Below are 281,951 nucleotides of genomic sequence, written 5' to 3' on the forward strand. Positions count from 1 at the left end.
CCCAACAACAGGTATGAGCCTAGGAAAGTTTTTGTTTATCTTTCTTGTGCCAGTACTGATGTTTTGAACTCGGCCTCACACTTTTGCTGAGCTTTTCCTCTCCCGGCTGGCACTCCACCACTTTAGTCATGCCCCCAGTCCCACTTTGGGCAGGTTAATTGGAGATAAGAATTTCATAGATTTTTCTTGCAGAGGTGGCTTCAATCTGGATCCTCAGATCTCAGCCTCCTGAGTAGCTAGGAAAGCAGGCATGGTGGAGGGGTGCCCAAATAAGGGAACATTTATAGTCACAAAACAAAAGCTGCCTCTGTGCACAGATACTGAAGTGCGTGGCCTTCTGGCTAGAATGAGGCAGCCTAGAGGAGGGTGGAAAGACATAGCTTAAGTGGACAGCTTATCTGAAGCCATCTTAGGGCAATTATTTTAACTTTGCATCTGAACTAACAGCTGCTAATAGATAATCTTCCATGAATAGCTAAACTCAGCAGCCTCTAGGCTTCACCAACCCTCAGGCGAAACATTGTTGTAAGATTACACAAGTCTGGAGGAGAGGTTTCCTTTTTTCCTGCAGCTAGCTGGATTACCTCAGGTACCTGTGAAAGTAATTGGTAAATGCCTTGGTTTAGCACTTTCTTTTGTTTTCCAAGACTAGCCTAAAAATATACTGAAGTATTTAAGAACTGAAGCTTCAGGGTGGACACTGGTGGCTCACACCTGAAATCCTAGCTACTCAAGGGGTTGAGATCTGAGGATGGCAGTTCAAGGAAAGTCTGTGAGACTCTTATGTCCAATTAACAGGCAAAAAGCTGGAACGAGGAGGTGTGGCTCAAGTGGTAAAGCTCCTACCTAACAAGCAAGAAGTCCTGAGTTCTAAACCTCAGAAATGCCAGGAAAAAAAGTTGCAAAATATTCAGCTGGGTCTGACTACCCTGGCTCAGGTCTGAAAAGCTTAGGGACAGCGCCCAGGCCCAGAGTTCACACCCCACAACTGACCAAAGTTGGGGGGGGGGAGACAACATTCATTAAAATCCTATTAACCCAATACATGGCATTTTTCTTCAACTCATATTTTTGGGGGGTCCTCCAGCAGGGGCTTATATGTTAGGCAAGCACTGCACTGCAGTCACACCCCTAGCCCAGTTCATACTGGTTTCCTATGCAGGAAGGATGCTAGCAGAAGGCACAGCATGCAGCGGAAGGGCTTCGCAGCGCACAGCTGCATTATTCATCATGGTGAATAAATTATGACTTGGATTGGGTTTCTCTTCCATAGGAGTTTGAGGACTACACATACTGTAAAAGGTCATTTATTCGGATTCTAAATATTCAAAATTTCCAAACCATTTTCTATTTTAGTAATTTACAATGGATTTTAAAACGTGTCATGGCAATAATAAACTTTGGGTGAGGTGCAGATCACTGTTTTACAGTGAAAGATGTCAACGTGGCCTTCCTCAAGTAATTTGGACCAGTGTGGACATTTGGAGACTTGGGCTTAAGGGTTGGACTGCAGTCCTAGTCTTACAATCCCACCTTCATGTGAAGAACACACAGTGTTGTCTGTGGGAAAGAACAGCCACATAATCTGCCAGCTGCAGCAACTCAGGCCTGTAATCCCGGCTACTCAGGAGGCTGAGATGTGGAGAATGATTTGAAGCCAGCTCAGGCAGAAATGTCATCTTCTCCAATTAACCAGCTAGAAGCCAGAATTGCAGGTAATGCTCAAGCGGTAAGACAGCTAGCTTTTACCAGAAAAAGTGAAGCAAGGGCAGAGGCCCTGAGTTCAAACCCCAGTACAGGCACCCAGATAATTCTTTTGCAGTATGTGTAATAGTGCCAGAGAACTGGGAGTTTTAAACCAGGCAATGTTTCCCAGTAGCTCGATGAAGTATCTAGTTGTTTGGCTCCATCCTACCCTGGGCAATTCGTTCCTTTGTCGAGGGTGCCCTCGCGGTGTGTGCTCCCTGCTACGGAGTTCAGTGCCTGTCTCCATGATCTGTTGCAACCTGTGTCCAGGGTTTCGTTAAGAGGGATTGGGAAGGAGGAAGCAATCCCCACCAGCTTTGCTGTGGGCCCTCAGAACACCAAGGTCACAGCCACCATGGACACAGGCCTTGGGGCAGATGGACAGGGCTATTAGCTGTGGGTGCCACACATGGACACTCGTGCCAAGGATGGCAGTGCGATGCCTGAAGGCCCGAGCTTGTACCAGGACTTGGGACTCCAAGTAAAGGATGGCTGCTCAGGCTCAGACTGGAAAATCCGAGGCACTGGAAGGGCTGGGCCTGCCCCCGGAAGCTGCTGCCCGGTGCCCAGCCAAGGGGCGGAGGTGGATCAGGGGAAGTATGTGGGCCAGGGGCGGGCTGGAAGGCGGGCACCGTCCCTGAGTACTTACACACAATGGCTGGTGGAGGCACTATTCTGGGAATGTTATTTAATTAAAGACTCCAAATTGTTAGTGGGTGCCAAGAGAAAGTTATTCTTACGACAACTTAATGAATGGCTCTGGCCGGAGTGAGGAAAGTTGAGTCACCCTGGCATTAGTCAAGGACGCCCCGGCTGTGCCCGGTGGCAGAGGACGACGGGATCTTTAAGTCTGATTCACGCAAACCCACCACGGAGACCCCAGAGACTGCGGGGCCGCGGCCCATTGCCCGAGGGCAGATCTGGGGTTCCCGACTCACGCAGTCCGGCTGCGCCCGGAAAGTTTCATGCCCTGAGACACACAACGACCGGGGTCGTCCCGCAGCGGGCGACGGCGGGGACTCGGGCCGCGCGGCCCCGCTCTCGTCCCCGCCCGGGGCCTCGAGTGCTCCGGGGCGGCGCCCCACCGCAGCCGGGCGACGGCGTGACTCCCCGGCGCGGAGCGGGCGCTGCCCGGAGAGCACCGCTGAGCTGTCCCCGCGGCTAGGTCCCGCTCGGGGGAGTGGCCCCTGGGCTGGGCGCCCTTTGTGTCCCGGGCGGCGGGACGCGGCGCGGGGCGCCCGCTCGGCCGTGGCCCGGCGGGCTGCCCGCAATGTGGAGCGCGGGCGGCGGTGGCGCGCCGGGGCCCGCGCCGGCCGACATTTCCGTCCCTTCCCCCGCCCCCTCCCCCACCCCGGCGGCCGCGCAGGCCCGGGGTGCAGCCATGTTCTCGCTCCCACCACCCGCGACACCATTGACAGTCCTCGCCGGAGAGGGCCGGGCGCCGCGGCTCTCGCTCCGTCCTCGGGCTCCTGGGCTCGCCGCGCTGGGCTCGGTGGGAATTGTAGTTCTCCGCACCCCATTCTCCCGTTAGTGCGGGCCCAATCAGGAACTACAACTCCCAGTGGGCGGTGCTGCGTGTGCGCACGCGCAGCGCGCCTTCGAGGAACAAAAAAAAAAAAAAAAAAGGGGAGGAGGAGGAGGAGGGTGAGAGAGAAGCTCCGGGAGCAGAGAAAAGGGGCCGCCGGCGCCCCCCCCCGCTCCTCCGCGCGCGCTCTCTGGCCCCGGCCGCCGCGCTCGCCCCGGCCTCTCCGCTGGTCCCCGAGAACGGATTGAGGAGCGGAGCGAGGCCCTGCCGGGGCAGCCATGAGGCGGTGACAGGAGCGCGGCCGAGACGCTCGGGCCCGTCGCCCCCCACCTCCGCCTGCCGCCCGCCAGCCCCTGCCGAGCCCGCCCGCCCAAGCCCCATTAGCGTCTCGTCGGCGCTCCGCTGCCCGGAGGCGGCTGCACTCGGGTGAGTCCCGGGCGTCCCCGGCTCGGCTTCAGGGGCCGCAGCGTGCTGGGCCTTCGACGGGCGACTCTGCTTCGCCAGGGCCTGGGGAACCCGGGAGCTGCGGGAGCGGAGGCCGCGCGGCCTGGGGACGGGCGGCCGGCCCCGTGCTGGCGCCAGCACCCCCACCCCGCCGAGGGTCCCCGCCGAGGGTCCCTGGCGGTCCCGGCGGCCCGCGCGCCGCGGCCTGGGGGGGTGGGGCGGTCGCGGGGGACGGCAGTTGCGCGCGTGGGGGAGGGGCGCGCGCGCCGGCCGGCGTGGGGGGGGGCGGGCTCGTGCGGGCCGGCGTGCGCGTGGGCGAGCCCTCCACTCGCCGCTGATTGGCTGGCCAGCCGGGCGAGGGCGCGCGCGGTGCCAGGCCCGAGCGGTGGGGTCGCGCTCGCCTGGTGTATCTGGGGCTCCGGCGCCCGGGCAGCAGACGCAGGGGATTGGCTGGCGGGCGTGGGGTGGGCGTGGCAGCGGCTGCCTGGTAACTGCGGTGGGGCGGGGGTAGGGGCCGGCCGGCCGGTCGGGGGCGGGAGCCTGGCAGCCTGGCAGCCTGGCGGCGGGCGAGTCTGCGGCGCCCGTCTTGCCAGGGCCCTGCCCGCGGTCGGGCTCCGCCCCGCTTCCAGGTGGAGCCGCCGAGGCTTTGTCCTGCCTCGGTTCCGCGGAGCCTGCTCTCTTTTTGGGGTGTGTGTGTGTGGGGGGGGGGGTTCCGAGGAAATAAGCACAATGGCCGGAAGGAAGACCTCAGCCTTGAGGCCATGCAAATAAGCCGTCTGTCTGGCCTGCTCGCACGCCGGGGCGCCGAGGTTGCAAGCCAAGAAAGTAAAAGGTGTCCATCTTCTCGTTGGCTCTCTTTCTCTGCTAACTTTCACCCTATAATGGAGTGCGTGCTGCCGCGCTCCCCGTCCCCACGTTCCTTCCGCGCACTCCTGGGCGGCTGAGGATGAGCGGACTGTCGGGGCGCTGCCGGGGCCATGGCCGCTCCAAACTCGAGGTGCGCCTCCGCAGCACACAATAGCTACCGAGAGCCAGTCGGGGCTCGGGGCCCAGCGGCCTGCGGCGCTCCGGGAGGCGAGAGAAAGTCGATTTGCAAGTGCAGCTGTGCAGGTGTAGTGCCCGCGGGAGCCGATCCTGGCCCCAGGCGAGGAGGCTGGGGTTTGCTGCCGGAGTATTTCTTGTGAGCGTGCAGTCTGTTGCCTGGGGCTCTCCCCTTGTCGCCTTTGCCTTCTCGAGGTCTTGCCTCATACCCTTTAGGCTAGAGTGAGTTTTTTTCTTGCCTCATACCCGTTAGGCCAGAGTGAGTTATTTCTTGGCTTCAGGCTGTTGGAAACCTCTTGTTCCTCTGCTATCACCTGTGGGAAACCTCCTGCCGGCTCCGCTGTCTCTGTCCCTGTCTACTCCTTTGTCCCTGCTGGGGAGGGGAGTGAGTTCTTTCTGAGTCCACGTGGCTGGCTTAAGTGTTGATCTCTCAGAGGGACAGTGCTGGAGGGGGCTCCTGAGCCTTTGTCTCCCCCACCCCCTCCAGTCTTCCACCTTCAAAGCGCTTTGCATGTGGTGGTCATCACCGCAGCAAAAGTCCAGTGTTTACAAATATTTACCCGTGTTTTTCTTACTTGGTGCTTGTAACAAGCCAGAAGTTTCAGAAAAGTTGCTAAAGAAGCTGGATAATCTAGTCTTGCTCACCTGCAGGTGACTGAACAATTGCGGAAACCCTATGCCAGTGGATCTTAGACAAGGGTGCTTAGCTGCAGCCCAGCAGGGATTTTAATCCTTAATAGTTCTCAGGTTTGCAGAGTTGAGGGCCGGAGAAGGGGCTCCACAGGTCTGTTCTTCATTACTTGATAACTAGATCCCCAACCAAAAAGTGCAGCCACAGCCTGGCACTGGTGGCTCACCCCTATAATCCTAGTTACTCAGGAGGCTGAGATCTGAGGAGTCCATTCCAAAGCCAGCCTGGGCTGGGAAATCTGAGATTCCTATCTCCAGTTAACCACTGAAAACTGGAAGTGGAGCTATTGGCTCAAAGTGGTAGAGTCCTATCCTTGAGTGACAAAGCTCAGGGACAGCACCCAGGTCCTGAGTTCAAGCCCTACAACCAGCCAAAGATGCAGCTGCTTAGTGTGAGCTGTCTGGAGAGCTGTTTGAGAGCTCAAGAGTTAGTCATGACCACCAAATGAATCCCCCGTTTATAACTCGCCCTAAGTTGGTTCACACCCATTGTGAATTTGTTCATGGTTCAGACTTTTATCTTCTTAACCCCAGGGCCTTCTACTCAAAAACATATTCTGACCCTATAGGATGCCAAGTAGCCAAGGAACTCTGTTAGAGGCAGGCTTACACAAGAGGATGATGGACTTCCAGCCAGCCTGGGCTGTGGGGCCAGACTCTGGCTCAGCAGAAGAATAAAAATGCTTCAAAGGAACTTTGTAAGGTCCTTTGTACTTATGTATATGTGCAGGTGCACATGCATCTATGTATATACACAAACCTAGCACTCACATGATAGTCATACTGTCTACCACTGAGTTGTAACCTAGCACTGTGAAGGACTGCTTTTTGGTACTGGAGTTTAAATTTAAGAGTCTCATTGGTTCTCTACCAGTTAAGCCACACCACCAGCCCAGCTTTTTCTGGCATTTTTGGAGATGCATGGCTCCACCAATTCAGCTAAATCACCAGCCTGTTTTTTGGTGATGTATTTAGAATCATGACTTTTCTGCCCAGACTCTGTATGTCAGCCTTCTAACTAGAATTAGGTGTGAGCTGGCTGCTAAAGTGTTGATGTGGTGAGAGTCCACCCCATTTATATGCTGAGGGACTTGTTAAGTGCACACAGCCATCCATAGGTGTGTTCATTGTCCAGTTATCTTCATTGAAAAGATAGGTATGGCCACCTGTACTTATTATGGCCTGCTTCTGTTTTTTTTTTTTGCCAATCCTGGGGCTTGAACTCAGGGCCCGAGCACTGTCCCTGGCTTCTTTTTGCTCAAGGCTAGCACTCTTAACTCTTGAGCCACAGCGCCATTTCTGGCTTTTTCTATATATGTGGTGCTGAGGAATTGAACCCAGAGCTTCATGTATACAAGGCAAGCTAGGCCATATTCCCCCGTCCCCTGCTTCTGTTTTTTGTTCTAAATTCTTATTTAAAAACTTTTCCTTATTTATCTCTATACAGTGCCGAGTCCAAGGTCTCCCTGGCCAGTGCTAGGCAAGTGCTGTAGCCCTAAGCCCTGCTCCAGCCCATCATCTTGTGAGGATAGATCGGATTGATAAGTTAAAGTGCTTAGGTTGTGGCAGACAAGGCATTCTCTAAAACTGGGCACCGGTGACTCATGCCTGTAATCCTAGCTACTGGAGGCTGACATCTGAGAATTGTGGTTTGAAGCCAGCCCAGGCAGGAAAGACTATAAGACTTTTAATCTCCAATTAACTACCAAAAAAAGCGAGAAGTGGGGCTGAGAACATGCTGTAGTGTGGTAGAGTGCTTGCCTATCGTGCATGAAGCCCTGGGTTTGACCCTCAGTACCACACGAAAAGCAAAAAGCGGAAGTGGTGTTGTGGCTTAAATGGTAGAATGCTAGCCTTGTGATTATGGGAGCTTAGGGACAATGCAGACACCTTGAGTTAGAAAAAACTCCAGGAGAGCCGGGTACTGGTGGCTCATTCCTGGAATCCTAGCTACTCTGGAGGCTGAGATCTGATGATCCTGGTTCAAAGCCAGCTTGGGCAGGAAAGGCCACGAGACTCTTCTCTCCAATTAACCATCAGAAAACTGGAAGTGGCGCTGTGGCTCGAAGTGGTAGAATGCTACCCTTGAGCTGAAGAGCTCAGGGACAGTGCCCAGGCCCATTGTTCAATCCCCAAGGCTGACCAAAAAACAACAAACCTTCAGGGGATGGACACACACACACACACACACACACACACACAGTCTCACGATTTCTCCTACACACACACAGAGTGTCTCATGGACTTCCCCTCCACACACACAGTGTCTCACGACCTTTCCTGTATACATGCACATGCACAGTGTCTCACAGACTTCCCCTGCCAGGGCTGGCTTCCACCTCCTATTTTCAGATCTTAGTCTTCTGAGTATCTAGGATTACAGGCCCGAGACACTGGTGCCCCTCCCCCCTTTTTGTGGTACTGAGCATTGAACACTAGACCTTGTCTTTGAAGTGCTCTGCCAAGTGAAAGGATTTGGTGACGGACTACCTGTGTGTGCTGTGCCCTCCCTGAACAGGACTTCATTCCTGCCTCCTGCTCCCTTTTCTTCCTTCTTTGGATTGTGGGTTTTTTATTTATTTATTTTTTTGGTGTCTAGGACTTGAATTCAGGGCCTGGGTGCTGCCCCTGAGCTCTTTTGCTCAAGGCTGGCTTGCTACCACTTCAGTTACAGCTCCACTTCTGGCTTTCTTGGTGGTCAGTTCCTGCCCAGGCTGGCTTTGAACCCCAGTCCTTGGATCTCACCCTCTGAGTAGGTAGGATGACGGATGTGAGCCACCCACAGTCAGCTTCAGCTTTGTATTTGTTCTTATAGCACTGGATGTGGAGCCTAGTGCTGCTGGGCAGGTGCTGCACCTATGAGCCAAGACCCCCAGCTCTGTCACATCTGTGCGTGTGTGGCTGCCCGTGCTTGCTGTTGGCAGGCTGCATGTGGTGCATGCTTCAGCACGCCCTTCTTAAGGCTGAGCAATGCTAGCTGCTATCCATTCCTCTTTTGGTGGACACTTCCATTTTTCCACATTTTGGCAAGTATGATTAATGCCGCCATGAGCATTTATATACAAGTATTGTTGGGCCTCTATTTTCAAGCCTTCCTTGTATATACCTAGCTTTGAGGCAGGAGGGTTGGCTTGGTCTGAGCAAGTCCCTTGTAGCTGAAGAAGGCATATAAGATCAAGTGGAACCTCCTGTTTGTTTAGCTGGCTGTCCCTCCCGCCTTGCTGGGGTAAACCCTGGTGTTGCTGGGCAGACTGGGGGATATGGAGGGTAGTGTGGGGGGGCAGCAAGGGGCTTAGCCAGAAGCTTCAGGCTGTGGGAGGAGCACGGTGCTTTTCTAGGGCTCTGGTTTTAGAAGTTTCTTTTGTAGAAGGCAGAAGTGACAGATTTTGATGATTCCAAGGACTAATTTTAAACCAGTCTCATAATAGAAAATAGTTATTTTTAAAGTGGTAAGCTTGCTGGAGGTGTGCTCCATGAGAGAAGGTAAGCCCTGAGTTCAAACCTCATTACTGCTGGGTAGGGCCTTGGGGGAGACCATGTGAAGGCTGGAGGGGAAAGGTGGGCTGGACTCCCACTGTTGGTGTTCCCTGTATGATTAGCAGTTTTCCCCAGAACAGACACTGCCATGGTGTTTCTCATTGTCAACCTACCTGAGCAGGGAGCTGGGTGCCTGTGGCTCATGCCTATAACCTTAGCTACTCAAGAGGCTGAGATCTGAGGATCGTGGTTTGAAGCCAGCTCAGGCAGGAAAGTCTGTGAGAGTTATTCAATTAACCATCTAAAAGCCAGAAATGGAGCTGTGGTTCAAGTGGTAGAGCACCAGCCTTGCTAGAAAAACTCAAGAGACAGATTTCAGGCCCTGAGTTCAAGCCCCAGGACTAGAATGTATGCGTTCTCTCTTCTCTTTCTTTCTCTCTCTCTCTGTCATATGTGCACACACAGAGATTAGCACCATAGCTACAGGACAACAAATCAGGTAAATGCCTGGGGTGAAATGACACTTCTGCACTCTGGCCAGTGATGTACTGTGTCAGCTCTCAGTGTGAAGAAACTACAGAGTGAGAAAGTGCAGCCTGCGTGGGAGCTAGCTCAGCTCACGCCTCACTGCATGCAGGGCTCTGTTCTTCCAGTGGGGTGGGGTGGGGGTACGGCAGCCTGCCTGTAGCGTGAGATCCTGTTGCAAAAGAAAGGGGGAAAAATGACAGTTTAGAGACTTTGTGAACGTTTTTTCTTAAATACAAGTGTGCATTGCACCTTCCTGAGTACACTGAGCTACATCTCCAATCCCTAGGAATTATTTTGAAATACAGACTTAAAAGGCAATTACAACAGAACCTGTCACAGTCAGTCCTTCACCTAGAGACTGCCACTGAGGCTTTGTCCACCACGGGGTGTGGAGGTCCTCCCAGTCTTCCAGCCGCCTGCTGCTGGCCTGTGGAGACAATTTGGGCAGCCATTCCACAGGATGCTTTTCAACTTGAGTTGTTCATTTCTCCCTCATGATCCAGTGGACTGGACGTGGCTGGGGTTAACTACTGATCACGTGGCAAGGTGCAGCATGTGATGCCTTTCCTCGGCTTTCCTCTGTAGGCCAGAGGAACCTGAGTTTTCCTCTGAACAGCCGTCAGCGCCTGGACTTAAATCCTGTTTATACTTGTTACCTTAAGGCCCTGAAAACTCAGGGTTTTTCTGAAACTGAAATATTGTCAGTAATGAAATTCTTGAAGTGGTGTGAAGAGAGCATCTGAGCAGTGGAGAGATTTGATTCTGTTATTGAGCACCACAAAAGCAAGCCAGAAAGCTGGGGGCTTGAACTGACCAAGATTACACTGTGTGTGTTGTATAGTGTGTGTTGTGTATTGTGTGTGTGTTGTGTAGTGTGTGTGTGTGTGTGTATGCTGGAATTCAAATCAGGACCTCCAACTGAGCTCCCATATTTCAGCTGTTCTTATGTTGAAAATAGGTATGTTTCTTTTCTTTGTTTTTGTTTTTTTTTTTTTTTGGCCAGTAGCTCCCATCTATATTGTTAGTTAGCCAGCATGAACAGACAAATCTGAGACTTTTTTTTTTTTTTTTTTTTTGCCAGTCCTGGGTCTTGGACTCAGGGCCTGAGCACTGTCCCTGGCTTCTTTTTGCTGAAGGCTAGCACTCTCCACTTGAGCCACAGTGCCACTTCTGGTCATTTTCTATATATATGGTGCTGGGGAATCGAACCCAGGGCTTCATGTATACAAGGCAAGCATTCTTGCCACTAGGCCATATTCCCAGTCCAGATCTGAGACTCTTAACCTACAGTTAACCAGCAAAAAGCCAGAAATAGAAGCATGGCTCGAGTGGTGGAGCATGAGTTGTGAATGAAAAAAGCTCAGCCAAAGCTCTGGGTTCAAGCCTCAGTTCTAACACAAATGGAACAAAAGGAGTAATTTAAGTGATATTTGAGGTTATTTTATTCTCACTTGAAGATATTTTTGTTAGTGCATAGATTCAAGAATAGATGATTTTTACTCTTTCAGTTTTGTTGGTGTTAGTGACTGACTGGTTAATTAAAATCTAAACTTTGAATTTCATACTTTTATGGCATACACAAAAAAGTAACCAGTCTGGATGTCAGCAAATGAAGAGGACTAGAGGAAGCTCGGCCTGAGGACATGAGGACATGCGTACATGCCAGAGGGTGCCCCTCACAGCCCCTTAGCACCTTTCAGAGCAGAGACCAGAAACCTAATCTGCATCCCTCCGCCCCTGCCCACCTCCCTCCCTCGCTGCCTCCCTCCCCCAAGTAGTTAGAAATGGAGATGGGGTGCCTGCCTGACACCGGCCACTGGCCCCAGCCTCCTGTGGCAGTGGCGGCTGTGGCCTCTGTGTTAGTGGATATGACATCAGGGGCTAGTTGGTATTCTGGTGCCAGGCATTGAATTAGGGAATCTACTCATTTGGGCATTTTGGTTTTGTGATATTGGGGTTTGAACTGACTTTTTTTTTTGCAGTCTCATTTATCTTACTGTACAAAAGTAACTCTTATTTGTTTATTACAGGTAAAATGAACCTTAGCAATCTGCAGAGACTTGTGCAGGAGAAAGTAAAGCAATGACAGTTTTGGGAGTTTAAAAATAACATTTTTTTTTTTTTGCTGGTCCTGGGGCTTGAACCTCAGGGTCTGGGCACTGTCTCTTAGCTGTTATTAAAGGCCAGCACGCTACCACTTGAGCCACAGCGTCACTGCCAGCTTCTTTCTGAGTAGTTTATTAGAGAAAGCAGTCTCATGGACTTTCCTGCCCAGGATGGCTTTGAACCGTAATCCTCAGGATTTAGCCTCCTTAAGTAGCTAGGAATACAGGCGCCCAGCTTGAGAACAGTTTACATTCATTGCTTCTTGGTTGATAGTTGGTCTTCGGTGCTTTGAAAGTATTTGAAGGGCTGGGCACTGGTGGTTCACACCTGTAATCCTAGCTACTCAGGAGGCTGAGATCTGAGGATTGTGGTTCAAAGCCAGCCCTGGCAGAAAAGTCCATGAGACTCTTGTCTCCTATTAGCCACCAGAAAACCAGAAGTGGCGCTGTGGCTTAAAGTGGTAGCGCTAGCTCTCTAGCTTTGAGCAGAAGAGCTCAGATAAAGTGCCCAGGCACTAAATTCAAGCCCCACAACTGATAATAAAGCATTTGAAGGACGCAAGTTGTGTCAGCCAGCTGCCTGTCGGCGGTGTCTGTGACTTGAGTGATTGGCTGGTATCCCACCATACTGGAGCCCGGCTGAGGTGGTGTGTGGTGCCCTTTGTGTCCGTCCACGCAATCTTTGCAGACGGGATGAACTTGGTGCTCAGAGACTGCCCAGCAGCACAATTCTGCTTGTGCACTGCTTCTCATGCGTGCAGCAGATTTGGGATTAGTGACAGGGTCTAGTTCCTTGTTGCAGAAAGAAGTGTGGGAACCTTAGGAGGGCAGCTAGTTTTCCCGGATCCGGCTTGCTCACCTGGAAAATTACAAGGCAAAGAGCTGGAGCTAAAAGGACTGTGCTGTGTGTTACACATTTTTTTTAAAAAAGCAAAAATGCTTGTTGAATACTGTTAGGGCAGGGGGCATGGCTTGTGGCAGAGCTCCTGCATGGATGCACCAGCCTGACCTGACGCTTTGCTTCCCCACATGAGGCAGTGTCGGGAGCAGTGCAGACCCAGGGGGACTTCGCTCGCAGTGACTGCTTGATGTCCTCCAGAGCCAGCACCTTCTGACTCACTGGAAAGTATAAAGGGGTTGTAGTGCCCTTCAGTACTGATGGTAAAGATCAATAATTAAAGCCATATAGGCAGATGAAAATCTGAGCTGGAATTAATTATTGGCTTGTTTTGAGATGGAGCAGATCAGAGGAGCAGGGACACACAGATAAACCTAATCCCTGAAATGGATCTCTACCAGACACACAAGAAGATTTCAAAGAATGGTAGGAGTCTGTTTTCAAAGATAAAAGGCACTGCATCTATTAAACAATAGCGTCTAGAATAAAAGATGAAAATTGAGACTGCGATGGGTCAATTAAGTCCGTCTTTGAAACTCACAAAGGAATAGTAAAATCAGAGCAGGAAATAGAAAGATGATGACAGAAAGTTGCTTCTGGAATGAGGGTGAATAGGGACACAGTGATGTTGCCTTCGTCCGCCGCAGTGCCACCCTCTGCAGTGCACACTCACCCAGCTTCACTGCCATCTGAAGTGCTGCATGGAAAATTCCAGAAAAGTGTGTGTGTGTGTGTGTGTGTGTGTGTGTGTGTGTGTGTGTGTGTATTTTGGCCAGTCCCGGGGTTTGGGACTCAGGGCCTGAGCACTGTCCCTGAGTTTCTTTTTGCTCAAGGCTAGCACTCTACCTCTTGAGCCACAGCGTCTCTTCCAGCCTTTTCTGTGTATGTGGTACTAAGGAATTGAACCCAGGGCTTCATGCATTTTAGATAAGCACTCTACCACTGAACCACCTTCCCAGCCCTCAGAAACAGTTTTGTGATTGTGTTTTGCATTAATGGCAGCCCTGAGTAGCTGCTGTTGCAGGCGGGACCCGGCTCCACAGCCCCTCTCCGTGTCAGCACACACGAGAACCCCTTATCAGATAGACTTTTGGGATGAAGCCTTGTGTTCAGGTTACCTGCGTTTACTTCCCTAATGCCCCAGAGCTCAAGAGTCATGATGTTGGCAATTTGGAGATGTCAAAGAGAAGCCAGAAAGGTGAAAGTTCTCTATTTGCCGAGGGTGCTAAAATATATGGTAAGAATGAGTCTTCTATTGGGGAGGTCATGAAAAAGAAGAAATAAATTTGTTCTAGGTTTGCTGTCGACTCTCAGAACACCAAGGTCACAGCCACAAGGGCACAAGGCCTGGTGCAGATGAAGAGGGCTTTTAGCTTGGGTGGCACACACAGACAGGAAACGTGCCATGATGGCATGCCAGAAAGCCCAAGCTTGTGCCAGTACTAGGGAACCTGAGGAAAGGATGGCTGCCCAGGTTCAGGAACGGATTTGCATTGGAAAAATCCCTGAGGCACTGGAGGGCTCAGGCCTGCTCCCTGGAAGCTGCTGCCCAGTGCCCAGCCAGAGGCAAGGCTGGGCTGTGAAGAAAGCAGACAGAGGGTGTGCACTGTCCATGAGTTCTTACAGGTGCACATACACAGATGCTACGTCCATGTCACTTTTATAAAGTACGTTGTGATAACTGCAACTTCATTATTTATTGTAAACTTCCTGTGTCTAGTTCAAAAGTGAGTATATGCGGGCTGGGGATATGGCCTAGTGGCAAGAGTGCTTGCCTCATATACATGAAACCCAGGGTTCGGTTCCCTAGCACCACATATATAGAAACGGCCAGAAGTGGCACTGTGGCTCAAGTGGCAGAGTGCTAGCCTTGAGCAAAAGAAGCCAGGGACAGTGCTCAGGCCCTGAGTCCAAGGCCCAGGACTGGCAAAAAAAAAAAACAACAAAAAAGAAAAAAGAAAAAAAAAAACACGTGAGTATCAAGGTGCTGGCGGCTCACACCTATAACCTTAGCTCCTCAGGAGACAGATCTGAGGACTGTGGTTGGAATCCAGCCCTGGCAAGAAAGTCTGCCAAAAAATAAAAAAAAGTTGAGCTGTGGCTCAAGTGAGCCACAAAAGCTAAAGGAGCAAAAAGCTAAAGGACAGCTTCCAGGCTGAGTTCAAGCCCCCAGAGCAGGTACACACACATACCAAGTGAGTTTGTATTGGAACAAAATGTGTAGGACACACTGTCCCCTCTTGAGCAGAGCTACTGCTGGTATGAGCCTGCAGCCCCCATGGGCAGCTGTCTGCTCTTGTCCAGGTTGTGTGCTAGGTTGTTCATGTGTGTCTTGCCCCCCACTCTCCCTGCCATGGGATTGGGGTAGGCTCCCAGCACAAATGCAGGAAGGCTCTTGTGAAGGAGGAGCTTGAAGATGCCTCTGGTGGCCACGCCAAGTCTGCTTGAGGGAAGGAAAGCCATCAATCAGTGCAGACCAGAGCCTGGCCTTGCCCAAGGGGGAAGGAAAGGCTTTTGTTTTATGTTAGGGAAGATCCCACTATCCACAGTGTGGTGCAACCTGGATATTAAAGGAAGCAATCAAAATTCCTTTTTTTTATTACTTGCATTGGCTGGAGTTGGGAATTTATAATCTCTTCGTGTGAGGTATTTCCTCTATTGCATCCTGTAGAGAAGGGAGAACCAATGGAAAAGCTGGAGGTGTGGGTTGGTTACTCACCAGGAAGGCTCTAAAATTCTAAAGCTTTTGTGAAAACTCCAAGAAAGGGCTACCCCAGTGAGGAATGTTGAAGGCAGGGCTGCCATGAAAAGAGAAGCAGAGGTATGTGCATTTAGCCTTTAGAAAGCCCCAGGCCCCCCAGCACAAAAGCACCCCAACCATGTCATGTGGGCTGGCTCATGTGGACAGTTTGGGCAGCTTTGTCAAGCCCTGGGCCTTCCCCCAGCACTGGTCCTAGAGGAGATGGCCCGCCCCACAGTCAGCCAGGAGCTGCCAGGGACTCATCTGGGCCATTCCAGGACGAGGGGGTCCCGACGCCTGCAGAAGCAGCCCCTATCCAGATTTTAAATCCCAGCAAAGGAATTGGAAGTGGCAGCACGGGAAAGGACAACAAAGTATTAGACAAGGGCATGGCCCAGGGAATCCAGTAAGGACTGTCGGAGGCCCCAGAAGGTGATTCCAGTTTCCTCTCCACCTCTGGTGGTGTAGCTTGTGAACCTGTAGGGAGCGGACCATGGTGTGACAGCAACAAGTGCTCTACATTACTGCTCTAGACACTTGGGTGATCCATGCACAGAGGTCAGGGGTCAAGGTGGTCTCCCAGCATGTGAAGGGAGCAGAGCTGAGTTTCTGTGGAAGGGGACCAGGTCCAGGAATGAGGGAGTGTGTAATGATCAGAAATCCACCCTAGAGACAGGGAAAGTAATCTGGGAAGCAGGGGCCTTCATGCATGGCAGAGAGGCCACAGGGGCTCCCCAGCCCCACAGCATGCACATGGCACTGTGAAGCCAGGTGGTGACGCGGCAGCCTGGCTGTACTGACAGAGAACCCCTCAAATTTGTTCCCAGAAGGAATAACTGAGGGCTCACCGAGGCAGAGCACCACCTGAGATGCGTGAACCCTAAGGCCATGTCATGAAGTGTGACACGAAGAGGATGCTGCATTAAAACTCACAGTTTAAGAGCAAATCATGTTGAGTGAACTAAAACAAGAACAGAGAGACAAACAGCGCATGGTCTCCCTGATATGCGGGTGTTAGATTTAAACCGCAATGAAATATAACAAAGTAAACGAACAGGACTCAAGGTACCAATATACAGTGAGACCAAAAGAGATAGTCTTGGAAGAAAAGCACCAAATAGTAAGACCCAAGCACCTCTTCACATGTACATACAATAATATACAGACTGAAAAGAACCCCATAGATAGGGAAACAAAGGACCTCTTCTGAAATTGTCAATTCTTTTTTTTTTTTGCCAGTCCTGGGCCTTGGACTCAGGGCCTGAGCACTCTCCCTGGCTTTTTTTTTTTTTTTTTCCCTGACCTGAGAATTGTTATGTATTTCCATTAGTTTTTACAGTACAATAATTCTCCCTGTCCCTGGCTTCTTTTTGCTCAAGGCTAGCACTCTGCTACTTGAGCCACAGCGCCACTTCTGGCCGTTTTCTATATATGTGGTGCTGGGGAATCAAACCCAGAGCTTCATGTATACGAGGCAAGCACTCTTGCTACTAGGTCATGTTCCCAGCCCTCTTCTGAAACTGTCTTATTTTTATATGACTCTATATTCTTTACCTCACATATGGGGTATACATGTGCACATCTGAGGGAAGCTGGGAGGAGGGCACAGAATGAGTGGAAAGTGGGTGAAGAAATATAGCAGAGGGACCCATCAGCTGCACTGGACATTGATGAAAATGAACTGAGCAACTCAAGGGCAGTGATGGGAGGAAGGGAATGAGAGAGAAAGGAAACAGATGATACTAGAGGAAAGAAAAGAAATGTAGTTATCACTTGATATCTGGAGGAAATGGTTTTGTTAAAGTTCATAGAGTTCATATTCATAAGCTTTGTAGATTAGAATGATGATTTTCATCATTGTGAAGGTAAAATGTGTTGTAAAATGTATGTAGTTACTTAATCTCAATTTTAAAAAAACCTTCACAGTTTAAACATGCATAAAAACAGCAATGGCCAGGTCCCAGTGGCTCACACCTGTCATCCTGGCCACTCAGGAGAAAGATCTGAGGATTGTGGCTCAACCCTACCAAGAAAGTCCATGATACTCATCTCCAGCTCACCACCAAAGAGCCAGAAGTTGCACAGTGGCTCAAATGGGAGAGTGCTAACCTTGAATGGAAAAGCTTAGGGTCAGCACCTAGGTCCCGAATTCAGACAGGCAGACAGACAGACAGACACACACATACATAACAATTCCCCCCTCCCCCGAAACTGGAGAAAGTATTGCATTTGGTGTTCTGGAGGTTCATCTCAGGGCCTTGAGGTTGCTAGGCAGGCTCTGTAATGCTTAAGCCACGCTTCCCCTCCCCTCCACACGTGTTGTTTGAGTGAGTAAAGCAGTTGCACTGTTTGGTGGAAACAAAGCCTTACTCAGGATTCCGTCCCTGCTCTCCAGTGGGCCTGACACTGCCCGGCTTGCTCTAGGTGAGCAGTGCTGCCCTCTCACAGCAACTGTCCGTGTTGTTTCCTTTGGTGAACCGACTGCAAAGGCCAGGGTTACCTGTTAGGGTTACCTGTTGGGAGGGTTGTTGGGTACCAGATAGACGATGCAGGTGTTCTCTGAGCCCACCATGGCCTGCGCATCTGTGCTCTGCTCAGGGCCTGTAGGGACTGCTCCTTGCACTGCTCGCTTTCCTTTGCCTTGCTCAACTCATTCTTTTTTTTTTTTTTTTTTTTTTTGGCCAGTCCTGGGCCTTGGACTCAGGGCCTGAGCACTGTCCCTGACTTCTTTTTGCTCAAGGCTAGCACTCTGCCACTTGAGCCACAGTGCCACTTCTGGCCATTTTCTGTATATGTGGTGCTGCGGAATTGAACCCAGGGCTTCATGTATACAAGGCAAGCACTCTTGCCACTAGGCCATATCCCCAGCCCTCAACTCATTCTTCACTTCAGCTGCCACCACACTGGCCTGAGGGAGGGTCTCCCAATGTTTCAGTAAATTCACTTGACACAAGCTTAACCTCTGTACCAGTCTGACTATGACAACTTCGTGCTGATGAGAATATTCACCATGTAAGTACAGGTACATGAGGCTGGTGCTGCTGGGGGACTGAACTTTAATGAAGTCATTTTCCCAGGATTCCTGGCTCCCGTACTGGATTGCATAGGGTTCTGGAGGGCTGGTGCCTGAGGAGTACACCCATAGTGGTCTGTCCCCAAGAGGGCTTGTCTCCTACGTCTGTCTTTCGTGGGAATAAGGCTTGCCCACTCATGAAACTGAGACGTGCCTTGTGCCCCGTTGCATTTCTTGGACTGTTTTGTTGCTTTACTTTTTCCTCAAGGCTTCTTTGTTTTGAGTGGTGTGTTAACAGGAGGGACTGGTCAGGTCCTAGTGATTCTGATCCTCTCCAGCAATGCCATCTGCTTCTCCTGGAGCACAGCTTTCTTGTTTGAGACTGAAGGATGCACCAAAGCTCATGGGTGCCTGGATCTCCACGGTGCTGGGGCACGCCTTTCCCATAGCTCTACCAGTGGGAGGACCGAAGCAGCAGGCCCCTCCAGGGTGTCTTCTGTCAGAATGCCTCTGTGGGACACCCCTTGTGGGAATGGGGTGTGAGGGAGGGGGCAGTTAGCAGGTGAGTGAGGTAATGATAAGGGAGACCCTAGGCTGGGGAAGTGGGTGGGGTCACCTGTTCCCTAGTCAGGAGGTTCATGGCATCGAGGTGAAAAGCAGCATTTGGCGGAAAAATGGTTCTAGCTTCCTCCTGTGCCTGGCTACATGACCTTGGAAACTACAGCATTTGTAAAATGAGAACGAACTTCTTGTTTTTCTTGCTGGGAAATTAGAGCTAAATTGAGATTGTGGGGTAATGCTGTAGCTGGTGCAGTTGTTCATGTCTGTAATCTCAGTACTTGGGAGGCTGAGATGGGAGCATTTTGATTCCTGATGCAAATGAATGAGACCTCATCTCAGCACAAGAAGCTGCACATCAGATGCACATCTCGCAGCAACAATGGGAAGCATAAGTAGGAGGATCAGTGTCCAGACCTACCTGGATTAAAAAGCCAGACCCTGTCTCAGCAAAAAAAGCTGGAGGTGTTGTTACTGTTTTGATTTTGGTACCCTGGGTATTGTATGTACGTTTATCTGAATTAGGGAAAGGAAGGGGGAACATCAAAATGATGAGACAAAGGATAAAGGGCAAACCAATGCAATAGTGATACAAGACAATATGTTGGGAATTAACTGTACAACTGGGGGGCATTGAGGGGAAGGAAGGAGGGAGAAAAATGAGGGAGGGGGTAACAAATAGGACAAGAAATGGACTCACTACCTTACGTATGTAACTAACCCCCTCTGCACATCACTTCGACAAATTTTTTTTTTTAAGGCTGGGGGTGTGGCTCCTAGAATGCCTGCCTAGCAAATGTGAAGCCAGGATGGGGGTTTATGCCATAAGCTTTCAGAAACAATGACAGCATATACTAGCAGTCCTTTATTGCTCATTTTGATTAAACTACATTTCAGTTTTACTTTACTTGGGATGGTTTTATCAAGGGGAGGAGAGTATAACCCAGGGCCTGGAAGTGGCTGGAGGAAGCAGCCAGCTTGTGGCCCGGCCTGTTAGAGGTCCAGCCGTGGGCCTGTTTGTGCATTTTCTGGCTGTATATGTCCACAGGTATGGGGGTGAAGCGTCAGCTGGCTTTTCTCACAAAGCTTTACCTGTGCACAGTTGGGTACTTGGGTGTGCATGTCCAGCGTGCGTGCAGCTAGCTCACGTGATGGATGGCAAGCTGGACAGTGGCCTTGGGCAGTGGGGAGAGGTGTGCAGTGACTTGGCCAGTGGTTTTCTTGTGGCCGGGACTGTGGGTGCTCCAGTGAAGGGGTGTTCTAGTGCACAGAGAGAGCTTAAGTACAGTTCCCACCGGCCTCCGGGGCTCAGCTTTCCATGCACACTTCCATTATATGCTCAGTGGATTCTTTTCATCTCGTGCTAATAAATAGGCTCTATTGCACTTAATTGGAATGGATAATTTATGTGTGCTGTATGTGCACATGCATGTACTTGCACACACAGTCCTGAGGCTTGAACTCAGGGCCTGGACACTTTTTTTTTTGCCAGTCCTGGGCCTTGGACTCAGGGCCTGAGCACTGTCCCTGGCTTCTTTTTGCTCAAGGCTAGCACTCTGCCACTTGAGCCACAGCGCCACTTCTGGCCATTTTCTATATATGTGGTGCTGGGGAATCGAACCCAGGGCTTCATATATACGAGGCGAACACTTTACCACTAGGCCATATTCCCAGCCCCTGGACACTCTTGTACAAGGTTAGCACTCTACCATTTGAGCCACACCTCCACTTCCAGCTTTTTGCTGGTTAGTTGGAGATAATAGTCCATAGAATTTCTTGCCTGGGCTGGCTTCCAGCCACAGTCCTCAGACCTTAGCCTCCTGAGTAGCTAGGATTATAGGCCCGAGCCACCCAGGACCGGGCAGAACTTTCTCTTTAAGGCCAAATAATATTTCATGTGTACATTTCATAATTTGTTTTATTTACCATGGACAGGTGTTTATATTGTTTGTACTTTATTATTTGTTTATTTATTTTGGTGGTACTAGAGTTTCAACCTGGGACCTCATGCTTGTTAGGTTGGTGCTCCACTGCTGAGCCAGGCTGCCTGGCCTGTTTTCCTCTGGGTGTTGTTGGATGGGATCTTGCTTCCTGCTCAGGTGTACACCTGGGTTGCAACCTGCTTATTTTAGGTTTCCTGTTGTTACTGGGATGCCATGCATAGGTACTACAACCGGCTTCCTTTTGTGGGGCTAAGGTCTCATAACATTTCTGCCCAGGCTAGCCTGGAGCCTTGATCCTCCCAATCTCAGTATCCCAGGTCGTTTGGGATGACAGGTATGTGCCACAGTGCCTATCTGGGTTGAGAAGGGGTTCTGGACTTTTCTGCCCAGGCTGACCTTGACCTATCACAGTCTCCTAGGTAGGGTGGATTGCAGATGTCAGCCAGCTGTGCCCAAATGTTTCCACCTTTTGATTTTGTGAATGAAGCTGTACAACTATTAGTTTGGACCCTTGCTTTGAGTGTTTGGGGACATGTGTTTAGAAGTGGAATTGCTGAATTGCATGATATTTTTACATGTTTAATTGTTAGGAAACATTCAACTCTTTTCCAATAACTGAACCATCTCACATTCCAGCAGTGGTGTACGAGGGCCCCAGTTTCTCTGGGGCCTTGCTGACAGCTAAACCTTTGGTTCTGTGGGTTTTGTTTTTATTTTTTTTTATTTAGTGTTGGAAAGTCCACTGAAGCTCTTGGTGGACTAAAAAAAACAATCACATTCTGGTATCAGAGTCTCAGCTGCCCCTGGCTGCCCCCGCCCTCCTCCCTGTTCCCTGGGAAGCAGCTCTTCCCAGGCTCCGGCCTCACCTGCCTTCTCCTGTTCATGCCAGCAGAAGCAAGCTGGTGTCCTTCCTGGTGGAGCTGTGGTTGATGACACCTAGAGGGGAGCCCTTACTCACCCTTACTCACTGGCTGGGCGCCCTAGGTTTACTCGGGTTGGGATGCTAAGCTCATTCAAAGAAAACAATAGCAGATAGAAAGTTGGGGGTACTTAACACTGTACTCACTGCAAGGAAGCTAAGTTCCACTGTTATGGGGTCAGAGGGCCCCTGGGGCTGTGCCACTCAAGTCCTCCTTGCCTCTCTCGCTCAGGGACCATGGCGCAGGTGGCGATGTCGTCGCTGCCTGTTGAAGATGAGGAGTCTTCGGAGAGCCGGATGGTGGTGACCTTCCTCATGTCTGCACTAGAGTCCATGGTAAGGAGGCTTCTGCCTGGGCCTCTGCGGGCCAGGTGGGGTTGGGGAGAGATGCAGTTAGGCCTGTGGACAAAGTTGATTGGTTTTTGTAAAACAGTAATGAGTTTATGCATGTGTGCATGCTCTGGATTGGACACAGGGCCTTGTACGTGCTATGCAAGTGCTCTGGCTTCTTTGAGTAATTTCATTTTGAGACCAGTCTGGTTGAGTTGCCCAGCCGTCTGCACTTGGCATACTCCTGCCTCAGCCCCCCCAAGTAGCTTGTTTTGGTTTTTAGTAGTGATGAGGACAGCTTTTTACTGCAACAATTGCTGCAAATCATATCTTATTACCATGTTTCAGAATGTGCTTAGCTTATCTAAATATTTTCTTTTTGCATCAAATTTTTCTCAGGCAATCCCTTTCCGCAAGTGTTAACGTTGCATTAATGTATAATAACTGGAAATGACTCAGAACAAAGTCACATATTCAAGTGGGCTATAAGCTTTGTATACTGTTGTCTACCTTCCCATCAGTTGTCCTTATTCTGCCATAGTTTCATTACAACAGGGCTTGTGTGTATGTGTATGTATGTGCACATGTGTGCATGTGTGTACGTGTGTATACTCTGGGGCTTGAACTTAGGGCCTGGGCTCTGTCCCTCAGCTTGTTGTCTTAAGTTTGGTATTCTACCACTTGAGCCACAGCTCCCCTCCAGAGTTTTGGTGGTTAGTTGGAGATAAGATAGTTGGACTGGATTTGAACCACGATCTTAAGGTCTTAGCCTCCTGTTTAGTGAAGATTATAGGCATGAGCCATCAATACCCAGCAGCTTCCGTTAGCTTTTTTTTTTTTTTGGCCAGTCCTGGGCCTTGGACTTAGGGCCTGAGCCATCCCTGACTTCTTCCTGCTCAAGGCTAGCACTTTGCCACCTGAGCCACAGTGCCCCTTCTGGCCGTTTTCCATATATGTGGTGCTGGGGAATTGAACCGAGAGCTTTATGTGTAGGAGGCAAGCACTCTTGCCACTAGGCCATATTCCCAGCCCAGTTTTTAAGAATATTGAATTTCATCAAGAGCCAGTGGCTCATGTCTGTAATCCTAATTATTCAGGAGGTTGAGATATGAGGATTATGGTTTGAAGCCAGGCTAGTATGGGCAGGAAAATCTATGAGATTCTTTTTTTTTGGCCAGTCCTGGGCCTTGGACTCAGGGCCTGAGCACTGTCCCTGGCTTCCTTTTGCTCAAGGCTAGCATTCTGCCACTTGAGCCACAGCGCCACTTCTGGCCATTTTCTGTATATGTGGTGCTGGGGAATTGAACCCAGGGCCTCATGTATACGAGGCAAGCTCTCTTGCCACTAGGCCATATCCCCAGCCCCTCTATGAGATTCTTATTACCCATTAACCACTCAAAAAGCTGGAAGTGAACCTATGGCTCATGTGGTAGAGTGCTAGCCAGGAGCAAAAAAGCTCAGAATGTGTCTAGGCCCAGGATTCAAACCCTAGGACTAAATTTCTTCGGAATGTACCTTGTCCCTTCATGGGAGGTTCCTGTTTCTATGGAGGTACTAGCATGGCAGGACTCATGGTTCACATACCTCTCAGCCTCTGTTGGGAAGTCCCAGCCTTCCATGGGTGGGGGACGCTGTGGGCGCTTGACCCTGCCCATGCTGCCTACCACCCAGCTTAGCATGGAGTTGTCATCCAGCGTGGGCCGCAAGTGCTGCTTGCTTCCTAGACCTTCCCACAGAGTACTAGGGCTTCCTGCTGCCATGTTTACCAGTTCATTTCTGCTGCTTAAAACCACGCACAGAGGGAAGATGAGCACGTGCCAGTGGGGCCATGCCATGTGCTAGCTGGTGGGGCACTGGGTAGCTGAAGGTGGTATGTTTGTACTCTCCACACATGATGGGTTTGCTGTCCGCTTGCAGTGTAAGGAGCTGGCCAAGTCCAAGGCGGAAGTGGCCTGCATGGCCGTGTACGAGACGGACGTGTTCGTGGTGGGGACCGAGAGGGGACGTGCCTTTGTCAACGCCAGGAAGGACTTCCAGAAGGACTTTGTAAAATACTGTAAGCAACGTGTTTTTTTCTTTCGTATTTTGTAAATCTACACCAAAGAATTTATAGGTAAGAAATGCCATCTCTTCTTCCTAAAACATAATGAGATTGACATAAAAGACTTTGCCACGTGTTTATGGAACAGAGCTAGTGGTGGTGTGCAGGGTGAGGTATGCAAGCAGGGGTGCTGGGGATGGACCCCTCATGCTAGACAAGGGCTATACTAAGCCTCAGCTTGACCTCCACCCTTGGCTCTTGTTTCCTCCCCCTTGCCCCTTCCACTGCTGAGCACATGTTCTAGCACTGAGCCACAGCCCTGACCTTAAAGAGCCTCATTTAGCTATTGCAGTGGAGGTGATGGCTGGTTCACTAGCTGTATTTTTTTTTACCTATAAAATATATATTCTCCTAATCCTGGGGCTTGAACTTAGGGCCTGGGCACTCACTCTGAGCTTTTTTGCTTTAGGCTAGCACTCTGCCCTGTGAGCCATAGTTCCACTTCTGGCTTCTTGGTGGTTGATTAGAGATGAGATCTCATGAATGTGCTGACTGGCTTCAAACTTGTAATCCTTAGATCTCAGCCTCCTGAGGAGCTAGGATTATAGGTGTGAGCCCGTCACCCAGCCCCTTTGTGTTTCTCACCTGTGAACAGTATATTCCAGTCAGTCCACATCACTCTCCCTCCTTTGTGTCTTATAATGAAACATAGATGCTACCAAACAAAACTTGCTGAAAGGCAGATGCTAAGGTTCTGAGTATGAGCCTTTTCTTGGTCAATTCTTCCCAGGTGTTGAAGAAGAGGAGAAGGCAGCTGAGATGCACAAGATGAAGGTGGCCGGCCAGGGCAGCCGGATGAGTGTGGATGCTGTGGAAATTGAAACTCTCAGAAAAACAGTTGAGGACTATTTCTGCTTTTGCTATGGTAAAAGATCATTGTGTGCTGTTTTTCACATGTCGCTCTGTCCTCTGTCCATATTGCAGTCCTGTGACGCACCTGCATCCACGGTGCTGACTGCCCATGTGGGCCAGAGGGGACAGCCTGCCTCTCCCTTTAGAGGCCTACATAGTCATTAGGTAGATCCCATGTTGAATTACGAGAAAAGCCAGGAGCTGTTGGGAGGCTGGAGGGAAAGTTGAATTGTGGGATCAGGCCTTTTGGTTCCTCTGAGTGCATTTATACAGGAACTTCTGTTAAAAAATGTCCTGGTGCTTTGGTGGTAGTAGCATCTGTCAGGCTGAATTGTACAGATGCAGAATGTGTTAAATGTTTAATCAGAGTACACTATTGTTTTGATTTGGTTAAAGACAAGATCTTACCCAGGCTGGACCGGAGTATCCTTTGGCCTCAGTCTCCTGAGTGTGTTGGGATTACAGGTGCACTCTACTACACCTGGTTAAGGGTGTACCGTGGTAAAGAAAGAATACTGGAGGTGTAGGTCAGTTGTGTGCAAGGCTGTGGGTTGATTTTCAGTGTTGAAAAAAAGTTATGGGCAGAATGATGCCTTTCTGCTTTTCAGCTAGCATTCATCACTTGAGCCAAATTCCCACCATTTTTGACATAGCATCTCACAGTTTGCTCAAGCTATTTTGAGCTTAGGTTCTTCTGCCCTTTCTTCTTCCCTTACCTTCTGTGCTATGTCTTGTTAGAAATTAGCCATTTTTACTTTCTTGTGTGTGTGTGTGTGTGTGTGTGTGTGTGTGTGTGTGTGTGTGTGTTTTCCAGGGCTGGGGCTCTTCGCCTGAACTTTTCCTCAAGGCTAGAGCTCTGCCATTTGAACCACAGCTCAGGTTCTGGCTTTTTGGTGGTTAATTGGAGGTAGCCTCACAACTTTCCTGCTTGGGTTGTTTTTGAACCACGATCTTCAGATCTCAGCCTCCTGAGTAGTTATGATTACAGGCATGAGCCACCTGGCTGGGTTTGTTTGTTTCCTCAAGTTTTAACATTGATTTATTGTAGTATGAGCAAGTTAAGATAGGGAGAAATGGAAAAAGAGCAACATTTCTTGCTCCACAAGAAACTGGAATAAAAGGCTCCCTTTTCCTGTGGGTTTGATGTGGGTTTGATGGGTGTGCTGTTTGGCTAGATCGGCTCTGCGGCTCTGCAGCTCTAGCTCACGTGTCATTGGCCTGGCCTGGCTTGAGCGCAGTGTTGCATGAGGTGTGGGGTGGGCAGTGTGTGCCATCTGTGGTGCAGCGCTGAGACGCTGAGTGTGGCGGGCTTTGTCTCCTCCATCAGGAAAAGCTTTAGGCAAGTCCACCGTGGTCCCTGTCCCCTACGAGAAGATGCTGCGGGACCAGTCTGCTGTGGTGGTGCAGGGGCTCCCCGAGGGAGTGGCCTTCCAGCACCCTGAGAACTACGATCTTGCCACCCTCAAATGGATTTTGGAGAACAAAGCAGGGATCTCATTCATCATTAAGAGGTGAGGTGTGCTCAGTTCTTCCCATAGAGACCAGTGCAGCCTCGTTAACATATTTTAATAAGGTGTCATTAACACTTATGCTTTAAAGTAGTTCTGTGTTCTCATACATGTTGTTTTGTTTGTTTTCTTTACAATGCAGGCCTTTCCTAGAGCCGAAGAAACACTTAGGTGAGTGTGTACATGTGTGTTTAGTTTCCAGAGAGTCCCATCCCTCCACACCGCAGGACACCAAGTGCCCTCTGGTTTCTTGAGGCACTGGACTCTGGGTTGGTCATGGGGTTTGAACTTGACCTGGGCGCTGTCCCTAAGTTTCTTCTGTTCATGGGTGGCACTCTACAGTGCCACTACTGGCTTTTTCTGAGTAGTCAATGGAGGTAAGAGTCTCATGGACTTCACTTACTGGGCTGGCTTCAAACCATAATCCTTAGATCTCAGCCTCCTGAGTAAGTAGGATTAGAGGTGTGAGCTACTGATGCCCGGCTCAACCAAGACCTTTTAGTTGGTGAAGAGGTCACAGAGGTGAAAAGGAGGCCATTTCTGACACTTTCTGACAGGCCTGTTGTAAAGCCTCATGCATGCCTGCATATGTTGGCTTGCACTGCTGTGGAATTTGCTCACTGGTGATGGAGACAGCCTGGCACAGCCTGGATGTGGAGGGCACCACAGCTGTGTATAAAGCTGTGACACTGGTGCATTCTCAGAGTGACCGGGGCAGCCCTAGGAACAGCTCAGAGTGACACGGACACACCTCCCAGAGTGACCGGGACAGCCCTAGGAATAGCCCAGAGTGACCAGGACAGCCCTAGGAACAGCCCAGAGAAAAGGGCTCTGGGCCCTCAATGGAGGTCTTGCTTCTGAGGTCTGAAGGCTACTGGGCGTAGGCTCATGATGTGGTCCTGAGTGGGGCTTTCCTTCAGGTTGCTCCCTGGCTGTTCCATTGGGAGAGTAAGAGTGACAGGGGTGACAGGTGGATCCAGGGTTAGTGGAGACTCCTATGTGGACGGTGCAGGTGTTTGCGTTCAGAGCCACATCTCCAGCCCTGTCATTGGAAACCTCTTAACTGTAAGAATGAGAGGGAAAAATGCATAGGTGCACACACAGACTTTCTGTTAAATTTCTTAAAAAAAATTTCAACATGTTGAAAAATTTTTACCTGCTTTATTGAAAATGTAGTTATTAACACATCTTAAAATTAACCCATGTAATTGTACAATTCTATGAGTCCTGGGAAATGTTAAGAATCTACAGGAGCTGGGAGCTGGTGGCTCACGCCTGTAATCCTAGCACTCAGGAGGCTGAGGTCTTAAGATCTCAGTGCAAAACCAGCCTGGCCAGGAAAGTCTGTGAGACTCTTTATCTCCAATTAACCACCAGAAAACTGGAAGTAACACTGTGGCTTAAAGTGGTAGAGCATTAGCCTTACGCTAAAGAGCTCAGGAACAATGCCTAGGCCCAGGGTTCAAGCCCTACCCCCCAAAAATCTACAGGCCTGGGAATGTGGCTCAGTGGTAGAGTGCATGAAGCCCTGTGTTCCATTCCTCAGCACCACATAAACAGAGAAAGCCAGAAGTGACACTGTGGTTCAACTGGTGGTAGAGTGCTAGTCTTGAGCGAAAAGAAGCTCAGAGATAGGGCTTAGGCCCAGGTCTGGCAAAAAAACCCAAACAACCTCCCCCCCCCCCAAAAAAAAAATACACAAAGCAGGTCTGAGGATGCAGCTCAGTGTGGTAGTGCTGCACATACGCCATGTGGCCCAAGCTGGGCCCAGACTGGAGCCTCCCTTGGGAGTTCTGTACACTGTGCAGTTCTGTACACTGGGCTCTGTTTCTTGTTCAGTGACTGGCAAGTGCTTTCTCTAATTCCATGCCTTATCTTCATGACTTCCTTTAAGTTTTACGGAAGCAGATTTTATTCTTTGACTTTTTGTGCTTTGATGTGCCATCCCATAAACCACTACCTGGGACCCGAGGGGGAGAACACTTGTGTGGCTTGCCTGTGGCCCTGGTTTGATTCTTGGGACCTAGAACCCCTCCCCCCCCACTTCCAGCATTGTTTAACCCATGCTCTTGAAGATTTCTTCCATACATCATATAGCTCTAGCTCTTCTGTTTGGAGCTACTCTTCTTCTGCCTTCCTTGCTGGGGTTGGGATCCAGTCTCATGCATAATATATTAGGCCATCATTCTCTTGCTGAGCCTGCCCCAGGCTGCAGTCTGCAGCGAGTCTGACTTAAGGCTGACATGTTGTTCCAGGTGAGGCCATGCATTTATCTTTTGTGGCTGTCCACTTGTTCCAGCTGTTGAGTACATGAAAAGTACACCCTTCCTAAGTTGCCTTGGCAACTTAGAGGAGAATCAGCTGACTATTTCTGGGCTTTTCCACGGCAGATCATGCTGTGTGAAAGTCAGGACAGCTCCCCCTCTGCCTGGCCCTCTGCCTGCTGCTCTCTCTCTGAAGGCTCTTCCTTCTCTCCTCTGCTCTGGCTGGGGTCAGCATTCAGTGAACGTGCCGATGATAGGCCCAGTGCACTGAGCCTGGGTTCCATCGCCACTTCTGTCTCAAAGCCAAGGTTGACACAGATGCTTCTGTGAGAATGCAGATGGATGGCTAGAGCTCACCTTGTACTCCTAGCTGTGTGTGTTAGGGGCAGCATGGGGAACATGGACTCAGATCATGAATGACCTCATGTGTCCATTTAATGCCCTTGTTAAGAATTTCATTTTGGGGGCTGGGGATATAGCCTAGTGGCAAGAGTGCCTGCCTCGGATACACGAGGCCCTAGGTTCGATTCCCCAGCACCACATATACAGAAAACGGCCAGAAGCGGCGCTGTGGCTCAAGTGGCAGAGTGCTAGCCTTGAGCGGGAAGAAGCCAGGGACAGTGCTCAGGCCCTGAGTTCAAGGCCCAGGACTGGCCAAAAAAAAAAAAAAAAGAATTTCATTTTGGGGCTGGGGATATGGCCTAGTGGCAAGAGTGCCTGCCTCATATACATGGGGCCCTGGGTTCGATTCCCCAGCACCACATATACAGAAAATGGCCAGAAGTGGCGCTGTGGCTCAAGTGGCAGAGTGCTAGCCTTGAGCAAAAAGAAGCCAGGGACAGTGTTCAGGCCCAGAGTCCAAACCCCAGGACTGGCAAAAAAAAAAAAAAAAAAAAAAAAGAATTTCATTTTGTAGAAGTCATCAGTTCTCCTGTTTGGCAGGGAACCAGGCCTCCAGTGTGTTGGGGTGTTTGAGCACTGAGCTGCACCCCTGGCCCTTTTTTATTTTATTATGTTACTTATTTTTCTTCACCTAGATGCAGTTTATTTTTTAAATTAAATTTTATTGACAAGGTGATGTACAGAGGGGGTACAGTTACATAACAAGGTAGTGAGTACATTTCTTGTCATATTTGTTACACTCTCCCTCATTTTTCTTTCTTTTCCCTAGTTTAGGTAAGCATATATACAATAGCCAGTGTACCAAAATCATATACTATAACCACGTGGGGTACGCCAAAGGAAATTCTCCTAGTACATAAGGACAACAATAAAAATCCTCCTGTTTCCTTCTTTTGGAGTTCTTTTTGCTTATCCTCATCTTACATAATCATATGTACATAGCTATTGAGCTATTGACCTAGACACAGTTTAGATTGGTGTCATTTGCCATTGGCATTTGTGTTTGAGACATGGGAGGGATCTGGCTTGTTCTGTTGTGGGGAGTGCCCACTGCGGTTGGGCCTGCTCCAAGGTGGGGCTATAGGCCTGGACTTCATCACTGAACCTGCCTTGGGGAGGTATCAGGAGGTGTGCCCTGAAGTCCCAGGGTGCACCCGCAGGTGGTATATGCAGGCCAGGCACCAAGCTTCTTCATCACCCTGCCTTCCCCAGGCTGCCACTGTGGGCTTCTGCTGACCATCTACATTCATTTACTTTTTCCAGTTTTTTCTGTAAATCACTCCTGTTGTGTAGACTTCTGTCTGTCTTGTTCTTGTGAAATTCATCCATGTTTTATGGAACAATAATTTATTCTTTTTTTTTTTTTTTACTACTGAATGATACTGTAGAGTAGTCCATATTTATGTTATATGTATATTCTGTTTTGTTTTTGAAGACAAGAGTCTTATTCGTTATGTAGCGCAGGCAGTTCTTGAACTCACAATTATACACACATCTAGTCATGGAAGTTGGGGTTGTCTTAAATATTACATTAAGGACTGATCATCTGTTGGGTTGCAGGATTTAATTTTTTTTCAGAGCCAGTGGATAGAACTCAGGTTTTTGTACATGCCCCATGGGTTTACTTATTTGTTTAGTTAGCTACTTTTGGTACTTGAGTCTTGATACTCTTCTTCTTTTCTTTTTTTTGGTGTTAGTACTGGGACTTGAACTTGGGGTCAGAACACTGTCCCTGAGCTTCTTTTTACTCAAGGCTGGTGCTCTTCTACTTGAGCCAGTGTTCCACTTCCAGCTTTTTTGGGTAGTTTATTATTGATAAGTGTCTCACAGACTTTTCTGTCCAGGCTGGCTATGAACCACGATCCTCAGATCGCAGCCTCCTGACTGGCTAGGATGACAGGTCTGAGCCACTGGTACCTGTCAGTTTTATACTCTTGCGTAGCTTTTTGGCTCAACTGACATTGTGCCCCTTGAGCCATGCCCTCCAGTCCAGCTTATTGCTGGTTAATTTGAGATGAGGTGTATCATGTAGCTCAAGCCTGCCTAGAATTCATTATTCTCCTGCTCTGCACCTGACATAAAATGCATCATTTTAAAGTATACAGTTCAGTGGGTTTTTGCTTGTTACTATTTAGAGCATTTAGTAGCTTTGTGTAGATTCTTTAGGTAGTTGTACAGAGGAGTTGCCATTCAACAAAGGAGTTTATGAATATAGTGAATTGCTGCCACCCCTTTCTTCATTCTCCCCTTCAGCTCAGTGGTTTCGGTATATTTCCAGGTTGTGCAACCATTGCCAACCATCCTCCCCCAACAAGATGCCCCATTATCCAGAGGTCAGATTTGACTCTGCACGGTGGCTGGCCCGTTGGCCCCCTGGTCTGGTGCCTCACTGCTTGCTGCTCTGCAGTTAGTCCTGATGTGTTAGTCAGCTTTGAAGGGTTGAAGACTTGTTCTTCTTTTTTGCATGCAGGTGGTCGTGTGATGGTACCTGACGCCGAAAGGTCAATTCTATCTCCAGGTGGCAGGTAAGTAGGTTGTGGGCTGTGTTCACAGAGGTAGAGTGGTAGACACGTCTTAACCGAACTCACTTTATTTTATTTGGGATGGGATCTTATTAGCCCTGGCTGATCTCAAACTCTTTTTGCTGGCCTCAGCCTCCTCAGTGCTGGGATTGCAGGTGTGCGCCCTGACACCTGCCCCTTTTGGCCTACTAGTTGTGATGCAGTATTGTCTAGGTTTACCCTCAAGCTCTGTGAGTGATCTCACCATGGTGGAGCCTGACCAGCTTCCTTCTTCTTCCAGCTGCGGCCCCATCAAGGTGAAAATGGAGCCCACAGAAGACTCTGGTATGTGTTTCGTTCTGAGACTGGGTGTAGCACTCAGGAGTGAGTACTCCCTGTCTGTAAGGTTGCAGTCCACACTGTTGGCCAGCTATGTGGTGGTGTTTGCTGAGGTTCTTTTTGCTGTTTGCAGCGGCGCAGTGCACTTCTAGATGATAGAACTACTGTGTGTGCATCTGCAGACACACTTCCACCCTTTCTCTCTACACTCCAGTTTGCTCCTTTGGAAGAAAGCTGTTTTGGGCATTTACAAATCCCCTTTAGGTGTAAATGAAGTTTAAGCATTAGCTCCTAGAGACTGTTGCTCTTTTTTTGGTAGCACAAAATTCACCTGTTCCAGTGAGACTTAATAGATTGAGGTTGGTTTGTGGTACTGAGATTTGAACTCGGGGCCTCAGGCTTGCTAGGCAGGTTCTCTGCTGCTTGGTACCTTTTCAGCGGAGACTCAGCCTGTGTGCAGTGAATAGTGCATTGCGGTCCTGCAGGCCTCAGGGAGGAATATGGTACCCCTGCTGGCCCAAGCTCCACTGGCCACCACCTGGAAGTGTGGTGAGGAGATGCCACCCTCACCCAGCTCTGCCTGGTTTTGTTTTTATTGCTTTGTTTGTTGTAGTCATGAGGTTTGGAATCATGAAGTCATGAGGGCCTGAGTGCTATCCCTGAGGTTTTTTTTGCGCAAGGCTAGCACTCTACCACTTGGAGCCACAGCTCCACTTATGGTTTTCTGGTGGTCACTGGAGATGGAGTCTCTTGGACGTTCCTGCCCAGGCTGGTTTTGAGTCATGATCATCAGATTTCAGCCTCCTGAATAGCTAGGATTACAGGCGTGAGCCTCCGGTGCCCAGCTGCTCTGCCTGTCTTGACTGGAGAGATTAGTCATTACCATCTCTGTCTGGTGTCAGGCTCATTGCTCTGTATCCAGTGTCTTGTTGGGGTGATGACATGTTACTCCACCACACTCACCTTTGCCTAATGTTTTTATTGATGGTGCAGAGGTTTGAAGTTGAGCCGTCTCTCGGGCCAGTGCTAGAGTCTATGGGGCAGGGAAGGCCTGGGCCGTAGCTCTGGTAGCCTGGGACACTCCACAGGGGGCTGCGGGAGGGCGCTGATGAGCATGCATGGTATAGACGCCAGGAGAAGGTACCGGTGATTGGCCTTGGTCTGGCTGCCCAGAGCCTCACAGAAGCCATCAGGGCTGCAGGGTGGAGGGGCAGCCCTGTTGTGCTTCCATCTCCTCCCCGTGAGGGTTCTTCTACCTGTCCCTCCTGGACTGTGCCTTCCTCCAGGGACACCGGACTTCTGGTCCTCTGACTGCTTCAACCTCCCTGATGCTGGGACTGCTGGTGTGCACCACCACACCCAGCTCTGAAAATCCATTTTCTCAAGAGGGTTTGTGTAACTAGGTTAAAGTAGTTAATTAGGCATATAACTAGGTCAAAATGTGATAAGTGTGCACATGTATGGACCCCCCTGCAGTGTAGGGGGAAGGAAGGCCCCACTCCTGGCTCCTGGCCTCTCCTTGATTGCTCCCTCCGCCTGGCTCTGATGCCAGGCGTCATAGGAGTGGATGTCCACTTGGAGCTGTGAGGAGCTGTGACGATGGCAGGCATAGCCATGCAGAAGGCGTGCTGGGCCCCTATTGGCAAGAAGAGGTTTACTATAGGAGCGTTGTCCTGGGTTCTAACTGCAGTGCTTTGGGTCGTTTATGCAATGTGCTAAAGTGTGCTTGGGATGTGTTCATGTGTGCATGGGGGGGGGGGCTGTGTATGTGCCATGCTGTGTGCTGGTGCTGCTTCTCCCCTCGTGCTTGGCCGGCGTCCGCCTTGTGCACTGGGCTAAGGGCAGGTTTCCCCCTCTGCCAGGCATCTCCCTGGAGATGGCCGCTGTGACGGTGAAGGAGGAGTCTGAAGACCCTGACTACTACCAGTACAACCTGCAAGGTAAGCGGCCACCCTCCCGCCACCAATGCACCAGGCTGGGGAAGCGCCAGCAAGCACAATGAGTGGCCCACGTCAGACTCAAGTTCTGCCTTTCCTCGTCCTATGTCAGGTCATGTGAGCCCTAATGACAAAGGTGAAGGCAGCCCTTCTCTGCCTGGGCCCACGGGCTGGCTGTGCATTGTGGTGTGGCTGTGCTCCCCAGGTGTGGAGTGGCCACGTCTGCTTCCTTGTACATAACGACTGTCCTGACCCCTGTCCTGTGGAAGTCTATCCTGCATACCATCATCATCATTGAGCGTCCATTGTGTCCCTGTGGTGTCCCTGCCTGCTGTCATTTCCTCTTCCATTTCCTAGACATAGTGGCATGGAGCGGGCATGTGGAGCAGGTAGCCGCTTTGGAGGTGGGGGCCATGCCAAAGTGGAGCCTTGCTGTAGTCGGGGCATACAGTGCTGTCTGTCTGTCTGCCAGTGGCCATTTGTTCTGAATAGTTCCAAGCTGTCAGGAGTGACTAGACGTTTGTGTAAGATTTGTGTGGCCCACCTAGTTCCTTCTTGTCTGTTGAGACACCTGGCTATGGCCTTGTGGGGAGCTGCAGGCACTGAGCATGTCAGGCTGCATGCAAGAGTCCTGGTGGTGCCACCTGTGTCTTTAAAAAGTGCTCAAATAAACTGACTGGTTTGTGAGTGTGTAGATGTTTTACACAGACATTGTTAGGTTGTGTCTTAGTAGGTTTCATGTGTAGTAGGCGGTTTGACTAGTATACTTACCCATGTGACATTAGGAAGTGCATGGCAAGAATGGAGGACTCTCTGAGGGTTTCTGCAGTTGAAAAGGTTGAAGTCTCAGCCAGGTGTGGTGGCACATGCCTGTGACTCCAGCTTCTTTTGAGGTGGAGATCTGGAGGAGCATGGTTGGAGGCCAGATGGCCTCAAACAGGAACCCCTCTCTCTGAAGTAGTTGTGTGACTTTGGTGTACCTGTGGTGTATAAGTTTCTAAAATGCTTTGCAAAAAGCGAAATACAGGATTTAAGGTATGACCCAAATGGTGGAGCCCCTGTCTAGCAAGTATGAGGCCAAGTTCAAACCCCAGTACCACCAGAAAAAAGTGAGCTTGTTTAAAGCTGCCTACTTTCTGGTAACCTGCCCAAATGTTACTGTTTCGTGTACACACTCTGCCTTCCTGAAGTACTGTGTGGGAGGGTGGATGCTGCTGCACTGTCTTCAGACTGTACCACGAGCATCTGGCAGACGGAGGCACTGTGACTCATGGCCAGGTACTTGGAGGTTGAGACCAGAAGGAGTATAGTTCAAGGCCAGCTGGGCCAAGACCGAGACCACTAAGATGGCCATGGAGATGCATGCTTGTCCTAGCCATGTGGGAAGAATTAGGAGGGTCACGGTCCAGGAAACCCCTGCAAAAAGTAAGATCTCACTAAAAAAAAAAAAAAAAAAAAGCCCAAAGCTCCAGAAGGCTTGGGGCATGGTTCAAGTGAGATTGTGCTCTCCTGGCATGCTGGAGCTATCCAGTCTGAACCCTGTACCGCCCCACCCATGCCTTCCACAAAGAAGTAGCTGTGGAGCTGCGCTGCTCCGCAGCCACGTGCCTGCTGGCGCATGGTATTGGTGAGGCTTGGTGATGCTACTGTGCACTGGCGGGCCTGCGCAGGAGAGCAGTGTGAAGTGTGCCGGGTTTGGTGGAACCCAGTTTGTTCAGTTTGTTCCCAGCTGAAATAGCCATGGTGTGTTGTGTTGCTTCTGTTTTCATGTGGTGAGTGGTAGATAGGAGCAGGTTTGGTGCGGTGCAGTGCCTAGCTCCATCCCTCTCCCTGCTCCACCTCACTGTCCCGTCCTTGCCACCTCATCCTGAGTGGTCCCAGGCCATCGTTCATCCGCGCACAGGAGCGTGTGGTGGAGCTCTGGGCATCCTTCTTGAAGCCTTTGTCTTTGTATCCCAAAGCAGGCCCATCCGAGACGGCCGAGGTGGACGAGAAGCTCCCCCTTGCCAAGCCTCTGCCAGGTAGACGTCGCCCGCCCCTGCGGCCGCCTCTGTTTCCATGTGTGTAACGCGCTCACTTTTCCAAATGGAAAAGGAAGAAACGGACTGGCCTTTTTTCAATAATATAAGTGGACTTCATGGGCAGTCAGGCATGTGGTGCGCTCTGTGGGGAATGAGGGCACTCACTGTGAGCTCAGAGCCACACACCCATCATCTTCTTCAGCATATTTGTATGGTTTTTCCAAACGCGGTGGTCTTAGGCTTTTACTTGTAAACTTGTTTCTGTGCGAGTACATAGAGGTTATTTTCTTTAGCTTTTCCTTTGTGCTGTGCGTATAACTGGATTTCTGATTTCAGCAGAACAGAGAGGCTATAGAGGCGCTTGTTTCCTTGAACCCACACCCACACCCCATTTTCCTCCTGCCCTTGGCTTCCCGTCCACATTCTTTTTAAGAAATTGCAGTCCCAAATGAGAAAAAAAGATGCAAGGCAAGGGCAAAGGAACATGCTGTGCAGGGGGCTGAGCAGGTCCTCGCCCAGCGCAGGCACCTGGAGGCGAGGCTGACAAGAAGCTGGGCCTGCATGAGAGCCCGGGACTCCCGCCAACCTGGACTCCCGCCACCCATGCTTTTCTAAAAGCCGGGACATGCCCACTGAGGCCGGGCTTCTAAGCCACCATCTGCAGCTATGCCAGCTTCATCCCGTCCTCATCCTCATCCTGCTTGCTGGTGGGAGATGTGCTTTATCAGGAGGTAGAGAGGGAGGCAGGTGTGTATGGGGGCGGGGTACAGACGGATTTACGGCCTTCTTGTGAGTGTGGGGCTTCTCTGGCCATTGTGCCGCCATCTTCCTCTTCAGCTGAAGGGGTCATTTGTCCTGTTTGTGTTTGGAGTCAGCCTTCTGCTCCACTAGGCCCAGCCTGCGCCCTGTGACCCCTGCCCCGTGTTACGAGCAGGCACAGTGTATTGTCCACACTTAAGTGCGCTTGGTGCTGGGGTGAAGGAGAGGTCGGCGCAGCACAGGAGGCGGTGCCCTGGCCTGTGCCCGTGCCTGCGCCTGCGTACCTGCACATGTGCCCGCACCCCCAGTGCCGGCCACAGAGCTTGCTCTGTATCCCTGCAGCTTGACAAGTATTGAGCTTCAGGTAGACCTGTTGGTATTTTTCGATTCGCATTGATCACTGAAGGTGAAAGGATCGTGCTGTGTCTGTTGTATCCTAAGTCGCACCGCTGCCCAGCTTCCCTCCTGCCGTGGATGGGAGCTACTGGTTGAGCGTGTGCTGTTTGTTTTCTTTCCAGGCAGCCACCATTCCTCCGAGGGCACCGAAGGAGCGGAGGTGGAAGCGCCTGCAGAAGGTTAGGATTCGAGGGGTGCTGGGCAGGGCACAGGCGGCGCGGCCAGGGCAGGGGTGGTGCACAGGTAGTGTGGGGCAAGACCTATCCAGGAAGGAGTGGTGGCTAGGCCTTGAGTGAAGGAGAGTTTTCCAGCTGTGAGGCTACACTGGTGGGAGCGGATGCACCTGTAGGTGCGTGGACTTGGGGCTCAGCATCCTGCAGCATGGTGCCCCACTTCTGATCAGTTTCAGTAATCACACAGCACGTGGACCTTTCTCCAAGGATGATGCTGGGAAGGCCAGCCAGCCTTGTTTCAGAGATTCGCCGTACTGAGCCTCCCTCAGCCTTTCTGCTAAGTCTGTTCTGGAGGTTTCTGTTCTTGTGTTTGCCGTTTCAGTTCAGGGATTCACCCTTTCCCTTCTTCAGATTGCCCTGGAGTTGGGGCTTCCTGTGTGGGAACCCCATCTGGCCGGCCCCCCTTGCTGGGCGGGGAAGCGGCTGTGGCTCCGCTGGAGAGCTTGTCTGTGAGGAGTGCTCCTGGCCTGCAGCCATGTCTGCTCTTTGTTCCCTTACTAACAAATGAACACAATCTTTGCAAATAATCTCCTAGCCTCTGCACAGCTCAGCTTCGCACACTAACCCCTCAGCGCAGTGTTGTGTGTGGTCACACCCTGTAGACAGGTCACACTTACCCCAGCCCCCTGCTCCTCGAGATAAACCACTGTGGCTCCCTGAGCAGGAAGCCGTTCCCTCGTGTCCCCCTCCTCAGTGTGGCTTCCCGGAGCCCGTCCTTGTGGACGACATTGTCAGCTAGTCTTTAGCTGCTCTGCCTTTTCGGTTTTCCCTGTTTACAATGAGGGGCTCAAATATTTTTTAAATGCATACGAAGTGAATTCAAATCTCAGTTGCATTTTATTGCAGGATGCTTTTGGAGTACCAAGTCAGTAAATTGTTGGAACATATGGAAATGCTTAATAATGAATGTCATCTTAGAATTTTATTTTTTTCAAGATTCTACTCAACATGTCCCTTCAGAAACAAGTGAGGACCCTGAAGTTGAGGTGACTATTGAAGGTTAGTTATCTGGAAGCCTGGACTGCAGAGGTGAATTCACGTTACATCGCTGCATCTGCATCTCACCACCCATAAGGCCCTGGGGAGGCCACCGTCCCTGGTAGGGCACCCACGTGGCTGGTGGCCCTGCCCTCTGTCAGTGGGGACTGAAAAGCAGCCCGTGAGCAGTCTCAGTAGACACCTCTGGTGTGTGGGGACAGGGAGATGAGAGCGGAGCCAGAGCCCCTTACTGCCAGCAGTGCAGCGTGAGGAGGCAGGGCGCACAAGAGAGTCAGCCACAGAGCAGTTGCTGGGCCAGCGGCTATGCCACCCCTAGTCTGTCACCTTTCCTTAGCCAGTTACTTGGAAAGCAAGCTGCCCCTAAAGTACTACTTGGAGTTGAATATATCATTCATTCATTTTGCAGACCGACAAGTCACACGTTTAATCTCAAATCCGTCTTTAGCTGGAGTAGCTTGGGGCCGGTCACTGCTTGGGGGTCGAGCAGCGGAGGCTGCCCACCCTTGCCTGCTGTGCGATTTGGCCATTACTCCAGGCGCAGCCTCCTGGCTCACTCTAGTGAGGTGAGAGACCGAGATGCCCTCCCAGTTCCGGGCCCCAGCGCCTGTGCACCTGGAGTTTTATACAAATACTAATTGCATTAGGACACAGAAGCCTTCACACCCCTTAGCCCCCTCCCAGTCACTACACGTGGGTAGTTGGCCATTTCCTAACGGCTGTGCAACGTTTCTTGGTGTGGGGGCTTGGTGTGCGATCTGTCCCTGCTCCCTGTGGCCTGCCCTCACCCCCTCCATAACATTTGTTGCCTAGGTGTCTGTCCTCATCGCTTCCAGAGTAGATGGTGATTCATACTCCACCTTTTATACTTTGTGTGTTAGTCTCCATTCCTTTTATCATTAACTTGATTTTCTTTTCCTAAGGGTTGTGATGAGTTGTTTTTGATCTGCTATTTGCTATCTAATTGAACTTTTGTCACTTTAAGACCTGTGAGAAGAGAGCATTGTAAGAGTGCAAGCAAAATGTAACTTGCAGGGTTTGTCCTTTCTGGGTGGAGAGGAGAGATGGGTGACTAAGTGGGGTGTGATGGTGCATGCCTATCATCCTGGTGCCTGGGGCTGAGGCCGGAGGTCTCAAGTTAGAGGCCAGCCTGGGCTGCAGAGCAAGCTCTCGTTTCCAGGTAAACAAAAGTGGTAGAAAGGAACAGAAAACTTGAGAAGACTTGGCCAGTAAACCTGAAGCCTTGAGTCTAATCCCCAGTATTGCCAAAGAGAAAAAAGGTGGGAAAAGGATGGCGACAAGGCGTTGCTGTAGCCCAGGCTGCCCGGGGCCTGCTGGGCCCAGTGTTGCTTGCTGTTGAGGCGTTTGAAGAGATGCCAATGACTGAGAAAGAAGCGGTCTCGAGTCCCCAGGAGAAGCACAGGGCTGCGGGTGGGTGAGGCCGCCGGGCCTGCTTGTGACCCTGCCACGGTGGCTTCTTCCCGAAAGGTTGCTGTACATTCGCCACTCTTAGAGAAGGGAATTTTGGGGTGTCAGAGAAACACAGGTGTGCAAAGACCGGTGAGATTGCCCCAGGAGTGAGGTCCCTGAGGAGGCCTGGACGGTGCCCTGATATCCGAGGAGGGGTCTTCCTCCTGCCAGGGTTTATGGAGGAGATGCAGGCAGACCTGGGCCTCAAGCCCCTCCTGGCTCCCTGTGCTGTGCCCTTGTACACGCTCAACACAAGCACCCTGGCCTCAGTATTCCAGTCACATGTGTCATCTTGTGTGTTTGCCCAGAACCCTCCATTGCTGCCAGAGGGCCAGGTGTAGCTTTGAGAGATGCTTTGTGGTTGCTCAGTTGTGTGCCAGGTGCCAGGGCAGTTCCATGCTGGAGCGCCATGGGCATGCACACTGGCGTGGGGCGCACCTCCTGGCCTGCTCTCATAGGACTTTTATTTTCTTATTAATTTTGTATCTTCCTTGGTAGTCTTGACGCTCTTTGTCATCATTGACAGGTGCAGATAAGTGTTTCTGCATATATCTTCATTGTGTGTGTCACTGGAGCACATAGTTCTCCTGCCTCAGCCTGAGGTCTCAGTGCTGAGGTTGTAAGTGTTCTTCTATGCCTGGCTTCCAGCAGTCACTTCGTACACCCAGTCCTGTAGGCACTGTGGTGCGTGCATGGTCACCTGACGGTTTGGAGAACATTGTGTTGTGGTGACTGACAGTGATGGGTGTCTCTGTCTGGCGGTGACATGCTTAGGACCTGTGCATGTGCCAGCTGCTGAGTCTGATTAAAGCCTGCAGCTTTAGATGTGCAGTCACCAGCCCACAGGCGTGGACACTGAAGAAACCAGAGACGTGCCCGCCAAAGTGCTGGGGAGGAGGCGGCCACCCTGAGCCAGTGATGCTGTTCCCTTGGGACCCAGGGAAGGGTGCTGCTTCTCCCACTGCATGTGGTGTGGCAACAAGCAGCACCTGGTGGTTCTGGGATGTTTATAGAGATGAGGCCCTTGGCCTGGCTGCTTGCCGTTGTTTAGACAGTGCCTTCTGTGCAATGGCAGTGTTAGTATGGCCTGTGCGCCTGAGCAGGCCGGTGTCCCAAAGCCTGGCTGTCTTCTTCCTTTGCGGCTCTGATGGCTGTGAATTTTACAGGAGCCGCCAGTGGCACTGGATCATCCCTTGAAGCTGTGTCAGTGCTCCAAGCACAGTGCCTGGTTCTAGTTCCTCTCCCCCTATGTAAAGCCTTCAGTAGCTCTCAGGTCGCGTTACAGCTGGAGGTGCAGCGCAGTGGTGGCCACCTGAGACCCTGTCACACTGACTGGGCTTGTGCACACTAGGGAACAGGCTGGGCTCGGAAGCTGTGTGCCGTGTGCACGGACGGTTCTGTCGAGGAGGAACATGGGCTGTCCGGCTTTTTGATTGGGGGGGGGGTGGGCTTTATCTCCAACTAACCACCAAAATGTAAGAAATAGAGCTGTGTCTTAAGTGGTAGAGCATCAGCCTTCAGCATAGGCCCTGAGTTCAAGTCCCAGTGCCAGCACCAAATAAATAAATGGAAGTTCGAAGCTTGTTTTTGGGTGGCGTTTGTGATTGGGTTTGGAGCATTTACATGAAGGCCAAGCACTGGGGTGTGTGACTGGAAGGGCACGGAGCCATTAGGAAGTCACCCCAATCCTCCGAGAGGACACTGGCCTTCCTCGAAGGCAGCAGGCTTTCCTGTTCTGCAAAACCATTTTCCCCCCAAGGAGTAAGTAGAGAAAAGAATTGAAGTCTAGGTAAGTCCACAGCTGTTCTGATGTCTGAATTCCATGATCCATACAACTTGAAACACCAGATCATTAACAAATGGTCCAATTTTTTAATAGGCTATGTGATGTTTTATCATAGATAATCAAACCATCTTTGCATTTGTTGGCGGGATTTCATTATTTGCCACCAAAAGAAAGCGCTGTCAGCCATGTGGTATTGGTATGTGCTGCTTCATTTGCAGGGGCATGGAGCCCCGGGCCCATTTTGCTGGAGGTTTGAGCTTTGTCCCTGCTTTGTGTTTGTTTCTTAGAGTGGGTCCAGTCCTTCCTGTCTCTTTCCAGGGAGCTGGCATGCACTACCTAGCCTGGATTTCAACCATTTTTTAGTATTTTCTAATTTTGTTGTTTTATAGACTGTACCTTTTTCTGTTCCTGGTTGACTAGGTTGCTTTCGTAAGATACATTTGTATGCTGCGTCTTTGTGTTCTCGATTAAGCGTGACTGTGTAGACACTGAAGAGTGGTCGCTTTGCATGTCCTCGGTGACTGCAGTTTGAGGGCATGATTGGGGGAGGCACCTCAGGCCTAGGGGAAGAGGGCACAGCCATGTCTCTCGTCTTCCTGACCTGCTGCATGGCGTTAGCAGGGATGCATTGAGAGTGTGGCAGAGAGGAGTGCTGGCCCAGCCTCAGGGATGCATACATTTGCTATACATGATATAGCCCTTTGTTTTGTTTTGTTTTGTTTTTTTGGTCGGTTGTGGGTTTGAACTCTGGGCCTGGACACTGTCCCTGAGCTCTTCAGCTCAAGGCTAGTACTCTACCGCTTCGAGCCACAGTGCCACTTCTGGTTTTCTGGTGGCTCACAGTGCCACTTCCAGTTTTCTGGTGGTTCACTGGAGATAAGAGTCTAATAGACTTTCTTGCCTAGGCTGGCTTTGAACCATGATCCTTATATCTCAGCCTCCTGAGTAACTAGGATGACAGACGTGAGCCATAGGTGCCCAGCTCCCTGTTCTTTTCATCCTATAGATTTTGTAGTGTTCAGTGTATTTGGAAAACTGGGTGTGGTGGTATGTACCTGTGATCCTGGCACACAGGAGGAGGAGACCAGGGGATTGCGAGTTCCAGGTCACCCTGGGCAAAAGAATCTGTCCCAGAAAACACCCCCTGCAAAGCTGGTGACCTGGCTCAGTGTGAACATAGCTGAGCATGCGCATCACACCGCCTGAGTTCCACCCCAGCTCTGTGGTTTTGTGGTGCCCTTGTAAGTGGCTGCCTCCAGTAAAACGTGGTCTGGATAAATGAGAATAAAATTGTGAGCAGTTATTTGGAGAGGAACGAGATGTACGGCAGCTCAGGTGAGGGGTGTGCGTGGGCCCACATGCTGTGACAGTGGCGGGTGGTACAGAAAGGCGCCCAAAGTCTTCTGTGCGGAGAGTGGAGCTGGCAGTGGCTGTCACTCCTGGTCCCTTCAGTAATGACATTTTGCTCTCTCAAGATGACGACTATTCCCCACCCACCAAGAGACCAAAGAGCAGCGAGCCACCACCGCCGCCCGTGGCTGAGCCCATCAATGCTGGCAAACGGAAAGTGCGCGAGTTCAACTTTGGTAAGTCCTCCCGCTCGGCTGCTCGCCGCCCGCCACCCATGCAAGCTGTCTTCCTGTGTGAACAGCACGGGCGCACGCTGAGCACGCCTTTCTCCTCGCCTCCCTCATTATCTGCATATACGAACGGTTGCCATCTTGCTTTTCGTCTTTGCTCTAGTCACTGCTGGCTGTGGGCTAGAAGTGCAATTTACTTTCCTACAGAATGGTGCAATGCTGTTCCTCCAGCCAGAGCTAGGCAGGCACATGGGCAGGGCTGCCTGCTAGGTTCTTAGCTCAGTTCAAACTGTCCCTCCTCTTGGTCAAGGAGTGAGGCTCCCATTCTAATTAGACCTGGTTGCCAAGGTTGGATAGGGAGCTCTTTAATTTTTCCATCACAGCTGGCTGGGAGTGGGCTGGGTGGCTGCAGATACAGTTGGAGGAGGCTGAGGGAGTCCATGGAGACCTCCCACTTAGGAGGGGTCTCATTCCTTTCCATCCCATCCATCCATAAAGACTTCTCTTTGTAACAAGCAGCATATGTGGGACTTGCAGTTTTATTCTTTTAACTCCTTGGATAGAAAGCTCTATCTCCCTGGCTAGCTGGTCATGAGCAGCACACCTGACAATTTATTTCTCACAGGGCTGCCGGTCACAGATAGCACAGATAATAGTCAGAAAGCAAATAACTGCAGGAAGTACTCAAAGATGAGACAGAGGTGCTGAGCCCAGGGCTTTATGCCTGCTGCCCCTTCCCCCTTCAGCCCTGCTTCCTGGCCCCAGTCCCCGTGCCATGCACAGGACGTGCACATGATGCCCGGCCCGAGTTCATTTCCACCCTGAAACAGGCTGACCTTGGCAGCCTCCCTCCCTCTCTCTGTGCCACAACTTTGTGATGCTTAATTCCTAGGGGGGTGGTGTGTGTGTGTGTGTGTGTGTGTGTGTGTGTGTGTGTGTGTGTGTGTGTGTGTCTGAGGTTTCAGAAATGAACTAGAAAGCTGTGTTCTGTGTGAGTGTGCCAGCCCCTGCATGCCCATTGGACATGGGCACGCCAGCAGGAGAGCAGCGAGGGCTGTGGATTGCAGGTTCCCTAAAGGTCATTCTGTCATTTGTTACTAAGAATTAACTTTTCTGTCAATTTTCAGAGAAATGGAATGCCCGAATTACTGACCTGCGTAAACAAGTTGAAGAGTTATTTGAGAGAAAATATGGTACGTGTAAATAAGCGGAGAGATTGTACCATGAGCATTTAAACTGTGGGATCACTGTTCATCACAGAGGGCCATGCAGGGTCAGCACTGATCCGCCAGGGGATCGTGCTATGCCTCCACATCACTCCAAGCACTGGAAACTTGGTGTTTCTACAGTACCCCAGTCTGAGGAAGAGTTCTGTGTAATGCCATGGAACCTCTTGTCTCCTGTGCCCAAGAGCATGCCAGGTCCTGGCCCAGAGGCCCGGCCCACCCTGTTGTCAGCTGATGTAGTGAAGGTGCCCACAGTTCCTGGCTGGTGGCTCATGTATCCCAAAGTGAGCTTTATACAAATACCAGCAAAAAAAGGAAGCTTCATGCACGGCCGCCTGTTGGTGGCCTCTAGGTGTGTGCAGAGTGAGCAGGCTCTGTAGCTGACACAGCCTTTCCTTGTCCAGCTTTGGACACAGTTGCTGTGGTGGGTGTGCATTCCCCATGGCCACTGACATGCAGGATGTGGGAACCTGGTCCTGCTTCATTAAGGCCTGGCTGGACCAGTGCTGGCTCCCTGGCTCTGGCTCCTAGGGTGCCTGTCCTGGTTTATTTCAAGTTACCATGGCTACAGGAATAAAGATATAAGTCACAGCAAAGTGGTGCATGTTGGGTTATCATTCTACCCCTGGCTTGCCTTTTAATGATGATCTCTTTCTTTTTCTTTTTATCCTTCAAGCTCAAGCTATAAAAGCCAAAGGTCCTGTGACGATTCCGTACCCTCTTTTCCAGTCCCACGTTGAAGACCTTTATGTAGAAGGCCTTCCCGAGGGGATTCCTTTCAGAAGGCCGTCCACCTACGGGATCCCCCGCCTTGAGAGGATCCTGCTGGCAAAGGAGCGGATTCGTTTCGTGATTAAGAAGTGAGCTTCCCCAAGCCTGCCTGTTCACCTTCCTTCCTTCCCTCCCTTGTCTCCCTTCTTCCTGTGTGCCAGGCTGAGGGCTTAAACTAAGGGCCTGGGCATTGTTGTTGTCCTTGAGCTTTTGTTCCCAAGGCCTAGTGCTCTACCACTTTGAGGCACAGCTCCATTTTTGGTGGTTAATTGGAGATAAGAGTCTCGTGGACTTTACTTCTAGGGCTGGCTTTGAACTGAGATCCCCAGATCTCAACTTCCTAAATAACTAGGATTTTAGGTGTGAGCCACTGGTGCTGGGTTATTTATTTTATTTATTTATTTATTTATTTATTTATTTATTTTTGGCCAGTCCTGGGCCTTGAACTCAGGGCCTGAGCACTGTCCCTGGCTTCTTCCCGCTCAAGGCTAGCACTCTGCCACTTGAGCCACAGCGCTGCTTCTGGCCGTTTTCTGTATATGTGGTGCTGGGGAATCGAACCTAGGGCCTCGTGTATCCGAGGCAGGCACTCTTGCCACTAGGCTATATCCCCAGCCCTTTATTTTATTTTAAATAAATTAATACACATTTTCATCTTGCATTTTTGTATTTTGTGGAGGGTTGTTGAGTTACAACATGAGCACATGGGCAGACCTATCATTTCCCTTGCTGCCATGTGCTGAAGGCAGTGTTACTGGCATGTTGGTAGGTGTAAGTTTATTTATCTATCTATCTATCTATCTATCTATCTATCTATCTATCTATTATTTATTTATTTTGGCCAGTCCTGGGCTTCCTTTTGCTCAAGGCTAGCACTCTCACTTGAGCCACAGCGCCACCTCTGGCCATTTTCTGTATATGTGGTGCTGGGGAATTGAACCCAGGGCCTCATGTATACGAGGCAAGCTCTCCAGCCCAAGTTTTTATTTATTTAGCCAGTCCTGGAGCTTGAACTCAGAGCCTTGGCTTCTTTTGCTCAAGGCTAGCTCTCTTCCACTTGAGCCACAGTGCTACTTCTGGCCTTTTCTGCGTATGTGGTACTGAGGAATCGAGGCCAGGGCTTCTTGCATGCTGAGCACTCTACCACTAAGCCACATTCCCAGCCAGGTATAAATTTTTGAAAGTGCATTTGCATGTGTGGGTTGTAAAAGTGAAGACAAAAGCACAGTGTGAGGATTGGGCTGCCACATCCTTGTGTGGAGTGGGGGGTGTTCTGTGCGAGTCAGTGATTCCCGTGGGGCTCCTTCATGAGTGAGGGCCACTCCACCGCTTAAGAAGAGGTGGAGTCCCCAGGATGTTCTTGCCCTGTGGCTGCAGCTGGCAATGCTTCAGGCCTCAGTTCCTCAGTAGCTGTCACTATAGGCCTGAGCCGCTGCACTGGCACAAAAGGACTCTTACTCAACATGGCCCTGGCCAGGAGGAGAGGAAGGGGAAGGTGGGAACTGCCAGCGGGGGCTTCACTGCCCTCCCAGTGCACATTTGACCCCCAGTTCCAGACCAGGGAGCAAAGTGTAGCCGCCCGCATGCCCACAGCACACAAGTCCAGGACACAGCCATGAGAAGCCTCCCCAGGCAGAACCCCAAAGGCGTCTTGAGGTCAGTTTGTAGCCTACGCCTTTAACGGGACTGAGTGGCCAAAGTCACCCCAGTGTGGTGGCCACCACTGTACACAGGGACCCTGTGGGGAGAAGCTGTGGCTTCTGAGAGACTTGTGTCCCTATCCCCCACACCCCTCCCGTGGCAGTGTGACGCCCTCCGGAGCTTGCTTTCTCATTTGTGAAACAGTGCTGCAGTTGTTAGCTCTTGTGGCTGGTGGCTTTGGAGGTTGAGCCCTGAGGATCTTGGTTTGAAGCCAGTCCAGACAGAAAAGTCTGTGAGACCCTTATCTTCAATGAACCACTAGAAAGTCAGAAGTGGAACTGTGGCTCAAGTGGTAGAGTACCAACATGGTGCAAAAAGAGTAAAAGGACTGTGCCCAGGCCCCGAGTTCAAGCCCCAGGACTGGCACACACACAACAAAATCTGTAGTGTATTAAGAACAGGCATTTAGAGAAACGGCACATTACCCTGCAGGTTTGTGTCTGATGTGCTGGTGGATGCAAGGAAGAGGTTAGTTTGGGGTGTCTGGGGGACTACAGGCCTTGGGCAGCGCGGCTGTGAGTAGGGGAGCCGCTGTCCTGCTTGGGGAGCTGGTGTGGCCTCTGCCATGCACTCATTGCCCTCCTCTGCTTTCAGACACGAGCTGCTCAACTCAACCCGGGAAGATCTGCAGCTGGACAAGCCTGCGTCAGGAGGTACGTGTCGGTGTGTGTGCACAGGGGCCTTCTGGAGCTGTCTGTGCGGGAGGATCTCCCCCTACCGGCTGCCCTGGCCATGGCCTATGCGCTCTCAGCATTACTCAGTCTGGTGCAGAACCTCAGCTTCTTCCTATCAACCCTTCCGGATGTGGAAAGTGCTGTTCTTTTGGGGTAGAAAACCTCTTAACTGACAGAATGCATCCACTAGTTCATTATCTGCCTCCAGCTCTAGTAGACAGTACATCCAGGACTTGACAGATTTTATTTATTTATTTAATTAGTTTATTTTTTTTTAGTCATGGGGCTGAAGTTGGGGCGTGGGCACTTTGGTCCCTGAGCTTTTTCACTCAAGGCTAGCATTCTACCACTTGGAGCCCTAGAGCCACTTTCAGTTTTCTGGTGTTTAATTAGACATAAGAGTCAAGGACTTTCCTGCTCAGGCTGGCTTTGAACCTCAATCCTCAGATCTTAGGTAGGATTACAGGCATGAGCCACCAGCACCCAGCCAAGACTTTTATTTTTGTGTTGGCCCTAGGTCCAGAACTCAGGACCTGAGTACTGTCCTTTAGCTTTTTCACTCAGGTTGGCGCACTACCCTTGAGCAACAGCTCCAATTCTGGTTTTTGCCGGTTACTTGGAGATAAAAGTCTCAGGAACTTTCCTGTCTTGGTTAGCTTCAAACTTCGTTCCTCAGATCTCAGCCTCTTGTGTTGGAGATAGCATTATGCTTTTTAGACCATGAAGCCTGGAGTAGCATAATGTGCTCATTCCATGCATTTGAAGGAAATACAGACATGTTTTGCTGTGGCATATTGGGGTGAGGCCATAACATGAAAGGTATACCCTTCAAATTTGGGGTGGAAGAAGTACCCCAAACCTATCCCCTGACTTTTCATTGCAGAACTGTTCTGCAGGCTGCCCTTGAGTAGACAGAGTTTATTTCCTGGCCTTACTTACTGTCGAGCCCAGTGTTGGTTGTCTGTAGAAAGTGCCTTGAGCTGTGAGGTGGACGCTCGCAGTGCGCGTGCACCTGGCGGTGCCGCTGGCGCCGCTGAGCAGAGCCTGTTGTCCCGCAGTCAAGGAGGAGTGGTACGCCAGGATCACCAAGCTGCGCAAGATGGTGGACCAGCTGTTCTGCAAGAAATTCGGTGAGCTCATCATAACTAACAGACCACAGGTGGTTCACATTCACTTGTTTTCTTTTCCTTTTCTTCTTTTTCTTGTAATTATAAAATGTGTTTTTGTTTCTTGGGTTTTTTTGTTTGTCTTATTTTGTTTCTTTTTTTAAAAATTTATTTGTTTATTAATTGAACACAAATTTTTTGACAAGGTATTGTGCAAAAAGGGTACAGTTACATAGTAGGGCAGTGTGTACATTTCTTGTGATATCTTATGTCCTGTTTTTCTATCTCTTCTCTAGGTCAGGTAGACATATATACTTTGTTTCTTGTGCCAGTCCTGGGATCTGAACTTAGGGCTTCTGTGCTGTCCCTGGGGCTTTTTTCTCTAAGCTAGAACTGTACAACTGACAACCACAGCTCCATTTCTGGCTTTTTAATGATTAATTGGAGATAAGAATCTCATAGATTTTCTTGCCTGGGTTGGCTTTGACCCATGATTCTGAGATCTCAGCCTCCTGAGTAGTTAGGAAGGACTACAGGGCCTAAGCTTCACAGTGAGGTGTGAAGGCAACCCAGGCTGACCAGACTCCTTTATGGAAAATGCCAGATCTCCTAGTGAACATGGTTGGGAGTGAGACGCAGCACACTCTGGAATCATTCCCCACTTCATTTCTATAACTGCTTTTCTTCCTCCTATAATGCTTGCTGCCTTTGCTACTCATGGAAAGCTTACTGGAATTAGGGTTATTTTTGTACTAAGCAGAATCTCTAGGCTTGTGATTTACTCCAAATATGAGGCCAGCCCTGGCCTTGTGCTGTCTCTCCTCCGGGCATGCCCCTTCTGAGAGCCAGGGTTCATGACGCACTGTTGCTGCCTTTGCCCTCACTCATGGCTGCTGAGGGGGAGGAGGAAGGTGACACACCTTCACTGTGGAAGGAAAATGGAACCATGAAGCAGGGAAATCCCTTGGCCCCATCACCGAGGCATTGGCGTGTGAGTGCACATTTGAGGTCACGCCTGCGCCTGTGTTCGTGCGGGTCCTGGGCAGCCTGGCCTGTGTCGCATTGAGTTTGGTGCATACAATGCTCATGTGTTGGCTCTGGTGCAACACTGGGACGGAACCACGTGTGATGCTGTCTTCTTTCTCAAACATGAACTCTGTGGACAACAGTTTCCTTTAGAAGTTGGGGCGTGATGGGGCCCCAGGATTACAGGGAGGGTAGCAGCAGAGTGCCACTGTGACATCCAGCCTGAGCTAGAGCAGGCAGTGTTTGCCCCTTGGTGGCCTGGTGGCCCCTGCGTGCTGTGCGACTCTCCTTTCATCCACAGCGGCCGTGTGTGTGTGTGGGTGTGTGTATGTGTGTGTGTGTTTTGACCCCTCCCCCCTTCATTATTCCCCCAGCGGAGGCCTTGGGCAGTGGCGAGGCCAAGGCAGTGCCCTACCAAAAATTTGAGGCCCATCCAAACGACCTGTATGTGGAGGGCCTCCCTGAAAACATCCCCTTCCGGAGTCCCTCCTGGTATGGGATCCCCCGGCTGGAGAAGATCATTCAAGTTGGCAACCGGATCAAGTTTGTGATTAAAAGGTAAGCCTTCTTTCCTGTGACATCCATGTCTCCTTGTTGTGGCCTTTGCTGTGGTCAGTGGTGTACCCTGTCATTGCCGATGCAGGCTTTTGGACTGGACGGGAACGCTGTGCAGGGGCCTGCCCTGCCCCACCAGGGCTGTCAGGTGGCATGGCATTTCTAGAGGCCACCCTTCCTCGTGTGTGCGGTGTGCTTTGTTTTCCTAGTGTGCCTGCGGGACCTGTGGCAGGCCACGTAGACTCACTCCTGTCACACGGATTTGCATTCCACCTAGGCTGCTGCTTTTTTCTTTTTCCCTTAGCTTTTTCACTCAAGGCTGGTGCTCTACCACTTGAATGCCACAGCTTGATTGCTGGCTGTTTCAGTAACTAATTGGAATTAAAAGCCTCACAGACTTTCCTGCCCAGATGGGCTTTGAACTTTGATCCTAGATAGCTAGGTTTACAGGTAGGAGCCATGGTGCTCAGCCTAGGCAGATTCTTGAAGCTTTTGCAGGGAGCCGGGGGATATAGGACCAGAACCCCATCTCAGCTCAGAGGCTCTTCAGAGAGAGGAAGGGGCCTGTGGGCTTAGAGGAAAAAGTGACAGGTTTCCATATGTCAGCATCAGTGTCATGTGATTCCCATGAAATCCTACCCGAAGTCCCCACACAGTCCACAGTCAGGGCCCATCACTGATCCACTCATATCTTCACAGGCCAGAACTTCTGACTCACAGCACAACTGAAGTCACTCAGCCAAGGACAAATACTCCAGGTACGGTGAAGGTACAGGCGGGCACTTTCCTCGGGGTGTGTGAGTAGCTTGTTTTGTCTATGTTTATATCCATGGAATCCCCCATCCCCACCCCTTAGTCCCGTGTGAGGCTCAGGACGGTCCTCCACAGGCGTGAGATCATGTGCACTTGGCAGACAGCTTCCCTTCACTTAACACACATGCACTGTGCAAGTCATCAAGTCTGCTGTGCTACATCCTCTGTCCTCTGCCCTCTGCTCTGTGGCCGGCCTGGTATTTCTACCCACAGTGGTGTGCAGATCCCTGTGGTGTGGGGCTCCTGGGTGCCTCCCATCTGCCATTGCAGCTTGTTGTTCACCCCGATGGGGAATGAGGAGCTGTGTGCGGGGCTTGGCTTGAGGCTGATCTCCCATCAGTCCCAGTACGCAGCAGCACCCATTCCTCCGCTTTTGCTCTCTAGTCAAAGAAGACTGGAATGTGAGAATTACCAAGCTTCGGAAGCAAGTGGAAGAGATCTTCAACTTGAAATTTGGTGCGTGAAAGCCAGCACTGTGTCTTCATTTCCAGACAAATAGAGGTCACGTCCTGAGTGTTGCAGCTCCACAGACCTTCTGTACAGACCGGGCTTTGGTCTATGTCTTTAGACTCAATCTTCCCGCTCTGTGTCCTAGTGGGGAGGAACGCAGGGGACGCGTCTCAGGTCAGCACTGGGACGTAGCTGGTGCTGCCAAGCATATTGGTTTGAACTTGGATTTGCTAGCCACAGTTTCCTGGAGTGCTTGCTGGCCTGAGGGTTATGGAGTGTGAGTGGGCTGAGTCTGCCCTGGGCACAGAAGTGAGGGATGCAGGGTTCTGGGAGGCCTTCTTCTCTTTCTTAATTAGTTGGTTTGCTCCCTTACTGATTTTGATTTGTTGAGGCAGGGTCTCGCCACTATGTAGCCCATGCTGGCCTCAGACTCATTCTCTTTTCAGTTTCCTTGCTAGGAATACAGACATGGCCCCACTCTGGCTTGTGCCCTTTACTTAAGTCACTGGTGTTGGTTGGCCTTTTTGGGTCCATGGTCAGGAGTCTTCAGTCCTCTGCTGCTGGCCACTGACCCAGCAAGCTCTGGTGGAGCTGCACTGGCTCCCCGGGGACAGCCAGCCCTGGTTCATCTGGCCAAGCAGAGTGTCACTGACCGCAGAGCCCTCACTCCGTGGTGGAGGTATCTCAGCCCCCGGCACAATCCTTAGGTGCCAGTTCTGCCAGCACACGGGCAGAGCACCAGTGCTGCATCCAGATGCCAGGTCGTGGGCAGCTTGCGTGTAAACTGCCACTGTTTCCTGGCAGCCCAGGCCCTTGGACTCACGGAGGCTGTGAAGGTGCCGTACCCCGTGTTTGAGTCCAATCCTGAGTTCCTATATGTGGAGGGCCTGCCAGAAGGGATCCCCTTCCGAAGCCCCACCTGGTTCGGGATCCCGCGCCTGGAGAGGATTGTCCGAGGGAGCAACAAAATCAAGTTTGTGGTGAAGAAGTAAGTGCTCTGCCCTGCAGAGTGCATGTCATGGCAGAGTGGGCGAGGCCTGTGTTCCCCCACGCCAGGCCGCCCCGACTACTGCCTCCCCCTCTGAGCCGCAGTGTGCCAGGAAAGGTGTGCATGCCACCTGGGGCGGGAATGCCGTGTGCCCTTAGAAGGGAAGGGATGGAACTGGCTCCATGTGCACTAGAAGGCAAGTTCTGGTGGTCTGCAGGGCCGGGCGGGCCCACCCTTTTACTGAGTGCTCTTGGGCTCCTTTCCTCCCAGGCCAGAGCTAGTTGTGTCCTACCTGCCTCCGGGAATGGCCACTAAGATAAACACTAAAGGTAAGTGCTGAAGCCCCTCCAGGTGCCAGCCCACCCCTGCTCAGCCTTCCTTTCCTCATCCCAGCCTCCACCTGTACGGCCTATGTGTGAGCCTCCTGTGTCCTCGCCTCTCAGTCATTTCATGGTGCGCAGCTCCCTTCTGTGTGTTCCTTCACATTCCATGGAGGATTTCCTGTGTGCAATCCTCCGTTCTGTTTCCACAGCTTTGACGCTCATGTGGAGGATTCCACTACCAGTTTAATTCTGCAGGTTTCTGTGAAAAGAGCCAAACTGTATGCATTTTACTCTGTGCTTTTGTACAGCATCCCCTTGTGAGTTGTGCGGTGAACGCGAGTAACGGTGTGCTTACCTTGTAGCATTGCAGTCCCCGAAAAGACCGCGCAGTCCTGGGAGTAATGCGAAGGTTCCTGAGATTGAGGTGACGGTGGAAGGTAGGCCTGTACTGCGCCGCCAGCTTCCAGGGTATAATGCTGGCCATACCGTCTCCACTTCTGGTAGAAAATGGAAAGTACGCGGGGCTTCATCTCAGTTGATGCTGGGCACAGCGATGCCCACCCGCCATCCTAGGAGTACTGAGGTCCAGGCTGGCCTGGGCTTAAATCCCAGAGCCTATACCAAAGACAAGTGAAAGAAAAGGCCTGGTGGCCTGGGTGGGAAAGCACAGCCTTTGGGCCCCAGGACCAGGTGATCTTTGTCCCCACTCTGGAGCCTCACTGAGAGACAGGCTTTACCCTATAGAGTAAGCAACAGCACAGATCACAGCCCAGTGCCAGTGTCTCACACCTGTAATCCTAGTTACTCAGGAGGATGAGCGCTAAAGATCTCAGTTCAAAGCCAGACCAGGTAGAAAATCAAATCTATGACTCTTATCTCCAAGTAACCACCAAAAAAAGCCAGAAATGGGGTATGGTTCAAGTGGTAGGGCACTAGCCTTAGGTAAACAATCCCAGGGACAGCACCTAGTCCCTAAGTTCAAGCCCCCAGGACTAGTACACACTTGCCAATGGCTCAGGTCTGTGGTCCACTCCGTGATGGAGCTGTGTAAGATGCCCAAGAAGCTTGTATACCTTCATGGCCAGGATCTGGGGCCAGAGCTGCTGTAGCATGGAGGGGATTGGCCTGTGCGAGTTTGGGAGGAAGCTCGTGTGGGAGGATGGCCTGGCAGTGAACTGTGAGCACAGGGAGTTCAGAATGCTAGCTGCAGCTGGGGGCATATGTGCAGAAATCCCTGCTATGAGTGACAGGTTCCACGAGAGCAGAGAGGGGCCTCGATCATCATGGAAGGCCCAGCCTCCCTTACAGCCCCCAGACACCAAGGAAGGCGGAGGCTTGGTTGACACTGGTCTGCAAGACTGGCTCTGTGCGGGAGTCCTGCAAGGAACTGATTGGTGGATACTTAGTGCTGATGTGGCCATTTCTACTGCAGTGTCAGGAATTTCACAAATAGGGCAGCTCAGAAATAGATGAATCCTACCTGACCTAGAGAAGGGAAAGAAAAACAGGGTGTAAGATATCACAAGAAATGTACACACTGCCCTACTATGTAACTGTACCCTTTTTGCACAACACCTTGTCAAAAAAATTGTGTTTAATTTATAAGTAAATTACAAAAAAAAAAAAAAAAAGAAAAAGAAATAGATGAATCCAGCCCTGTGCGGCTCATGCCTATAACCCCGGCTACTCAGGAGGCTGAGGTCTGGGGACCGTGGTTCAAAGCCAGCCCAGGCAGCAAAGTTCAGTGAAGCAGCAACTTGCTGCCAGTGGAAGTGGGTTTAGAGTTTTCATGAACATATACAAGTGAGAGCACAGGGCCCTAAGTATCAGCCTCAGTACCAACACCAGAGAAACTTGAACCAAAGATTCCATGAAATCCCTGGTGTACCTAGTGTAAGCTAAATCAGAACCTGCTCGGTGGCTCACCTCTGGGAATCTTTTCCTGCTGTATTTTTTTTTTTTTTTTGGCCAGTCCTGGGCCTTGGACTCAGGGCCTGAGCACTGTCCCTGGCTTCCTTTTGCTCAAGGCTATCACTCTGCCACTTGAGCCACAGCGCCCCTTCTGGCCGTTTTCTGTATATATGGTGCTGGGGAATTGAACCCAGGGCCTCATGTATCCGAGGCAAGCTCTCTTGCCACTAGGCCATATCCCCAGCCCCCCCTGCTGTATTTTTAAAGTGCTGGTTTCTTTGTCTGCCCTGGATGCTCTGGTGCAGGGGTGAGTTGAGGGATGTGGGAGGGCCTCTGCGTGGTGTGCATGCGCATTGTCCCTCAGCCCTGCCCCGCTGTGGAGTTGTAAATTGGCTTGGCCCATCCGTCCTGGGCCCCTGCAGCGCCCATAGAAGCCTCACCGTGTCCTCCAGTCTTCTGTCTGACTCTGAATCATAGACATGGAAGGCTTTTTTTTTTTGTTTGTTTTTTTGCTAGTCCTGGGTCTTGAACTCAGGGCCTGAGCACTGTCCCTGGCTTCTTTTGCTCAATGCTAGCACTCTACCACTTGAGCCACAGCGCCACTTTCTGCATTTTCTGTGTATGTGGTGCTGAGGAATTGAACCCAGGGCCTCATGCATGCTAGGTTAGCACTCTACCACTAAGCCACATTCCCAGCCCTGAGCAAGGATTTTCTAAGATGTGGCTAGTGCAGGTTCTGAGCCAGAGCCAGGGTTCCAGGTACACCTCTGTTGCTCTCCAACCTTAAGCTTCTGGTCCTCCTGCCCTGCCTGCCTGTGCTGGGACCCCAGCCCAGCATGTGCCGGGCAGTGAGACTGTGGAGAAGGCAAGAGGTGGAATGTGCGCTCTGTGTCAACTCAGCACTGACCACTGGTGTGGCTACCTCGTGGCCACCACAAGCCTAGCGGGCCCTTGTCAGACCTCAGATGATCCGCCAGTGCACTGCTAGCTGCCGGCAGCGGGCATTTCTGCAGGCCTCACATGGAGCAATGGCACTTTTGCTCTACTGACATGGGCCATGTTCCAGGAACTCGGAGGATCACTGCTGTGTTCTTCCAGTTTCCTAGCTTGCTGGTTTGTGTTTTTACTGATGGGTTCCTGCTGCCTTGCCCAGGCTGGCCTTGGCGCTCTCCTGCCTTTGGGGTTTCTTTTACCTCAGTCTCCGGAGTGGGGTGCCCTGTACCCTACTGTGCTTGCTCCTAGAAGGGCAGCCCAGCGGCTTTGGGTTAAGTGGGATGTGCCCATGTCCCTGGAGGGCGGCTGTGAGCCCCCTCCATCACTTGGGGACCACTGAGAAAGGGGCGGGGGTGCCGGGTGACCGTCGGTCAGGCCAGGTAAGGTACTGGTGCTGGGAGAGGGAAGCCAAGTGTGTGGGTGGAGGTCTATGGGGCTCCCAGGATGCTGTGTCTGTGGGTTTGGTGCCGGCCACACTTGGCCCACACTTGGTCTGTGGGTCTGGGAAGGCACACACAGCAGAACTGAACCTGTGGTGATGGTGACCACTCTTTGCTTTTCCTCAGGCCCCAATAACAACAGTCCTCAGACCTCCGCCGTGCGGACCCCGACCCAGACCAATGGCGCCAACGTTCCCTTCAAGCCCCGTGGCAGAGAATTCTCCTTTGGTAACAGCTTTTTTTGTTGTTGTTGGTTAGTCCTGGGGATTGAACTCAGGGCCTGAGCACAGTCCCTGGCTTCTTTTTGCTCAAGGCTAGCACTCTACCGCTTGAGCCACAGTGCCACTTCTGGCCTTTTCTGTGTATATGGTGCTGAGGAATCGAATCCAGGGCTTCATGCATGCTAGGCAAGCACTCTTCCACTAAGCCATATTCCCCTCCTGGTAACTGCTTTTGCATTCCCTCCTTTCCATCTCCCACTGCAAGGTCAGTGTTGTCAGTACATACCAGCTAGACGGTCCCATGGTCCAGCTGGCCTGTGGCCTCAGTCCCAACAACCCTGCCACTCCCTTCCTGTGTGGGGCTCCTCCAGGGGCCATGCATCCACCTGCTGGGCACGGTGGACGGGGAAGGGGCAGGGTCCTTCTGTGTGGCATGTGCCTTTAACTAGTATCCAACACCTGGGATCGCGGTCAGGCAGAGTCTAGTATGGGGTAGATGCATGCAAGCATTCCCGCTATTCCGTGTGCCCCTCACCTCCCTTCTCTCCCCATGCAGAGGCCTGGAACGCCAAAATTACTGACCTGAAGCAGAAAGTTGAAAATCTTTTCAATGAAAAATGCGGTATGTTTATTTTTTTAAAACATTACTGAGATACAAAGGCGTTTTTGGCAAATGAAGGCAACAGAGCAACATAGTTCACTTTTTTTTTTTTTTTTTGGCCAGTCCTGGGCCTTGGACTCAGGGCCTGAGCACTGTCCTGGCTTCTTCCCGCTCAAGGCTAGCACTCTGCCACTTGAGCCACAGCGCCGCTTCTGGCTGTTTTCTGTATATGTGGTGCTGGGGAATCGAACCTAGGGCCTCGTGTATCCGAGGCAGGCACTCTTGCCACTAGGCTATATCCCCAGCCCCATAGTTCACTTTTAAGCTGGGCTCTGTGGCACACGCCTGTAATCCTTGCTACTGAGGAGGCTGAGATCTGAGGATCTAAGTTCAAAGCCAGCCTAGGCAGGAAAGTCTATGAAACTCTCTTCTCCAAGGAACCACCAGAAAACAGAAGTGGAGCTATGGCTCAAAGTGATAGACTGCTAGCCTTGAGCAAAAGAGCTCAGGGACAGTGCCCAGGCCCCGAGTTCAAGCCCCACAGCTGACAAAAAAAGTTTATGTTTAAATGTGGAAGATTTTTCATGTGTCAAATTATGAAAGAATGTTTTCTCAAACTAAAGTGAGTCTGTTTTATGGTGCAGGAATTAAGGTGACCACAGAATTGAGGGTCACTTTCATATGGGGTGCTGAGCACTGTCTCTTCGCTCTGCAGGTGAGGCGCTTGGTCTGAAGCAGGCAGTGAAGGTCCCATTCGCGCTCTTCGAGTCTTTCCCAGAGGACTTCTACGTGGAGGGCCTGCCCGAGGGGGTGCCCTTCCGCAGGCCATCCACCTTCGGCATTCCCCGGCTGGAGAAGATCCTGCGCAACAAGGCCAAGATCAAGTTCATCATCAAGAAGTGAGGGGTGGGCGATGGGCTGGTCACATGAAACTGGCAGCCTCTAGCACATAGAGTTACTATGCTTGTATTGCAAAACCTTCATCAGTCATGGTTCAGCTAATGGGTCAAATTGTTTGATTTTTGTGCTGGTACTGGAGCTTGAACTCTGGCCTCATGCTCTTGATGCGTGCTGGCTCTACCACTTGAACCACAATTCTACTTCCAGCTTTTTGCCGGTTACTTGGAGAAGAGTCTCTCAGTTGTGTTTTTGCAGCTGGCTTCAAACTGAGAAAGTCTCAGTTCTCAGTCTCCTAGTCAGGATTACAGGCATGAACCACCAGTGTCTGGCAAGTGGTTTGGGTTTTTTTTGTTTTGTTTTTGTTAGACCTACGGCTTGAGTGTTTTTGTTTTGTTTGCTTGTTTTATTTTGTTTTTTTGTTTTTACCAGTCCTGGGGCTTGAACTCCAGGCCTGAGCACTGTCCCTGCCTTCTTCTTGCTCAAGGCTAGCACTCTATCACTTGAGCCACAGCGCCACTTCTGGCTTTCTCTGTTTATGTGGTGCTGAGGAATTGAACCCAGGGCTTCATGCGAGGCAAACACTCTACCAATAAGCCATATTCCTAGCCCCGTGGTTTGGTTTTATGAAGGCTTTTGACCTTCTCCTGTACTTGCCCAAGCACCTGGATTTGGTGGATTAATTAGGCTACTGGCTGATATCCATGGGGGTACTCCCATGCTGCTAAAAATTCACGTTCATGAAGTGCAGTCCTGGTTACTAAGTTCGTGTAAAGCATCCTTTTCAGTCCTTCAGCACACAAAACTAGCACCTTTACTACTTGAGGCCAGGCATGTGGCATGAGGCAGGGAAGCATGGGTAGGTGGGGCTGGGTGGCATTGGCCGTGGTCCTGGGTGTCTTCAGGTGTCTAGTGCCAGGTTAGTCCTCCACCCATAACTGAATGCTTGCAGTTAGGGTGGGGCCTCTTCTGCCTCAGGGCTTGAACTCGGTCCTTGTACTGGCATGAGTCTCCACAACAGGGCTGCCAGGGTCATTGAAAGTATTTACCCATTGAACCCACTGAGGAATTGAACTGCTGGCCAGCATGTGGTTCCCTCCCCTTGCAGGCCTGAGATGTTTGAGACAGCCATCAAGGAGAGCACGTCATCCAAGAGCCCACCCCGTGAGTGTCCTGGCCAACCCTGTCTATAGGTGTCCCCACCCACCCCGTCTGTGGGTGTCCCAGCCCACTCTGTCCATAGTTATCCCCATCTATGAGTGTCCCCATCCCTCTGGGTCCCACCCCACCCCATCTGTGGGTGTCCCACCTCTCGGCTGCCTTGCAGCCTACCCTGGCTACGTGGCTGGATGTGTATGCTGTTCTCTGAGCATCGGGAAAAACACAATAGTCTATGGGGAGGCCTAACATCTTCCTGGAATGAAAGCAAGCGTTCAGGACCACAGCCCTGAAAGAATGGGGCACGCTGTATCGCCCCAAGCGGCAGGCGCCACACCACACTGGGGCCTTCTGCAGGCAGTGCCCCACCCGTGCGCGTTGGGTCGCTCTGATGTGGTTTCTGTTTTCAGGGAAAATTAACTCCTCGCCCAGTGTGAACACTACTGCCTCCGGCGTGGAGGACCTGAACATCATCCAAGTGACCATTCCAGGTAGGCTGTTGCGGGGCCGGTCCCAGCTTTCCCCGAGCACCAGGCCCAGATGGGAGGCCGGCTCCCAGCCTGTGTCAGCTAGCCCCAGGGCTCTTGTACCTGCTTGTCACCTGGGGAAGGGTTTCCCAGGACGTGCGCTGTAGCATTCCCACTTGGCACCTGCTGCAGCAGCAAAGCCTGCTCCCCCAGGGCAGTGGGCGGCATGTAGGCTAACCGCTCCCGCCCGCCCCAGATGACGACAGCGAGCGGCTGTCCAAGGTGGAGAAGGCCCGGCAGCTGCGCGAGCAGGTCAATGACCTCTTCAGCCGCAAGTTTGGTGAGTCTCTGTGGCCCTTCCTTCAAGGAGCGGAGGTTGGGTTGGGACTAAGTGGATGTGCTGTAGCAGGTGGCAGTTGTGGTTGGTGTGCCGTTTGCAGTGGTGGTGGCAGCAATGGTGGTGGTTGGTGTGCTGTGGGCAGTGGCGGTGGGCAGTGGTCACGGTGCCGTGTCTCCTTTGTTCGGTGCCTCCCACAGGTGAAGCCATTGGCATGGGTTTCCCGGTGAAGGTGCCCTACAGGAAGATCACCATCAACCCTGGCTGTGTAGTGGTAGATGGCATGCCTCCCGGCGTGTCCTTCAAAGCTCCTAGCTACCTGGAGATCAGCTCCATGAGACGGATCTTAGACTCTGCCGAGTTCATCAAGTTCACAGTCATCAGGTGCGTTGTGTGAGGATGGGAGGTGCCATCCTGGCCGGTGGAGGGCTTGCGGTGCCCTGGCCAGTGCTCTGCATGGACACAGTCCATTTATTTTATTTTGTTTGCCCTTGGGCTTGAAGTCAAGGCCTGGACACTGTCCGTGAGCTCTTTTGCTCAAGGCTAGTGGTCTATCATTTAGAGCCACAGGTCGCGCGCGCGCACGTGTGTGCATGCGTGCGTGTGTGCGTGTGTTATGGTTAACTGGAGATGATAATCTCATTGACTTTCCTGCCTGGGCTGGTTTCAAACAAAGATCCCTAGATCTCAGCCTCCTGTGTTGCTAGCGTGACAGTCATGAGCCACCGTTTTCCAGGTTCCACTTGTTTTTTCCTCTCAGTGCTGGAGCTCTACCACTCAGGCCACAGCTCCACTTCCCCTCCTCAGTCTTTGGCGTGGCTGGGCCAGGCACACACCCAACCCAGCTTCCCAGCCCTGCCTACGCTACTGACAGCAGGGGCGGCAAATCATGGCCTCCGGACCAAATTTCAGGGTTTGCACATGCCCATTTGCATGTGCTCCCCTCAGAGGCCAGGCCCCAGGCCACCACAGGGCCTGAACCCCCACACGGGTCCTGTGTGCTCGGCCTGTGAGTGGCATGCTGAGTAGTAAGACCACGCAGCCTCCCCATCTCCTCCCAGCGCAGGGGCCTCAACTGCCGTGTCCCCACTGCAAACCCTGGCCTGGCACGTGGATGCCTTGGAGCTCCCTTCTGAAGGCCATCTTCCTGTTGGCTCTGTTGCCAGCCCCTTTCCCTGGGGCCCTCAGGCTCCTGCCCCCCAGCATCGTGCCATGTGTGGCTGGGTAGCCACTCTGTTCTGGCCGCGTTGTCTCTTGTGTCCACACCACAGTGTGGTTGGCAGACTCAGTGACGTGTCCAGTGGGCAGAACCCATCTTGCGGCGTGGGAGCACGTTTCTTCCACGCAGTGTGGGGCACGCCCGGGGCGTGGGGCATGGCGGGAGCATGAAGGTGGTACTCACATTGCATTTGTTTTCTCTTTAGGCCGTTCCCAGGACTGGTGATTAATAACCGTGAGTACTGCCCCTGCCAGGTCGGCAGCTCCTCGTGGGGTTTAGTGAGCTACCTCTGTCGTCACACTTAGGTCCCATTGTCCCCAGACAAGTGTGGCGGGGGCCACTGTGGGTGATGAGACACCATGGCATGGTCGGACGGGGGCTCGTCCTCACCTGCAGTCCCCATGCTGAGAGCCTAGGGCTATGGTTCCTGGGGTCCTTGCACAATTGTCAGTTAGCATATCCTGTGCTCACAGCTCTGCGTGTATGTGCGCAGCCTTGCCTTGCGCACACTGCTGCTGGCAGCACAGCCTGGCTGGGTCCCTTGTCCCGGGCGAATGTGCCCACATGCCTGTGCCATGGCACGCTGCCAGCTCACCCTGCTTTCCTTTCAGAGCTGGTGGATCAGAACGAGGCTGAGGGCCCTGCGACACAAGGTGAGAAAGCAGAGGTTACTGGGAGCCATATGCATCTGTGCATACAGGGCCTGGGCCACCTTGCTCCTGGGGTGACTTGTACCAACTCCAGCTGTGCGCCAGTGAGGGCCGCACAGGCTCACATGTCGCTGCACAGCTGGTGTTCTGACTCGCTGGTGAAGTGCCACAAAGGTCACGTGCCTGAGGACCAGGGGCGCTGGGGCCGCAGAAGGGAGGAGCTGGCTGCCCCCTTGCGGGCTGGGTGAGGGGAGTGGGCACCTTCCACCAGCTCCATTTGAGCAGGGCCTGCACACATAGCTCCATTTACTGACATGCGGCACCTCAGAAATGGAAGACTGCCAGGTGCTGGTGACTCGTGCTTGGAATCCTGTCTACTCAGGAGGCTGAGCTCTAAGGGTGAAGGTTCAAAGACTGCTCAGGCAGGAAAGTCCATGAGACTCTTATCTCCAACTAGCCACCAAAAAGGTGGAAAGAACACTGTGGCTCAAAGTGAGGGAGTGTTAGCCTTTAACAGAAGAGCTCAGGGCGAGCGCCCGGGCCCTGAGTTCAAGCCCTCGGACAAGGGAGAAGGAGGAGAGCATGTGTGGAGGTGCTGTTGAGTAATCTGGGCTGTGCTCCATATCCTCCAGAGTCAGCCGAGCAGAGCCAGTTGGAAGCTCCTGTGGCAGAAGGTAAGGTGGTGCATGACAAGCTGTGCCTGCCACTCAGGACAGGGCCCCTCGCTGGGTGTGGGCAATGTGCTCTGTGCTGTTGGCCGCCGCGCCCTGATTCCCGGTGTGGTTAATGGGGTCCCTCAAGGTGGGTCAGCTTCAAGCCCTGGGTGCCATGTTTGTTTTGTGAGGTAGTGGGGGTAGGGGTGTGGCCCCGTGCTGCGACACCCAGGCCACATTCGGAGCAGGGCTATGCCGTCGAGTGGCTCGTCCACGGCATGGCGTGGTCCTGCCCACCTGCTGCTCAGCGCCGTTCACGGGTGCCCTTTTGTTTGCCCTGGCAGACATGAAAGAGGCAGACGGAAGCTCCCAGATCAAGCAGGAGCCCGACCCCACGTGGTAGACGGCTCCTTCCAGGCCCGGTGAGCCACGGCGTGTCCCGTGCATTTCTGCACAGATCGTCCTTGGCCACTGCGGGTTTCGGGTGGGACGTGACACAGTGCTGACGGCTCTCCCCTGTGTCCTTGCAGCCGCGGCGTGGGAGCGGAGCGGCCGTGCCACGAGCTGTGTACAGTACTTGTATAACAGAATTCCTTCTATACAAACCTTCTTTTCTACTTTTAGATAGAAATGTCTACTTTTTCAGCCGTCTGTGGATCGCAGCACGGTGGCCAGCGGGGTGGTGGGGTGCTGTGCAGGTGCCGCGGGGTGCAGGCCTCCGCCCAGGCCCGGCGGCTCTTTAGTTTTTCTAAACCTTTCCAAGTGGACAGTCCACGTCCAAGTGTCGACTGACCTCTCCCGAGCCTGGCCCCATGGTCCATGTTTTTGTCATAGTTGAGAGTGGCGGGCGGCAGCGCCTTGGCCTCTCTGGGTTGGCTGTCCCGCCCCACCGCGCTGTGGCCGGGACGGCGCAGGGGTGCCGTGGAGCGCGTGTGCCCGCACAGCACGCGTGGCGTGGAGCTTGGCACCCGAATGCCCCTCCGCCTGTTGGTAGATTGCGTGGCTCACAGACGGCCGCTGCGCGAGGGGCATAGTTTCCTTAGCTTTATCACGAAGATACCCACGGAGATTATATCACATGGTAGCAGAAATAGGCATTTTCTGTGTTGCTTATATTTTACCTCAGATTGTAGATATAGGGTAACAAATAAAGTCCATCCATGCCTTTCACGCACGGCTCTTTTCTGATGTGTCTTCCTGGGTGTGTGGGGTACCTGGGCCTGGGTTGTGGGAGCACCCTGGGGTGGTGAGCGTGGTGCCCTGTCTTGAGAAAGCTGAGGGTAGGGGCATACCTGAAATGCCTGGCACAACCACACACAGAGCGAAGGTGGTTGTGGCAGTTTGGGGGTTTATTTGTCCGTCTCAGGCTTGCCCTGGGATGACAAGACAAGCTGGGGGTGGGGTGGGGACAGGAAGGGCCCCCACCTGTTCTGCTCCACATGGCTCGCAGTGTGGCGGCCCCATAGCCAGGCAGGCAGACCTGCTTGCCTGTTGGGGGTGGGAGCAGCTGGAGGATCCCCATTTGGAAGGTGTTGAGGTGTCAGGACCCTGCACTCCAGCTTTGCACACTGGAGGCCCGGCCTCGCGGTGCCCCCTAGGGTGTGGGCCATGCTGGGATGTGCGGTGCCCATGGGCCTGGCCCCACATCTGCAGTGTGGGGGTCCAGGGTGCTGCTCCCGAGGGTGCGCCGCATGCTGTGCTGAACTACCACCACCATCCCAGAAACCTAGAGATGCGCAGGAGCCAGAGCAGCCTCCTTCCCACAGGATCCCCAAACCCTGGACTGAGAAAGCGGGGTGTTTGTTTACTCTGGCCCCTGGGGGGCAGGGATGGGCATCAAGTGGGTGGCTGCTGGAAGTCTGCTGCCCAGAATGCGCCACACAGCCTGGAAGCGAGGTGCTGGCTGCCTGGATGCTGTGGGGAGGGGGCTCAGACCCTGGGGCACTGCCTCACCCTCACCAGCTTCCTCCCTCTGTGTGTGTACGCATGCCTGTGAAGGCTATACTCGCCCGCATCACGGGCTGGGTGTTCGTCCAGGATGATGCAGGCTGCAGCCCCCACTGGCCTCCGCTGGGGGACCGACCTGCCAGGACCCTGTCCCCACCACGTGCAGGCCCCACATGTGAACCCCGCCAGCCAGGAGACCCCCCCACCCTCAAGGAAGATAGGGTCCACTGCCGCTAGAGCCCCTGCTGTGAAGTCTGACTGAGGCAGGTGTGATGAGCAGCAGAAGCGCTGACCCCTCCTGGCCTGGCGGCTGCCCTGCCCCCACCCTGCCTGGCCCACAGCGGAGGGCGGGCCCCGCATGTCCACACCCACTGCAACCTGCTAAAGGAAGGGTCGCTGTGGGGCCTGGGCAGCACAGGGAGGAGGAGGCCGGCCTCCAAGCCAGGTGGCCCTGAGCTCTGCGACCCCACTGTCCCCAGGGCCTGGCAGGGTCACGTCACAAGTGACAGACCTAGGCACAACCAGGATGTATGACAGCCCGGCCCCAGAGTGCAGCACCCTGGCCACGTCAGGCCCCTGCTCATGCTGCTCCTGGCCACCGTGGGGATTTCCTGGCTAAGGAAATGACCGGCCTAGCCTGGGAAGTTAAGGCCTGGGGTGGAGGTGGTCTCTGGGGGCCCTGCCTCCCAGCTTGAGTGACAGCTTCTCCCTTTCCATGTCAGCCTCCACCCCAGCTGGGAGGCCAATGGATATAGAGCTGTGGTCCCGTCCTGCTCTGCCGGCCAGCAGCCACCGTGCCCCTTGTGCCTGTGTTCCCGCAGGTAACAAACACTTGCCAAGGCCTGGCCCAGCACGCTTCCCCTTCACACACCCCAGAGCTGCAGAACTGGGGGGGCTGGGACACAGCTGGCAGTTGTCTGTATGAGATAGGATTTTATACGATCTAATTAACTCTCCTGTGCACATTTTTACGTTTCACAGTAAAAGTTTTTCAATCTGTGCCAGATGCCAGTGGCTCACTCTTGTCCTCTCAGCCACTTGGGAGGCTGAGAGCTGAGGATCATGGTTTGAAGCCAGCCCCGGGCAGAAGACTCAGGAGACTCATCTCACTGGGCCTGGCCAGGCGGGGTGTGTTCAAGGCCTGGCTGCATTGTGCAAGGGGGAGAAGAAGGGAAGGAAGTGGGGCAGCCTGGGGGAGGAGGCGGCTGTGGTGTGGCAAGTCCCTGAGAGGCCCTATGTTCCTTCTGCAACCTGCCCAGGTGCTGAGAGCTGCTTCCCCGAGGAGTGGTATGGCGGCCGCCAGACAGCCCCGAAGCTGCCCTTAACTTCTTGCTTTTTCCTGTACAGCACGTGTCTGCACAAAGGCCAGCACCAAACCTACGCTCACTTTCGCCAAACAACCCCATTTAGCAGAGCATGGTGGCTTACGCCTGTAATCTCAGCTGCTCAGGAAGTTGAGATCTGAGGATCTTGGTTTGAAGCCAGCTGTGGCAGGAAAGTCCACAAGACTCTTAGCTCCAGTTAACCACTAAAAAGCTGGACATGTAACTATGGCCCGGTGGTAGTGCGCTAGCCTTGTGTAAGAAAATCTCAGGGATAACATCCAGGCCCTGAGTTCAAGCACCAGGAGGACTGGCACCCAAACCACCAAATGAGCAAAACAAAAACAACCCACAGAACCATTGTGGGGACAGTGCAGAAAAGCTTGGTCGCTTTCTACCAGACAGCCACAGCTTTGAGTGCGGGGTGCCGGTGGCTCTCCGCCCTCTCCACACTGTCCCCTGGGCATCCGGGTAGCACCAATGGCTGCGGTCACTGCCTGAGTCTCAGCCAGGTCCCTGTGGGCCCCTCAGGAACTGGGAGAGGCTGCCAGACACTGTGCGTCCTCCCTGCCCCCACTCTGCGCCCCAAAGCCGCTGCTCGAAACAAGGGGAAGGACTTCCTCTTTCCAGCACATATAAGGCCCGGCCCTGGTTGCCGGAGTGCTAGGCCACCGCTGCGGCCATGGGGGACACTGCCATTAGGCACATCGCCCTTCTGGGCTTCGAGAAACGTTTCGTCCCTAGCCAGCACTACGTGAGTATGGCCAGCTCCCCACCCCTCCCCACCCGCCGTGGCCGGGCACAGCCTGGGGCGCCCTTTTGGGCCCTGAGCCTTAGGGGCTCAGTCTATTGTTTGGAGTTCACAGAGGCCATCCTGGGGGAACCCAAGTCCTGTCCAGCCCCCCAATCCTCATCTGTCCCCACCCTGAGCTTAGGGCCTGCTTCTCCAGGGAGCCCGCTCTGACCAGCCCAGGCCCCCCCAGGGTCAGCTTGGACCCCACTGAGAGGAGAGTTGCATCCGGGACACAAGAACTTCATGCTCTGAATCCCTCTCCTTTTAATTCTGAAATAAGCACAGAATGAGGGCAAGTGCCAACAGTGTGAATATTTTTGTCCTTTCTCCCTTCCTCTTCCCTCCCTCCATGTGTCCTATCTGTCATGGAAGGTTTTGGAACTAGTGAAGAGTAGGTTGCTCTCCATACTGCATTGCTTTACATCTGTGTTCATGTGTGTGCGTGTGTGTGTGTGTGTGTGTGTGTGTTGGGCTTGAACTCGGCCTGGGCACTATCCCCAAGCTGCTTGTTGCTCAAGGCTAGCGCTCTACCACTTGAGCCACAGCTACTTTCAGCTTTTTGGTAGTTTAATGTAGATAAGGGACTTCGCTACGCGGGCTGGCTTTGAACTGTGATCCTTAGCCTCCTGAGTAGCTAGGATGACAGATGTGAGCCTCCATGCTCTTGTTCTTTTTTGTTTTGTTTTCCTTTTTGTGCCAGTACTGGAGTTGGAACTCAGGGCCTTGAGCTCTCACTTGGCTTCTGCTCAGGACTGGTGCCCTACCACTTGAGCCAAAGCTTCATTCCAGCTTTTTGACGATTCACTGGAGATCAGAGTCTCAGATTTGGCTGTCCAGGCTGGCTTCAAACCCCAATCCTCCAGATCTTCCCCCCCGGGTAGCTAGGATTACAGATGCGAACTGCCAGGGCCAGTCGCATGCCTGGATTTCCCCAATGCAAGCCCATTCTTACATAACCACCGTGCGTGGGTTACGCCAGGAAGTGAACACACACACAAACACTAGTCATGCGGGACGGTGTTCACCTCCTCAGCAACTCCATGCCTTGTGGTGGAGTTCATTGAGGTCAAGTGTCCACAGTCCTTAGCTTTCTCCAATATAGACTTACTTTTTTTTTTCTTTCTTCTTCCTTCCTTCCTTCCTTTCTTTCCTTCCTTCCTTCCTTCCTTCCTTCCTTCCTTCCTTCTTCCTTTCTTTCTTTCTTTCTTTCTTTCTTTCTTTCTTTCTTTCTTTCTTTCTCTTTTTCTTTCTTTTTTTCTTTTTTGCCAGTCTTGGGCTTGAACTCAGGGCCTGAGCACTGTCCCTGAGCCTCTCTGTGCTCAAGGCTAGCACTCTACCACTTGAGCCACAGCACCACTTCCAGCCTTTTCTGTGTATGTGGTGCTGAGGAATTGAACCCAGGGCTTCATGCATGCGAGGCAAGCACTCTACCACTAAGCCACCTTCCCAGCCTAAGGGCTCAAATCTTTATTCTCCTAATCTCTACTTTGGTGTGCAGCTGGAATTACAGGTGTGACCTGCTGCACTGCCTTCTTTTCTTGCTTTTGATGGGGGTTTTCTTACCCAGCCTAGGCTAGAGTTTGAGGGATGGAGCCCTTCTGAACAGAGTAGGCTGGTGACTTTGTAGGGTGGCTAACGTGGGTGCTGGCTGTGGGCCTGGCTGGCTTTCTGCTTACTCCTCCCCTGAAGATGCACACACCCAGACCATGGGCACGTGTCCAAGGCTGTGGGCAGCAATGTGGGCCCCGTGCCTGGCGCGCCTGACTTGGGTGATAAGAGCCAAATATGGGAGATGTTTTTTCTGGTGCTTGTACTGAGTCTGAGACTCAGGCCTCTGCGTTCTCCAAGGATTTTCTGCCCAGGGCTGACTTCAAACCTTGATCCTCTCGACTTCAGCTTCCTGAGGGACTGGGATTTCAAGGATCACCCCCCTGGCAAAGGCTCCCCCTCTTAGCACTACCACAGGGGCGACCCCCACCATGCGAGACCACATTGAACCCCACTCCATGTCCTGGTCCCCAGGGTGGAGGTGGCAGTCCTTTGGGTTTGAACTCAGAGGTTTACTTTGGCTAGACTCAGGCCACAGCACATTCCCAGCTTTCTGGGTTGGAAACATTTGGCATGAGGTCTCAGGCATATGCCTGATTTGCCAGGGTGGGGGGGTGGGGACAGGGGCTCTGAACTTTAATCCTCCTATTTATGTTTCATGACTGAGATCACAAGTATGAACGACCATGCCAGGTTTGCTGATTCACATGGAATCTTACCAACCAATGTTTTCCCATGGGCTGGCCCTGAACTGTGATCCTCCCAGTCTCCAGCTCCTGCACAGCTCGGATTACAGGAGTGTGCTACTATGCCTGACCCTGGAGCAGCAGCTTTTGCGTCCCTTTCAGTGGCCCAGGCTGCCCCATGGCCCCACCATGACCCCCTGGGGCTAGGGGGCGCTGGCGCCCGGGGTGTGTGCTGAGCAGGCCCCTCCCCCAGGTGTACATGTTTCTGGTGAAGTGGCAAGACCTGTCGGAGAAGGTGGTTTACCGGCGCTTCACCGAGATCTATGAGTTCCACGTAAGTGCTGGGGGGGGGGGGGGTCGCGGGAGTCAGGGCACGTCAGGTCTCACCATGCCACGCCTGTCCCACGGTACCCTTACCTCTGTCTCCTCTTTGCTTCTAGAAAACGCTCAAAGAAATGTTCCCTATCGAGGCTGGAGATATCAACCCTGAGAGCCGGGTGATCCCACACCTCCAGGGTGAGGGGCAGCCCTGCGGCGTCCCCATCCGTCCTGTGCCCCCGTCCCGTGTGCTGTGCCCCGTCCCGTGTCACATGTGTCTGCCCCATCCTCACCCCGTGGAGTTATGACTGAGTCACGCTGGCCCCAGCCCCCAGGTGGTTCGACGGCCAGCGGGCGGCGGAGAACCGTCAGGGCGCCCTTTCCGAATATCTCCACACACTCCTGGGACTGCCCACCAAGATCTCGCGCTGCCCACACCTGCTTAACTTCTTCAAGGTGCGCCCGGATGACCTGAAGCTGCCCACGGACAGCCAGTGAGTGGACGCCCTGCCTGCCACGCAGGGTGGGTTGGGTGAGAGCCAGAGCCCACACACAGCTTGGAGAAGGCCTGCAGACATGGTGGGGTGGGGGGGGGGGGAGAGGCACAACACGGCAGCTTCGCCCGGGCCATGGGGCTGGCTACACCCACCTGATGGGGCTCTGGTGCAGGGAATCTGGGGTACTCCCCCCCGGGAGGCCAGCAGCCTCCCAGAGGTCAGCTGTGTCCTGAATGAAACCCAGGCTGTCCAAGGGTGGCCCGTGGACAGAGGTGGCAAGCCCAGGTCCCCTCTCTGTGTGCTGGGCTCCAGGAAGACCCACCTGGCTGGTGTCCCTGTAATCCGTGGGGGGCCGGGGCCCTCTCTTCTTCCTCAGGCCCCGCCCTGCCTGGCCCAGGCACTGGCTTCCCTCCACAATGCTCACAGGACGCTCCTCTAGGCATCAGGCCCAGAGCCTCGGCTAGAAGCTGAGGGGCTAAATCAGGCTGTGTTCCCTTCTCAGAGCTAAAAAGCCGGAGACGTACCTGATGCCCAAAGACGGCAGGGGCAACATGGCAGGTAAGGCGCGGGGCCTGGCAGCAGGCGTGTACGGGGCGCCTGTGGGCGGCCCGTGGTTGCCATGGACAGCTTGGGGCTCTGGGTCACTGGGCAGGTGGCAGCGTGTCTTGGTAGCTACAAAACCCAGCACAGACCCCTCCCAGGGCCCTGCGGTACACGGACCCTGAAGGGGTTGCGGGAGTCAAGGTGGCCTTTAGAGGTGGAGCAGGGCAAGGCAGTTCATCCATCCATCTATCCATCCATTCATTCTGTTGCTGGGATGCAGGCCAGGGCTCTGTGTTCAACCACTGAGCTACATCTCCAGTCCATTTCTAATACTTTTCCTTTTCCTTAATTCTTTTTGGTGTTTTGAGACAAACATTTGATATGTAGGTCTTAAACACTCGGTCCTCCTGCCTCAGGCCCCTGGGTGCTGGGATTACAGGAGTGCCCCCCACTCCCCACCTCTCAGGTTCCAATCTTTTTTTTTTTTTTTTTTGCCACTTCTGGGGCTTGAACTCAGGACTTGTCCCTGACTTTCTTTGGCTCAAGGCTAGCACTCTACCACTTGAGCCACAGCACCACTTCTGGCCTTTTCTATATATGTGGTGCTGAGGAATCGAACCCAAGGCTTCATGTATATGAGGCAAGCACTCTACCACTAGGTCATATTCCCAGCCCCTCAGGTTCCAATCTTGATGGCAAAGGAGCTGTTCATACTACGTGGTAGTGTTTACTGAGCACTTAGTGTGCCAGGCATGGTTTAAGATGCATTAACTTCATGGGTGTGGGGCGCACACCTTGACTCTAGGCTTGGGAGGTGGACGCAGGAAGATCCTCTGCCAAAACATCCCCAGGCAAAAGTATGAGACCCTATCTGCAAAACAAATGGAAAACAAAGAGGGCTGGGGGTATGGTTCAAGTGGTCAAGCAGAAGACCTGTGTTCAAGTCCCAATAATTCATACATGCACACAAGGGCATGCACGTGTGTGTGTGTGTACACACATACACACACACTCACACATATACATGCTCTGATCCTTTGCTAACTTCCTGGGCCCAGGACAGGTCCCCTCATGGGAAGACAGTGGGCACTTAATAAATGCCCACCCTAGCTGGGTGCTGGTAGTTCACTCCTGTAATCCTAGCTACTCAGAAGAGCCCAGGTAGGAAAGTCTATGAGACTTTCATCTCCGATCAACCACCAGAAAACCGAAAATAGAACTGTGGCTCTAAGTGGGAGAGCACCAGCTGTGACAGTGCTCAGATCCTGAGTTCAAGCCTCACAACTGACAAAAATAAATAAATAATAAATGCCCAGTGCTGGGAATGTGGCTTAGTGGTAGAGTGGTCGCCCAGCATGCATGAGGCCCTGGGTTCCATTCCTTAGCACCACATACACAGAAAAAGCCTGAAGTGGTGCTGTGGCTCAAGTGGTAGAGTGCTAACCTTGAGGAAAAAGCTGAGAGACAGTGCTCAGGCCCTGAGTTCAAGCCCCAGGACTGGCAAAAATAAAAAATAGATGCCCACCCTGGGGGGGGGGGGTAGACATCCCAGTGCCTGCTCAGCCCGTGCCCGTGTCCCCTGCAGACATCACGGGGCCCCTCATCCTGCAGACCTACCGCGCCATCGCCACCTACGAGAAGAGCTCACCCTCTGAGATGGCGGTGGCCACGGGCGACGTCGTGGACGTGGTGGAGAAGAGTGAGAGTGGTCAGTTCCCCACCCACCCTACCTCCCCGCGGGGTCCCCCAGCCTCGAGGCCCTGCAGAGGCTCTGGTGTGGACACAGTGGGGGCCGGGGCACAGCCCTGTCCCGAGCTCACATGTGACTGGGCAGGCTTGCGCCTCTCGTGTCCGTGTGCTCTGCCGTGGACACTGGGGGGCCCAGGGCGTTGACGCACGTCCCCACGGCCCTGGTGCAGGCTGGTGGTTTTGCCAGACAAAGGCGAAGCGTGGCTGGGTCCCAGCATCCTTCCTGGAACCTCTGGACAGCCCAGATGAGGCAGAGGACCCCGAGCCCAACTATGCAGGTGCTGTTCCCCCGAGCCCATGGGGGTAAGGGGCAGAGGGCGGGGGACGGGAGGAGCCCGGTGGCTCTGGGGCTGCTCGGCGGTGGGGGCTACTGGCCTCAGTCACACTTGGTCAGTGTGGAGAGGCCCATGCCATCCATGGTGCGTTGCCCACAGACGCCTCACCTGTGGGGCTTGGCCAGGCTGCTGTAACCCTGGGGTTCTCCTGCTCTGGTGGGTAAGGGCCAGGAGCTTACCTGGGCCCCGTGTGCCCCAGGAGCACAGGCAGGAGCCAGAAGGGGCTGATGGGGGCAGCCAGACTAGATCGAGGCCCAGAGGGGAGAGTAGGGTGCAAGCCTTGACATGTGCATCTCCATCTTGGACTACAGGAGAGCCCTACGTGGTTATCAAAGGCTACACTGCCGTGGAGGATGACGAAGTGTCCCTGTTTGAGGGGGATGCCATCGAGGTCATTCACAAGCTTCTGGATGGCTGGTGGGTTGTCAGGTAGGCTGGCCTCTGCCCCGTACCCTGCACCCTGCTGGGGCTGTGGATTAACTTGATGCGACTCTGGGAGAGCCACGTAGTTTCCATGTTGTTGGCAGGTGAGGGATGAGCCACCCTGCCTGGCTTTGGGGTTCAGAATTCTGTCCAATGGAGCCTTTCTCCCTCTGTGACACAGCACCCTTCCCAGCCCATCCTCCTCCATTTTTGTTTTTATTTTTGTTGTTCATGGGGCTTGAACTCAAGGCCTGAGTGCTGTCCCTGAGTTTTTCTGTTCAAGTCTAGCACTCTACTGCTTTGAGTCACAGCTGGTGTCTAATTGGAGATAAGAATGCCATGGACTTTCCTGCTTGTGCTGGGCTTCCTGAGTAGCTGAGATTACAGGTGTGAGTCACTGGGCCTTGCCCCAGCCATTGGTTGAGATGGTCTCATGAACCTGCCTTTTCTCCCAAGCTAGCCTCAACCTGGGACCACCCCATCCCCCAACCCCGATGTCCATTTCCCAAGTAGCTGGGACCACAGGCATGAGTCACCCACCAGGACTGGCTTCAAAGATGGATGCAAAAATCTTTAGCACATGGTGTCGGGAGCTGAATGAAAACCTCTCAGCATAGAAAATCCTCTTCCCCTACCTCCCGAATAGACAAAGGCTTGCGTATGTATGGACCACAGGTTCCACCAAGGATAAACTCGAAAACCAAGTGTTAGGGAAAAAAAGCCGAGAAGGCGGTTTTCTTAGGACGCTGCAGGTGTCACAAACGTGTGTGTGATGCTCTCCCGGCCGGGCTTGGAAAGGAGAGCTAGAGGCTGGGACGGCTCGGTCTGGCAGTGGGGATAAACCCTCGGGTCCCCACTTCTGAGGCCCTGGGGCCTCCGGTGCCCCGTTGCAGGAAGGAGGATGCCACTGGCTACTTCCCGTCCATGTACCTGCAGAAGGCGGGGCAGGACCCGGCGCAGGGCCCGCGTCCGGGCAGGGGCAGAGGCGCCCCGCCTCGCAGGTGGGCAAGGGTCCCTTCCGGCCTGGCTATGGGTGACCATGGGGGGGGGGGGGAGGTGGTGATGGGACCTGCGCCCTTGGGTGGGGCGGGCATGTAGAGGGAGGGAAACCGGCAGGGTCCGCGCCCTGCCCGTGCCTCATCTTCCAGGGCCCACTTGGGGCCCCCGAGTGCCCACGGGAACTGCAGGGGCCCGGGCGCTGGACTCTGACCTCGTGTCCATCCCGCCTGGCCAGGTCCACCATTCGCAACGCGCAAAGCATCCACCAGCGGTCGCGGAAGCGCCTCAGCCAGGAGACCTACCGCCGCAACAGCGTCCGTTTCCTGCAGCAGCGCCGCCGCCCCATGCCCAGCACTAGGGGAACACTAAATGCCCTAAGCACGCAGCGTAAGCTCACGCAGGCGCAGCCTGCACAGGGGGTGGGGCCAGAGTCAGACCAGAGGGCACTGATAGGGGCCTGGGAAATGGGGCGGAGCCAGGGGGGCAGGACCGCAGGGCGCTGATAGGCTGGGGCCTGGACAATAGGGCGGAGCCAGGAGCAGAACCGGAGGGCGCTGATAGGCTGGGGCTGAGCGATGGGGCGTAGCCAGGCAGCTTTGTGGGTGGGGTCATGGCTGGGAGGCGGGGCCCGGAGGGCGGATCCCTGAACCTATGTCTGTGCACCCCAGAGGCCGCCCCTCAGATGCCGCTGCATGCGAAGCCACAGCCCGCAGTCCCCCCAAGGCCCAGCGCCGATCTCATTCTGTACCGCTGCAGTGAGAGCACCAAGCGCAAACTGGCGCCCGCCGTCTGAGCTCCCGGCCGCCCGAAGCCACCCACCCATGTACATACATATATAGCCTGCTTATGGATTCCTGGCACACCGGGTCTCTCTCCCCCCCTCAATAAACACTGTTTGGAATGGATGGGCCATGGTCTCCCCTAGGGATGCTTCCGGAACGAGGAGGGTGGACTTGGCTGATGGGGGTGGGCACAGCCCCTGTTCCCGGGCAGAATCACTGGCCTGAGCCCTGACATCGTGGGGGCCGCCTGTCCTCAGGACCAGGGCAGTGGTCCATAGAAAGCGTGGAACCATGTGGCTGGGGTGGACTGAACGCCTGCAGCTTGGGGGCGGAGGGTCCTCTGGTCTCATGGACACTGCCCCGCTGCTGGGAGAGAACAGGAGCAGATATGCACCCAGGACCAGTGAGCAGCCCCCAGCCACTCCCGGTGGCCCAGAGTCGTCCTTAGCATCGTCCCCAGATGCGGAGGCCACCACTGTGCAGAAGGAGCAGGCAAACATCCACACGATGTACCTTGACAGCCATGTGGCTCACGCCTACTCAGGGGCTGAGGGCTGAGGATCGTGGTTCAGAGCCTGCCCGAGCAGGAAAGTCTATGAGACTCATCTCCAATTAATCACAAAAAAGCTGTAAGTGGGAGGTGTGGCACGAGCACCAGCCCGTGTAGGGAGCAGAACAGTGGAGGGGTGTGTGTGTGCATGCGCACCTGTGTGTCCAGGGGGTAGGTGATTGCCTGAGTCAAGCCAGCAGGGTCTATCAGCACAAGGTCCACCAGGCCTCACCCAGTGCTGGGCTTTCCACAGCCCCAGTTCAGAATAACATGCCCAGAAAAAGTGGGATTTGCTTAAGGTACAAGAACAAGAACAAGGCTGAAGGGAGAAGCCACGCTTTCCCTGCCATTTTAAAGCCTTACAAGACCCACTGTCCTCACCTACTCTGCATTGTTCTTTATTATTTGTGCCCGTCCTGGGGCTTGAACTCGAGGCCCTTGCACACTCCAGGCTGGCGACTTTCCACTTGAGCCACAGCTCCACTTCTGGCCTTTTAGAGGTTAGTTGGAGGTAAGAGTTTCATGGACTTTCCTGCCTGGGCTGGCTTTGAACCATGATGGCCTAGATCAGAGTAGCTATAGGATTCCAGGCGTGAGCCACTGGCACTTGGCTGTTTAAATTTTGTATGCATGCTAGTAACGGGACTTGAATTCAGGGCCTTCTGCTCTCCCTGGGCTCCCTTACCCAGGGCAAGGGGGAGCCACGCCCACTCGAACAAACATACCCAGCTCCAGGCAGCCACGCCCACCGGAACAGGCATCCAACCCCAGGGAGCCACGCCCACATGTGATGCACCCGCTTCACCACACCCTGCGCCAGCCTGCTGGCTGAAGCCACGCCCTGGTCCTGTCTACAGAGAGAACGTTCTGGCTTCCCTCCCACGGAGTCTGGCTGGTAATGGGAGCGGATGGAGCAGGCCAGGCTCGAGGCAGGCCTAGGACTAGAAGCACTGAGCACTTTCTTGAGTTTTACTCAGCTACAGTGAAACACCGCCAGGGCCACACTGCAGACTGTGTTTCCAGCTGCGGGCAGGGTGGAGGGGTAGGGGAGGGGTAGGCGAGGTCGCTCGCTCCTCCTACGAGCCCCGGCCCGGGGCGCGGGGTGGGGCAGTCCTCAGGATGGGGCCCCTGGCCCGGCGCGCGCGCGCTCCTCCGTCCGGCTCAGCTTCAGGATGGAGAAGAGCTGCTCGCAGACGAAGGTGCTGCCGAACATGGAGAGGACGCGGGCGCAGTGCGCGCGGAGCCGGGGGTAGCCGGCCCGCAGGTGCGCGCAGAACTCGGGCACGCCCACCCGCTCGAACTGCGCCCGCAGCGCCGAGTTGCACTGCAGGTCGATCAGCTCCATCTGCAGCTCAGCGGGCGCGCAGTCCGCCGCCGCCGTGAAGGGCGAGCTGAAGAGCCGCAGCTCCGGCTCGTGCGCCTGGAAGGCGGCCAGGCGGGCCTGGAACTCGGCCCTGAGCCCCGCCATCCGGGGGACGTAGCCCAGGGCGTCGCGGGCGCCGCAGGACGCCGCCCGCAGCGTGGGGAAGTGAGCCAGGTTGTTCTGGGCCAGGTGCGCCTCCCAGAGGCCCAGCTTGGCCAGGAAGGCGCGGAGCAGGTCGAACATGCGCGTGACGAGCTGCGGGTGGGCCTGCAGCGCCAGGGCCAGCGAGTTGAGGTGAGTGGTCACGTCCACCAGGAAGGCCAGGTCCAGCACCCAGGCCTTGCAGCTCAGCTGGGGCAGCGGCCGCCCCCAGGACGACAGGAAGGACTCGATGTCCTCCAGCGACTCGAAGAAGCGGCGCAGCACCAGGCCGCGGCTGAGCCACTTGACGCCCGTGTGGTACCACAGGCTGCCGTACTGGCTGTCCAGCTCGTACAGCAGGGCCGTGAACTCGCCGCGGTTCAGGCCGCGGGAGCTGATGCAGTTCACCGAGTCCACCACCACCGCCATCACGTGCTCCATGCGCAGGCTCTGGGCGCACAGCGCCTCGGGGTGGATGATGCAGCCCAGGGACGTCAGCTCCGTGCCCGAGCCGGCCGCTGCAGCCCTGGCGCGCAGCCGGGGGACCAGTCCGTGGCTGGCGTCCACCATGGCGGGGGAGCCGGTGGACGCCACGCTCACCAGCTTGGCCCAGTCGATGTTGAACTTCCTCAGGCTTTTCTCCACACGGGCAAAGGTCTCGTTGGCAGACTTGGCGCCCGTCGTGGGCACCGTATCCAGCAGTTCCTCAGACGCGTCCAGGTTGGCATCCACGCCGCGGATGAAGATGGCCAGCTGCGCCGTGTTGTTGATGTCCGTGATCTCGTCGATGGCCAGTGAGTAGGCCACGAACGACCGGATCTTCTCGCGCAGCCTGGCCCACGGGCTCCCAGCCGCATCCTCCCGCATGGGGGCGGGCTCGGGCGGGCCCGCAGCGGGGGGCACCCCATCGGGGCCCTCCAGGAGGTACTTGGTGAGCCCTGTCTTGAGCTCCAGCAGCTTGAGGTCGCGCGCGTGCTCCGTGTAGCAGTCGTAGTGCTGGCTGTGGCTGGTGCGGTAGTGGCGCCGCAGGTTGTACTCCTTGGCCACGGACACGCTCTGCTTACAGATCAGGCACATGGGCGTGTTCTCCACCTCCACGAAGAAGTAGGCGCGCTCCCACTTCTCCTGGAACACTCGGCCCTCTTGGTCGATCTTGCGTTTGCCCACTTGGAACGAGACAGCAAGAACGGCTTCACTCAGGGGCCTGAGTGCTGTCCTTGGGCCTATTCGCTTAAGACTGGTGTTCTACCACTTGGGCCACAGCTCCATCTCTGGCATTTTGGGGTTATCATTGGAGAGAAAGGGTCTCCTAGAAAGCCAGGTGCAAGTGGTTCATGCCTGTAATCTCAGCTGCTTGGGGCTGAGATCTGAGGACTGCAATTTGAAACCAGCCCAGGCAGGAAAGTCCGTGAGACTTTTATCTCCAGTGGACCACTAGAAAACTGGAAGTGGCACTGTGGCTTAAAGTGGTAGAGCACTAGCTTTGAGCAAAAGAGCTCTGGGACAGTGCCCAGGCTGAGTTCAAGCCCCAGGACTTACAAAAAGAACATAGACAGGACTAGTGGTTAGCCCAGTTGTAGAGCATGTGCCTAGTATGTGAGCAGTTCTGGGGTTCCATCCGCAGCATGGAAACAAGTGTTAGCATAGCATCTAGCAGATGACATGATTTGTGCAGATTTGGGGCTGGCAGAGATGGGGGAGTGGGAGCCTGGGCCATGGGCCTGGCACCCGGCACTCACCGTTGCTAAGCTCCAGTCCAGGTAGCGGCCTGTGGAGAAGGAGACATGGTGAATACGTGGCTAGGTCCCCTCCTGCCCCTGGGCTCTGTCTGGCTTCCTGCTGGCATAATGCCAGGCATGGAGGAGCTGGCTCCAGGCTGGCCAGGCCCCTCAGAGGGAACAGGCATGTGGCCACATCCCCAAGACAAAAGCTGCAGTAGGCCAGGCAGAACCCAGTACCAACTTCAGGGTCTCGGGGACACTGGCCTGGCATCCCGGGTCTGCAAGGGCAGTGTCTGGGCCTGCTGAGCGCTCACCCCACTTCCATAATGATGAAGGGCCCAGGCCCCTCCCCACCTGATGACCGTGAACTTGATGAGCTCAGCAGCTTCCAAGATCCGCCTCATGGAGCTGATCTCCATGTACCCAGGGGCCTTGAACACCACGCCTGGGGGCATGCCGTCAATCACCACACAGCCGGGGTTGAAGGTGATCTTCCTGTAAGGAACCTTCACAGGGAAATCCACGCCGATTGCCTCTCCTGCCACGCACAAGGCAAAACCGCTTCACTCCAGGGCTTTTTGTTCTCCCTTATGCCACTCTAGGCTTAATGTCAGGATTTAAGTGACATCCTCATCACCAGGCACCAGTGGTTCACACCTGTAATCCTAGCTACTCAGGAGGCTGAGGTCTGAGGATTATGGTTCAAAGCCAGCCTGGGCAGGAAAGTCCACGAGATTCTTCTCTCCAGTTAACCACCAAAAAGCCAGAAGTGGCACTGTGGCTCAAAGTGGTAGAGCACCAGCCTTGAGCTGAAAAGCTCAGGGATAGTGCCGAGGTCCAGCGTTCAAGCCAAACGACCAACAACAACAAAAAAAGAGGCAGCCTCAAGTGACAATCAGGAATGGCTTCCTAATTCCTGCAGTCCCAGCTGGGCAAGAGGTGGTGATAGAGGATCTGTGTTTAAATCCAGCACAAAATTTAGTAAGCCAGCAGAGAGAGCTCAAAGGCATGAAGAATATCTCCAAATACCTAACTTTTTGTGCCACTACTAGGACTTGAACTCAAAACCTTGTGCTTTTGCCTTTTTTTGGTCATTAATTTTTTTTCTTTTTTTGCTTCAATTGGTGCTATACCACTTGGGTCACAGCTCTACTTCTGGCTTTGATTGGAGCTAAGTCTCATGGACTTTCCTGCCAAGGATGGCTTTGAACTGTGATCCTCAGATCTCAGTCTCCCAACTAGCCAGGATTACAGGTGTGAATCTCCAGCTCCTGGTTTTTTGCCAGTCTTGGGGCTTGAATTCAAGGGCTGGGCTCTGCCCCTGAGAACCTTTGTGCTCAAGGCTAGCACTCTACCACTTGAGTCACAGTGCCACTTCCAGCTTTTTCTGTTTATGTGGTGCTGAGGAATTGAACCCAGGGCTTCATGCATGCTAGGCAAGCTCCCTGCTGCTAAGCCACATTCCCAGCCATGCCCAGTTGATTTTTACTGACTTTGAAGTTGGTGTGAGTGGTGCAGTAGACTCAGTTTCTCTGTCTATTAAATAGGAATCATCTTGGTACCTACCTGAAAGATTTCTTTGAGGACTAAATAAACACAAACATGTCCAGTACTAAACAAACTCATCCAGGGTAAGAACTGAGCAAATCAAAGGCAGCTGTTAAAATACATACTACCTTTAAAGACAGCTCTTTCACACACAGATCAACTTCCTGTAAGATATTCTTTTCCAATGAAGTATTTCAAGTATGTAATTCTTGGACATGTAAAATGTTAAGACGTACCAAATTTCCTACTGAAGAGGTGGTTAACCTGTTCTCGCAGTTGTTTGATCTTCTCCATGCTTGGTAACTTTTCCTTCTCACTGTCTAAAAGAATGACACCACAAACCAAGCAGAGTTACGACTTTATTTTTCCACTGGAAAAATGCAGGTGGGTCCTGGTTAGCACTTACCTGCCTTGTTCAGGTCACTTCTGGCATTAAGTTAGCATTTTGGAAATTTGCAAATGGAAGCCATCATAGATGAGAAGAGAATTTCCCCAATGACAGACCTGTGCTCTGGGTTTATCTTTGGGGAATATTTTCAATATTGTTCAAGACCAGCACTCCTCAAAATTACAGTACAAATCTTAGCCAATGCAATATGACAAGAAAAAGGAATGAGAAACCAGTGCTAGAATCTAGTGAACATTCTCCAATGCTTTAAATTTAATTTTGAATAATAACCATCTAAAATTCCAGAGACATAAACAATAAACAATCCTAGCTACTCAGGAGGCTGGGATCTGAGGATCACAGTTCAAAACCAGCCTGGGCATGAAAGTCTTGTGAGATTCTTATCTCCAGTTAATCACCAAAAGTCAGAAGTGGAGCTGTGGTAGAGAACTAGCCAATTAAGCTAAAAAGCTGAGGGGCAGCACCCAGGCCCTGAATTCAAGCCCCAATACTGGCACAAAGAACAATAACATACACAAAACCCAATGTGTGATATGAATAAGATGCTTGGTGTGTGGTAACTTACAGTGTGTTTTATAATCTTGAAATATTATTCCTTAGTGTTCAGGTTAAATAATGCAAAACACAAACAAAAAACAATGCTAATAACTCATGTCGTGAAATGGTTAAGACAGAATGACAGATTAGATACAAATTACAATCAAATCAAACAAACATCCCTACCCGGAATTGTCACCTGCACGATCTTAAGGTCTTCCACACCTGCTGCAGAAGCCGTGGCACTGGACAAGCTTGTGTGTCCTGAGAAGAGAAAGTCCAGGTTAGAATGTGGAGGGAATAAGGCCAAGTCTTTTCTAAAATTCAAAGTGTCACTGCTACCATCTAGGGGCAGGCTCCGCCTCTCATTGAAGAATGAACCAGCAGAAAAGGGTTTAAGGTAAAAAATGAGTTTACTTGAAAATAAATGCCATGAAAGGAAGTAGCAGGAACTCTCCATGTAAAGAAGGGTCTAAAGAGGATCCAATAGGGCCTTCTGGGGTGGGTTTTAGGACATGGACACCTCCCATACCACCTCCCTCGGGCTTTGTGCTGATTGGTGGATGGCTGGTGTATGGACCACCCAGGCTGTTTTCATTGGTCGAGCGGGAACCCAGATCATTATGGGAAGTAGTGTTTGAATGGGAACCCAGAGCATTATGGAAAGTAGTAGTGTTTGAATGGGAGCCCAGAGCATTATGGGAAGAAATGTTTGAGTGGGGACTGAGGGCATTATGAACAAGAAGCAGCATTGGAACAGGAGCCCAAGGCACTATGGGAACAAAAAGCACTATGATGGGACATAGGTTACTAACCCTGTCAAATATTAGATCTGCCACTTTTTGTCCCTTTCTACTTAGTGGTTCCTCTCTTCACACACACACACACACACACACACACACACACACACACGGATCTGAAGTTGTCCCAGGGCCCCCCAGCTCCTCAGAAAGAATAAACAACAACATGATGTCATGACAACACTGGCCACCAACCTTCTGTTTTCATGTGGGCTTCGAGCGCCTCGCTCGCTTCAGAGCTCAGTAGTGCAGGCTCTTGGAAAAAAAAAAATCTCAAATGACATTTGTGATGAAGAACCCTCCAGGGTCCCACAGGTGAGCCCCGACTCTGAATTCATATGTGGTAAGTGGGGACTGAGACAGCAGATGACTCTGAGGGCTGCTGCTGAAGGCCAGGAGACAGGGCACTTCAGATCCCATCAGCACAGCCCCCACCTTCTAGAAGGGCTGTGGGAATCACATGCTCACCGCATTCTGTTGTCATTAGGAATGCTGTGAGTAAAAGAAAAAGCTGGCAGGGGCTATGGTTCACATCTGTAATCCCAGCTCCTAGCAGGCTGAGATTTGAGGATCACAGCAAGACTGGACAGAAAAGGAGATTCTTACCTATGTCCAATTAAGCCACAGTACCAGCTCCCCTACCAAACAAAGCAAAGCAAAAACAAACAACAAACCCTGCTAGCTTCCAAAAACAGAGAGAAGGGGAGGGAGGGAGACAGCATGCTCTTCGTTTTCATTTTTCTAACCTTCCACTGTCATTTCCATTTCTATGATTTCATTGCTCATGGACTTGGGGAAGCTTCCTGAAAAGAAAATAAGCAATGTAAGGATGAAGGCAGGAACATAAATTAGAAAAAAGAAGTGACTTAACATAATGAAAACAATTCAAGGCTCACAGGAAAGCTAAAATACTTCAGCTACTTGCAATAGAAGGTTAGAATGCAGATAAGCATACTATGCTTTTAGTGTGTGTGTGTGTGTGTGTGTGCGCGCGCGCGCGCGCGCGCGCGCTCGTGCCCGTGCACCAGTTCTGGGGCTTAAACTCAGAGACTGGATGCCATCCTGGGGCTTTCTGGCTTTTCTCACAACCAAGCAACTGAAGGTCATCCAATCACTGCAGTCAAGGTTCAGCCACGGATCAGACCATGTGCACAGACAGCGGGCAAATGCGCACTGCAACCAATCAGATTGAGTCTGGCAGTCAGTTCCAGTCCTCTGGAATACAACCTACGTGTGTGGGGTTGGGGGTGTGGAGCGTTGAGAGGCATTGAACTCAGGAGCATTTTTCTCATGGAGTTCTGTGTGGGTCTTGGGCCTTTGCTGCTGCAGTCAACCTTTATAGCCAGGTGGTCTCTCAGGAGAAACTTGAAGCTGGTGTAACTATTGTGTTCTGAATTTAGTATCCACTGATGATTCCTGCTTTAGCAGTATTTTCATTGTAATGGGTGGAAAAAGGGCTTTTCCCATGCAACTGCTTTCCAGTAAATACTATGCAGTAAGTGACTGGTTTGTTTAAATCTAAATTCCACCATAACTTATACAGTGAGGTTAGTGTGTAGCTCCATGGCAGATGGCCCTACACAGCGTGCTAGAGGCTTCAGGCTGCACCTCAAAACAAGCCGGCAACAAACATCTTTCTCTGTGAAGCTGGTCTTCTCATGGTTTTTGGAGACTGAACTGGGCCTTGTTCTGCTCTTCCGTGAGCCAGGTGACAAGCAGGCCGTCACGTGACGGGTCGCCCCAGCTTTTCCCTTTGTTGACTTGAACTTCCTGGTTTGTCAAGTTCTGGTGTTCATGGAATTTGTGGAGGTTACACATGACCCCATGTCCCCAATATTTCCTACAAATTGCTGGTTAGGTTAAGAGGCTTGATCAGATGGTCTTTGGGGTGGGGTGGTGGTGAGAATCCTGCCCACAGGTGGTATATTCCCTGCCGAGCCCTGGCAGGAGGCCCTGATCATGTCTGATCTAACCTTTCTTTTTCCTTTTGCCGGTCCTGGAGCTTGAACTCAGTTAGGGCTTGGGTGATACGTCTGAGCCTCTTTGTGTCCAAGGCTAGGGCTCTACCACTTAAGCCACAGCGCCACTTCTGGCTTATTCTAAGTAGTTTATTGGAGGTAAGAGTCTCATGAACCTTTCTGCCCGGGCTGGCTTTGAACTTCAATCCTTAGATCTCAGCCTCCTAAGTAGCTAGGATGACAAGTGTGAGCCTCTGGTGCTTGGCTAAGATCTAATTTTATTGAGTTTAATTCCTTATTTTTGTTGTTCCTGGGGACTGAGCCCAGGGCTTCTCAAATGCCAGGCAAGTGATCCACCACTTAAGTCCAAAGCCCCAGTCCATGCCTCAGTGGAGAATTGAGATCGATAACCTTCAGAATTATTCCCAAAAGATAGATACTCATTCTGGCCATTCTGTTGTTTTTGTGATTTTTCTGTCTATCCGAATCTTTGAAGCGCATCTGTTCTTCCAGTGCGTCCTCTCTGTTTTGCTGATTGTCTTTCTTTCTCTTCTGTGTGCAGGATTCCTCTAAGTATCTTTTTCAATGCTGGTTTGGTGGCCAGCGATTCCCGTGGCTTGTGTTCATCAGGAAATGATCTTGGTTCTTCAACTAGGCAGGAGGGTGCTGGACCCGGTGATGCTGACGGGGGATCTCCCTCTGGGGCCTTGCTGTGCACCATTCCTCACTCTCCTGGCGTGGGGAGATGTTATTCTGTGACTCAGTGTTCCTTCTGCAGCTTTCCATGTTCCCTGCTCATCTGCATGTGTCATGTTAGCACAGGAAGCAGGCCATTCTCCTCGGGTCTGGTCCGTCCGTGTTCTGGAAGTCTCCTGTGCCCAGATGGCGGCTGCCCGTGATCTGGGATCTTTGTCTGCTGTTGTTGGATCAGCTGTGTCCTGTGCTTTAGTTTGTGCTTTGCCTCCTCCTCCTGTGCCCAGGACCCTTACATTTGGTTTTTTAATGCTCCCTGGGTCCTGTGCAGTCTACTTGCACTTTCTTCTTTTCATCTTCATTATCATCGGAATGTTCCAGTTCATCTGCGCTTCTGTTGACAGCTGACATTGTCACTTCGCCTGCTGAGGCTTTCATTGAGTTATCCGACTTAGCAAATTTACCATGTTAAAATTTTCATTTTTATTTTTTCTTTGTTTGAATTCTCCTTTCATATCTTGTATGTTATATTTTTGTATCTTATTAATTTCATCCAGCTGTCCTTTTCAATTCTTTTGAAATCCACTCAGGTCTTTACTCCTGTCCTCTTTGGCTCCTCTGGCCATTCTTTTTTTTTTTGGCCAGTCCTGGGCCTTGGACTCAGGGCCTGAGCACTGTCCCTAGCTTCTTTCTGCTCAAGGCTAGCACTCTGCCACTTGAGCCACAGCGCCACTTCTGGCTGTTTTCTGTATATGTGGTGCTGGGGAATCGAACCCAGGGCCTCATGTATATGAGGCAAGCACTCTTGCCACTAGGCCATATCCCCAGCTCCTCCTCTGGCCATTCTTAAAATTGTTATTTTGAATTATTTGAAATTTCACTCACTTCACCATGACTAGAGGTTGTTTGGGGGGGGGGCTGCTGACCCTTGCAGGCACCATACTGCGTGCATTTGTGTACTGGCTTTGTCATTGGTAGAGTTTTGTTTTTTTTCCCCCTGGGGCTTGAACTCAGGGCCTGAGCACTGTCCCTGGCTTCTTTTTGCTCAAGGCTAGCACTCTACCACTTGAACCACAGCGCCACTTCTAGCTTTTTCTGTTTATGTGGTGCTGAGGAATTGAACCCAGGGCTTCATTCGTGCAAGGCAAGCATTCTACCGCTAAACCACATTTCCAGCTGGCCCCTGGAACTTTTAATCTGCCTTTTAATGTCACCTGAAGGTGTGCTCAGGCGCAGGTGGGGGGCTGGGCTGCACGTGGTTGGCACTGAGCCCTGAATGCAGCTCAGTGTCTGGGCAGCCGCCATGTGCTCATGGTGACTCAGAGGGGAAGCTACACCTGGAAACAAATGCCTGGAGGGGAAAGCTACACTCAGAAACAACTAGCTTCAGAGAGACACCTGCTACACAAATACAGTAACAACTGACTTGATAAAAGTCCCTGCCAGAGCTCCTGTGCAGGACCCAAGATGGCTGTATGATGAGTCAACAGGGTCAGAAGAGAAAGGAAAATGCCAGGGAGGGGAAGGGAGAAGACCACAGAAGGAGGGGATGGGGAGAAGCGGGGAGGAAGAAGATCCAGTGAACAAAGCAAGAAAGAGAAAATAATAAAACAAGCTGCCAGGCAGGCTGGGGGTGTGGCTCATGTGACTTTGTGCAACCCACAGCCACAAAAGAGAAAAGAAAGAAACACACCAAGGAAACACTAAGACAGTAGTAAAGACTTGAATGGGGAGCTGGGAAATGAGAACAGAAAAGTGATCTAAAGACAGAATCAAACTGGGGGAAGGGAGAAATGAGAGGGAAGAAGAAGAGGGTGGGAGGTTAAATGTTAAAATGCTTTGCACCAAGTCCAGCATGGACTTGGTTCTTCAAGTCTCCATCTTCCTAGCTTCCTTCCTTTTTGTGCTGCTCTTGAGACTTGCGCTCAGGGCCTGGGTGCTGTCCCTTAGCTTTTTCAGTCAAGGTTAGTGCTCTGCCACTGATGTTGCAGCTTCATTTCTGCCTTTTGGTGGTTTACTAGAGATAAAAGTCTCATGGGCTTTCCTGCCCAGGCTGGCCTTGAACCGTGATCCTCCGATCTCAGCCTCCCGGGGAGCTGGGATGACAGGCCTGAGCCACCAGAACCTGGCTCTCTCCTTCTGGTGGCTTTCACTCTTACCCCGCGGCCTCCTCTGCATCCTCTGTGGTCGTGGGCAGAGGCCGGGCACGGGGGCAATTCCAGCCTGTCCTGCTTTCCAGTCCTTCCTCCCCGTGCACGTGGACTCCCCAGCTCGCCGCTGCCCTCCTGGTGTCAGCAGCTGGCGAGCTCCAACTGAGACTGCATGGGCCTAGGCTTTCCCCTGCTTCTGGCTCCCCTCTGGGTGACGTGGGTGCTGGGGGATGGACTGGCGTGGCCCCTCCAGGTGAGGTGTGGTCCAATCGGCTCCCTGCGCATGCGTGGGGGCTGGGCCATGTGATCTGCCAGCGCGCACGCGTGGGGCTATGTGCTCTGTCAGCGTGCATGCATGGGGCTATCATGTCAGTGTACGTGCGTGGGGGCTGCATGTAATCTGTCAGCGCGCATGCGTGGGGCTATGTGATCCATCAGCGCGCATGTGTGGGGCTATGTGATCTGTCAGCACGCATGCGTGGGGCTTTGATCCATCAGCGCGCGTGCGTGGGGGCTGGGCTAGGTGATCTGTCAGCACACGCGGCACGCAAGGCCCACCCCCCATCGCTCCCAGGGTGGGGACCATCCCCTCCCATCATTAGAAACACGGAGATGTGCTCAGCGCGTTACCTCCCACACCGCCCTCATCGACACCAGGATCCTCCGACTCTCTCTTGATGGCCATGGCTGCGTCACTGGGTGGCACACCCGTGTGTGGCACACCTGTGTAACATGGGGACAGGACAGTCAGGGTCACTCATGGCTCTGGTCCCGCTTGTGTGAACACAGTGACCCTGCGCTGACACAGATGAAAGGAGAGCAGCTCACGCGGAGCGGGGCGTGGCCCCCACCCGGGACCCCCACCCGTCCTCGAAGAGCATCCGCCAAGCCACGTGAACCAGCAGGAGCCAGGTCCTGGCGGCACACGCCTGTGATCCCAGCTGCTCAGGAGGCCCAGATCTGAAGGTGGAGGCTTGAGCCAGGCTCAAACAGGGAAATCCGTGGGACTCTCACCTCCGGTGAGGCACCAAAAGCTGAAAGTGGCGCTGTGGCTCGGGTGGTGGAGCGCCAACTTTGAGCAAAACAGCTCAGGGACAGCGCCCAGGCCCTGAGTTCAAACACCCCAGGACCAACAACAACAACAACAAAAAGCAAGAGAAGAGAATGCAGCCACTTGATAAGTCTGCTAAATGCTCGATTCTAGAAGTGTCCGTGCACCTACCAGAATCCTCCTCGGGTTCAGTTTTCACATTGAGGAGGCGGCCACAGCTGCAAGAACAAGGGGCCTCTGTTCAGACAGGAAGTGAAGGCCAAGCCCCAGGCCCTTTGCACATGCAGAGTTCCCCTCCCCCATCTCATCAACCCCTCCTCAACCCCATGCAAAACTGCCTCAACTGCAACCTGAAAGTTCTTATCATTTGGTTACAAAATTGAACGTGGAAGTGGCCCCAGCACTGCACTCAGGTTCCCAGTCTCCTTCCAATGCAAAGCACGCACACTGAGGAGGAAGTGGTCCACTCTCCCCTCACCACTATCTACTTCTTCCTCTTTTCTCCAGTACTGGGGCTTGATCTCAGGGCCTAACACTCATTCATTTTTTGCACAGCTAGTGCTCTCCCAGTCAGGCCATGCTTCTAGCCCTGCTTTCCAGTGGAGCTGGAGTCTCACAAACTTTCCTGCCCAGGCTGGCTTTGAACTTTGATCCTCACATCTCAGCCTCCTGAGTAGCTGGGATTACAGGTGAGAGCCATAGGCCCTGGCTGTTTCTGAGGATGTGACTACATAGCACAGGCTGGCCCGGAACTGTGATCCTCCTGCTTCAGCCATCCAAGGGCTGGAACTACATGCATACACCACCACTTCTGGCTGTGCTTTTTTTTTTTTTTTTTTTTTTTGCCAGTTCTGGGGCTTGGACTCAGGGCCTGAGCACTGTCCCTGGCTTCTTTTTCTGCTCAAGGCTAGCACTCTACCACTTGAGCCACAGCGCCACTTGTGGCTTTTTCTGTATATGTGGTGCTGAGGAATGGAACCCAGGGCTTCAGGTATACGAGGCGAGTGCTCTACCACTAAGCCACACTCCCAGATGTGCTTATTATCTGCTCTTTACCTCTCATTTGGCAGCAAAGTCAATCCCTCTGCCTCTGTGGGTGCCCCGCAGCCGTCTGTTTAGGAAAAAGACACACTGGTCTCCATGGGCATTCCACGCACATGGAAGGAAATAGAGGCAATGGAAGTTCCTCTCAGACCCCTGGGATGGGAGCAGGGGAGGCAAGCCTGCAGCAGCTGAGGCCTGGGCACTGGCGGGACCCGTGTGGGTGTGGTCCTGCATGAGGGTGTAGCCCATGTGTGTGTGGTCTCCATGTAATAGCATGTCCCCTGTGTGTAGATGTGGTCCCCTGTGCGGGTGAGGTTACCAGCAGTAGTCGCTGGCTGTAGGACCTCCCCCCCACCCACTATCTCAGGACAGGTGAGGAGGTGGTGCTGTCTGCCCTCCTGCCCACAGTGCTTCCTCAACCCAGGTGGAAGAGCTCCAGTGCTCCCAGGGCCACTCTTCCTGTCAGCTCTGAACAGCAGCCGTTTCCCATGTCCATTCACCAGATGTGCGACCTGGCGGTGGCATGTGGATTCACACATGGGCCTGGAATGGTACCCTGGACACCGAGGGTCCACAGGACACGCAAAGTGCTTAGAGCTGAGCCTGGGACCAAGGGCTAACACATGGCTCACCCCACTGCCCGTGGTCTGCGGTGGTGGTCACCAGCCTGGGCACTCACAAAGGCCCCACGCTGCCCCCCTCCATGCCAGGTGGGCTCAGCCCACCCTACGGCCAGTGACCCCTTTCCCCAGGCCTGTGCTCCAGGCTGTACCGCGGCGTGGGCTCCCGCGGGGTGTGTTTACCATAGCAGGGAGGAGTGGTCACTCACCAAGCAGCCCCTTGGCCCCGTGGACAGGTCTACAGGAAGAATGACACAGAAAAACTGTGGGTAGTCAACACTGTGGGTGGTACTAGGGCCCAAAGCTTGCTACAGGGGCGCTACCACTGGAACCACATCCTCTGCGTGTAATTCTGTTGTTTTCCTGGGTCAGCCTCAAACCCTAGTAACTGGGACCACAGGCATGTACCACTAGACCTGGCTGCACTTTTCAGTGTAACAGGACGAAATAAGCTGATCACATTTAAGCTCCCAGATGCAAGTGCTCTACCCACACGCCATGCCTCCCTCTCATTTTGTACTGGTTATTTTGGAGGTGGGATCTCATTGCCTGTCCAGTTGTTGGGACTGCAATGCTATTTTTCTTTTCCTATTGGAGCTGGGCTAACAGAGGCATGCCACCATGACCGACTCCTCCCCTCGGAGTCTCACAGGCTTGTTCTGCCTGGGCTGGCCAGCAACTCATCTCGGACTCCCCTGGAGCTAGGATGACAGGTATGGCCTGGCACGGCCAGTGCCAGCTTTCCAATATCCCACCTGCTGATGATAAATGAGATGCTTTCCTTGTTCTCCAAAATCTGCCTCAGGGTAGCAAGGTCGTAGTTCTCAGGGCGCTGGAAGGCCAGTCCTTCAGGAAGCCCCTGCACCCCCACGGTTGTCTGGCCACTCAGCATCTGCTCATAGGGCACAGGGATGGGCACTGCTGTCCCCAGGGCTCTTCCTGCAATGGAGGCAGCGGCTTGGAACCGTGTGCGCAGATGCCAGCTCCTTGTAACGCCCACCGCAAATGGAGGTGCAGGGTCGGGCTTTGAAGGGACAGTTAAATCATCCTCCCCACCTACAGCTCTAGAGACACACGTGCAGCATGTACTGACCATAACAGGAGCAGAAGTGCGTGTCCACAGCCCTCCTGAGCACCTCAGCCTCTGCACCACACACCTGTGGCTCCATCTTGGGGCTTGGGGGCTTCTCCTCACTCCAACCCTCCTCGCAGCCTGAAAACAGGGGTGGGGTGGGGTTAGACTCTGCTCATTCTACTGACCCCTGTGATCGGAAGCAAGAAGAAGAAACACAATAGTTTTTTTTTTCTTTGTCAGTCCTAGGGCTTGAACTTGAGGCCTGGGCGCTGTCCCTGACTTCTTTAGCTCAAGGCTAGAGCTCTACCACTTTGAGCCACTATGCCACTTCCAGTTTTCTGGTGGTTAACTGGAGATGAAGAGTCTCATGGACTTTTCTGACCAGGCTGGCTTTGAACTGGGATCTTCAGGTCTCAGCCTCCTGAGTAGCTGGGATAACAGGCGTGAGCCAGCAGCAGCTCGCCAGAAGATCTTTTTCCTTGGCACACAGTGACTGTACCTTGGTTTCATTAGGATATTTGCATATCAATTCCTTGTCATTAAGAACAAAAAAAGCGTCTGGTGTTTGCAAACATGCTGATTATCCCAGAAATAAATCTGTCCATCCTAGCTATTCAGGAAGCTGAAATTTGGAAGACTGAGGTTCAAAGTCATCCCAGGCAGGAAAGTCCAGGAGACTATCTCTGATTGATCAGCAAAATGCTAGACTGAAGGTGAGGCACAAATGGTAAGGCACTAGCTGTGAGCACGCAAGCTATAGGAGAGTCAAGGCCCTGAGTTTAAGCCCCCATGCCGGCAGTAAAATAAAAATGAAACAACTCTGAACACAGAGGGCCCTGGTGGTAGGTACTTGCCTTCCCACCCATTTGGAACTCTGTAGCAGGAAGATGGCTTGAGCCCAGGAGTTCAAGACCTGCCTGGGCAACATAGGCTGTCACAAAGGCAAGGACAGAGAGGGAAGGGAAGGAACAGGAACAGGAAAAAAAAAAAACAAAAAAAAAAAACCCAAAAACAAAAAGCAGAGGGGAGTGAAAGGAAAGGGGAAAGGAAAGAGGAGGAACTACAAAATGGTTTTGAAGAAAAAGGTGAGGCTGAGCACAGGGGCGCATGCCTGTAACCCCAGCCCTGGGGAGGCTGACGGAGGAGGATCTCAAGTTCCAGGACTCCGAGAGACATTGTCTCCAAGCAACAACAACAATTCATGAGCTCTAGAAGAGTTGTAGCTATTTGGGGGAAGGCCTTGGACAAGCGTTTTTATAGTGTGAGTTTTGTCTGCAGTCTTTGTGCTGGGGTGGAGGCCACGGGCAGCTGGGTGTGGGGCAGCTGTCCATCCCGACGCGGCACCACATTTCCCTACTTGGGCGAGGATGGAGCCAACACGTACAGTAGGCCGTGAAGTCCTTCTGGAAGTCTTTCCTGGCGCTGAGGAAGGCACGTCCCCTCTTTGTCCCCACCACGAACATGTCTGTCTCGTACACGGCCATGCAGGCCACTTCCGCCTTGGACTTGGCCAGCTCCTTACACTGCAAGCAGACAGACAAAAGTGGCAGAAAAACGACCAAGAAAAGCTCTCTGCACGTGGATGCACTCTCCTAGTCCAGCTGCCTTGTGTTGATCTTTATAGGGGGCCCAGCTAGAGGAGGAGGCAGCTCGACCACTCAGCAATAGCCTCTGCCTCAACAAGCATTGTTTGGAGGATTTGAACTCAGAGGCCACGCCACTTGCTAGGCAGGTACTCAGTCACTTATGCCACGCCCCCCACCACTTAAGCCGGGGCTGTAGCCATTTTCTTTGTGAGACAGAGGTTTTGCTTCATTGCTCAGGTTGTGCTTGAACTTGAAGTCCTGCCTCATCCTCTGGAGTGCTGGAATTACACGTGTATGCTACCACACTCAGCCTAAAGGACACTCTCATTCAGTTACAAAACCATAGCCAAGGGCTGGGAATATGGCTTAGTGGTAGAGTGCTTGCCTTGCATGAAGCCCTGGGTTCGATTCCTTAGCACCACATAAACCGAAAAAATCAAAAGTGGAGCTGTGGCTCAAGTAGTAGAGTGCTAGCCTCGAGCAAAAAGGAAGCCAGGGGCAGCGTTCAGGCCCCGAGTCCAAGCACCAGGACTGGCAAAAAGAAAAACCCCCCAAACCTATAGACAAACATTAGGGTTGATCTTGACATGTTCCACAGGCCTAATCCCATCCCCACGCCCGCACCCCCCACCCCCAGTGCTGGGGCAGAGGCCACCTCACCATGGACTCCAGTGCAGACACGAGGAAGGTCACCACCATCCGGCTCTCTGAGGACTCATCTTCAACAGGTAGCGAGGACATTGCCACCTGGGCCATCGTCCCTGAGCAAGAGAGGCAAGGAGGACGTGAGTGGCACAGCCCCAGGGGCCCTCTGGCTGGAGTCTCGGCAGCTTGCTCACTAGTCAAAACTGCGCTTCCTAGGTGAAGCTCTTCCTGTTGTTTTGTGTATGTGTTTGCAGGCCTGGGGATGGATGTGGGGCTGGCACCATGCGTGATATGTTTGTCCACCGGAGCCCAGCCTTGAACTATTAAAGAACTACAGGGTCTCTCTCCAAAACTCCTGCGTCAGGGAGGGCCTGTGTCTCACACCTGTAATCCTAGCTTCTTGGAAGGCTGCTAGAGGAAGGATCCAAATTTGAGGCCAGCCAAGGTAGAAAAGCTCTGTAGACCAAAGCAGAGCTGGAGTGGCTCAAGTGGCAGAGTGCCAGCCTAGCAAAGGTGAGGTTGTGGTGTTCATCCCGTGTACAGCCAGACTCCCGAGTGGGAATGCAGACAGGACTGCCACGGCGTCACACTGAACAGCCTTTTGCCAACGCTTCCCCAGCAAGCAAAAAAAAAAAAACAAAAAACTGAGCAGCCATGGGCAGCTGTATGGAGAAGCTATAAACATGGCAAGGTGTCGTGCGCACAGGTGTGTGCGTGTGCGCGCGTGTGCACATGTGTGCTCGGGTGTGTGCACGTGCGTCCCTCGAAAGAAAACAAGGGCTTTTCTGCTTAAGGCTGGAGCTCTACCACTTGAGCCACAGCTCCCTCTCGAGCTTTTCCCTGGTTAACTGGAGATGGGTCTCAGGCTTTCCTGCCGGGGCTGGCTTTGACCTGCGATCCTCAGGTCTCAGCCTCCTGAGTAGCTGGGATTACAGGCGTTCAGATCCCGTGCCTCGAGCGTGTGGACGGCCTCCGGGCCCGCCAGCCCTTCCCAGGGAACGCCACACCGGACGTGCGGAGCCGCGATCCGGGACGGCGCCCCCTAACCCGCTCGGCGACACGCCCACAGAGCCCAGGCCGCGGTGACGAGAGAGGCAGAGCCGGAACGCGGTTACCTGGCGACAGCGGCGGCCCCGCCTCCTCACGTAACCAATCAAACGCGCTCGCACGTACGCTGGGCGGAGCGCAACCTCGCGCGCCCCGGGTCCGCGGAGCCCCGCCTTCTGGCCTCGCTCAACCAATCAGCGCATAGGGGAACAGGCGCGCGGCGGGACTCCCCGCCCCACTCCTGCTGACCGGGGCCTGCTGGCGGGAATGAGGCTCGCAAGGCTCGTGCGGCGGCCACAGGACTCTTCCCCGAGTCCCCCTGTGGGGAGGTTCTGCGGCAAGCACCCGTTCGTAATAGTGGCGGAGGCGGTACCTACCTGAGGCGCCGGCCGGGTCCGAGGCCTGCCCGGGGTGGGAGGTGCGCGCGCACGAGGGAGCCGGGGGGGCGCGCACGCAGCCACGAGCACGCAACCCGCGGGCACCGCGCTCCGGTCCTCTGGGCCGTCTGTTTTGTTTTGCTTCCTGGAGGCGGCCTTTATAGGGCGTGCGCCGCGCCCCGAGTGGGCGGCGCCGCTTCCGGTGCCCGCGCTCCGCCGGGGGGCGGTCCCGGCCTGGGCGGCGAGGGGCTGCGTGACGCGGCTCCGGCCTGGGCGGCGGGGGAGTGGGGGTGTGGGGGGGGAAGGGGGGCTGCGTGGAGGCGCGGTCCCGGCCTGGACGCCAGACGCCTCCCGAGACGTGGGTTCGGTGCTCCTGCCCGCCCCGGTCTTTGCGTCAGGGATGTCGGCCCGACCCCTGCTGCGGTCGCCCACGGTGCCCCGCGGGGTGGATGCCACCCGGCACCCTCTCCTCACTCGAGCACTGGCCACAACCTGTAGTATCCTGTCCACCTGCTGGGCCTCGACACCCCCACAGCAAAGTCACCAGCACTCAGTAGGCTCCGGAGTCTTTATCCGGGATGCTGATGCGGATGATCCGCGCTGGGCCTCCGCAGGGCTGGGTTTTTAAAGGCAAGAATCACACATACAACACACAGGTGGCTAAAGCAAGTTAAAAACAGGTGAAGCATGCTGTTCACAGACAGGGAATCTTGCGGTCAGGTTGACAATATTAACTCAGCGTTCAGCATCTTCACCATGCTTCCCAGGTCAGTATGATCACTCTCTGGAAGTTTCCTTTTAGTCACAATGGTCATTTTACCGAAGCTGCTATTCCCCAGTCAAGCAAGCGAGCGTAGTTACAGAAGCAGTTAGCAGGCTAGTAGAGAAACCACATTCTTCCACTGTTGAGTTTTCCGAAAGGGCTTGGGTGACATTTACCAGAACGTGTTCCTGCTATCCAGCCTAAGTTTGCCCTACCTCAGGCCCACTACTCTGGCTGAGTCTACCTATTTTAGGGACTCAAAAGGGGGCTTCTTTACACTTTTCACTTGGTTCCCACAAATCCTCTCCCGGGGCCTAAGGAGTGTGTAAATACAAGACATCCGGTTTGCTATGTGATCCAGGTGAAAAGGCCTAAGTGATTCCATCTTAAAAATCTAAGCTTGTTCTCCCCTAAATCAGGTTACACAGAAAGCGTGCACAAAACATTTTTTGAGAAAAACTGCTGAATGTCTCAAATGGAGGATGTGTTAGATATGAACAGAGATTGAAGTTTAACTTTAGGAATGCGGTTTAGCCCTCTGCTAACAAAGTTTTACTATAGCCCTCTGCTAACAGTTAACTATGGCCCTCTGCTAACAAAGTTAACTATAGATAAGGTTAGCCTATTTCCCTCTGCTTGCTTAGTGTGTTGTTAATCAAACATAAGCCTGACTCTGTGGAAGTTTCCCCAGATTGCTTAAGAGTTGTTTGTTTCATGATATAAAAAGACTGCTAGATTGTGCCTCTGGACCTCTTGAGTGTTATCAGCAGAGGTCCGAGCTAGCTCGCAATAAACATCTCTTTGCTGTTTACATTGGTCTTGGTCTTTGGTGGTCTTCTCGGGGGTCCTGAATGCGAGCATAACACAGGTTGGCTGGAACTTTCTGGAGTTAACCTGAAGACAAGGCTTGCTTGTTCATACCTTATGCTCTGCCACTTGAACCGTGTCTCCAGACCTGATTGTTGCTGATTATTTGGGAGCTAGAGTCTGGAGTAGTTTTCTGTTTGGGTCAGCTTTGGACCTGTGTCCTTAAGATCTCAGCTTCCTGAGTGGCTGGGTGTACAGGTGTGGCCTGCAAATGCTGGACTATAAAGTACACTTTATACGGGTATAGATGATGTATTATTTCTCATGATTCTGAGTTTTGCTCATAGAGATATGTGATTGGGGTATTTCAAGTATATGTGTTGGAAGATGTCCTGAAAATACCAGCAGTATTTATCTACTGGCACAGGCTGAATACACTTGGTGTGAGGCTGAGGCCCTCAGTAATGGTAGAGCCTGCACTCAGGGTTGGGAATCAACCTCAACATCATTTCTCTCAGTCAACTTCTCTGTTAGCTTCCGAATTGAATGTAGCTCTCATCTCCAACCCAGTGGGATGTTTTTGTGATACTTGACAAGATGATTTTTAAATTTATCGGGAAGTAAATGTTATGAATAGCAGAGTCAATTTTGAGAAAAGAAGAGCTGAAGCAGGGATGTTTGATAAAATTAGCATATTCCCAGCAGCTGAAACTGTCATATTAGCACAACAATAAACCAGTGGAACAGCTTCCAGAAACTGACTCACATATTTTTGGAAATTTATTATGTATTCTAGGTCGCATTTCTTTTCCCATTTGTGTGTGTGTGTGTGTATAGTGATCCTTGAACCCAGGGCCTCACACTCCACACTCTCCCTTGGTTTTCCTGCTCAAGGCTGGCACTTTTACCACTTGCATCACGTTTCCACTTCCAGCTTTTGGTGGTTAATTGGAGATGAATCTCTTGGACTTTCTTGCCCCGGCTGGCTTTGCACTTCCCCCTCTTGTCTGAACTTGTGATCCTCCCATTTCTGCTCCCCAATGTAACTGGGATGACAGGTGAGTACCACCGCAATCAGCTTTTTCTGTGCAGTGGGCTTTCTCAAACTTTCTGCCTCGGTACTGCTCTGGATCCCACCGGTGTGGACAGGTGTGATTCTTGCACCCCATGTAATGCCACATAAATTTTTGTGAACAATGTGAGTACAGTTGATCATGTAATCGAAAGTTATTAACAATAAAAATGAAAACATGTAAGCTTACCAAAGTAAAAAGTTTCAGCGACTTCAAAACATTGAAAGCAGCCAAACACACTGGCGTGTTCTGTAGGTCATGTAGTCCACGAGTTTCAGAGCAATGGGCAAAAAACGTAACATAAACTCCATTGCAAAAGAGAAAAAAAAAGTAAATAAAAATAAAGTCCTGAGCTGGGCTTTGGTGGCTCAGACCTGTCATCCTAGTTATTCAGGAGATAGATGTGAGGACTGCAGTTCAAAGCCAGCCCGGGCAGGAAACTCGTGAAACTCTCATCTCCAATTAACCACTAGAAAACCAGAAATGGTGCTGTGGCTCAAGTGGTAGAGTGCTAGCCTTGAGCTGAAGAGCGCAGGCCCAGAGTTCAAGCCCCATGACGGACTTACAACAAAACGAGCAAGAAACACCCTTTGCCACCCAGAAACCGGCCTGTAAAGCGGACCACGACGTGCCAGATGTGAACGTCCAGCGGTGGGTGGGGAGGGCGCCGCACCCAGCTCCCGCCCGCGGCGGCAGCCCGCGACCGCCAGGCGGACACTGCCCCCCAGTGGCCGGCGCCCGCGCCGCAGGCTCCGCCCGGCCGAGGCCTTCGAGGAGGGCTCGGGTTACACTCAGGCCAGGGGCCTCAAAAATAAGCGATTGACGGAGTAGCCGTGGCTATTCGGTGGGCTCGCTGGGGGCTCCCCATTTTTAAGTCGAGGAAGTTTTCCCCGGCGGTCCCGGGGCTTTAACTCGGCGACTGGGCACCGCTTCTTGAGCTTTTTCTCTCGAGGACGGGGCTCCGCCGCCGGCTTCTTCGTGGTTCACTGAGGATACGCGTCGGATCTCAGCCTCCGGGGCGGCTGGGAGTCCAGCCCGGGCGGCCGCACCCCCTCCCTTTGGGGGTGGGACCACAGAAGGGAGGAGGCGGGAGCTCCAGGGCATGGACTGGAGGAAGGGGCGGGCGCCGCACGCTCCACGGGACCTTTGCCTTCAACCTCAGTAAAGATGGCCGCCGCCACGGCCACTTCCGGCAAGACGTGAGGTCAAAGGTCGCGCGGCGATGGCGGCTCCCAGGTGCAGCTGAGAATGGCGTTGGCGGCGGGGGCTCGGCTGGCGCGGCCGGGGCTGGTGCGGCCCGGGCTGGCGCGCGGGCACTGGACACCCGCCGGGCGGTCGCGGAGCCGGCGCCAGGCGGCGGAGGCCGAGGCAGACGCGCCCGTGCTCCAGTACGTGGGCGAGCGCGCGGCCCGCGCCGACCGCGTCTTCGTGTGGGGCTTCAGTTTCTCGGGGGCGCTGGGCGTCCCCACCTTCGTGGTGCCGGGCTCCAGGCCCGCGCCGCGCGGAGCCCCCCGGCCACGCCGCAGGATACAGCCGGTGCCCTACCGTCTGGAGCTGGAGCCACAGGTGCGCCCCCTCCCTACCGCGCGTGCATGCGCCTGCTCTCGGCGCCATTCCCCCCTCCCCGCAGCGCCGTCGCGCACGCGCCTTGCCTCCCGCGCACGCGCGCTCCCCGATCGCTCGCGCGCGCGCTCTCCTCTAGCAAGTGGACGTCGGAGGTGGTGGGGGCCTGAGAGGGCTAGCGTGTGCGGGGGTGGGGTGGGGGACCTCCAGTGATAGGGGAGGAAAGGGAGGCACGCAGAAGCCAGAAAATGTGGGTGGGCCGCCACGCGTGGGGAAAGCCCAGGGAGGAAGTGTCACCCCGGGGCATCTCTTGCGGGGGGGAGGGGGGAGGAAGAGGGAGGGCAGGTGCTTGGGGCTTGAACTCGGGGCCTGGGCGCTGGCCTTTTGCTTTTTCACTCAGCTGTAGCTCTACTACCTGAGCCACAGGTAATGATAGATAGCCACAGCTCCACTACCTGAGCTTATCATTGGCGATAAGTTTTGAACCTGGATCCTCACATCTCAGTCTCCTGAGTAGCTAGGATGACTGGCATGAGCCACAGCCACGTGGTTCCTTTTTGCCTTTTTTTTTTTTTTGGCCAGTTCTGGGGCTTGAACTCAGGGCCTAGCACTGTCTCTGGCTTCTTTTGCTCAAGGCTTAGCACTCTACCACTTGAGCCATAGCGCCACTTCTGGCTTTTTCTATATATGTGGTGCTGAGGAATCGAACCCAGGGCTTCATATATACGAGGTGAACATTGCACCACTAAGCCACATTCCCAGCTCCCTCTTGCTGGGCACTGCACTGGCCGTTTTCTTCAGGATTGGGTTGGATACCATGGGGTCTCTGAGAGACTGCACAGGCCTGTGGTAAATTACTAGCAGCTGGATGGCCGCCCGGTTGTCATCTAGTATGAGAATGAACGTTGGGACGTCAGGTAGAAGCCAGGACTGCCCCTGGCCCGCTGGGGACTCTGGTCACCAGGTGGGGTGGGAAGGGCCTGTCTGCCCTCCCAGCACTGTGGTGAGGACTGGGTGTGAAATGCCCAGCAGATCTCTGGTATAACCACGGGAGCCGAGATACCTCCTCCTCTTCATGGCGGTGATGTGGGCAGTCCCATCGCAGTGTTGCGCTGTGGCAGCCCTGAGGCATTAGGAGAGTGGCTTGTGGGGTTCAGTTTCCTCACCAGCCCCAGATAAACTGACTCCACTTATCCTTATGACAACCTAAGGAGAGACCCAGGCCCAGAGAGGCAGAGCCAATCAGGCCACGGAGCAGGTGGGCGTGGCCAGGGTACCATCCAGGGCCTGTGTGCGGGCTGCCATGGTGGGCCGGGGTGAGGGCCCCAGGCCTCGGTGGGAGCACACAGGGTGGGGAGGTACTGCTGCTCGTGTGTGGCTGGGTAGCGCCTGCCTTTCTTGCAGGGAAGTGGACGCCGTAGATTGGCTTATGCTTCCTGGGGGTCTGGGTTTCAGATCTCCTCAGCTGCCTGCGGCTATGGGTTCACACTGCTGGCCTCCAAGACCAAGGACATCACCAAGGTCTGGGGCATGGGCCTCAACAAGGATTCCCAGCTGGGCTTCCACAGGAGCCGGAGAGACCAAAGTGAGCACAGGCGCCTCAGTGCCCCATACAGCGAGTACATGGGTTCTGCGCGTTATGGGAGGAGGTGGGATTGGAACTCAGGGCCTGAGGCTTGCAAGGCTGGTGCTCTACCACTGAGCCACACCACCCACCCTTCTTTTGCTCTGGTTCCTCTTTTTGAGACAGGGTCTAGCTTTCTGGCCCAGATGTGTGCCTGGACCAGGATCCTCGTATTTTTCACTTCCCACTGTGGCTGGGATGACAGGAATGTGTTCCCTCACCCGGCTTCTTCCATCAAGTTGGGGCTGTGGGGACTTGTCTGCGTTGCCAGCCTTAGCCCCTCTGTCCTTAGTCTCCCAAGCAGCCAAGGTGACAGGTGTCCCTGAGAAGGAATCCATTTGCGAAACCCAGACCGCAGTTGAGCTTTCACGGAGGACTCTGGGAGGACGCAGGAGCCAGGAGCGGGCCCCAGCCTTCTGCGGAAGGAAGGCCCAGTGCTGCTCCCCAGGCGGCCGGCCGCACACAGCCGGAATCCCTGCTGGTCATGGAACCCTGTGCATGCTAGGCATGGAGCCCGTTTTTTCTCTCATGTGTAGAGTCTAGACCTAAGATGTGTGCATGCACGTCTGGTGCCTGTGGCTCACACCTGTCATTCTAGCTACTTAGGAGGCTGAGATCTGGAGGATCATGGTTTGAACCCATCTCACGCAGAAAACCCAGGCTTGACTTAAGTGGTAGAGTGCCAGCCATAGCAAGGAAGAATCAAGAGGGTTGGGTCCTGAATTCAAGTCCTTGTCTTGGCATAAAGTAAAAAAAAAAAAAAAGCATATGTCATTTTAAATATATTTTTAAAATAATATGAGATGATGTCCTGTGTGGCATGATTGTGGAGGGACTGTGGGGAGGGGTTGGGGAGACTGGGGGTGTTGGGATCTGATCGTGGAGTGATGGGGCTCTGATGGAGGCACATTGTCTTCTGTGTGTATGGAAATGGCTTGAGGAACCCCTGAACACTGTGGAGGGGGCGGCAAGGAGGGGTGGGTGGATTTCACCCAGTCCATCACCGCTGGCATGGAACTGTCACCCAAACCAGCCCTGGAGAGAAAGAGGGAGAGGGAGAGGGAAAGGGTCAGAGCCGCAGGGGTGTGGGGTGTGGGCTAGGCTTGGTTGCCCTGTGCTGAGTGCCCCCCCACTCCAGGCCGTGGCTATGACTATGTCCTGGAGCCATCGCCAGTGCCGCTGCCCCTGGACAGACCGCAGGACACACGGGTGCTGCAAGTGGCCTGCGGCCGGGCCCATGCCCTAGTGCTCACGGACCAGGAGGGCGGTGAGTGAGGGGGTCCCAGGGCTGTTGTAGGGGCCCGGGGGTGTTTGGGGGACTATTGTGGGGTTCAGCTGGTGGAGTCCAGTGGCGTGGGGGGCCCTCCTCGCAGGCCAGGGGAGTGGGTGCTGGCCTCCAGGCGGAGGGCTCAGGAGCAGCACCTGGCACCCTGGTGTCCTCGGAGACCCAGTGCAGGGAGGGAGAGCAGGGGCACAGCCCTGACCGGGGCCCGCAAAGCTGACGTAACCCAGGTCTGCTCCGCAGTCTTCAGCATGGGCAACAACGCATACGGGCAGTGCGGACGCCAGGTGGTGGAGAAAGAGGTGTACAGGTGAGCACGCAGCCCCGCGAGCTGGGCTTCCCGGTGATGGATGCCCCAGGTCCTCAGAGGTCAGGCTGGGCCTCACACTGGAGATGTGCCCACAGCCCCTGGGCTGCTCCCGCGGAACCTTGAGTGTGAGCCGGGTGTGCCCGAGGCTGGGGTGTGGAGGGTGGGTAGAGTTAGTAATTAAAAAAACATTTTTTTTGCCAAGTTAATTACCTTAAAAATAAACCCTTGCTTCATGTCAACCTTTTCATTTTGGTGTTTAAAGTTCCACTAAGGCTGGGCGCCAGTGGCTCACGTCTGTAATCCTAGCTCCTCAGGAGGCTGAGCTCTGAGGCTTCAAACTGTGACTCTCAGATGCTCCAGGCTGGAGCCCTGTGCCTGCCCCCTCACTGGCTCTTGTCTCTTCCCCATTCCCTGTGCTCTGTAGTGAGAGTCACCGGATGCACCGGATGCAGGAGTTTGACGGACAGGTGGTCCAGGTAAGAGGCAGGGGCTGAGCGTGCCTGCCTGTCCCAGGGGAGCTGGGGCAGGACCAGAAGCCGTGTGGGGTGGTGGGAAGTTGGGTGGGGAAGTTCTGAATTCATTTAGTGGAGAAGCTAGTGCTTTGCCTGTAACAGGCCAGAAGTTACTAGACTTCCCAAGACTCTGAAGTTGGTTAGGACCAAGAGGGGGGCTGTGCAGGAGGTGCCAGGCAGTAGAACCACCTGAGACCTGGCAGGATATGCGATTCACGTGTCTTGCTCCCAGCTTCATTTCTGAGCACAAGACTGCCTGGCACACAGTAGGTGCTGTGTGAAATATGCACAGTAGGTGCTTATAATACCTCTTGAACATACGGGGGGTGGTTAAAGAATTGTGGGGCGCCCTCAGGGTGGTGCTGAGTCTATCGGGTGAGGAGTGAGAAGGAGGGAGGGCCTCATGGAGGCATCAGGATTCCTTGGGCTGGGCATGGTGACAGGAAGGGTTTGATGGCAGAGGGGAGGGCACTGCCCCAGGCTTTGGCTGGAGGCTGGTCTGTTTCCAAGACAGTGGTGGCAAGCTTCCAGAAGATAGCTGAACATGAGTAGGGAGGGGCTCCTGTCTCTCTTTCTCTGTCTTGTCAGTAGTGGTGGTTGGCTTCAGGACCTGGGCAATGTCTCCTGGTTCTGTGTCCCTTTTTTGGTCAAGGCTAGTGCTTGCTCTATCACTTGAGCCACAGCTCTACTTCTAAGAGTCTCACTGGCTTTACTATCTGGGCTGGCTTTGAACCATGATCCTCAGTTCTCAGCCTCCTGAGTAGCTGGGATTGTAGGCGTAAGCCCCGATAGCACTATTGATAGTGAGGGAGACAAGAGGCCAGAGGGAGACAAGAGGCCAGGCCAACCACTGTGGCCGCTCATGCTCTGCTGATGGGGCTGGGAGGAGCGTGTCTGGGGCTAGAACCTCCCCTTACCAGGCCTCGTCTGTCTGGCAGGTTGCCTGCGGTCAGGACCACAGTCTCTTCCTTACGGACAAAGGCGAGGTCTACGCCTGCGGATGGGGTGCCGATGGGCAGACAGGTAGAGGCCCATCGCTTGTCCCGGGCTGCACAGTGCCCAGGAACGTAGGCCAGGACTCCTCCCTGTGTCTTGAGGAGCTGGGGACTACAGGGGCTCTATGTTCCACAAGCCCTGTCAGTGATGCATTGGGGTTGCTGTTGGGCTGGGTGCTTGCCAGGCATGTGGAGGCCTTGGGGTCCCCCAACACTGCCACCGATCCCCAAAAGACAAGAGTGGTGGCTTTAAATTTGTGCACAGCCAAAAGTGCTATTTCAGCTTGAAAACTTTGCAGAGGATTAAGTTGAGCTGGTTTCTCTCTGAAGTCATGTGACCTCAGGCAGGTGGGCAGCTGGGCAGGTGGGTGCACGTTTTGTTGCTAGTCACTGTCCACAGCCCTCGTCACTAGCCTGGCCTGGTCCCAGGTCAGTGAGCCAAGAGGGAGTCACTGAAATCCTTGTCTCCGGTGGTGCCAGGCCTGGGCCACTACAACACCACCAGCGCCCCCTGCAGGCTTGGCGGGGACCTTGCGGGCGTGAAGGTTGTCCAGGTGGCCACCTATGGCGATTGCTGCTTGGCTGTATCGGCGGATGGAGGTGTCTTCGGATGGGGCAACTCCGAATATCTGCAGCTGGCCTCTGTCACGGAATCCACCCAGGTTTGGAACAGCAAGGAAGGTTCTAAAAGCTGTCTGCCTGCCCTCCCTCCCTCCCTCCCTTTCTCCCTCCCTCCTTCCTTTCCTCCCTGTACTGGGATTTCAACTGAGGGCCTTCCTGCTCAGCTTGGTTTCATGGCTAGTGTCATGCCTATGGCTATTTTGGAGATGGACTTTTCTGGCTGGTTAGCTTTGAATGGTGATCCTCAGGCTGTGCAGTCTATTGAGTAGCTGGGATTGCAGGCGTGAGCTACAGGGCCTGGGTCTGTGGGATGAGATGTGGGAGTGCTGGTCAGGCACCTGTCAGAACGGTCTCTTCGGGGCACCTCCCTGGAGCCTGGCAGTGAGTGTGGACTCAGTGCCTCCAGCCTGTGGCTCTGGCTGCTTGGGATGTGGGGGTGGGGACTGTGTTCAGCTGGCACCCTGGGCGCCCGACACAGGGCGGCTCTCAGCTTGGCCATGCCCGAGCTCCATGCGGACTGGCTGGCAGGTGCCTTCTCCCTTCGGCTGGAAGGATGGAGAGGCGCCCCGCTGCTCCCTGATGAGGTTGCGCTGAGGTGCTGGGAAATGTGGAGGAATGTGGGGTACTCGGGTGTGTGTGTGCTGGGATCAGGGTCGGCTTCTAACCTGTAGCCTGTTCCTGTATCCAGGTCAATGTCCCCCCGGAGCCTGCCCTTCTCACGGGTGGGCCGGGTGAAGCAGGCGGCCTGCGGGGGTACCTGCTGTGCTGTGCTCAATGGTGAGTGGGTGCCGGGCTGGGGGGAGGCCAAGGACGGGAGTGTGGGCAGACCCTGGGGGCCGCTGCGTGCGGGGCCTGCGCCCCTTGGCCCCGTGAGGGTCTGGTTCCCGCCCTACATTGTAACCCGAGGACTGTAGGCTTGAGGCTGCTCTGGGGCAGTAGTGAGACCCTAACTCAAAGACCCACGGAGCGGTGGCGGCGGGCTGGGCGGTCCAGGAGCAGCTCGCCGGGCCCCTGACTGACTGGCTGTGCCCCGCAGAGGAAGGGCAGGTCTTCGTCTGGGGCTACGGCATTCTTGGGAAGGGGCCGGGGCTGGTGGAGTCGGCACTGCCCGAGATGATCCCCCCCTCGCTCTTCGGCTCCACGGACTTCGCCCCGGACGTGCAGGTGACACGACTCCGGTGCGGGCTCAGCCAGTTCGCTGCCATCACAGGTGAGAGCGGGGCCTTGGGAGGGGGAAGGGGAGGGGCACGATGAGGATGTAGGGCCATGGGAGGGAGGGGTGGGGCCTCAGGAGGGAGGTCTGGGGAGGGGCGTCAGGAGGGAGGGTCAAGTGCCAGTTCCCCAGTTCAAGGCCCAGTATCTCATAAGGAGAGAAGGACACTTGGCCTGGTGGAGCCATGGGGGTAGAACTGGGTCTGGTTCGGCAGAGCCCTGGCGAGGGTGGAAGCATGGACGGGGCCCCAGCCCGCTCCTGTGCAGTGATCTCATGCTGTCCTTACCTTGCAGACCGAGGCGAGCTGTTCGTGTGGGGTAAGAACGTGCGTGGCTGCCTGGGCATCGGCCGCCTGGATGACCAGTACTTCCCGTGGCGGGTAAGGTGGGCCTGGCCCCCTCTCTCGGTGCTCATGCCTGTGGGCCAGGACTCAGGTCTCAGGACCTGCCTGCCCTGGCCCACCCCGGTATGGCCTGGGGGAGCCCTCAGCCAGTCCGCACTTGTGGATGCTTTCTACTGAGCTGGAAAGAGTTCTGGGTGTGGTGCTGCATTCCCTGTAGCCCAGCCCTCAATCAGGAGACTGAGGCACCCTGGGCTACATAACCAAGACTGTTTCAACAAAAAGCCACAAACCAAACCAGTGACACAGGCCCCCTTCTTAATTTTTTCTTTGCCAGTCCTGGGGCTTGAACTTAGGGCCTGAGCACTGTCCCTGGCTTCGTCTTGCTCAAGGCTACTTGAGCCACAGCACCACTTCTGGCTTTTTCTATATATGTGGTGCTGAGGAATTGAACCCAGGGCTTTATGTGAACGAGGCGAGCACTCTACCACTAGGCCATATTCCCACCCCCTCCCCCCCTTTTAAAAATGCTGTTACTAGGGCTTAAGCTCGGGCTCTGGTGCTCTCACATGGTCCTTCCCGGGAGATAAACAGTTTTCAAGGCACAGGTTGCTAGGAGTCCACCTGGCGGCTGTCGCTGTGGTCTGGGGCTCCGGGGGTGCTCTGTGCCCGCCACCGCTTGTTTACTCAGTGATATCGGCCCCAGCTGTCTGGTGAGGCAGGAGAGGACGGAGGACCTCGCTTCTGCCTCTGTGGTCAGGAGCCCCTAATGGCCTGGGCCCTTGGCTTGGTTGCGGAGCTGCGGTCAGCATCTGCCACAGTGCAGCCAGGCCACCTAGCACCCTTCCATGTGTGCAGAGGTCGCACCCTGCCTGGCGGCCACTGCAGGGCACTGTCTTCACAGCCAGTACCTGCCTCCCGTCAGCCTCTTGGCTGGCACAGCTGTTTAGGAGGACTGGGGGATAGCAGTTTGAAGCCAGCCCAGGTATGAATTATAGCTTAAGAGCCTCCATCTCAATGAATGGCCCAGTGGTGCATCCCTGTCATCCACAGCAACAAAGAGAAGCACAAACAGGAGGATCCCAGTCCAGCCTGGTCCGGAGACAGTCACTCTGCAAATATCCCAAAGAAAAAAGGCTGGGTGTGGCCTGGGAATATGGCTTAGTGATAGAGTGCTTGCCTCGCATACATGAAGCCCTGGGTTCAGTTCCTCAGCACCACATATATAGAAAAGCCAGAAGTGGTGCTGTGGCTCAAGTGGTAGAGTGCTAGCCTTGAGCAAAACAAAGCCAGAGACAGTGCTCATGCCCTGAGTTCAAGCCCCAAGACTGGCAAAAAAAATGGGCTGGGTGCCTGGCTCAAGTGGTAGAGGTTGAGTTTGAAATTTGGTACTTCCACACAACAAATGAACCTCTGGAAGGACCCAGGAATTTAGTTTGTAGCTATGCAGGGGAGCTGGCGGAGGGTGGTGGAGGGTGGTGGAATGAAGAGAGACACTTGATACCTTGCTCTTTTCCACCTTTTGTAGTGTAGCTTTGTGATCGATCGAATTGCCTGTTAACCCTGTTAAATAGGGAAAGCCAGGCATGGCTCCACACATCAGCGCTTGGGAGGCTAAGGCAAGAGCATTAAAGTTTGAGGCTGGTCTGGGCTATATCATGAGATCTGAGAAACAAGCGAAACAAGAAAACTAAGAAGAGAAGGAAGGAAAGCAAGAGAGAGTAGGCCCTCCTGGAGACAGGTTGGGGTATCTGCCTCCAAGGACATAATACAGTGGGACCCGGAGTCACAGGCTCCAGCCGCCTTCCTGGTGACAGCCTGGGCATGGGGGTGACTGCTTGGCTGGTGGGCAGGGCCTGGTTCCTGCCCCTACCCCAGGTGGGGCAGTGCCAGGGCCCATGGCTGATCGTGGGCTTGCTCTATTCCAGGTGACGCTGCCTGGCCAGCCTGTGGACGTGGCCTGCGGGGTGGACCACATGGTGACACTGGCCAAGTCTTTCATCTGAGCCTCCGGAGCCGCTGGGTCTGGGCTGTGAGCGCCCGGCAGAGCAGGGCCAGGGGCCTGCCGTGGTTCTAGTGGCATTGGGGGGACTGCATTACCCTCCGGAGGCCCCCATGGGCACTGACTGTGGGCTGGAAGATGGCCATCACCCTGCTGGGGGCACCTGTGGAAGGGGAGGTGCTTGGGAGGCGCTGGGTCCCGTCACCCAACCCTGTCATCACCTGGCTCTGTCGTCACCTCAGCCATTCCTGCTGGGCCTGGCTGCCTTGGGCTTTGGTTCTGACTACAGGTCACTGTGTCCGCATGCTGTGTGCATGCACTCGGCCCGCCAGCCTCAGATTCCTCGGCCCAGGTCCATACCAGCCTGTCACCTGCGGCCACAGGCACCAGCCTCCATGGGGCACAGTGGCCCCCGCGGGGGCCCTCCCTGCACCGGCCTCCATGGGGCACAGCAGTACCCAGCTGGGTATTTGTCTGGAGAAGTCTCAGAAACCCAGGAAAACATTTGCTTCAGGAGAAAACATGTCTTTTCCCAGAAAAGCAGTACTTAAAAGCACCTTTTGGAGTAAATCCATTTTCTGCTTTTTTAGGAACACAAAAGGTCTTATATTTTAAGTTTTGGTCGTTATGAGACTAGCTTTGGCAAATAGGGCTTTCGATAAAGATCACCGAGGAGGCAGAGGTAGGAGGATGGAGAAGAACAGCTAGGGTTACATAGAAACTACTGGAAAACTGTCACTCTGCTTTGTGAAGCCTGTGTTCGGGCCAGGTCTGTGGTCCTCCCTGGAGGCCAGAGCAGGGGCACTCACGGTGGTCCTGGGGATTATCTGGAAGTTAGGATTCTCAAGCCCTCTGAATGGCCACCCACCTACAGATGCAGCAGTAAGAATGCGTAGGGGCCATGGCCCATGCCTGTAATCTCAGCCTTTGCTAGGCTTCACGGTGAGCTCTCCCCTCCCCACAGTCACCGTGGATGTGGTTGCTAGAGCACAGGGTGTGCTGGGGTTGGAAGCTGGCCCCTGGTCACGATCAGGCTGTCCTGGCTGCCATCTGCTCTGCCTGCTCTTGTGAGCTACGCAGAAACCTCATTCTGTGCCTCAGTAAGAGCGTTTGCAAGCCTGCTGTCCTTTCGCTCCATTGAGCAGGGCACAGGGGCCCACATGGGCATGGCGTGTCCCTGTGTTGTTCTCAGCTTGTCTGTGCGGCCTTGAGGGCTAAGTGTGGGGTGTGCGGGTCTCCTGGGCCTCTGCCTGTGGCCAGAGCCCTCAGCTCTTCCTAGGACCCTGAGTTTTGTGGCAGGTGGCCAGGCCAGGGGTGGGGGAGGTCCCTGGATCCCCTCCCCCCTGAAATCAGAGCTGGGAGGTGACTGCATTATATGGTGCAGGCAGCGGCAAATGGATTCTGGTTCCCCTGAACCCTTGTTCTGGAGGGGGCAGGCACCATGTTGTGTGCAAATTGCCTGCCCTGTAGGAAGAACCATGGCCTGTTCCACAAGCAGCCCCAGTTTCCTGCAGAAGCACCTACTTTGGAAGCTGATCCTCTCAGTGCAGGGGTTTGAAGGGACCCAGAACCCACATGCTGGTCCTGTGTGGTTATGTGGGAGGTGTGGAACCTTCAGGAGGCGAGTCCAGTGGGAGGAAGTGAGGTTATGTGTCCTTGGAAAGGATGGAAGTAGTTCTCAAGGATGTTGGCTAGCTCCTCTAAGAGTGAGCTATTTTTTAGCCAGGTGTCGGTGACTCATGCCTGAAATCTTAGCTACTCAGGAGGCTGAGATGAGGGTTGTGGTTGGGAGCCAGCCCGGGCAGGAAACTCCATGAGACTCACATCTCCAATTAACCACCAAAAAGTTGAAAGTGGAGCTGTGGCTCAAGTGGTAGCGCACCAGCCTTGAACACACAAACTCGGGAACAGCAACCAGGCCCTGAGTTCAAGCCCAGGACTGGCATATATGTACAAAAAAGTGAGCTCAGTCCCCTGCCCTGCTGGCTTCCTGTCTTGTCATGTGACTGTCCCCACTGCCACACTGAAATGGAGTTGCCTGAGCCTGCATGGCCAGCCTCCCAACCTGGGAGCTCCATAATCCTCTCCTTTATGAAGCAGGCAGGCTCAAGTATTCATGTAGAGGGACAGGGAGTGGACCAGGACATGAAGACAGGCTGAGCCCAGCTCTCCAAGTATGTGCCACAGCTTCTGTGATTGCCACTTGCTCCATCCATACACAGCTTCAGGTGATGAATATGGCCCACCCTCCTTCTCTGGGGCCTTCTCGGAGTAGCCCTGCCTTTGTCCACTCCTGACTCCCCCCCATGTCCCCCCAACCACAGCGTGCAGAAGGAGAAAGAGACGAGACTGGGTAAACACCCACAAAACCAGACTGCCAGTGGCCACCATCAGTTTTTCCCCTTCATTTTAATGAACACTTTTACAAAGTACAAAATATACTGTCTTTTTAAGGGAACATTAAGGACTTCTTTTTCTCTCCATCATACAGTACATGAATTTCAAGGGTTTTGTGTTTCTTTGACAAAGGAAAGAAAGCATGAGGCCCTGGGGTGGGGCTGCCCCATCTCCCCTTTTGCCCAGGCCCAAGGAGGTGCCTCGGTGCTGGTGACAGTGTGCCACGAAGGCCCAGGGCTGAGGGCGGGAATGCCTGCCCTGCCGCCCCCTCAGGAGGGGGCCCCGGAACCCCATCCATCCATCCATCCATCTCAGGATAACGGAAATGATTTTGGCATAGAACAAGAGGAGGAACCAGGAACTCTATCCTTGTCAGTCCCTGATGGTTTCCAAGGCAACCCCACCTACCTCTTCCTAGAGCAGTCAGAATAGGGAAACTGAGGCAGTGGAAAAGAAATGCACTGGGCTTGGTCTGTGGGGCCCTGAATGTGTCCTGCCTTTTACCCCTATTCTCAGATGAGCCCCTATGGGCAAGGGGCTCCCGGTCTTTCACTCTGAATACTATCTTCAGGATTGGGGTCACTTGAAGAGCCCCCACTCTGGGCAGGCCTGGCTGGCTGCTGGACATCTCTGCCTGCCTGCACCCCATGAGGCGAGGCCATTTTACCAGGGCGGCCCCTCCTCCTGGGAGCCAGGGCTGAATACTGAAGGAACCAGTCCCTGGCTGGGCTGTGCACACACACACAAGCTCATGCCTAGAACACGTCCACACTCACACACACGCACACACACATGCATAAACAATCCCACATGGAACAGCACCCTGGCCCACAGGGCAGAGCCTGGTGTCTGCAACCCCACCAGGCCAGCCATCCCCATGGCCCATGGCCACCTGGGCTGCCGCTCCCTCACCTGTCCATGGGAAGGAGCAGGGACAGGTGAGCATGCCTGGCTCCAAGAGCTGGGGTGAGCTTGAAGATGGAGAAAATGGGAGTCCAGTTCCATCAGGATTCCACTCCCCCTAAGACAACCGTGGACCTATCTCCCAGGCCGTCAGGGCACCCCGGGCTATCAGCTCCCCCCCACCCCCGTGCTGCACCCAAGAGCAGCAGGAAAACCAAGGATCTGCTTTGTCCTGCTGGAGACCTGTGGTCCTCACCCAGGCTCTGCTGGCTTGTCCTGGCCACAGCGGTGGGGGTGGGGGGGGGGGTCGTCTCCTGGCAGCTCCTCCAAAGAGGGGCCTTTGCCCCGGGAGGGACCTGTGCTGTCCCACATCTGACCTGCAGGCCCATGGGGGGACTGGGGCACGAGGCCGGGATTCCACCTTTGAGGAGCTTTAATCAAATGGTAACATAGGGCTGGTGGGGGGCAGGGCTGCCCCCTCCCACCCACTTAAGTCTTCCCTCCTGACTCCATGTCCTTCCTGGGCCTCGTCAGACCAAGTGTCACCTGGACACCAGACCTGTCCATGGGGCCCTGGGGCGTCCCTGCCCACAGGGCTTTGGGAAGGGCAGATGCTGCTGGCTTGGCGGCACTGCCCCAAGACCTCAGGGAGGGGAGGCCACGGCTCGGGGCTGCATGCATCTTTGAGGGTGTCAGCTGGCAATGCCCGCTGTGAAGCTGGGCGGGAACCAGGCTGGGGCTGCAGACGAGGCTGCTGGGGGCTGTCACCTGCCAGGGTGAGACCTCAGCGGTCACATGCCCAACTCTCCAGTCATCAGGAGGCCCCCGGCCAGGGCCCAGAGAGCCTTGTGGATGCCACAGAAACAGGTGCCTCCCATAGTCAACAAGCGGGGGGGACGGAGCCCCCAGAGCAGGGGCTACCCAGCAGGGGCACACACAAGGCTGGAGAAAGGCGGACATGTCTGAGCTTGGATACAAGCCAGGTGTCACCAGCATCGCAGCCATCCAAGGAGAGGGGACCCCAGTGGGGAAGGAAGGGTGGGTGACCCTGGGGAGGGGGCCAGCCTGTTAAAAGGCAACTTCTATATCCCTGGCCCAGCATCTCCCCAAATCAAATAGGTGTGCCAAAGAGCGCAAGCCCACCCCTGCCCGGGGCTGGGGGCCAAGGGTTCTGTTCCCCCAGTGAGGCCCGAGCCGCCTTGGCCTGCCCTCGTGCAGGTATTGCCTATATACTTGAATTCAAAAAACTCGTGGCTCAAACGTGTCTGTGTGCACATGGCCGACGTGCTGGGCCACACGTGTCCACGCTCACGCACGCAGAATATATTAACATATATATTGCTCAAGTATATATGCTATTTACAGTATATATCTCTATCAACATAAAACACAGGTATTTATAGTTGTGTACAACAGACAATCCTAGGATGTTGGGGAAGGGGAGGGGCTTTCACGCAATTCTGGGGGTACCAGGGAGGGGCTTTCACGCAATTCTGGGGTTCAGGGCAATACACTTGCAGGGCAAGAAGGAACGACCGACCAGAAAAGCAGACAGAAAGGGGTACGTAGAGGTGTGCCCCCAGAACGTCGAGGCCCTCGGGGCAGAAAGTGGACTCACCCCGCCCGCCTCCCTTCGGAGCCAGCGAACAATTTTCAAGATTTGGTTGGTCAAGAGTTTTGTGCAAAATAAATCGACTTCAAGAGTGAACAGGAGAATGGGGCTCTAATCTACACTAGTCCCTCCACGGGGGACTCCATGAGCCCCACACAAGGAGAAGTCCCCATCTGTCACCTCCTGGGGTGCAGCCACTGCCCAAGGAAGGGCAGGAAGACCTGGGAATGGAGGGCTCCACTCCTGGGTCCCCTCACCCCTGCTGACCCATGACAAGTCCTCGCTGGTGGGGAGGGCCTGTGGGGCCCACTGTGTCCTGGGGTCTCCCAGAGGACTTGCGAGACCTGTTCCCAGGCCCAGCGCCTCCTGCCAGAACTCCAACAGGTCCCAGCTCTCAAAACGGCGGCCACTGCCCACAGTAGCTGGGCACAGACACACCGGATGAAACCAAAGCCGTGTGCAGGCATCTGGCAAGGCTTAGTATGCTGCTCCTGGCCAAGTACTGGAGGCCATCAGCACACCAGGGTGCAGGGCGGAAGTTGGGCAGATGACTTGTTCCCCAAAAGTGAAGCAAGGGGGAGGGGGGATGACAGGGGAGCCCTAGGCTGGTCTAGTCAACGGCTGGGGAGGTGGGGATGATCTGATTCCACAGGCCTGGGAAGTGGGGGAAGCCCCCACTGGGGGGGAAACTGAGGCTCCACCCGCCCAAGTCGGGTGGCGGGAAAGCAATGGGCAGGAGCTGGTGCTCCAGGCTGGTGATTCTCCCAGGTGCCCGTCTCCCGGGACTCTGCCCTTGTGGAGAGGGTGTGGACAGCTCCCCTCCCCCGCCCTGGCAGTCATGTTGGGGTACAGGTCCTGAGACTGGCAGGCAGGGGCAACCCAGGCCCCCCTTGTCACTCCAGGGGCCCCCCTGGCCTTCACTCTGTGGGAACCAGCCCTGAGCTGATGGAACCGGAGTCCAGTGACCACCACACCCTCAGCTCCCCAACTGTCCCCCTGGGACATCACCAGGAACAGGACCCCAGCATCTGTGGGGGTTGCTGGCTTCCTTTGGTGTCTGCCCTGGGCCATGCACGGACGATGACAAGGCCATCTTCTCCCCAGCCCCCTGGAACTGGAAGCCGTCTTCTGGGTGGGGTGGGGGAGGGGTTGGGTTCTGGGAGGGGGCAGGGAGGGCTGGGGGCCTTGGCAACCACGCGGGTGTCCCCGAGGCCTCTTCTGGGGTCCCTGGGCCCATCTTCCAGTCTCTAGAGAAACACTGTGAGAACAACCTTCAAGGAGGGGCTGGTGAGCCCCAGCGGCGGCAGGGAGCTTGGAACCTTCTAGTGCTTTTCTGCATGACTGACCTTCAGGGCACTGATCACCCCGCTGATGTTTTCCTCTGGAATCTGCAGACACAGAGCCGAGCCCCTGAGCCCAGAGGCTGCTCCCTGCGCCGGCCCGGCCCCAGCACCCCAGGCCCCACTTACCAGCGCATGGTCGAACTTGAATGTGCTGATATAGTAGGCGGGGATGTCCGCAGCGGCCAGTGGCTCTGAGATCTGTGCCACAATCCCACACTCATCTGGAAAACGGGGTGCTCAGACTCCCTGGCCAGGACTCCTACCCACAGGCTTCCTTCCACGTCCCTCCCTCCTAGGGCTCAGGTGCAGGCCTACCCACGGAGGGCCTTCTCTAGCAACTGGGCACCAAGCCCCATCAGAGAGGGCCTCACATCTGGCTCTGTCTGGCTTGCAGGACCCTGTCCCTCTGCCCTTTTGTTTTCTCATCGATGTCACCTCTGTGTGTGTGTGTGTGTGTGTGTGTGTGTGTGCGTGTGCGTGAGCAGAGCTTGCTCAAGGCCTCACACTCTAACTTTGCTTTTTCACTCAAGGCTGGTGCTCTACCACTTGATCCACACCTCCACTCAGCTTTTTGCTGGTTCATTGGAAACAGGAGTCACATAGATTTTGCTGCCCAGGCTAGCTTCTGTGAGCTAAGGTTACAGGTGTGTCTCCAGCTGTCCATGTCATGTCAGTCATGCGCCCCTACATCTTGGGAAAAGGCAAGCCTGGAACCTGGTTCAAGGCTAGCATTACATCACAGCTTTGTCAACCTAGTTAAAAAAGCTACCATTCTAAAACTGGGCACAACAGGGCACGCTTGTAATCTAAGCCCTCAGGCGGCAGAGGCAGAAGAATGAATTCAAGGCCAGCTTGGGCCACTTAAAAAAAAATGCCCCCCAAACCAGACCCAAACCGGGCAACCAAACACCAAGGTTGTGGGAAGGCCTGTGGATGGGCACCAGATTGGGCTTTAGGGGCCACTGGGGAATTCTCTCCTGCAGGTCCTGTCACGTGACTAGGTCGAGACAAGGCCACAGTGTGGGGCTGGGCAGGGGTGTCCCTTGCTCACTGGAGAGGCTGAAACATCCACACACTAAAGGGAACAAATGCGCTGTGCTTCCATCTCCCATTTCCCCTACAACATCGCGCCAGAGCGACTGTCGCAGGGGCTGTCACTGCTTCCTTACTGTTTCTGCAGTGCTGGGGCTGGAAACAGGGCCTTGTGCCTGCCAGGAGCACAGAGAGACCCCAGGTCCCGGATGATCTGAGTCTCCCTAGGAGCTCTCTATGTGGGGCTGTGTCACCAAGGTTCCGAGCCAGGGGCCCCGAGTCCCTGTCTGGATGCTGGCCCCCTGCTCACCAAATCCCAGCGGCTGCCCTCCTATGCGCACCATCTTCCAGAGCTCTCCCGACGCGCTGGTGAACAGCAAGTTACTGGGGAACCTTGAGGGTGGTGGGGAGAGGACGCTCAGAGGAAGTGCGTGCACCGTGCCCCCTCCAGCAGCTCCACGGAAGCCCCAGGCCCAGGGGTGCTCACTCTGAGGCTGGCACCCCCGCATCTTGGGAAAGGGCAAACCTGGGACCCGCTTCAAAACCCTGCATGTGTGTACCCTGGGGGAAGGGAGAGGACGGGGAGGGGGCCCCAGGGGGAGTGGGGAGGACTCAGCCTGCTCACCTCTGTTGGGTCTGTGCATCCATCACCAGGGAGATGTAGCCCTCGATGAGGGAGAAGGAGAAGAAGCGGATGTGGCCGCAGTCCTCACTGGCCACCATGGGGTCCTTCACTCTGGAGACCAGGATGCTGGTAAGGGTGGGGTCCCACCCTGCTTTTGGAGAGCCAGGGCAGGGCACTGTCCCCCCTTCACTTTGCAGACTTTGCCAGATTTTGGAGGATGCCAGGGTAGGTTGTCCCCTTAGGTTCCCTCAGACCGGCTCCCAGCGAGGGCTGTCTCCCCACTCAGACCTGCTCCAGGGCCCGGCCGCAGCCCCTGGGGCCCCCCCTACCCGTTGGAGTAGAACATGACGTCCATGAGAAGCGTGGCCACGGCGGGCAGTGTGTCAGGGTCCAGGCTGGTGACACAGAACCTGTTGCTGGGGCTGGACAGCGGGTGGATGACCGGCCTCTGAACTGTGGACACAGGGACGCACGCTCAGCCAGGGGGCAGGGGCTGGGGGCCCCTAGGCCCCTTGTGGTCTCCGGCCTCCGCTACTCACAGCGCCCCTCCTTCAGGACCCTGGACCTCTGCACATGCGGTGCCGATTGCCAATCCTGGGAACCGCTTGAGGTTTCTCCCACGTAAACCTCCAGCCCAGTCTCACCCATCTGAGGCTTGTTTGTAAACTGTGCTGGTACTGGGGCTTGAACTCGGGACCTCACGTGCTCACTTGGCTTTTCCACTCGAGGCTGGCGCTGTACCCCGGGAGCCACTCCATGGCCAACTCACCCATCTTGGGCTTTGCGAAGCCGTTGGCGATGCCGAGGTTCTCGGCTGCCACCGTCTCCCCGTTGACGACTCTCAGGATGGTGAACTCGGAGGACAGGGTGTGCGTGACGAAGGGCAGGTCGCGCTCGCGCACCTGGGCAGGAGGCAGAGCCTGAGCGTCGCTGGCAGCCCCAGGCCCAGGCACATGGGCGAGGGGCCGGGGCCACGCTCACCAGGATGAAGTCCGTTTGGTAGGTGGACAGCATGAAGACGGAGATGTTCTGGTCGGCCAGGGGCGCGATGACTGACTTGGCGATCTTGGTCACACCGATGGGCTGCGAGCTGGAGAAGCCGCCACCGCCTGACACCACATTCAAGGCCAGCCAGGTGGCGTCGGCCACGCTCAGGTGCTCCGAAGAGGGCAGCTCTGTGGAGGGCGGGCGGCAGCTGAAGATGTGACCCTGTAGCTCTGTCCCTGCCCCTGGCCAGCCCTGTAGGACCTGCCAGCCGCTGCCCTTCCTGGGTGGCCCATGATGAGCCAGATATGCTAGGACAGGGAGCATGTGGCCAAGGGGTTTGTGCCTCAGTGTCCCCAGATGCAAAGCAGAGCCAGCAATGCAGTTGTGCCTCCTCCACCCCTGTGGGACCTGTGGGACCTGTGTGTGTGTGTGTGTGTGTGTGTGTGTGTGTGTGTGTGTGTGTGTGTGTGTCCATTGCCACTCCTCCTCTCACTCACAACTGCACCTGGGTTTTCAAACCAGGCACCTCAGGATTTTGGTGGAGAGGCAGGGGGGCCCAGCGGGGCCCTGGGACTTCTCCCCTGCCTTGGCAGACCCCGAGGCCCTGGGCCTGAGCCCTCCAATGCCTGGGGCTGCAGAAACCCCCAGAAGCTCAGGGTGCAGAAGCCCACATGCACAGAGCCTCTGTGGGACAAACCACTGCAGGGGCCCAGGGTGGGGCAGGGGACAAGGTCCATGGGGTGCACTGATGCACCCCACTAGGAGGCAGGGATAGCTCTTCCATACACCCTCAGACCAGATGCCCAGGGATTTCCCCAAGCCACTGAGACAGGCCAGGATCCCAAAGCCTGTGGCTTGAGGCGGGCAGGGAAGGGGGCTGGGCCAGCTTCAGGCAGGAAAGCTGGGGAGGAGAGAGCAAGGCTTCCACCTGCGGCTCTGGTTGCCGTGGTGACTGCAGCTGAGTGAGTCCATTGGCCGTGCTGGCCCAGAAGGGTCTGTGGTCAGCCAGTGAGTGTAGTGGGAGGTGGGAGAGAGGTGCAGGGACAGGGCTAGGATGGGAGTCAGAGTAATTCCCCAGTGCACCCACAGGATCCCAGACTCACCCTCTCTCTCCAGCTCTAAAAGGCCTCTATCTGGCCATGCAGGGCGCTTCATCCAGGCAGCACAAGATCCCCTCTGTCCCTCAGAGGGAGACAGGTACAGGAGCCCCCGGCGGGCAGGGGTCTGGGAACACTCTGCTCCTTGGGTGGCCCCTCTCTTCCTAGCACCCCCTCTCTTCCTAGCACCGTGTGTGTGTGTGTGTGTGTGTGTGTGTGTCTGTCTGTCTGTCTGTCTGTCTGTCGACAATCTCCTTATGCAACCACCATTTATATTTGGACCTGAAATCATTTCCGCCTTGGCCTCCGAGCTGGGATTACAGGTGTGAGCCACCACACCCAGCTTGTCCTCCTTTCGTGTATTTAGGTTCTAAGCGTCACTGGCAAGTGAGTGCTGAGGCCTGTGGTGCGCTGAGCCCGTGGGCGCCTGTGGGATAGCTGCTTTGCTTTAGACAGGCCACAGGACTGGGGACAAAGGCACTTCCAAGCCAGCCCGGCCCCCCTCCAGTGAGGCGGAGTCTCATCCTCTCCTGATACCTCCCCACTCCTGGATGCCCTGGCTGCTCCCTCCTTCTCCCAGTGCTTGCCCGTGGGCACACCTCTCATGAGAAGCCCCCCAGATTTCTCCTGCCAAGCAGGGCTGTGTGCCTCTGCCTGCTCAGACTGTGGCTCTGGCCTGCATTTCTGTCTGCGAATACTTTAAGACTCTCAGAGACACAGCCTGGGTCCTTGCACCTCCTTGCTCAGGGTCAGTCCTGGGGAAGCATCGAGAAATGCCAACTCTGAAGCCATAAGGCCCAGGGCAAGCTGGGCAATATATCTACGTCTCAGTATCTTATGCATAAAGTAAGGATAAAAAGAGTGATTCCTGGCTCCTGGCTGGGTCTACCTACAGGAGAGGTAGAGATACAGAGGATTATGGTTCAAGGCCAAGCAGGGAAAAAAGTGAACAAGATCCCACCTCAAGCAATGCACCTGGTATGGTGACACCCATCTGTGGCCTCAGCTCTGTGGAAGGCCTCACTGCCCAGCGCTTGCTGTTTCTGGCATTTTCTGCCCACCTGCCTTACAGGCCTGCAGAACCAGCCCCAGCCCCTGCAGCTTCTGGGTCCTCCTGCCCGGTGCTGCCCGGGAAGCCAAGTCAGCCATCAGCGCTGGGGAAGGGCTCACACATGCCCACGGCAATGAGAGAAATGTTTCCAAGGAACAACTGGGGTTTGAACTCAGGGCCTTGTACTTGCTAGACAGGTATTTACACCAAGAGACACAGTGCCAGTCCTTTTTTCTTTCTTTTTTTTTCCCCAGAGGTTTTGTACCTTTGCCTAGGGTTGGCCTTGGGCTGTGAGCCTCCTACCTCTGCCTCTTGAGTAGCTGGGATGACAGGTGTGTGCCCCTAGGCCCTGCTGGACTGAGGACACCCTGGGCCCCTTTCGTTCCCAGTGGCTGGGGTGTGTATGCTGTGTCTCCCAGGGTGGTTTAGACACAAGAAAGAGTGAGCAGGAGACAGGGAGTGAGGGACAGACCTCTCCTCCTGAATGACTGACCAGGATGTGGGGCTGGGTGTAGGGGATGACACACATAGGAAGGCTGTGAGTTCAAGGCCAGACTAGTCAAAGTGAGTGAGACCTACCACCCAAAATACAAACCCAAAGACTAGGAGGAGAGCTTGCCTAGCAAGTCTGAGGTGCTGGGGTCCATACCCCAGGAGCCCCTGTCCCACAGTAAAGGAGAAAATAAATCAGTGGCATTGGCCCTGTGCGAGGGGCAGTGCTTACCTAGGAAGCCTTCCTCATCCACGATGATGGTATAGTCCTCGGGTGTCTCTGTCAGACTGAAGAACTTGCACCTGGGCAGGCAGGCAGGCAGAGAGAGAGAGAGAGAGAGAGAGAGAGAGAGAGAGAGAGAGAGACAGACAGACAGACAGACAGACAGACAGAGGATGCCTGGTCAGTCCTAGCAGTCCCTGGTGGCAACCGTCCAGCCATTGCCAGTGGAACATGATTCAGTTTATCCAAACCTGTCTGGGCACCCATGTTCCCTTGTTTTTGACAGAGGAGATTGTGGGAGGCCTATAGATTCTGATTGTGCCCTCTATGCCTGCAGAGATTGAGCCAGACAGACCTGAAGCCTTAGAGTTGTTGCTCCACCTTCCCTGGGCGAGGAAGCAGCTTGGGTAGAAGGCAAATTGACTGCCCTTCCTTTCCTCTCCTGCCCCGTCCCTCCCTCCTTCCCTTCTTTTTATGCCATGCTGGGGCCTGAACTCAGGGCCTGGGCACTGCTCCTGAGATTTTTTTTTTTTTTTTTTTTTTTTTTGGCCAGTCCTGGGCCTTGGACTCAGGGCCTGAGCACTGTCCCTGGTTTCTTCCCACTCAAGGCTAGCACTCTGCCACTTGAGCCACAGCGCCGCTTCTGGCCATTTTCTGTATATGTGGTGCTGGGGAATCGAACCTAGGGCCTCGTGTATCCGAGGCAGGCACTCTTGCCGCTAGGCTATATCCCCAGCCCTCCTGAGATTTTTTGATCAAGGCTGGTGCTCTACCACTTGTGCCACAATGCCACTTCTGGCTTTTTCTGTGTATGTGGTACTGAGGAATTGAACCCAGGGCTTCATGTATGCCTAGCAAGCACTCTACCACTAAGCCACATTCCCAGCTCCTGGCTATTTTCCAAATGGCCTCTCTGCCCCTGCCTGTCACCTAGCTGGTTTGTGACTCTTGCCTAGAGAGATGGAATTGCTCCTAGTGCAATGGCGAGTTCCCCATTAAGTGGAGATTGTGGGTCCGGCCTGGCTCCTTTCGGGGAGCCCCTGCATGGCCTCTTGAGAGGCCTTCTGGAGTCTCCACCTGTGGGCCAGCAGTGGCCAGGTGCACGCGGGGCTGGGCAGGGCTGCCCTGGAATCTCCACGCCCCAGGCTGGCGAGGAGACACTGTGCTGTGTGGGATCCTGTGACCCAGGGGCTGTGGGGATGCCACAGAATGAGACTAAACCAGCACGCCTGCCACTCACAAACACCCACAGATGGGAGTCATGCCGCAGCGGACATGGGTGGTGGAAGTGAGCCGCCCGGCCTATGCCCAGGGCCTGTCACCTGCAGGGTGTCCATCAGGCCCAGCGCCCGGGCAGGGGACAGCAGGTAGACCTGCCACTTGCTCTGGTCACCAGAGTCACAGCAGGCTGAGCCCTTCCCCCCAGCCACCCAAGTCTGCCCCCACTTTTTGGTGTCACTGGGACTTGAACTCAGTGCCCCTGCACCTGGCAGGCAGGGTGCTCTGAGACCGAGTCCTGTCCCTGACCTCCCCTCCATTCCTTTTGAGTCGGAGCCTCGCAGTGGAGCTCAGGCTGGATCTGAACTCATGACCCTCGGGCCTCAGCTGTCCGAGCACAGGAATTACAGATGTGCACCACCATGCCTGGCTGCACAGACAGACAAGTCTTTTTTTTTTTTTGCCAGTCCAGAGGCTTGGACTCAAGGCCTGAGCACTGTCCCTGGCTTCTCTTTGCTCAAGGCTAGCACTCTACCACTTGAGCCACAGCACCACTTCTGGCCGTTTTCCGTATATGTAGTGCTGGGGAATTGAACCCAGGGCTTCATGAATACGAGGCAAGCACTCTTGCCACTAGGCCATATTCCCAGGCCCGACAGACAAGTCTTTACCCAAGCCGGTCCCCTGGGCCAGAGTTAATGGAGATGTGAATGAAGCTTCTGAAAAGAATGGAGGTGGGTCTGGGTTGGGGCCCCCACTCTGGCATCTGACATTTACACAACCACTGAGCTTGCTCCCCACCCCACCCCCAAGGGGCTGGAGCTACCCTGGGGGAAGCAGGCAGCCCCATAATCTCAGCAGATACCAAGCACCTTCCTCAGCCAGCCCTGGGCAGCACGTGGACCATCTGGGCCCTCGAGTTACCTTGGCCCATCTTGTTCCCAGGATGGGGAGGTGAGGGGGAAGCGCTGTTGTCCCTGAGCTGTTGTCCCGCCCCTCATTCCCCCTGCACCCCTGGCGTCAGTGGTCAGGACCCCTCTAGCCCCTCATTGGCAGGCGGCCTGTGGTGACCTCAGCTCTGACCTCTGGCTCCCGAGGCCCAGCTCCTGTCAGCTTAGCCTCTGTAGCTGGACAGGGCCCCTTCCAAATGCCCTGGCCATTGCTCCTGGATGTTCAGCAAGTGGCCTGCCTCACCCCTGCTTCCTCCCCTCCCTGCTCAAGTGTCCCCGGCTTAAAAAAGGTCTTTGCTCATTCCTGTCTCCTCGGGCCACCACTGTGGGCTCCCTGCCACCTGGCCAGCCCTTGAATCCTCTGCCTGGCTCAGCAGGCCAACAGCTTCACCAGCCACACCTTGGCCCGGCCTTTGCTACACAGCCTTTGCTCCCCCCCCCCCCCCCCCGCCCCCAGCAGGGACAGCTCTGATTGGTTCTTCCTTGCTGGGGGCGGTTCCAGGGGCTCCCCAGTGTCCTCTAGCCTCATGTGGCCCAGACTTGCCTTCTTTGCCCTGCCCACTCTAGATTTTTAATTGTCCCTCCCTCCTTCTCCTCCCCCTCTTACCTTCCTTTACCCCTTCCCCGCTCTGTTCCTCTGTCCTCCCACCTCTTTTTTTGTACCAGACCTGGGGCTTGAACTCCGGCCTTTTTTTGCTCAAGGTTGGCGCTCTACCAGTTGAGCCACAGTATCACTTCTGGTTTTCTCTTGGTTAACTGAAGAGTCTCACAGACTTTCCTGCCTGAACTGGATCCTAAGATCTCAGCCTCCTGAGCAGCTAGGATTACAAGCGTGAGCCACCAGTACTGGCTCTTATTATTTTTCTCTTTCTGTAGAGTTGGGGGTTGGACCCAGAAACTCCAAAGGTGGCTATTAGGGGGTTCCAATTGAACAGAGGCTGCGCCCTGAGGTGCTGACCTGGTCAGCTGTGCAGTCCAGCCAAGATGAAGCTCAAGCTGCCCCAGTGGAGCTGAGGAGCTGATTCCCCTTAGAACACTGAAAGCAGCCACCGTGAAACCTGATCTGTTTGTTCTTAGCTTCCCAGGCCAGTGTGGCCAGGCTCTGCCCAGGCCTGTCCCTGAGCCCCTGGGTGCCCTGCAGAACCACAGCCACGCCCTCACCCTAGGGGACAGCCAGCAGAAGTGGCAGAGTGGGCTGGGGGAGGCATGCTCCAGGGTCTGTTCCCAGGGCCCCTGCTGTAGCACCCAGACGGGGCCAGGCACGGGGGAAGGGATGAGCAGCCAGCCTGGAGGGAGAGGGGTGCGCAGGGACAGAGCCCTGGCAGAGCAGGTGCGGGCTCCACCCCCACCATACACTTCTAGGAATGAGGCCACGCCTTTGTGAGGTCAAGTCCCATCCTGGGACAGCTGACTTCTAGAAGCTTCCTGTACACTGACTCCTGCTTTTGGTGGGACTAGCTTGAAGCCTCAGGGCTTCGCATTTGTGAGGCACGGTCTCTACCCCTTGAGCTGGGATCTCAGCTTGAGTTATTTCTCAGATAGGGTCTCAGACTCTGTGCCTGGGGCTGGATCCTGCACACCGCTTCGGTCTCTGCCTGGTGCACGGCTGAGATCACAGGTGTACACAGCCACCCCCAGCTTGCTGCTTGTGATGGCAGTCTTGCCCCCTTATGCCTGAGCTGGCCTCAAAGCTCACTCCTCCTGACCTTCGCTTCCCAGCAGCTGGGACCACAGGCATGAGCCTGGCCGGGGTGGGCATCTTTACACAGAAACCTAGGCTAAGCAGGGAAAAGCTGCCCAAGGTCACGGTGACCTTGGACCCTGCACAGGCCAGAACCAGAGGTCAGGCCACCCTTCTCCTGTGTGTGGCAACCACTGAGAAGAGCCACAGTTCTCACCTCCACAGAAGTACCCAGGCTACATCTCAGCCTGTAGCATGGAGCAAAGGTCCAGGGTGCATCCCATGTGGAGTGCAGATCCTGGTGTGGCCATGGACTGGCTGTGTGACCTTGGGGAATTAGCTTCTCTGAGGCCCTCAGTTTAGTTATGAGTGAAGCAGGGCTGGCTTGGCACCGTGGAGGAGAGAGCTACTCAACCCCATGGTGGCCAGGAAGCAGAAACAGGAAGGACACACCCCTGTGACCCACTTCCTCCCAGCAGTTCCAGCCCCCAGGAACCAGTCTGTTGAAAGGCTGGGAGCTTTCCGAGGAACATCCCAGATTTCAAACCCAAATAGTTCCATATCCAGACTCGACCAACAGTGAATCAAAAACCTCCAAGTAAAAAGTGACCACCCTGAGCCAGCAAAGACTTGTTTTCTATTTGTAGCAACTACTGATCTGGTGTTTACTTTGTATCAGGTATTAGTAATCACCTAGGGTGACTTAAAGTTTAGAGCAGGGCCCAGTGGGTGACTCAAGCCTGTGATCTTACCTACCCAGGAGGCAGAGATGGGGGAAGGGGTAACACAAGGAGGTCAGCCTGGGCACAAAGGTGCACAAGACTCCTTTTCAACCAGTGGCCGAGCGTGGTGGCATACACTTGTCATTCCAGAGGCACACAGAAGCATCTGGAGAGGATTACAATCCTGGCAGGTCAGTGCTGGGAATATGGCCTAGTGGCAAGAGTGCTTGCCTCATATACATGAAGCCCTAGATTCGATTCCCCAGCACCACATATATAGAAAAAGCCAGAAGTGGTGCTGTGGCTCAAGTGGTAGAGTGCTAGCCTTGAGCAAAAAGGAGGCCAGGGACAGTGCTCAGGCCCTAAGTTCAATGTACAGGACTGGCAAAAACAAAAAGCAAAAAACAAAAAAATAAAAAGTCCCGGCAGGTCTCAGCATAAAGTGAAACCCTATCTCAAAAACAAATGCAAAAAGAGGCTAGAGGTGTGTCTCAAGTAGTAGAAGCCAGCAGAGACAGTTTCTGCGGCAGGTGAACGGTGGGGAGCTTCAGGGGCCTGCTGTCACCACCCCCCACCACAGGTGTGGCTAGCCTCCCATGGCTCTTCTAGCAGATGGCTCACCTGTGTCCACCACCCAGCCTCCATCACCTCAACAGGAGGGACAAGGCCAGTACTAATGTGAGAGAGGAATGGAGGGTCCCCAGAAGCAGGGTGTGTGTGTGGCATGGCATGTGGGGACCCACTGGTCATCTAGGGACCAAACACCTGAGTCATGGCTAGTGTGGCTGGACAAGCAGATCTAAAATGTTTATTTTAGCTTATAATCCCAGCTATGTGAGAGCCTGAAGTAGGAGGACCTGGTCCCAGGCTGGGCCCCTGTGGTTCACACCTGCAATCCCTGCCACTCAGGAGGTTGAAATCTGGAGGACTGGAGCTTGAAGCCAGCTGGGCTTCCAAAGTAGTTTGAAAAGTCTGTGAGACTCCATCTCCAATTAACCAGTAAAACGTTCAGACCAGAGGCACGGCTCAAGTGGCAGAGCCCCAGCTGTGAACGGCTCAATGGGAGTGCAGGGCCCTGAGTTCAAGCTCTGGTTCTGGCATGGGGGTGCGGGGATTATGATCCTATCTCCCCCACTCCAAAAAAAAGTCCTACTGGGCTGGGAGTGTGGCTTCAAGTGCCCAAGTACCAGCTAGCAAGCATGGAGTTCAAACCCCAATACTTACAAAGCACCAGCTAGCAAGCATGAAGTGGAGTTCAAACCCCAATACTTACACATAAAAAAGGCTCATTTTGGGCTGGGAATATGGCCTAGTGATAGAGTACTTACCTCATATACATGAAGCCCTGGGTTCGATTCCTCAGCACCACATACACAGAAAAAGCTGGAAGTGGAGCTGTGGCTCAAGTGGTAGAGTGCTAGCCTTGAGCAAAAAGAAGCCAGGGACAGTGCTCAGGCCCTGAGTTCAGCCCCAGGACTGGCAAAAAAAGGCTCATTTTACTTGATTTTTAAATCCTAGGCTGGTGTTTTACTGTGGAGCCAGGCCTCCAGCTCTTTTTTGCACTGGTTATTTCTGACATGCAGGGTCTTGCTTCCTGCCTGGGCATTTACTGGACCTTGATCCACCTATTTTAGACATCCCATCATCACTGAGATTGAAGGCACAAGCTACTGCGTCTAGCTTCCGTTTGGAGATGAAGCCTCAATTTCTCCTCCTAGGTGGGCTTGGAACCATGCAGTTTAGGATGAAAGGTGCATACCCCATGTCTAGCAACAAGATGGGGTCTACTGAACTCTACTATTTGGTCTGGTCTCAAACTCTAGATCTCAACTTCTCAACTTCTCAACAGGATGATAGGTACCAGGCCTGGCTTCCTTGGTGAGGTTGTAAATTATGGTGAGGTCCATAGAACATTTTAACAATTTTAACTACTCCCCCTTTTGTTTTTATGGGAACAGTTCTGTGGCATAAAGGACATTTACCTTGTTGAACAATGGCCACCACTATCCACCCTGGGACTCTTCATTTCACACGACTGAAGCTACACCCACCGAACAGCTCTGTGCCTGTCTCCAGGCTGCCCCTGCCAACCACACTCTTCTGTCTTTAGGGATACGATAGTGCTAATGACTGCATTTAAACAGTGTCACAGACACAGTCCTTTTGCAAGACTGGTTTTCTGCTCATTTTTGTTGTCACAACTTTGTCCTGGGCTATGGCAAGTCCCAGCATGCTATCCTTATTTTTTTTTTTAAAGCTGAGTAGTATTTCATCAGGTGTATATAATACTTGTTTATCCATCCATCCACCCACCCACCCAATCATCCATCTTTCAACTCACCCACACACCCATCCTTCCTTACATCCAGCCATCTATCCATCCATCCTTGTATCTATCCATCATCCATCTTTCCATGAACCCACCCACCCATCCATTATCCATCTTTCCACCCACCCACCCACCCATCCATTCATCCTTCCTTCTTTCCAGTTATCCTTTCATCCATCCATCCTTCTACGCACATATCCATCTATTCTTCTTTCCCTCCTTCCCTCCACCTATGGACATTTGTGGCCTCCTCCACATCCTGGCTGTGATGAGCTAAGGGGGTGCAGATAGTACTCTGGGACCCTGCTTTGATTCTTTGAGACCCCCTCCCCCAGAAATGGAGGGAAATGATGGATCGATCACATGATAAATCGACTTTTAATTTCTTGAGTGTTTACCATTCTCTTTTCTATAGGGCACTAAGGTTCAATCTGTGCACTTCTTTGCCACCACTTTTTTTTTTTTTTTTTGGCCAGTCCTGGGGCTTGGACTCAGGGCCTGAGCACTGTCCCTGGTTTCTTCCCACTCAAGGCTAGCACTCTGCCACTTGAGCCACAGCACCGCTTCTGGCCGTTTCCTGTATATGTGGTGCTGGGGAATCGAACCTAGGGCCTCGTGTATCCGAGGCAGGCACTCTTGCCACTAGGCTATATCCCCAGCCCTGCCACCACTTTTTTGGGGGGTTGGTGGTAGCTGTCCTGATGGGTTTAGTGAGTGTCCCCATCTTTGTGTGGGGCTCCTGGTCCCCACTGGCTTGGTCTCACTGCAGGACAGATGACTGTCTCTCCCCCACCACTGCTGCTTCCTCCATTTCCTGTTTTAGTGACTTTGGGCACTTAGCAGCAATCTGAAATATTTTTCTTATTTATTTTCAGTCTTGGGCAATCAAGCCCCGCAAACTCCGTAAACTCTGGCTTGTTCCCTGGATGTTCTCCAGATGCGGGGCCAGCCATGGCAGGGGCTCTGGAAATGACAGATTCAAGGACAAAAGGCCCAGAGCAGGATTTCAGCCTCGGTGGGCCTGGACCTGAGAGCAGGCAGCATTGGAGCTTCCAGATGTCAACCAGCCGGTCCCAGCATGTGCCAGGTGCTGGATTACAGGCATGGACCACCACACCCGGTCTCGTGACTTAATTCTTTTTTTTTTTTTGCCAGTCCTGGGCCCTGGACTCAGGGCCTGAGCACTGTCCCTGGCTTCTTTTTGCTCAAGGCTAGCACTCTGCCACTTGAGTCACAGCGCCACTTCTGGCCATTTTCTATATATGTGGTGCTGGGGAATCGAACCCAGGGCTTCAAGTATACGAGGCAAGCGCTCTTGCCACTAGGCCATATCCCCAGCCCCTCGTGACTTAATTCTTACATTAAAAAAAGCCGTAACAAGAAGCTGGGCACTGGTGGCTCACACCTGTAATCCTAGCTACTGAGAAGGCTGAGATATGAAGATCAGAGTTGGAAGTGGTGCTGTGGGTCAAGTAGTAGAGCGCCATCCTTGAGCCAAAGAGCTGAGGGACTGCACCCAGCCCCAGAGTTCAAGCCCCACCACCGACAAAAAAAAAAAGAAAAAAGAAAAAGATCAGAGTTCAAAACCAGCCTGCGCAGGAAAGTCTTTTGGGACTCTTATTTTCAATTAAGTGCACGTGTGCATGCACCTGTGTGTGCACACACACAAGCTGGAAATGGAGCTGTGGCTCAAGTGGTAGAGCACCAGAGAAAAAGTCCAAGGGCAGCTCTCAGGCCCTGAGTTCAAGCCCCAGGACTTGCAGATGCATGTGCACACACACACACACACACACACACACACACACACACACACACACACACTGATCCTATTACGTTAATTGACTCAGGAATAGCCCAGCCTGCAACTTCTTGCTGTGTGAGGTGAAAGCTTCTCTTGGGCTTTTTCTTATTTGCAGCTCAAAGCCTCTGACAGTTATCTCTCCATTACCTGTCATTTTCTAGGCCCCCGAAGGCAGGTCAGAGCTGGAGGTGGGCTCCAGGGGGACTTTCTGGAGGGGGCTGTGCTGAAGCAGACTCTAAAGTAAGAGCAGGAGGACAAGGGTGGAGCAGGGTGCACCATTCCTGGCAGAGGGGCAGAACGGCAGAACTCAGGCCTGAGGGAGTCTGGATATACCAGGTGTTGGGGGCCAATGTCACCTCCCCGGGGGACCTGGCATGGCCTTGAACTGCCCACTGCACCCCTCCCTGTCTAGCTTTATCTGACACTGAGTGCACTTAGCAGCCACCTCCTCCAGACACAGTCCTGTGTGCCCGCTGTCCTGCAAAGGCCAGGCAGGGTGCCTGGCCCACTTCTTGCCAGGTGCGACCCTGTCCACCAGGTGCGACCCTGTCCACCACGTATGGCTCTGTCTACCAGGTGTTTTCCAGCCCCTAGGGACAGGTCAGGGTCATCAAATCCCTAGGTGAACTCTGGATCGCTCTGTGCTCAGGTTGCAAACCCATCACCAGCAGCTTCCCCTTGTAAGGGGTGAAGGTCAAGGGTGCAGGGGAGGGGAGGCGGGGATAACTTGGGATGCGCAATCTCCTTCCGGGTGAAGGGTCAGACCCAGCAGGGAGAACAAGATGAGCACATGTGTGGTTTGGGGCCATGGTTAAGGAGCATGGGAGGAGGCAGTGTGTGGGATAGACCCTCAGGAAATACAGGGTCTGGATGCGAGGTGATGACGAGGCTCAGCTCTGCACACCTAGAGCTTCCAGAACAGACTAGGGCATGGCGGCACTGCTGAATGTAGGCAACCCTCACTAGACAAACAATATCTGGAGTGCTGGTGGGCACGCCTATATCCCCAGCTACTCAGGAGGCTGATGGGGAGGACTGCGGTTTGAAGGCAGGCAGGTTGAAAAGTTTGAGATATTACAACCATCAAAAGGCTGGGCTGAAGAAGTAGCTCAAGTGGTAGAGTGTCAGCTAAGCAAAACCCAGTGAGTGTGAGGCCCTGAGTTCAAACTCAAGTACCAGCCAACACATAAAAAACCTCCAAAGTAAGCCACAAAGAGAGGTTCAAGCCTCAGGTCCCCCCTCTTACTGGGTGACCTCGAGTCACTTCATCCTTAAGCCACAGGCTCCGTGGCCAACCACATGTAAGGTGTGAGATCAAGACTTCTTTTTCCACCTGGCAGAGCCCCAGGAAATCTAGCCCTGCATTTCAGTAGCCTCCTACTGGAAGCCTCCCAGACTCCGCTGGACCATACCTGACTCCACTCCACTGCCCTGCCTCCCAGCTGCCTCCCAGCTCTGAAGGGCGAGGGGCAGCACACCCCAGCATCAGCTGTACCCTGGCACAGACAGGGTGTCTCCCATGCCTCTTTGCCCCCCATGCCTGCTCCACCCCAGGGTGACACCAGAGGGAGGAAGTGAGTAAGTCCGCGTGGAGGCGGAGGGAGGCAAGCTCAGGGAGGGGTGAGGAGGGATGATTTCACTACACCTTTGTTATTTTTATTTTTTCACTGCTGAGGATGGAACTCCAGTCCAGTGCTTGTTAGGAAGGTGTTCTAACCCCCGGGGCCACCCCAGCCCTTTTGCTTTTAGTTTGATTTTCAGAGAACGTCCCTCAGGTTTTCTCTGATCAGCCTTGAACCTCTATCCTCTTCCCTCAGCCTCCCTTTTCCCTCTGGGCCTCCCCAGCACCTGAGATTAAGGCTCAGACTGCCAAACCTGGCCCCGGGCCCCTGAATCTTGAGGACTGAATTTATTGGGATGCAGAGAGAAGGGACAGCAGGTGAGTTGTGTTGCTTGTACACTGGAACAGAGAGTCCCAGAGGCCTTGAACGCCAGGATTTCATCCCAGAGAAGGACCAAGCCCTGGCCCGGGCCACTCAGGCCTCTCAGGGCTGGTCTCTGCCCTGAGCCACGCCTGGGTGCAGAGGGCACAGTGCGTGCAGGCCCGGACCACTGGACAAATGTGCAGGGCACCTTCTGGAACAGACCCTAGAGACGTGGAGGTAACCTTTGATCTTCGAGTCATCTTGAGACTGGACTGGTCACCCAGCTGCCTATGGAAGGAGAGGGGGACACAGGAGGGGAGCGAACAGGAGGGGGCCTGGAGGGGCTAGCCTCCCTGTGGTCAGGTGGGCAAGCTAGGCTTATTTTTGAGACTTCCAAAACGATCCTGCAAGGGGTGTGGGGAGTGGGCCAAGGTGTCCAGTCCCTCCACAAAGGGAAGGGAGGGGCAGAGGGAGCCCCGGGAGCTCTGCCTTTCTAAGAAGCCCCTCGGCCCCTCCCCCATCCCAGGTCTTGCAAGGCGGCAGCAGCCTGAGTCATCAGCCTTGTGAGGGAGGGTGGCCGTTGGGGATGAGGACTGGGCTACAGCTCGGGCCTTCACCACGGGCCTGGGACCTGAGGACTGCCGGAGGGCAGAGGGCAGCAGGAGGCAGCGGGAAAGCGGTGGAGAAGGGCTTTGTGCATTAGGAGAGGAGGGTTCTGAATAGAGCCTGTTTGCTTTTGGTTTTAAATGGCTGATTGAATGGGCTCCCTTTAGCAATCAGAAGACCTCAGGCGGTACCCAGGTAAGGAGGAGGAGGAACAAGAGGAGGTGGAGGGGGAGAAGGGAGGACGAAAGAGGGTGGGGATGAGGGGGGGTAGGAGGACGCCAGGAGAGGAAAGTAAAGACTGCGGGCAATAAATGTGAGTGTCCCCAAACAATGGCTGGACGGGGATCTTCAGTCAGACAAATCAGAGTGAGATTTCCAAGCCAGAACTTTAACAAGCAAGTAATGGCCTGGCCCTGAATTCTCCCCTCTCGGTCCTCCGACCTTACAGGGGACGCCGGGGTAAGGGGGCGGCGGCGGCGGCGACTATCAGTTTTACTTAACCTTGACTTGAAATGCATTCATTCATTCATTTGGCAGCGGAGGAGCCCCGTCCATCCCAGCCCCCCCCCCCCCAACCTCAGCCGGCCCCGACGTGGCCCTCCCCTGCCCTCTGCTGTCACAATGGTGGTAAACAAGGGACTTGAGTTACAGCCAGCCCCCCCCCCCCCCCTTCCCGCTCCCCGCACTCCCCGACCCCCCACCCCGCCATCCCTGGCCGGCCCGCGCCCGGCCCTGGGCAGAGGCATCTTTTCCATTTTTTGATTGTTTTTTCTTTCTTGTCCTCTCACCTCTCGAGGCCTGTAACTATTTTGTTGTTGTTGTCTCCCCTCCCGGTCCCAGCGCTGCCCGGGGTCGGGGGGACTCCCCACGGTCCGGGGCGCATCCCGGGGTCCGGGCCTCCCCACGCCGCGCTCCCCTCCGAGGCCGGGCCCCCCGCCGCCGCCGCCGCCCGCGCCCTCCGCAGCCGGAGGTAAACATCCACCGCGAGCTCCCGATTTTCCGCGCCGGGGCGCGGACAGGGTGCCGGGCAGGGGGGGCGTCCGCCATCCCGGCCGCCGCCGCGCCCCCACACCTGTTATCCACTCGCTCGCTCGCTCCCTCATTCATTTTCCCCGTCCACCCGAGCTCATTCATTCCCCCGCGCCCGGCCGCCCGGGGGCGTCGCGAGCCCGGCGGCCCGGGAGGCGGCGGGGGGGCGCGGGGTCAGGGCTGGGGGCGGGGCCGGCGGCGCGGGGCGCGGGCTTTGTGCGGCGCGGGCGGGGGGGCGCGGCGGGCCTGGCGCGGCGGCGGCGTCCCCGGGCCCCGGCGCCCCCGGCCCCCGCGGGCCCCCGCGCCCCTTTGTCCGGCCCCGCGCGCTCACCTGGTCTTGGAGGACAGGAAGGCCAGCTTGACCAGGCCGTAGGTGAACAGCGGCAGGCTCTCCTTGGCGACGCTGGCAACTTGTAGCCGGTGCTCGAGGATGTGGAGTTCCATCGTCCGCCCGCGCCCCGCGCCCCGCGGCGGCGGCTCATCCGCGGGGACGAGCTCGGCCCCCGCCCCCCCGCGCGCCGGGCCGGCCGGGGACCCCGGGCACCGCGCAGCCGGGCAGGGCCGGGCCCGGACGCGCACCAAGGACGCCCGCCAAGCTGCCAGGGGCCGCGAGCCGGGCGGGCGGGAGGGCGGGCGGGCGGGCGAGCGGCGGCACCGGCGGGGCCCGAGCGGTCGAGCGGCGCGCGGCGGCCGGCGCAGCAGCAGCTGCTCTTCGCTGTAACAAACAACTTGCCACTCAAACGCCGGGGAGGGCATCCGCGCATGCGCCGACGCGCGCGCGGCCTGCCGGGACTTGTAGTCCGCGCGCTGCCCGGCTCTTCCGGCCGCTGGGGTGGAGGAGGTCGAGGCCTGTCGGGCGGCTGCACCCCGAAAGCAAGAACACGGGGTTGCCGAGGATTGCGAGGGAGACAGAGAGGACCTCCGAGGACTTCAGAAACACTCCGAGCCCGCGTGCATGCTCTGTCGTCCTTGGGGACGGGCGCTTTGGGGTACCCTTCCCCTCCCCCAGGCCCGCTCTAGGGGAGGCCCGGAGGGGAGAGGTTTGTGAAGTCGGGGCTGCGGTGCAGAGAAGCGAGGAGTGCGGGGAACGCCGGGGCCTGGGGGGGCGAGAGGGCGTCCGGTCCCATCCACCGTGGACGTCCGGGTTGGGCTTTGCTGGACCAGCGAGAGCCTGTGGGAGGGGAGGCCGCGTCCGCGCTCCCGGAGCTTGGAGGCCCCGGCTGGGTTTGTCTTCGTTGCAGGGGAAAAGGTAAAGGAGGAAGGAGAGTTGGGCCAGGATTCTGGCAGAGGCCCCGGCTACAGGACCAGTGGCCTCCGAGAGGCGGGACAGGATCTCTCCATGTCTGGATGCCTCGGGCAGTCAGTCACCCCAGGCCAGGCTAATGCAATCCCAGGGTGCAGGCCAAGGCTAATGCAAGTCCAGGATGGTGCAGGCCAGGGCCCGTGCAGGCCCAGGCTGGTGCAGGCCAGAGCTGGCACAGGTGCATCGTGGACCCTGTCTTGCAGATCTCCCCAGCTCCCTGGCTGACTGGTCTGGAAAATTTCTAGGTTTCAGTTATCAACTTATGCTGTGCGCTTTGGCCGAGTGATCCCGGATGAGATGGGTCAGATCCACCTGCTGGGAAGATAATTTTTTAAGAGGGAAATTCTAAGGTGTTTGTCCTCAAATCTCAGCTTTTCTAATCTGTGCTGAGTCTCAGAGAAGGCCTGCTTTATCTACCTGAAATGATTTTACCCACTTCCCCCTTAGATAATGCAGATATTTACTCTGTGTGTGTGTGTGTGTGTGTGTGTGTGTGTGTGTATACCCCTATCCTAGGGCTTGAACTCAGGGCCTTGGCGCTGTCCTTGAGCTTTTTTTGTTCAAGGTTAGTGCTCTAACACTTGAGCCACAGCTTCACTTCCGTCTTTTTGCTGACTGGAGATAAGAGTCTCACCTTCTTGCTCTGGCTTCTAACCTTGACCCTCACTGCTGAAGTCTCAGCCTCTTGAGTAACTAGGATTACAAGTGTGAGCCACCTGGGATATATTTACTGTGCTTATTTTTGTCTTTCATCCTCTCCTCTCTAAAATCTCAACTCCTTAAAAGCAATGATTTTTTTTCCCCTGGAGTCTCAGTGCTGGTCTTGGTAACTGGTGTGTGAGAGTGTCAGCTCAACACCTGCAGCCTGTGTGCATGTGTGCATTTACGCATCTGCATGCACCTTTAGGATCCAAATCTGGACCATAGCACAACATGCTCAGTCCAGACGGGCAACATAGGCCCAGGAAGCAGGTGGCTGGGCACCAGCCAGTCATGCACATCGAGTTTCTAAAAGCAAACAAACAAAAGATGAAATATAAGCCACCTAAGAGGAAATGACAACAGGCAAGATCCATCCAGTTCTCCAACTTCTGCACTTAGTTCAAGTTGCTCTTTTCCAGTCTGCAGTCTCTGACCTGTGAGCAGACGGCAAAATCAGTCTAACCAGACTAGCATTCTATCTGTCTATCTATCTATCTATCTATCTATCTATCTATCTATCTATCTATCTATCTATCTATCATGCCTGCAGTCCTAGCTACTCAGGAGGCTGAGATCTGAGGATTGTGGTACAAAGTCAGCCCTGACAGACAAATCCAAGAGACTTATCTCTAATAACAAAAAGTCAAAAGTGGAGGTATGTCTTAGGTGGTAGAGCCTCAGCCTACAGTGAAAATAGCTCAGGGAGAGTGCCCAGGCCCTGAGTTCAAGCCAGTACTGGTGCACAAGTGTGTATGTGTGTGTGTGCATGTGCACACACGTACACAATAATAGAATGTAAAAAAGTGATACAGCGCTAGGAGAGGGTAGCTCACGCCTGCAATCCTAGCTACTCAGTAGGCTGAGATTTGAGAATCATGGTTCAAAGCTAGCTCAGGCAAGAAAGGAAAGTCTGTGAAGCTCTATCTTTTTTTTTTTTTTTGGCCAGTCCTGGGCTTGAACTCAGGGCCTGAGCAATGTCCTTGAGCTCCTTTTGCTCAAGACTGTCACTCTACCACTTGAGCCACAGCACCACTTCCAGCCTTTTCTGTGTATGTGGTACCAAGAAATCAAACCCAGGGCTTCTTGCATGCTAGGCAAGCGCTCTACAACTAGGCCAAACTCTACCACTAGGCTAAACTCCTGGCCCTGTGTAGGACACTATAACTAACCACCAGAAAACTGGAAGTGGAGCTGTGGCTCAAAGTGATGGAGTATTAGGCCTGAGCAAAGGAGTGCAGGGACAGTGCCTGGGCCCTGAGTTCAAGCCCCATGACCCACCAAAATAAATAAATAAATAAAGGTTAGAATATTGCTCATAGGATACTTTAGGATTTTTTTTGTCTCAAATTTTTGTTTTGGCCTGTGAGCATATGTGTATTTATGTACTATATCTTAATAGAATTTTTTTTCCTCTTTGGCAGTTTTGGGGGTTTGAACTCAGCTTTTAATTACCTTTTTCTTTCAAAGTTGGTCTTCTACCACTTGAGCCACACCTCTACTTCTAGCCTTTTCTTGGTTAATTAGAGGTAAGAATCTCAGATTTGGTGCTGGGAATGTGGCTTAGTGGTGGAGTGCTTGCCTAGCATGCATGAGGCCCTGGGTTTGATTCCTCAGCACCACATAAACAGAAAAAGCTGGAAGTGGCACTGTGTCTCAAGAGGTAGAGCCAAAAGGAAGACAGGGACAGTGCCCAGGCCCTGAATCCAAGCTCCAGGACTGGCAAAAAAAAAAAAAAAAGGATCTCAGATTTGTCTGCCAGGGCTGGCTTTGAATCTTGATCCTCAGACCTCAGTTTCCTGAGTAGCTGAGATTACATGTGTGAGCCACCAGCACCTGGCCTAAACAACTTTCTTCCTTCCTTCCTTCCTTCCTTCCTTCCTTCCTTCCTTCCTTCCTTCCTTCCTTCTTTCCTTCCTTTCTTCCTTTCTCTTCTTTTCCTTTTTTTTATTTTTTGTCAGTTGTAGCGTTAGAACTCAGGGCCTGAGCACTGTACCTCAGCACTTCCAGCTTTCTGGTGGTTAATTGGAAATGAGTTTCATGGACTTTCCTGCATGGGCTGGCTTTGAACTACAATCTTCAGATCCTCAGTCTCTTGAGTAGCTAAGATTACAGGTGGGACCCACCAGTGCCTGGCCTAAACTTATTTCTTTTTTTTTTTGGCCAGTCCTGGGCCTTGGACTCAGGGCCTGAGCACTGTCCCTGGCTTCTTCCCGCTCAAGGCTAGCACTCTGCCACTTGAGCCACAGCGCCGCTTCTGGCCGTTTTCTGTATATGTGGTGCTGGGGAATCGAACCTAGGGCCTCGTGTATCCGAGGCAGGCACTCTTGCCACTAGGCTATATCCCCAGCCCTAAACTTATTTCTTAATATGGGCCTTGGTAAAAATCATTCAAAGAGAAGTATGGTGGTATACGCCTATAATCCCAAGACTTAGGAAGTTGAAACAGGAGAATCAGAAGTTCCAGGCCAGTCTGGGCTATATAGTGAGATCCCGCTTCAAAGTCAAAACAAACAAACATTATGGAAAAGTATGTGGGTGAAACTATTCGTACAGGCATCTTTGGGAAATACACCCAGCCACTTAGCAATGTGGGTTCCGAGAATGCAGAAGAAACAGCAGCTCCATTTTCCTGTCTGTGTGTGTCTGGTGAGGGGCTTGGAAGGTGGTGTGTGCATGCATGTGCACATGCCAGTCCTGGGGCTTGAACTCAAGGTCTGGGTGGTGTTCTTGAGATTTTTCACTCAAGGCTTCAATTTGGATTTTTGGTTAATTGCAAATGAGTGTAACAGATGTTTCCACCTTGGCTAGCTTTGAACCATGATCCTTAGATCTCAGTCTCCTGAACAGCTAGGATTGTAGGTGGGAGTGACCAGCACTTGGCTCCCCGTCCTTGTTTTTGAAAAAAGGCCTTGCTATGGAGTCCAAGTGGCCTGGAACTTGTAATTCTCCTGCTTCTGCCTCCTGAGTGCTGGGGTTACAGACATGCACCACCTTGTTCTCTGTTCAGGAAGGAGTTTGACAAGCCTGCTTGCCTGCCCGCCCCGCCTGCCTTTCTTCAATTTGGGGCCTCATGCTCTTGCTTAGTTTTTTTCTTGCTCAAGGCTGGTGCTCTACCACTTGATCCACAGCTCGGCTTCCATTTGTTTACTGATGAATTATAGATGACTGTCTCTCAGGATTTGTCTGTCCAGGCTGGCTTTTAATCAGGATTCTCAAATCTCAGTCCTGAGTAGCTAGGATTACTAGTGTGAGCCATTAGCAGTAGGCCAGGTACCTATCCTTCCCTCCTTCCCTCCCTCCCTCCCTCCCTCCCTCCCTCCCTCCCTCCCTCCCTCCCTTCCTGCCTTTCTCTTTCTTTTCTTTCTTTTTTTTTGCCAATCCTCAGGACTGGGGCACTGTTCCTGAACTTCTTTTGCTCAAGGCTAGCACTCTACTAGTTGAACCACAGCACCATTTCTGGCTTTTTCTGTTTATGTGGTGCTGAGGAATCAAACCCAGGGCTTCATGCATGCTAGGCAAGCACTCTACCACTAAGCCACATTTCCAGCAATTAGTAGGCCAGGTTTTCTAAGTAATTCTCTATGGCTTGGTTGGAGGGCATTTCTTGGTAAATGTCCTGTCCCTCCCTCTCTTCCTTCTTTCTTTTCTACCTTCCTTCCTTCCCCAGACCTGGAGCTTGAACACTGGCCCTGGGTGCTATCTCTGAGCTTCTTTTGCTCAAGGTGAGTGCTCTACCACTTGAGCCACAAGGCCACTTCTGGCTTTTTTGAGTACTTTACTGGAGATAAGATTCTCATGGACTTCCCTGCATAGGCTGGCTTTGAACCGAGATCCTCAAATCTCAGTCTCCTGTGTAGCTAGGATTATAGGCATGCACCACTGGCATCCAGCAAATTGTATTAATATTATAAAGGTGGTGTACAGAAAGGTTGCAGTTACATAAGTCAAGTAATGAGTGCATTTCTTTTTGGATACTGTCACCCAATGAATATTTGTTTAAAAAACTCCCAACAATTTTCTGTATCTAAATTCTCCCTTTCTTTTTAACATGTAAATCCTTATCCTGTTCTTTGTGCTCTAGGAGTTAGTAAAGCAGAAATAAATACACAGCAGTGTGGCTGGAGGGGCAGAGGAAGTTCCCGGGAGAAGGTAACCATTTCATCAGATAGTTTGGAACAATTAGACATCACCTGCTTAATCAGCAACAACAATAACCAAACCTGCACAATTTGTACAATGGTCTTAAAATGGATCACAGAATTAAAGGCAAATTTTAAAAATACAATAATAAAATATAATAATAAATAAAATAATAAAATATAATAAAAATAAAATATAGCTGGTGGCTCATGCCTGTAATCCTAGCTACTCAGGAGGCTGAAATATGAGGATCCAGGTTCAAAGCCAGCCTGGGCAGGAAAGTGAGATTCTTATCTCCAACTAACCACCAGAAAATAGGAAGTGGCACTGTGGCTCAAGTGACAGAGCACTAGCCTTGAGCAAAAGGAGCTCAGGGACAGTGCCCTGGACCCAAGTTCAAGACTCAGGATTGAACATATATATATATATATATATATATATATATATATATATATATATATATATATATATGTGGTTAGATAGATATCCAGAAGGAGACTAATGGAAAATCCTTGTAACTCTAGGAAAAACGTTCTTTTTTTTTTTTTTTTTTTGGCCAGTCCTGGGGCTTGGACTCAGGGCCTGAGCACTGTCCCTGGCTTCTTTTTGCTCAAGGCTAGCACTCTGCCGCTTGAGCCACAGCGCCACTTCTGGCCATTTTCTGCACTCTGCCGCTTGAGCCACAGCGTCACTTCTGGCCATTTTCTGTATATGTGGTGCTGGGGAATTGAACCCAGGGCCTCATGTATACAAGGCAAGCACTCTTTGCACTAGGCCATATCCCCAGCCCCGGAAAAACTTTCTTATATGCAGCTTTTATATCTGTTATCTGTAAATGAAAAATGAATATTACATTAGATTTTATAAAAAAAATAAACATTTAAAATATACTTATGAAAATGGAAAGAGAAGTCACAGACTGGTAAGAAATATTTGCAAAACACATACGTGATTAAGGATTTGTATCCAGAATATGAGGAATTCTGAAAATGAATAGTAAGAAAACAATTAAAAAGTGACCCAAAGTGCCAGGTATGATGGTACATACCTGTACTTCCAGCCACACAAGAAATAGAGATAGGAAGATCCAGGTGTAAGACTGACTCAGACAGGATCCTGAGACCTCATCTAAAAACAAGCAAAAAGAAGGACTGGGGGCGTGGCCCAAGTGGCAACGTTCAGAGCTGCTGGGTTCAAGTCTCCCTATCTCCAACAGAGGAAAGAACAAAAGAAGGCTGTGGAGGTGGGGGTGGGGACATTGACTGGGAAGAGGCTCCTGGGATATTTTTGGGGGGGGTGGGGGGAGAAGGTGATGGAACTATTGTACAACTTGGGTGTCAGGACGTGCTCACAGAGCCACTGCAGCTGTGGAGACCTACAGAGCTGTCCACAAAGCTGCCAACTCCATGTAAATTAGACCTCAAGCCAGGGAGAAGCATCCTGCAAGTGGCTTTCCTCAGCTTAGCTGGGGGTTTCTACATCTGTCCAAGTGGATACAATGTAGATGACACCCATACCATGCTCTCTGTTACTCCAAAGCTAAGACTTTACACATTGTATCACAGGCTGGGCCACAATGTCTCCTCTCTGTATTTACTAACTTTTATTTTGTGTGGCTCCCTCGGCCTTCCTTCCTCCCTCCTTTTTTTCTGTCTTTTCATTTTGGACTCAGGGCCCTGCCTTTGCTAGGCAGGCACTCTACCCTGTGAGTCATGACATCTCCAGCCCTTCTTGCTGTGGTTATTGATCAGGTGTTGTACAGAGGAGTTACCATTTCATAAGTCATGTAGAGAGTATATTTCACCCTTTCCTTTGCTTTCCCTCAGTTTCTCCCTCCTATCCCTGCCCATAAGTTACACAGTTCATTTTCCACGGTGTATACTGAATTTTGCTGTGGTTATTTTTGAGAGAAGATCTTGATTTTTGCCAGCCTGGACACGCTGTGTGTGTGTGTGTGTGTGTGTGTGTGTGTGTGTGTGTGTGTGTGTGTACTGATGCTTGAACTCAGGGCCTCCAACTCTCAGCTTTTTCTGCTTAAGTCTGGAGCTCTATCGTTAAGATAATGGGACATAAGAGACTGGTGGAGTTTCCTGCCGCCGGGGCTGGCTTTTGAACCTCTATCTTCAGAATTCAGCCTCCTGAGTAGCTGGGATTACAGATGAAAACCACAACCATTGAGGTCTGAGATTTCTTTAGGAAAGGTTTAGTGATGGGGGAGAGAGATGGAGGGGATATTGACCAGGATACGCTGGAAATGTCTCAATAAAACTTGCCTGATGTAGATGCTAATTTGAAGCCATTGGTGAAGAGGAGCGGGGGGTGGGGCTTGTCCCAGGGCCCTGAGACTTTTGTGCCCTGAGGCTGGAAGCCTGGAGAAAGACCCTAGAAAAATAGCTGCCTCAGGATGGGTTAGTGCCACTCTGGAATGGCAGCCCAAGACCCTACCAACCCAACCCGGAACTTGGGGCTAATCCTAGAGGATGGCCCAGCCTGCTAGCACAGCCCCCAGCCCCCAGAACACTGCTGAGCAGCAGAGGGAAGAAGATGCAGCTGGGGTTGGGCTGTGATCCGCCTTTGCTTTGTACCCGCACCCCCCCCCCCCACCCCCCAGCACTGGGTTCCTGCTGATGGGCCTTTCTTGTGCTGAATGAATGAGAAGGGAGCCAGGCGCTGCCTCTGGAATTTTCCAGAGGCAAATTCCTCCTATCTTGCTTGTGACCCAAGAAGGTCAAGTTGAAATTTCAACTACCGAGGGACCTTAAAGAGAACATAGTTGCTCCCGTAGACCAGCCCCAAACTCTAGCAGTGTAACCTCAACTTATCTGTGTGGACCAGGATTCTGGAGGTGCCTGGCCAGGTGCTACAGCTAGCCTAGGGCCAGACATTGGTGACTCACACCCATAATCCTAGCTACTCAGGAGGCTGAGAGCTGAGGACCACTGTTCAAAGCCAGCCTGGGCAGGAAAGTCCTTTTGCATCTTCTCTCCAATGAACCACCAGAAAATTGAAAGCAGAGCTGTGGCTCAAAGAGGTAGAGCGCTAGCCTTGAAAAAGAAAAATGTGAAAGACGAGGGGCTGTGTCTCAATACCTTTTTATTTTTTTGGCCAGTCCTGGGGCTTGGACTCAGGGCCTGAGCACCGTCCCTGGCTTCTTTTTGCTCAAGGCCAGCACTCTGCCACTTGAGCCACAGCGCCACTTCTGGCCATTTTCTGTATATGTGGTGCTGGGGAATTGAACCCAGGGCCTCATGTATACGAGGCAAGCGCTCTTGCCACTAGGCCATATCCCCAGCCCCCTCAGTACCTTTTGACCAGGAACATCAAAGGATTTATTCTCCCCCCCCCCCCCGCCATTTTGTATCTGTCAAGTCTTAGGAAACAGAGCAGCAATTCCTTATCCCAAGGTGAAGGAGTACATAGGGCCTCTGGGGGGTCGGTCCATGCCTGGCCAGGTAGGTCACCTGTGGGTCTGGGGTGGCTCAAGTGGTAGAGTGCCAGCCTTGAGCAAAAACGCCAAGCAGCAGAGAGGGTCCCTGAGTTCAAGCTTCAGTACCAGTGTGCATGCCACGTGCATATGTATACACACATACATGCATACGCATGCCAATAAATAATAAAAGAATGAGTCCTCTGCTATAAGTTGTCCCCTGAATACAAAGAACCCGAGGACCCCCCCCCCCCCCACTGGTCCTGCCTGCCTGGTGCCTTCGGATCCACCTCTGACCTCTGTGTTCAGAGCCACCACCCCGTGTGACAGGCAGAGGCAGAGGCAGGGGCTCCACACTTTCTTTCCCCCAATTGGTCTGTTGACTTCAAATCCAGTGTGGTGATATTACGGGCAGAGCCTGGGTCTTCTTCCCCAGGGGCCCATGGGACCTCATTTGCCTCTGCCCCCCCCCCCCAAACTGGCACAGCAAGAGCCACCATCCTGGGGGGCAGACTGGGCCTTCTCCCTGTAGGAGTGTCGACCTTGAATTTCTCACTCCCCCAAACCGTGAGCACTTAAGTTTTGTTGTTTAGATGCTATCCATGGCATCTTCCTTGGGAGGAGGGGGCAAAGGATGACCCATCGGTGGGCAAACAGTCCTGGGTTTACAATGGCTGAACTCTCAATGGTGCGACCCTACCGCAGCACAAAGATAGTTTACCTTCCACAGAATCTGCACAGCAGGTTGGGAGTTTTGCTTGTTCCCCTGGCTAGTGATGTCCAGGACATTGTGTGGCAACTGTGAGCGCCAGCTCCCAGTCACGCATCCCTGGGGAAATCAATGGACCCTTTGCGGTGTGCTGTGTTGCTAAGCAACAATGCCCAGGAGGTGAGGCGATGAAAGGCATCTTTGACTTACAGCCTGTCAAAATGCTTGACAGGAGAATTGGGATGTAACCCTATGGGAAGTCGGAGCGTAGGCTAGGCACGGAGCATCTGTATATGCTAAGAGTTATGTCAGCAAGTTGCTTCTGAGTTATGGAAATCTCATAGTCAGCCATCCGTCAGTTGGAGACCCAGGAAAGCCAGGGGGTGAATTCCAGCCAGAGTTCAGATGCCTGAGATGCAGGAGAGCCAGCAGTGCCCGTCCCAGTCCAAGGGTAGAAGAAGAGCAAGGTCTCTCTCAGCTCAAGCCGCAGGCAGGGAGAATTCAAGCTTCCTCCGCTTTTTGCTCTATTCTCGAGTTGGGTGACGCCCACCGGCACAGCCAGGACCTGGCTTGACTCCACCCACAACTTAAATGCCAGTGCCATCCAGAAACTCCCAGGGAGGGTTTGGAACCATGATCTGGATACTTCGTGGCTCAATCATGGTGACACAGGGAATCAACCAAGTCATGGAATGAGCTGAGCTGTCCTCTGACACTCAAGGAGAGGGAGACCTATGGGATGCTACTGCGTCTCCAGCCTGCCATAGCTAATTCTCTCTCTCTCTCTCTCTCTCTCTCTCTCTCTCTCTCTCTCTCTCTCTCTCTCTCTCTCTCTCTCTCTCTCTCTCTCTCTCTCTCCCTCTCTCTCTCTCCTTCTCTTTTGCCAGTCCTGGGGCTTGAACTCAGGGCCTGAGCAATGTCCTTGAGCCTCTTTGTGCTCAAGGCTGGTTCTTTACCACTTGAGCCACAGCACCACTTCTGGATTTTGAGTGGTTAATTGGAGACAAGAGTGTCATGGGGACTTTTCTGCTTAGGCTGGCTATGAACCTCGATCCTCAGATCTCAGCCTCCTGATTAGCTGGGATTACAGGTATGAGTCACTGGTACCCTAAAAGCTGTTCACTGGCCTTTTTTGTTTTTTCTTTTGTCAGTTGTGGGACTTGAACTCAGGGTCTAGGCACTGTCCCTGAGCTATTCAGCTCAAGGCTAGTGCTCTACCACTTTGAGCCACAGCACCACTTCTGGTTTTCAGGTGGTTAATTGGAGATACAAGCCTCACAGCCTTTCCTTCCCCCGGCTGGCTTTGAACTGTGATCCTCAGATCTCAGCCTTCTGAGTAGCTAGGATTACAGGCATGAGCCACTAGAGCCCAGCTTCCAGCCCTTTTAAAATTCAGATTCTTTCTCAGATAGGGTCTCACGGTGCTGGGGAGCCTCAGGACCATTATCCCCAATGGTAACTGGGATTAAAGGCATGTGCTACTAAGCTCGGCCCAGGGAATTTTTCTCCCCTTCTAATAGCAGATAGCGACCCAGTTGTCCCAGATCTGAGGGTGCGCGTCCCATGCTGGATTCCCTCCTTTCTTCCCAGGTGCCCTTGGCTTGATAGGAATGGCCGGTCAAGAGGGTATTCATCCTGGACCTCCCCGGTCCGCTGCCCCTGTTCCCTGGGCCCTGGTCCTCTGCTCCTCCCAGGCACCGGGGTGTGGTGGGACTCCTGGCCCCCCACTTCTCCCTGTGTGACCCTGGGAAAGTCACCCCACCTGGCTGAGCTTGAGCGCTGAGCTTGGCTGTTGTATGGAGAGAACAGATGGAGCTAGCACAATATGCAGGGCCGGGGCTTGCCGTGGAGATGGGGTGAGAGGCCCCATGGGGAAGGGGGGCCCTCCCGCAGGAAGTGTCTGCCCCACGGACCCCACCCCCACCCCCAGGTCTCCCCGGCTGGGCCTCCCGCGCTGGGCCTCCCAACCCCAGCCTCACCACAGCCCGGGGCCCGCTCCACGAACAGGTGGAGGCCGGGAGGAAGGCCCGACGGCCGCACGGAATTTGGAATTTGGACTCAGGGTCGGTGAGTTTGTGGGCTTTGTGGCTGAGTCGGAACAGGGTCTCGCAGCCCAGGCTGTCCGTCAACTTCCACTCGCCCCGCCCCGGAGGAGGAGGGGGCGTGCCCTGGGAAGACAGACAGGGGTGGGGACCAATCAGAGGCCGTTGCTAGGGAAACGGAGCCCTCTGCCAGTTACGCCGAGGGGGCGGGGTTACCAGCCTTCCAGGGGCTTCCTAGCGCGCTCCATGGCCACGTCTTTCCCTAATAAACCAGGATGGAGGTTCACTGCCGGCGTCGTCCTGCAGTTGAACAGCCCCATAAAATCGTGATGAGGTGCGTGCACGGGCGGAGCGGGGCTGCTTGCCTGGCTTGGGTCCCCGGGAGAGCGGGTGTCTTCAGAGTTGCTGAGGCTCAGCCTGGAGCCAATGGCCCCACTCCTGCCATCGCAGGAGGGAGGCTGAGATATGAGGATCGCGGTTCAAAGCCAGCTGGGGCAGGAAAGTCTGTGAGACTCTTAGCTTCAAGACACCACCAAATAGCCAGAAATGGAGCTGTGGCCTCAAGTGGTAGAGCGCCGGCCTTGAGCACAGAGAGTTGAGAGATAGGACCAGGCCCTGAGTTCAAGCCCCAGAATTGGCACAAAAAGGCATTTCTGATGTCGAGCATTTGGAAGCCCTCTTTGGGCGCTGCCCTGAAGTGTTTAGGAGTCTGAACTGGTCCCTGACCGGGGATTTCTTGCTGCTAGACGCGATGCCAGCAACGGCAGGGGAGTTTGAATTTTGCTACTGCACTCCAGGGTGACATGAAGGAGAGATGGACGGGCAGCGGATGCACCTCACCTTGGCAACCTGGTTCACTCCACACTGGGCACCAGACGGGCCACACACACCCTGCACGAGGGCTTTTCCTGTGCTGCCCAGACTGGTCTCTGGAATTCTTGAGTTTAAATATTACTATAACTCTGTCTCCCGAGTTGCTGCTACTACAGGCATGCACCACCACTCTTGGCAGTATGCAATCTCATTAAAAAAACAAACAGAAAATCCTTGAAGCTGTGCACCGGTGGCTCATGTCTGTAATCCTAGCTACTCAGGAGGCTGAGGTCTGAGGATCGAGGTTCAAAGCCACTGCAGACAGGAAAGTCCATGAGACTTTTACCTCCAATAAACTACTCAAAAAACCCCCCAGAAGTGGCGCTGTGACTCAAGTGGTAGAGTGCTAGCCTTGAGCTCAGAGAGACACAGGGATATTGCCCAGGCCCAGAGTTCAAGCCCCAGGACTGGCAAGAAACAAGAAACAAAAAACCTTTTGGTCCCCTCAGGAATATAAAAACAGTGGATTGAAGTGTTCAGTTAGCTCAAGCTGGCTTTGTTATTTATTTATTTGGTCAGTTATGGGGCTTGAACTCAAGGCCTGGGCACTGCCCCTGAGCTTTTGTGCTCAAGGCTAACAGTCCACCACTTTGAGCCACAGCTCCACTTCCAAACACTTACATTTTTCTCTTTTTCATAGTGCTGGGAATTGAACCCTGAACCTCAGGCATGCTAGGCAGGTGCTCTCCCATGGAACCACACCACCAGCCCCCATCTGGTTTTAAGCTTTCACTGTCGCCTTGGTTGCTGGGGTTATAGGCATGTGCTACCATGCCTGGCTGCATAATTTGTGTAACTACCAAACAAGCCCCAAACGAGCGCTGTTCTCCTAAACAACTGGCTACTCTGCCTGGGAATATCGGGGGAGCTGGACATGGGCACAGCTGAAATTACAATACTTGGGAGGTCGAGGCAGGAGGATCACTAATTTGAGGCCTGCCTGGGATACATAGCAAAAGATGCTCTCAAAATGCAAAATGAAAATAAGAACAAAGTATGTATTTTTTGACAGAGTCTTTTAAGAAATGTAACAGGTAAGAACTTATACATACAGTCAGGAGCTTCCTGAATAGAGTCCCAGGGGCACAACAGATAGGAGAGAGATTTGACAAGTGAGACTACATTAAAATAAAAAGCTTCTGCACAGCTAAGGACGTAGGTATCAAACTAGAAAGACAGCCAACAGACCGGGAGAAGATTTCTTTTTTCTTTTTTCTTTTTTTTTTTTTTTCTAGTTATGGGGCTTGAACTCTTGGCCTGGGTGCTGCCCCTGAGCTCCTCAGCTCAAGGTTAGTGCTCCACCACTTTGAGCCACAGTGCCACTTCTGTTTTTTTTGGTGGTTAATTGGAGATAAGAGTCTCATGGACTTTCTTGCTGGGGCTGGCTTTGAATCGCGATCCTCAGATCTGAGCCTCCTGAGTAGCTAAGATTACAGGCGTGAGCCACCAGAGCCTGGCTGGGAGAAGATCTTTACCAGCAATATATCAGACAAAGGCCTGATATCCAATATACACAGGGAGCTAAGGAAAGACTTCTCAGAAGAAGAGGTAAGAATGGAAAAGAAACACATGAGGAAATGCTCATTGTCTCTGGACAAATCAAATCAAAACAACTCTGACATTCCATCTCACCCCAGTAGGACTGGCCAGTGTTCTGAATTGGAACAACAACAAATGTTGGCGGGATGTGGGGAAAAAGGAGCCCCACTGCCCTGCTGGTAGGAATGTAAACTAATACAACCTCTCTGGAAAGCAGTCTGGAGGTTCCTCAAGAAACTAAATGTAGACCTTCCCTATGGCCCAGCCATATACAGCATCTGCCCTGAGCATCATGAGCCAGGATATGACAGGGACACCTGCACCTCCATGTTCATTGTCCCACTACTCACAATAGCTGAGATATGGAAACAACCCACAATAGATGAATGGATCAAAAAATGTGGTACCTATATATAAAATGGAATTTTACACAGCCATTAGAAAGAATAAAATGCCATTTGCAGGGAAATGGAACTAGAAAAAAAACATGTTAAGTGAGCTAAGCCAAGATCAGAGAGACAAACTGTCTGGGATATGACAAACGACAAATTATACAGAGTTCTAGTACTCACATACAATGCGACCAAAAGAGGAGATAGTCTTAGGAGAGAATCACAAAGGTACAATACCCAAGCACCTCTTCATATTTTATATAACATACATACTGAAATGAACTCCAAAGATACAGAAACAAAGGACTTCTTTTCTTAATTTGATTTTCTTTTGCTGACGAGTCTGTATTCTTGTTGTTATATATGGTGTATTCATGTGCACATCTGTTGGAAGGTGGGGGGAGGGCACAGATCAGAGGAAAAAGGGTACTGGATGTGGATGAAAGTGAGCTATGCAACTCGTGGGTGGAGATGGGAGGGAGGGAATGAGAGAGAATAAGGGAACGGATGACACTATGGAAGGAAATGTACCTACTACCTGAATATGTAAAAGTAACCCCACTGTACATCACCTTAAAATAATAATAAAGTAAATCAAGAAAAGAAATGTAACTGGTTGCAAATATTAAAATGTGACAAAAGCCAGGCACTAGAGGCTCATTCCCGTCATCCTAGCTACTCAGGACGCTGAGATCTGAGGACCATGGTTCAAAGCCAGCTCGTGCAGAAATTCTATGAGACTCATCTCCAATTAAGCTGAAAAGTCGAGCTGTGGCTCAAGTGGTAGAGCGCTAGTCTTGAGCACAAAAACTCAGGGACAGTGTCAGGCTCCAAGTTTTCAAGGCTCAGAACTGACACAAAAAAAAGAAAAAGAAAAAGAAAAACATGGCAAGAAGCGTGACATTGGTTTTCTTTGGGCAACTTCACCCTGCCGGGTGTAATTCAGAGACACAGGTGGGATCATGTCTTGGTTTCTTCAGGCTCCTGCAGTTCATGGCTGTGGACATTAGGTGGCAGTGCTTCCCCATAATAACCCAGAGCCTCTGAATTCCCTTCGTGTGGCTCATGGTTGTATCACCTAGAATTAACAAGAATCCTGTCAAGATGGTTTATTTAGCAAGAATCTCTCACCCTCAATCCATGATTCACTTTAGTATCTGCTTCCCTTGATTATCCCGATATTTTTGAAGCTCTGTGCTAGGAGTGAAGAGCAAAGACTAAAATATTTCCATCTACCACCTGTGCATCCATTCACCCACCCAATCAATTCATCCATCACCCATCTTTCCACCCATCCATCCTTCATCCATCTCTCCACCATCTGTCCATCCATCATTTATCCATAATCCCACTCATTTGCCAGTCATCCGTAATCCATTCATTCATCCAATCATCCACCATCTATCTACCCATCATCCATTCATCCATCATCCATCCATCGCTTATGCACATCTCCACCATCCACCCATCCATCAAACATCCATCCATCGATCCATCCATCTATTCATCATCCATCCATCCACCCCTCAATTCATCTGTCTACCTATCAATTCATCCATCCATCCATCATCCATCCAACCATCCATCAACCATCTGTCCATCCATCCATCTATTCATCATCCATCCATTCATCCACCTATCCATTTATCATCCATCTATCCATCTTTTCATCCCTCCCTCATTCCCTTCCTCCATCCAAACTTGGAGCATTTCTTTTTCTAAGAAAAGTACTGATATGAATTTATCTTTTTTTTTAATATTTATTTATTTATTTATTTGCCAGTCCTGGGGCTTGGACTCAGGGCCTGAGCACTGTCCCTGGCTTCTTTTTGCTCAAGACTAGCTCTCTGCCACTTGAGCCACAGCGCCACCTCTGGCCGTTTTCTGTATATGTGGTGCTGGGGAATTGAATCCAGGGCTTCATGTATGCGAGTCAAGCAGTCTTGCCACTAGGCCATATCCCCAGCCATGAATTTATCTTTAAAGGTAAAACATATTAAAGATTCATTCCGTCTAGAAGAGTATTTTGAGCATTTCACCACCTCCCTGGGAGACAGTTGGTATCTCTCCAGGGACTTGTGGGGTGAAGGCTGGGAATGGTGGTGGAAAGCATTGACATGCCAGTAACAGTTTTAATTATTTTTTTTTTTTTCTAGAATCAGATGTTTGTGTCATGGAAATGTGCTGGGCTTTGTTGACAAGTGACACAAAAGATTTTATTCTCCAGAGATTTTGATCGTGGGCAAATATCCTTGTGGGAATCCCAATCTCCAGTCAATTAGTTGACCGGTCAGGCAGTGGCTGGGTCTCAGCCTGTGGGGATTCAGGGAGGGCAAGGGCTGACCTTGGCCTCCAGATGAGGCAGAAATGAGAGGGTCCCCATTTCTTTCCTTCTTTTCCTTCCCTCCCCTGTTCCTCCTTTGCACTTTTGAGGCAGCTGGTCTACCACTTGAGCCACACCCCCAGTGAGTTTTTGCTCCAATTACTTTTATTTTTTGCCAGTCTTGGGGCTTGAACTCTGGGCCTGGGCTTTCACTGTCTCTGAGCTTTTGCGCTCAAGGTGATTGCTCTACCACTTTGAGCCACAGCTCCAATTCTGGCTTTTTGGTGGTTTATTGCAGATAAGAGTGTCACATGGATTTTCCTGCCCAGGATGGCTTGAAACCATGATCCTCAGATCTCAGCCTCCTGAATAGCTAGAACCAACAGTGTCCGGCTGCTGTACTGGTTCAGAAGGGTCTTGCATTTTTTTTTTTTTTTTTGGCCAGTCCTGGGGCTTGGACTCAGGGCCTGAGCACCGTCCCTGGCTTCTTCTTGCTCAAGGCTAGCACTCTGCCACTTGGGCCACAGCGCCACTTCTGGCCATTTTCTGTATATGTGGTGCTGGGGAATCGAACCCAGGGCCTCATGTATACGAGGCAAGCACTCTTGCCACTAGGCCATATCCCCAGCCCCTGGGTCTTGCATTTTTGATCAGAGTCAGCCTCAGATTGCGATCCTTCTACCGATGCCTCCTGTGTAGCTGGGATGACAGGTGTGTCCCAATGTGCTCAGCCCCTGTCTCATTTTGCAGATGGGTTTTGGGAAGGAACGTAGACTCGCTGCAGTCATGACCTTGGCATGACCTTAACTGGGCTCTGCTTATCTTGGACCTCTGAAATGGCGTCCACCATTTAGCCTCCTCTTCCCAGAGAGGTTGTTCTGTGAGTCTGGGCCTCTAGGTGTTCATTCACTCACAAGGAGTGCCGAGCCCCAAGTCACAGCTATGATCTTCAGGTCCTTGCTGGCGTGGCGTGGCGTGGCCCTGGCATCTTCACATGCTGTGACAGGTTGAGTCACTCCATCTCCTAGGAAGCAGTTGCTTAGCTGTTGGATGGTACGGGGCCGGTGAGAGCCAGCAGGGTGTGGGAGGGCCGTCCCCCATTTCCACCTGCAGCTACTTCTGTGGCTCCGCACCAGGTGGTGCTCTGACCCACTTTTCTGTTACACATTGAGTCACAAGAGAATTTGGTGGTGGAGGTTTGTGTGTGTCTGGCTGCCTATCTTCAGGGATCCGGGGGAGTCCTGGTGGCCACTTTTTGGGTGACACTAATAGCTCTCCTCTGCTCTGTAAGTAACCCCCACTGAGACCTGCAGTGTGTCCCTTTCATCCAGAGCTCCCCAGTAAGTTCACACAACAGTCTGAGCCTCCACTGGCAATGCTTGCAGGGCCTCAGGCGTTAACTGGAGGGCCTTCCCACACGGCTCTCTTATGGGCATCCTGGGGAGCTGCTGAAGGTCAGACCCTCCCACCCTCCCCCTGCCCTGTCAGAGCTCTGAGCTATGCTTGGGCCCACCAGGCTCCCTGGGAGTGAGGCTGGCTGCTTCAGATCAGGTGGCCCCAAGATGTGGCCACCGGCAGGAGGAAAAACCAGGCCACAGGGCAGACGCCTGTGCTGCCTTCCTGGCTGATGTCCTGGGCACCTGGGTTAGCCACTTGCCAGTGGGCCCAGCCCCATTTCCTCTGGGTGTCATTCTGTCCCCTTTCTTTACCGTTGTGGTGGCACAAAGCCATCCTTGCCATCACCAGCATCACCAGTGAGGGACATGTGACCCAAGCCCAGCCAATCACATAGCTCCTTCCCCTCTCAAGCGTGATTGGTCCAGGAGGTAGAGGTGTGTGTGTGTGTGTGTGTGTGTGTGTGTGTGTGTGTGTGTGTGTGTATGTTCAAGAGGAACCAATGGGAGCACCCCCTTCGGCCCGAGAAGGGCCAATGGGAGTGCCTCCTGCAAGTCCTGCTCCTTCCCCCAGGGCCTGGGGCCGCAGAGTTGCCCTTGACCCTGAACTTCCCAGCACCCAGAACTTGGAGAAAGAAACTTCCATGTCTTGTAAACCACATGACCTCAGGTACTCTGTGTTAGTACCTCAAGCCAAAGGAGACAGTCCTGGACATCCGAAGGGAGGTGCAGATAAGGTAAAAATAGAGTTGCAAGGAAACAGGGGGTGAGGGTGGGGGTGGGAGGGTAGGTGTCTCTTTCCAAGGGAGGCTTGGGAGGAAAACTGATTGCTCTCTGCTGAGCTCAGGCTGGGCTTTGAGGGGGCAGCACACCTCCCTACTGGTGGTCTGTGGAGCCATGGAACCTTCCAGCAGGGCTGGTGACAGCCGGGGTCCTCCTGTGCCTGCAGCATGGGCCCCAGCCGCTTGGCTTCCTGGGAAATCTCAGCCTGCACTGTTGTCATTCGGGCCTAAAATCCTAATTTATATCACTGGGAGGGTAATTTATACACTCATGTAAATTCCTTTTACTGCTGAGTTTTGAATAACAGATGTGTAATTATTTCCAGCTCCCCTTCCAAGACAATTCTAAACCGAGGGCTGCTAATACCTTAATATTCTTCAGGATTGCCAGGGATGGTATTTTGCCTGGATCAAATTCATCCCCCTGTGAGGGCTGACATTATTGGGTTACAGATTTTGCTTCGGGAGGCTGGAAGGCTTAGCAGTATGTGTGTGTGTGTGTGTGTGTGTGTGTGTGTGTGTGTGTGTGTGTGTGTGTGTGTGTATGTACAACCAAGGCCGGCCCTGTGTGTTTTGCTATTTTTATTTTTGCAGGCTGGTTTCTTCTTGAGTCACGGGTCTTCCTTGCAGACCTACAGTGTGAGCAGCTCCAGGATTGCACATGGGAACAAATCACCTGCCCGAAGTAGCTAATGAACCTTAGGGGAGATTAGTATTTTTGTTTTGTGTGGGACCTGGGCTTGAACTCAGGGCCTGGGTGCTGCCCCTTACCTTTTTTGCTTGAGGATGGTGCTCTACCATTTGAACCACAGCTCCATTTCCAGAAACCTCACACCCAGTGAAGTCTCTAATGATGACAGGAGCCTGGAGGGACCCCACCCCCTTGGGCCTTCAGGGGCTGAGCGGATCCATGTTGGGTCCTGAAGCTCTCATAACCACAGGGAAAGGGGGAGTCTCCAGATTCATTTCCCCCATTCCTGCCCCCCCCCACCTTGCACACTCTACACCTGGTGTTGATTGAATGCAGCACTGACCTCAAACAGTGCCAATGAAACCCTCATCCCCACCGGCCCCTCCCACGAAACCTCAGACAGCATGTGTGTGTGGTTGGATGTGGTGGTGCCCAGATGGGAGAGAGCTGGCTTCTATGCTGAAATCAGAGTCACCCGCCTCTGGGGGACCCAGGGGCTTCTAGATTCATCTCCACAACACAGATGCAGTTCACCTCCTATAGTGCACATGTTACTTTGTTCTTTGTTTGGTGGTACTGTGGTTCAAACTCAGACCCTGGAGCTTATGATGTAAAGTTCTCTACCACTTGGGCCACACTTCCAGCCCTTTTTGCTGCAGTTTGTTCTACAGTTGTGTACCACCATGCCCAGCTTGTTTGTTGAGGTGGGGGGGTCTTGCTAACTTTTTTCCCCCCAAGGCTGGCCTTGAATAGAATCTTCCACATCACTGCCTTCCTGGTGGCTGGGATTGCAGGAGGAAGCCACCACTCCTAGCAACTGTTGCTGATTTTTTTTGGAGGGGGGGAGGGAGACAAGGTCTTGCTGTGTAGACCAGGCTGGCTTCCAATGTACAACCCTCCCACCTCTGCTTCTTGAGTGCTGGGATTATAGGGGGGCACCACCATGCGGGACAAGCTGATGTCCCTAAGACCCAGGCAACCTTCCTGCTTTGCAAGAAGGAACATGAATCAGGAGACCCAGATTCTATATTTTGGAACAACAAAAAAAATCCCTCTGGGCAGGGCGGGGGACCAGGCTCAGGAGTCCCCACTGGGCCACCTCTCTTTCTCTGGGTCTCCCTCCCTCTGGCTGGCTGTGAGGCCTCTGCCCAGCAGCTGACAGAAGCGATTTGGCCGGTGAGTGATAATATAATTCAGAGCTCCTCAAGGAGACACGCTATCAGGGAAAAAAATATAATAGACTGGTCAGAAAGGGTTATCTTTCTTCCAGAGAGAACAGTTATTAATCTCTTCCCAGTACATTTTCATATCATTTCAGACATTTATTTCCAGGCTGTGATATTACAGAACCAGGCTCCCACGTCAGTTTTGATGCACTGGAACACGCTGGACCCCGGGCGGCGTAATTACCAAGGCGGCCACAGGAATTGCTAAGGAGAGCCTGACATTTGCAAATGGGGCCCAGTGCTCAGTGATCCGGATGGGAGCCGTGCAGGCTGCATGTCAACGAGTGGGCTGGGCTGTGCGGCGCCCGCCTAGATTCCCAGAGCAGGGCTGGGCCACTGCAAAGGGGGTAGGGACCGCTCCACCGCCTGCGCCCTTTGCCATACGGAGACCAGGCTTGTCTTGGGCCTTTTGACTTCAGGTTCTTTTGTTTTGTTCTGTTTTGAGGATGGTACTGGGATTACAGCTCCAGCCTTGCACTTGCTAGGCAGATACTGTACTGCTGAGCCACGCCCCCAGCCTTTTTTTTGCTTTGGTTATTTTCAGTTGGGTCCCCCATTTTTGTGTGGGGCCAGCTTCAGACACTACTATCCCCCTACCTCTGCCTCCTCCAAAGCTGGGATTACAGGCAAGCACCACTACGCTGGACCATGGCTATAATTTTTCTTAAACCGTGGACCCATCTCGTCCATGGGGGCAGGCTCCAGAGCCCCTAATGGATTGTGGGGCCAGAGAAGAGGGGGCCCCGAACATCCCACCCACCTCCATGTGCCAGCTTAGCCACCTCTATCACCACCATAACATGCCTCTCCCTCCTTCTTCCCTCCTTTCTTTCCCTCTGTGCTTGAGTCTTTCCATCAGTCTCCATCCATCCATCCATCTATCCATCATCCATCCATTGGTCCACCCATCCATCCATCCATCTATCCATCATCCATCCATCGGTCCACCCATCCATCCATCCATCTATCCATCATCCATCCATCGGTCCACCCATCCATCCACCATCCTCCATCCACCCATCCTCTGTTCATCCATCCACCATCTGTCCATCCTCCATCCATTATCCATCATCCGTCCATCATCCATTATCCATCCATCCTCATCATCTATCATCTACCCATCCTCTATCTATCCATCCTTCATCTATCCACCCATCCATCCTTCATCCAGCCATCCTCCATCCTTTTTTTCTTTTTTTCCTGGAGCTGAGGACCAAACTCGGGGCCTTGAGCTCACCAGGCAGGTGCTCTTCCGCTGAGCCAGATCCCCAGCCCCCTCCATCCTTTTTTATTTTGTGTGTGGCAGTGTACTGAGACTAGAACCCAGGACCCCCTGCTTGCCAGGCAGGTGTTCTGTCATTCAGGCCAGGCCACCTCTTGCTCCTTAGGTTGAAGTTCCTTCTGAAAGCTGAAAGGACCATTTGGTCCTCTTCCTTTCTTTCTCCCACTGACAGAGGAGGAGACACTTGGCCAAGCTTTTCATAGCTGGAAGCTTCTGGAACACATTTTCTGACTGGGTCTTGGCAGGAATGTGAACTTTCCTTTTTTCTCAGGAATCTTGCGGCTGGAGCCAGCAGTTCAGTGGCTGCAGGCTCAGTCCCCACAAGCCACCCATGGCCGGGGCCCTCGCACAGACAAAAGAGGTGCAGGGCAGCAGCTGCTCCCCAGTTCCCTGATGCCAGGGGTCCTGTCACCAGCTCCTGCCTGGCTGGTCTGTCTGGCGGAGCCTGGCCTGCTTTTCCTGCAGTGACAGGACAGCTGAGGCCCTGCACCTCTTTTGAGATAGAGTCTTGATTTATGCCTGAGCCTGGCTGGATTGTGATCCTCCTGTTTGTTCTTCCCAGCGTCGCTGGAATAATAGACACTTGTGAGCATGCCCAGCATTTTTATTGGTTGAGATGGAGTCCCGGTAGCTTTTTTCCTAGACTGGCCTCTAATCATGATCCTCCTGAGTAGCAGGGATTAAGGTATGAGCTACCACAGTCAGCACACCATCTAGCTGTTTTTGTTTCTGAAGCTTGTTCATGCAACGGGATCCAAGAATCTCGTTAAAACACAGACCCTCTGTGTCCTCATCACTTGGGATGGGTGGGTGGGTGGGCTTCTGGAACATTCTCTCCCACAGGTTCCAGGTGAGGTTGCTGTGGCTGGCTGCGGGCGCCATGGGCACTGTGGTGTGGTCGCCCCTGCTCAGGCTGCCTCAGAGTTCCCACTCCTGCTTTGTCTCTGGAATCCACAGGCTGGAGCCGGGCTCGCAGCCAGCACAATCACCCCACTTCTGGTCTTGATAATCATGGTGGGAACAGAAATGGCTCTTGTTTGAGGAAGCTCTCCCCAACCAGACTCATGCCCAGTGCCTGTGCAATGGCACTCTGGTCTCCGCGTTGATTGTAATCAGCATGACATGATGTGATTGCTTTGTGGCAGCCCAGAGAGGAGGAGTGGATGAGGTAGAAAACCAACCAGGCTTCTGGGGGCACAGAACATGGGTGTGTGTGGGGGTGAGGGTTCCTGTTTTAGTCTCTCTGATTGATGTGTAATAATGTATGATTAGTGTCATATTCCACATATGCACACAGATCAATGCAGCCAGGGAGACAGGGAAACTGACTTCTCTTTCTTCTCCCTCCTTCTCCCACCCCTCCCCATCAGGAGGTGGCAATGCCAGGGGGTGGGAGGGCTGAACCCTGGGGGAGGGTGGAAGGAAGGAGAGCCAGAGGGGGAGGAGGGAGAGAGAGAAGAGAGAGAATCTCCTTGGACACAGGAGATTCTTCATTATCTGAAGAAAATGTACCCCCCCCCCAAATCCCTGTAGCTATTACCATCTGCCAAGCTGGTCTCTACCCATTGTCCTTCAGATAGCTGGGATTACAGATGTGAGCTACTGTACCCACCATGAATCTGCTTTCTGTCCAGCGAGTGCCTCAGTCTCCCCAGGGAGCAGAGACCATGCTGTTGTCTGCCTTTTGTTTTCCTGGTGGCCTGGCTTGCACAGGGCAGTTTAGAAATGTTGCTGGATTAAATCTATGATTGACTGGATGGGGAAATGAATCTTGCATTTGGGGGAAGGGTTTTTTTCTTTTTCGTTTTCTTTTTAACAAGAGAGAAAGAGAAAAAAAAAAGCCAGCATGGTGGCTTATGCCTGTAATCACAAAGGATTGCAGTTCAAAGCCAGCCTGGGCAGGAAAGTTCATGAGACTCTTATCTACAATTAACTCTCAAAAAGCCAGAAGTGAGTCTGCAGCTCAAGGGGTAGAAGGATTTTGATAAGTCATAGTAGAGACCTGAACTAAAATAAAGTGGGGGAAAATAAAAGACTATCTACTGTCTCACACTTCAGGAAAGTTCAAGAGAGATGCACACACTCTCAGTTGTGGTTGGATCCAGGGTTTTATTGGGAAATGATTTTTTTTCATTTCCTTCTCCTCCCCCTCCCCAATTTTGTTGTCGGATGCATCCTGGAGCTGGCAATGGTGATTTCCAACATCATCCTTACTGATGGACATCCTTCCTTCATCGAGAATCCCAGCCAGTCCCATGGAAGACTCCTCTTGGTTCAACCTGGATCATGTGATCTTCTGTCACCCAATCACTGGACAAGGAGAAGGGAAGATGGGGGATGAAGATCCTCACAATCTGGGCATTTGCTTGGACACAGGAGGTTCTTCATTATCTGAAGAAAGCGAAGGGGAAAAAAATCCCTGTAAATCCCTGTAGCTACTACCACCTGCCAAACTGGCCTCTAACTACAGTCCTTCAGATAGCTGGGATTACAGGTGTGAGCTACGGAGCCTGCCCTTAAGAAGAAATTCTACCTGCCCTCTTGATGGCTCTGGGCCCTGCTGCCTCTGGCAAAGTGCCTTGGTCCTCAGCATCCTGAGTCTTTTCCCAGGTCTGGGCCAGGCCCCAAGGCCTGACTGGCGGCCTCTTCCCTCCTCTCCAACAAAGAGGCACTGTGAATGCTTGCATCTGTGTACTGGACTTTGATTTTCTTTGCACAGCACAGCAAAGTCCTCAGGAGCCTGGCTACTGCTTCGACACCAGTATTTATGAGCTGTGAGACTCAAGATCAGAAGGCCCCAGAGTTTGCTTTATTATTATTATTTTTTAACAGGCCAATAACTTAAATTTTTTTTTTCTGTAAGAGAAACTTCAAAGACCCCAGAGCATAACCCTCTGGAAATCACTACAAGGTGGCAGTGCATACATCTTGAATTCCCACACAAAGGAGCCAGGCTGGCCCAACTCTAGATTGAAGCAGTTCTTTGTTGTTCTCCTGAGCTGTCGGGCTGGGCTCTGGCCATCTGGAGAGCAGGCCGGTTCCACTACAAATGTCTCCTTGCTTTAAAAAGCAAACCATGCACTGTATCCCTGCAGCTGTGGGTCCACTTCCTGCACAAGTGGGGAGGATTTGGGGGGAGAGCAGGCACTTTGTGGGGCTAACTTGGGTTGAGGTGTTCATCTTGAGCTTCTCTATTCTCAACCATTACCTGAGGTTGTTACATAGTAAATTATCTGAGAAGCCACATATTGAAGGATCCAACCTTGGAGTTATTAGAGCATCAGCAGTCTGCTGGCAGCCAGTTGTTACAAAGGCTTGCAGCCCACACATACCCTTAACACTATCAGGAAACAGTCCAGAGAGGGAAGAAAGAACAAGAACCATACCAACCAACCAATCCAGCTCCAATGGAGAGCTGACTTGGGACACCATTGTGACTGGAGACAAGCCAGGAGACAGGACACAAACACGGAGACATGTGGCGTGGCAAAATGGCACCTGAGCTGGCCTGACCCTAAATAGGGTCAGGTCAGGGGGCTGAGTCATAGGAAGCTCCCAGTCCCAAGCACTTGACTGACAGATTCAGTAACCTATAGGCCATGTGCCCACCCCTGTCTCTTGGAATTCAGGAACACTCATCACCAGGGAATGGGACTTCCTTCCTTCTAGGAATTCAGGCACATCCATCAAGACAAGATGCCTGATAGTACAATTGACCATGTGGCCAATGGTGTTGCTGGCCAGATTTGACCTCCATATTACATTTCCTCCTTCTGATTTCTCTGTTAGAGAACTGCATTTTTGCCTGGACTCCTCTCTCCCGTAATTTAAGGAGTCTCTGGCAGTTAAAGTTGGCTCCCTATGACTGGTACCCTAAGTCAGGGGACTTTGAACTTTCTTTCCCAGGTTAGGCAGGTTAAGGTTTACAAATCTATGTAACACAGAAAGAATGTCCCACAACCAAAGTCTTAGTTCCAGCAGATCCAAAGCAGTCTCCCACCAGGAATCAGCTGCATGTGATGGAGTCAGGAAGAGTCCAGTCCATATGCTTTCACCTGGGGGGAGGTGGTCGGGATGATGTAGTCAGGCTGTCCTTGATCTTTGCCCAAATGGAATCTTCAGGTTGGAAGAGATGGGCTGGAAAGGAGCAGCAGCAGCAGTAGTGTCTCCCAGCGACTGTGATAGAATGTCACATCTGGATGCCTGGCTTCTGCTGGCCTTCTGCACTCCCTCCTTCCCAGGAGTCGCCAGGCCTGGAGGGTGGTGGGTGCTCCTATGTGTGTGCAGGAGAGAGGGCAGGAAGTAGAGCATAGATGGCCTTGCTTATGGTGGGCTGGGGATGGGCCACGCATCCTTGGCAGGTGGCTGAATGTGGAAGAGGCATGGCCCAGAGAGGAAGTGAGGCCATTGAGGTGTGGCCTAGATGAGAACAGTGAGGTTACTAGGGGTGTGTCCTAGAAAGGAAGTGATACCATTGGGTACATGCCCTAGAGGGAGGAAGTAAGGCCATTGGGGGCGTGGCCTAGAGAGGAAGTGAGGCCATTGAAGCATGGCCGAGGGAGAACTTGAGGTTTTAGGGGCGTCTCCTAGAAAGAAAATGAGGCCATTGGGAACAAGACCTGGAGGGAGGAAGTGAGGCCATTGGGAACCAGCTCTAGAGGGAGGAAGTAAGGTCTTTGGGAAGGTGCCCTAGAGGGAGGAAGTGAGGTCATTTGGAGCATGGCCCATAGGGAGGACTATGAGGCCAGTTGGTGGCGTGGATTCTCAGGGCCCATTAGGGGCCTGGCTCTGCCCTTCCTCTCTGCCTCCTAGGCTTTCGGGGCGAAGCCACTTTGCCCTTCTCTGTGCTCCCCACCCGATGTTCCGTACCAAGGTGTTTGACCTCTCCACAGCCCAAAGCAACAGGGCCAAGAGGACAAGAGCAAAAAGAAACCTGGGGGCTGGGGATATGGCCTAGTGTCAAGAGTGCTTGCCTCGTATACATGAGGCCCTGGGTTCGATTCCCCAGCACCACATATACAGAAAATGGCCAGAAGTGGTGCTGTGGCTCAAGTGGCAGAGTGTTAGCCTTGAGCAAGAAGAAGCCAGGGACAGTGCTCAGGCCCTGAGTCCTAGCCCCAGGACTGGCCAAAAAAAAAAAAAAAAAAAAAAAAGAAACCCGATGGCTGATGGTGTCAGGTATTTTCTTACAGATGGAAGACTGACGAGCACATGGGATGGAATGAAGCCTTGGATCAGGGCGTGTTTTGGGACACATACAACATACATGCGCACACGCGCACATGCAAGTGCACACAAGCATGCATGCACACACAAGCGCATACATGAACATACATGTGCACACATGCACATGAGAACACATGTATGCACACACGTACACAGGCACATACAAACATATGTATGCATGCACACACACAAGCACATATGCACACACATACAGACACGCACACATAGATACATGCACACATGCACACACAGATACATGAACACACATACACTCATGCAAATACATGTATGCACGTGCACACACACGTAGGTGCGTTTCCCCAGCCCTCCTCATTTCCACATCTGCCTTCAGATCCTTGTTGGTTGCATTATCAGGAGCTGCTTGATAAAGGAGTTCTGCTGGGTGATGACAAGAATTGATTTCCAATTTCCTGCAGAATGAGTCCATCATCACCAGTGGTGCGGGCAATTTAGCTCAGATTCCAGGCCTGCCTGGGGTTATAGATCACACTGACAGCTTTCCTGTCAAGCCCTGGGTGGATTTTGACAGGAGGGCGAAAGAGACATTCTCAGAGGGGTTTGTGTGGGGTGTGGCCAGGACCTGGCTGCTGCAGGGCCCCGGGGCCACTGGTGGGAAGCAGGCTCCCAGGCTGCCTTCCATGGGCCTGTGGGAGGTTCAGCTCAGCTTGAACACTCAAATGTGCAGCCAAAAGAGAAAGGATCCATTTCCCCTGTTGAGAAAATTCTCAGATAGTGTCAGTGGAGGGCTGCAGGAGGTTTGCAAGAGTATGGGTTCCTATGAGACCACCTGCATGGACTGGACCACTGTGTATGACAGGCCAGCTTACTGACTGAGATTCTGTCTCAAAAAATAATCAGAGTGAAGGGTATGGGGGAAGGAGGAAAATGAGGGAGGAAGAAACAAGTTGAACAAGAAACGTACTCACTGCCTTACATATGAAATGGTAACCCCTCTGTACTTCACTTCGACAATAAATGGGGGAAAAATACAACCGCAAAAACAAAACAAAACAAAACAAAAACAAAACCCCAGAGTGACTAGAGCTAGGGGTGTGGCTCAAGTAGTAGTTATGCCTCCTCAGTAAGCTGAGGCCCGGAGTCCAAAACCCTGTACTGCAAAAAAAAAAAAAAAAGTTTCTGACAAATCCCATTAAAAACAGATATGTACATGTATATGTATTAAATTAAATTAATTTATTTATTTTGCCAGTCCTGGGGTGTGGACTCAGGGCCTGAGCACTGTCCCTGGCTTCTTTTTTTTGCTCAAGGTTAGCACTCTACCACTTGAGCCACAGCGCCACTTCTGGCCATTTTCTGTATATGTGGTGCTGAGGAATCGAACCCAGGGCTTCATGTATACGAGGCAAGCACTCTTGCCACTAGGCCATATTCCCAGCCCCTGTATATGTATTTTAAATAGAATGATTCTGCTGGGCACCAGTGGTTCACACCTGTAATCCTAGCTACTCAGGAGGCTAAGAGGAGGAGGAGTGCGGTCCAACACCTCCCCCCTGCCCCCCCACCTCGCACCCCTCCCTCCATGTATATTTGAGCTTCAGTTTGTGGGAGCAGTCACAAACAAACTGGATGATGGAAGGGTTGTGCTGGATGCAGAGCACCTGTAGTACCTTCTTTGTCCTGTGTCCAGAAATCCCCAGAGGCTGTGGCCCACACAGGGCTGTGTCACTTACAGCCACTGTGGGTCTCCTTTCCATGGGGGATTCCAGGATGTCCTGTCTAGTGGGGATGGTGTCTGTCAGCTGTGGTCTCTTGCCACTAATTCCTGCTCCCCAGGAGCCTCCTCTCCTATTGTGGAGGAGAACCAGATAGAAATCTTTGAAGTAGAAGGCACTTGGACTAATGGCATAATTGCTCTGCGAAACCATTTGCCAAGTAATTATAGACTATTGTTAGGTTGATCTAGCTTCTTTTTATCCCCCCCACCCAAGTAATGAGGCTTTGCTTAGGGTGATGGGGGGGAGCAATCATATACACATACAGTTAGAGAGAACAGACAGGTCCCCTTTTTGCCACTTCTTTCTTTTCTACTTGCTTTAATGCAACAGTGGAGAGGAAGCAGCCCTCCCCCCACCCCATCCTGAGCTAGTGAGTGAATGGCCCGCAGGGACCTCTGAGTTCTTGGCCCTGCCAAGGGACATTTTTGGTATTAAAATGCACTTTCAAGAAACAGCAGCTGGAGAATTTGCTGAGATAGACAGTTCCCATAAGGACAGGAGGTCCTTAAGGCCTTGCAGTTAGAGTAATGAAACCCAGGAGTTTTCCACGTGGTTCTGTTGAGCCTCTCTCTTCCCCACCCCTGGGCCTCCTTCTTCCTTTGTACCCTTCCTTTTGTGCCCCAAGACCTTTCCTTCACGTGCTTGCTGCTCACGGCATGCTAATGGACACGCACTGTACAGTATTCACTTTTTTTTTTTTTTTTTTTGCCAGTCCTGGGCCTTGGACTCAGGGCCTGAGCACTGTCCCTGGCTTCTTCCCGCTCAAGGCTAGCACTCTGCCGCTTGAGCCACAGCGCCGCTTCTGGCCGTTTTCTGTATATGTGGTGCTGGGGAATCGAACCTAGGGCCTCGTGTATCCGAGGCAGGCACTCTTGCCACTAGGCCATATCCCCAGCCCAAGTATTCACTTTTTAAACATCAGTATGAGCGCTCCATTAGGATGAATGAGATCTGTAGAAAACCAGAGCATGTATCTGGGTTCACTTCACGCATCCGCTGTGCTGGGTGGGGTCCTCAGAGCCCACTGCCCGGGGAGGAGGGGCGAGGACCCCCCAGAAGAGGCTCCACATTCAGGGGTTGGTGAGGGGACCCAGGGGTGCATGGGGTGGTGGTGGCGGCCGGGTGGTCAGACCACGGCTTTGAGCAGCCATCAGGGAAGGCGGCCACTGCCTGTGGAACCGGAGCACCATGGGTGGGGCTGCCCTCCAGGGCTTGTCCTCCAGGACCCAGACACCCAGAGCACAAGGAGCAGCAGGGCCTGGCTCCCCGAGAGTTCGGGGTCATGTCCCACTCCTCAGGCAGCCTGTGATCTGAGTCTAGCAATCTCACCTCTCCGCACCCCAATTCCTTACCTGGAAAGGAGTAGAGTGTTGTATCAGGAGGGGGTGAGGGGAGGGGGTTCTCATGGTGTGTGCACCAAAGGGCCCCCTGCAGTCATTGTCTCAGGGGAGTCAGGCCTGTGGGTGCTGTCAGGGTGTAGGGAAGTGGGGGGTGCGGCTGTGTGAGGGGTGGGGAGGACAGGGTGTGGGTAGATGGGGGTGGTGGGGTGCAGGCGGGCAGGGGGTAGGGAATGGGTTGCAGGCAGGTGAGGGGTGAGGATGATGGAGTGCTGGCAGATGGCAGGCAGGTGAAGGGTGATGAAGATGGGGAGCTGGTGCTTGAGGGTGGGAAGGATGGGGTGTGCGAGGGTGGGGGGTGGGGAGGTGTGTTAAGGGTGGATGGGGGTGGGGAGGTGAGGTGCGGGTTGGTTAGGGGTGGGGTGTGGGTGAATGAGTGGTGGAGTAGTGGGGTGCGGAAGAGTTGGGAGTGGTGGAGTGGTGAGGTGCGGGTGGATGTGGGGTGGTGAGGGTGGGGTGGGGGTAGATGGGTGTGAGGAGATGGGGTGCAGGTGGGCAGGGGCCGGCCATGTCTGGGGGGGATTTGTGTCCCCAGACACCCCAGGGCTGTGTGTAACTGGGGTCCTGCAGAGCCCCCCTCAGCCTCTGTCTCTCTCAGCCTTGGGACAAGCTGAGGTCTGCCACCAGGACCCCTGAGCACGACTCAGGGATCAAGTCCCCTGTTCTAGGCAGGGTGGGTTCCCAGGCCCCTGGGCCAGGCCCACTCATGGCTCCAAGGTTCCCTGTGGTCCCCTGGGGGGCTCCTGGCGGGGGTCTGCTGTGTCCCCCAGCTGACTTTGAAGGCAATGCACTTCCAGGGGAGTCTTGAGAGAAACCTGCCTAGGCGCTCCGGGCTCCTTCCGCCTCGTTTGTCAGGGCTGGATGCACCGGGAAAGTGGGTGGATGGGGTGATGAGGGCCTGGGCTGCCTGCTCCCAGCCCACGCTCAGAGGCTCTGACAGCGGTGCCTAGCAGAGACCAGAGATGCCCTACTCAGGCACATGAGTTACCTGAAGGCAGGGTGAAGGCTGGCACCACCCTCTTCCACTTGTCCTGAGCCAACCCTGCTGCGCCACTGTGCGGCCATCATGGAAGCCAGTAAGGCGCGGATGGGAAAGCTGACCACCCATGACTGTGACTGTGACAAGGCCCCACCTGACGTCTCCTGAGACCATGGACCATCACCTGACCCCTCCTGAGACCATGGACTGTCACCTGACCCCTCTCGAGACCACAGACTGTCACCTGACCCCTCCTGAGACCATGGATAGTCACCTGATCCCTCCTGTGACCATGGACTGTCACCTGACCTCTCCGAGCCCACTTCTAAAGCTGCCTCTCACCAGCTCTGAACGCACCAATGACCAGGTGTGCTTTTCCTCTGCGCACCTCCTCTCCTCCTGCCCTCATTCTTCCCATTAAACCTAAAACAAATGTCTGTCCCCAAAGATGGCTAACAATGTGCAGGCGAGCTGTCTTTATTGATAACATGTAACAGACCTCCCTTCTCTTCCCTTCACCATGCATCTTTATTTGGCCTAGAGTGGTGGGATGGAATGTGGGACTCTTGGCGCTGTGGCTTCGGTATCTCCAGTTCTGGTTTCAGCCCTGTGTGACCTTGGGGAATCCAGGATCTGCAGCGACCTTCACACTTCATCCTTTCTCCTGCCTGGGTGCCGACGGAGGAGGGAGCCAGAGCTCCATGGAGTCCCTTGCTGATGACTCGGAATGGGCTCAGCCTGCTACACTGCTCCCGTTGACTCATCCAGAGGAAAGAGAGGCTGCGCTTGATGGCACACACTGGAAATCAAGGCAGGAGAATCAAGAGTTCTAGGCCAGCCTAGGATACTTATGGAACTTGTGAAAGGTCCTTCTTGTATCAGGGTCAGCTAAGCCTGTCCCTGGTCTGAGCTGTAGATAACTTCAGACACTGGAGCTTTCCTCCTTGTCTTCCTCCTCTTCCTGCTCCTCCTCCTCCTCTTCTTCGTGCTAGTCCTGGGGCTTGAACTCAGGGCCTGAGTGTTGTCCCTTATTATTATTTTTATTTTTTCTTTGGTCAAGGTGAGCGCTCTACCACTTGAGGCACAGCTTCACTTTCAGCTTTTTGGTGGTTCATTGGGGATAAGAATCTCATGGACTTTCCTGCCTGGGCTGGCTTCAAACTATGATCCTCAGATCTCAACCTTCAGAGTAGCCAGGATTACAGGTGTGAGTCACAGGTGCCCTGGCTGTGATTCAGCATCTTCATGGAGTTGGTGGGAAGGTTGCTAACTGCTTTTGCTCTGGTTTCTGAGTCTGACACTTTTAGTATGGATTAAATATACTGTGATTTCCTTGTCTCCTCATCTCTCCTGCCTCAGGTGATGTATTTGTGTTTGTAAGGTTCCAGAGTTCTTGGCAGGTTTCCTTCACTTGAAGGTCAGGTACCAGGACCTTTGTTCCTGCATGTAAGTCCCCACTCCTGATGCAGAGTTCTGACTCAGCAGCCCTGTGAGGTGTAGAAACAATTTATAATGATGAGATTTATCACGGAGATAAATGACCACCACTTGTTAATGATGAGATTTATTGCTGTAAAATTTGTCTGCTCAGTGTCTTTTTTTTTTTGTAAGGTGAGGGAGATTGTACCACTCTTAATCTAAGTGGTTCACCGAGGTGAGCTCTCCCTTCTCAGAAAAGCAGGTTGTCCCTTGCCTTCAGCAAGGACTGGGGGTGTGAGTGAGTGTGAGTGTGTATGTGAGTGTGTGTGTGTGTGTGGCTGGCCAGGAAGGGCACACATGGACCCGGGCTTCCCAAGGCTATCTTCAGTTATTGTTATTATGTTTTGGTGGTACTGGGATTTGAACTCAGGGCCTTGCCTTACTAGGCAGACACTCTACCACTTGAGCCATGCCCCCAGTTCTTAATGCTTTAAGGATGGGATATTTGCTTTTGAGATAGGGCCTTATGTTGTTGCCTATTTGTATGATACTTCCACATGTACAGCTTGGATGACAGGCATGTGCCACTACATCCTGCTTATTGACTGAAATGGGGCGGGGCTGTCTGAGCTAGCCTCAGATTGTGAGTCTCCTGATCCCTGTCTCTCAAGTAGGAGCCAGAACCCACCCAGCTGTGATGTCATCGGTGGATGAGCCCGTTGGCCAAGCCAGAGACCCCATGATCCAATCACCTCTCAAGGCCCTCTTTCCAACAGCCTACTCAGCTATGATGTCATGGGTGGATGAGCCAATCACCTCTTTCTGGTCTCCAGATGGTAGCAAGCTCTCAATCCAGGAGCTTTTGGCCTCATTTCATGTTTCCCAAGTGAAGAACATGACATAAGAAAATGGCAGGGATGGCTGTTTGCGATCTTGATGGGTCTGTGGATCCAGTCAAGAGGACAGTAGAGATGTTGACTCAGCTCCCTAAACCCAAGGAGACAAAGTGCCTACCCCAGAACCATCCACTGTCAGATTTTGGCTGAGTGAGAAATGAATATCTGCAGTGATGAGCTGCTTTTATTGAGAGCACAAGCCGTGCATTTGGGGCTGCGGGTGGGGGGAGGGGTCTATGGGAGACGAGGCACAGAAAATGTGCCACCTGCACATGGCAAAGTTCAGCCCAATGGCTCCTCTTTCCTCTCTGGATGAGAGTCAGCCTTTGGATGGCCAGTTGAGGAAGGAATATTCAGTGTCACCAAAAGGCCAGAAAACCCCCAGCCAAAGCATTTCAAGGCTCTTCCAAATATCCTATGTCAGGCTGGTTATTTTTCTTCCCATAACTAGTAGCAGGTGTTTGGCTGTGTCCATTAAAAGCCATTTCGTGTTCCCTTGACAAAGGAGTTTTTTATTTAGTGCTGTAAGATCAATAATGCAGCATCTCATGCGAACTATTAAAATGGGAAATGTCTGCTGGGCTGACAATTGTGCTATCAATACATTCTGAGTAATAAATTGAGGACAGCCAAATGGACCAACCACTCTTATGGAAGAGGCTTAGCAGGGGGCACTGGCTGGGCTGCAGCTGCAGCCGTGGCCTCCAGGGCTGCGTTTAGAAGAGTCCTCGACAGAGATCCGGCAGAGCTCCATCTCAAGTGGGATGGGACGTGGCTTCGGCTGCCTAAACTGTTCATACTCATGTTTCCCAGTGTGGTGGAGAGCTGTGTGGAGTACACTCTTCTCCTCCCCTTTCCAGGCAGGCCTAGAACAGTTTCACTCCAGACCATGGTGTCTGTCCTGGCCCATGCCCCTAGACAGGGCTGTCTTGCCTTCCTGCCCCATGCTCAGTGCCTGGGACCTGGGACCTGCAGACCTTCTGTCCCCCTCAATTTCCACCAGTCTGTTCTCAATCTGGCTCCGGATCTACAAGTTATTGTCTCCCTATTCTTGATAGAATGTTCCCAGGACTCTCTCCCACTTCTGTCTACTGAACACGAATTGATATAATCCATCTTCTCCATCCTCATTCTCACTCCCTACTTCCCACCCCCCCAACCCCCGCCATAGGGCTTCAGAAGTCTCGGTCCTGATTATCTCATCAATTGACTAGATGGAGAGACTCTGAAGAGATTGGGGAAGTAGCTTATGCTGTGTTCTGGATGAGTTTCCAGAGATTATCCAACCATGGCAAGGTCAGTGGATCTCATCATCAATGGATCCAGCAGATCATGATGTGACCACCGTGGACCCCATCACCAGTGGATCCATCAGATCTTGATGTGATCAGTGTGGATCCCATGCATCCATGGATTCAGAATTTGAATAGACCCTTGGGAGCTGGTGGAAATGGTGGAAAGTGGGGTCTGGGTGGAGGAAGTAGGTTGCTGGGAATGTTGTCTTGGGACCTGGATCCTGCCTGGCCACTTCCTGCTACTGCTTCTCTTAACTTCCTGTCCACCATGACATGAAGAAATCCTCCATCCCCCTGGCCACCATGATGTTTGGGTACCCAGTGCTAAGCAACCATGGATGGAGCCCTCTGAAGTGGTGGGCAAGAGAACGCCTTCCTTCTTCAATGTGTTTATCTCAGGGATTTCATAACAGAGACAAGAAAAATATGGAATATACACAAGGATAACTCCCTGTGCAGGACTTAGGTTTTGATCATTTTTTCCCACCCAAATGTAGAGCTCAGGGGCCATTCCTCCTGAGTGATGCTTTGCCAGGCATGCTGGGATTTCAGCTTCTTCAGGGGTCTTGGGGACCAGGCCGGGTGGAGTCTGGCTGCCCAGTGTGGCAGTGTTGTGGGTGGCTGGAGGAGCTGGTTGGCATCTTGAAGTGCAGTCCATGTGATATAGTAATGTTGGGTTGACGCGGGGTGGGGAATTGAGCTAGGCATTTCTGAGACTGGGTATAACACTCCTGCTGGCTTTGGCCTTGGTTTTCTGTTGTGTTGGTTTTTGGGATTTTTTGGCTCTCAGAATCCAACGGCTAGGCTGTGGCACACACCGATGTACACCTGTGCAGTGTCAGAGGCCACGTGTCCACCACATGATCCTAGCACTGGGTAATAGCCACCGGCGACTATGAGCCATGAGGACAAGCTGGCGGAGAAGTGAGCCCAAAGGGTGACACCCCAGTGCCCTATGTGACATCCGAAAAAAGCCCAGCCACAGAAGGGAGCCTTGAGTGCTTGTGAGAGGCTCTTGTGAGAGCCTGTGCATAGGGCAGCTTGTGATTGAGCATTTCACATCCTCATCCACCCACAATGGCACAGGTAGTGGAGTTTCTGATCAAAAGCACATGTCCTGGCTGCCTGAGCAAAAGCTGAGGGAACTCGAGGAGCCTGGAGCCTTGCCTGCTGGCTGGAGCTCTGCCACTGAAGCCTCTCTGACACTCCAGTGTCTCATGGATTTTTTTTTTTTGGCTTTAACTCTGGGCCTGGGTGCTGTCCCTGAGCTCTTTTTTTGCTCAAAGCGAATGCTCTACCACTTTGGGTTATCACTTTTTTGAGTTATCTTGAAGTGAGTGTTTGCTGAAGGGAGCCAGCAGCAGCCAGGCTGAAACCTGGTGGTTATTTTCTGGGTGATGTCTGGCTGGTCTGTCTGAGCCAGCCAATGCCTTGTGGCCATTTCTCTCTGGTGACCACTAGAATGTCCCCTCCCCAGGGTCCGGAGACCTCTCTCCTCCCCTATCCCCCAGGGCACAAAGTCTAATAACATAGACTTTCATTGACCGGTGGTACTTGGGTTTGAACACAGGGTCTCACACTTGCTAGGCAGGTGCTCTACCACTTGAACCACACCTCCAGCTCTTTTTTTTGCATTTTATTCAGACATGGGGTCTTATTCTTTTGGGGGGGGGCAGCCCCAGATCATGATCCTCCCATCTATGCTTCCTCCACAGCTGGGATTACAGCTATCCATCATCATGCACAGCTTGTTGGTTGAAATGTGGTCTTGGTAAGTTTTTCCCATTGTCTGGCCTCAAACCACAATCCTCTTGATCTCTGCCTCCTTTGTAGTTGAGACTATAAGTGTGAACCACCGTGCTCATTCCTTTTCCTAGTCCATAGCCCAAGCTGGCCTCAAACTCACCATCTTCCTGCTTCAGCTGCCTCCTTGCTGGGATTACAGGTCTGTACTTCCATGCCCGGCTAACTATAGTTTTATCCACTGTGCTAAGAGTCACTCAGTTAATACTGATGAGGATTCATGATCTGGTAAATAGATGTTTGAGAAAAAGAGATGAGAACAGGGATTAGGGGAATACTACAAGTGGGCTAATAAATGAGGTGTTCCACAGCGAGCCCTCCAAGATTATTTCAGCGGTGAGAAGGAAACATTTTGTCACAAACAAAAATCAATCTGTAATCAGCAGATAATTTGTAATCAGCTTTGCAAGCGAAATGGCGCTTTTGCCTCAGCTTTTGGCGTTTTGGGAATTAAATGAGCAAGCCAATGAGAGAGTGATGGCTTGGGAGGTGGGTGGTGGGGGTCAGCTTCACCGTCTAGGGGTTTGCGGGGTGTGGGGGGGAGGGGATGATTTGCTCACAGTGTTTCCTTTGGAGGAGCCGCGGACCCCGCTGGCAGCAGCAATGCCAGAGCTCGGCCAGAGCACCCATAAAGTGCTCTGAGGGACACATACATCTCCTCAAAATGGACTCCACCTCTCACCTGACTGCCTAGGTCATCTGTTTATTTAAATAGTTTTGGTGGTTCTGGGGTTTGAACTCAGGGCCTCGTGCTTGCTGAGTAGGTGCTCTACCAACCCTGGTTCTGTTTGATATATATAACAGGGTCTCAGGGGCTTGCTTTTTCCATTCTGAACCGTGATCCTCCTGTGTATGCTTTCTGCACAGCTGAATGACAGATGAGCCTCCATGCCAGGCTTATTGACAGAGATGGGTCTCATTAGCTTTTTGCCTTGCCTTCCATCCAACTGTGGTCCTCCTACCTCAGCCTCCAAAGCAGCTGGGATTACAGGTGTGAGTTACCACTCCCGGCTCGGAGTCACTCTATATGGGCAGTAATGAATGCTTTAATTGTTTTCTACTTAGATTTCTCTGGAGACCAAAATGAGGGTGACTAGGGGTTTGTGTAGGTGACCAGTGGCTCAGGCAATTGCCCTCACACACTGAAGAAACCCTGGGTTGGTAAGTTACCAATCATTTGCCTTAAAAAGAGAAAAAAACCCCCACAAACCTCCTGACCATAAAGACTGAATTCAGAAAGAACTTAGTGTATTTCAAGCAGTGGCTTAAAAAATACCTGGCAATGAAACGGATAACAAATCAGAAGAGGACACTGGGCTCTCATCTTCTGGCCTGCGATGTGCAGAATGTGGGTAGTAAAGGCCCAGAAGCTTCCAGAGCTGTTTTTCAGGGACGGCTCTACCTCGGCCAGCTGGCTGCTCTTCATGCATTATCCAGCGTCTCCCTCTCCCCATTCTTGTCTTAAATATTTATGAAGCTTGCTTAGGCTGCGCGGATCCAACAAATAAAATAGAGTTATCTGAACAGAGGCAACGCAGGGGCGCAGCCTTGTGATTTAGAAAGCTGGCTTCGTGGTGTGTGTGGGAATACGAGGTAATTAATTTGCGGAGTTCCTGGCATTGGACTGTGGGGATGCTCATGGTATTCTAGGAGCAAAGAGGACAGCGTTTGTCATCCTTGTGTTCGTGTGGGACCCAGATCTTGTTCCAGGGAACTGGGTTCAAGGTTATGCCACCAGAAGGCAGTGGCTGAGTTCTCTGAGCCCAGAGCTCAGCCGTTTTCAAGCTCACCTCTCTCTCTCTCTCTCTCTCTCTCTCTCTCTCTCTCTCTCTCTCTCTCTTCATTTGGGAGACGCTGGCTAATTCATTCCCATCGCTTGCTGGTATGGCTGCTTTGACAGTCCCGAGTTTGTCTTCTACTCTGAGTCAATTAACAGGGGCTTCTTCTCTAGAACATTCTGACTATTCCTTCTTTGGGACTCGAATTGGTATCTGTTGTCTTCAACAATTTATCGTCTGTTTCAGAATGAGTGGAAGGGAGAGTTGGAGGTTCACAACACAGGGGTGATGAAGCAGGTGGAGATGCTGACTAATGCCGGTTATTGGCGTATGCACAGCACTCCATAAATAAGTACACATATTTTATGTCCACTAACAGAAAAAACACAAAACAGTCAGGTACAGGGGCTCATACTTGTAATCCCAGCACTTGGGAGGCTAAGGTGGGAGGATCTCTTCAATTTGATTGAGGGCAGCCTAGGCTATATAGTGAGACCATGTTTCAAGAAACACAAAACAAAAGGCCAAGTGCAAGCCGGGTGCTGGTATCTCATGTCTGTAATCCCAGCTACTCAGGAAGCCGAGATCTGAATCACGGTTCAAAGCCAGCTGGGAAAGGAAAGTTTGTGAGACTCTTGCCTCCAATTAGACACCAACATAGCTGGAAGTGGATCTGTGGCTCAAGTGGTAGAGTGCCAACCTTGAGCAAAACAGCTCAAAATAGCCCAGGCCCTGAGTTCAAGACCCAGGACCGGTACCACCAGCAACAAAAAAAGCCAAGTGTAGTGGCTCACAACTGTAATCTCAGTTACATGGGAGGCAGAGAATGGGAGGATCAAGGTTCAAGGCTAGCCCAGCCCTCCTCCTCCCCAAAGAGTTAACAAGACCCCATTGCAGTCACCCAGTGGGGCCTCGGGGAGTGCACCTGTAGTCCCAGCTGCATGGGAGGCACTGGGGGCTTGAGATTTGGAGGGGAGGGTGTAGACTGGCTGGACTCTGGCTGCCTGGATTGAGCAGTGCCTGGGGAGAAAGCAGGGCCCACTGTGGGTCCCCCTTCCCCGTTCCCATGGGGACTCTGCCCTCATCTGGGCACTCATCCACTGACAGTTGCACAGTCTGAGCCGTGTTCCGGGTGGGGTGGGGGCTGTGGGGTGCAGGTGTCTGAGTGTGCCTCTCTGACAGCTGTCTTCTGTCTTTTATTATTATTTTTTGGTTCAGAGACTGAGCAGAGCTTGTTTTTGTTGTCACGTTTCTCTACGTCCCAGCCACCATGACATGGGCCTCATTTCTCTCCCCCACCCTTCTGCCATGATGTCCAGAGAGCACAGGCCTAGCTGGCCTTGGATCTTTCCTCCCTGGAGTTCGCTGATGCCGGTTATCTGTCACTGTGAATGGAAACCCCGTGTGCACAGGTGTTTTGGACCCCTGAACCAGAGCTGAGCCTCTGCCCTCCCGGTGTCTGGAATCTCACGGATGTTCCTGGCTTCCAACTGCAATCATGAGATAGCAGCCTCTTGAGGTGCTGGGATTAGGCTGCAGAAATGGCTCAGCCCTGGATGCTTCCATAGAGCACACCAGAGCAGGGTGGATAACAAGAAGACCTTACTAGCCAGGGCAGCGAGCGCGGCACCTGCAGGCCGAGCCTGGATGCCCTGCTGGCGGCGTCTCTTCCTCGGTGCATCTGCCTGGTCCATTCTTGATTGGGTCTCCAGACAAGAAGAGGGGTGGTCCTGGGGAGCCATTTGGCCAGGCGGCGGGTGGTAGTCACTGGAGCGTGGACGCCGAGCAGACAGGCCGTGCCCAGGATGCAACTGTACCCTGAGACCCTGGATGGAGGAGATGGAGATCAACCCTCCTCCACTAGGGCGGGAGCGGGACCTGGGGAATCCTTCCAAGGGAATGGAGCCAAGTCTCAGCTATGGTCTGGATCTAGAAGGTTCTCCATTGTCCCACACATGGAAAGACTGGTCCTCAGCCTGGGTGCTGCTGAAAGAACGTGATTTAATATTTGGGCCTCCCTGGGAAGAGTTAAAATATATTAGTGGGATTTGCAACCATGTTGTGTGTGCGCTCTCTCTCTCTCTCTCTCTCTCCCCCTTTCCCTCCTTCTCTCTCTCTCTCTCTCTCTCTCTCTCTCTCCCTCCCTCCCTCCCTCCCTCTCCTTCTCCCTCTCTCCTTCTCTCTCCTCTTCCTGGCAGTCTCCTCTGCTATTGGCAAACCCCACAGCCACGGGAACACTGCCACTAAATGGAAACCTACACGGCAGTGAAGCAAACTCAACCTTCTGTCTTGGTGAGGCGATCACCCCAGGCATTTTGTCACAGTGTGGGGGAGGCAGGCGCACACAGCCCCACACGGGGTGTCTCACCCAAGAGCTTCTCCAAGCCCTGGCCCAGAGTCCCAGAGGGAATATGGCCTAGTGGGAAGAGTATTTGCCTCATATACATGAAGCCCTGGGTTCGATTCCCCAGCACCACATATGTAGAAAAGGCCAGAAGTGGCGCTGTGGCTCAAGTGGCAGAGTGCTAGCCTTGAGCAAAAAGAAGCCAGAGACAGTGCTCAGGCCCTGAGTTCAAGCCCCAGGACTGGCAAAAAAGCAAACAAACAGAAATGGCTGATGGACTGTGACGGAGCAAAGAGTCAGAGTTAGCAAAGTAAATAATCACCACAGCCCCCCCACACCCCCCTCCCACGGTGGCCCCCCAATGCCTTCGTGAAGGTGTCTCCTGTTGTGGGTGCAGGGTCGGGGTTGGGGCTGAGCGTGGCGCTGTTGTTCGAAAGAGTTAACAGCTTCCACTTGGAAGGAAAAAAACCAACAACCATGTGGTGACAAAGAATGTGTTCTGTTCTTTGGGCGGCAGCCACGGATTCCTCGCCAATTAGCAGCATCTGGTCCTCGTGGAAGATGGGTCCCCGGTGGCCCTGGCAGCCACCCTGCATGCGACGCCGAGAAGCGCCTGACGGCCCATCTGCGCAGTCTGCCCTTCCAGAAACCCATCCCTCCCTCCTCTCCCCTCTCCTGCCCTCCCCTAGACCCCCTCCCCACCCCCGCCTGCCTGCCTTGCATTCAAAATTATTTTTAAACACTCAGCATCAAGAAGCAGCAGCGCTTTCCAGTTTCTCTCTCTCTCTCTCTCTTAATTTTTATTTTTGTAGAGAGATTCCCAGTTAGTTGTTTTTTTTTTGTTGTTGTTGTTGTTGTTCTTTCCCCTTTCCAAATCGGATGAGAGAAGGGAGCTGCGACAGTAATAGCAGTGATTTACTGAGCTTTCATGGCAGCCGGCTCTGTGCGCAACGTCACACGCGCAGCAACTAACTCAGGGACCAAAACAAGCGGGGCGCCACTTCCACACCTCAGGGATGTGAACCCTGCCTGGCCAGGCCGCATGGTACAGAAGTGTTGGTTGTAGCAGGGATTCCTCCCCCCCACTTTATCTGTCCCACGAAGGAGATCTGAAATTCACGTTGGCCAGGTGCCGTTGGCTCAGGCCTGTAATCCCAGCTACTCAGGAGGCTGAGATTGGGGTTCAAAGCCAGCCTGGGCAGGAAAGTCCGCAAGACTCTTATCTCCAATGAGCCACCAAAAAGCCGCTAGTGGTGCTGTGGCTCAAGTGGTAGAGCGTGAACCTTGTGTGAAAAAGCTGCAGTACAGCACCCAGGCCCTGCGTTCAAGCCCCAGGACTAGCACAAAAGAAACTAAATAAAATTCACATTACATAGAACATATGTTTTGGGGATGACACCCCAAAGATAGGAAATGCCTTTTCTTCCTGCTTTTGGGAGAAATTGGGGTCCTGCGAGGCAGATGGACCCCACGCATCACTGAGCCCCTACAGCAAGCTGCCTGGTGGGTGCCAGGGGCCAGTCATGGCTGCTTGGCGTGTGGTTGCCTTACCTTAGCCACGGCAGGGCTGGAATCCAGAACTTTCCTAGGCTCACAGGCGCTCCTTTCTCCTTCAGGTGGAGGAAGGCTGTCTCCTGGAATTCTGGAATTCTCTGTGTGTCCTCCTCAGCAATCCTCGCTGGCCACCCCGTCCTGTGGACATTACCAGATGGTGGCGGGAGAGCCACCCAGCCTGCTGCAGACTCGTCTATGTCTCCATTGGCTGGGGCCGAGCAGGCCTGGGGGCTTCATGGAGAACCAAGAATTCAGATTCAGCCCCTCCTGGCCCCTGCCAAAGGCTCCGGCTGAGAAGTAGACATGGCAGGCTGTGGGCCTTTCATTTTCGACAATGGTGGCGGGGTAAAACTGGCCCTGGCAGAGGCTGATGGCAGACGCTGCCTTCCCGCAGCGTCTGGGCGCGGGCCCTGCGCCCCTCAATTTCAGATCCTCCACTCGTAGCCACCTAACAAATGAAATAACAGGACACACAACTCTCCTGAGAAAAGACAGGGCTTTGTGCAGACATGTGCCCGGGAGTACACGCCTGTGTGTGCACATGGGCGTGCGAGTGAGGGGCTAATCAGAAGAGATGCATCCTCAGCCGCTTGCTTTATTTATTTATTTATTTATTCATCCATTCATTTTTGGATCTCAGATGCTTCTTGATTTGAACATTATGGGTGAAGGATGGCTCAGGTGAGAGAGAGAGAGAGAGAGAGAGAGAGAGAGAGAGAGAGAGAGAGAGAGAGAGAGAGAGAAACACTTGTGAGATCTCAGGGAGACAAGCCAGATGTGTAGCACACGCCCATCATCCCAGTTATACCTACTCCGTAGGTGGGGGGGATTGCGTGCTGAGGAAGGCCCTGGGTGTTGAGCAGTGGTCAGAGAAGTGGGGGCACCCAGCAAGGGGGGGGTCAGTGGGCTGGAGGGGGTGGGTGGGGCCGGCCAGCAGCGGTTGCGCGCTATGGTGGAGGGTGTGGGGTGGTGAATCTCATCCCACACCAAGGATCTGAGCTTCTTGCTGTCCTGGAGATTTGGGGGTCCGGGATCAGGAGGTGGAGACAGGAGGATCTTTGGGGTCTTCCTGCCTGTCCGTGGCCAGCAAAGCCACACCCCATCTCCATGCCAAGGTGTACAAGGCTGGCTTCACCTAGGGCCCGGGATCGCCACATGGAGAGCTGGCCCACGGCAGAGGACAAATGAAGGCTCTCTTTGCCCTTTGTTTTCCCCGTTCAGAGCCCTTGACGCGCTCATTTTCTTGGCCTGTGATGTGTTCTTAATGACATTAATTCCTCCTCTAAATATAGACGCCATCTGCCGCCAGCCGGCGTGTGATCGCTGATCGCCCACTTAACAATCAGTTCCTGCGTGTGTGTGTGTGTGTGTGTGTGTGTGTGTGTGTGTGTGTGTGTGTGTGAGCGGGGCCCCTGAGCAAAGCCCAGGCTACAGCAGGGACAGCAAAGAGCACCAGCCTGCAGGTTCAGAGGTGCCAGACCCACCGTGCCTTACCTAGGGGCCAAAACCAGTGGATGGAATGTCTGTCTATCTACCTATTTATCTATCTATTTATGTACCTATCTATTATGTATAAATCCATCAGCCATCATCCCTCATCATCCATCCATCCATCCATCCATCCATCCATCCATCCATCCATCCATCTGTCCGTCTATTGAAGCTCCTTGTAACAAGATACAGTGTCACCTGCCAGCCTGGTGGGTGGCACCTGTGCACAGATTAAGGGACTCTGATGACCGACAGCCCCTCCCAGCTCGTGTCTGCCACCCAGCCGCTGGCTGGATTATTCCAGCACTCCTTCTGTGAAGGACAATTTAGCGCTGCCACTAATGACTTCAAGTTCTAGATGTCAATTAGGGAGTTTACTACTTCCTGCCATCTTATCCCCATTAAAGACATTTTCATTATTAAGTCAATTTGGGAGAATGGAAAGCTCTGCCGAGATGGAAGAGTTACTGTGCACACTCCATCCTGTCCACACTCCATCCTGTCCACGCTGCATCCTGTCCACACTCCATCCTGTCCACGCTCCATCCTGTGCACACTCAATCCTGTGCACACTCCCTCCTGTCCACACTCCCTCCTATGCATACTCCCTCCTGTCCGTACTCCATCCTTTGCACACTTCCTCCTGTGCACACTCCCCCTTGTACACACTTCCCCCTATGCACACTCCCCCATCCACACTCCCTCCTGTCCGCACTCCCTCCTGTGCACACTGATCCTGTGCACACTCCCCGTGCATACTCCCTGCTGTGCACACTCCCCCTGTCCACACTTCCTCCTGACCACACTCCATCCTGTGCACACTCCCTCCTGTGCACACTCCTTCCTGACCACACTCCATCCTGTCTACACTCCATCCTGTCCACACTCCATCCTTTGCACATTCCTTCCTGTGCACAATCCTTCCTGTGCACACTCCCTCCTGTGCATACTCCCTCCTGTGCACACTCCCCCTGTCCACACTTCCTCCTGTGCACACTCTTCTGTGCACACTCCTCCCTGTACACACTCCTCCCTATGCACACTCCCCCATCCACACTCCCTCCTGTCCACACTCTCTCCTTTGCACACTCCCTCCTGTGCACACTCCCCCTTGTACACACTTCCCCCTATGCACACCCCCCATCCACACTCCCTCCTGTCCACACTCCCTCCTGTGCACACTGATCCTGTGCACACTCCCCGTGCATACTCCCTGCTGTGCACACTCCCCCTGTCCACACTTCCTCCTGACCACACTCCATCCTGTCCACACTCCCTCCTGTGCACAATCCCTCCTGTCCACACTTCCTGCTGTGCACACTCCTTCCTGTGCACACCCCCGTCCACACTTCCTCCTGTGCACAATCCCTTCCTGTCCACACTCCCTCCTGTGCACACTCTCTCCTGACCACACTCCATCCTTTGCACACTCCCTCCTGTGCACAATCCCTCCTGTCCACACTCCCTCCTGTGCACACTCCCCTGTCCACACTTCCTTCTGTGCACACTCCCCCTGTCCACACTTCCTCCTGTGCACACTCCCCCTGTACATACTCCTCCCTATGCACACTCCCCATCCACACTCCCTCCTATCCACACTCCCTCCTATCCACACTCTCTCCTATGCACACTCCCTCTTGTGCACAATCCCTTCCTGTCCACACTTCCTCCTGTGCACACTCCCTCTTGTGCATACTCCGTCCTGTCCACACTGACCCCTATCCACCCTGCTTCCCGCTTGCACTGCGAGCCCCCCCCCCCCTTTTCTTGGTATATTTGAAAGCTTTCTTTTGGAGCCTCCTCCTCTCCCCTCAGTGAGTTAGCCATTCTTCCTGTGGCCTGTGTCTTTGGGTCGGCTCTGGGCTGGGCTCGGGTGGGTGGCGCGGGGTTAGAATGTCGCCATTGCTGTGACAAATACTTGGGAGAAGAAAAACTGCAAAGAAGAAAGATGAAGCCAGGCTCCGCGGCTCACGCCTGTAATCCTAGGTACTCAGGAGGATGAGTCTGAAGACATAGTTTGAAGCCAGCCTGGGCAGGAAAGTCTGTGAGACTCTCCTCTCCATTTAGCCTCCAAAACATCAGAAGTAGAGCTGTGGCTCAAGTAGTAGAGTGCCAGCCTTGAGTGGAAAAGCTCGGGCACAGTGCCAGGCCCAGAGTTCAAGCACCAGGACTAGTACACACACACACACACACACACACACACACACACACCATGAAAGAAATAATAATAGTAATAGCAATAATAATAATAATAATAATGTTACTGACAGTTTCTAAGGCTTCAGTGGGGCTGGCCAGACCGGTAGCTGCGGCTTGGGTTACTGAGCCACAGGCAGCGCCAGGCAGAGGGACTTCCAGCCCAGGGAGCTTACAGGTCCCGGCTTTCTGTCCATTCTACTCAGCCCAGTGAAAGTGCGTGTGAATCGTACATCTTCTAAAATTTATTTCCTTATCAAGGTAATTTATCGGCACTACAGAGGTGATGTACAGAGGGATTACGATGACATGAGTCAGGCAATGAGTGCATTTCTTTCCCTGCACGTCTTCTGTTCCCCTCTCTCTCCCAGTCCCTCCCTCCATCTGGACCCAGGATTTGCAGAGTTCACCTTACTCAGTGTGCAGAGAGCTCTGCGCCTGCGCTTTCTCACCCTTTCCCCTCGCATCTGTATCCTCCCCCTGAATATGTACACGTGAATACAGCATACATAAAGTAAAGAAGACAGAATCATAAAAAACTAAAAAAAAAAAAAAAGGAAAAAAAAAGAAGTCTCTTGTTTCCATAGCTTGGAGTTCGTTTCAGTATGCATATTATTTTATATGACTACGAAGAGGCGCTTGGGTGCGGCACCTTTGTGATTCTCTCTGAAGACTGTCCTCTTTAGGTCTCACTGTGTGTGAATATCTAGAACCCTGTAGAATTTGTCATAGCCCAGTGCATTTTAGACCTAACTTCTGCCTATCAGAGAGAACATGCAACATTTGCCTGAACTTGGCTTACCGTGCTAAACGTGACATATTCTAGTTCCATCCATTTCCCTGCAAATGTTATTCTTTTATTCTTTCTAATGGCTGTGTAAAATTTCACTGTATATAGAGCTACCACCTTTTGTGGATCCACTCCTCTGTTGTGGGGCATCTGGGTTGTTTCCCTGTCTCAGCTGTTGTGAGTAGTGTGGCAATGAACATGGATGTTGCAATGAACATGGATGTGCAGGTGTCTTTATCATATCTTGGCTTGTGATGCTCAGGAGAGTTGTGGATTGTAGGGAAGAGATATATTTAGTTTCTTGAGGAACCTCCAGACTGCTTTCCAGAGAGGTTGTGCTAGTTTGCATTCCCACCAGCAGTGCAGTAGGGCTCCTTTTTTTCCCCCCACATCCCTGCCAGCGTTTATTGTTGTTCAAATTCACAATGTTGGCCAGTCTAACTCTGGGTAAGATGGCATCTGAGGGTTGTTTTGATTTGTATTTCCTTTATGTCCAGGGACGATGAGCATTTTCTCATGTGTTTCTTTGCCATTCTTACCTCTTCTTCTGAGAAGTCTTTCCTTAGCTCCCTTGCCCATTTAGTGATTGGTGTGTTAAGTTTGGAAGAGATTAGCTTCTTCAGCTCCTTGTACACATTGGATATTAGGCCTTTGTCTAATGTATTGCTGGTGAAGATCTTCTCCCAGTTGGTTGGTTGTCTTTCTAGGTTAGTAACTATGTCCTTACTGTGCAGAAACTTTTTATTTTAGTGTAGTCCCACTTGTCTGTCTCCTATCTGTTGTGTTCCTGGGACTCTATTCAGGAAGTTCCTGCCTGTACCTATAAGTTCTAGTGTTTCTCCTCACTGGCAGTAGTTGCGGAGTCTCAGGCCTGATGTTACGGTCTCTGATCCATTTTGAGTTGATGTTGGTGTGTGGTGACAAGCTAGGGTCCCCTTTTTGTTTTCTGCATGTGGCTGCCCAGTTTTCCTAACACCAATAATTGTAGAGGATGTTTGTTCCACTGTTTGTCTTTGTGGAATATCAGCTGGCTATTGGTATGTGCTTTTATTTCTGGGTCTTCTAATCTGTTCCATTGATCTTCAGGTCTATTTTTGTGCCAATACCAATCTGGTTTTTTTTTTTTTTTTGCCAGTCCTGGGCCTTGGACTCAGGGCCTGAGCACTGTCCCTGGCTTTCTTTTGCTCAAGGCTAGCACTCTGCCACTTGAGCCACAGTGCCACTTCTGGCCATTTTCTGTATATGTGGTGCTGGGGAATCGAACCCAGGGCCTCATGTATACGAGGCAAGCTCTCTTGCCACTAGGCCATATCCCCAGCCCACCAATCTGTTTTTTGTTATTATGGCTCTGTAGTAGTTTGAGGTCTGGTATTGTGATACTGCCCTCATTGCTTTTTTTCTGCCTAGAATTGCTTTGGATATTCTATATCTTTTGTTGTTCCATATGAATTTTTGGACTGTTCTCTTTATCTCAGTAAGAGAACATTATTGGGATTTTGATGGGGATTGCATTGACCTTGTATATCATTTTTGGTAGTATGGCCATTTTTGCAATATTGATGCTACCTATCCATGAGCATGGAAGGTCTTTCCATTTCCTGGTGCCCTCTTTGATTTCTTTATTCAGACTTTTTGTTGTTGTTGCCAGTCCTAGGGCTTGAACTCAGGAACTGGGCACTGTCCCTGAGTCTCTTAGTGCTGAAGGCTAGTGCTCTACCACTTGAGCCACAGTGCTACTTCTTTTTTTTTTTTTTTTGAGTAGTTTATTGAAGACAAGAGTCTCATGGACTCTTCTGCCTGGGCTCGCTTCGAACCACAGTCATCAAATCTTAGCCTCCTGAATAGCTAGGATTACAGGCCATGAGCCACTGGTGCCCAATTCTATCTTCAGATTTTTATAGTTTTCTCTGTAAAGATCTTCTACATCTTTGGTTAAGTCCTAGTTTTTTTTTTTTTTTTTTTTTTTTTAGGCTATTGCCTTCATGATTTCCCTATCTGCTTGTACATTGTTGGCATACAGAAAGGTTACTGATTTTTGAGGGTTAATTTTGTATCCTGCTACTTTGCTAAAGTGGTTGGTCAGCTCTAGAAGTTTGGGAATGGAGTTTTTTTTTTTTGTCCTTTCGATATAAGATCATGTTATCTGCAAATAGGATAGTTTGATTTCTTTTTTCCCCTATATGAATCTCTTTTATGTTCCTTTCTTGCCTTATTTGCTGTTGCATTCTTGAAGATGGTCATTCTGACTGGAATGCAGTGGGATTTCAATGTTGCAAACCATACTTTTTTTTTTTTAACAGAGATGATATGCTTTTGGAGGTGAAAGAAACCTTTGCTGGGCTTACAATGATTGGTGACCTTTCCAAGGTCAACTCTATTTGATTATCTGTTGATATTAAACATCTCATGGTGGGGTAACCTAGACAAAATATATGAGAAACTCCATTTTAACTCTCTGGGCAGAGCCCGATGGTATCTTTTTAGTGGCTGCGTACTATTCCACACTCCGAAAAGACATTATGCATTCTTCGTCACAGGACGAAGGTAGCCGGAAGCTGGTGGCTGTTTTCAGTTCTGAGCTGTGGCTTCTCAAAGCGGAAATCCTGGGCTCAAGATCTCTGAATTTAATGTTGTGGCGTTTCCCAGAGATGAAGCACAGTGTGGGGAGGCGGTGCTTTCCTCCCTTTTAGGCTTCAGGCCATTCCAAGTGCAGGCAGCGCAGGTGCCATCAGCCTTCCCGTTCTAGTCACTGGCAGTGAGAGCCAGCCCCGCCCTCCCGGCGGCCAGCCCCACACTCCAAGCGGCCAGCCCCGCCCCCGGCGGCAAGCTCCACCCTCCCGGAGGCAGCCCCGCCATCCAGGCGGCCAGTCCCGCCACCCGGCGGCAAGCTCCGCCCTCCTAGCGGCCAGCCCCGCCCTCCAGGCGGCAATCCTCGCCCCCAGGCGGCCAGCCCCGCCCTCCCGGCGGCCAGCCCCGCCCCCAGGCGGCCAGCTCCTCCCAGGTCTGCGTCACTTTCCTTTAGGGTCCTGCCTGCGCAATGGAGCTTTACATTTTGGTTTTTTTTTTGTTTTTTTGGCCAGTCCTGGGCCTTGGACTCAGGGCCTGAGCACCATCCCTGGCTTTTTCCCGCTCAAGGCCAGCACTCTGCCACCTGAGCCACAGCGCCCCTTCTGACCGTTTTCCATATATGTGGTGCTGGGGAATCGAACCGAGAGCCTCATGTGTAGGAGGCAAGCACTCGTGCCACTAGGCCATATTCCCAGCTGGAGCTTTACATTTTACATGATGAGGTAGGCATGCGTTTTTAATGACTAAAATTATCTTAAAAGTTATGCAAAGGAGCTGCAGTTCCAGGTGTCCATTCATGTGGACGGTACGTCTTCATTGGCATCGCTCCTTCCATCATTCAAACACGTGTACTTTTAATCTTAGGTTCTTTTTGCCAGAGGGGGGTGGGGGGAGCTCCAGCATTGGTTAGGAGGTTTGATTTAATTCCCTACTGGTACCGGTATCGGTGATCTTCTTGCAAAGTTTTTGGTTTTACTTTGTTTTGGAGAAGCTTGTGTGTGTGTGTGGGGGGGAGGGTATTGAACTCCGGGTTTTGTGCTTGTCAGGCAGGCGCTCTACCACTTGAGCCATGTCTCCAGCCTGTATTTTGACCGGTTATTTTGGAGATGGCGTCTCAGGGACTTTTCCACCTGGGCTGCTCTCGATCTCGATCCCAGCTAAGGTTATGAGTACGAGCCACCGGTACCCAGCAAACGACTATTTAAAATACGTGTGCAATTTCAGAGGTAAAACAGATCAACAGAGAGCGGAACTGTGTCCGATTGTCTGTTGCACTTTGGGGACATGGTATAACATCCTGCATTTGTTTTATGGATTTTAGTAAACATGCTAGCTTTCTTTATCTGCATCTTGTACCTCTCCCATACGACGCATGTAGTTTATAGCTTTTACATTCCTGTAAAAGGGATGCGGCGAGGAGCAAGGAAGGTATTGAAGTTTGAAATCCTTTGATTTGACTCACACTGGCTCTGGGTGGCCGTGGCTGAGGGGTGAAGCTGTCCCACTCTCCCTAGGGATTGGCATCTTACAGGACCATGGGACGTTGACAGTCCATTCAGGACAGGCTGGCCTGTCAAGGGCAAAAGCAGAGACTTTGGGGGCAGAACCAAAAGGCACAGATGGGGAGGGGGGAGGCATACAATATGGCAGGAGGTTAGCAGGGAAATGGGGTGGCTGCTATCAGCATAGGCAACCAGCTGCAGCAATCTCCAGGACAGAACCTCAGGGGGAAGGGAGAGGAGGGCCCTGGGGAGTTTCCTGGACACCTGCGGGGTAGCACAAGCCACCCTTAGAGACAGCAGGTCCTGGTGGGAGGGAATCCATCACCAACACAGCAGAGCCCATGGCACGGGGAGATCTGCATGCTAGCACAAGGAGGGCCTGGAAAGCCAAGCAATACCCGTGTTCAAATCCTGACTCCACCCATCACTAGCTGTGTGACCCTGGGGATTTTTCCTAACTATTCTGAGCTCAGCCTCTTTATCTAGCAAGGTGAGGGGAGCAGAGCACCACGCGTTGGCGGGTGTCCCTTGGCAAAAGGCCCATGGGATCCTCATGGCTGATAGCTCTCCCGGGGGATTCCTGGATTACAGATGAAACCCACTGAAGGATGGGGTGGCTGGAAGCACCCAGCAAATTGTCATGATGTCCTCAGCTGCCCAGGCAGCCTGTAGAACCTGTGTGGGAAGGAGCCATGGCCCTCAGTCTACACTGAGCCACTGGAGGCCAGCTGGCACCTCCCTGCCAGTGAGCACGTGTGCCATCTTGGATTCCTGGAGACACTGCCTGTTGGGCATTGCCTGTTCAAGCCATAGCAAGCCTCTGTCTTAGAACAGTCTGTTGCAGAGTCACAGTGAGCTGGAAAACACACATTGCATGCTGAGAACAGCACTCTGGAGTCCAGGGTGATTGTGGAAGGATCACACACAGGCCATTATGGAAATCAATTCTGATACCAACATGGCTTCTCCCCTCACCGTTGCTACGCAGCTGGCTCATAGATCCCGGCTCCCCCACCGACTAGGTGGGCTTGCTGTAGTTCTGTGGGCTGGTGGCTGCCATCAGGGTGAAGCTTTGGGCATCTTGCTGTCCTAGCAGGGCCCTGGGGCTCCCTCCAGACCATCAGGCGATGGCTGAGGGTGTGGAGGAAGGGCACAGCTGCCTCTCTTCCCAGGGACTGTGTGCAAATTGTGTTCTGCTTATAATTAGGGTTCCACAGAAACCCTCACTCTCAGGCTTCGGTGGTGCTCCTGTACAGCACTCCTCAGGCACAGAGGAGCTGTTGATTATGACAGAACATGGCACCCCAGCGACTGGGGGTCCCCCAGGAACCAACTCCCACAGCGCCAGCTGGGAGAACAAAGGAGGCCTGGGTCTCGCCGGTAGCAGTGGCTCTTGAGGTGACAGCCTGGGTGGACTATCACCACTGGCCTTCTGTCCCTGCCTGCCTGTCTTGGAGGGGGGGGGGGCTGGCTGGTGAGGCACCCCATGACATTATTAATGCTGCTTTGCTGAAAATCTCGCACACGCAGACTAATGCCTTATGGCATTTCCTGCTTTCCCGGGGCTCCGAGGATGGAGAGGAAAAGTCCTGAAATAGCAACTCGTTGCTGGTTGTCAAGGCAACGGGACCCTCCAGTGTCGGGGACCATCAGGTGCTTTGTGGGGGCTCCTGGAGGGGAGGGGCGGGGATGAAAGGAATGACAGACACTGCCAGGCCCTCCAGGGGCCTCCGCTGTTGAGAGGACAAAGCTCGGCTTCCTAAGTCCAGGAGGGGGCCACGTCCTCACCCAAGCAGACAGGGGCGGCTGATGCCCACTGGTTCATCCACAGACAAAGGACAAGCCAGGCTGCGAAGCCCATCGGGCAGTGCGGCGCCGGACGGGCCAGGCTTCCCCGAGTCTCTCATGAGCTCCTGGGCAGATGCTCATGGCCAGGCATCAGGGAAGTCTTTGGCCATGGAAATTCCGGTGTGGGGACCCTGAATTGGTTTTCAGAGCAGGGAAGGAGTTAGCTGGGAAATGGGGGGATGGCTGGGAGCCGGGGGTGATGTGGGTTGTGTGGTGGGAGAGCTGGCTCCCGTGGGACCCCGGGGGACCAGGCAGGGCGGTCGGTGGCTCGGAAGCCCTGACAGACTCTGTTGGCTCCACTGAGTGCTGGCAGCAGTGAGCTTTCCAGCTCTTCTTGCTCTTGGAACAGTTCTTATTTTGTGATTAAAAAACCCCAAACACCCACCCACACATTGCTCTTGGAATGGAGTAGACCCAAGTTCCTAAGTCTTGAAGTCTGGGCTGTTTGGACACACAGCGGTGTGTTCTTTATTGGGCATTTGAGACCCACTGTGTGCTTCTGAGTGTGTTAGTAAAGGGTTGGCCACTAAGCCCATTGTGGGAACACCTCCTGTGTGCTTTTGGTTGTGTTAGGCACACTGTGTGCTCCTGGGTATATTATTCAAAGATAAGCCACTAGGCCTACTATGCGCTTGGGTGCAGTCTGCCCCTTGTGTGCCTTTGGGGGCGGGTTTCATATCCACTGTGTGCTCTTGGGAAGTTCAGTTCATGTGGGCCAACTGACCTACTGTGTGCTCCTGGGTATGCTAGTCAAGGGTGGGCCAACAGACCTACTGTGTGTTTTTGGACGTATTAGTTGAGGCCACAAGTGAAGTTGTCACAATGAATGGGGCTTGTGTCTGGGGTTCCCCACATCTTTCATTCTGGGGTAGATCAGCCCACTCAAAGTGAAGACCAACATATTATTCTCTGTCATGCTGGGAATCCGGTCCCGGCAACGCTGAGCTCCTTCCATCAAGGCCACGACGTGTCAGCCCCAAGAAGAAATCTACAGGGAATGTGAATTGTGAGGTGCTCGGTGCAGATCTAATGAGTGACCTGAGGAGCAGGGACCCCGCGGCCTCGCAAGAAGGGCAGGAAGAAGGCTCGGGTGGAATCAAGAGAGGCTGGTGCAGCGGCTGGGAGCTGTGGTCATGGAGCAGAGTCATCTCGCAGCTGGCCTTGGGATGCTTAGAGAGGGAGTGTCGGGAGAGCCTTCCCAGGCATCATGGCCCGGCCATCGTCTCCGTGATGCTGCGATGCACAGAGACCGGTGGGCAGCTGAGAACCCCGCCAAGGAGACCAGGCTGGTGTCACCTGGGGAGAGACAGACTCTGCAGGTCTCTTGGAGAGACTCCCCCACGAGTGCCCCATTCTGCGTGAGTGTCTGCATTCATCTTCTCTCAGCCTTCTTCCTGGCTGGGATTCATACATTCTATGTAGTAGGGCCAGAAATCTGAGTAGGGCCATGGCAGTCACTCAGATGCCCTGCAAACCTGCATTGCAAATGTGGAAGGAAATGAGATTTGGGGGTGAGTGTGAGGACCAGGGTGGCCGTGTCCCCCCATGCCTGAGCTCACTTTGAAACCATCAGGAGAGTGTCCAATGTGACTGGGCGTCAGTCTTCTCTCCTTCCCCGCCTCCCTCCTTCCCTCCCTCCTTCTCTGCTTCCCTCCCTCCCCTCCCTCCTTGCCTCCCTCCCTCCCTGCCTCCTTCCCTCTCTCCCTCCCTCCCTCCCTTCCTCCTTTCCTCCCTCCCTCCCTGGCAGTACTTGGGTTTGAATTCATGGCTTCTCACTTGCTGTACTTCACCATTTTCTGAGTGGCTCTGCTGTCTTTTCTTCTTCTTCTTCTTCTTCTTCTTCTTCTTCTTCTTCTTCTTCTTCTTCTTTTTTCTTTTTTGTGCTACTGGACTTTGAACTCAGGATTTTGCTCTTGCTTGGTTAGTGCTTTACCACTTGAGCCATGCATCCAGCCCTACTTTTGGATGGTTATCTTAGGGATGCCCAGGCTGATTTGGAGCTGCGATCCTCTGATCTCAGCCTCCTGAGCTGCTGAGGTCACAGGTGTGCAATCCTTGCTGGGCACCCAGCACCTTGAGTTTCTGCAGCTTTGTGGTCCTGTAGCCCTGAGGTGCAGAGATGGGACGAAGGGTGCTTCTATGGTGCTTTGTGACAACCCATGTCCTCCAGGGGAGAAGGGAGACAGCACGGCGGGGAGCAAGGACGCTCCAAGCCCATGTCCATGCCCCACCTGGCCGGGCTGCTGTCCCGCAGGGCCTGCCTCTAGGCTGGGAGGCCCAAGCCAGTGGAGCTCAGGTTTAGTTTGGAAAATTATCACCACAAACTAAAAAAAATAAAAGTAGCTTAGCAAAATCTGGAACTTCATCTATTTGTAGCATACATTGTAGAAAGCAAGGGTGATCATGGTAATATATCAAGAGCATTTACAAACCAGTAAGATGAAGGCTGACTGCCTTTGTTAAAGAAGTGGGTAAAAGACACAAATGATAATTCACAAAGGGAGAAATACAAGTGTCCAAGCCATGGCGAAATGTGTTTCCAATTAAGGAAATAAAAATTGAAACAAGACTCACTTACTATAAATTTGGTGATACCAAAGAGGCAGGGTGAACATCTCAAGGAATGAGCAGCCTAAGGAGCTTGGGGGAAATTTGAATTCACTGATTTCACCTGGTACAAATGTTGTGCAGTGTGAATGATATCAAATCTCTGGACCCGCATTATTCTCTAAATAAATTTTAATTTCTTGAGCCTCCCCTTCCGGTCTCCTTTAGGAAATAGTACTCAAAGCAGGAGATGTGAGATTAAGCTCTTTTATTTTACAGTGAATGTTTTTTTTCCCCTCCAGATAGATTTTATTCTGCATCTGCAGGGGGTTTATATTAAAAGGAAAGATTTCTTTCTACCACTTTCTATTTATGGGGTAATTGCAAATCTTCTAGCAATTTGTAGAAAAATGGAAGTGAACAAGGAGGAATTTTCTCCTTTTTTTTTCCTTTCCATTCCAAAAAATCACACCAGAAACTTTTTCTCAAGAGGGGTGTGTGTGTGTGTGTGTGTGTGTGTGCGCGCGCACGCACTCGTGCCAGCTCTGGTGCTTGGACTCAGGGCCTCACACTTGCTAGGCAGGCGGCGCTCTTCCACCGAAGCCAGGCCTCCAGCCCCCTTTTGCACTGGTTATGTCCCAGGTGGGGTCTCCCTTTATGCCTGGCCAGCCCTGGGCTGTCATGCTCTGTGTGGGCTTCCTGTGTGCCAGTGATGGCCAGTGTGTGCCACTACACCCAGCCGGCGTGCTTCCTGGGTGGCTGGGATTACATGTGTGCACCACCACATTCAGCCATTGGTTGAGATGGAGTCTGTCAAATTTCTCTGTCCTGGTTTGCCTTGGACTTCGATCCCCTGATTTCTACTTCCCCAGTAGCTGGGATTCCAGATGTGAGTCACCGTGGCCAGCCCTGTTCATGCTTTAAAAAAAAAAAAAATCAACTTCATTAAAAAAGAAAACAAAAACAAGCCAACAAGACATTTCTCTTCCAGTCTATTTTAAAAAACTGGCATCACACCTTGTTTTTTCCTGATGTCGCTTCACAGCCTTGCCCTGGTTGTGCAAGGTCTCAGTTGCTCAGGCCCCCACTAGGAGCCTCATTAGCATCCCGGCCTGTAATTGTGGCAAACTCCTTGTGTTTTCAAACTGCTGGAGAGAAGAGCACTCCTGCCCCGCTGTTCCCACCTGCCGTGAGCAGGAACATCTGCTCCTCCAGAGCCTTTGGTGGCTCAGTTCCCAGGGATGTAGAGCCTGGAAAGTGCAAATCCTTGCTCAAAAGGGAAAGTCTTGGCAGGGGTTTAGGGAGCGCTCCCAAATTACAAAAGGAAAAAAAAAAAAAAAGACAAAAGGGAGAAGACTGTGCCTGCTATTCTTCCTCCCCTGTCGGCAGAGACACATGATACCCTTGGGGTCTACTTGGGTCTGCAGAGGCAAATACTTTCTCTCTTATCCAGCTTTCCTCAGCCATTTTTAATTTTTTTGTTGGAAATAAAAAAAAAATGAACTCAGAGCCTAGGTGCTCAGGGCTTGCACTCTGCCACTTGAGTCACAGCTCTACTTCTTTCTGCCTGGTTTTGGGTGGTTCATTGGAATTAAGAGTCTCATGGACTTTCCTACCTGGGCTAGCTTTGAACTGAGTTCCTCAGATCTCAGCCTCCTGAATAGCTGGGATGACAGGCGTTAGCCACCGGCTCCCGGCTTTCTCAGCCATCTTCATCACATTGCTCTGTTCTTTAGGCACAGATTATGTAGGAGGAGTTAGTGAAGAGCCCACAGTACAAATCTCACGTTTCTCTTCTTATAGGTCTTGCAGAGTCAGGTTCTGGGCTAGGTGGCACACACCTGTAATCTCAGCTACTCAGGAGGTAGAGACGGGAGGATCTTCAGTTTGAGGCCAGCAGGGGTAAATGGTACATATGGGCAGGTATGAGTTATTTGCTTTATTGGTACAGCTCTTTTGAATTTATTTCTTATTTCCTCTAAGCAACTGCGTAACATATACTTTCCTTTTGGGAGGCTGGGATTTCCCTCTTGAAACCACCATGCTGATCTGGTCAGTCTATTGTTGCTCCTGATAGACACACGGTGGCGCTGCTGACCTCACACCCGCCTCTTCTCAGGCTGGGCAGGCCTAGAGTCCCAGAGACCCCTCCGCTGGGAGCGTCTGAGGACCAGACAGAGCTGTGCCCCCCTCCCCAGACCAGCAAGAGCAGTGATCCCCCCCAGGACCAGCCAGAGCCGTGCCCCCTCCCCAGCACCGGACAGAGCCATGCCCACACTCCTGCACCAGCCAGAGCATAATTCCCCACCACCAGCCAGAGCCATGCCCACACCCCAGGACCAGTTAGAGCTGTACCCCTTCCCCCCCCCCAGGGAGTGACATCAGAGTCCTGTGGTCCAGCCCTTCCCACCAGTACCCCCAGCTAGAACCCAGCTGTCAGGGGGCAAGCCTTTCAGGTAACACTTCTGATCTACACCCTCACAGGAGGCCCTGGGTCCTCTTCCATCCCTCAGCTCCCCTGACCGCTGGCCCAAGGCGGCAGGGGGGAGGAGAATGGTGGCGGTCGGCCCCTGGAGGACCCTGGTGACTGCTCTGGGGTCGCCTGTGCAGGCAGGTCTGAGCATGGAACACTTGCTGGCTGGCTCTCTTCCAACAGCGAGCAATGCTGTCTGGTTTACCGCCTTTCCTACGACACAGACATCAGGAGCAGAGGAAGGGCTGTTGGGGGCCTGGAAGCCTCCGCAGATCCCAGGACAGGCACGGCCTGGGGCCCTGGCAGCCCAGGCTGCAGGCCCTGCCCAGCCCCCAGCCGTCAGTCAGTGGACCTTTCCCCACCGCCATTGATTTTTATGTCTCTCTACACTAATTAGACATGTTATCACTAATCTTTTGTAATCACCACAAGGGGCTTGTGGAAAGTCTCTGAGATTTCAATCTAGATTAAAAATAAGAAACATTATCACCTCTGGGAAAATACAAAAAAAAGGCACATGTTATTTTAATGTTTAAATCAATAAAGCTGTCCGGCTTCTGTTTCGTGCTGGTGTCAGATGAATTTATAAAAATCCCATTTAAAGTGCTTCCTGTCCCTCCGATTCCCCCAGGGCTGGGGGCTGATTTTTGGGGTCACCCTTATGGGGTTGGGGCTGGGAGGGACTTGGGGGCGGATGGGGGGTGGCCAGGGCCTCCTTCCCACTCCTGTATTTTGATTTCTGTTGACTCTTATTCAAGACGCCTTTGAAAGCCACAGAAAAGGAGAGAAGTGCCTTTCTTCTTTAATTAATCTCTCTTCCCAATGTTTGGATTGACAATTTCGAGTGCCAAACAACCGGTGGGGCCCAGGCAGATGAAAGGTGGGGCCCAGGCAGATGAAATCGAGTAGGCTTAGGTAAGGAGCAGGGTGGTGACCAGAGTGCTAACCAGAACCCTACCTTGGGGAGTGTGGAGAAAATAGACCATCTTCAAAAGCAGAGAGCGGAATCAATCGGAAAGAACACACTGACACGGAAGAGACATGAGCCTATTCTTAATGTGCTGTAGCCATGACAGGCTGCAATTTGTGACATCTCTGATCAGAAGTGGAGGTGGTATCCAGACTTGCACGGATGTGACCTGTGGCCAGTGACAGGGGTGGGCCGGTGGGGGGGGAGGAGGAGGAAGAGGAGACAAACAGGTTCTTCCTGCCACAGCCTGGCACAGGCAATGGAGACAGCTAGGGGCCACAGAGGGGGGCTGCTGGGTATCACTTGGGTACCACCTGCCAGAGGCAGGCTATGCTCGTCCGTTTCCTGTGTATATAGAGATCAGGAAAGACAGGGATCCAACTCTACCTGCCTGCTGGGGAGCTCCTGGCTCAGGCCTGGGTGTGGGGGGGCTCTGCTGCTGACCTGTTGGCAGGAGGGTGAAGTTGGTATCTGGCTCCTAGCTCTGCACCCCGAGCACTGTTTCCAGCACCTTTGCTTTCTCCCAGCCCCCGAGGACAGGGCCTGGCGCCCCGCTGCACCTTGAACGTGGCCCTCTGGAAGTCCTGTGTTGGTTGGGCGTCTTCCCCCCCTCCCCCCCCCCGTGCCCAGTCGGGGGTTAACAGCATTTGGCGAGGACAGTGGCCTACAGTGACCCCTAGGCCCAGTGCAGGGTGGGATGGCAACCCATAGTGACCCCCTTGGAAAGAATTACTGGCTTTCTACAGAGAGAACAGACCTGGGCCGGTATGAACCCTCTGCTTTGCTATGTGCAGCAAGGAAAACAACAGAGAAAAGTCGAGTAAAGAGCTGATTACAGAGCAAGTGAGCCACAGCAGGGAGCCTGGGCCTGGCTGGGGGTTATTCGGGCCCTTCACTGGTGGTGAGCTCCGATGGGCAGCTTGATTGACAGGTGGCACTGACGCCCTGGACATGCACATGTGCATGCCCAAGTTTGCCATGACTGCTCATGCCCAGGCGGTAGCATTGGAGTAGCTGCCTGCCAAGGCTTCCGGGGACCACAGGGCCTGGGGGTCACTGCAGGTCATCATCCTGTCCTGCAGTGAGGCCTAGGGGTCACTGTAGGTCACCGTCTCATGTCCACTTTGGCCTCTAGGGGTCACTGTAGGTCACTGTCCTGTCTGGCAATGGTGAGGAGCTCTGCTTCTGGGGAGTCCTGGAGGTCAGGACTTGGGACCAGACCTGTGGCTGCAGGGATCCCAGATCCCTTTTGATGGAGCCTCTGGTGGATGTTTCCTGCTGGTGCTAGGCTGTGTCCTGTGGGAAGGGACCCTCCCAAGCCCGGCCTCAGCCCTGGCCATGGAGGGCCGAGCCTCTGTCCCCACCCCTCCAAAGTCTGCGAAGAGTGGTGAGGCTGCAGACCCCAGCCCTAGTGGACAGGGTGGGATTATCCCCTGCCGTGACTGGAGATGCTGACCTGCCCAGAACTCAGCACCTGCAGAGCTCAGCACCCAGTACTGAAGCACCTGCAGAGCTCAGCACCCAGTACTGCAGCACCTGCAGAGCTCAGAACTCTCGGGGCTCAGCATCCATTGAGCTTAGCACCCACAGAGCTTAGCACTTACCAAGCTGAGCATCCTCAGAACCCCTGCACCATGGGGCTTCTCAGAGAGCCTCACCTCTTAGATCTCCTCACCACTGCCTCTTATGTCCTTCCCAAATCCAGAGGGATTTCTTCTCAGAAAGAGGGATTTTCTGGACTGAATGTGTCTAGACACCTCTCTCATCTAAATGTGTATTTATAGAGAGAAAAAGAAAAGAGGTGATAAAACCAAATAAAGGCCATCAGCCATTGCCCTCCAGCTCAACTCCCTAGGGGTGTGGCCCTTACAGGTCCTGGAAACTGTGTCCCTCCCTCCATTCCTCCCTCAGCCTCCCTCCTTCCCTCCTCCTCTCCCTTCCCTTCCCTTCCCCTCCCCTTTTCCTTCCTTCCTTCCTTCCTTCCTTCCTTCCTTCCTTCCTTCCTTCCTTCCTTCCTTCCTTCCTTCCTTCCTTCTTTCCTTTGTGCTGGGGTTTGAACTCAGGTCCTAGAGCTTTCCAGGCATCTCTTTCTGCTTTCATCGCTTTTTATATAGGGTCTTGCTTGCTGCCCCAGGCCTATGTGAGACCACCATCCTCTTATCTATGCTTCCCACATAGCTGGATGACAGATATACCCCCTGCCATGCCCAGCTTTTCCTTGGTTGGGATGGGGTATTGTGAACAGGTCTCCATCTCCTGATCAGTTAAGATTTCAGGCATAAGATTACAGGCCCCCACAGAGCCCCTGGTGTGTTTTCTGAGCCACAGTAGACTATGAGCTGGGAGGGAAGGCCTTCATCTCCATGGCTTCGTGAGGGTCCTCAGCAGAGTGTGTGGTACCCAGGAATGCCTCCACAAACCATGGGTGATGCCGCCATCTTGTCAGTGCTTGCATGGCAAACATGACCAGTTCATTTACCCCTTCACATGCCAACAGTGGCCTTCGGGAGCACAGGAAGTGCTAACACACACACACACACACACAAAGATTTTTTGTTTTAGCTGTATATCTGAGTAGGTTAGGGTTGCTTTGGGTTTTTCACCAACTGTGGTCAAATTTCTGACAAAAAGCAACTAAGCAGAGGGTGGATGTGCTTGGCCCCGGGTGGAAGAGCCGTTGTTTCACTCTGGGTCTGTGATGAGGGGAATGTCACGTCACGTCACGTCATGGACATGGCTGAGCTGAGCTGTGCTCAGCATGGGGGCCAGGAAGCAGAGGCAGACACGATTCCCATGGCAAAGACACTCTCCAGTGACCCACATTCCTGCCAGCTGGGCCTCACCCCCAGGGTCCAATTGTTGATAAATCTGGCGCCTTTATGACTGAGTCAACTCTCAAAACCCTATTGGGGGGGGGGATCTTTGATTCAACCCTTGTAACAGCATTGGAACAGCACATCTGAGTCCCTACAGAAGCCCTTGGAGAGGGTCATGTGGTTACTTGCGCCTGAGAGTCAGGAGCCTCAGGAGTAGAGAGGGTGACAATCACCCAGCAAGGGTGACCAAGTGGAGATTTGAACCCGCTGCTGCCTGACACCAGCACAGTGTGTGCTTCTTGGAGGGTCCCCTGACCTACTACCAGAGCAGATGTTTCTAGAATCTTCGATGTGGCAGCATGTGGCCCTGAGCCTTGCACTGAGCCCTCCTGGGAAAACTGCCTCTAAGCCCAGAAGGAAAGGTTATCCTAGAAGGCTGCGGTGGGATTTCTGTCCATGCCAAGAGTAGATTAGAGAGAGATGTAGAGCAATTCCGCAGCGCTCTTGCTCCGCTGACAGCCACGCATGCAGCTGGCAACGCGGAAAGGGAGATTTATTAGAAGATGTCATATTTGGTTAAGTACTTTGTATTAAGATGAGTGTTTCCCTCGTTCAATGGGTTCCCAACCATTTCCAACCCGGCACTTTTTAAAACTCCTTGCATTACACTGAGGCTAAATTAATTACAACAATTACAAGTCAGAAAACCCATACTGTCCAATTATCATGTAATTCATTTTCACCGATCTCTTTGAGTTTGGGTAAAAAGTGGAAGCCGTTTAGAAAATGCTGTAATTTCCTCTACAACCCTCACCACGGTGCTCCGTAGTTCCATGGTGGCTGGAAGATGAGATGAAGGCTTGGCCTTTAGAAGGAGATGTGGCTTTAACAAGAGGCGAGGCCTCACCAGGAGGCGTGGCTTCAGTTGGAGGCGTGGCCTCAGATGGCAGTAGAGTAACCTTTCCACAGGACACCCCTTGTGGTGGCCAGCCAGCCAGGTTCAAATCCAGATTCCACTATCTGCTAGTTGTTGCAGCCTTAGGCAGGCTCTGCACCTGTCTTTGCTCATGTGTAAAACAGGGTGAGTGTCTGCGTCCCTGCTTTATGGGGTCATGGATGAGCGGATGTAGCTGGCATCCCCGGGATGGCCACTGAGCCAGTGAGGCGGTGTCAGCGTGGCTGTCCCTGTCCCTGCGGGCCCCACATGTAGCTCAGGGATGCTGGCCCGTCACTGTAGGACACTCTAGGCTGCCTTAAAGGTCCTGCATGCAGGAAACTGATTTGCCGAGCCCTCCCTCCGTCCTCCCGGTCCAGAGGGAGAGTTGCAGTTTCTGACTGTGCACATGGGGGACCCGGTCATTTCCCTGCAGGCTGGCATAGGTGCGAGCCTTCAGAGTGGTGGCATGGCTCTGTCTCCAGAGCTCTTAGTACCCCACTTTCCCCCTGTCTCAGGATGGTCAGATGGCCTGAGGCCAGCAGCACAACTGACAGAGAATGGAATTAAACCACAAGGTTCCTTTTCTCTCTTCCCTTCTTTTTCCGGGGCCAGCAGCAGATGGAGAAAACTATCATTTTTTTCCTTCCCTCCTTCTCCCCCTCCTCCTCCCCTTCCTCCTCCTCCTCTTCCCCCTCCTCTTCCTCTTCCTTCTTTTTGCAGAAGGTTACTTTCCCACTAGAGCTCCAAAGACAGACCAAGAGGAAAACAGGAAAGCAGGGAGAAGGGAATGGGAACCAGAGGGAGCAGGGAGCAAGGAGCACAGTTGGTGGGCCAGGGTATCAGTAGGATTCTGGGCCCGGGTAAAAATGTGTTTGTAGGATACATATCTCAAGGGTCAACTGGGTCATGAGATCTACTGACCTTCTAGAAGCATCCTGCACTATTCTGACCTCATGTGCCAGAGGAGGGCCTCTTGTCAAAGCCGGCTTCCATGCTTCGCAGAAGATGCCTCTTGCTCCTCACTCTCTCTTTCTCTTTGCTGTAATTCATTTTCCTCTCCATCCCTTGGCTTAATTGTTGAAGCATGGGAGGAACAAAGCAAGTATTTGTGTGGCATGGATACGGCTCTTGTAATTCGGAGACGACATTTCTTGAAGCCTGTGACTGACTTGCAACACCCTGGCAAGGAGTCCATTTGCTTTGGGACAAGTGGATGGGGTCTGGGTTGGCGAAGAGCTGGAGGCTTCTACGAAGCCCCATGTGACATCTCCCAGTGCCTGGCTCAGCCCCATGTGGCAACCAGGCAGGGTGTGGATTCAGCTCTAAGAGTGATGACAACCTCAGTGTGAACAAGCTCAGCCTTGGTTTCACAGAAATACAGAATTCTAAGACATGGCTCTTGGTGTGTGGAATGTTCCATTGCCTGACAGTCCTGCATCCGGGGCTTCCTGGTCTCCAAGCTCTGGGTTCTGGGATTCGCATTGGCATGTAGTGGTTCGCATGTCGTTGGCCTCACACTGTTGGCTTTCTTGGTTCTGATGCCTTTGGAAGTGAGCTAAGCTGTTCTTCCTGCTCTCCAACTGCATGCGGTGCCCTGGGACTCCATGGGCTCCATATTGCACGGTATGCACCCATTTCCATAATAATGAGTTCGTTCTCTCTCTCTCTCTCTCTCTCTCTCTCTCTCTCTCTCTCTCTCTCTCTCTCTCTGTCCCTCCTCCCCCCACCCCCTGCATAACACTGACTAATACGAAAAAGAGAAAGCTTTTACAGGATAGCTCATCTGACTCCTCCCATTTTTTGGCGTACATCAATTGTTCAGAGTAGCAGGTTTCTTTGCTCATTTGGTCCCCTGCATTCCTCCCTCTTCTCCTTCCCATCCTGGTTTCCCCCTTCTAGAACCTTCACCGTTCCCTTTTCCTTCCATGTCCTTTCTTCCCTCCCACCTCAAGTTCCATATATGAGAGGAAACAGGGGATGCTTGTTTGACCTTCTATGTCCAGCTTGTGTGGCTCTACATGATCATCTCTAGCTCCCTCCATATTTCTTGCAAATGACACAGTTTCTTTCCTTTTTGTGGCTGAATGATATTCCATGGTGTAGGCATTCCTTTATCCTCTTATTTCCTGACGGATACCTGGCCAATTCCCTTGGCTATTGTGAATGGCACCACTGTCCATACAGGAGCAGAGGTCTCTATAGTACATGGATGTGGGGACTTTGGGCATATGTGCAGCGCGGCATAACCAGAGCATAAGTTCGATCTAGTTTTGAGGTTGTTTTTTTTTTTTTTGCCAGTCCTGGGCCTTGAACTCAGGGCCTGAGCACTGACTGTCTCTGGCTTCGTTTTGCCCAAGGCTAGCACTCTACCACTTGAGCCACAGCACTACTTCTGGCCTTTTCTCTATATGTGGTGCTGAGGAATCGAACCTAGGGCTTCAGGTATACGAGGCAAGCACTCTTTTGCCACTAGGCCATATTCCTAGCCCTAGTTTTGAGTTTTTGAGGACCTGCACACTGATTCACATAGTAGCTGCACTGATTCACAATGATGATTCTAAAGGACCTCCACTGGAGGCCAGATAGTGGAGCAGACATCTGAATCTTTTGTTGTCAAAGACAAGCAGGCCACAGGGCCCCCTTCGAGCCAGTGTCCAGCTCTCGGGGTTCACTGGCCACCTACGAACTTGGTGACATGGACGGCGTGTGGGCATGGAGAGGCGGCGTTGAGTTCTCAGGCGTGTTGTGCGGTGGTTGACCCTGAACAAGTACCCAAGCAAAAGCGGCAGCCAATCCCGGCAGTGTTTTGCTGAGGGCATCTGACCACGCACCCAGGAAGAGACATGGTGGCAAGCTCAGGGCCTGGCAGAGGGCATGTGTGGGGATCATGGGGGAGAAGCCATTGGTATGTTCTCCTCATTCGCTCTGCATAGCGTCTGTCAGGATTCACCCCTTTCAGGGGGAAAAAGCTGTCAGCCTGAAGGATTTCAAGGGTCTGGGCGAACACAGAGAAGTCCTCGAAGATGTGTCACTCCGGGGAAATTCTTTGTCATGGTGAATGGATCTCCAGGCTTCTGGTGGAATTCAAGAGGCGGAGGAGTAGATATCATGCGTGTATGTGTGTGTGCACTCGTGTGTGTGTGCTGTGTGTGTGTGCCTGTGTGTGTGTGAGAGAGAGAAAAAGAGAGAAATGTTCTGGGTATTATTGAAATTTCTGGCATTGTTAATCGAGGCAAATTAAAACAAATCAAACCAAATACGACTCTTCCCTCCCTTTTTAGATGAATTCAGACTTTCACAATGTAAGGTGAGCGTTCTGAGCAAAAATTTCTCTTGAACACTTCAGGTTTTGAACTCACGTGGGATACAGGAGAAACACTTGTGTGTTTCATGATAAATATGACTGAAAGATGATTTGAAGGAGCAAGCCCTACCAGATAATTTATGCAGGAATACGAAATGTTTAAAAAGTTCCTTTTCTTGGGCAGTACTGGGGTTTGAACTCAGGACCTTGCCTTTGTTGGGCCGGCACTCTATTGTTTGAGCTATGGACCTCAATGGTAAATCAGTGACTGCTCACTTCTTGAGGACTCTCTCATCTTTCCCCCCTGCAGAGTTCCCATATTCCTGGCACATGCTGGTGCGAGTGGGTTTTGTTTGTCAGAGCTGTGGGTCCCTTGTGACTCAAGAATGCCCAGACAGCCATGTGCTCACAGGCAAGCAGAACCCACAGGGAGACAGAGATGGAGATGCCGTATCTCTTCAGGTTAATAATCAGGACCTTCAGTGGTTGAATGGACGTGAGGGTCAGAAACAGGTATTTATAGGGTGTATTATCCCGAGGACGCAGACTGGGTCACACAGAAAATAGGCATTTGTAAATGAGGTGAAGAGGCGGCCTTTGCCTCCCAGCTGAGGAGTTGAATGGAGAAGGGGCTCCCACCCCATTTGGAAGGAAAGATGACTCTTACATAAGGAGTTGTGCCCATGTCCTTGTGGCCACAAAACGTAGTTCTGAGGGCCATGTGATGATTTGCACATGGCCCGACTCCCAGAGGCTCCTGTGTAGAAGGCTCTATACTCAGCTGCTAGACTTAATAAATGGGGGAATCCACAAAGGCGTTAGCTGTTTGGTGGGGCCTGGCTGCAGGAGGTGGGTCACGGGGGGTGGGGGGTGGGGGGGTGTGGCTTTGTGTGATATCTGGTCTTGGTCTCCTCTTGTCTCTCTCTGCTTCCTGGCTACAGGGTGAGCAGCCTCCTCCTCCAAGGCTCCCCTGAGCTGCCATGACTCTCTGCCTCTGTGCAGGCCCAAAGCCTGGGAGCCGGCTGACCTTGGATCAAGACCATGAGCTAAAATGAAAGTTTCTTCCTTTTAGATTACTTCTCTCTGCAGTATTTGTCCCAACAGAAGCAGGAGCTGCAGCAGCAGCAACAAAACCATTGGCTAACCTACATACAAAAGGAGAAATAGTCAGGAAAGAAAAGTGACAACGTAAGTGCTGTTATTGAAATGATTGAAAATGATTTCTGTGATTTCACTCTGACGCTTGGGCTGCTGACCGAAGTCTGTCTCAGGTTCCTGTCCTGGTTACCGTCACATACCCGAAGGAATGTCAGGCCCCATGGAGTCTGCTGGAGAGCTGGAGACAGGCCTCAGGCCCTCAGGGATGCCTGGATGCACAATGCTCAAGTGCTTGGTTGAAAAAGTCCCGATGTCTTCCCTTCAGGATCTTGGAAGTCAGTGGGGCCCCTTCAAGTGTGCCTTTTACTGTTGATCACATAGGCCCACCAGCCAGTGTGGCCTTGGCCTCCCAGAGTGTGAGCACAGGCGAGAATGGCTGGGGGCATCTTGGAGGACCCATTATACACAGGCACACACGCACATACACACACATGCACACACACACTGCTAGTTGTTTCTGTTAGTTATCTCATCATGTTTGGGTCAGTGCAGTGCAGTAGGAAGCTGACTCAATCAGGGCACCTTTGTTCTTTAGAACACTCATTGTTTCTGTTGGTCGTGGGGCTTGAGCTCACTTTGAGCCACAGCGCCACTTCCGGTGTTCTTCTGGTGGTTAACTGGAGATCAGAGTCTCACAGAGTTTCTTGCCTGGCGGGCTTTGAACCTCGATCCTCAGATCTCAGCCTCCTGAGTAGGCTAGGACCACAGGCATGAGCCACTGGCACTGGGCCAGGACGTTCGTGGTGTCGGCTGGTCCGCCTGGCTGTTGGCTCATGCCCACAGGGGTGTTTGACTCCCTGGTGGGCACTCATCAACACTTTACCAACCATTCAAAATGCATTGGACACTTCTGGGGAGTTTTTTGTAAATACTAAAAATACTAAAGCCGGTTGTGTCATTCCCTGGTGCGTTTGGTCCAGGCAAATGGTTTGGACATGGGGAATTTTCAGATCTTTCTAAAAGTCTGGAGAATTGCTGAACTGGGAGAGGATGGCTCAGAACCCCTGTGTCTGTGGCAAAGGAGGCGTGAAGAGGAAGCACTTTCAGTTCCCATGAGCATTAGTCTCTGGAGGATGACTCTCCCCACCTATGGCTGGGGGCTCCACACTGGGACCACTCCCCGCCCAGGGCTGGGTCTCCACTTGGGGGACTGCTCCTTGTCCAGGGCTGGGGATCCAGATGGGCCCTGGTTTCTCCTTTTTAACTCTTGAATCATGCTTCAGAAAAGCAACCAGTTGAGCGGAAAACATAAATCGTAGCCTATTCTTTCCTGTGTTAAAGTTTTAAATATTCTTTTTTTCTCCTTAGCTCAAAAGAAATTGGTTTTACATCCCTTTTAAACTATACCAACTCAGTTAAATGCAATCTCAACTAAAGTAAAATTGCTTAATTAGACAATAATATCAGAGAAATTGACCATTATATCTGATTACTGACTTTTCAGATGGTCAGCATTACCATTTATATTCTCTCTAGTTGGGTTTTTTTAATTCTGAAAATAATTTATTGAGAGATTGTTCTTGGAAGCTATTTTTAATAGCCTAATGGCTTTTTAATTTTCAAATCGTTTATATTCATCAGCTGGAACCGAGAACAGACTCCAATTGATTCTCATCTCATGGCAATTCCTTTTCCTTCAGTTACTGACTAGTGGTACTTGGAGATGAGGCCATGAGAAGAAGGATTTCTCCATTATGTATGATGTTAGAAGGGACGTGCCACAGAGGAAATGAACTCGGAGTGGGAAGCCATACAAATAACCCAAGGGAAAATGTTATTTACTGAAAGCCTGTTTTATGCTTGGGCATTAAAGGTTGTCTCTAAGTCTCTTAATACTTCCAGAATATTGGTGCTGTTACCTTGCATTAGCAGACTAGGAAATGAGGGTTCAAGTTCAGAGGAGAGGAGGATACCACCATGCTGTCAGAGATGGACAGGTGTTCAGTTTAGGCCATGTCTCTCAATACTTTTAAATAATGTTCCCTTTCACCCTTGCAATTGCCACTAACTAACTGGACCAAATGGTCAGTCTGTTCGCTGGGCACCGGCTAGGTGTGTGACCTGAGCCAAGCACTTCACATGCACTTCTGCACTGCAACATCACAACTGCAAATGTGTGCTTTTGTCATCCTTCATTTATAGATGAGGAACCCAGATACCAAGAGCAAAGGTCAAAGTCAAGGTCAAGTGACCGGAAAACGCTGACTGGTGCTGGAGCCAGGCCATTCTCTGCAATCTTTCTCCTCCCCTGAATTTGAATATCGGTCAATATCACAAATCAATATTACAGAAAAATAAACAGCTGGATGGAGGAGAAGGTTCTATGCAATCTGTCACTGTGATGAAGTAGAAAAGTCGCTGTTGGGACCACAGGAACCACAAATGGCTTGGTAGAGATGGGGCTGTGTTTCTAAGTTGGAAGCAGGAAATCACATTTCTCTGTCATTAGGGTCTTCCTGGAGAGGAAACATAGCCTCTTTCTATTGAATTAGCAAGAAGAACTTGTGCTTTAAAAGCCACCAGGGCAGCTGGTCAGGATGTGGGTAAACCTCCTGGTTCTTACAAGCTCAATTAGACAAACACAATGATTGTCAACAGCCATAATTAGGCCTCAGACTGTCTTTATGCAAATGTAGCATTCCACTAAGGGAGGCAGCTGGGCATCCTGGATCCTGTGTTCAGCTACCCACAATGCCACACTGTGTTCCATTTAGGGCACCCCACTAGAGGGCCCTCCCCAGTGAGGTGGGGGAGTTGGGGGCACTTAAACGGTGATGCCCTCTGGTATGGTTTGAACTTGAAATATCCCCAAAAGCTTCTGTGTTGAAGGCTTGCTCTCCAGCTGGTGGCCATAGTGAGAGGTGATTGGGTCATGAGGGCTCTGGCTCCACCAATGGGCTCATCCACTGATGACATCATAGCTGAGTGGGCTCTCAGGAGGCAGGGTCTTGGGAGGGGTTTGGATCCCAATGGTGCTAACTTCGTCCATGGATTAATGCATGGAGGTGGGGGGGAATGTGCCCTTGGATGGTGTAACTTTTGTCTGGCCTCTTCCCTGTCCTCCTTTCTCTACCATGTGTTTCTGCTGCCATGATATGCTGCCTCACCTCAGCTCCAAAGAAATAGATCCAGCCAACTACAGATAGAGACAACAAGCCCAAATAAACCCTTCTTCCTTGGAGTTCAGTTCCTTAGATGTTCTGTCATGGGAATGGAAAGCAGACGGGACATTCTGTGAGAGCAGCTCAAGGCCCTGAGACTGTGTGGGGAGGGGAGGGGAGGATAGACTCCGTTCAGGCCCGGGGTTGCCGGTCACTCTGGAGCTAGCGGAAGCATCACATTGGACTTGCTGTGACCTCTGGGCTATGACAGATGGGGACACAGTGGAGATGGTGGTGCCCTCTCCAGCTCTGCAAATGTGTGTTGTGTGTCACGTGGCTTCTGAGGAAGGGCATCCCAGGGCCACATGGCTGGACGAGGGGACACGGCATCACTGGGGCTCTCCTCATCCCTACAGGCATGGAGGACGTTCACATAAAATCTGGTCACTGGCTGGGACCTCCAGACCTGGGAAGACTGGCTCAGATCTCCATTTGTCTCCTACATTATAGTGTGCTTGTTAAGATTTTTTTCCTCCTCCTCCTCTTTCTCATCATCTTTTCCTTCACCATCTATCCTTCTCCTTGTTTTTCCTCCTCCTTCATCTCCCTTTCCTCTTCTCCTCTTCTCCCCTCTTCACTTCTTCCTTCCCCTTTTCTCTTCTTTCCTTACTTTCTTAACTTACCCTCCTCTTTCTTCTTCCTTCTCTTCTTTCTCCTCCCTTTCTTTCTCCTACTCCTCCCCTTCCTCATCCCAAGTCTTGTTCTGTCACTACTTGGCTTATGTGATTCCTCACATCCGAATCTTCCGAGAGCAAGTTTTGTCCTGAACTCCCAGTGGACTAGCTGGGTCCTGGGGGGGGGGGGGGTCAGGTAGGCAGTGCTTTTGTTGCTGATCTGAGGACCAGCGCTTGAGCATGAGGCACAGAGCCAGAGCCACGGTGGCCCACTGGGGCCTGGGCAGAGAAGCCCTCTGGGCTGGCTGCGTATCCTCTGGCCGAGGGCTGGCTGATGCCCAGGTTGCTTGCTGTGGACTGACCTCTGCTCTGAGCTCACCTTTGGAAATGGAAACGTGAGCTGGGTGCTTGTTATTGAGGCACTCAGGACCTGGCAGGAGGGAATTTACAATACAGGAGAGCAGCATGCCATGCTGAGACACCAGTGAACTCGTGGGGGTCTGAGCACGGAGGGCCCCGTGTTGCCCCTGCTAAATGCCCCTAGGGAGCAGAGAGGGTAAGAGGAGGGCATCTGAGATGAGCTTGGCTGGAATGATAGAGATGTGTGACCCCAGGCCCGGCTGGAATGACGCAGACACACGACCCCATGCATGGCTGGAACGATGCAGAAGTGTGACCCCATGCACGGTGGCTGCTGGTCCTCTCTGGATGACGGAGCCGCCACTGTGAGCCAGCACACAGGACCTCATCAGATGCAGCTTCGACCTCGCCACATGAGTGGCTTGGGGACCACAGAGTGGCACCGGGCACAGGAACGAGGGCGATCACTTGTCCAGTTGCTCCCGAGTGGCGGCTGTGGGGTGGAGTGTGGTTTGGTGGTCACTTGATGTAAACTGAGAGAAAATAACCGGACACATGCTAGTTGTCCTGTAGCTTGATGTTTTGGGACACTGGATTAGCAGGGCCTTCGCCCGAGTCCTTTTCTCTCACTGGGAGTCCCAGGCTGCCTCCAGGGGCTCAGGCTTGGGTTTCCCTGGCAACTGAGAGCAAGCGAGAGCCAAGGGAAGCTTCCTGACCCTGCTGAGCAGCTCCCACGTGGTCCCTGTGGTTCCTGCCCCAGGGTTTATCTGGTGGTGTTCTCGCAGGGATCCTGGGGCTGCTTATTGGCACCATTGCTGTACGTCTGCAACTCAATTTGTCTGATATCTTATATTTAGAAGTGTTTTTGCTGGGTGCCAGTGGCTCACACCTGTAAGCCAAGCTACTCAGTAGGCTGAGATCTGAAGATCGCAGTTGGAAGCCAGCTTGGGCAGGAAATTTCATGAGACTCTTATCTCCAGTTAACCACCAAAAAAAAAAAAAAAAAAGCCAGAAGTGGAGCTGTGGCTCAAGTGATAGAGTGCCAGTCTTGATTGAGAAAGCCAATTGGTAGCATGAGCCCTGAGTTCAAGCCCCAGTACCAGCACACACCGACACACAAATACCCTTTGTCCAGAAAGTATTCTGTGTCCTTGTTCTCCTTCACACTTTCGGACTTTTGAAGTGAGGAGAGCATGCCTAAGTGGTAATTTAGTTCTATATAATTTAGTTCTAAATAATTTTATGACATTTCCTCCTCATTGTCATCCTCCTTCTTGTACTGGAGTTAGAATTCAGGGCCTTGTGCATGAGGCAAGTGCTCTATCTTCTTTTCTGCCTTCCTTCCTTCCTTCCTTCCTTCCTTCCTTCCTTCCTTCCTTCCTTCCTTCCTTCCTTTTTTCCTTTCTTGTTCTGAGACTTGAACTCAGGACCTGGGTGCTGTCCCTGGGCCTCTTTGTGCTCAAGGCTAGCGCTCTACCACTTGAGCCACAGCTCCACTTCTAGATTTTTTCCCAAGTGGTTTATTAGAGATAAGAGTCTCATGAACTTTCCTGCCCAGCTGGCTTTGAACCGTGATCTCAGATCTCAGCCTCCTGAATAGCTGGGATGAAAGGTGTGAGACACCACGTCCAGCTGGATGGTTATTTTCGAGGTGGGGTCTTGCTTCATGCCCACATAGGACTGGACCACGGTACTCCTGTTTGCACTATCTCATCTCTGGGGATGGCACAGGCATGCCAAGGCTCCCAGACATTGTGCTTTCACTGTGCCAGGCTTCCAGGCACATGCCGCCATGCCAAGCCACCAGCTGAGATGGGGTCTTGTAAACCTCTGTGTCTGGGCTGAGTAGCTAGGACTACAGTCTGGAGCCACAGTGCCCAGCTCCTCCCTCTTCTGATAAAGCCACAAATGCCATCATGAGGGGGGGTGTCCACCCTTATGATGCCATGAACTCTTGTCACCTTTCAACATCCCTTCCCCCCCAAGGGCCACGAACACAGGCCCGTGCCAGTCAGCCTGCCAACATACGAACTTTAGGGAGGACAGACACACACCAGAGCACTCAGCTCGTTTTGTGTTAGTTTGTAGGTGAGACCTCACGTTCTTGTGCATGTCAACCTGGACTGTAGTCACACTGATGCAGTCTGCAGAGCCGAGATGACAGGTATGCGCCACCGTGCCCAGCTTGCTGGCTGAGATGGAGCCATGTTGCTTTGGCTGTCGATGAGCCGTGATCCTCTTGACCTTGGCCTCCCCAGTAGACCAGCACGCACCTGAGCTTCCGAGTTCTGCCTTCCACTCCACCACCCTTCCTGCCTTCCCTATGCCAGGCTCTTCCCTTCACAGTTTGTGAAATACGGCTTCAGTTCTCTGCCATGCCTCTGTGATTTACCGCACGGCGGAGCAAGGAAGACATCCTTCATTTTCATACACACGAGGAGCCATAAAAGCGAGTCTCTGAAGTCAGACTCGAGGGCCTCTTGATTAAGAGTGAAATCACAGACACGGCGCCTCAGCTGAGCGCCAGGAAGATGAAGGTGCACACTGTGACTGCAGCTCATGTTTCTGATTTTAAAAGGCAGGGACTCCTGTGAGACCCAAGGGGCATCTGAGCTGGGGTGTGAGCTGGGGGGTAGGGGAACTGGCAGGCTCACCAGGCCGGCTTCGGGGAGCCATGCGTTGGATGTGTCCCCCTAAGCTACTCCAGCAAGAACAGAGCTGGGGCAAAAGGATGAAGTCAGCCTGGGAGCAGGCTTGTTTTGCGCAGGCTTAGATAGGCCCCAGACCCTCAGGTGACAGTGTTTCTTTCTGGCAGCACTGGGCATTGGACTCAGGGCCGTGCACACTCTTTGTGGGTGATTCACCTCTTAAACCAGGCTCCCAGCTCTTCTTGGCTTTAGTTTCTTTCAAGAGTGGCTTTTGTGTGTCCCACCGCCCAGGGCTGCCCTTGGACTATGGTCCTCCTCCCTCTGCCTCCTGACTAGCCAGAATTACAGGTGTGCACTGTGGTACTCAGTCTATGGCCTTATTTTCTTCTGCGATAGCTGGGCCTCTTTAATGCTATGAGGGAGATGAATTGTGGGAGGGGAAGAGTCCTATCTGCCCAGCTCTCTGATCCCAGAAGCCAAAGGCAATTTTCCCAGTGGTACCTTCTAGAAAAATCCAGAGAGGATGGTCTGGCCCAAGTCAAATCCTGTGTTCAGGTCTACCCTTGCCCTCAGCAAAGACCAGATGGACCGAGCCCTCTGGATGTCCAGGACCTGGCCAGTGCCCCTCCTGGGAGGGGTGGGGTCCTCACTCTGCCTTGGTAGCTTCTCCACAGCCATTCGGCCCAGGGCCACACGGACCCTTTCTCTTAACTGCTTCCTCCTCTACCCATGTCACCACTTTGCCATTGTATATCTGTCTTCTGCAGACTCCATCCTCATGGAGTCTCAATCCTGAGCCTGTTCAGGGCACCCAGTGTTCACTGTGCTCCTATGCCTTTGATTCTGTGACATGAGGCTGTGCTAAAGAGGACCAGTTAAGACTCAGTGTGCTTTCAATAATGCAGGTGGAAAGGAACATTCTCGCCAACAATGTCAAAAAAGCAACATGGCCCGGTGGGATTCCTCAGCTGGAGGTAGCTGTGAATCTTGAGTGACGATCTGCCCCAGCACCCCGGAGGTGCCAGGCATGGTGGCAGGAAATGTCACAAGATGCGAGGTGACAAAACAGTGAAGCTGCGAAAGTCACCCCCTCCCCTGGGAAGCTGAGCCCAAGAACCAGTGTGAACCCACACCCAGGACAAGTGTCTGTGATCAGAGGACACTGATGGAGGGAGGGAGTGCCCTTCTGTGTCTCAGCTCAGAGAATACCAAGGAACACAGCGCTACAGACTCCTGAGGGATCTGGTGTTGCTCCCTGGGAGCATGTGTACATGTATATGTGTGTGTGTATGTGCATGTGTGCGTGTGTATATATGTGTATCTCTGTGTGTATGTGCGTGTATATATGTGCGTATGTATGTGTACATGTGCACATGTGTGCGTGTATGTGCAAGTGTATGTGCATGTGTATGTGTACATGTGTGTCTATGTGTGCATATATGTATGTGTCTGTGTGTATATGTAGGTGAATGTGTGTTTGTGCAAGTGCATATGTGTATACATGTGTGTGGCAGGAAGCCAAGAGGTGTAGGATGGATAGCCATGCTAGGGCTTAGATCTAGAATGTTCTCACAGGCCCACAGATCAGAGGCCTGGCCCCCACCTTGAAGCACTATTGGGAGGTGATGGAACCTCAAGGGGTGGGGCCTGGCAAGGAAGTGACATCACAGGGCAGGCTTAGGGGCGGGCCTGATGAGGAAGTGACATCATGGGAGGGGCCTGGGCGGGGCCTGTGAGCCTCCGTGCCCCTTGCTCCGGCTCTTCCTTTGGGCTTCCTGGCTGTCGGCTTGGGGACCGGCACTTGGCTCCCAGTTTTCCTTCTTACTCGGTGAGGTCTTTGGCTGATGTATCGCTCCTCTGGGACAGTAACCTTTGATGGAGTTAATTAAAGGCACCCTTTAAAGCCCCCTGTAGTTTCTTTTGTTTTGTTTTTTTTTTTTTAATTATAGCTATAAACCATGTCGGGGTGACCTTTCCTGCTTTTGTCATTATTAGTTTGTGGGATTTCGGTTATTTCCCCTCGGTGAGCAATCACCTTTGGAGGACGGCTTCTTGGGCGTGGTAGTGTGGCATTTGGTTCCATACAGCCCTCTCAGAACCGCCATGGCGGGCCCAGCCCTGGTGTCCTGGGACTGGACTGGGCGAGCCCCCACCCTGCCTGTATGGAGGTCCAGGCCCGGGCTCTGGAAACACACCACTCAAACTTCCTCCTAAGCTGACTGCTTGCCCCGCAGGGAGAGGGGTCCTTGCTTATGGTGGCTCTGAGGGGCACCTCCTCAAGGATCCTGCAGGGTCAGCTTACCAGGGAAAGTGGGCACCCTGCCATTGGCTGGCGAAGCACTCTGGGCTGGCTGGTTTCCTGAGTGGTGTTGTTTCTGGTAACATCACACCGTCCTACATAGTCCTATATTCCTCCTGATTTGCCTCCTCGAAGTACACCTGGTTCTTATTTCTGAGTCACGTTAGGCCTCAAGCATCGCCTCCTTCTCCTCCAAACCAAGGACTGTCAGTGTGGAAGGACTACTGGGCCCAGACACCCCGGGTGGACGTCCTGAGTTCTATTCCTCTCCTCAGCTTCCTGTAGCTCCTCCATCCTTCACATGGTCACCCAATGTCAGTCAGCATGTCCATCCCTGAGCACAGAGACTCTGGGTTATATATACAAAAGGCAGCCTGCGGTTGGCAGCTTACCTCTGAACTCCTGTCAGCCTTCTCCCCTGCAGGCTACACTTGGCCCTGACTTGGTGGGGCCTGCCGAGCTCCCCGATGCCTGGGGGGCCCAGTCCACATGGATGTGCTGGGCAGTGAATGAGGGGCAGCGTGGATGGGCAAGTTCCATGGTGTCAGGCTTTCTCTCCAGAGCCATGCAGTGCTGAGCATCCTGGGTCATGATCAGCTTTTCTAAAATACCCACTTTCCCTTGAGCAACCTCTGTTTCAAATCCTGACGGGTCCCTGGTGTTTGCCACTCATGATGCTTGGCCTTGCTCTGGTTGTGTCCAGCTCACACCTTTTAGCTCCCTGAGGTGGAATTCTGAATCTTCTTTTAGGTTGGGTACTGGGGGGACTGAACTCAGGGCCTGGTGCTTGCTAGGCAGATGTTCTGCTACTTGAGATTTTCTTTATAGTTTTTTTTTTGCCAGTCCTGGGCCTTGAACTCAGGGCCTGAGCGCTGTCCCTGTCTTCTTTTTGCTCAAGGCTAGTACTCTACCACTTGAGCCACAGCGCTACTTCTGGCTTTTTTCTATTTATGTGGTGCTGAGAAATCGAACCCAAGGCTTCATGTAGACGAGGCAAGCACTCTACCCCTAGACCATATTCCCAGGCCCCCCCACCCTTTGTTAAGGTTTTTGGGCTTTGCCCAGGCTGGCTTTAGACCACGCTCCTCTTATTTTCACTTCCTGAGTTGGGATTATAGATGTTCACCACTACATCCTTCTCTTCCTCTTTTTCTTACTCCTCATATTTTTATGAGTGTAGGTTAGTTGTACAAAGATTTTCTTATCATTTACATAATGCATATCATGTACATAAATTTATCTCCTCTGTTACTGTTACTCCTTCTCCCTCCTTGCTGCCCCACTTTCTAAGCTATTGGATATAGTTTCACTGGCTTTTTGCCTGAGCTGGTCTGAACACACAGCCCTCCTGGTCTCCATCTCCCAAGTAGCTGGGATTACATGAGTGTACCACCATGCACAACTGGCCTATCCACCTCAAGTACTTTGCTGTTTCCTGGTATTGACAGCCCTGAATGTCCTCTTCTGCTCTCCATCTCTGTCACCTTCTCTCAGGACCACGATCACATCCTCTGTTTTATTCCTTCTATGACTTCTCTCTGAGCCCCTATGCCCAGCACTATCCCCTGAAACACAGAACCAATGCCACGACTGAAATCCTGCTTACAAACACAAGTTATACTGGACTGTGCCTGCTTGTGGGAGGCGACTGGGTCGGGCTGACAGGATACATGTCAGGGGTCTGAACTCAAGAAATACCCGGGCAGGAAACCAAGAGGGCCAGAGGTTCCCAGGAGTCATCCAGCATGCAGCTGGAGAGAGATTTCACTTGCCCGCAGAGCAATGGGGTGATTACCCACTGTTCTGTGAGCGGCCAGTACTAGTTAGCCCAGAGGGCGAAGGGCTGAAGGGAGTGCTGAGGACCATTTTCTGGGCATCACAGAACTGGAAGGAGTACCAGGGCCCACAGAGGCCCACTCCCTGCCCCAGGAGAAAGGATTCCCAAGGGCAGGGGAGAGAGGTGCATGAGGTCACCGTGAGGAGGCTGGCAGAGCAAGACGATGGGAACATGGAGGCTCCCGGGGTCTCCTAATGGCAAACCTACCAGGCTGGAACTAACAGGTGTCCAGATGATCTCCCGGAACTCACTTAGGGGAAAGGGAAGAAAAGGAGTAGAACGCGTCTGCTAAATATTGATGCCGTAGCTGCCACTGAGAGGAGGCTGTGCCAGGCCATCTCAGGTTGAGTCCCTTTATCTGCCTTTGGAGTCGAGGCTTCCAGAAGGACAGGGCTGTAGCATGGCACGAACACTGACAGCTGCATTGTTGCTCTGGGGGCGGTGTAGTCATGTAGCACACCATCCTCCATACAGATGAGAACTGTGGGAATGGCGGACCCAGTATTTGAGCAACCATGTCCGTGTGCTCCGTGGTGGGTGTGCTATCCAGCGGTACTTCCTGAACATCTGCACCACACCCAACAAGGCGGCAGGGGACAGTGCCACACCCATTATGGCGGCATGGGGCTGGCTGGTGGAGAGTATGGATTTGGGCTCTGATACGGGCAGAAGGTTGCCCTAGTTTAGATGCCATTTTATTAACAGAGGGGCTGTCTGCCTTGGTCCTTGTGACCAGAGAGGATAAATTCAGGCAAGATACAAAATGTCATAAAGGTGATAGGAACGTTTATTAGGAAGGGAACATGCCAGGCCCGGCTACTAGGCCCAGTCCCTGTGTACCCAGGACAGACCCAATGGTGGCCAGGGAAGGAGACTTATTACGTAGTATGGGCATGCCCGGGCCTCTCTTGTGTCAGGTTTACATTCTTGTGTTTGGCTGAGTGATGGTTAGTGGGCTGCTGCAGATTGGCCTCTGGCAGAGCCTGGGACAAATGTGCCCGGATAAATGTTAGTCACAACTGTGGTCAGGGCTAGATTCTGAGAGTCCCCTCTAAGCCTTATGCCAAAGTTGAATGGCCACTGAGACAACAGTGACAAGTGGAGCTTTCATTCTTTTTGGTTGGACAGGGGTTTGAAATCAGGTCCCTGCATGGCATGCTTGTCTGGCGCTCTACCACTTGGGCCATGCCTCCAGTCCATTTCTATTCTGGTTAATTGAAGACAGTCTTACAGACTTTTCTGCCTCAGACTGGCTATGAAATGCTCTGGATCCTGGTCTCCTGAGTAGCTGGGATTGTAGGTGTGAGCCACTGGTGCCTCACAAAAGAGGTCCTCAGAAGAACGAAGAATACACTTGGAGATAGAAGGGAAGAAAGGGAAGGGAAGGAAGGTAACACTAAGGGAAGACTAGCTTTCTGCTGAAGGTCTTTCTGATGCCTCCAGCCCACACAGCACGGTGTGAGGGAGGCAGAGCCTGATTTAGTATTGGAAAAAACGAGGTTGAGAATGGACAGAGCCTCATACCCAGGCACACGGAACAGGGCAGAGCTCTGAACCCCCAAACCTGAGAGCTTTTCATGGAATCCTTCTGGGTGAGTAGTTTGTCGCAGGCGGCCAGACTCCAAGGTGTACTAGAGGATGGTGACTTGATACTCTTTCATCAAAGAAGAGCAGAGGTGGGAGTGGTGGGGAGAGAGGAATCATATTGAATTGTAGGAGTCAAGACTGGGAAAACTGCAATGGATGTGGCAAAGTCCTGCCTGCCTGTCTGTCTATCTATCTATCTATCTATCTATCCATCCATCCATTTATCTATCATCTATCTATGTATCGATGTGTCTATCATCTATCTGTGTATCTATCTATCCACCCATCTAGGTATCAATGTATGTACCTATCTCTCCTATAATCTATCTATCCTATTATCTATCTATTGATCTGTACATCCATCCATCCATTCATCCATCCAAGCCCCCCTCTTGTTTACTTAATTTATTGGTGGTACAGAGGCTTGAACTCAAGACCTATACTCCATAGACAGGCACTCTAACTTGAGCTGTATCCCCTGGTCCTTTGAGTTTGCTTTTAAAGCAGGGCTTCACACTTCTGCCTAGGCTGACCTCTGGTCTTGGACCTTCTGCACCCTCCACTTCTCAGTTAGCTGGGATTACTGGAGTGTGCCGCCACGCTTGGCTAGTGAAAGTTCTTTGTGTTGGGTGCATCCAGTCCTCCCATGGCTCTTTCTGGAGAGAGAGGCCTTTTCAGGAGGGAAGAAACACAGAGAGGAGATGGGAGGGGGTCAAGCAGAGGGGAGGAAGGTAGTGGTGGTGGGGGGCTCAGGTGGAGACTGGGGTGATGATCTAGTCTGTCTGTAGCCAGCGCTGGAAGGGACAGCAGTGGTGTCCTGTGGTCCTTTGTGGGCTGAGGCAAAGGATGCAGAGCATTAATGATGGAAGGATGGATGAAGCCAAGGTCCTTGAGGAGAGAAAGAGCAGGAAGGGGAGGGAGGTGGGGGGAGGGAGGGAAGGGGAAAAGAGGAAAGGGGAAAGGAGGGAAGGGGCAAAAATGGCTTGGGGCAGGCTGACTCACAGATGATTCGATCTGCCATTTCTCACATAGAATTCTATCCTCGTTCCCATTTCTGGTGTAGACAGCATTGCTAGATGACATTCTGTGACGCTTTGTATACAATAAAACTTCAATTAACCAATTGCTCAGAGGGGTGTTGTGGTTAATTGAATTATCTGATTAACTGAAAGTTAATTAGCCAGAAACCCTTTGTCATTCCAAGGCATGCTGTGAACAGTATAACCTCTCTCTCTCTCTCTTTCTCTCTCTCTCTGTCTCCCTCCCTCTCTCTCCTTCCCTCCCTCTCCCTCCCACGTCAGCCACACTCCCAGCCCATTTTGCTGTAGTTATTTCTTCAGGTGGGATCTTGTGGTTTTGCCCAGGCTGGCCTCAGATAGCTCCTCCTCCCTTTGCACAGCAGGTGTGCAGGTGAGTCACCCTCACCTGACTTGCTCAGTAAAAGAGCAAGGTCTCACTAACTTTTGCCTGGGTAGCCCTGGAGAACCTCAGTCCTCCGGATGGCTTTCTCTTGAGAAGCTGGGGTTACAGGTGTAAGTCACCACACTGGGCCAGGCTTCTCTCTTTACAGATCACCTTCTTCATCCAAAAAATGTACCACCACTGACTGTGCAGAGGTGCTGGGGACCAGAAACAAGTCCTGCCTGCATGGTGTGGCTTGATGGCTACATCAGCATGGCCCCCGATCTCTTAAAGGGACGGGGTGAAATGTGATGAAGACAGAGCGGAGAGATTTCCAGCATGAGGCAATACCTCTGACATTTATTAATGTATTCTTTGTATCTATCAATCAATCAATCAATCATCTACCTACGTACTTACCTTCTATCTAATTGTTCTTTTGAGCCAGGGCCTTCCTTTGGAGCCCAGGCCACTCTGTAACTCCAGATCCTCTTGCCTGTGCCTCTCCAAAGGTGGGATTACAGGTACGTACCACCATCTTGGCTTTCAATCTTGACATGTATCTCATTTTCTTGTTCTTTTTTCTTTTTCCCACCTCTACAGATCATACATCAGTAAATGTGTATTCTCTAATTTTGATCCCCTACTTCATTAAAAAAACAACAACAACATTTGGACATGGACCAGAAGGAAGCACAGAAACCCTTGTTCCCCCCACCCTGCCCCCCACCATCAAGACTTGGTTTGGCCAAGTGGCCAGTTTTGTTGCTATTAGAAAGAGCAGTTCATTTTTTTTTTTTCTATTGCTTCCTCTTAGCAACTGAATAATTGATACGTTGGGTGGTATTACCTTGGCAGGAGCGGGGCTGCTGGCCCCGAAGGTTGAGTACCAAGGCAGGGCCGAGGAACACAGACACTTAGACCCCAGTGGTATTTGCCATCATGGCACGGAGGTTCGGCTCACTGCAGCCAGGCCGGCATGTCACCTGTGCGGCTCTGGAGAGCGGCCTTTCCTTCTACACACACTGGGAAGCAAGAGATTCTTCCCTCCCTGCGAAGAGTTGATGGGGAAAATCAATCACGTTGATTGTCTCCGCCGTCAGAGCCATCTATTAAAAATCTAATTAGAGTGCTGCTTTTCTTTTTTTTTTAACCAATTAAATCTTTGAAGGCCACGCTTGTCTGATTCCATGCTCAAAGCTGTGAGAAGAGCGAGGACCTGCCCTCGGCGCTCAGCCCTGATGGGAAAGAACGTTCCCGTGCTTCTGCCCGCACCCACGCAGCCGCCGGCCTGGAAACTGGGATCATCGCAACGGCTTGTAAGGTGTCCAAAGAGATCCGGGGTGACCTTCCCCAGGGTCCCCTTCACAGCCGGCCCAGAGGGGTCGAAGTCATGGCGCCAGCCACAATTTGCGTCTGGAGTTTCTCCCTCAAGGCCCACAGCGGGAGATTTTTGCACAGAACGTGGACGATGCTTCACTGAGTCAGGTGATCTGTGGGACCCTCACCAAGGTCCCCGAGCTGGCACACAGCCGTGGCCAATGTTCCCAGATGGGGCGCCAGGAGAATGAAGCCGCGCTGAGAAAGGCAAGTTCCACGTGCTTTCTTTTACACACGCAATCTAGACTTAATAATAATAACAATAAAACAACAACAATAAAAGATAGGAGTCCAGGCATGGTGGCTCACACCTGCAATCCCAGCTACTCAGGAGGCAGAGATCAGGGGGATCCTAGTTCAAAGCGAGTGAAACCTCACCTCAATCATTGGTCAGGTGTGGTGGGTGGCACCTGTGACTCCACCTACGTGGGAGGCTGAGGAAGGAGGATCCTGATCCTGATCTGAGGACAGCCCCAGGTGAAAAGGCACCACCTCCGCCCAGCTCCTGCAGCGTGTCCGGGGATGTGTGTGCTTCCGTGTGCTGCAGCAGGCAGGCATAGATGTACGTGTGTGTGCAGGTGTGTGCATGGCAGCTGAAGCCTGCGTTTGTGATGCACAGCATGAAGCCCTGTGCGAGTGCATGTGAGCTTTTCCTGTGGTGGCTGTATGAACTGGGATCACAGGTGTGAGCGGCCACCCCGGTCCCGACTTGAGCACACTGGTGTGACTCAGGGACTCTCAGCTCTGCGGCCATGAGTGCTCAGTACCAGCTGCAGCTGGCATCTGGGGCTGTGGTCTTGCTCTGGGTGAGTGGCCGGGGTGGTTCTTCAGGGGTGCAGTGGTGTGGCAGCCCCGAGGAGGCAGAGATGGAGAGCAAGTCTCTGGGGGATCCGTGATTGTGATCTTTGGCACCCTGAATGCACTCAGGGCAATTTTTTTTTTTTTTTTTTTTTGGCCTGGGCCTTGGACTCAGGGCCCGAGCACCGTCCCTGGCTTCTTCCCGCTCAAGGCTAGCACTCTGCCACTTGAGCCACAGCGCCGCTTCTGGCCGTTTTCTGTATATGTGGTGCTGGGGAATCGAACCTAGGGCCTTGTGTATCCGAGGCAGGCACTCTTGCCACTAGGCTATATCCCCAGCCCCTCAGGGCAATTTTGACGTCTGATATTTTCATCTTAGGAGGGATCTATTGGGAAGAATGGCCCATGGACGCCCAGCCGTGCCCACTGTGAAGCTTGGCAAGACCAGAGAGTCTGGCTTGCACTTGGGGCCTTTTAGATCTGCCTTGTCCTATCTCAGACTCTGCCCTAGTGGGGTTGAATGTTCATCTGTGTTCCCTTGAGCATCCTCTGGGGCCGTGGTTCCTCCCTCCCTCCCTCCCTCCCTCCCTCCCTCCCTCCCTCCCTCCCTCCCTCCCTCCCTCTCTCTCCTAACACAGGGCCTTGTGCTTGCTAGGCAGGCACTCTGTCATTGTGAAACACTTTCTCAGACCCATTTTTACCTGGGTTATTTTCCGGGTGGGGCCTCCATTTATGCCCATTTGGCCTGGGCTGTAGTTCTCCCGTTTCTGCTTCCCCACAGGGCTGGGATGACAGGCCTGTGCCACCACGCCCACCATCGAGTGAGATGGAATCTCTCTAGTTCTCTTTTGCATTGGCTGACCTCGAACCATCCTGCTTGATCTCCACCTTCCACGTAGCTGGGGTTGCAGGCCAGGGTCACGGTGCCTGGCCACGTTGCCTGGCCTCCATCCTTCTTTCCTTCAGGACCCAGGAGGTATGAGGGCCAGGCTCCGGGCTATCATTTCTGGGTGTGGCCATTGCTGTCCAGCTGTGCTTGCTTTGCTGCTGCTTCAATGCAGTGAGAAATCATTCATCTCCCCCCCTCCCCCGCCCCCGACACACACCCTAGGAGGAAGATATCCGAAGTCTTTTGTTCCATTTGATCAGTTAAGAAAGTAAGTAGGGCGGTTATGCAGCTGGCTCATGGGCTAGGCTCACGGGCCAGGCGGGTGACAAGAATCTCAGTGTCTTTTTTTTTTTTTTGGCCAGTCCTGGGCCTTGGACTCAGGGCCTGAGCACTGTCCCTGGCTTCTTCCCGCTCAAGGTTAGCACTCCGCCACTTGAGCCACAGCCACTTCTGGCCGTTTTCTGTATATGTGGTGCTGGGGAATCGAACCTAGGGCCTCGTGTATCCGAGGCAGGCACTATTGCCACTAGGCTATATCCCCAGCCCCTCAGTGTCTTGATTTCCAGTTCAGAGCCTTTTCCTTCCAGGGGCACCCTCCTGCTCCGTGCCTCCCACAGCTAGAGCGCTCCCCTCTGCGTCTGCGCTGGCCTTCTCGCCTCACCTCTTCATCTGGCTTGCTCCCTTTTCATTTGGATCATGGCTCCACAAACTTGTACTTACTGTATTTTATTAAAAAAATTATGCAACTGGGTTAACTATGGTATTTACACACATGTGCATTGCAACTCTTATCGCCCCTTCCCCCTGCCCATCGTTCTATCTTGGCCCTCCAAGGTGTTTTGTTACTTCATTTCCACATCTACGTGTACTCGTGCTCACCCCACGCTTCTCCCCTTGCATTCCCTTCCTCCTGTGGGACACCCTCCAAGCTCCCCTTGGTATTTATGCCCATATTTCTGTTTCATGTTGGATTTTAGGCCCAGATTGTGCATACGCAGCGCGGCTGCTCCTGGGGCTGGTTTATTTTACGTAACAGGATGATCTCCAGCTCCATCCGTCATCCTGAAAACTGTGATGACCACCACAGACTGCAGGAAGCCCCGCTGGGGACGGGGTGGGAAACCCCAGCACCACAAATACCAGGAGGTGGAAGCATTCTGACATCTGCAAAGTGAAAAAGCGCAGACGTCGCCGCCAACCTCCTGCTTCTGTATCCAGCCCGTGTGCTGTAGCTTATTGTACAATTGCGGAAGCTCCCCAGCGATGGGAATGAGTCTCTAATGTTTTCAGATCTGATCACACCACCCCTACTCAAGGCCACTGCTCAAGGCGACATTTTGCTTTTAGGCTATGTTTTGGTGCTTATAAAGTAACACAGTGGTGTCCACCTGGCGTAGGACCGTATTTTGCGTCTGTAACTCAAGGCTGAGTTTTGCCTCTGTAAATCTGCTTGCTGTCACCTGCCTTGCCTCCTGCGTGTGGTTTTTCCCTTCTAAAACCCTGCTGAATAAAAGATTGCTGCTGCACTTTACTGTCCTGGTCCTGAGGTGTAGTTGCCATGGCTAATAAAGACCCCACCTATTTTAACTGAGAGTTGGTGTGTCTCCTTTGGCTCTGGGATACATTAGGGTGACTCCCTTGGAACTGGGATACTTCACAAGCCATACAGCTGCCCTTCCCCTTCACAGGTGGGTGGGCCCCACCGTGGGGGCACCACGCTTGCTCTGTCTGTTCATCGACTGGCTTCCGCTTCCTCTCCAGGCGTCAGGCGGATGCCACCTCTGCTGGACGTCACCCACCTTGGGTTCCCACATGTCTGTGCAGGGCCTGCAGCAGCGGTGGTGTGGCAGCAAGAGCCAGCAGAGTTGCTCTGACTCTGTCACGAAGACATGTCCAAGGGGAACCAGAAATGGAAGCAAGAGCGGGGAGCCCCTCGGCTTCCCAGGCCTTCCCCGGCCTCTCGGGCGGAGGCCAGTCTGTGAGCTGTAGGGAGGTTGTTATGTGAGGGAAATGGAGTGGTGGCCTCGCCAAACACCCCTGCAGCTTCCCTGCCCCAGTGCGCTCACACGAGGCTTCTGCCGGACACGTTGCCTCCTGAAAGACTTTGTGCCACTTACAGTGGTGGCTTTATTTAATTTCCACAAAGTTGTAGTTGCAATTAGATCTGTCCAGATAATGAACTCCAATTTGCTAGTTTGCAGTGTGTGATTAATGATGGAGGTCTCCCTGGCGGGCCGTGGAGTGGCAGGGCCCGGAAGAGCGTGGAGCTATGCCCGCCCACCCCCACCCCTTCAAGTTGCTGGTGACTTAACCAGAGTTTCCTCCGCCTCCCGACTCTCCAAGGACAGGAGAAAAATCATCCCCTCACTCATAAGAACTGAGCCTCAGGTCACCAAAGTACCACTTCTGCCTGGCTTTCTTCAAAGATGCTGCTGCCTTCTGCCCATTTCCCAAGGCTCCTGGTGTGTGTGTGTGGGCACGCACATATGTGTTTCTTTACACTTGAAGACTTGTTATTCTCCTTTGCCAGGAGCATTGGATCTCCATCCTTGGAAGCTTCTGGAAGTCAGGTTATCCCCCCCGCCAGCACTGAGAGGAATGCTGGGGGCTGCTGGATTGGAGGGGAGCTGGGCTGGTTTTTCCAGTAACTGTGTCAAGTGAGTGCCCCGTTGGGGAAGGGAATCCTGCCTCCTGCCTCACACATTACCTTCCATTCAATTCCAACCTGGTGCCAGGCCTAAAGAAGAGAGGATTGGCTCGTATCTTCTTCATGGTGCATGGAAGGGAACACTAGGTCAGACAACAAAAGGACTTACCGTGAAGACTAAGGATACAAACTTGGGATGGCTGAAATGAAGAAGTCTGTCCATCAAGTTACACGATTTACGTGTGTGTGTGTGTGTGTGTGTGTGTGTGTGTATGTCTCCTACAGAGAGGGAGAACAGATATGTGATACTTCTAACAAATTATCCTAAGAAATACAGATTTATACCCCAAATGCTGACACTCCAGTATAAAAACCTCTTCTGACAAGAGTGGACACACAAGCCAGCAAGCACACGAGGAACGTCAACATGAGGAGTCAGCAGAATAATGCAGTCCAAATGTGCTACCATTGTATGCTGATGTCAATAATATCGGTTGGACTGTCATCTGTCACACTGTTGGTGTGAAAGTAATTGTTTAGCTCTGTGGAGAAAGTGTCTCTGTTCTCTATGACAGAAGCAGCAATAAGCCAGGTGTGGTGGTTCCAGCCTGTAATCCCAGCTACTTGGGAGCTGGAGTTCAGGGTATCATGATTCAAGGTTCGCTTCAGCAAAAAAAAAAAAAAAAAAAAAAAAAAAAAAAAAAAAAAAAAAAAGGAAAATGTCCATGAGCCTCCCTAGCTCAACTGATGGGTGGAAAGATGGTGTCCACCTGTCATCCCAGCAATACAGGGGAGCACCGGTGGGAGGCTGCAGCCTAAACCAGCTCAGTCAGGCTCTGTCTCAAAATAACAGACTCAGAAAGGGCTGGGAGCTGTCTGCCAAGGGTGAGGCCCTTAGCTCAGCCCCCAGGGTAGAAGAAGAAAAGAAGAAGAAAAAGGAGAAGGAAAAGGAGAAAGAGGAGGAGGAGGAAAAGGAGGAAGAGGAGGAGGAGGAGGAGGAGGAAGAGGAGGAGAAGAAGAAGAAGAAGAAGAAGAAGAAGAAGAAGAAGAAGAAGAAGAAGAAGAAGAAGAAGAAAGAAGAAGAAGAAGGAGACCACCACCACCACCACCATTACCACCCAATAGATAATTTATGGTCCAGCTAGTCTAGTCACAGTTAGCTGGGAAGTGTGTCTTCATGAATAGCAAACAACATGGACAAGGATGCCTCAGTCACATCATGATGGCTGCGCCTTGCTTCAGACAAACTGGATGACGGTGCAGGCGTGTCCCAGGGCTGAGCATGGGCGCCTGTCCTCCTCCTGGGGGATGGTGCAGGTGTGTCCTGCGGCTGGGTGTGCTCACCTGACCCGCTTCTGGCTGATTCTTACCTGAATCAGTGCTATAGACCAAGAGTTGTCGCCCTGCATGCAGTCCTTGCTTAGTCAGTGTGTGTGGTTTGGGGCTCACTCGGTGTCAGCTCCTGGGGCCTCCCTTGCGAGGCTGGTGCTCTACTATGTGAGCCACATTGCCAAGCCTGTTTTTCCCTGGATCCTTTTGTGGTTTGATCTCACGTCCTGCTGAATGCTCCTGATCCATGATCTGCTCACTTTGGCTGGGGCCCTAGCCTCCTGCCCTGTCCTGTGGCCTCCCCTCCATGGGGATGGGGTCTTGGAGATGGTTCTGCCATGTCTTGGGTTGTTGGCCAAGGTATCCATTGAGAAAGGGAGAGGGGGCAGTGGAATTCTCATGAACTTTTCCGCCTGGCTGGCCTGGATCCAAGATCCTCCTGATTCCAGCCTCCCAAGTAGCTAGTATTACAGGCGTGAACTGCCAAGGGTGTGGCTTCTTCCTGTGCCTCTCACTTCTGATTGTCTCTGATCAGGCTGGGCCTGCAGGAGGTGCAGGTGGGTGCTTTGTCCCACTCTGCCACCTTCCCTCATGCTCTTCCTCCCCAGTGTGCAGAAGGGCTCAAGACCTGGTACACATCTGCCAGGTGAGAGGCAAGGTGAGCACCACGAGTGGCAGAGTGACCACATGAGCCACGGCTTTGCATGACAAGGAGGAGTGTGCAAGTCACAGACGGAGCCCTGTGGATAGGAGAAAGGAGAAAGGTGGCTCTGTCACAAATGGCAAAGCCTTGCAGCACATGTGCAAACATTGTTTTCCTTTGTGCAAACTGTGTGTTTGTGTGTGTTTTAAATTCCGCATGCGTATTGTCAAGTTCTGTCTCACAATAATACTTCCGTGGGCAATTGAGCATCAGTTTATATCCTGCTGTCCACAGCCAGGGCTGGCCCACAGATGCTCTACACTGTGGGTCCTTGGGTGTCCCTTGTGTCTCAGGTTGACTCATGTTCTGGGGGCGTGGTGTGGCGTGGCCTGTCCCTTCCTGCCCATCTGGCGGTGTGCTCTCCAGGCCAGCGTGGAGCTGCCAGGAAGGTGCTTGGTTGCCTTCTGGTCTTCATCACTCCAGACTTTATCCTCCTCATCTGCCATCTGAGTCACCATTTCTAACAGGTCGGCTCACCCGTGTGTGGGCAGGGCCCCTGGCCTCGAGGGCCTTTCTCTGGCGGATATCACACCCATCGCCCACTTCCGGGAAGGCTGAGGAGGCCCGGCCTCCTCCTGTATGGTTTCCACCTGAGTTCGAGGCAGCTGTGTTGCTGGTGGTGTATTTGTAGAAATCATTTTGCAGGTCTGCCTGTAGCGGATCTCCTTCAACAACACTCCTTCATTGCCTGCTTTAAATAGGGCGCTTTTGCTGGGAGCCAGGGGCTTGTGCCTGGGATCCTAGCTTCTCAGGAAGCTGGGGTTTGACGATCTCAGCAGCCAGGCCATAAAAGTTCATGAGACTCTTAGCGCCCATTAGTCAGCGAGAAGCCGGAAGTGGAGGCAGTTGTGATTAAGAAGAATCTTTCTTCTTTTTGGTTGCTCCCAGGGCTTGAACTTGGCCCCTCACTTGGCAATTTTTGGCTCCAGGCTGGCGCTCTACCACTTGAGCCACAGCTCCCTCATCCCTCAACCCTGTGAGGGGAACACTAGAAGGCTTCATCTCTGAAGCAGGAAGCCCACACAGTGCTCAGCTTCCATCTTTTCCATCCCTGCCTCCCAGCCTCCAGCCTTGGAGGCTAGACTCCATCCAAATACAGCAGCACGGTTGTCCTCTGAGCCATTACTGACTCACGCCACTGACTGACCCCATGGCTCCAGCCTCGGTTTGTCCTATCCCTTCATCTCGCTAGTCTTTGTAGCAGCCATGTGCTCAGTTGTCTCCTTCTTGTGGAGAGACAGACATGAGGCTGCACCCGGGGGCGCCATGCTCCTGGCCTCTTGCTCAAGCTCTGAGTTTGGGGTGGCCATTCTTTCCCGGCCCTGTGTCCCAGCTCCGTGGTGGGTTCTCTCCTCCGTCCTCCTGCGGGTGCTGTTTATGCCTTCTGCCTGGCGGTGAGGCCCTGGCAGGCCTGCCTATGCCGGTCTGTGACCGGGCTCCGCAGCTCCCCTCCCCTGCCTCCTTCCTGTGGTCACTTCCCTGCCCTCGGCCTCCCTGGTGAGGGCCAGGTGCTCCTGCTCTCCACTGCAGCCCCCCTGTCCTACCAGGCCAGGCTTCATGTGGTGCCGTGGCCACCCGTGCCCAGTGCCTGCCACATGCACACACGGCCTCTCCACCGGCCCAAGCCCTCCTCCCATGCTCCGGGCTCTGACCATGCAGACCTGGGCTTGGGGTTCCCAAGCGTCTACACAGCCAAGCTCTGAGAGCCAGGCTGCTCCCGGGGCTGTGAGTGCACTGCCCACAGAACTCCATCTCTGCGAAGCTTCTGGAAAAGTCCATCAGGTGTTTCCCAACTTCCCATTGGGCCTGCTCCCACTGCTAAGAGCCTAAGAAAACTTGTTCTTCTGTCCTGACCCCTTGTCTCTCTGTCCTGACTCTCCTGTCCCTCTGTCCCGAGCTCCTGTCCCTTTGTCCTTTTGTCCTAAGCCTCTGTCCTGCACTGAGCCTCTGTCCTTCTGTCTTGAGTCCCTGTCCCTCTGTCCCGAGCCCCTGTCCCTTTGTCCTAAGCCTCTGTCCTTCTGTCCTGAGCTCTCATCTCTCTGTCCTGAGCCCCTGTCTCTCTGTCCCAACGCCTCTGTCTCTCTGTCCCAATGCCCCTGTCCTTCTGTCCTGTGCCCTTGTCTTTCCTCTGTCTCTTCTCACTGCCCGTGTCCGTGTACCCATCGTAGCCGTGTGTGGATTACAGCTTAGGATCCTGGCCCGGTTTCGTTTGGGGAATCTCCTGGAGCCTCTCTGCTGGGCTCAAGGCAGAGGCGTGGAGGCATTCCTTAGGGGCAGAAAGTAGAAAAGGACACCTGCCCAGAGACTGTTCAGGGAAACTGCAGATGTCCTCCCCCAGATGAACCCTTGGGGCCTGCGTGGGCCTTCTCCACCAAGAGGGACGCTGTCTTTGATCTGGGGGTTAGCAGGAGGGGCTGGGGTCCAGCACTCAGGGGGCACACCCAGTACAAGGGGGCAAAGGAACTCGCTTTTGACTCGGTTAAACAGCCAGTGGCTGTGCCGACTTAATTGAGTTTATTCTATTTGATCTTGAATAAAGAGGATCGGTTTTGGAGAGTCCATCTTTCCTTTAACTGTTCGTGCTTAAAAAAAAAAAAAGAGAAAATCATAGAAAGATAATGGGTTTAGAACATGGGCGGATTCCCCAGTCCCAGGCCCCTGCTAGCTGTCCTGTCGCCACTTGGGGGCAGCAGTGCACCGCAGACCTGGGAGGACTCCCCACCCCCCATAGCACATCCATTCATCCGGAACCTTCTCCAGGAATTTTCACTCTGCTTCGATCTTTTCTGTCTCATCGACATCAGCGAAGCATATCACTTAAGACAAGGTTGGAAATAAATACGGGTACCACACACAAAGTGGTATATGTATTATATTATATATTATTCTCATTTTTTTGCCATAGTGGGTGAATCTTTATCCCTTGAGTACTGTCAAACAGGCTCACAGACCTTTCCTTTGAGCCTGGCTGGGCCGGAAGGTGGCTCCCATTAGCTTGAGGTGATCGCTGGGAATTCCAGGTCAAGATGAAAAAGTCTTTATGTGTCAGTTAATGGCTTTTGAATGACGGAAATGCACCGGGCCTTGTAGCATGGGTTGCTCCATCCGTGACTCAATTTAACATCCCAGAACATTTGCAGTGTTATCCTTACAGGCCGGAAGAGGAGTCGGCCTTGGAGGGACCTAGCCAATGGCGCAAGGTCAAGGCCATAAAGAGGCTTTCACGCCCACCATGCGAGGGCCCGCCTGGCTCCCGCACACCCGGGCACCCAGGGGCAGAGCTGAGCTGCAGTGGGTGCCAGGAGACACAGATGGGGGATCTGCGGGGAAGGGAACGGCTGGAGGTGCGGCACTCTTTGTACGCTGTTAGGGAGAGAGAGATGGGGGGAGAGACAGAGAGAGGGAAAGGGAGACAGGAAGATGGAGAGAGAGGGAGAGAGAGAGATAGAGAGGGAAAAAAAAGGAGAGACCGACACAGAGTGACATAGAGACACAGAAATGTGTGTGCACACATGAGTGTACACACCTGTGCGGGCACACACACGGATCAGCACATCTTCAGGAATGACTGTTTGCTGAACAAATTCACTGGGGGGCAGGAGACAGGAAGGAGCCCGGGGTCTGCACACATAGTCTCCAGGGTCTTAGTCACCCAGCCATGCACCTGCCCCCTCATCTTGAGCCTCCCCTTGGTCCCCAGGAGCCAGGGTTGATGAAGTCCACCGGGAGGCTTTCTTCTGAGTCATCTTGCCTGGGCTCTGGGCTGCCCAGGCATCTGGTTAATAATTATTCTGTGCATTTCTGTAAGCAGGTGGCCCAGTGATTTAGCATGGCTGGCTCCCGACACCCCTTCAACCAGGCTGCCCTTTCACAGAGACTGAGCTTGCCTATGTAGTTGCCATGCGTCACAAAATTAGTCATTGTCCTGCTCTTTGCCTCTTCTTTTCCTTTCTTCTCCATAGCCCCATAGTGAAAATCATGTCTCTCTCTCTCTCTCTCTCTCTCTCTCTCTCTCTCTCTTTGTGTCTGAGTGTTTGTGCTCAAGGCTGGCTCTCTACCACTTGAGCCACAGTTGCACTTCCAGCCTTTTGGTGGTTCATTGGAGATAAGAGCCTCATGGACTTTCCTGCCTAGGCTGGCTTTGAACCGGAATCCCTACTCTCAGCTTGGTGGTTAGCTGGGATTCCAGGTGTGAGACGTCTCCTCTGCCCGGAAGCCTCCCATGTCCACCCCAGGAGGCACAGACCGCTTCCTGTCCTGCAAGATGACCTCCATTGCTGGAAGCCGGCCTTGGCCATCAGGTCTGGACATGCAGCTCCAGCTCCCACACGCCTTACCTGGGTGCCCCTGGTCCAGGCATGTGCTCTGCGTCCCCCAGGGCCCCTCACACCCAGCGCAGCACCTTCCGCGCAGCGGCGGAATACCGGGCCTGCTGTGCACGCACGCGCCCATCTCCAATTCTCAAAACACCGGTCAGCAAGACAAGCGAGATCCTTTAATCCTCAAGGTTTATCCAGATTATCTGACCTAATTCCTTAATACTGCGCCATCAGATAATTCCAGGAGAGCAGCCGAGGTAATGTCAGCAAATACCCAGCCGGATTTCACTTCCACCTTGGTGGGGGGGGGGGGGGGAGAGAGAGAGAGAGAGAGAGAGAGAGAGAGAGAGATTGGTCAGATGGTGTCATGCAAGGTGAGGGTGGTGTTGGTCCAGCAGAAGTTTCTGGAATGGCAATGAGGCTTGGATTTCCCAGCAGGCCGTGGGGAGGCCTGTGAGTGTCACAGCGGATCAAAACTGGCTGGGAAGGAACTGGGACGCGGTGCCGGCTGACCGCCGATGATGCTTTGTCTAAAACTCAGCCCTGAAGGCCACAGCATGGTGAGCAAGTGTTTTCTCCAGAGCTAGGCCTGGCCAGGAGATCTGACCTAAGGAGATGAGAATTCCTAAGGGAGGGCGGGTGCCGCTCCCCATCCCACTGGGCACCATGGCGCAGGACTGGGAAGACAGGAAGTGGGCAGGCAGGCCTTGACTGTGGTGAGGACCTTGCTTCCTCCCCGCCGGCCCCCCCACCCCCCTGACTCCTGCTGTGGACAAGACAAGGGCAAGGACAAAGGCAGCCTTTCTCTTGTCGGGGTGATCCGCTGTGGGGGTCCCCCAGGGAGGGAGGATTCTCCTTGCTCTGAGATTATCAAGTGCTGCCTGTGTTTGGGGACCTTCTGAACTTTGCATCCTGGGTCTCATCCATGTTGCTGCGTCAGGCATGGCGGAAACTGTCCCATCTGGTCTCTGGAGCTGGGTCCCCTGCGGAACCCCCAGGGACTGGTGGCTGTGCAGGCCGGAGCCCGTCACTCTCCTCATCCCTTTCCACCAGTGCCAGACACCTTAGTCCATGCAGAGTCCACGCATGGAGACATGTCCACGGTGGGCAGCTCCAGGCGCCGGCTCCAGGCTGTGTCAGCCATGTGCCACCACAACTCAGTTCCTGGCCACCTCTGACCCCCTGTCCTCCCTCTGTCTCCTCCCCCTCCTCTCCCTTCTCTCCCTCCCTTCCTTCTTCCTCTCCTCCTCCCCCTCCCCTTCCTTCTCCCCTCTCCTCCTCTCCTCCTCCTCCTCCTCCTCCTCCTCCTCCTCCTCCTCCTCCTCCTCCTCCTCCTCCTCCTCCTCCTCCTCCTCCTCCTTTTCCTCCAGGGTTTGCAGGGGTTTACCTGGGCAGCACACATTTATGCACCCCACGGGCTGTGCTGGGTTTGAGATGAAACGGAGACACGGCCACCCACTGGAGAGGGTCACGGTGCTGTACGGGGAGTAGGGAGCCTCAGAGACGGGAGCTACAACCTGCTGCTCAGAGCTGTGGAGCTGTGGCAATCCAGAGGTGGGGGGTGGGGCTGTGGGGTGGCTCGGGGTCCAGGGAGGGTTCTCCCACAGCAAGTGACATCTTGGGGGCAGAGTGGGTGTGGGGTTAGGTTGCTGACATAGGGGTGAGGGCTGAGCCCCCTGCCAGTGTCTCAGGACCCCGGGGCTGGGGCCATGGAGGAGATCTGGCCATGTGCACGGGAGGTGACACGGTGGGCAGGAGGAAGAGGACCTGCAGGGGCCACATCCTGTGTGCTCACAACCTGCTCCCCATTAATGCATTCTTGGGGGTGGAGCTGCAGGACAGTGAGCTCCCACCAAGGTCCCATGGCCCCCACATGGCCACTCTGGGACACAACTCTGGCTGGTGGGTCTTCAGGGAGACAAGGGACCTCCCCTTCCTCTCAGGGGGCTGAGGTGGCCCAGAGGGTGACCAGGGCGAAGGTTCGAGGGGCGCTTTTCCTGAACATCAGGCAAGGGAGGTGCTGGGAGAGAGCACTGGATGAAGGGCTTACTGAAGGCGGGCGAGGTGCCTCACACCTGCCATCCTAGCTTCTCCAGGAGGCTGAGAGCTGAGGATCAAGGTTCAAAGTCTGCTCAGGCAGACAAATCCCAGAGTCTCTCACCTCCATCCAACCAGCGAAAAGCTGAAGCAGAGGCGTGGCTCAAGTGGTAGAGTACCAGCCAGCAGTGCCCAAGCAGGCCTTGGGTTCAGTCCCCCAGTTTTGACACACACACACACACACACACACACACACACACACACACACACACACACAGAGTATCAGGCCTTTTTGCTTCACGAGCTCCACGGATCTTGGCGGGAGGGGAATTCTTCCAGAATCGCCAGTGTTTTTCTATTACCAGCTGGGTCCTAGAAAACTCCTACATAATGACCTGTCTCTGCCTCTCTTCTCTTGTTAGGCCAGGGTCACGCCCCCTCAGCACCCACGGGCACTAGTGGGTCCTCTTTCTGAGACTCAATGGCTCTACTCCCATGTAAATATTGATTCTTGGCATGATTAATATGGCTATTGATATTCACAATGAATTTGCTCAACCAAAAGATATAATAATTAGCGCAAGGAGCCTGTGTATTATTAAGGGCCTCGTTAATTTCACCAGGTTTATTGAGATGACAGTGGATGTCAAGGCAATAATGATGAGTAATTAATAAATACATTGGAATGCCTGAAGACAAACGGGTGGGGGTGGGGTTCTGACAGAGAGAACGCGAAGGTGACAGGACCCAGCTCTTGAAAGGTGGCCTTTCAGTGCAGGGGAAGGGCTGAGGGGACCTAATTCGGGGTTTAAAGAGGTAACTCAACTGGTTGCTGGTGGCTCACACTTGTGATCCTAGCCACTTGGAGGCTGAGAGCTGAGGAACACAGTTCAAAGCCAGCCCGGGCAGGAAAGTCTATGAGACTGCTCTCTCCACTTAACCAGCAAAAGACTGGATATGGAGCTGTGGCTCAACTGGTAGAGCACCAGCCTCAAGTGAAGAAAGCTGTGGGAGAGCCGTGGTGATGTTTTCCTCCCCTGGACTCCCCTGGCGGGGCTCTGGTAGAGACAGGAGAAAGTCAGGAAGGTTTAATTGGGTCCCAAATGGGCGTAGCAGGCTCGTGTGGTCTGCAAGCTACCTGGCCAAGCACTACCCAGAGGGTCCTGAAAACCACTGTGCTTTGAGTGTTCTGGCTTCCTTTACTCAGGAGGGATTTAAATCAAGGGGAAACATCTGTGCTAGGGGTCACTTTATAGTTTTTCTGAGCGAGATGGCTAATAAACGTTGCGCTTTAAAGAGGTTCTTTAAAAACAGTAGATTTAACAAGGTTGTGTGCTCCCAAGCGGCCTGGCCGGCCATGCGGGGGACCTGGGCACTGTGATCTTTCTGCTGGGTAGAAGGCTCAGTGGTTCCAAGCCAGAGGGAAAACAAGATGGGGATATCTGCTGACACATCCCTGGCCGGGCCCAGTGCCCACCCCCTCCCCACGGCTCCCAGAGACTCCTTCGTGACAGGTTCTGTCCCCTGGTCACCCTCCTTTAATCTGGAGGGAAGTGGACCACAGGGCTTTCATAACATCAAAATGTCTAGTATAAGCTGGTGGCTCACGTCTGTCAGCCTAGCTACTCAGGGCTGAGGATCGCGGTTCAAAGCCAGCCTGGTCAAGAAAGTCCAGGAGACTCTTATCTCCAATTAACTGCCAGAAAACTGGAAGTGGCACTGTGGCTCAAGTGGTAGAGCACTAGCCTTAAGTGAAAGAGCTCAGAGACAGCGCCTAGGCCCAGAGTTCAAGTCCTATGACCAACCAAAAAAAATTAGAAAAAAAGAAATGTCTAGTGTAGCTCTTGGAACAAAAATCTTTTCTGATTCCATCTTGGTCAGATGGCATTAAATGAGACTTAGGCAACTGGAGTTGTCTTAGCTATAACCAAGACCAGGTAATTTATAAACCATGGAAGTTTATCTAGTTCCCAGCCCTGAAGGTAGAGAATGCCAGGAAGACAGTGCTGGTGTTTCCCGTACCATGGAGGCAAGGCCACAGGGTATGGAATGGAGAGACAGGGTTACTGTGCTAACTCAGAACTCTGCTTCTGACAGAGCCTTTATTGGTCAGGTGTGGTGGTCCATGCCTGCAGTTCCAGCCCTCAGGAGGCCACAGAAGGAGAACAGTAAAGTTTTAAGTCAGTTTGAGTACAACGGTGGCTCACACCTGGAATCCTAGCTACTGGGGAGGCTGAGATCTGAGGATCACAGCTCAAAGCCAGCCTGGTCAAGAAAGTCCAGGAGACTCTTATCTCCAGTTAGCCACCAAAAGTTCGGAAGTGGAGCTGTGGCTCAAGCAGAAGAGCACTAACCTTGAGGGAAAAACAAAACAGCTCAGGGACAGTGCTCAGGCCCTGAGTTCAAGATCTAGGACTGGCACATGCACATGCGTGTGCACACACACACACACACCATTTCTCTCTCTCTCTCTCTCTTTCTCGCTCTCTGGAGCTAGGAAGATAGTGGTTTGAGGATAACCTAGGGGAAAAAAAGAGCAAGGCCCTATCTCAACCAGTTGGGCATGGTGGCACACGCCTGTAATTCTAGCTGTGAGGGAGCAGAGGAAGGAGGATCACAGTCCAAGGCTGGTCAAGCTTAAAATGCAAGAACCTATCTGAGCAAGAACTAAGGCACAAAGAGAGTTAGGGGCACGGCTTGGCGCTAGTAAGCGTGGAAGCCCAGAGTGCCAACCCAGTTCCACCCCCAAATCAGTCATCAGTCAATAACGATGGCATGGCCTGTACCCCCCTCTTACCTCCCACAGCCCTCCCCTGGGTGAGGTGAACAGGACTTTGAAGGAACTTCTGGAAGAGGTGGTGAAAACCCACAGCTCCCACCCTTGCCCCTGCGTGGCAGCCTGGGCACGCGTGGCCTGCGTCTTGGCGATGACTGAGCCGGAGGCCCTCCTGCTCCTCGTGGGTGGGGAACGTGTCGGCCACGTCCTCTTCACAGTGGGTGGGTGGCAATCCCTTTGTTCTCCACATTGTGCAGCGTGTCTCCGTGCTTGCATTGCTCAGTCATGGGAAGAATCCTGCTGGATTTGAACCTCCATCCTCAGATCTTAGCCTCCCGAGTAGCTGCGATGACAGGCATGAGCCACCGGCATCCGGCACCTATTCAGAAAACCTTTATTCCACTTAGTAATTCACTCAGCGACTACGGACCTGACACACGTGGCAACGGAGAACACACAGATGTCTTCATGAAACCGCCAAGATGAAACGAGTCTTACGCATCCAACAAGTCCTTAAGGGTGTGTGAATTTGGAGAGAAGGGCTCAGTGTCTACATATCTGAGGGTTTTGGAAATGCGCGATGCGGGTGCTCACCCAGTCTGTCCCGTGTATTTATAAAAAAGCTTGAGGGGCGGACAGTTGTGTAATTGTAGGGAGAGAGGACAGTGCGTGGTTCCCTGGACAGAAGATGAGGTAGGAGGGAGGAATTTACCCCTATGGCCCCATTGGGGAGCGGGCTCCCGACCTCCACGGCTGAGTGGAAACCTTCCTGTAGCTCTAAGGCCTCTGCTGTAGCCGTGGTCAGCCCCAGATAGACAGCGCTTGTGGAGGAGCTGTTGGGAGGTGGGCGGGCAGGCGGGCGTGGTAGGCGGGCATGCTGGAGGACACTTGGGCACCCTCTTCTCAATAGAGACCCCCAACCACCCATCATCCAGCACCCGTGGGCTCGGGGAGCTTGCCTCTGAGGCCCATGCGGCTTCATCTCCTGCTTCTGAGCTCTCTTCTTTAATTAAGGACATCTGAAAACAGAACATTTCTTACAAAGAGATTGGAGGGCGGGGGAGGGTGCTTTATAGCAGCGTGGAAAATAGAACTGTTTATTAAAAAGAATAATGTGGAATAATAAATGGAATGAAGCGGCTCAGCAAAACAAACAAAGCTCTCAGAGACACGTAGGAAATCCACGCTGAACTTTGCTCGTAATCAAAGGAGCGAATGCTTTATTATTATTTTTTCCCAACCGATTTGGCGGATTTAAAAATATCCCAGGGCAGGCATACCTACCCAGGCACGGTTCACTGTGAAGATGGGCTTGGTTGCGCTGACAGGAGAGAGTTGATGTGAGGTGGGCAGGCAGGGCGCATCAAGGGAGAAGCGCTGCCCTGAAGGTGGGTGGACAAGTAGACAGTCAGGAACATAGCACGCTCCCACCCTCTCCCTCCCTCCCTCCCCTTCCTGGCTGCCATGCAGTGGGAGACTCTGTTCCCCCACGCCCTCCCCACCACCAGGACTGGGCAAAATGACCGGTTATTCCTTTCCTGCTTCCCAGGACGCCCCGTTTGCTGCAGCTGTGCGGCCGGCCAGGGCCCAGCCCAGCCTGCGTGGATGGTTTAGGCTCCGGGATCCAGGAGTGTGTACACTCAAGGAGAAGACAGGTGAGCTGATCTTCCCGGGCCAATGGAGGGCATAGAGAGTAGCCCCAAAAATGCACCTCCACAACTGGATCATCTGACAGGACTCTGCTGAGGAAATGTGAAAACAACGTGCAAGCCTTGTCTTCTTCGTCTTCTTCTTCTTTTTTTTTTTTTTTTCCCAGTCCTGGGGCTTGAACTCAGGGCCTGAGCACTGTCCCTGGCTTCTTTTTGCTCAAGGTTAGCACTCTACCACTTGAGCCACAGAGCCAGTTCCGGCTTTTTCTGTTATGTGGTGCTGAGGAATCGAACCCAGGGCTTCATGCATGCAAGGCGAGCACTCTACCACTAAGCCACATGCCCAGCCCAAGCCTTGTCTACTGAGAGAACGTTCTGGTATTCTTCACGCATCCAAGAACGAGGAAGGCAGATGGATGTTTAGCAATACAGTGCTGAGTCAGCAAGTTATAAAGTGTTAAAGCAGTCATTTGGGAAGCGCTCAGGAACAAGAGAAATATTCAGAATATATTAATTGAGGATAAAAAAGATCAACATTAAAAAAAAATAGAAACAGGGAATAACAGAGAGTGGCACTGGGCTCTGGTGATTTACCACTTGGGGAGGCTGACGGCTGAGGGATTGGCGATTCGGGGCCAGCCAGGACCCTATTTCAAAAATAAACAGCAAAAGACAGGCCTGGATGTGTGGTTCAACTGGCAGAGCGCCATCTTAGGAAGCCTGAAGCCCTGAGTTCAAAAGCCAATGTTTTAAGCACCTAAAAGAAAATGATACAAAACAATCCACAGTAGTGAATGTGGTACAGTAAGATAACAGATGATTGCAAGGGTTTTCCTTCTCTGCTTTTTATCCCCCCCCCCCGACTCCCACCCTACATAAGAACCCTTTGGTTGCATGGTTGAGATGAATGATTATTGTGAATGGGAGTGCAGTCCTCTCAGAGGACTCCAAAGACGTCTGATGGTGGGGTGGGTGGGGTGGACTGGCAGGTGGAGTGAGCAGGGTGGGCGGGGTGGGCGGGCTGGACCCCTGCCTGTGGTACTGGAGAGATGGGCGGTGGTGAGGAGATGGAGGCCGACTGAAGGAGGGCTGCATCCCCACAGGGATTTCTCTCTCTGAAGGTGACTTCACCTCGCTTCCTGGCGTAGTGGACAGAGGTGAAAACTGGCCCGGCGCCCCAGGCGACAGTGCCCTTTCCCCTTCCCCCCTGGCTCTACCCACCCATCCCCATCCACACCCACACCCTCCCACGGCCCTATTGAAATGAGACGCCTCCATCCCCCGGCTCACGGCTTCCTTCCACTCACTCCTCAGATGCCTCCTCTCCAAGCTGGTGGCATTTCCTACTCCCCAGGCTCCCGCTTCCTTGCTCTGCCCAGGTGGCCGTGGTGCTGGCCGGCTCACTGGGGGCAGGGCAGCGACCATGTCGGGCCCTGTCCTCTGCCAGCCACGCCTCACCGGAGCTGTGGTGGTATGGAGAAGCCCGGAACACACTGCGCAAGGAGGGGAACGTGGGCACGCCTCACCCATAAGCACCCACGACTGGAGTCATAACCTGTGAACATATCAGCAGGGAGGTGACAATGGGGAGCACTCCAGTGCAGTGACCACAGTAGACTTCTTTCTCTTTCCAGTGCCAGGGTTTGAACCCAGGACCTTGTGCATCCAAGGTAAGTGCTCTCTCTAACTCTGGGCCACACGCCCGACTCCTCAGCCCCCCTGCCTTGCGAGCGGATTATTAACCTGCTCTTCCATCTTCCTGATGATGAAAGCTCACAAGTAGAGAAGAGACAAGAGTCATTACATGGGGCTGGGGATATGGCCTAGTGGCAAGAGTGCTTGCCTCATATACATGAGGCCCTAGGTTCGATTCCCCAGCACCACATATACAGAAAATGGCCAGAAGTGGCGCTGTGGCTCAAGTGGCAGAGTGCTAGCCTTGAGCAAGAAGAAGCCAGGGACAGTGCTCAGGCCCTGAGTCCAAGACCCAGGACTGGCCAAAAAAAAAAAAAAAAAAGAGTCATTACACAAATCTTTGGGCTGGTTGGTAAGTGACGAGCATGTGCTGGGTGCCCCTGAACTGACCCCCCCCACCCCGGGGTCCCTGGAGGTTGGGGCTGGCTCCCCATTCTCCCATCCCACGTGGGGGAGACCGAGTTCCACGCGGTGCCGTCGGCTGCTTATTAACAGAGACCCCCTCCTTCTTTCACGTTCCCTGAGGTTCCAGGGACAAATACCCTGGATTTGATTAAAGAGAGATTTCTTTTCTTTTTGTGGACTCATAAGATAATACAAACCACTCTATTTTTTCTTGTGGGTGGAAATAAAGTCTTTTTTTTTTTTTTAAATATTAGCATCTGTCAAATGACGAATTGCCTCTCCTCCCTGAGCTAAATTGTGGAATAAAACTCTTTAAAAAATAGAAATGATCAATTCCAGGATAATAAGAAACAGAGATCAATCAAAGAGTTTTTTTTTTTTTTAATTCTGTTTCCTATAAGTTGGAGTGTCACCTTATACACATGCACGAAGGGTCCTTGTGCCAGGCTGTGCCAGCTGGCCAGCCTCCGCCGCCGGGAGCCGTTGAGGCTGGGAGCCCCAACCCTGATGCTCTCCCTGCAGAAGCTGTGGGCCATGGGGACTTCTCTCACTCAGTGCCGCTCTAGCCAGAGCCCGGGCTGCACTCCGTCCCTTCCGTCCCTTCTGCCACCTCCCTGTTCCCAGGAGGCCGCGATTGGGAGGACAGCCTTGTTGGGTGGCTCTGCCTTTTGTTTATTGAGGATCTCGGCCTCGATGCCCACGGTGGCTGTATCCTCACCAGCGTTAGCCGCTGTGTGTTCTCTTGGTGCTGGTTTTGTGACAGGGGGAAGATGAAATCTTCGTACAGTCTTGATGTTCATTTTCCTGATGGAGGAAGACATTGAACGTCTTTATTTTCTGTGCATTTATTAGCCACGCACGCCTCTTTGTCTGAAAAGTATCTATTCGGTTCATCCGGCCATCTCTTGGTTGGATGATTTGTTCTCTGGTGTTTAGTTTCTTTCGGATGTGCAGGTTGATGATGGAAACTTCATCCGCACCCCTCACTCCGTATCCAAATCAACTCAGAATGGATCCCAGAAAGGCCCAGATGTTGGCAGAATGAGAGGGAAAGCAAGGAGGCACTGTGAGACCCAGGGAGAGAGGCTCTCTAAGAGGGGCTCTACAGGGAGGAGGAGGCAGGGGAGATGGGGGAGGGGGGAAGGTGTCACCAGCTCTTCACTGGACAGGGCCGAGGGTCCAGAACAGAGGGAAGAAGATGCACAGAGGGCCGAGGAGCATCCTGCCACACAGCCCGCCCCCCTCCCCCCATGCTCCCCGGACAGCCCTGCAGGCATGTTCCCCATGGAAAGGCCTCTGCCCAGTGCCAGAAGTTTCCACGTGGCTCTTCCCAGGATCTTGGATGACTCAAGGACCATAGTTCACTGGGATCATCAGCGTTACTCTTGATTTGGGGAAATTTATCCAACACATATATGTGAGTGCTTATACACAAGGAGAATTAAGAATGCACATACACACATGTAGTCACATACACACACACATACACACACGCATACACTATACTCCCCCCCCCCCCCCGCCCCTGCCCAAATATGCCCATTCCTACAGGAGAGACTTAGGTCACAGGAAGCACAGGTCCATTCGGCATGGATGTCTAGAACTATGTGGGGGAAGTGCACACCCTAAGCCGGCATTCAGCGGGCACTGAATTTATGCTCTCCAAAAATTTTTTGCTTCTTTTATTTCCTTTTATATTTTTTGGGGTGCCCTTTTGGTGGTTTGAACTCAGGAATCTTGTAATTACTTTACCACTCAGTCCTTTGACCTTTTTACTTCACTTTGTTTTCTTTCCAGATGGGATCAAGTGGCTTTGCTTCTCCCTAGCCTGACCTTGGAGCACCATCCTCTTCCTATCTCCGCTTCCTGAGTGGTTGGGATTGCAGGCAGGTAGCACTATTCCTGATCTCCATGTCTTAAGTTCAACATGCAATAAGGAAGTTCCTCTCTCTGGCTCTCTCTCTCTCTCTCTCTGAGACAAGATCTCTCTGTGCAGCATGGATGTCCTTGAATGAGGGATGCTGCCTCAGCCCCCTCAATGTTGAGACTACAGTCATGCACCATCACACTGGTCTGGAATTTAGGCTTTAGCTGTTTGGGGCTGATTTAGTGGTTTCGTGAGTGGGGTCTTGGGTCCAGGGAGGGCCCAGCTGGCGAGAAGAGGATCTGTCTCTCTGCTGTTCTGCTCCTTTCAGAGGGTCAGGTAATGGATGTGAGTCTCAAAGCCAGCGGGTTCTCAATGGAAGAAGCGTGGCTTTGTGGAGATCAGCCTGGCTGGTTCCAATCCCGGCTGCTCTGCCCAGCCCGGAGCCCAGAGCCTTCTCATATTTCCTCTGCTCAACAACCCCACAGCTGGGGACCCTTTGTGATCCATTTCATTAGCTGGCGGTGGCTCTGAGCTGTAACAGACTCTCTGGAGGGAAGGCCTCAGATCCGCTTTATTAAAATGAAGGCGTCCCCTGGCATTGCTCTCTGCCACTTCCAGCAGGGGCTGGGGCACGAAGGGGAAGGGGAGAGAGGGCGGGACTTAAACCCAGCCCTCCAATGACAGGAATGCTTAACCTCTGTCAATAAAGCCTGCCCCCACCCCCCTCCCAGCCAGACTGGAGAGGAGCAGCGGCAGACATGGTGGAGGCCCCATATGGAGAGGAGAGGGCTGGTGTTTATGATCTCCTTCCTGGCAGGGCAGCCAGCCTGCTGGTGGAAATTATCCTCTCCACAGGCCAGCTGCTGCGGAGGCCATGCTGTGTGCCTCCTCCCCAGATGCCCTGCCAGTGGGAGGGGAGTGGGGGATGGGGGGGACAGGGCTGGGAGGGCGGTGAGAGGGGTCCGAGGTCTAAGGAGAAATGGGCAGGCCTTCCAGCTCCAGGAGCACAAGAAATGGATTTCAGAGGACCTGTGACCAACGCGGAGTGGAGGAAGGCAGACATGTGCTCGGAGCACCCTGGGGTGGCCCGGAAGCGGGAAAACTCAAGACCGGAACATGAGCTCCGGAAGATTCCATCTGTGCAGCTGCCCAACCTAGAGTGGGGTCCACCTGAGAGGCCCGAGTGGTGAACTCAGCGATGGAGGCCCTGACAATGGTGAGAGGCCTGGGAGCAGGTCTACAGCTCAAGGCACCAGAGAAGAATATCAATTATGCTTAATTTCACAGAATTAAAAAATAATACCTTAATAGTGATTCTTTTATAGCTGCCTTGCCTCAAATTATTAACAACTGTTTTATGAAAAAGCAATTCATTAAGCAATATGGTCTATTGAAAAGATGTGCAAATGGATGGTAAAGGTTAGAAGCAGTGATAAGGAACATCCGAACTGGCTCAGCCTGACACTGCCAGAGCCAGCATGTGAGGAGTTTTTGGGAAACTGACTGTTGTAGTAAACCAAGACTTAAAATACCAGTGCTCTGCCTACAGGGGGAGGGGCTCCTGAAACACTGGGGTGCTCTGCTGATGGAAGGGTGGGCTCCTGCCAGGTGGGTGGGGTGCAGAGCATGGAGTAGAGACTCCAGTTTCTACTGTCTGCTTTTCTGTAACAGGAGGAGGAAGGAGAGGGGGAGGAGGAAGAGGAGGAGGAGGGACAAGCGGAGGAGGAGGAGGAAGAGGAAGGGAGACAGGAGGTGGGAGAGGATGGGAATGAGGGACAGGAGGAGGAGGAGAGGAGGAGGAGGAAGAAGAAGATGAGGAGTAGAGACAGGAGGAGGAAGAGGAGGAGGAGAAGGAGGGACAGGAGGAAGAGGGATAGGAGGAGGAAGAGGAAGAGTAGGAGAAGGAGGGATAGGAGTAGGAAGAGGAGGAGGAGGGACAGGAGGAGGAGGGATAGGGTGAGGAGGAGGAGAGCAGCAGAACACTTAGTGTGTGACCAGCGCTCTTGGAATTTTGTTTAAACAGTCATATCTGCTTTCTACATGCATAATACAAAGCAAGATGGAACTGAATCCTTACTTCCAACAGCAGGAAAGGAATCTTACACAGAAACCCAGTTTATCCAGCAGTGGAAGAGTGAGACGGGGTGTGTGCATGTGTGTGGATAAGCATGTGTGTGTATACACATGTGTGGGAATGAATGTATGTGTACACATGTGTGTGCACATTTGTGTGTGTGCAGACACCCACATTTGGGGCCGTTGCCGGGGCTCCGTGTGCTGGGCTGTGGTCTGTGGCTGCCAGGGCCCTGTCCGGAAGGCTTTGAGACAGGAGGATGACAGGACTGGAGGCTGAACCAGTGCAGGGTCCGAGGCAGAGCCAGCCAAACACTGGGTGAGAAGAGTTGGAAGCCATGTCCTGAGGCATGGTGGACACACTTAGGCCTGGCCTGCCTGCAGCGTTTTCCAGAGGACTGGAGAGGCCATAATAAGAATTGGGGGTCCAAGGCTGGCTCCAAGCCACGAAGCATTCTTTTCTTTCCAGGAAGCATTCTTTTTTTTTTGAATTTATTTATTAATTAAACACAATTTTTTTTGACAAGGGGTTGTGCAAGAAGGGTATAGTTACATAGTAAGGCAGTGTGTACATTTCTTGTGATATCTTATGCCCTGTTTTTCTTTCCCTTCTCTAGGTCAGGTAGACATATATACAATATACAATGTATCAAGAACATATAGAGTAGCCACGTGGCCTACGCCAAAGAAAATTCGCCTAGGGCTTTAAATGTAATGTCGACATTAGACAATATGTCGACAGTAGTCTTATATGAACGTATATACATAGCTTTTGAGCTATTGTATTCCACTGAGAGGTCAATTTTTGACCTTTATATGTTGAGTAGTTGTTTGGTTTTAGTTACATAATGTTGGGTCGCTGACCCAGTCCTGTGGGAAATACCATTTGACAAGCAGTTTTTGGTTTCACAGACCTGGTCTCTACTGTCTCTCCATCACCCCATCTTAACAGTCATATATCAGGGAGATCATGCCTCTTTGTTTTCTGTGTTCTAGGCTTGTCTCGCTCAACATTATTTGTTCAAGTCCAGGAAGCATTCTTGATTAGCAACGTGGCAAGGTCTGGGGCTGGGAAACTCATGGCTAAGCTGGCATGGTGCCCAGGACCTGGGGGCTCTCTGTGGTGCGAGATGGCGGTGGTGCCCCAGGTCAGTACCAAAGGGAGAGCCACTGAGGGGTTCAACACGACCCTCACCCCAAGTGCACCATTTTGGGGGTCTCATTGAGGGGAGAGAAGGGAATTCCCCAGAAACCCATGTGTTGAGTTGGGCACAGGTGTCAAAGCAGTGTACAGAGAGGGGAGAAAGGGAGGCCTGGGTTCAGATGTGTGGGAGAGCCGGAACGCACCCGTCAGGGGAGGTCCGGCAGCCGGAGGAAGGTGAACGTGCATTTAAATTTTAATTTTGTATCTCTGTTCTAATGAGCCAGGGGATGGGCAGTCCACATTCATGTGGGGCCCTGCCTGCCCTGACTGCTGAGGACCTGCCACCTTTGCTCCACAGAAGAACGCATTTGGGGCTGAAATAGGCACTCGAGCTCCTCGGCAGAGGATGTGGCAGGTGCCAGGAGCAGTGGCAGCATGGCCAGGAGACCCCAGGATGCGGCCCCCTCCTCCCCCAGCTGGAAGGCCAAGCTCAGAGACCTGGGCTCAGCATGCTATTCTGTGTGGTCCTCAGAGAATTCCCTTCCTCCAGGCTGCCTCAGTTTCCCCAGCAGCAGATAGAGATGACGAGAATCTATACAAGTCTGACTGCATAGGTCACAAAGGTCAGTATCACAAATGCGATTTCTCCCATTCCATGGAGAATTCCAGAATCAGGAGACCTAAGAGTCAGCTGGGCTGGTGGGCCCAGGGGCTGAGGCTCTCAGACTCCAGTGCTGGCTCTGGTTTGTGGACGCTGGCCTCGATTAGGAGGCTGGACTGTAAAGGCTGGTATGGATCCCCCCTCCCCCCCCCTGTAAACTATAAGCCTTCTGGTAATGATTTGCACTTAGGCCATGAGTTCAAATGCCCCTGCCTGAACCTATGGCATCCCCAACTCTGAAGATGGCTGCAAATGAGCTGGTCAAAGTCCCGCAGAACAGAGAATGAGAGGTGCTTTCTGGGCGAGCCAGGCTGCAGAGCTGCAGGGCCAGGCTGAAGCCCAGGGTGGAAAAACCAGACTGGCTCTGTTCTTCCCAAGGCTTTCCCCAGCCGCACCTGGGATGCAGACTGCGTCTTCAACGGAACCCAAGTGTGCACGTTCCACTGGGAGGAGTGCTGGGCACCCTCGCAGCAAATGGATCGCTAATGTGCTGCCACATGAACAGAGGCATGTGTGCATGGTCGGGGACATGTGTGCATGGACAGGGACATGTGTGCATGGACAGGGACGTGTGTGTGGACAGGGATGTGTGCGTGGATGGGGACATGTGTGCATTGTTGGGGATGTGTGTATGGAGACATGTGTGTGGACGGGTGTGTGTGTGGACGTGGACATGTGTGCATGGACAGGAACATGTGCACGTGGATAGGGACATGTGTGCATGTGGGGGAACATGTGTACGTGGATGGGGACATGTGTGTGTGTATGGGGACGTGTATGCGTGGACGGGGACGTGTGCGCGTGGACAGTGGACTGCTCTCATTGTCCTGGGTCTGATAAAAACCCTCATGTGCAGGCAAAAGCTCATGTAGTAGGTGTGGAATCAAGGCTTGGTGTCTCTTGAACACAGGCATAGCTTTGCACTAAACATTCTCTTTAGAGAAGGCCAGGAACTAGTTCCGGGCAGAGTGGGGTGTCCCGGTGATGGAAAGACCCACGGCAGGAAAGAAGCGCATGGGCGTCCCCAGACACACGCCAACACCATTCTGGTGCCACTGAATGTTTCACTGTGTGGCTGGGTGAGCAGGACGGCGAGGAAAGGCTCCACCCAGGAAGTGTCTACTACAGCCACAGGGGTTTGGCCTGCCGGACTTGGCCCCGGGCTCTAAGATGGCAGAATGGACTTGTCATTCACCATTGCTGTTGGTGATTCCAGGACGTTGCACTAACCGAAATTCTATGATCAGATACGCCAAGTGAGAGGATGCTGAGGGCAGGACAGAGGGAAACTTCGGATAAACGGTTCATGAAGCCAGGCTCGTGACTGAGCGCCAGCATCTGATCAAAGCAGATCATTTGAATGAGTCTTGAATAAAAATTAATAGTGAATATTGTGGTCACAGCACACTGAAGGCCTGCTTCCCTCCTCCTCAGTACTGGGGCTACGGGGTTTCCCCTCCCTCCCTCCCTTCTTCCTCTCTCCTTCCTTCCATTTCTCTCTCTCCTCTTCTCTTCTTTTTTTTTCTCTTTCTCTTTTTCTTCCTTTCTTTCCCTCCCTCCTTTCCTCCCTCCTTCCCTCCCTCTTTCCCTCCCTTTCTTTGTGATACTGGGATTTAAACTCAGGACCCTGTCCTTCTAGGAAAGCATTGAACTACACAAGTCACCATCCAAGCCTCTTTTGCTTCTGTTCATTTTTCAGATAGGGTCTCACATCTTTGCCCAAGTGGATCTCTGACTGTGATCCTCTTATCTACACCTCCTGCATAGCTGAGATTATAGTCGTGAAGCACCATGTCTGGTTGGCATGTTGAGCTAAGGTCTGTGAGCCTTTTGTATACATGCATACACACATATCTGTGATTATAGGTGTGAGTCACCACATTGTTTGTGTGTGTGTGTGTGTGTGTGTGTGTGTGTGTGTGTGTTGTGTTTGATATTGGGGTTTGAACCTAGAGCCTTGTGCTTGCTAGACAGGTATTGTACCATTTAAGCCATGTCCCCAGACTTGTATTGAGATCATTTCTGGGCTGAATTACAAGCCTCTATCACGAGGATCACTTCAGTGGGCCAGGAGGGAAGGAATTGGTGGGTCAGGTCAATGTCTTTGTGATTGTTGCGGGTGGATAAATGGTCCTTAAATCCAGGGCATCCTTGATCTTCTCAAGATGAGTTCTCTAGAAGTAAATGGCAAGGCCTGTGCTAACCTTATCCTGAGCCCTTCCTTCCCAGGGAGACTGCACCCAGCCACGGGGTGGGGGAAGGATTCTTGGTACAGGCCTCCCTCTGGTCCTTCACCTCAGTAGCAAAGAAGAAACCACCTCTCTCCTTATCAATGCAGGTCTCTGCAATCCTGTAGAAGCATAATTCTGTGTGGTTCATGTCTGTCTTTCTGTCTGTATATATTGGTGGGTGGATGTTTGAATGAGTGCATGGATGGATGATGGATAGAGGGGCAAGGGGTGGGTAAGTGGACAGATGGATGATGAATGGGTGGATGATGGATGGATAGAAGAATGGATAGAAGATGGATGATAGGTAGATGATGGATGGGTGGATGGATGGTGGATGGTTGAATGAGTGGATGGATGGATGAGTGAGTGTATAAAAGGAAGAATAGATGGATGATGATGGATGATGGGTGGGTAGATGGTGGAGGGATGGTTGAGTGGATGGATAGTAGATGGATGGATGAATGGGTGGGTGGATGGGTGGGTAGGTGATGGATAGAGGGAAGGATGATGGATGGATAGATGGTAGATGGATGGATGGACAGATGATGGGTAGACAGATGGTGAGTGGATGGGTAGATCAAGAGTGGTCAAAATCAAAGCTGGGAGATGTGCTGGCATTTACCATCCAATTCCGGCTTTATTCTTCAGCCATGTGGGAGCCTTTGAAGTGCTTTAGGCAGGAGGTGACAGGATGGCATTTGCACTGGAGAGGGACAGCTTGGCACTTCGTGGCTGGCTGGAGTAGACAGGTGGTTTGGTAGCAGAGCAGAAGGAATGAAATGCTTCCTGACAGGCGCAGGCATGTGGGTAGCCCAGTGTCTCCACAGCTCCTTGGCTGGATCAACACAGCAAACTGGGTGGACACGGTTGTTCTCAGAAACATTATGCTACTTCTCCACCATGCACAAGCGCCCCTATCAACCTCACATTTTGCTAATGGGATTTCTATCTCTGTATGAACACCTGAATTAAGACAAAGGATTAGTTTGGCTTACCACTGTGGGGCTTTGATCCGTGGTCAGTTGGCCATTGCTTTTGGGCCTGTGATGAGATGGCCAATCTCAATGAGCCTTGTGTGACAAAATCATTCACCTTATAGCCAGGAACAAGGAAAAAGGAGGAGGAATCAGTGTCCCACAATCCCCTCTGAGGCCACACCCCCAATGATTTCAAACCTCCCACTAGGCCCTGCCCCTTAAAGGTCCCACTAGCTTCCAGCATCTCCCAGCTGGACTCTGAAGGTGGGAGGCTAACAGTGCCGGGTGATGTTGGACGGCTGTGTGAATGGGTGTAAAGGAAGCGGAGACTTCTGTGCTGGGCCCCTGGATGAGGAGAGGCGAAGGGTTGGGGTGGAAGGACTGGGGGGCTCGGGGTAGCTTTTGGGAAGAGAAGTCTCATGTGATTTCAGAGTAAGTAGCAGGTGCTACAAACCTTACTTTCCCTGGGGCCCAGATGGCTCAGGCTGCCTTCCTCTCCCCTCATCCTCCTCAAGGTGGCTACAGCTGCCAAGAGCTAAGTCAGAAGCTTAGCATCGACACATCGAAGAAAGAAAGGTACTCATGACCTGACTTGTGAAATGCTAACCTCTCTGTACATCACCTTTATAGTAACAAGAATTTAAAAAATAACATATTCTTTAGATCCTTTCCTTGGGTCCGTGATCAAAGGAACGAGACTGATCCAATGTGAAAGTATAACAAAGTTTATTTGCGTCAAGCATCGAGATCACTAGCTGACTGGGTTAGGGCCGTCTCCTTAGAGAGCGGCCCTGATCTCACAGGCTACTTTTAAAGCAAAAAGAACCACAAATCGCAAAGCTGCTGTTGTCAACAGCTGCACTTTAACACCATTGGCTCACACAAAGGAAATTCCAGCGTGGGTTTTCCTGATTGGTTATCTACCCTTACAAGTTACCTATTTTGGCTTTGATATAGGGAACTTGCCTTGATATCAGGAATTGACAACAGGTGGTCATGTAGCACTGATGCAGGGGGGTTAATGAAGGGGGCAGAGCAAGTCACAAATGGGTTAAGCAAGTCTTTTACAGAAGCAGAACTTTGCAGTCAGGCTGACCTAGTAACAACTTTGTTTTAACAGTTGCCGCCATGTTTCCCATTACCGCTAAGCAAGCATGAGTGGGCTAGAACAATCCAGTACTCAATCATAAGTAAACCAACCCCAACAGTTACCATGGCATTTCTACTACTATTATGGTTATTTCTATAGTCTATGACTATGATCAGTTTTTATTGTCCGTTACCATGGTTGCTACCTAGGTACAGAGGGGAACAAGGGCTCCCTATATTTCTAAATGTTAAACTACAAGAAACTAGTCTTACAGGTAGGGGTGCAGTCCTCTAGCATGGAGTCATCACCAGGGTTTAGAAGCTGTTACAATTTTAACACTAAAACTTACTATATTTAGTCACTCAGGTTCTCAGGTTAGTCCTTACACCTTTGTCTGCATTTGGATCAAGGAAAGGTGTCAGTAGTATGTCAGGTAATTTTTGAAGCAATGATTGGCCTGGAAAAAACAAAACCACAGCAATAATGAAAAAAAAAACCCATTGCCCTAAACATATTCTAAATTTCATTAAGCTTTAAAACCCACTGATCTATTGAAAATTTAGCTTTAGGAAGCTTTCCTTAATTAAATGCAAACAGACCATGTTTTTCTTTGGTTATGGAAGAGAAAAAGAAGGGGAGAAAAGAGAGTTAAAAATAATGTAAGAACATTTTCATGTCTCTGGCTGAGTTCTGCAATCCTAATCCAATGACATCTCCCAGTGTTGTTTATTATTTTCCCAGAGTTGTCATGACACCCTTAAAAATACATTCAAAACAAGAGAGACGGTGATGAACACACACAGTTCTGTTTCCCATCCTTGGAGGGTTTCTTTCTTTAAAAATGAAGAATTAACTTTATCAAAGTGATACGTGGATCTGGGTTTGGGAGATCAAACAGCTCAACTGGGCCTGTAATGAGGAGCTGGCCACGTGCTGCGGGCCGCTCACCCAGCCGGGCTCCCGGGAGCCATCACTCCCGCTCCTTGCGCTGCGTCTTCCAGCATTTATTTCTGGACACAACAGGATACGAAGCAGAGTGCGGCTTTTCGTCTCAGAATGGTAGCTCTGGCTTCAAAGCCGAAAATAATAAGTGGCGAAAGAACCCTCAAGATGCCAAGACTCATCTGGAAGATCTACTAATGAAATATCCAGACTGAGGACAGGGTAGAGGGCGTGGCTCAAGGGGTAGGGGTGTGGCTCAAGCGGTAGAGCCTTCATCTACCGTGTGCACGGCCCTGAGTTCACACTCTGACATGCCCTCAACCCCCACAGGGATAAAGGGTAACACCTTTATGCTGCCGACTATGCCCTGGGTTGGCTTGAAACTCCTCAGATGTGTTTACTATTTAACTCTTGTAGTGACCCATGAACTAAAGGCTGAGGATCCCTAATCCATGTTTCTAAATTTCAGATGCTCCAAACCCCGGAGCATTCTGGGCCTCATGATGTCCAGAAAGGAACATTGCTCCTCTGACCACATGGGAAGAGAAAATGCACAGGCAGGAAGAACTTTGTGCACACAATTACCTTACAGCCTTGATGCACAAGGCATAGATTATATGTAAACGATTTCTGTGCTTAGGGCTGTGTTCTAAGCAAGATCTCTCTGCCTGCCTCTCTCTGTCTCTGTAAATATTCCAAAATCTAGAAGCATCTGAAGTCGGATGCACCTCTGGTTTTGAGCATTTCTGATCAGGAGTGCTGTGCTTCTGTTCTATGAATAAGGATGCGACAGCGAGACAACTCCACCAGGGGCAGAAATCTCTCCATGAATGAGCAAGATCACTGGGTACTCAGCAAAATATCACTCACTCACTCGCTTATTCCTTCCTTCCAGATGCAGGGTAAATTCAGCCAGATTCCTAGACCTAGTCTGTCACCTGTGCAGTTCCATGAGGGACGATTGCTACCAAAATCGGCAAGTGATTCATGAAGCAGGAGACTCCTTGGGGAAGTCTCTTGATTGGCGGTATGACTTGTTAATCGCTTTGTTGGCACCACCCACCCCCTGTGCCCCAGCCTATAGGAAAGTCATGGTAGGGTCTGGCCGGTTCTAGGCCTAGGGTGGGGAGCAGGTTGCCCCACTTTGCTTTCCCATGGGCCTTCCCTACTGGGGCTCCTCACCCAAACAGTGGGGGGCTTCAAGTAGTGACGAGGGGTCCTAAAGGAAGGGGAGAGTGGGCACCCCACTCCCACCATGGGAATCTGGTTGCCAGGGATGGGAGGTGGGAAGGGGTGAGGGAAGATGCAGAGGTGTTGCCCACCAGAGGTCCTGGGAAATCCAGCCAAGCAGCCAGGGCCTGGGGAGGGGGTCGGGAGGGTCTGGTGGTGATCAGGGCCCCTCACAAAATTCGTAGAAACACCCTATGAGCAAACGGGCAGAGATCGCAGCCTGTGGCCAAGCCAGGGCCGCCGGTGCCAGGTAGAGTGTGAAAACCACACCTGCCAGGCCCCACATCCTGAACCAAATGGAGGTGGGGGGGCACTGCCACTTATCTTTCCTGCTCCAAGTCCTGGCCCGAGCCCCAGTGGAGGGGGAGGCAGGCTTGGGGTGGCAGCAGCAGAGGGGTGGGCGCTGTCACACCGTGTGTAGAACACCCCGGAAGCTCTGGGAGCCGGCAGCAAGTTTATTAAGTGAGGGAAGATGCAATTCAATAAAGCACAGGGAAAGGTGAAGATCAGATGGGAAAATAAAATAGTCTCTTGTTTACATGCGCATGCTCTGACTTTCTGGGTGAGCTGAAAACCTGCAGCTGCTGCTAGTGGATTTATCAGCTTAAGTATGTTTTGTTTTCTGTGTGCATGTCGTGTGTGTGTGTGTGTGTGTGTGTGTTTGTGCGTGTGTGCATTCACGTGCACATGTATGTATGTGATGAATGAGGAATTCACTCTTGGTCCTGCTTCCACCCTGCACATAAACCTTGCCTCCCTTGTCCTACCAGTACCAGGCTGGCTTAAAACAAAACCTGGGGCTGGGGATATGGCCTAGTGGCAAGGGTGCTTGCCTTGTATACATGAGGTCCTGGGTTCAATTCCCCAGCACCACATATATGGAAAATGGCCAGAAGTGGCGCTGTGGCTCAAGTGGCAGAGAGCTAGCCTTGAGCAAAGAGAAGGCAGGGACAGTGGCTCAGGCCCTGAGTCCAAGGCCCAGGACTGGCCAAAAAAACCCAAAAAACAACAAAATCAATCACAGAAATTTATATTATTATGGCTAAATATTGCTCATGAGCAAGCCATGCTTTTACTGTGATTATATTTCCTCTCTTAGAGAAGTGCAGGAGTAAATTACCTTCGGATGTCTCACTTACGTTGTTTTCTAGGGTGCATCTCTGAGCTCCACCACCAGGCCTGTGCGTGCTTGTTTTCTCCTGAAATGTCCTGCGTTGCAGGCCGCCTAAAGTTACTCCCTGCCAAGCTGAGCTATGTCTGCCTGCTTCCCAGACCTGCACACAGCCTGTCCTGAGACCTGCCTCAGCCCCTTTCCTGAACTGACTTAATTTGAATGTCTCTTGATTTCTTGTCTCCCTCCCTCCCTCTCTCCCTCCCTCTTCCCTCCCTCCTTCTCTGGCTATTGGTTCCAGGACCCCTACATAGACTAAAATCTAGGAAGGCTCAAGTTCCTTATATAAAATAGAGCAAGGTGTGCCTCTAACTATTCACACCCTCCTGACGGCTTCAAACTCAACTCTCAGAGACTGGTAGTACCTGGAACAGCACACACACATGCACACAAACAGTTGTTGTGCTGTTTTGCTTGGAGAATAACTGCAAGAAACAAGAGTTCAGCAGAGACACAGCCAGGAGCATCCTCAGGGCTGGCTTGATGGGTATAAAACCTCCACCATCCGTCTGTGCCAGGCCCTCCCCAGCTACTACCCCCCACCTCCTGGGACTGCACACCTAGCCCCGTCCTGGGCTTGCCTTCCCCCCCCCCCCCCCCCCGCCCCCGGCCCAGCTCCACCAGTGTTGATCCGAAGAGTAATTTTCCTGTCAACTGTGTAATTAATGGGCCGCACACGGCAGTGGTCCCCTGTTATTCAGCCTCCGGAAGATCTATTTCAAAATGAATAGCTGCTTAACCAATCACTCGGCAGACAGCCTACCCTTAGGTGTTTTTGTCAGTCAGAATTTGCAGACAGAGCTTCGGAAATAGGCACGATCAATTTGGTTATCTGCTCTGTTCCCTGGGAAAGCGGCCGCTGGTTACAAATTCCTCCAGGACTGGGAAGATGCCTGCTGGCGCCTAGGAGTCCTGCCCTTCCCTTCTCCTTGGCCCTGCGCGGAAGCTTGGCCATCGCCTGCCATGTTTAATAATGGGCAGAAGTCTTCAGTGCTTGCATTACAATAATGTCTTCCCCGGCCCAGAGTCCGTTCTGTTCTGGCAATCACGGTGTTTATTTTCCTGCTCCCGTGCAAAGGCTCAAGTTGGTAGCTTTACAACTGGTAAAAGTTGGTAATTTTCAAAACTCTTGACATCCCAAAGAATTGTGCAAAGGCACCGGGGAGCGTGCGTGCTTATTTGAACCCTGAATCCAGATGTTTGCCCTCCCTCAGCTGCTTTGGAGGTGCCTTTAGTGGGGAAAGGTTGCCAATTTGTTTTCCTGGTGTCGGGGATTACCACGGAACTGAATGATTGGAACCCGTGGCTTGCCACACGGCCTGGCCTCTTTCCCTGCCTGCCATTACTGGAAGAGGCAGAGGTAAATGGAGAAATGGTTGGCACCCAGGCCTTGAGGCGTGCTGTGCCTTGGACATGTCCTGCAGAGCTCCGCCGCTGCTGCCAGCCTCAAACGTCTTAAAGGAGTTCCTGTCCTAACAGGAGCCTCTGTGGGGATATGACACCTCCCACTCTGCCCCACTCCTCTCCAATCCTTTTTCCTTACTGTATCATCTTCCCTGTTCTTAAGAGACTCTCTACCTCATGTGTGGAGTTGTTAACTCCACATTTTCCTTTAAATTCACAGATGGCAGAACCTCTGGGGCCTTTGGAATGTCCCTCCTGACTGAGATAAGGTCTCCCGTGTGCTAGGCTGACCCCTTACAGACGCTGGACAAATGGCACAGAAACAAGGCCCCCTTGTTTTTTTTTTTTTTTTTTTTTTGGCCAGTCCTGGGCCTTGGACTCAGGGCCTGAGCACTGTCCCTGGCTTCTTCCCGCTCAAGGCTAGCACTCTGCCACTTGAGCCACAGCGCTGCTTCTGGCCGTTTTCTGTATATGTGGTGCTGGGGAATCGAACCTAGGGCCTTGTGTATCCGAGGCAGGCACTCTTGCCACTAGGCTATATCCCCAGCCCAAGGCCCCCTTGTTAATGTGGTGGAGATCAGAGGCAACATGGCCTTGGTATGTATGTAACTTTTTTTTTTTTTTTTTTTTTTTGCCAGTCCTGGGCCTTGGACTCAGGGCCCTGAGCACTGTCCCTGGCTTCTTTTTGCTCAAGGCTAGCACTCTGCCACTTGAGCCACAGCGCCACTTCTGGCCATTTTCCATATATGTGGTGCTGGGGAATTGAACCCAGAGCCTCATGTATATGAGGCAAGCACTCTTGCCACTAGGCCATATCCCCAGCCCCCTTTGTAACTTTTTTACCGAAACAAGGGCTCTGTGTGTGTGTGTGTGCGCGCACGCACGTGTGCCAGTACTGGGTCTTAAACTCACAGCCTGGTGCTCAAGGTTCGTGCTCTACCACTTCAGTTACATTTCTATTTTTTTTTTTTTTTGCTGGTTCATTGGAGATAATGAGTCTCTTGAACTTTCCTGCCTGTCTTTGAACTGTGCTCTTCAGATCTCAGCCTCCCAAAAAGCGGGGATTGCAGGCGTGAGCCAACGGCATCCAGCCCAGATGACCGCCAGGTGCCCGGGGGGCTCATATCTGTCATCCCAGCTACTCAGGAGGCTGAGATCTGAGGATCCTGGTTTGATGCCAGCCTGAGCAGGAAAATCCATGAGACCCTTATCTCCAATGAACCAGCAAAAAGCTGGAAGTGAAGGTGTGGCTCAAGTGGTAGAGCGCCAGCCAGCCTTGAGCCAAAAGGCTCCAAGCTTGAGTTCAGTCCTCAGTAGTGGCACCAAAGGAAGAAAAAGAAGAGGGATGGGCCGCTGATGGTCAGAGAATACTTCCATTGGTTTTCAGGCATGTTGTGGCTCTGTCAGTATTGAGGTACATGAGTCCCATATAGGGTAGGACCGGAAGCTGGAAGTTCTAGCATCTTGCTGTGCCCTGGTCAAGTCTGTGCCTGCAGGAGCACCCGGCTTACCCCTTGGGTGGGAAGTAGAAGCTCGCTCCAGCTCTGAACTTGCTCATCATCACACATGCTGGTCTACCGCTCCCCCCACCCCCCCGCGGCAGGTGTGAAGGCTTGCACTTCCCCCAGATCCTCAGAAGAATGTCCCTTTCATGTTTCACGAACAACAGCATTGCCGTTCCATTGTCTGTCTTAGTGATTTTCATAATTTATAATTATCTCCGTGCTGAAAATGTAGACGTACACTTAAAAGCATGAGCCAATCGTGCTGGATTGAGGTGGCATTGTGTTCAAAGTAATTGCCACTCATTTGGCTTTTGAGGCTGTTGAATGAATTTTCCACATGAGATTCCTTAATTTGTACATATTTTATTGCTATAAAATAGGCATTGGAAAGCTGCCTAAACTGTAGCAGGCCTGTAATTCCAATCTCTAAATGATGAGGCAAATGGAGTACAAAGCGGGAGGCTTGGGATAGAGCACTGGAAATGGATGCCCTGGTGTCTCCTGGGCTCGGCAGGTGTGGCCCACAGGCAAGTGAGATTACGGAAGCTTGTTTAGGCTGAGAGTTCAGAATAGTTTTAGCATCTGTATCAAAATGACTGCGTGCCTCGGCTGTAGCAATCCACGCATGCTCTTCTTCAGATCGATTATCCTCCCTGGAAAGAACGTTTGCAGAGAGAACGTGATTACCTTGTTTTCCCATGCAGAGAAATCCAATGTGCACAGCTCAGCCGGGAATTCTGGGTAACAAATGATACCTGGCCAGGTGTGCTGAGCTCTGGGTCCAGGCAGGCTCTGCCACACAGCCTAGCCTTTGAAAACGCTCCTGGTTCTCACAACCGGGTTTGCAGACTTGTAGAACAAAGAGCTGGGGGGAAGGATTCCCAAAGTGAATTAGCAATTTGCTTTATTTTTTTTTTAAAGAGTCTTGAATTTATGTGTGTGTGTATGTGTGTGTTAATCCTGGGGCTTAAACTCGGGACCTAGACACTGTCCCTGAGCTTTTTTGCTCAAGGCTGGAACTCTACCACCTGAGCCATAGCACCACTTCTGGCTTTTTGATGGTGCATGTCTGCAATCCCGGTCCTGTGGAGGCTGAGGCTAGAGGAAGGGCATCTTGTGTGAGTCTTTGCTTTCAGGCCCTGGATGGACGAATGACTGTGGAGGTTGCCCTTGGGGTGGCCCTGGTGCTAGATGTGTGTGGACAGGCTGGCCAGCAGACAGGAGAGGCTGTGTCCACCGTCCGTGAGCAGGGAACCGGAGTTGCTGTCTCAGCAAACACACGACTCAGAGGAGGCATTATTCCATTGGCTCCGCCACTTTCTCCTCTGTGAAACACCCACCCCACGTGATTATTGTGGGAATTGCAGACTGACATCAGCTAGCCCTTATCCAAGATGCTGGGAACCAGGCCTGTCTGAGGTCGGGGACAGCTGCGTGTCTGAGGAGGCCCTCCGGCATGGGTCCTCCCCTGAAGCAGGCCGAGGCCTGAATAACACTGATAGGAGCCCAGGGCCGAGGAACGCTGGCTCCACAATTAGGGGTGGTGATCCTCAGAGGTCGATGGGGCAGTGTCCAGGCCTCATCATGAGTTGTGGATGAATGGGGGGAGTGAAATGAATGGGTCCCTGCAAGGAGTGAGCTGGAGTGTGGGCACCGCCCCCACCCAGGCTGGGCTCAGCCCTGGGGGAAGCTGTTGTCCTTCTTTTGGGTCCAGGAGTCCTCACTGTTACCTTCCTGTTACAACATGGCAGTTGATCTTGCTTCGCTACCTGTAGATACCTATCTATCTGTCTGTCTATCTGTCTGTCTATCATCTTTATCTATGAATCTATCATCTATCGATCTAGCTGCCTACCTATCTTCTATTATCTAGCATCTATCTATCTCCTCCTTTACCTTATTGATTCTGCTTCTCTGGGAGACTCGACTAGCCCACATATTTGAGGGAATTGTGTTTGTTCTTACCCCGAGTCTCCTCTCATGAAGCTGTATTTGTTCTTCCTTCTCCTCCCTGCGGTGGCCAGGCTGCTGCCTTCTCCCCCTTCACTCTCATTTCACAAAGCCGTTGGCATCTGGATGTGTGTGTGCGATGCTGGTCTCTGTGGAACGGTTGTGGGCTGGGGTGCGGGTGGGGTTCAGGTAAAGGAGGATAAAGCAGATACGCAAAGCCCCTGGTGCAAAGGAGCTAAGAGAAAGTGCTCAAAGAATGCAGCTGCCATTAGCTCTTCCGCAGAGTCTGGAGATCTGAACAAAGTGAATTAAATTTGCTTGCAGATCCAAGAATCGGCTGCCCCATGGTCCCAGCGGGGACTTGGGGAGAGCAGGCCGTGAAGGCGAGGGAGGGGCGAGCTGAGTACCCCCAAGCCGAGCCTGGTGGCTCACACTTGCAATGCTAGCTCCTTGGGATATGGAGAGGAGTCCTGTCCAGGCTGAAAAGCTTGTGAGACCCCATCTCAACCTGTAACCACTGAGTACTGGGGCATGAGCCTGCTGCTTTAGCTACACAAGTGTAAATAGGAGAAGTGTGGGCCAGGCCACCCGACGCAGAAACTGAGACCATATCTGAAAAATAATGAAAGCAAAAAAACAAAAAGAAAAACAGCTCAAGGTGTTACTCAAATGGTGCGACATCTGTCTAGCAAGTGCAAGTCCTCGGGTTCAAGTCCCCAGTACAGCCAAAGGAAAGCTGGAGACGGCTTGGCTTGTGGCATCGGGTCTCCAGCGCTGGCGTGTGTGGACCACCTGTGGCCACAGCCTGTGCCGGCCACGGTACCCGTGCTGGCTCCGACTGGCTTCCGCCGTGGGGAGGCAGCAGAAACGATGTGTGGTGATATCTGAGCCGGGCCAGTTCTATTTCTGCCCTTTTCGGGGAGCCTGGAAGCACCACAGGGGCCATGTAGAAGGGGCCTTTGGGTGATTCAAACTCAGCCACCATTTGGCTGCAATCAGAGGAGAGGCTGCAAGCCAGACCCATGGAAGAACTTCCCAGACAGCCCATGTGACAGGATGAGGTAACTGTGATGGATTTGCCTCCAGCCACTTAGCTGTGGTTTGCAGCCCTGATGACTGAAATGGAAATGTAAACACAGGACATCGAATAATTGACTTCACTAATATTGCTAATAAGCTTGACTAACATGTATCGCATTGAATTATCTGGAGGCCCCTTCTTTTTCTGATAGAGGGGTAGAAATTTGCAGAGGCTTTTACTGGGTAATTTTCTGCGATCTGTGATTCCAGCATGGCTATAAACATTATTTTCCCCTTATGCATTATTTGCAAATGCGTGGTCCTTAGAATGTGATTTATGAGCAAGCTCCCACTCTGTCCTGTGGGCCATATTTCCTGCCGTATGTCTGGTGTTCTGTAAACAGATGCTCCGTCTACACAAATGGCCCGGGGAACCAGGCTTCAGAGTTGGTAGGCAAGGGCAGGAGGCGTGGCTTCAATGGTAGAGCACCACTGGGATGGGAGAGGCCCTGAGTTCAAATTCCAGTCCCACAGAAAAATTAAGAATTATATCCTAAGAGCTTTGTTAGTCACAAAGCAAAACAGACCTCCAGCTCCCTGCGGACTCTCAATTGGTTCTAAAATCCTAAATACAATATCGTTTATAGGCTTCCATAAAAGATGCCCATCCATGAGGGCCTTGTGGCTCATACCTGTAATCTCAGCTACCTGGGAGGCTGAGAGCTGAGGATTGTGGTTCAAAGCCAGCTGGGGACCAGAAGTCTAGAAGTCTTATTATCTTCAGTTAACTGGGAAAAAGCTGCAAGTAGAGGTGTAGCTCAAGTGGTAGAGGGCCAGCCCCGAGTGAAAAAGTCAAGGGAGGAGAGCTCAAAGCCCTGTATTCAAGTCCCAGGCTTGTGACACACACACACACACACACACACACACACACACACACACTTTGACAAGCCAGACCTGGTAGCTCCTGCTTATAGTCCCAGTTACTTGGGATGTGGAAATCTGAAGGATTACAGTCTCAAGGTAGGCCTAGGAAAGAGTTTGCAAGAGCCCATCTCAAGCAAGGAGCCTGTGTGTGCTGACATGCCTTGATCATCCTACCTACACATCAGGAAGTGTAAGCAGAAAGATGGCCAGCCTGGGCAGAAACAGGAGACGATATTCAAAACATAGCAGAAAGGAAAAGGACTGGAAGTGTAGCTCAAGGGGGGAGCAACTGCTTCACCAGGGCAAAGTCTTGAGTTCAAACCCTGGTACTGACCCCGGGTTAATGAATTCACTAATAAATTAATTAGAATACGGTTGCTTAGGCCTCATCCTGAAGACTCTGAGGGTGGATTGATTGTTTGGACCTGACCCAAATATTAGCATTCTCTACAGCGTCTCAGCTGTAGAGAATGTCACTTGAAAACAGGCAGCCTTGCTGATACCACAGCCAGGGGCGCACTGAGTTCGGCCATGGCGCCGTTGGGGGTGGGGAGGGGAGGCGTCCCCTCATTTTTGGAAGACCTGTCCCGTCCTGTGGCACTGACTGGGGTTATGTGGGGGAGATCAGGCTTGGCAAACTAAGCATCACAATGCTGGTGGCTGGCATGGTTCTCATGGTTGAGAGGAGACGAAGTGACGGCAGTGCGTGAGATTTCCCAGGAAGAACATCCATGGGCGAACGAAGGCCGCCCACCTGAGGATGAACTTTGCTCAACACTTGTTTTAATAAAACAGGAAACTCTGGTCTCTTTAGTCAGCGGGTTTGATGCCAACAAGGTAGGGAATAAGTAGAGAATTAATTTTCATGATGGCCACTGTGTAAATATGCACAAAACCCCAAACGTATTCGCTGGAGTTATTCACTCAGTGATTTAAGTTTTCAAAAGTGCTGAAATATAAAACTTCTTAAGAGTCAATGAAAATATTTGCCAAAACACGTTCTTGGCTTCTGACCTTAACTTCAGATTTTTTTTTTTTTGTGTGTGTGTGTGCTGGTGCTAAACTCAGAGCTTGAACTAAGGGCCTGGGTGCTGTCCCTTAACTTTTTCACTCAAGGCTGGCACTCTACCACTTGAGCTACAGCTCTACTTCCAGCTTTTGGGTGGTTAAATTGGAGATAAGAGTCTCATGGACTTTCCTGACCGGGCTGGCTTTGAACTGTGATCCTCAGATCTCAGCCTCCCGAGTAGCTGGGATGACAGGTGTGAGCCCTTGGCGCCTGGCTTTAAGTTCTGTTTCAGTGAAGACTGCGTTCTGGGGACAGCCCATCTGTCTGCATTGGGTCTCTATATCTCTGGGTCAACCACACGCTGGAGAAAATTGTTCAGACACAATTGTGTCTGGATTGCGCATTACAGACTCCTTTCCTCATCACCTACCTCCAAACACAGGAAAAGAAGAATCTGCACGGCACGTAGCGTGCCGCCTGGCGTGATCAGTGACCCGCAGGGCTCTCAAGTGCACAGGAGGATGCGTGTGGGGCCCAGGAGCCTGCACCTCTTTATAAAGGATGTCAACATCTGTGGATTCTGGTCTCTGGAAGATTCTGGACAGAGCTCTCATCCTGTGGTCCGGAGGCTCGGGGACCTGACCGAGAGCCAGACGATCCCCTGCATTATGGCGGCACACACTGGACAACCCCGCAGGCCTCCTGGGTTCTCAAAGCCCGCAGGATTTGAGTCTGCACAGACCTCTACTACGGGCAAAGTTGTACATAAGGCCAGCTTCCTCCTCCTGTGTCTTTGGGCATAGCGAAGGCCGCTACGGAGAATCACAAAACACCATTGCACAAATGTATCTATCACAGTAGACGGCTTTTTAAATTTTTAAACATCTTCCCGCAGGTGCTGGGGGGCAGGAGCTCAGGGCTTTGCATTTGCTAGGCAGGCGCTCTGCCACTTGAGCCACACCCCCCCAGTTCTTGGGTACTTTGTGATTAGGTAGGGCCTCACACTTATTTATTTTTTGCCCAGGGCTAGCCTCTGCCTGGGATCCTTGTCCCTCCTCCCGAGCTGGGATCACAAGTGACGAGGGGTCTCCTTACTTTCTGGTTTAGTGGCCTTAGACCATTATCCCCTCAATCTCTGCCTCCTGAGTAACTAGGATTACAGGTGTGCAATACCATGGCTGGGCTTTTTTTTTTCCAGACACAAAGGGAGAGCAGAGAGGAAAAGCACCTTGAGAGATGACGTGCATGCTAATTGCGCCCTGTTGCTTTCTGGTGACAAGGTTTTATTTTGCAGCCCTTTCTGACTTTTATTAGAAACAGGACCTTTTTGTTACCTTTTGTTGCCCCGTGAGTTTTCAAAGCACTGATTTTCTGCCAGAAGAGATTGGAATCAATTGCAGTCTTCCTTTCTAGATAGTGCTAAAACATTTATTTAAGAGTTGAGCTGCCTGCCCAGCCTTATCTGTATTCTGAACAGTGTGTCTAAGGGAATAAAGTTCATTCACGCCCGCGCTCTCTCTTATTGACAAATCACACACTTTAGGTGACCCACAGCCTGAATCCTGTCTTCTGGGAAAACTTCTCTCTAAACTTGTCTGAAAGAATTATTTTATTACATTTTTTCCCTAGTGCCGGCTGAGTGAGAAGCTCCTGGGGGTGAAGAGGGAGCCGGGACAGGGTCTGGGGGGCAGGTGGCGGCGGGGGGTGGGGGAGGAGGTTAATAGACAGAAATAAGATGCTTCCAGTGTCTGACCTGGTTAGCTACAGTACTGGGCCGGATAAACTCATTTCCAGAACAATGAACTCCGGGGCCTTCCCCTGGCAGGACACCAAGCTTCCCATTCGCATCCAACCCTAGGGCAGAATTTCAAAGGGACGGACTGAACGATTTCTTTCTCATTGTTTAAGTGGACCCAGGGTAATCGTAGCCGACCATAGCAAGGGAAGAGAGGGTCAGAAAGAATCCTCCAAACAAGCAGAAAATAGCCAATGCAGTGAGGGACCTAGGGTGGATATGGGTGGGACTTCCCAGAGAAATGTCACAGAGGGCCTGAGCAGACTGGATGAGGAAGAGCAGAAGGGGCGGGGGCCGAACCTGGCTGTCAAGAGCGACAGCTGCTTGCCTGTGCTGCTGTCCAGGTGCCCTCTCGCTCTCTCTCTTTCTCTCTGTACATATATAATATTATACATAATAGTAATAACTGGACACACAAGGTATCATCTAGAACACAGTATGTAACAACTACATGCGTATTATGTGTAACGTGTGCATATGCCATGCGATACATAACCGGAGCTTTGGCGTAATCATGAATGTCCTGTGAGATCTGTGATCCCAAACCAGCCTCATGGGAGACCTGCCACAGCCTCAGTGTGGAGCAGGCTGTGACGGGACCTCCGTCCAGGAGAAAGGCCGGTGTGAGCTGTGGAGAGCAGGGGCTGGAGGAAGGACCTCCAGGGACTGTGGAGTCCTCAGGTGCATGATGGAGAGCAGGTGCTGGGCCTCTCCGGGGCCGCCTGTATCCACAATTTAAAAATAAAGGGTTGCCCTCCTCACCCCTGCGAGCAGGAGCGGTCTGCGCGGTGAATGTAAGATAACACACATGAGATTTGACAAGCATTCGTAAAACATGGAATTGTTTGTTCTTTTTCAGTGTTAAATATTTATGTGTGACCAACTTGTGAAACTCTGCAGTGAGAAGAACATCATTCGAGAGGCAGAGCCCCGAGCCCTAGCTCCTCCCTTGAGAATGGATGAGACACTAAAGAACTTCAAGCCTTTCTGATGGTTCAGTCCTGTTAATGGCCCACACCTGAGAGGTCTCCCAGCCAAGCCTGTGCATAGGACCCCAGGCCTGTGTGGGAGCCCTGCCCTGTGTGTGGGAGCCTGGGCCTGTGTGTGGGAGCCCTGCCCTGTGTGTGGGAGCCGGGGCCTGTGTGTGGGAGCCTGGGCCTGTGTGTGGGAGCCCTGCCCTGTGTGTGGGAGCCCTGCTCTGTGTGTGGGAGCCCTGCCCTGTGTGTGGGAGCCGGGGCCTGTGTGTGGGAGCCCTGTCCTGTGTGTGGGAGCCCTGCCCTGTGTGTGGGAGCCGGGGCCTGTGTGTGGGAGCCCTGCCCTGTGTGTGGGAGCCCTGCCCTTTGTGTGGGAGCCCTGCCCTGTGTGTGGGAGCCGGGGCCTGTGTGTGGGAGCCCTGCCCTGTGTGTGGGAGCCCTGCCCTGTGTGTGGGAGCCCTGCCCTGTGTGTGGGAGCCCTGCCCTATGTGTGGGAGCCTGGGCCTGTGTGTGGGAGCCCTGCCCTGTGTGTGAGTGCCCAGCCCTGTGTGTGTGAGCCCGGGCCTGTGTGTGGGAGCCCTGCCCTGTGTGTGGGAGCCTGGGCCTGTGTGTGGGAGCCGGGGCCTGTGTGTGGGAGCCCTGCCCTGTGTGTGGGAGCCCTGCCCTGTGTGTGGGAGCCCTGCCCTGTGTGTGAGTGCCCAGCCCTGTGTGTGGGAGCTTGGGCTCATGTGGGAGCTGGGGCCTCTGTGGGACCTGGGCTCTGCTAATGGAAGGGAAACAGGTCAGCAGAGAGGAGGTAGATTTCTGGACAGCATGTGACAAGGAAGTCCTGCCCACCTGTCCTCCCCCTGTCACTTTCCACTTCCTGGCCGCCATGAGGCCCTTCTGCCATGCTGTTTCTTGCTGTGAATGCGATGGCGCCAACCCACCATGGATGGAAACCTCTGAAACCGGGAGCACTCCTGCGTCCTACTCTTCCTCTCAGGGATGTGTCATGGTGACAGGAAGTCCAGCAAACACAGGGAAAGACCGAGGGGTGGGAGACAAAATGATTTTGGTACACAGAGGGGGAAACATTTCCAGGGAAAAGCACATAAAACAAAGCAAGGTGTTGGGAGGTGGGATGAGGGGTGATGGAAGGGAGGGGAAGCAGGCGTCATTTCGCCTGGGAATATGTGAAGGGGTTGGTAGGGAGCAGAGGCACACAAGACCGTGCCTCTGTTCAGCACCCTTGATCACCTGTTGGTCCCAACACCGATTTGTTCCTGTCACAAAGAAACCCATGCAGGAGTGGCTCGATCAGGGCAGCAGGGTGTCCCCCCCCCCGCCTCCCCCGCGCCCCCCGTTCCTGGGTGCAGCTGGGCTCAGAACAGTGCATCAGACCCTGCACACAGACAGGGGCAAGGCATGTTGGGATTTGCCATCAAGAATTGATAAAAGCAATCTTAGGAAACGTTTGGCCTAGATGGTGCATCTAGCGCTCCCTCTGAGAAGTGTTGGCTGGGAGAGAGCTCTCTGGACCCATGGCCGGGACGGGGTCTTTCCCTCCGGCATCCTGCTCTGTCTTCGGCTGTTTTTGAATCCTTCACAGGGTGCCATGTGCCAGCCTGGGCAGGTGGCTTTGGACCACAGCTCATTAGCAGCCAGCGCTTCCCTGAGGGTTAGCTATGAGGAGGCAGAGCCACAGGACAAATCCTACCCTGCCTATTCTCACACCTCCAGGAGCACAGGGCTTGGGCTCAGCTCACACACCTGGCCACCAGCCCCTGCGGAGCCTGGCTGGAACTGGAAGTGAGACAGTCCCTGCCTTCTTCCACCCCTACCTTGGTTTCCCCCATGACACCCACCTCTTGGTGGCCTCTGTGGTGTGCAGGCGACTTTCTCTTGAGCATCCATCTTTGCCTTGGTGGAAAGAATTTAGCCAAACCCACGAGAGCCCTTGCTGTCTTAGTGACACCCCAATCTGCCACAGCTGACTCCCGGGACCCCGTTCTTAAGAGGACAAGCTCGGGTCTTTGGGGGAGGGGGTGTTAGGACACACACCATACCTGTGTGTATATATATGTGGAAGCCCTGGTGATTGCTGTGTTGGTCTTGGATGCCTGCGGTGACACACGAGTGCACAGCATGGGCACTGGAGAGGACTTGCTTAGACCTTACTGCAAAGCAAAACTTATTATCTGAAGATGGATCCATTTCTGTGGCTTGTGTTTGCAGGTCCCCCCCAGATGGCTAATTACCATAGAAAGATGTGTGCAAGCTCTGGCTTTCCCCCCTCCCCCTCCCTCTTCCTGCCCGGCTGTGGTGTTCTGCCTCCGCCATAATGGCTCTGATGGGCTGACGAGCTTATGACCTCTTACAGCAAGCAGAAGGCCCGGATCTGAAGACAGGAAGGTCATTGTGGAGACAAACGTGCACATGTCCGAGCCAGCAGGAAGAAAGGAAATAGAAAACAAAATAAACAGGCCTGTGTGTGTGTGTGTGTGTGTGTGTGTGTGTGTGTGTGTGTGTGTTGTGGGGGGAGGTGGGACCCACACATAATTACACAAAACAAACAGCATAAATGCCCTGGAAATCTAGTTACAGCAAAATTAAGCAAGGTTCCTGCAAGCATTAATGTTCATGTCCTCCACCGATGGTCTGTTAGTGTCATTCCCTGGCTTTGATTTATGGAGGAGCAAGACCTGGAGTCACCACTTCCATGCTCCACAAATCCCATTAAGGCTGGAATGGGGCACAGGGTGGGGGTGGGGGTCTGGCAGGGTCAAAGGCCAGCAGCTCAGGCCTGTGTGGGACCTTCCCTCCCTTCCTCCCTCCCTCCCTCCCTCCCTCCCTCCCTCCCTCCCTCCCTCCCTCCCTCCCTCCCTCCCTCCCTTCCTCCGTCTTCCTTCCTTCCTTTCCCTTTCCTTCCTCCCTTTTCTTCTTTCCCAGATGTAAAATTCTATGTGCTCATTGTAACTCTGAAACAATGTGGAGGAGCACAATGACCCCCTTCTGCCATCTCTGTTTCAGGGACTTATAAAGACTTGTGTGGAGGGAGGCCGCTCTGCTCTGTTTTGCTGTGGGCCGGGCCCTGAGAGCCCAAGCATGAAAGGCCCGGCCCTGGCTGGTGCCATTGGAAAGAGGCAGAACCTTTCAGAGGCGGGCCTTAGTGATGGTCCTTGGGTCCCGGCACCTGCTGTGAACAGGGTGGCAGATCGTCACCTCTGCAGGTTCCTCCTGCCTGCATCTCACCCGCTTCCTGCTGCATCCTGCATACTTCCCACCCGATTCCTGTCCACTTCCTGCCTGCTTCCTGCCCACTTCCTGCCCACTTCCTGCCACGATGTACCCCAAGTGATGAGGTGACCCACCTCACATGGGAACTCCAGAACTGTGAGCGGGGAGAAACCTTTTATCTTTGTAAACAAGCCAGCTGACTTGAGTATTTATTACAGCAATGTGACACTGACTAATGAGAGCTCTGATCTATGCCAGACGATGTTGGCGGCCGTCACAAATCCCAGCTCATTTCCTCGAGAGAACAATTCCAGGTGGGCACTCATAGTGTCCCTTCTGCACACGTGGGAACACAGGAGGTCAGTGAGCACCAGCGGCCTGGCAGCCCGAGAAGGAAGCCCAGCCAGTCACGGGCTCTTGAGCGCTCAGCTGAGACAGGGGCCATGGAACCTCTACAGTCAGGCCCATCTCCCATCCACAGCCAGGAACGATGGGTGGCCACAATGGGACAATCACTGTGCCTGAGAGTGGGAAGATGGGGGAGCCAAGTCTATAGGAGGAGACAGTGGTCCAGGGCCCTGGGCTGCCCCTCCCAGTTCTCCCGAGCGCCCCAGGGCTGGCAGGCTGTGTGAGAGGAGCAAGGGTGCCCAGGGTCCCCCAGATCCAGATGGAATGAAGAAGATGACAAGAAGTCCATGGATCTGCCCTCGTGCCCCAGGCTGCCCGGAGCCGGCCTGGGCTGGAAAACTGAGTTGTGAAGATCACAAAGAACTGGGACAAACCTTCAATCCTCAGGGCATTTGCAAAGGGCCAGACAACATGGGCAGTGTGGGTAGAGAGAGAAGCATGGTTTGACGAGGAGGGCCCAGTCATTCCCACCAAAGCGACCCTGAAGGCCACTGGGCCTCCCGAGACTGGTCTCAGGAATGAAAAGCCAAACAAGAACCGAACTAGACATCTGTCTCTGGTTATTACCACCACCAGTCCCCACAGCTACCTCTCACTGACCATTCAATTGCATGCTGTCTGGGGACAGGAGTGAGCCTCTGTTTAGCCTTTATCAATTGACTTCTCTTTGCAAAGATTACTTGTAAATACAGGGCCCCAAGGTGCAGGGTTTGAGGATTGTTGCCTCTCACCAGTTGAAATGTAGAACACAACAAACCATCCACAACCCTTGTACACTTAGCTCCCAGTTTCTAGGAATCAGCTCTGCGGCTGTATAAGTCTGCCCAGCCTGACCAGCTCTAGGCCCAGTCCACCCAACCCTGGGCTGTCAGCTACGCTCCATCTGCGCAGGCATGGCCTTGGGGGGTCAGCTACGCTCACCTGTGCAGAACATCTGGAAAAAATGGTGCCTGGCTCGTCACATCCACTAGGGGTGGACAATCGGTGTCCTGGCTGTCTGTTCCGTCAGCCTGGGCCTGAGGGCCAGGGATGGGGGGGTGATGACGTCCAGGAATCCCTATTCGTAGGGCAGATGGTCCTATGATCTGAAAGTTCTATTCTGAGACCAGCTGTGTGTGTGTGTGTGTGTGTGTGTGTGTGTGTGTGTGTGTGTGAGAGAGAGAGAGAGAGAGAGAGAGAGAGAGAGAGAGAATTCAGCACATGGCACATCTGTCATTCTCCTGGTCTCGAATGTCCTCAGGCAATGCTCAGCTGGCATTCGGCAACGCGTCGGGCCCAAGATGACACAGCGCATTGAAAGGTAGGCATTAAAGACCTCTGATGGCATCAGAGGAGGCAACGAGCCTCCTGCTACGGGGAAGGAAAATGAAAAAAGTGTGAACGTTAAGATCAAACACCAGCGGCTACACAAGCCCAGCCCGGAAAGGGTCGGGCAGCCGCCCCTCGGGGAAGAGGTGGCAGGATCAGGGCTCCAAAGAATGAACATGACTGAGCTTCAAAACAAACAGATGGATGGATCACAGCCTAATTGAGATGCTACTTTGGGATGACTGCCAGGAAGGCTTTGAGCTTTCTTCTAGAGGATGTTCATAGCTCTGCCGGAATATAAATAGACCCCACTGAGACTGAAATCTGGAAGGGAACAGAAAGACAGTGGTGGCCAATTCGCTACTCTCCGTGCAGAAATCAGAGTCCCAGGAACTCCACTGATTTGTGTAATGTGGCACAACAGCAGCAGAAAGTGAGTCAACATTTCTTTCACTTATTCTTTCCTCCTTCTTGTCCTCCTGCTTTTCCTCCAGATCCCGTTCCTTCTCCTCCCCGTTTCCTTCTCTTTCTTATCTTTCTCTTCCTCTTCTTCCTCCTCTTGTTTCTCCTCCTTTCTTCTTTTCTTCCTTGCTCTTCTTTTCGTGGTGGACTGAGATTTGAACTCAGGGTCTTGAGTTTGCTTCACAGGATCCTTGTGAAGAAGAAAGATAATTGCTGGGAGCCAGTTCCTTCCTCCTGTAATCCTAACATGCAGAGAAGCCTGAGGTCCGGAGGGTCATGAATCAAGGCCAGCCCAGGCAGCAAAGTTCTCTGCTGGGCTGAGGAAGTTTGAACCTGGGTCTGTATAGCTCTAAAGTATCTCACTAAAAATATATAATGTTCATGTTAAATATTGCATAGCGTTCTGTGTCGTAAACAAATAGCAAAACCCCATTTCAGGCTAGCCACAGGTGTGCTGGCTGTGCGTGTGGGTCCTTGTCTCCCAGAGCCCTTCCTCTTCTCTTCCTCAGTTGCTGGAAGCTCGTCCATGCCATCAGTTGAAAGCCTCATCAGGTGTGGGACTGGCGGTGGCATCGCAATGAGCAGCAGGCAGGCCCCATGTGCGCGGTCTGGGATCGTGAGCTGCTGGCCCCATGTGCCAGGTCAGATGATCGTGAACTGGCTGTCCACTCTGGCCACTGCCCTTTCTGCTGAGATGACTTCTGTGGTAGAGGAAGTTAGAGCTGTCTGCACCCACACAGGTGAGCCCTTGTCACCTTGTCTTTTCCTGACCTCTGGGATTTGCACGAAGCTTATGTCAGAACATGAGCTGAGTGGAGAGGACATTACTTATGAGCCACGGTGTTTACGGGTTGTCCTGTGGCTGTGAGCACTGCAGAGCCCTGGGATGGATAGTGTGTGTGTGTGTGGGGGGGGGGATGGACACACACACACACGAACCCAAGCCAGAGTTCTGGATACAGGGGGCCCCCGGGGCAGTGGGGTGTCCTCGGCAAACTTTGTATGAATAGAAAACACAAAACCAAAGCCACACACAAGCATGGAAAAGGAAACGGCCCCCTTGCATTTGGAGCCGTGGAGGCTCAGTGGCTCAGAGGCCGCTGAGGCGGAGAGGAGAGCGATGGGTAGTAAGCTGGGAGGCTGACAGACAGGAGAGTTCCGCAAACCTGGGACAAAGGGGGAAAGGGGCTGCTGGAGCAGGGGGACTAGGGCGGTAGTGATGGCAGTTGTGACCACTCATGTCCCGTGGGCTTCCAGCCCCCCATAACCGAGCTCCTCCTCCCTCCCCCCAGGCTGGGTACCCCCCCTTAGTGTGAGATCTCCCCAGATCTGAAACCTTTTCATCATGGACATGACTCCCCACCTGAAAAATTGCACACCCGGCTCCCAGTGACAGGTCCCAGGGACGGGAGAAACACGTTCCCAAATCACCTCCTTCATCCTTGGTCGATGGTGCGTGTGAAACACACGCGGATTTCACGTGTAGACATACATCCCTTCCCCAAATTCTAAACCCTGCAACTCGGGGACCACGGCTGGCCTGGTCCCATGTGTACCGGACCTGTGTGAGAGCATCTGGAAGGTTCCATGACCTTCCCAGGGACCTCTCCCAGCTTCCTGGAGAGCTCTTCTGCCTGTGCACTGTGCACTGTGCTCTTGGCCGTCGCCAAGAGCTTCGTGTTCTTAGAATAAACAACACCAACAGACCCAAAGGCCGGACCACGGGTCTCGTGTGGAGGTTAATCACAGGAGGGCCTGTCCAGGGTCAGACAGGTAAGTGTGCACACACACAGGCTGACATGTAGGATCCCTCGCAACTACTCACAGTTTAACAAGTGCCCCTGGGAAGGAGTGAGGGAGGATGTGTGTGTGTGGGTGAACAGAGGAGGGGGCAGGGAGGGAGGACACGGTCACTGTCCTCCACATCCATGTGTGAAAATGGGCCCTGTGACTTGAGGGAGGGGCGGGTCTGGGAGCCACGGAGAGATCGGGTGACTCGGATTAAGGTGTGTCGTTCTCATACACCCACATGCTGAACTGAAGCCCTTTGTACAACTTCTCAAAAATAAAATTACTGTTTAAAAAAAAAACACACCCCACAGTTGTTCACCATCACCCACCAAATATTGCTTCATTAACTCCAAGATGGTAATTAACTCCATGTCAGCCTTCTGGCTCCGGGCAAATATCTCTAATTCCTTTATCTTTCCTCCTCCTAGTCTGCATCCATCTAACCGTTAATCACGCGCCTTGGCCTCTCCCCACCATCAGAGGAAGGAGAAGAAACCCTTTAAATAGAAGCTAGTCACGTGTGGCCTCCGCTAAGCCGTTTACAGACGCCCTGACCTTCAACGAAGCCAGACACGCGCAGGCTGCACTGGCGCAGGTGTGTGTGTGTGTGTGTGTGCTCGCGCACACGCAGGCGCGAGTGTGTGTGGTGTACCCATTCGTAAAGGTGGGTTAATGGTCTAGGTCAGCAGGCACAGGAGGAAATGACTGACTTAGCAGTGAGTACACCTCGATCATTTCACATTACAAATCTCACACCCCTGCCCCGCGTCACCTTGAAGGATGGGTTTCATTCATTCCCCTCTAAGGCTGAGGACGGTTGCTCACTCTGTCAGGATGCCTGAGGCACACACCAGTCCAGATGCAGTTTTTATGGCCCGTGACAGCAGGAAACAAGCAAACCCGGGAGGAGGGTGAAGGGAGGCTGGCCTCCCTCTCCCTGCCTGGCGGGCTTTGTCCAGAGGGGAGAAATGGACGCTGTCACTAGGAGAGGGCTGGCCTGGTGCCTGAGGCGGGGGGCAGGGGGAGATGTTTGGTCCTCTTTAGGGAACAGAAAGAGGCGAGTCACCCATGGGCCCGCAGAGGTCTCCACCCTGCTGACTGCATGTGGCAGGACGGCTGAGTCGCAAAGGCTGCCCGGGCCCCAACCACCCTCACATCATCTTGAGGCTGACAAGATTACTTATTCCTCTTATCTGGGCTTTGTGAAGTAATTACCACGGAAATGATTAGGATAATGCAATATGGGTGACTTTAAGGCATGACGCATTGTGGTTGGCATTCTTAGTTTGTTGTCATAGTTACACATCTAGGCTTGGGACTCAGTTCCCCCCTCCCCCACCCTCCGTCCTCCCCCTCCCCCCCCACTGAGTGAGGACCTGGGTTGGCCAGACCATGGTCTGTCCATCCCAGGGCTTTGGAGCTACGGTCGAGCCACGGCTGGGAGTCTCCTCCCATGCCCAGCCTGGGGCTGCAGTGTCCACTACAGGGTCTGGGCGTCCATCCTCCTCTGGGCCTCTCAGTGGGGAAGAGCCAGCCATCACTGCCTCCCTTAGACGCCAAAGAAAGACGGCCCGGCCCTGCGGCACTCCGTCCCAAGCCAAGAGACAAATGCCAGTTCCTGTCTTCCATGAAATATTGAAGAAGACATTAGCCACAGCAGTGGCCGGAAGGCGGACCTCATGGGAGACAAGAGAATGTTCTAGAGAGGGGCTTTCTATTTCCTGGGAAGGACAAGATGGTTTTCCATCACCACCACCACCACCACCTCTGTTCTCGACCCGTCTTTTAAAGAATGAGCCAAGATAGAGCGGGCATTGTGGAGAAAATGAAAAACACAAAACAAGAACAGAAAGAAAAGAAACGAAAAATAAAAAAGAAAACGAGTGAGGACTCCATGTTGAAATAGCAGAACTCAACATCAAAAGGCTGGGGGGACTTCGTGGTAGGGGGGCTTCATGGTAGAACGCATGAGGCCCTGGGTTTGGCTCCTTGGTACCATATAAACAAAAATTAAATAAAACTAAAAAAAGAAAGCTCACTAAAAAAAAAAAGGCCTGGAAACAGCAGGGTTCAAAAGTAAACATGTTAAATGATTAAACAACAACAAAAAGATCGTTCTGGTAATCTTGGTGGTAAGTATCCTATTTAGTAGCATCAAGATATATAAAAATATGGCTATTATAAAGAGGAAGAAGAAGTCCAGGTGTTGTGGCTCATGTCTAGAACCCCAACCACTCAGGAGGCACAGACTGGGAGGATGGAAGTTCAAGGCTGGTAGAGCGCCTGCCACCTAAGCGTGAGGCCCTGAATCCAAATCCAGTACTGCCAAAAAAAGAGAGAAGGGGCTGGGGATATGGCCTAGTGGCAAGAGTGCCTGCCTCGGATACACGAGGCCCTGGGTTCAATTCCCCAGCACCACATATACAGAAAATGGCCAGAAGTGGTGCTGTGGCTCAAGTGGCAGAGTGCTAGCCTTGAGCGGGAAGAAGCCAGGGACAGTGCTCAGGCCCTGAGTCCAAGGCCCAGGACTGGCCAAAAAAAAAAAAAAAAAAAAAGAGAGAGAGAAAGACATACCAGAAAAAGAATAAGACTCAGAAAAGTCAGCATTCTTTTTGTTTTGATAAATGTTCATATAGTGAAATAAGACTGGATTAATTCATATCAATCTCTACATCTACTGCTTCTTTAAACTTTTCTTTTGATCTGGAGAATTTGTTTTTTCTTATCATGAAGGAGTCGGCCACATACGAGGCCTTGAGGAAAACTTAATAAACCTCAGCGCACCGAAATTGTGGGTTTCATATTTGCTGATCACAAAGCAAAATAATAATGATAATTATAAATGCTTAAAATACCCACTTGCTTAGACATTAAAACAAAAACTGTAATACGTTTTTGAGTCACTGGGGAAATCAGAATCGTAATTATAGGCTGTTGGGAAAAATAATGACAATCAAACAAGGCCAGTCAACTCTTCCGGAACGCAGTGGAAGGAGAAGTAGAGAGAAATGCACGCCTGTGGATACTGAAGACTTTTTTTTTTACCCAATAAAGAGTGTAAACAAATACAACTTCAGCCCTGGTGGGTGTCTGGGGTGACAGGTGGAGTAGGGTGGGGGGTGGGCGGTGGGGAAGGAGCGGGGAGTAACTGGCCAGGCCAGTCTGCAGAGATGGGTATGGGTGGGCCGGGAATGCAGGCTGCTAGTGTAAGGTACCCCCTCTGCCATGTCTCCCCACGGGCTGCCCCCTTCCCACCCCACACCCATCTCGTTATTCCTGTCTCCCTCAGTGGCATGGGAAAGTCGTAGAGAACGAGAAGACGAGTCCAGCGTGGCTCTGGGCTCTGAGGAGAAGGGTCACAGCCGCCTCTCGGGGGCGTGGAGCGGCTCCCATGCGTTCCCCAGGCCTGCTGGTGAGGCTCTCTCTGCATGAGCCCCTTAGACGTGGACTCCGGAGGGCAGAGCCTCACACCCGCCCTGCTGCCCCTCACGTCTCATTACTGGGGGTCCACTTCAGTACCATTTCAGAAGGGGCCGAACCCTAATACCCCCTTCCTGGATGTGGCCCATGAGCCAGCTGTCGGAGGGGGGCATCTGATCTAACAGCCCAGTGTGCAGAGATAGATTCTCATTCTAGAAGGACCTAGAATGATACTTGGCAGTGCCACTGTGAGGCACCATTCACGAAGCGGGGGGGGAAGGAGGTACCCAGAGAATCAGTGATGCCACTGTCCTTAATAACGGAGCTCAGGGAGGTGGCTGGATATCAGGCAAACACCTTGTGCTGAGAGCCGGAATCTGGGAGCACTAGGGCAGTGGCTGGAAACCTCTGTGATGTTAGCCATGTGTTTCCCATCGAGGGGAGGGCATGGGGAGGGGGGGGGCTTCCTGATTTTGTCTGGGAATAGACTGTTAAGCAAAGAAGGCAGGGAGGACCCGGAGAAACCCAGTAGTGCCCATGTGCCCCACGGGATCTAGGCAGATACAAATCGACACTGCCACGCCTGCCAACACAGGCAGAAAGGAGGAGAGGAGAATGAGATTGTGAGGATCACCACTGGAGGCCAGCCCAGGCAGAAACATTCATGAGATCCCTCCTCATCTCATAGCTGGGCACAATGGTGGACACTTTTATCTCAAGCTACGCAGGAGGCTGAAATCCAGAAGATCTTGTTTCAAAGCTAGCCTGGGCACTAATGTCCCAGCAGTACAGCAGTACATCTCCAAACCAACCAGCTCAAAGCAGTTGCTGGAGGCATGGGTCAGGTGGAAGGATGACAGCCAAGAAAGTCAGCCAAGCAAGCTCCAGGCCCTGGGTTCAAACGCAGTACCACTGAGTCAACAGGAAGTAAACTGCAGGATTCTGGGACAGCTCCTCTATCGGCCGCCAAGTTTCTTGTTAGCCAGTGATGTCCATGTCTGCAGATGACAATAGGACTCAGCCCAGGGCTATGGATTGAAACTGTCTAAAACTCAGGCTGTAATTTCATCACCACACTGGTGGTAACGGGAGACTTCAGACGTTTTCTCTTTGGCTTGGTTTCTAGAACATTCTTCTGGATGCTCTAAAATACACTAGCATTGCAGAAAACCCCCTACAATGTTTTCCCAGCCAGGTCCTGGAGGTGAGGAAGGAAAGGGAACAGGGAAGGTGTCCGCCCAACCAAGCCACACTGCCATCTCAGGGTCGCGGAACATTCTAGACATGCTTCTGTGTCTCACGGGCTCCAGACAAACCACCAAGGGAAGAAATGGTCTCTGGGATGTGAATCTTTTCCATCTTTCCAGATGCATTGTTGAGATCTGACTGCCCATGGCAGAGACTGAGGGGTGGGATTTCTTTGGGAATCAGAAGGCCCCCCTCTGGGGGTCTGAGTGAGAAGAGGGCTCTTACCAGACTCATTAGAAGACACAGATGTTAGATATATCCTCCCAGAAGGCTTCCCCATGGTCTGCATCCTCCCAACTCTAGAGGCCAGAAATCAATAAAGAATTTTCCATGGGGGACTCCCACGTGGTCAGCGGGTGGAATCAGGTCCAGAGGGGTGGCTCCAATGAGTGGCCTGCATGTTTTCGAGCTCTTCAGATCCCTGTGATCATTGAACCCTGAGCTCTTTCCAGTCAATGGCAGCATCCCCCCAGGGTGAAGCAGGGCCCGAGGCCAAGCCCACAGCCGGGCACCACCAAAGATGATGACAGCTGTGACGAAGGAGAAGTGTATTGTGGGATGATGACAGACATGATGAAGGAGCAGTGCACTGTGGGATGACAGTGTGAAGGAGAAGTGCATTGTGGGATGATGAAAGCTGTGATGAATTAGTACATTGTGGGATGATGCCATGAGGAAGGAGAAGTGGATTGTGGAACAATGACAGATGTGAAGGAGCAGTGCACTGTGGGGTGATGATGGTGTGAAGGAGCAGTGCACTGTGGGATGGTGATGGTGTGAAGGAGAAGTGCACTGTGGGATGATGAAAGCTGTGATGAGGAAGTACACTGTAGGATGATGACAGGACTGAAGAGGGAGAAGTGCATCACGGGAAGGGAGGCTGGAGACAAGGCCTGGAGCAGGGCATTGAAGGAGTTCTTGCTGGGAAGACACTGTCAGCGCATCCTTCAGGGCAGTGGCCTCACCTCTGCTCCCATTGAACGCACTTGCTCTTCCTGAGCACGTCCCAGAGCCGTGTGGCAGGGCTCCAACTCGGACCCTGTTGCAGGACAGTACCCTTCTGGTGGTCCAAGAGCATCTGCCATGATCGATTCCTTCCCTTCAGCCAAAGTCCCCTTTGTGATTCACAGATGTCCCCCGCTAATAATAGTAAGCAAGCACTCTACCATTTTAACTACAACCCCAGGCCTATTATGTTATCATTATTAATTATTAACATTATTAGTTTTGAGATAGGATATCAATGTTAATTTTGTCCAGGCTGGTCTCAACCTTGTGATCATCCTGTCTCTAAGTCCCGAGATGGGATTACGGGTGTGCACCACCATGCCAAACCAAGGCTCTTCTTCTTAAAGGCCAAGGCAGCCCGTCTTGCAGACTCTACTGCAGAGGGCACCCAGTCACTCCTTTACTAAGTGCTTCACTACTAAGAACAAAAAAATAAATGAAAAATAAAAACAACTTGAGTCCCAGCATACTCCGTTGGAATTATCCTGGAGGTCATCTTAGCCTACTTAAAGCCATCTCATTCTGTCCCCTGCCTTGCCCATCTGGGCGCATGTCAGCCCATTTCAGTCTTGAGTTTTCTCTCTTTCAACTCCTGTCTTGTTACTTTGGGCAAATGTTTGCTGAGATCTGAAAGGCCCAGGCTGAAACTGTTGGGCTGTCCTCAAAAGTATGACTCAGCCTTTGTCCAAATGTTCCACAGTTTTAGACTCAGCCCCATCAGCTGTCCACACAATCCACTGGCGGGGCCCCTGCCCCATGTGCCTGCCCCAGGACACGCGTCAGGGTGACGGTCCATCAACAGGGAATTCTGTAAACTGCAGCCAAGCCCTGAACAAATCTCTGACCTGGAAAATGAGACTCCTACCCCAGCTGGGTGACGGGCCTGCAGCCTTGCAGTGGAGCTGCTTTCTACAAACCAGTGCAAGACAAAAAGCCCTGCACCCCCACCCCACCTGGGCCTTGGCCTAAAAACCTGGCTGGCTTCAGATCAACTGGCTAATTACTTGTGCTGTAATGATCAACCTGCCTAATTTATCACTCCTTTGAACATTTAATTACCCAGCAGTGCAAGACAATTAGGTTCGGAATTAGGATAAATTAAACTGCTAGCTTAGCAACTCTAAGGACATGGAAACTATCACCAATGCCATCCGCAAAAGATCTGACAGAGAGCCATGCAGCGGCCCCAGCCCCATCAGCCCAGACATCTCGGGGAGCCAGTGTGGGACTGAAGGAGGGAGAAGGGGTGTCAATCTTGAGAGAACAAAGTGAGGTTCAGAGTCTTATTTCTGGCTACAGAACCTCACAGAGCTTGTGTTGATAGACACGTTATTCTGAGATCTGCTCCAAGTGGAACTTTGCATTCAGGAGGGCTGTCTTCAGGGTCAGTGCTTCGCGGGTCTGGACTGACATTTGTAACGAAGCAAATTACCCAGTGTGGAAAAGTGCCTGGCTTGCATGGTGAAGGAGCCAATCAGCTGGGCTTGCCTCCCAAGGCTCTTGGCAGGCTCACCCCAAGGGCTGCGCGCTCCACTGCCACATCTGAGGTTCTGTTTATTTGGGTAGGCTTCTAGGAAGACAACCAACACAGCCCTTTCATACGTGGATTTTGGTCTCTATCTTTCTTCCTTCCTTTCCCTTCCCCTTCCTTTCTTTCCTTCCAACCTCCCTCCCTCCCTCCCTCCCTCCCTCCCTCCCTCCCTCCCTCCCTTCCTCCCTCCCTTCCTCCTTCCCTCCCTCCCTTCCTCCCTCCCTCCCTTCTTCCCTCCCTCCCTTCTTCCCTCTCTCCCTTCTTCCCTCTCTCCCTTCCTCTCTCTTTCTCTCTTTCCTTCCTTTTTTCTGTGGGCTTGAACTCAGTGCCTGGGCACTGTTTCTGAGTTCTTTTGTTCAAGGCTGGCTCTCTACCACTTTGAGTGACAGCTCCACTGTGCTTTTCTGGTGGTTAGTTGGAGATAAGAGTCTCACAGACTTTCCAGTCCCAGGATCCCCTTGAACAGGGATCCTCAGATCTCAGCCTCCCGAGTAGCTAGGATTACAGGCATGCCAGCTTCTATTTCTTTTTGGGTTTATCTAGCTGTAGAGTAAAATTAGTATTTTCTGCCCTACCTCCTCATACAATAGGTTGGAAGGCAAGTCTCCCGGCTGTTACAGGCAGAGGAGCAGAGGCGCACCCTCTGGGCCTCAGCCACTTGAGAAGTTGGGAGCTTTGTCAGCCAGTAGAGATCTAGTTTTAGAGAATTGTTCAAGGATCACCAGCAAGCTCAGAGGCAGAGGGCATCAGGCCTCGGCACTGCCTTCAAATCTTTGCTGGCATGCATTGCATTGATGTGCTTGCTCTGCTTGGTGTTTCTGAATGACATCACATCCTTGCCATTGAAGCAGAAGGAAGAAGTTCCTTAGCCTTTCTCTCTATGCGTATTAGCCGAATACTAGCTGGATCTGTTCAAATTAGAGAGGAGATGGCAGAGCCTGGTTACCATGAGAACAACAGCATTTCTCTGGCTGCAAAAATTATGAACTCAAAGAGCAGGCATCTTAAACTCAGCTTGTTATTTAACTACTGTTCCAGGGGCTTGCTTGGGCTTAGAGTGAACTCCATTAATCACCAGCTGAAGGAAGTAAGTTCTAGGCTGTGGGAGACAGAGCGGCCGCGCCTGCTTGCCTTCCTGTCGGCAGAGGCGAGCTCCAGCAATTCATTTGCAGCAATTCATTTTGCTGCAAGGAAGAGAAGAGGGAAGGCTGAGAGGCCTGGAGGAAAGGGAGTTGGAGGGCCTGGGAGGAGCTCGTGGCTGAGCAAGGTCTGTTTTTCCTGGTGTGTAGCCCTTGGGCTGCTGCTGGCATGGGAGGTACAGATTGGTGGCCTCAAGTCTCTCCCATCCTCTCCTTCCTTGGGATTCCCCGAATCTCCAGTTTGAAGACAGTATCAGGTCCTGGGGCTTGTCAGTCTTCCGAATGGTGTGGGGCCATGTCCTGTCAACATCACGGTGTACATGTGTGCCGCATGGGCAGATGGATGGAGTAGGTAGACTGGTAAATGGACTGATAGATAGACGTATAGATGGCAGATAGGATGGACAAACAGCAGAGACATAGATGGTTGGTAAAGATAGACAGTAGATAGATGTATGGGTGGATGAGGAAGGTAGGTAGATTGTTAGCTAGATGATAGCTAGAAAACTGCTAGATAGTAGATAGTAAGGATGGATGGATGACATGGGTAGGTAAATAGCTAGATAGATGGAAGTAGATAGATGGTAGATAGGATGATGGATGGATGAGGTAGGTAGATGGGCAAATGATAGCTATATAGATGAGAGATAGAAAGATAGATGGACTTCATATTGGGTCTATTTCTCTAATACACTCACTATGTATCTGATGTCTTTGATCTGGACTCTGAACTTGAAAATGAGCTAGAGTAGTAATTTCAGGTCACATGAAAACTGTGTGTGTGTGTGTGCACTCATGTGCACACACTCATGGTGTGTACACACACATACACACACACACGGTAGGAGAAAGCAATGCTGTGCCCAGAGCCAGACTGAAAAGCACAGCTATTCCTATGTGTTTTGAGACCAGGTACCACCTGTCATGTCAACCAAGCCAGTAAAATACAGGACGGAGCGAGGTATTCAACAAGTGCATAATCAGCTGCGCATTTTCCTCAAACGCCTCGTTGGGCTCTTCCTAACCTGTGTCACTGCACCATCCAGTCACATATGTTGTCTTTCTAGGGCCCAGTGCTTCTTCCTTTGGCTTTGTTCCTTTCAAGAGCTGTTCATAGAGCGGATGAGAGGACGGAGAGCGCTGGGAGCAGAGGCCATGGTGTTCGCTCCGAAACGGCGTCTGGCCAGCGTGCAGACTGACAGGCGGGGATGGCGAGGCGCTCCTGGGATGAATTGAAAATTGTCATTCTGTCAAACTTAGTGACAACATTATCTACGGATCTTAGAAAAATCAGTTCAGGAAAAAAAAAAAATCCCTGGTTGGTAGCGATCCTCTCAGATAGATTGAAATCTTTCCAGGCTATTCCTCGGGGCTCATCAATCAAGAGCAGTTGTCATGGTGAACAGTTGAATAGATGGTTTTCATTTAATTATCTTCTACCCTCTAGATATTGAAAGCCATCGGGGAGAGCAGGCTCTGCTGGCGCCATCTCTACAGCTAAAATGACTATTGCTCTTCCCAGGCCACTTCTCCTGGAACCATTCATTCATTCAGTCACTCATTCATCTACTCACACATTTCCTTATCGATAAATAAGCTCCATGAGCCTACTCCATGGCAGGCACGTGATGCCTCCGTACGTGTCAACCACCAGCTCTGATGACGCTCACTTCTGGCTGGCACATGCAATCGCAGAGAGCAGGAATTGTGCAATGTTTGCTGGGGCAGGGGCTCTCTCTCATCATGTGAGAAGGCGCCATTGCACATGGACTACTGGTTGGGAGCTTGGAGCTGGCTCTCAGAGGGCCAGTAGTTCATATAAGTGTGGAGAAATGGAGGAGCCCTTTCCCCAATGTACTGCAGGAGGGAATCAAGAAAAGGGAGTGGAAGCCAGTGAGGATGAACCAAGTGGGAAGCAGAAAAACTTGTGAAGTAGAAAGAAGGGTCTTGGGGCAGGGCCTGAGCAGCACTACGATTTTCATTTGCAGCTGATCAGACAATTGGATGTCAAGGTATATCAGAATAAAGGCTTGTCTTAAAGAAATAGGTTGGAAACAACTCAGTAACGGGTATCCATCCTATGTCCATCCAATATCCATCCTTCCATCATCCATCATCCATGATACACTTATCATTTATCTATCAATCAACTATTCATTATCTGTCATCTGTCACCCAGCCATCTGTCATACATCATCCACCCATACATCATCCATTCATCACCTACCCATCCATCATTCTTCCATCCATCCATCCATCCATCCATCCATCCACACATGAATCCATCTACTCATTTATCCATCCATTCATCCATCAACCTACTGATAAATCCAACAATCTACCTATCATCCATCCATTAGCCATCATTTATTCATCTATCCATCTATACTCAAGTCCATTCATCAGTCCATCTATCCATGGATCTATCCATCCATAATTTATCCATCTGTCAATCACCTATCCATCCATCCATCCATCAATGTACAAATCTATATTATCATCTATTCATCCACTCATCCATTAATACATCTATCTACTGATAAATCCACCCTCTTCCCTCCCTCCCTCCCTCCCTCCCTCCCTTCCTCCCTCCCTCCCTCCCTCCCTCCCTCCCTCCCTCCCTCCCTCCCTTCCTTCCTTCCTTCCATATCCACCCACCCATCATCCATCCATTATTCATCAGACATTCATTCATCTATCTATCTATCTATCTATCTATCTATCCACCCACTCATCCATCATCCATCTATCCATCCATCCATCCATCTGCTCAGATAGCAAACATTTTCTGGGCACCTACTGTGGGCCTCTCCGTTGGTGGGGTTGTGTGGGATACACCCTAAGCAGATGATCATACAAATATTTATTTAGTTGTAAGTGTGAATCATACTATATAGCAAAAGTTGTGAGATTTGGAAGCCTCCCTCCTCCCCCGAGTTCAGCAATTCTGCACTCAATTCTGCACTCAGGCCTGTGGAGCCTAGAAGCTAGGCCCAGTTGCTTGTTTTTCTTTGAGCATTTCTTCATCCCTGTTATTGGTTGCAGAGGCTGCAGGGTGAGCTGTGGGACTAACACCCCCAAATAGCTCCTGTAGATGGCAGAGTTCTTGAGGCAAACTGGGGCCACTGCAGCCTCTTCCTGCTCTGCCCTGGGGCCATGGAAGACTCTGATGTCCAAGCTGCAATCCAGAATGTGATGGCATTGGGGGTCCCTCCTGTGGGGGTCACGCAGATGGGGCCTCACCATGTGACCAGTAGCATGTGAGGAAGCCAGTGCACACGGCAGATTCCTTCTGAGAACAGGGTTTTCCTCCCTCCTGGCTCTCCTGGCTGGCAGGTGGCTTCTCCCCTTGCTTTGCTCTGTGTGAGTGTGTGTCTGTGTCCAATTTCCTCCTTCTTAAAAAAGAACAGCCATCATGGTTGTCCATCTGTGCTAGTATCTTAATTTTAACATAATTACCTTAGCAAAGGCTCTATTTCCAAATAAGGCCACATGCTAGGTGTTACACTTTTAGCCACCCCCCCCCCCCCCCCGCCCAACCCCTGCCAAATGCAACTCCTAACTCCCCTCTTAGAAGCAGTCTCCCAAAACAGGGCTGGAAGAAAGCCTCCCTGGGCCATGGCCTTCCAGAGAAGGCTGCTGGATCTGGGCTTCAGGCTGATCCTTATATTTTAGCATACAGTCATACAGTAATTATACAAAGAGATTTCACTGGGATAGTTACATATATGTATATACTACACTTTGAACAAAGTTACCCCACTGATTACTATCTCTTCACCCACCCTCTTCCTTCTCTCCGCCTTTTAAACAGTTTTCTTGTCAGTGTTGGGGCTTGAACTCAGGGCCTGGGCACTGTCCCTAACTCTTTCAGGCTCAAGGCTGGCTCTCTACCACTTGAGCCACAGTGCCACTTCCGGCCTTTTCTGAGTTAGTTTATTGGAGATAAAAGTCTCCCAGATTCTTCTGCCCGGGCTGGGTTTGAAGGGCTATCCTTAGATCTCAGCCTTCTGAGTAGCTAGGATGACAGGCGTGAGTGACCAGTGCCTGGCTTTTTATAGTTTTTGCTGGGGTTTACATACATACTGCACATAGATACATACACACATATACACACATGCACACATATACACAGTGTACTTTGATTATTTTCACCCTCCGTCGTCCTCTCTTTCTGGGCCTGTCCTTGGCTGTCCCTGGGCAGACGCAGGGTTGCCAGTGGCCATCCCCAGAGGTGGTGGGAGGCCTCCGCGTCCACCTGGGCCAGGACAATTGACCCCAGAGTGGCTGCAGTCACACCCTTTCTTTTCTTAGGGCAGCTGGCAATTACATTTGTCTCACAGCGAAGGAGTCTACACAACACAGCGGCCTTCCCTGGAGACCGGGTGTCACCCAGGCCGCCTCCTCCCCTTGCTCACGAGGGAAGTGATGGCCAGGCATCAAATCTCCTCCTGGAAGCGCTGAGCAGGCGCATGTAGCCCAGGCAAGGATGTGGATTTCTGTACCTGTCTCCTAGCTGTCCTGAGTCCGCTGGGTGACCCAGAACTCCAATCTCTTCATCTGTCAAACAAGGGCTCTTCCCGCTATAAAATTCTATGATTTTTCCATAATTGACCAATTAAGCCCAAATAGTCCCTCCGACAGACAGCCTCAGATATGCACTTTAGAAAATCTACTCAGCGTGGAAATCACGTGCCCGTTTAGTGAGGGTTTATTATGTAGCGCTCTGGGAAGCGGACCAGAATTTCCTCCCTAATGGGAGATTTGCTCTAAGCTTAAGTTATTTTTAAAAGGTAGACAAAAACCCATGATATCATTCCTCTATTAATCTGTACATGCAGAAAAAGATCCCCGCCAGTCCTTAGATAAACACACCAGAATAATCACAACCTCTGCAGAACGATGTTGAGCTGGAGACAGTTACTGACGGCAAATACTATTTGTTCCAAGGACGCCTCTTGCCGGGTCCTTGGATGCTTCGTGTGAGCCGCCAGCATTGGCAATTGCTTTAGTCTATTTTGGGTCCTGAAATACTTTAGAAATCTTTCCCTTGCGGCCTAGCATTCAGGAGGAGCAGCCAGGGACAACATGGGAAAGACCTCATGGTATGGTTCGTCAAGGCCACAATCAGCCCGGACATGGGACCTTGGGGGTCGGCTGGCACCCACAGGCCTCCCCTTAGACCAACTGAGTCTGAGGCTTTTGACCCCCAGGTGGTCAACTACAATGGTGTCTACACGAGAGAAATGACCTGGTACATCACAGTGCATCTGCAGGATAGAATATGATGCACGCATTAAACACCATACTTTAGAATAATATTTAATGGGGCCCAAGACGGCGTGACCCGGTGAGCAGGAGAGGAAATCTGTGAGACCAGGGAGTAGGGGGGGACTGGGGGGCGAGGGGGGCTTGGAGGGGGAGGCCCAGCAGGGAAGGTGGGGCAGGGCTGCGGAACCCAGCCGTGCTCAGCGGGATACTTTGGGGAGATCTCTGAAGCCAGATCCAGGCATTACTCACCTTTGCCCTCCTTTTTTTTTCGTGTGTACATGGAGCTTCCTGAGGCTGCAGGATGGTGGCATTGCATCAGAGTGGAAAAGCTAATATGGGGATCCAGGCCTTGTTCCTGCCAGCTCCCATACACCAAGAATCTGCAAACACCACAGCTCAGGCATGAAGGACCAAGATGAGGTTGGCCAGGCAGGGGAGGTGGGCGGGCTTCTCTTGGGGGACCGAGAGACACCTTGGGAGTGGAGCGCAGTTTGAATGTGTCTGCGGGGTCTTTCCAGAGGTGATTGGATGGCAAAGGTCCTGACTGAATGGAGGGTTTAACCTACTGGTGGGTCAGTGGTTGGAGTTGAGAGTATGGGGAGGTGGAAGGTGGGCTTGGCTGGAGGAAGTGTGTCCCCGGGGGCTGCCTCTTGTCCTGGCCACATCCTGTTATGACTCTGCTCTCCTTCTGGTCTGCCTCCTCCTCCTCCGGATGCTCTCACAGGCCCCGAGTCAGCAGAGCCCAGGACTGACAGCCCCGCAGGAGCCGAGCTCCATTGATCCTTCTCCAAGCTGCTTACGCCAGGCATTCCATCAAGCAGCGAGAAAGGTGAGGAACATGGGCGATTCTGCAAGAAATAATCCTGGATGAGAGCCGTGGATCAGTGTCAGAGGATCACAGTTAGCATGGCGGAGAGACAGAGATGAAGTTCCACAGAGGATGGCTGCCTGGCCTGGGTCACCATGGAGGGTTCTCCACACCCCTCCTTGTTTCCTGATGCCCTAAAGAAACATCTAGGCCCTTCCTGACAGACAGGGTCATCAATCAGAAGGGCCTCTCTGTCGAGACCGAAATTCCTCTTAGAGATTTCCAAGAGGCCACTTTCACAGATGCCTCTCTGATTGGAAAGTGGAGGCTAAGTTCTCTCCACAAAATAGTTTTGTCTGTTTACTAGGTAGCTGAAAGTATCTAGCTGAAAGTATCACGGAGCCACACGGGCTATGACACCAGCCACCGGCTGTTGGCTGTGAAAATCGCTGCCCCTGTCTGTTTTCATCATTGCTGTCGGTCCCTGTGTCCATCTGTCTGTCTCAGTCCCCTCCTCTTTCCCCCCTCCTGCCCTCTCTCTCGGGATCCACTCCCTAGTGAGTACTTTACGGTGGAGCTTGTAAATGGTTCTTCCCCGATAATAAGTGTGGCCAGGCCTGACCTTGGTTTTGGAGCAGAAAAATCAAGAGATCAATCGATGGCTCTGCTTCCAAGGCTTGGGGAAGGAGCCTCCTCCTCACTTCTCCACCAGGAGTGGAGTTGTTGGGACCAACACAGGCCTTCCCCTTAGCTCCAGAATTCAAAATGGCTTTGCAAGCTGAGAGAGAGAGAGAGAGAGAGAGAGAGAGAGAGAGAGAGAGAGAGAGAGAGAGAGAGAGAGAGAGAGAGAGAGAGAACACAAGCATGCACACCCACTGTCTCTCTCAAAGGCTTCGGAAAGGTCTAGGTTGGTTTCTGCTCCTCAGGCCCACATTTCCCTCAGGCTTCCCTACTCCATGTTCGGCACCCTTGTAAACAGGACCTCTCCCTGGCAACCTCCTCTCCCTTCCCTGTCTCCCCTCTTCTCTCCCGCATGTCCATCCCTGTGCTGGGGAAATCGTCCATTTACTTTGCAGCCCCATCTCTTAGTTGTGGAGTGGCTCAGAAAGGCCATTTCCCCAGCAGGTGTGCCCCGGCTCTCATCACAACTTCTGAGCTGTATCTCCACCCCTCTTCTCGCCCCCACTTCCTGTGACCACTTCCTGTGAAGAGCTTGTGACATCAGTCAACATAAAGGAGTGTCAGAAAGGGATCCATTCACAAAGCCTCCTGAGTGCTTGCGAGCGGAGCGACATATTGGGGTCTGTCCCCAGCCTCTGGGCACGCCTTCCCTTCTGACCCCCACGTCTGAGCATCCTCTTCCTGCCTCCATCTCCTGGCTTGTTACAGATTTGTTGACGTGCTTTAGAACTTCTTGGTTTCGTTTTGTTTTGTTGTTGTTGTTTTTTTTTTTGACCAGTCCTGGGCCTTGGACTCAGGGCCTGAGCACTGTCCCTGGCTTCTTCCCGCTCAAGGCTAGCACTCTGCCACCTGAGCCACAGCACCCCTTCTGGCCGTTTTCCACATATGTGGTGCTGAGGAATCGAACCGAGAGCTTCATGTGTAGGAGGTAAGCACTCTTGCCACTAGGCCATATCCCCAGCCCTTGGTTTCATTTTGGAAGCTCAGCGCTATCTAGGAATTCGTCCATCTCTTCTGGATTTTTCCAGTTTATTTGAGTGTGGGTTTTCATCTGTCTTCAGTTGGTATTTGTTGTAACAGTCCTGATTTCCTCTCTGATTTTATTAAGTCTATTTTCCTCCTTTTTCAGGAGAGGATTATTAGCTAGAGGTATATCGATATACTGACCCCCTCTCCCAACCATTTTATTTGTTGGCGTAATCTTTTTAGTCTTTCTTTCACAGGTAGGATTATCCTTACACACACACATCTTGAATAATAAGTACTTTTCTCCAGCCTGGAACTTGAGTAAGATGGTTGCTGGCTTGGATGTAGGAATGTTTAACATTTCAATATTTCTCCCCAAAGAATCGTATAAGATGATATACGCCTCTCGCACCTCCGTCAATGCAGCCCATACCAACTCCTTTCACGTTCATGGGGATAAGATTTGAAAAGTTGGGTTGGTTTATTCCACTTTATTTTGCGTTTGTTAATTTGTGGTCGGTGACATTAAGCATGTGTGTATATTGCCTAGTTTGGTTGTGCCATTTATCTATTTTTTTTCCTTAGATTTTTTTGTGTGCCTTTCTACGCTAGAAAGATGGAAACAGACAAGAATTCTGCTTTTGTCAAAGTGAGATTGATCATTAACTTTCTTTCCTATTGATTTGCCACGGCTCACTGTTCACTTTGGAAATGGGTCCTTTGTCTAGAATGGGCTCTAAATTGTGGAGAGAAATGGGCTTTTTAAGGGCACAGACTGATGGAGGATATCTTTTCCGAGTGTGATGGCATTTAGCCTCCGTAAGACCAGAGTGGTTTTTCTAGATTAGAAGCAGCAGTTGCAATTGAGTGTTCATAATTTTCCTGATCTGCCAGCAGGGACCAGAGATTCTGGCCTTCCCCGCAGTGAGAGCTGCAGTACAGAGGTGGCCATGAGCTGAGGGGACCCCAGAATCCTGAATGCCCTGTTTCCAGCCGATCTTCCTTCCTCACCTTTCCATTTATATAAAACGAATTAAACAGGAGATCAGGGTATGGCCTGACAGAGAACTCTCAGGCCCGAATTTGGAAGTTAGAATTGGGAGCCAATTACATGGGACCCCCAAATTATAGTCATTTGGGGCACTGGACTGGGCAGTAGTAGTTTTCATCTGAGTTTTGGGGCTGTCATTCATTCAGAGACACAACTTGCATAACAACGACTTAGAAGTGAACACACCGGGCAAGAGGCCAGGTGCACTCAGAGCTATCCCCGCAGGGCCCAGAGGCCCAGAGCGACCCTTGGAGGGCACAGAGTAACCCAGGTGACCTCAGAGGGACCACCATGTCATTCCCTTCCCAGGCTGGCAGGCCCTGCACCCTGAGAGCCCCGGGCAGTTCACCCGGGGAAGATCAAATCACGCTGGAGTCCCAGGGGATGGCTGTCCAGGTTTCTTGGGTTGTTTCTGACACATGGTTTCTCAAGGTGGAGCCACCCCACCCCCCTGATGAATCAGCCAGGGGACCACGGAGCTCATCATCAGAGGCCGCTGGCATCTGGTCTGCAGGATGATATTCTAGAAAGCTCTCTCAGCCTGCCAGGTTGATAGCATTTCAGATATTCTAATCCATCCCGCGTGTATTTCTCCTGTC

General features: G+C 52.7%; 5 protein-coding genes across 10 annotated transcripts; 3 read left to right on the plus strand and 2 right to left on the minus strand.

The window, feature by feature from the left end:
- Positions 1-3,349: 3,349 nt before the first annotated feature.
- On the plus strand, positions 3,350-82,312 carry Gtf2i (general transcription factor IIi). Of its 6 annotated transcripts, none has more exons than XM_048369468.1 (34): positions 3,350-3,697; positions 21,860-21,963; positions 23,875-24,013; positions 24,789-24,923; positions 26,238-26,421; positions 26,561-26,589; positions 31,555-31,609; positions 31,887-31,930; positions 33,787-33,864; positions 37,160-37,216; positions 38,207-38,269; positions 42,998-43,108; positions 44,230-44,295; positions 45,005-45,188; positions 47,395-47,453; positions 48,533-48,604; positions 49,981-50,164; positions 50,861-50,919; positions 51,359-51,430; positions 52,229-52,412; positions 52,683-52,741; positions 53,098-53,172; positions 56,206-56,307; positions 56,857-56,922; positions 57,617-57,800; positions 58,907-58,962; positions 59,367-59,447; positions 59,680-59,763; positions 59,961-60,144; positions 61,185-61,213; positions 61,591-61,632; positions 62,262-62,303; positions 62,627-62,710; positions 82,290-82,312. In XM_048369468.1, exons 2-33 carry the CDS (start codon positions 21,865-21,867, stop codon positions 62,683-62,685), a joined length of 2,937 nt encoding a protein of 978 aa, XP_048225425.1. In that variant the 5' UTR covers positions 3,350-3,697; positions 21,860-21,864; the 3' UTR covers positions 62,686-62,710; positions 82,290-82,312. The 6 variants fall into 6 exon arrangements, with proteins under 6 accessions (XP_048225425.1, XP_048225452.1, XP_048225419.1 ...); XM_048369495.1 differs by lacking the exon at positions 82,290-82,312 and adding an exon at positions 35,823-35,882 and having other exon boundaries at positions 62,627-63,452; XM_048369462.1 differs by lacking the exon at positions 82,290-82,312 and adding an exon at positions 62,813-63,452 and having other exon boundaries at positions 62,627-62,704.
- On the plus strand, positions 66,188-74,341 carry Ncf1 (neutrophil cytosolic factor 1). Its single transcript, XM_048369518.1, has 11 exons — positions 66,188-66,305; positions 68,832-68,912; positions 69,019-69,094; positions 69,225-69,390; positions 69,896-69,951; positions 71,522-71,644; positions 71,856-71,963; positions 72,332-72,449; positions 73,337-73,444; positions 73,678-73,829; positions 74,111-74,341. The coding sequence occupies exons 1-11, from the start codon at positions 66,234-66,236 to the stop codon at positions 74,233-74,235; spliced, it is 1,185 nt and encodes a 394-aa protein (XP_048225475.1). The 5' UTR covers positions 66,188-66,233; the 3' UTR covers positions 74,236-74,341.
- Positions 75,872-93,739, minus strand: LOC125368496 (general transcription factor II-I repeat domain-containing protein 2A-like). Its single transcript, XM_048369507.1, has 16 exons — positions 93,540-93,739; positions 92,131-92,231; positions 91,269-91,407; positions 89,903-90,022; positions 89,565-89,748; positions 89,019-89,047; positions 88,202-88,256; positions 87,317-87,363; positions 86,725-86,817; positions 82,040-82,096; positions 81,489-81,548; positions 80,680-80,757; positions 79,784-79,867; positions 78,354-78,537; positions 78,018-78,046; positions 75,872-77,444 (listed from the first exon to the last, which is right to left on the minus strand). Exons 2-16 carry the CDS (start codon positions 92,224-92,226, stop codon positions 75,889-75,891), a joined length of 2,811 nt encoding a protein of 936 aa, XP_048225464.1. The 5' UTR covers positions 92,227-92,231; positions 93,540-93,739; the 3' UTR covers positions 75,872-75,888.
- Positions 93,740-97,370: 3,631 nt separating this feature from the next.
- On the plus strand, positions 97,371-108,404 carry Rcc1l (RCC1 like). The gene is given in 12 exon segments (XM_048369529.1): positions 97,371-97,748; positions 99,201-99,330; positions 100,508-100,636; positions 100,895-100,961; positions 101,386-101,437; positions 102,412-102,496; positions 102,949-103,130; positions 103,778-103,786; positions 103,788-103,866; positions 104,126-104,299; positions 104,596-104,681; positions 106,571-108,404. Coding segments are annotated over 12 exon segments (1,389 nt in total). The 5' UTR covers positions 97,371-97,430; the 3' UTR covers positions 106,649-108,404.
- A 630-nt stretch (positions 108,405-109,034) lies between these two features.
- Positions 109,035-131,547, minus strand: Castor2 (cytosolic arginine sensor for mTORC1 subunit 2). Its single transcript, XM_048369541.1, has 9 exons — positions 130,999-131,547; positions 118,416-118,486; positions 115,538-115,731; positions 115,326-115,458; positions 114,886-115,009; positions 114,557-114,667; positions 114,242-114,324; positions 113,026-113,120; positions 109,035-112,944 (listed from the first exon to the last, which is right to left on the minus strand). Exons 1-9 carry the CDS (start codon positions 131,421-131,423, stop codon positions 112,879-112,881), a joined length of 1,302 nt encoding a protein of 433 aa, XP_048225498.1. The 5' UTR covers positions 131,424-131,547; the 3' UTR covers positions 109,035-112,878.
- Between the last annotated feature and the right edge of the window lie 150,404 nt (positions 131,548-281,951).

This window comes from Perognathus longimembris, chromosome 1 (assembly GCF_023159225.1).
Source record: "Perognathus longimembris pacificus isolate PPM17 chromosome 1, ASM2315922v1, whole genome shotgun sequence".
NCBI lineage: Eukaryota > Metazoa > Chordata > Mammalia > Rodentia > Heteromyidae > Perognathus > Perognathus longimembris.

Coding starts and splice junctions, on each gene's coding strand:
- Gtf2i (XM_048369495.1), top strand. CDS start 21,865: ATGGCGCAGGTGGCGATGTCGTCGCTGCCTGTTGAAGATGAGGAGTCT. Junction 50,920..51,358: donor GCCAAGGACAAATACTCCAG/GTACGGTGAAGG, acceptor TTTGCTCTCTAG/TCAAAGAAGACTGGAATGTG. Junction 61,633..62,261: donor TGAGGGCCCTGCGACACAAG/GTGAGAAAGCAG, acceptor CATATCCTCCAG/AGTCAGCCGAGCAGAGCCAG.
- Ncf1 (XM_048369518.1), top strand. CDS start 66,234: ATGGGGGACACTGCCATTAGGCACATCGCCCTTCTGGGCTTCGAGAAA. Junction 73,445..73,677: donor AGAGGCGCCCCGCCTCGCAG/GTGGGCAAGGGT, acceptor CCGCCTGGCCAG/GTCCACCATTCGCAACGCGC. Junction 73,830..74,110: donor AAATGCCCTAAGCACGCAGC/GTAAGCTCACGC, acceptor TGTGCACCCCAG/AGGCCGCCCCTCAGATGCCG.
- LOC125368496 (XM_048369507.1), bottom strand. CDS start 92,226: ATGGCCCAGGTGGCAATGTCCTCGCTACCTGTTGAAGATGAGTCCTCA. Junction 90,023..91,268: donor GAAGGACTTCACGGCCTACT/GTACGTGTTGGC, acceptor CCCTGTTTTCAG/GCTGCGAGGAGGGTTGGAGT. Junction 78,538..79,783: donor CCTCTTCAGTAGGAAATTTG/GTACGTCTTAAC, acceptor TGTGCGTGGCAG/GAGAGGCAATCGGCGTGGAT.
- Castor2 (XM_048369541.1), bottom strand. CDS start 131,423: ATGCCCTCCCCGGCGTTTGAGTGGCAAGTTGTTTGTTACAGCGAAGAG. Junction 114,668..114,885: donor GTCATGTTCTACTCCAACGG/GTAGGGGGGGCC, acceptor CCTGGTCTCCAG/AGTGAAGGACCCCATGGTGG. Junction 112,945..113,025: donor TCAAGTTCGACCATGCGCTG/GTAAGTGGGGCC, acceptor CTGTGTCTGCAG/ATTCCAGAGGAAAACATCAG.